General features: G+C 41.7%; 7 protein-coding genes, 4 long non-coding RNA genes and 8 pseudogenes across 13 annotated transcripts; 1 reads left to right on the top strand and 18 right to left on the bottom strand.

Moving 5' to 3' along the window:
• Positions 1-2,576: 2,576 nt before the first annotated feature.
• On the bottom strand, positions 2,577-3,554 carry LOC130136607 (uncharacterized). The gene is made up of 2 exons (XR_008815439.1): positions 3,426-3,554; positions 2,577-3,252 (listed from the first exon to the last, which is right to left on the bottom strand). It is a non-coding gene; the product is annotated as an uncharacterized LOC130136607 (long non-coding RNA).
• A 17-nt stretch (positions 3,555-3,571) lies between these two features.
• On the bottom strand, positions 3,572-7,588 carry LOC115669099 (uncharacterized; annotated as a pseudogene).
• Positions 7,589-8,298: 710 nt separating this feature from the next.
• On the top strand, positions 8,299-10,237 carry LOC130136681 (uncharacterized). The gene is made up of 3 exons (XR_008815461.1): positions 8,299-9,470; positions 9,544-9,639; positions 10,037-10,237. It is a non-coding gene; the product is annotated as an uncharacterized LOC130136681 (long non-coding RNA).
• A 6,340-nt stretch (positions 10,238-16,577) lies between these two features.
• On the bottom strand, positions 16,578-17,647 carry LOC130136668 (uncharacterized). The gene is made up of 2 exons (XR_008815454.1): positions 17,557-17,647; positions 16,578-17,460 (listed from the first exon to the last, which is right to left on the bottom strand). It is a non-coding gene; the product is annotated as an uncharacterized LOC130136668 (long non-coding RNA).
• Positions 17,648-28,056: 10,409 nt separating this feature from the next.
• LOC130136677 (pentatricopeptide repeat-containing protein At1g26460, mitochondrial-like) lies at positions 28,057-29,234 on the bottom strand. The gene is made up of 2 exons (XM_056306782.1): positions 28,820-29,234; positions 28,057-28,710 (listed from the first exon to the last, which is right to left on the bottom strand). The coding sequence occupies exons 1-2, from the start codon at positions 28,910-28,912 to the stop codon at positions 28,372-28,374; spliced, it is 432 nt and encodes a 143-aa protein (XP_056162757.1). The 5' UTR covers positions 28,913-29,234; the 3' UTR covers positions 28,057-28,371.
• An 884-nt stretch (positions 29,235-30,118) lies between these two features.
• Positions 30,119-58,842, bottom strand: LOC130136646 (mechanosensitive ion channel protein 6-like; annotated as a pseudogene).
• A 2,689-nt stretch (positions 58,843-61,531) lies between these two features.
• On the bottom strand, positions 61,532-80,073 carry LOC115692843 (mechanosensitive ion channel protein 8-like; annotated as a pseudogene).
• A 5,009-nt stretch (positions 80,074-85,082) lies between these two features.
• Positions 85,083-87,702, bottom strand: LOC115669097 (uncharacterized; annotated as a pseudogene).
• Positions 87,703-91,958: 4,256 nt separating this feature from the next.
• On the bottom strand, positions 91,959-92,663 carry LOC130136645 (pentatricopeptide repeat-containing protein At1g26460, mitochondrial-like). Its single transcript, XM_056306741.1, has 2 exons — positions 92,407-92,663; positions 91,959-92,297 (listed from the first exon to the last, which is right to left on the bottom strand). Exons 1-2 carry the CDS (start codon positions 92,497-92,499, stop codon positions 91,959-91,961), a joined length of 432 nt encoding a protein of 143 aa, XP_056162716.1. The 5' UTR covers positions 92,500-92,663.
• Positions 92,664-93,705: 1,042 nt separating this feature from the next.
• LOC130136644 (mechanosensitive ion channel protein 6-like) lies at positions 93,706-115,274 on the bottom strand (annotated as a pseudogene).
• A 9,682-nt stretch (positions 115,275-124,956) lies between these two features.
• Positions 124,957-125,746, bottom strand: LOC130136680 (uncharacterized). The gene is made up of 2 exons (XR_008815460.1): positions 125,679-125,746; positions 124,957-125,318 (listed from the first exon to the last, which is right to left on the bottom strand). It is a non-coding gene; the product is annotated as an uncharacterized LOC130136680 (long non-coding RNA).
• A 131-nt stretch (positions 125,747-125,877) lies between these two features.
• Positions 125,878-128,190, bottom strand: LOC130136679 (uncharacterized). Of its 3 annotated transcripts, none has more exons than XM_056306786.1 (7): positions 127,656-128,190; positions 127,090-127,170; positions 126,788-126,844; positions 126,637-126,707; positions 126,380-126,458; positions 126,237-126,296; positions 125,878-125,970 (listed from the first exon to the last, which is right to left on the bottom strand). In XM_056306786.1, exons 2-6 carry the CDS (start codon positions 127,164-127,166, stop codon positions 126,278-126,280), a joined length of 303 nt encoding a protein of 100 aa, XP_056162761.1. In that variant the 5' UTR covers positions 127,167-127,170; positions 127,656-128,190; the 3' UTR covers positions 125,878-125,970; positions 126,237-126,277. The 3 variants fall into 3 exon arrangements, with proteins under 3 accessions (XP_056162761.1, XP_056162759.1, XP_056162760.1); XM_056306784.1 differs by having other exon boundaries at positions 127,090-127,270; positions 127,656-128,189; XM_056306785.1 differs by having other exon boundaries at positions 125,884-125,935; positions 126,231-126,296; positions 127,090-127,270; positions 127,656-128,189.
• Positions 128,191-132,313: 4,123 nt separating this feature from the next.
• On the bottom strand, positions 132,314-133,248 carry LOC130136643 (pentatricopeptide repeat-containing protein At1g26460, mitochondrial-like). The gene is made up of 2 exons (XM_056306740.1): positions 132,756-133,248; positions 132,314-132,646 (listed from the first exon to the last, which is right to left on the bottom strand). The coding sequence occupies exons 1-2, from the start codon at positions 132,846-132,848 to the stop codon at positions 132,314-132,316; spliced, it is 426 nt and encodes a 141-aa protein (XP_056162715.1). The 5' UTR covers positions 132,849-133,248.
• Positions 133,249-135,502: 2,254 nt separating this feature from the next.
• LOC130136642 (mechanosensitive ion channel protein 6-like) lies at positions 135,503-148,667 on the bottom strand (annotated as a pseudogene).
• Positions 148,668-153,944: 5,277 nt separating this feature from the next.
• On the bottom strand, positions 153,945-157,320 carry LOC130136641 (uncharacterized). The gene is made up of 9 exons (XM_056306739.1): positions 157,303-157,320; positions 156,357-157,031; positions 155,489-155,545; positions 155,338-155,408; positions 155,081-155,159; positions 154,938-154,997; positions 154,536-154,639; positions 154,379-154,439; positions 153,945-154,002 (listed from the first exon to the last, which is right to left on the bottom strand). The coding sequence occupies exons 1-9, from the start codon at positions 157,318-157,320 to the stop codon at positions 153,991-153,993; spliced, it is 1,137 nt and encodes a 378-aa protein (XP_056162714.1). The 3' UTR covers positions 153,945-153,990.
• A 6,089-nt stretch (positions 157,321-163,409) lies between these two features.
• Positions 163,410-182,002, bottom strand: LOC130136640 (mechanosensitive ion channel protein 5-like; annotated as a pseudogene).
• Positions 182,003-190,285: 8,283 nt separating this feature from the next.
• On the bottom strand, positions 190,286-193,554 carry LOC115666092 (uncharacterized). Its single transcript, XM_056306737.1, has 9 exons — positions 193,341-193,554; positions 192,493-192,680; positions 192,192-192,248; positions 192,041-192,111; positions 191,786-191,864; positions 191,643-191,702; positions 191,242-191,345; positions 191,084-191,144; positions 190,286-190,722 (listed from the first exon to the last, which is right to left on the bottom strand). The coding sequence occupies exons 1-9, from the start codon at positions 193,552-193,554 to the stop codon at positions 190,456-190,458; spliced, it is 1,101 nt and encodes a 366-aa protein (XP_056162712.1). The 3' UTR covers positions 190,286-190,455.
• Positions 193,555-203,791: 10,237 nt separating this feature from the next.
• LOC130136678 (pentatricopeptide repeat-containing protein At1g26460, mitochondrial-like) lies at positions 203,792-204,614 on the bottom strand. The gene is made up of 2 exons (XM_056306783.1): positions 204,304-204,614; positions 203,792-204,194 (listed from the first exon to the last, which is right to left on the bottom strand). The coding sequence occupies exons 1-2, from the start codon at positions 204,394-204,396 to the stop codon at positions 203,856-203,858; spliced, it is 432 nt and encodes a 143-aa protein (XP_056162758.1). The 5' UTR covers positions 204,397-204,614; the 3' UTR covers positions 203,792-203,855.
• A 988-nt stretch (positions 204,615-205,602) lies between these two features.
• Positions 205,603-217,823, bottom strand: LOC130136639 (mechanosensitive ion channel protein 6-like; annotated as a pseudogene).
• Positions 217,824-237,076: the final 19,253 nt, after the last annotated feature.

The raw sequence follows: 237,076 nt of genomic DNA, 5'->3' as shown, positions 1-237,076 counted from the left end.
CGGCCACGAGGAAATCCTAATACGCGTTGCTCGAGGATTCTATGAATGTTATGAATGTTGTCCATTGTCGCAGAGCGCCTAATTCGCTACGCTCTGATCTGCAGTTGCAATTCCCTCATGGTATGCAGAGTTAGCAAAAGTACAAGCAGTTTGCAATTTCTGTGGAATGAAACAAAGGCATTCAACTGAAAGACGTGTGCAATCGACTAGAGAAAAGGATTCAATTACAGGAACAATGAAAAATAATTTGAAGAATCATCCGATTCAACTGCTTGTCAGCACTGAAAAGCTCCAACCATCCAAATCAAGACCCACCTTCACAAAAGCCAAAGACTTCATCTATTCTCTAAACCGTGGGGGTGTTGGAGGTGCCGGAAAAGATCACTGTTGGTGGCGGGACGTGACTGCGGTGGTCTGGGATGCAAGCTCGCCTGATCGCTCTCTCTCCTGTTTCCTGACGTCCGTCCACGTTGTTGTCAAAGGATTGTTGAGGCCTGAGATTTGGGTTGGAGAAGAAGATTGTCGGGCTAACATGTCTTTAGATGAAAGCATTTATGATTCCTCCACTAATCATGGTTCTCTTGCTGACCCACCAACGCATGAATAAGGACGATTCAAACGTTTGGATGACAAAGAATTATGGCCTTCCTGAAGAATACTTCTCATCAACTACGAAAAGCAGCGAACGACCAACAAACCGCGACCTCAACCGGCGGCAATTAATGGCAGTGGCAGTGGCATTGGCAATCGGAGGTGCCGACCACCAGTGACCGACAATAGGGGTGTGCATCGGTTCCGATCCAACTCGAAAATCGGACCGAGCCGGTTGATTCTGGATGGTTCTCGCATGAATTGGTCAAGTTCTCGATTTCAAATTTTTGAACCAGAAATAAGCGATCCGACCAGACTGGATTGAACCGGTGGAAACGGTCAAGAAGAGTGAATACATATAGTAGAAACCACAAAAAAAAAAAGAAAAATTTAAGATATCGTTAATCAAAGTTTGTTACCGCGTTTCTCGTGAAATTTTCACCCTCCGGCCTGCCCACACAGATCAACTGATCCGGAGCCGTTAGATGGAGACCCGCGCGAGAAGCACCGACCGTCGGATGTTTAGAGTCCGCTTTCTCTCCCCCCTAAAAAAAGCACTCACCGTTGTCACCGTCCTTCGTCGTCGTCGTCTTCTGGATCCCTCGGTTCTGCGCAGAGCGCTCTTCGGCAATGTTGCACGTAGCCCTTCGGAAGAGGGCCGACCAGCTTGGGCGGAGAATGGAGCTCGCCTGCAGCATTGACGGCCTCACGGTCCGCTCCTTAGAGATCACTGCCCTCCACCTCTTCTGCATGTTCCAAATGGCGTCCGCTGCCGCCGCCGCCAGGTCGCGGTACATGATCTGCCAGTTCGTGTGGATGCCCGTGTCGCTGTCCCTCGTCCTCTTCGCCGCCCACTGCTCCTACTTCTCCAGCGATCTGCGGCGCCTGCGGAGGTACTCCTCGGAGATGGAGCACGTCAGGGCAAAGCTGAACGAGGCTCGGCAGATGCTGCTCGAGCACTGCATTAATCACGAGGCCTCCTTGGCGGAGGTCGGGTTTGGCTCGACAACCCTGACTTGGATTAACCTGGTGTGCTTCGCGGTCACGTCCGCGATTTTCACGCGTGTCGTCATCTGGTACGCGATTTTCACGTGTGCAGCATAAGGTGATCGTTGAGGTTCTGTGGCAACCATCTTAGGACACCATCTTAGGAAAAAAAGGGAGGTTTTGGTGGTGGTTCTCTTTAGGGTTTTGCTATAGGTCTCTGACTTAAATCGACAGTCTCCTCAGCTACTTTGATTCCTTGTCAAGTAACCGTTGTGTTCATGTCATGGCATTCGCCTCGGCGGAAACACCACAAATATGATCATCGTGGTTCAGTGAAATGAAATGGGAATACTGATCTTGGGTCTCTCTCTTTTATCTTCTTTTCTTCCCAATATCATGCGGTCTATGTGATTTTCTCTCTAATTTTTAGCACCAACGCAGGTTTATCTTCATGATTACACAGTTCGGTCTTGTGGGGTTTAATACTCGGCGACGGATGAAGTGTGGGTGTTCATATCTCAAATGAGAAAAGCAGGAAGATTGCTTTAGACACATCATGGTCACGGTTGTTTTAGTGTTGAAAATGATCAAATGATCGAATTGTTAGTGTTAATTCATAGGTCGCATGATTCTTAACGCGCCGCCAACGGACAATTTTCAAATCCCGAGCTTCCTCAAACTTTCGAAAGGCTTAATATAAGTGACAATTGCGCATCGCAATGCCGTGCTAGAATCGCGCCATAGTAGTAACTCTGGCACACTCAATAAGGTAGTCCAGTTGCCCGAATCTCTCTCTCTTTCTCTCTCTCTCTCTCTCTCGCCCTAAGTAATGGCAGGGCTTAAGCTGCCGAGAATCTAGCATCTCGATGCGCAGTTACGAACCTGCACAATACAGAAAAGGCAACCCTCGAGTTCTGGGCCTTAGCTCGCTAGTCTCTAGTTAAGGGTTACTCGCGATGGACCTATTTTGCGAGTCCATATGTATCATGGCATCTCCGGTTAAGAGCCGTCGTCTTGGAGGTCTATATGAAGTTATTACAGTACAAATAGTTTGGTGAATTGCGTGGATGTACCAAAAGCTCAAACGACAGATTCATCACACAGCTCAAGGTTCATGTCACTGGCCATCAGGCTCCTTTTCATGATGAGGATTACAAGAGATTCCACTGTTCCTAATTTCCTAGTTCGAGCTTTTCATCTGCAGCTGCCCCAGGTCTGGAATGTCTGCACGTCTAGCATGTAGTAATGATGCCGGATAAACAATTACAATGTGGCTGCGGAAAGTCCGCCTTTTCGCTAATGTATGTATAATGGCCGACCAAAATGGACCACGCGATTTACAGATGAAGAACAGGGACCGCGAACAAACCTCACATCTTACACTTCCCACGGATGGTTCAAAAGATTGCAAAACCAAATCGGGGCAAGCAAATACATCACCCGGATACGACACCTTGCAGAATGCACTAAAGATTAGGCTAGCTTAGCAATTCACTGGGGCCATTTCCTGCTTCGGCTGCCGGGGCTACTGATGATGCTCCTTATATTGCTCGACTCCGATGGACTAGGCCCGCTTCTCTGACCATATACACTTCCCCGGTGACCTGAACTCGAATCACGCCCTCTCTGGACCTCCATCTCCAAACTCTTTGCTTCATCCACCAGCTTCAGTATCTGTTTGAAAGGCAAGTAGTCTCTACAGACATTAGAAGACATTTTCGGAGCATAAATGGTGTAATGAGGGGTCGAAAACGGATCACTCAATAACAAGCTATTGAAACTTGACTTCAAAGAGTTCCCTTTCAACTGTTAATATTGAGAGAAACAAACAAAATTCATGAGCAGACTTGAGGTTTTTCAGCAAGACTGTTGACTGATCCTCACTGTCCCATAATATCTGAATGTAGGTTAGTTATTTACCCAAATCTCGTTCTCTATCACACGATCCTGAAATACTCTAATGTCAGGGCTTAAACTGCAAAAAAAAAAAAACCAACGAAAAAGAGATGTGCATTCAGTACAAATCAACAGTGACACAAAATCAATGGGCATCAAAGGTAATAGATTCTCGCCAGTATTCTGTTAACTTGCACATGGAAGCCTGATACGTTGAGGTGTGATGAATAAAAGTAAGCGGATGTGCTTTCCCATCCCTAGATGGAAAATAAGCGCGGAAAGTCAAAATAAATGCCGCAAGGTGAACAGTAACAGAAACACAATGCTTGAAAGTGGCGGTACTCAAGTCCCACATCATATTTTGTCTGATGGCTTCAACATATGCTGCCCTTTCCTCTTCATAAATGACACGTTGCAGGTCCGTAAATGAAGTTAGAGGTGAAAACGCCCAAGACAGGTGGAATCGGAACGCAGAAGTGGCCCAAAAAAGGTAAAGAATGAATGGAGAAAAAGATAAAGTGCAAAAGGAAAGGATAATTAAGTGCCGAGTACATACTCATGTATACCTCATGTCCAAGTTTGACCTATGCATAGCCTCTTGCATGCTTTCTGTCATATCCATGGGATCTATAGCAACAATGGCGGTGCTGCTTGGATTTCCATTGCGATAATTTTCACCAATTATCTCTCTTCCGAGATAATTGGTATCAGCGTCAGCAAAGAAACCCCCCAAGTCCGATGACCTTCCCCGCCCCTAGAAGTTCATACGAAATATCATTCATCAAGCTATGTTACCATAAACTACCATTAGATAGAATAATTGATAGACCACAATCTAATGAGGTGACTGCCTTACAGTTCCTCGACTCCAATCCTGTTGGCTTTACGTTAAATTGTAACCCACCTTATTAGCTCCAGCAGAGATTCTGGAATCGCCAGTGTCCACTTCGGGGTTCTCCCCCCTTCCAGAGTTAGATCGTGCCAACAAATTCTCGGAGGAACTCAAAGATGATTCCAAGTCTATGACCGAACTTCTATTAACCGGAGATAGAGGGATAGGTCTTGATATCTGGTTTTGCTTCCCATCTGAAGATTGGAAAGCTATGACTTGAATTCTCCCAACCTGAAAACCCATAACATTGCAGTCAAATTGCTTTAAACTATCCACAACCTATTTATCACATGAACTGTTTAACCGATTTGAAAGCTGCAAAACGTGTTGAGGGAAACTTAAAGAGTCCACATACCTTGTTAATATCCTAGCTAAAGCAGGAAAATATCAACCCAATGAATCCATAATCTAGGAGTTGATACATTGCATGTGTCCGTACATCTGCACAAAGTAGCACTCAAAAACCATCTTTGGAAAAAACCTGAGAAAACGCTATCAAGTTTGAATGAAAACGGCCTCATTCAATTCCCGAATCAAGTAAAGTAAATCATAAACTAGTGAAACGTGGTGAGGCCCTGGTGCAGCAATATAGAGAGGTGCCAATGCTTTGTCCTAATAGAAATAATATCTCATGCTTGATGTGCATTTCATTATTAATTTACTCCACAAAAAGTAGCGATTCGCAATGCTTACCAACATGGGACGGTAGAACCGTTACATGTGGGTGCGAATGGTACCATCCAATTACTCTTGTTCTTCTTCCCGTTGACATGGTCATCTCGTGCTGTCTAGTCTAGTTAACCAAGAACATGATTGGCAAGATCCAAACAAGCAGCTAGCAATGTGCGATAGCGAGTAATAATTAAATTTGTATATTTTAAATTACCATAGCATAATGTGCAAGAAACAGTTTTTGGTCCTTTTAATTAGAATCAACTACAGCAGATTCAGCTTGTTGAAAGCAAACTATGTTGATAAAAAAATTGCCACGTTAGACTTCCTCCTTTGGTAGACTTGCATACATCCCCATTGTTCCGATTATGTGATTTATATAGGGTATTGATATTTTTAGTAAGTTGAGAGCAAAAGCTCCCTTAGATGGAATCAAATCAACAAATTTAACCATCAGAAACACGTACCTTCTCAAATCTTTTTACAATCTAGCCATAAAAGTCACAAAAATGTTGCCAAAAACAACAACAGAAAAAAAACATGATGATACATCTTATGACCTGCTAAAACAAGAAGACTGATGAAGAAACTCATGCAATTTTTGTTCATTACAGAATATGAAATCTATATAGGCAAATTAATGTTGAGCTCAAGAGATGAAGGCTTTAAAGGGGTTGATGAACGAGTAAGGAAACAGAAAGAATATTTCAGCCACCGCCGATGCAGCAGCCAACTGTTTGGGATTTGTCTCAACACGATCTTTTTGCCGGTCATATCGTTTTTTGAGGCGATGCACCCCAAATTAGTGCTGTGATAGTCCCCTTTTTTGAGTGCTGCAACATAAGAAACAAACTATCATAATAATTCTAGTAAAACCAAAAGAATATGGAATGGTAAGAAGAATGCACATGGAATTTCATTCTAAGCTGTAGATCAGCTAAATATGGTCTATTCTTGCACCAAAGCAAGGAGATAAACGACCGGTTCTCCTAGATATATCTAAATTTCAGTGCAACACTCAGTTATAGCTGCTTTACGAGTTTTGAAAATAAATAAAATAAAATAAAATAAAATCGAGAACCCCATTTATCCCCCAATGAATCCATGGCAACCCGACCTACGTAAGAGGCTTCACTTAACTACAGTTAGCTGACCGTGGCTGACCACATGTTGTCACCTTCAAATCCCGGGGCCAAAAATGAAAATGATAAGGATCTCCAAATAACAGAGAATTACCGAGCGTTATTCCAGGTCGACCGAATGTCAATTTGACCACAGAAAGCAACCAAAGAAAACAAGGAATAGATGAGGCTAAACAATGAGTAAAAAATGTATAGACATTGACACCTTCAAGCAACTAAGCCCCTTTCCAGGAATGAACAGGTCAATCTGATATTTAGACCCAACTAAGTGCCGATTTTGCATGTCGTCTACACACTAATCCATCACAGAACTACAAAAGCTAAAGGAAAATGTTCTGGTGCTACAATATGAGTCATCTGTTATTATGTGTTGAATCATTTTTTCTTGTAAAGTGCAATAGGAGTATCATTATCAAAATGCATCCCGAGCCCCCAAAAGGAACCAGTTCGCACAGGTCTGCTTCGTGTAAGAGGTCAAATTACCAAGTTCGCTATTCTCATGACTTAACTGACCTCAATTCCATGATATACTATTCAATAGCATTTCCCACAGCCAAAGAGTTGATGCGTTGTCCCTCGTGCACTTGATGCCAAGCACTTCTCAGAATGACACACAAGGTTTCATTAACTTCTTCAAAACAGAGATATTCTTGACAATATCAAAACATCACTGCATATACAAGTTTGGGCTTTTCTTTTATTTTTTTTACTTTTGCCTTCACAACCGAGTTTAGGTACGAACACCTTAACTCCAGCCTCCAGCAATGCATGTAATCCCATACGACTGCCGAGATAAAGAAAAGAAAGCCACGATATTCTAGATGAAAATTAGATTGAAAGGAAATTATGGCGGTCGAAGCAGAATATGGCCTCATTCGTCAGTTTTCCAGTTCATCCGAATATGAACTAACATTGAAGTGAGCACACTAACTGACATACAATCTTGCAAGCTAGCAATTCTTCCAAAGTAGGAACTTAACGAGAGAGCGAAAATGGGGGAGAAAAAAGAACGTTTTCACAGATAATCGCCTATTGCCCTGCATCCATAGACAGAGTTATTACTCGAAACGCGGCACGAAAATATTCATCCAAATAGCAAAAGACAGAACCCCAAAATCCGAACGTCATCGACCTAGCTCAAACAAGGTTGCCAATTCACCGCAAACCCACCGCCTCTGAGACAGAGCGACCTCAACACCGCGCGGAATCCTATTTCCACTTCGCTCATCGTCCAACCAGAAATCAGCACCGCGCGTCATCGACCCATTTCTGCTACACGCGAATCGGTTGCGGGGAAAAGGAAAGGGAGACAAGTAAAGAATGCGGAAGCACGAAGACAAGAGCGGCTCTTGAATCAGGAGAGTTCACCTCGACGTCGCCGAGGAGGAGGCCCATGATCTCTTCGGTCGAACTCTAATAAAAGTTTTTAAATTTAGTTATTGGGTAATCAAATTCTAAGGTTCATGTTAACTAATTATAAATTTTCCTATAAATTTGTGATGGAGTAAAAAATTTTACCCTGTTAATATCTATGTGACCGAAAGTTTTTAGGACTTTTGCCCCCACACAAACAACTCCTTCTATTATCAACCAAACAGTCCGCCGCCTAGTCATCAACCAAGAATATTAGTGGATGTTTTTGGGCATGTGGGGTGAAAAAACACCCGTTATTGCTGGACAAATCATGGTACGGTCACCTTCTCCTTTTCCACATGGCCATGGCAAAGCTGGCGAGATCCTACGGGCAAGACGTATGTTGAGATCAATAATAATTTGTCGGCTGGAACGACTCTGATGGTTCATTGCAAATCCATGAACAACGATATCAGAAATTTTGATATAACGCACAGCTGGGAATTCGCATTCACACCCAATTTCGTTGGGGGGCGTTATTCTTTTTCGGTTTTGCATCGGTTTAATATATATAAGTAGAGCAGGGACTCGCATGATTGCAACTTGTGTCATTAGAGGATCACGCCCAATGGTCCTTGTAGGCTCACTGACTCCAGAGAGTTTGATGTGAGGCTCGGCGACACGAGTTTCACGTAAGAGGTTTCTTCCCATTTCATGGATAACAAACATCAAACTCTCAATCACCGAGCCTATCATTGGACGAGATCCTCCAAATACATGAGTTGGAATCATGCCAATCCCTGCTTTGCTCAAGTATACTAAGCCACTCAAATTGACCTACCATGCAAAGCTTCAAAAGAACAGTGTCCCCCGAAAGATATTGGCTTTGAATGTGAATCCCAACTGCGCGTTATGTCATAGATTCCGAGATCATTGTTCTTATATTTGCAACGAACTGTTAGAGTAGTTTCAGCCGGCAAATTGCTATTGATCTCGTCATACCTACCACACACAAGTTAGAGCGGAATGCATCATACAGCTCCACATTTGGCCACTGCAAATCACCACCAGTTCTTCAAATGATGCACCCTGTTGATACGATCAAGAGGAGGATTCAAAGTCAAGCAATTCTCACTGGGAGTCAGCTCGCCCAAGAATATGCAGAGGAGTCCCTGGACGATCCTTGCAATTGGTGATTTTGTCCATGCTGAGTTGCTGGTAACATGCTCAGGTTATCCTGCTCAGTAACAAATGCGAAGAGCTCTTCCACAAGATGCATCGATCCTTCATTCTGTTGACCGTGTAGCCCCTGCTCGCCATAAGTTTTCGGGAGCCACCCTGCATCGGGTTTCAATTGCAGATTTGGCGGACTCTCGCGCAGAGAGTGGGCTGTTCGTGCACGCGCAGTTCAGAGGCTATTCCATTGGTCCGCGACTTATATTTCAGCAAGAAAACCCACACAACCTTTGACCTGCCCCACACTCGTCTCTTTTGAATAACGCACACAGTACCATTGCGCTGCCGGTCGTCTCTGACACCACTGGAGTTGTCATGGTGCGGCTGCCTCCTTCTGCACATCTGGATCAGATTCCTCTGTTTCGTCGATGTCTCTCGACATGATGTTCAATGTTGCCGCGTCGCTGTCACCCGCCCTGTCACTACCACGATCCCATAGAGGGTGAGTGCTGAACATCACCCGGGTTTACTTGTCGAAAGTGCTCTAATTCTCAAAGCAGAATCTAGCTGAGTAAAAGCTGGTGACTTGGAGCACGTTCCTCAGACGAATTTTAAAGAGAAAGAAAAACAAACACATTCAGCTGAGTGTTCTTCAAGCAGAGTCGCCAGTCCAGCATGTTTGATTTGTCTTCACAAGACCATGACCATGGTGATGCCTCTCCAGACTTCTCCAAACAAGATTAGGGGGTCGCAACAATCAGGTTGTTTCTTTACCTCGTTGATTTCGCGTTCCGTATTGGTCTTTTGATTTTGCTTTTTTTTGTGTTCCAGTAGTGTCGTTGCAATTCACATGATGCCATGGTCGAGCCGGAGCCATCGCCACAGTGCCGGAATCCCACCGCCGCTCCCAGATTGCCTCTAAGTGTCATTGTGAGTCATCAGACCGAGTCGCTTAGACCACGCCACGATTAATTTCGTGTTTACATTGCACATAATTTACGTATGTCATATTTCATGAAAAAAAAATCATTCAAGGCACATAGACATCTGTTACATTTTAGATTTTGCATATTAGGGGCATCTTTAACAGAACAACTTGTAGATTACTTAGGTGTTCTAGATTTAGGAAATTGCATCTTGAATAATTACATATTTAGAAAAAAAAAAGGAAAAGGAATTGCTTGTTGTGAGACCAACTCAGGAATAGGACCGGTCAGTCAGTCCCGGTTCGATTTGAGGTAGGAACTGACCTATCCTAAAACCGATCACCTCTAGTTGGGCTAACAATTCTTGTCGTGTCTAAAATGAACTACTTATATACGAGCAGGGCACATCAGCCAACGCTACCACCAAGTTAGTCTCGACTGCCTCTAAAATAATGAGTTTTTGTGCCAAAGTCGCTGCCCGTGATGAGAATGAGTTGAGGCACATTTTGATGTGAATTGGGCAAACAAGAATGCTCCATCCTTGATTCAATGCAAAACCTCCCAAGCTCGAGTGTATGATTCTAGGATCGATGATCAATATTTTCCGGGAAAAGAATAACATCATTCGGACCCCTTTCTTGATTACCTATATTTGTCCAACTTATGTTGTAACTCGAGCAGCGACCCCTTTCTTGAAAACCCTCCTTATTCTGGCTTCTTTGAACTTTGTAAATAAGCCATTTTTTTATGCGAAATATTTCCTGTATTCTTAGCTCGATCAATTGCTCGCTAGTTAGCTTCGTAAGTGCCAACGCTTCCCCACCGCGGAGCCGGTGGCCTCGTCCACCAGGCACTTCGATCCGATCCTATAATTAACTGACGAACTCCTCCGCGTGATCACATGACACCCGGCACAACTCGCAGTGCTGGTTGAAAGTTCTCCAGGGCAGCGTCGACGGCGGCTATTTCTGTCATGCCCTGAACCCCAACGGGCACGCGACATCCGCCACCGGTCGATTTGTGCGATGTCCCAAGAATGTCGCCGACCTCAAATCACCATCAGAGATTTACAACCACAGCGGATACTAACAATTAATCCCTAACAAATAAAACTGGGGAGAATAGGGAGAATGTATATTTTCATTTTCCATTGCCAAACTTAGACCATAATATTTACAGTTACAAAGCCACCACATATGCAAGTACCCCAAAAACTACAAGTCACTAAATATGCAGGTACACACCGAACTACATCTACAAACACTGTGGAAGTGTGCTTAATCCAGGTAAAGTTATCGCCCATCGGAAACTCTGCAACGTCCAACTCGGTGTGCACGGGTACCCCAAAACGCTCTGGTGACGGTGGTGGAGAATTCATGGCTCAGGTCGGGGTTCTGAAATTGTCGGTTGAAACAACCATGAGAAGAAGTAAGTTCACCCCTAAACCCTACCTAGGCTATCACGTACCTCCAGACAATTTCACAAAACACAATCACATACATACACCACATAATCACATAGCATGCACATCAATACAATCACAAGCATGCACAATTCTCATGTCATGCACTCGTTCCGTTCTCATCATGTCTCATCTACATTCCTCGCCAGTGACCCGCGTACACGTACACGCCTCAGGTACACTGCAACCTCTTTTCACAACACTTTCAGGCCCGCGTAAACGTACACGCCTCAGGCCATGTTTCTTGCCCGCGTAAACGTACACGCCTCAGGCTCAACATCTACCACCTACTGCGCAACCCGTGTAGAAGTTCACGCCTCAGGTTGGCAGTCTTCCGGTAATATCGGGCATCGTCCCGCGTTACACGCCTCAGGACGGGTTCAATTCCCCGCGTTAAACGCCTCAGGGATTATGTGATCAAACGAGCATACCACACACTATATTTTATCTGGACCCCACGTTAAACGTCTCAGGGTTTTTAGTGATCACACACACATCGCTCCACGTAAATTCATACATACCCACATGCTCAAATATCACATAAACATGTCCAAATTTCAACTAAATCAATTCAGCCCAACCTTTCACAAACAATTCCAAATTTCCTTCATTTAATCCATAAATCGACACGTACATTTTTCAACCAACACACCAATGATCACAGCTCATAAACACACATATAACCATCACAATCGCGAGTAATTTCGGTCACAAGGACCCTTACAATTCAGCCACGACATCACACAACAATCCGACACATATACACCACAAATCAAGCCATAAACACATTATTCCAAACCACAAATTTCAGCATATATACTTCTCGTAGGCAGCCCTTATTTACTCTCTAAATAACCCCCAAACCATCATAATTCCAGCCATAATTTCACTCAAGGTGAACTCGATAAATTCGTCCATGAAACAAACCACAAAATTTGCCGAACACTAGTCCGTTAATACCGAAATCATTATTTTTCTTCCACCAAACGACGTCAAAATTGATTTCGGTCCTTCACGGGACTTTTTCACCATAAATTCTCGGTTCTAAAAATCTAACTTGCGTCCCGATCGGCCCATCACAGCCCCATGAATAGTAGACCACAGCCACTGTTATTCTCTAATTTCCAATAAATATTGCCCGAATTAATTCTTAAGGCCCGCCACAAAATTTCCACTCCTAATTCATGCAATTCCGCACCTAACTTTATACAGATTTCACCCAAAAATCGTCCGTTGATACCCGAAGTCCTAAGTTGGGTTTAGAGCGCGACTTACCCGCGTTCTAGACTATCGCGGCTAGAGCGGAAAGTGGCGGCACTTAATCGGGAACGGCGGCGACGACGTACGGCTCCCGGGTGGCGGCGATCGGCTTGGGCGGCGACGGTGCGGCTTGGGCGATGGCCGGCAAGGCTCACGGCCAAAGGGAGGACCGAAAGAGAAAGGGAGAGAGAGATGGACGGCGGGATGGGGGCGTGAGGCTCGGTGGTGGCGCGGCGGCGATCCGGCGGGCGTGACCGGCGGCGGTGATGGCGCGGCGGCGACGGCAAAGAGAGAGAGAGATGTACGGTTGGGGGGGGAGAGCTTACGGCAATGGGGGGGGGGGGGCGGAATTTCACGGCAAGGGGAGAGAGAGAATTGGGGGAGAAAGAGAATTGGTCAATTTGACCTAAATAGTGAAATTGACCCCTTTTTGGCAATTTATCAAAATGCCCTTTTCTCACAATTTTGATCTAACGGTCCCGATTCGATCTTATCTTGAAATCGACGGCCCAGATCGAATCTTGCCAAAAATATCCAAGGGTATACTTGTAATTTCTCAAAAAGTCCAAGGGCAAAATTGTCCAATCAAAAAGTTAGGGCAAAATGACCAAAATGCCCTTTGCCCACAAAACATGCCCTTTGTTAATTCTCAAGGGTAAAATGGTCCGATTCTCCGTTTCTCATCAAAATCAAGTTTTTATGAAGGATTCGGGCACAACAAAAATTGCACGTTACAACTACAACGTCGTCCTAACATCCTGTTGTGACTTCCAAATTTTCCGGAGTCCGATTTGGGCTAAATTAAATAATCAAATTTTATTAAACGCGACTCGAGCGTTTCTCAAACTAACGGGTGGCTCGTTTGGGAAATTCGCGGATTCGACTCGTGACTGATAATATATCGAGTCACGTACAAGTCCATTCGGTTCGTGAAAATTTCGGTTGTCATTAAAATCGCGAGGATCAATCGCTAGATCCGTGGGGTACGATAGTTCGGTATAGGTTCAGGATCATTCGTCAATTCATTTCGTGATCCAGCGGAATCACCCGTGATCCACTACTATGACAGCGGCGAACTAATCCCTGACTATCATTCGATCGGCCAACAGTGGCTCAAAATATCACATCGGCGATTTCATGGTCGAAATTAAATTCACGATCGAATTTTCTAATAGTCGCGCGAATTTTAATTCCCTAATTAGCCTTTCCCTAATGGTTAGTATCTCAGGAATGATCAGTTCCGGGCAAGAACTAACTGCGAGTACATTTATAAATCTCGGTATTTATGAACCCCAAATGGACGAATTTTTAGGATGTCACAATTTCCTGGGCCCCGGATGCTTCACATGCCTCAAGAACACTCGCCGCGGCCACGAGGAAATCCTAATACGCGTTGCTCGAGGATTCTATGAATGTTGTCCATTGTCGCCGAGCGCCTAATTCGCTACGCTCTGATCTGCAGTTGCAATTCCCTCATGGTATGCAGAGTTAGCAAAAGTACAAGCAGTGTGCAATTTCTGTGGAATGAAACAAAGGCATTCAACTGAAAGACGAAACAAAGGCATTCAACTGAAAGACGTGTGCAATCGACTAGAGAAAAGGATTCAATTACAGGAACAATGAAAAATAATTTGAAGAATCAGCCGATTCAACTGCTTGTCAGCACTGAAAAGCTCCAACCATCCAAATCAAGACCCACCTTCACAAAAGCCAAAGACTTCATCTATTCTCTAAACCGTGGGGGTGTTGGAGGTGCCGGAAAAGATCACTGTTGGTGGCGGGACGTGACTGCGGTGGTCTGAGATGCAAGCTCGCCTGATCGCTCTCTCTCCTGTTTCCTGACGTCCGTCCACGTTGTTGTCAAAGGATTGTTGAGGCCTGGGATTTGGGTTGGAGAAGAAGATTGTCGGGCTAACATGTCTTTAGATGATAGCATTTATGATTCCTCCACTAATCATGGTTCTCTTGCTGACCCACCAACGCATGAATAAGGACGATTCAAACGTTTGGATGACAAAGAATTATGGCCTTTCTGAAGAATACTTCTCATCAACGACGAAAAGCAGCGAACGACCAACAAACCGCGACCTCAACCGGCGGCAATTAATGGCAGTGGCAGTGGCATTGGCAATCAGAGGCGCCGACTACCAGTGACCGACAATAGGGGTGTGCATCGGTTCCGATCCAACTCGAAAATCGGACCGAGCCGGTTGATTCTGGATGGTTCTCGCATGAATTGGTCAAGTTCTCGATTCCAAATTTTTGAACCAGAAATAAGCGATCCGACCAGACTGGATTGAACCGGTGGAAACGGTCAAGAGTGAATATATATAGTAGAAACCACAAAAAAAAAACAATTTAAGATATCGTTAATCAAAGTTTGTTACCGCGTTTCTCGTGAAATTTTCACCCTCCGGCCTGCCCACACAGAACAACTGATCCGGAGCCGTTAGATGGAGACCCGCGCGAGAAGCACCGACCGTCGGATGTTTAGAGTCCGCTTTCTCTCCCCCCTAAAAAAAGCACTCACCGTTGTCACCGTCCTTCGTCGTCGTCGTCTTCTGGATCCCTCGGTTCTGCGCAGAGCGCTCTCCGGCAATGTTGCACGTAGCCCTTCGGAAGAGGGCCGACCGGCTTGGGCGGAGAATGGAGGAGCTCGCCTGCAGCATTGACGGCCTCACGGTCCGCTCCTTAGAGATCACTGCCCTCCACCTCTTCTGCATGTTCCAAATGGCGTCCGCTGCCGCCGCCGCCAGGTCGCGGTACATGATCTGCCAGTTCGTGTGGATGCCCGTGTCGCTGTCCCTCGTCGTCTTCGCCGCCCACTGCTCCTACTTCTCCAGCGATCTGCGGCGCCTGCGGAGGTACTCCTCGGAGATGGAGCACGTCAGGGCAAAGCTGAACGAGGCTCGGCAGATGCTGCTCGAGCACTGCATTAATCACGAGGCCTCCTTGGCGGAGGTCGGGTTTGGCTCGACAACCCTGACTTGGATTAACCTGGTGTGCTTCGCGGTCACGTCCGCGATTTTCACGTGTGTCGTCATCTGGTACGCGATTTTCACGTGTGCAGCATAAGGTGATCGTTGAGGTTCTGTGGCAACCATCTTAGGACACCATCTTAGGAAAAAAAGGGAGGTTTTGGTGGTGGTTCTCTTTAGGGTTTTGCTATAGGTCTCTGACTTAAATCGACAGTCTCCTCAGCTACTTTGATTCCTTGTCAAGTAACCGTTGTGTTCATGTCATGGCGTTCGCCTCGGCGGAAACACCACAAATATGATCATCGTGGTTCAGTGAAATGAAATGGGAATACTGATCTTGGGTCTCTCTCTTTTATCTTCTTTTCTTCCCAATATCATGCGGTCTATGTGATTTTCTCTCTAATTTTTAGCACCAACGCAGGTTTATCTTCATGATTACACAGTTCGGTCTTGTGGGGTTTAATACTCGGCGACGGATGAAGTGTGGGTGTTCATATCTCAAATGAGAAAAGCAGGAAGATTGCTTTAGACACATCATGGTCACGGTTGTTTTAGTGTTGAAAATGATCAAATGATCGAATTGTTAGTGTTAATTCATAGGTCACATGATTCTTAACGCGCCGCCAACGGACAATTTTCAAATCCCGAGCTTCCTCAAACTTTCGAAAGGCTTAATATAAGTGACAATTGCGCATCGCAATGCTGTGCTAGAATCACGCCATAGTAGTAACTCTGGCACACTCAAAAAGTAGTCCAGTTGCCCGAATCTCTCTCTTTCTCTCTCTCTCTCTCGCCCTAAGTAATGGCAGGGCTTAAGCTGCCGAGAATCGAGCATCTCGATGCGCAGTTACGAACCTGCACAATACAGAAAAGGCAACCCTCGAGTTCTGGGCCTTAGCTCGCTAGTCTCTAGTTAAGGGTTGCTCGCGATGGACCTATTTTGCGAGTCCATATGTATCATGGCATCTCCGGTTAAGAGCCGTCGTCTTGGAGGTCTATATGAAGTTATTACAGTACAAATAGTTTGGTGAATTGCGTGGATGTACCAAAAGCTCAAACGACAGATTCATCACACAGCTCAAGGTTCATGTCACTGGCCATCAGGCTCCTTTTCATGATGAGGATTACAAGAGATTCCACTGTTCCTAATTTCCTAGTTCGAGCTTTTCATCTGCAGCTGCCCCAGGTCTGGAATGTCTGCACGTCTAGCATGTAGTAATGATGCCGGATAAACAATTACAATGTGGCTGCGGAAAGTCCGCCTTTTCGCTAATGTATGTATAATGGCCGACCAAAATGGACCACGCGATTTACAGCTGAAGAACAGGGACCGCGAACAAACCTCACATCTTACACTTCCCACGGATGGTTCAAAAGATTGCAAAACCAAATCGGGGCAAGCAAATATATCACCCGGACACGACACCTTGCAGAATGCACTAAAGATTAGGCTAGCTTAGCAATTCACTGGGGCCATTTCCTGCTTCGGCTGCTGGGGCTACTGATGATGCTCCTTGTATTGCTCGACTCCGGTGGACTAGGCCCGCTTCTCTGACCATATACACTTCCCCGGTGACCTGAACTCGAATCACGCCCTCTCTGGACCTCCATCTCCAAACTCTTTGCTTCATCCACCAGCTTCAGTATCTGTTTGAAAGGCAAGTAGTCTCTACAGACATTAGAAGACATTTTCGGAGCATAAATGGTGTAATGAGGGGTCGAAAACGGATCACTCAATAACAAGCTATTGAAACTTGACTTCAAAGAGTTCCCTTTCAACTGTTAATATTGAGAGAAACAAACAAAATTCATGAGCAGACTTGAGGTTTTTCAGCAAGACTGTTGACTGATCCTCACTGTCCCATAATATCTGAATGTAGGTTAGTTATTTACCCAAATCTCGTTCTCTATCACACGATCCTGAAATACTCTAATGGCAGGGCTTAAACTGCAAAAAAAAAAAACCAACGAAAAAGAGATGTGCATTCAGTACAAATCAACAGTGACACAAAATCAATGGGCATCAAAGGTAATAGATTCTCGCCAGTATTCTGTTAACTTGCACATGGAAGCCTGATACGTTGAGGTGTGATGAATAAAAGTAAGCGGATGTGCTTTCCCATCCCTAGATGGAAAATAAGCGCGGAAAGTCAAAATAAATGCCGCAAGGTGAACAGTAACAGAAACACAATGCTTGAAAGTGGCGGTACTCAAGTCCCACATCATATTTTGTCTGATGGCTTCAACATATGCTGCCCTTTCCTCTTCATAAATGACACGTTGCAGGTCCGTAAATGAAGTTAGAGGTGAAAACGCCCAAGACAGGTGGAATCGGAACGCAGAAGTGGCCCAAAAAAGGTAAAGAATGAATGGAGAAAAAGATAAAGTGCAAAAGGAAAGGATAATTAAGTGCCGAATACATACTCATGTATACCTCATGTCCAAGTTTGACCTACGCATAGCCTCTTGCATGCTTTCTGTCATATCCATGGGATCTATAGCAACAATGGCGGTGCTGCTTGGATTTCCATTGCGATAATTTTCACCAATCGGGCTCCTCGCGCCGACCCGGATCCGACCCGGATTTTCCCCCTTCACAGACCCGGTTTCTTCCCCTGTTTTAGAGCTTCGCTCGGCCGGGCAGAAATCCGGCGATTTGCCGGCTGTTCTGCCCGGCCATTGGTCCCCGTCTCCTCAGCACTCCAAGCTGAAGAAATTGGGGGCGACGGCTCGCCGAACGGCGGACCGGAGCGGTAGCCAGTCAAGCTCCGACTGGGGCTCGTTGAGCCCAAACGTCGGTCGGAACTTGGCCGGTCGACCCAGGTCATACTTTGACCTGTTCCGGCTTCCAATGGCCGTCACAAGCCGCTGAAAGGGCTCAAAGGTTTCCGGACAGCCTGTACATCGCCGGCCGAGGATCGTCTCAAACGGACTTCATGTGGGCATTTCGTCGAACATGTAGAGTACATGACCTAAACAGGGGAGTTTTGACCTATTTCGAGGTTCCAGCCTGCTCCGACGGCTATGGATTGCTCCCGACGGCGACTATGGACCAGGAGGAGGATCGGTATGGGCCGGGATTCGCGCCTAACGGCCGGCGCGAGTCCCGGCCAACCTGCGCTTGAAAACAGGGGAAAGCAGGGTACAAAAAAGGGCGAGAAGAACCTACTGGTCGGGGGGGTGCTTCCGGGAGTCGCCGGTCGGCTTGCTGGCGACGATGAGGCCGGCTGGCTTCCCTATTCAACCTGCGAACACTCAGCTCTCACAATTTCTCTCAAAATCTCTCCCAATCTCTCGGTTTCTTTTTTTTTTTGGTAAGGTCTCTCGGTTTCTTTTTGTCTCTTCTCTCTCTGTTTTTTGTTCAGAACCGCCCCTGGCTCGGCGGCCGGAGGTTACGCGCAACGGTGAGGCTGACTTAGGCTCCCTCTTCACTCTGTCTTCTCTCGAATTCGCTCAATTTCTCTGGGTCTGTCTCTCACGGCCTCTCTGTTCTTGCTCGCCAAAACCGAACCAGCCGACCCCCCCTGTTCTCTCTCTTCCTCTGGTCTTTTTCATGGCCGACGGCCACTTGATTCTGCCCCGGAAGTCGTCAGTTTAATGCTCTGCACCGGCCTATGCTCCTATTCAAGACTTTTTTGGCCATCTTAGGCCGGTGCAGAGAGGGTGCTCTGCTCCTCTGCTTCTCGGTGTCCACGGCAGTGGGGAGGGGACGGAGAAGAAGAAAAGGGAGCTCGGCCGGGCCGGGCCCATCTCAAGCGGGGGAAAAGAAGAAAAAAGGAAAGTGGGCTGGGCCCGTACGGGGAAAAAAGGAAAAAGAAAAGGGCCAGGTCTACCCGGCCCAACCCGGATTTTTTTAATTTAATTTAATTTTTTTAGTTTTTTTTATAAAAAAATATTCTAATAGACCCTATTAATGCAAACGTGCCTAATATCTATATGCAATGTAATTAAATAGAAATATTTTTTTTTAGGAATTAAAGAAAATTAACTCCTAAATTTTGTGCAATTAATCCTGGACAATTAAAAATAGGTGTCAACACCCACCTTCACAAAAGCCATAGATTTCATCTATTATCTAAACCATGGGGGTGTTGGAGGTGCCGGAAAAGATCACTGTTGGTGGCGAGACGTGACCGCGGTGGTTCGGGATGCAAGCTCGCCCGATCGCTCGCTCTCTCCTGTTTCCTGACGTTCGTCCACGTTGTTGTCAAAGATTGTTGAGGCCTGGGATTTGGGTTGGAGAAGACATTGTTGGGCTAACATGTCTTTAGAAGAAAGCATTTATGATTCCCCCACTTATCATGATTCCATTCCTCGATTCTGAAAAAAGAAATTATGAAAATCAAATATTTATGTCATATAAAATATAAATGATATTAGCACACTCAATAATGAATAATTGGTAAGCTTGAATTGTAGTTGATAAATAATAAATAATAAGAAGACATGATTAGCGCTAGACAAGTCATCTTTGTAAATAAAAATAGAGAAATATTGATAATTACACTATTCGAAATAAATACTGATTAATAATATTATATTATAGTTAATAAATTCAAATCAATGTACAATATGATAATTCAAGATTATATTTTAAAAAAACGATGTTAACACACCATTCAATTATTATAAAATCTAATCAATCTAGTAAAATTGTACTAAAACATTTACAATGTAAATTAAATTTATTAATAAATTCTCATATAATTTCATTCCCACAAATTTTTTTTCTTAAAAATAGTTAGGGTCAGCAATTCGTACTCACGTATCATCATTGGGTTTTGTAATCTTGTCAATTGTGTTGTTGAAAAGCACTATAAGACTTACATATTCACGTCAGTTCGCGTAACTTTCGGATTTTTCATATAATCATGATAAAACTGATTTTTTTGTGTGAGAAATTATCTCTACAACCAGACACAAGAATTTCTATGCCATTTGCATAATTCACCAAACAAATGGCATTATCATCATTCCAGTCCTTCCGCATTTCATTCCATTCAATTCCATTTTGGCATACCAATTGCAATTGTATAACGATGCCGAGAAAACTAAATATTCTATAGGACACACTTTCAGCTAGTATGTTATTCTACATCATTATCTTTCTTCAAAGAAACAATATCTTGTTGAAATTTCATTATATATCATTGAAGTTAGGACAATAATATACATAACCTCAAATGCATTCTTTTTTTATGGTGAAAAGGTGCTTCGTTTTTGGAAATTTAATTTTGTCTATTGCAAGAAAGAAAATTTCACTATTTTAAGACATTTGATAATCGCATCAAAGTATTTCTGTTTAAGTAAATATTTATTTTTATATTGTATGAGGTGAAAATTTAAAATCAAATCCAACTACATCTAATTCACTTTAGTTTTTCAGCATCTACGTATTTCCTCTACAACAAATTTAGGGCAAAGAATCGACATTGCTTTTAACTACAATAGAAACGCATAATATAAGAGGATGTAAATTATCTTTTTAATTTTAATATCAGTAAAATCTCAACAAAGACATTATTCAACCGAGAAAAAACAATGATATTCACATAATTTTGTAGATTACAAGCTTGTTACAAGTTTAATATATTTTATTTTCATGATTTATTGGACTTTCTCTGACTAACTTATACATCTTGAATGACCAATCTAAATTTCATAGCAGGCCTTGAGCCATATACTGTTATATAGATGAACTCACCGTCTTGTCTAACATTGCCCTAGTATTTCTATATATTAAGGCGAAATATTGTTTTGCCTCGGTTTACTAAACTTTCGTAATTATAATTGAATAGGATTTAAGAGCTTAAGCTGACGCAGAAAGAAACGATAACTTGGAAAACTCTTCTACGATTCGACTGGAATTCAATTCAATTTCATAATTATCTGAATACAAAGCTGGACGTCCTTTTATAAAGATAGGACTCCTAAAGATATCCGAATTAATGAAGATAACATCAAAGCAAATCAAATCTAATCTTATCTAATAAAATCAAACGAAATATTGATAATTCGAAATTGCCTAAAGTAAAAAAAACTGCATAATCAGAAAAACTGCCTAGATTTCCGGCGATTACGGCTATCACATTCTTCAAGATAATTACAGGCTAACTGTTCTACATCATTCCCTCTCTCTTCGGGAAAACTCACCCTCGAGTTATGATTAGGATAAAGGGGTGTATCGGGAGCATGATACTCAAATAAGTCTGCCACATTAAATGTAGGGGAAATGTTGAGATCACCAGGAAGGTCAACTACATAGGCATTGTTGTTGATCTTCTTCAGGATGTAGCAAGGACCAATCTTCTTGTGCTTTAGTTTATTATAGGTACCTACAGGAAAACGCTTCTTTCGTAGGAAAACCATTACCTTATCGCCTACCTCAAAAATTTTCGAACGTCACCGTTTGTCAGCATCCTCCTTATACTTTGAATTAGAAGTAGCCAATTGATTAGCAACAGCAGCTTGGACTTCATTAATTATGGTCGTCAAATTCTCCGCCGCGATACTATAGCCAGGAATCTTGGGCAAGGGAACCAAATCCAGAGTATGCTGTGGTGTACGCCCATAAACGAACTGGAAGGGAGATGTACCGGTAGAGCGGTTAACCGAGTTGTTGAAGGCGAACTCAGCAAGAGCAAGATACCGGTCCCACTGCTTAGGCATATCACTGCAGAAGCAGCGAATGATATCCGCCATAGTACGATTCACAACTTTCGTCTGACCATCCGTTTGGGGATGAAAAGAACTACTATACTGTAAATCAGTCCCAAACAAACGCCATAAAGTACGCCAAAAATGGCTCAAAAATTTCGTGTCACGATCGGAGGTGATTGTCTTCGGCACACCATGGAGATGGACTACTTCACGAAAGAATAAACTTGCCACATGCGAAGCATCCGAAGTTTTCTTACAAGGGATGAAGTGCGCCATCTTCGAAAACCGGTCAACCACCACGAAAACAGAATCTAAACTCCGTTGAGTGCGAGGAAGTCCCAACATGAAGTCCATCGATATGTCTACCCAAGGACCCGAAGGAATAGGCAAGGGGGTATAAAGACTAGTGTTCCGAGAGTGGCCCTTAGCGGTCTGACAAATGTAGCATTTATTGACAAATCGCCCCACGTCTCGCTTCAGTTGAGGCCAATAGTACCGCTCCTCCACCAATGCTACAGTTTTATCTCGCCCCAAATGTCCGCCAAGAGTACCACCATGAAGCTCTCGAATGAGTTGTTCACGCAAGGAACCACGAGGAATGCATAATCTATTGCCAAGGAACAAGAATTTTTCTTGAATTATCATATCGCCATGACAACCTGTTTCAGAACACTTCTCCCATATCTCACCAAAATCATCATCCTCAGGATAAAGAGAATATAGGTGATCAAAACTGACAACATCAGTGCGCATGATTACGAGTGTCGCAGCACGTCGACTCAGCGCATCTGCCACTTTATTTAAATGACCTGCTTTGTGATGAAGCACAAAATTAAATTGCTCCAGAAAAGAAACCCATCGTGCATGCATTCGATTTAAGTACTTCTGACTCTTGATATATTTAAGAGCCCTGATGATCGGTGTTAAGAACAAATTCCTGCTGATAAAGATAGGACTGCCAATGCTTTATAGCTCGCACGACAGCATAAGATTCCTGCTCATACATCGACTAATGCTGGCGAACTTCATTAAATTTTTCACTAAAGAAGGCTATAGGTTTACCTTCTTGGGAAAGACAGCGCCAATCCCGACGCCGGAAGCATCACAATCCAGCTTGAACACTTTCTCAAAATCAGAGAGCATCAATACCGGTGCCGTGGAGAGTTTTTCTTTTATAAGAGCAAAACTGGTCCAAGCTTCTTCTCCCCAATGAAATTTGCCCTTCTTTAAATAGTCAGTGATCGGGACCATAATAGTACTGAAATCTTGAATGAAACACCTATAGAATGTTACAAGACCATGTAAACTTCGAGCCTCGCCAACATTCTTTGGAACTGGCCAATTGTGAATCACGGCCACCTTATCTGCATCAACGTGAAGTCCATCTGCGTCAACAATAAAACCCAAAAATAAGAGGCGTTCTGTCATGAAGCTGCACTTTTTCAGATTAATAAACAATTTATTTTGCTGCAAGGTTAGTAGGACATCCCTCAAGTGCTCCATGTGTTGACGCCCATCCGGACTATATATGAGTATATCATCAAAGAAAACTACCATAAACTTGCCAATAAAAGGTTTGAGAACCTGAGTCATCAAACGCATGAAAGTACTAGGCGCGTTAGTGAGTCCAAACGGCATGACAAGCCATTCGTACAAACCCGCACTTGTCTTGAAGGCCGTTTTCCATTCGTCGCCAGGACGGATGCGAACTTGGTGGTATCCGCTTCGAAGGTCGATCTTCGTAAAAATCTGTGATCCAGCAAGTCTGTCTAGCATATCATCAAGTCGTGGAATCGGAAACCTATACTTGACAGTAATCCAGTTAATGGCACGACTGTCTACACACATAAGCATGGTGTCATTTTTCTTTAGCGTGAGAAGCGCAGGAACTGCACATGGACTTTTGCTTTCACGCAAGAAGCCCTTTCGAAGGAGATCTCCCACCTGCTCCTGTAGAATCTGATTATCCTTCGGATTCATCTGATAATGCGGCAAATTAGGAAGACTAGCACATGGAAGAAAATCAATCTCATGCTGGATATCCCTCAAAGGAGGTAATTCGTCAGGTAAATCCTTAGGCATAACATCACTGAATACCTTTAATAAGGGCTTAAGAATGTCGGGAACACGAACCACAACTTGCTGGTCGCCCTTGTCCACAATCATATACATCCCTTCATGCTTTCGGATGTTCATCATAACCCCTGCATTCTGCTTCTTCACAATCTGAGGGGAATTACTCTTCGGTCTCAAAGTAATTTTAGTCCTTTTCCACACAAAAGAATACGTATTCTCCCTAGCTCGGTGTGTAGCATCAACATCATATTGCCATGGCCGACCCAGTAAAACATGACACGCATCCATCTCCACAACATCATAGACAATAGTATTTTGATATGATTTTCCGATCAAAATAGGTAAACAGCATAATTGGTTTACCTTAAGTTCTGCTCCCTTGCGTATCCACCCGATTGTGTAGGGCGTGGGATGCGGCTCCGTGTTTAGTTGCAAGTGATCCACCAAGGCCTTTGACACTATGTTCTCGCAACTTCTGCTGTCAATAATGATATCGCATACTTTGCCGTTGACAGTACAGCGAGCGCGGAAAAGCTGATTCCGCTGGGTATCTTCTATCCGTGGGGTAAGCAATAGACGACGCACTACACAATTAACTTGCTCGCCCACTTCATCTTCCACTCCCACTTCTTCTTCATTTTCCCAATCTTCCTTATACACATCTTCGTCATGTTCAACGATATTGGCCATTCTACGATGAGGACAATTGCTAGAACGATGGCCCAACTTGTTACACTTGTAGCACTTGATCGGTTGGGGCTTGGCATATGGATTCTAGGTATTCTGATTGGTAGTGCGATTGCTTGCTACGACTGCTTCCTTAGGCATCCCAGTAGTACCCCCTGGAACTCGGCTCGAATAAGGTGTTTGTTGACTAGAAGAACTTGCAACATCAGGCTGTCTTCCTTTCTCGAATGACCCACGACCCGAATAATTGCTACCACGAGTACTAAGGCTAGTCCTCTCCAATTGCACCTCAATTTTTTGTGACATATCGTGGGCGTCTTCGACAGAGAATAGTCGATGCAAAGAAACCCGATCCTGGATATTAAGTCGCAAACCATTAATGTACCTAGCAGTTTGTTGTGCATCGGACTCATTCAGGTTATTGCGAGCGGAGAGTCGAAGGAACTCTTCCGTATAAGCTTGGACCGATCTATTCAATTGTCGGCAATTCTGGAATTGCTGAAACAACAATTGCTCATAGTCCGTTAGGAGGAACCTCTTCTTCAACTTATGTTTCATCTAACCCCATGATCGAATAGGAGCCTTGCCTTGTCGACGTCGTGTCAATTGAGTCTGTTCCCCCCAAGCTGAAGCGCCACCCTTCAACTTGTACGCCACAAGTTTCACTTGGCGATCCTCGTCAATATCCATAGCGTCGAAGAATTTTTCGACCTCCCAAAGCCAATCAAGGAAATCTTCAATATCCAAATTCCCATTGAAAGTAGGGAGATTAACCTTTAGTTGATACTGCTCAGGATCTCGTCGATATCCTTCCCGAAGTCGATTCCCACGAACATGCTCCTCCTGGAATCCCCTGTATCGGCAACCACCACGAATCTGCATCTCCTGGAAATCATCGTCTTCGTCTTCCGTATCCTCGACATAGTCTTGACGCCTTTGTCGGGGAATTCCTCCACGCCTCATAGCATCTTCGGGATCACGAACGACAGGAATTCGCTCGGCTGGAAGAATGCCAGGCGCATGGTTTGTGGACAAACATTGGATGGCATCAAGGATCTCTTGAAACCTCCGATCGGTTTGATCCACGAACTGATTGAATTCAGCCCGCGTAATAGGCTCGTTCTCACGGCCCTTAGTAGCAGGGAGATTGACATTCACGTTATTCACCATCGTCACAGGAGAAACCTGCTCTGATACCAAATGACGCAGAAAGAAGCGATAACTTGGAAAATTCTTCCACGATTCGACTGTAATTCAATTCAATTTCTTAATTATCTGAATACAAAGCTGGACGTCCTTTTATAATGATAGGACTCCTAAAGATATCCGAATTAATGAAGATAACATCAAAGCAAATCAAATCTAATCTTATGAAATCAAATCAAATCTTATCTAATAAAATAAAATCAAATCTAATCTTATTTAATAAAATCAAACGAAATATTGATAATTCGAAATTGCCTAAAGTAAAAAAAACTGCATAATCAGAAAAACTGCTTAGATTTCCAGCGATTACGACGATTACATTCTTCAAGATAATCACAGGCTAACTGTTCTACATCATAAGCAAAAGAAAACGATGTTTGGAGATACTGAATTTCATTTACATTTTCTCACATTGATTTTCACCGTACACAACTCATGAAAAGCATGGCAAATGTGAAATGACACTAGCAGTGTGATGACTTTCATATAGTGCTCATTTTGGTACTATAACTTTTTAAACTATCACTTAAATGACATAAACTTTTTAAAAAAAAAATTCACTCGAGTAATGGCAACTATTTCATTTCAAGATGGCTAGTTGACTAGATGGCGACCAAACCCAAACTCGACCCGACCCATCCGTTTAACAGATCTAATTTTGTCAAAACTCAAAAAGGCGGAATCGAAAAACATACAAAAGAAAAGGAAAGATAAATGGTTACGGTACAGTTTATGCCTAACAAGGGGAAGTGGGGGAAGATCAGAGCCTTCAAAATTCCGAGAGCCAAAATCAGCATAACTACATGAAGAGAGCACTCAAAATTAGGCCATTAGCAACATCACGACCAACATCAATCTGTTTTGGGATAGAGACTGTCGTGGAATGGATATCTATCTCTAGCAGAATCTGTTTAGGGATAGAGACTCCTCACAAAATAGAAAGCAGGCGCCCGCAATTCGCATCAGAGAGAGCCCACGCACTCGAGAAAAGAGGGGAAGGGAGACGACGTGGGGCAATCGCTCTTTCAAAAACTCACGTCCCGGCGCCGCCGGCCTTCTGCCGCTTCCACCACCTTACACGTGATCATCGGCAAGGTCACTCCTCTTCCTCCTCGGTGAAAATTGGCCTTTGGAAGAGGATGTACGGGAATCGGTTTGGATCGATCAAGAGGGATTGAAGTCGAAAATTCCGGTCTGATATACACACAAGGAGAGAAAATCATTCTCAGATTTGCATTTTCTTTCACTGAGCCGAGTCGGCCTGAGAGATCATGATTTTCTGACCACCGATCGTCGTCGAGTTTGGCGATTCATCTTAGTGGTTATTGCCACCACATTGTCCGACGATTTCTAACTTCGTCGTCGATCGCCTTTTCGCAGCCACGAACCAGGTAAAACTCTCTCCTCTTATCCTCTGTTACGTTCTGTCTTATGTAGATAGGTAGCCGAGAGTCCAATTTTCTGAATAAGATTAAACCAAGCTGAAATCCACTATATATGAGACTGATAGTGTCGTATATTCATCTAATTCTATCTTATGGTTCTGGTGGTGGATGGTGATGTCGGTTGTCAACATCTGGCTGAAGCTCCGGCATGAGATATACGGTGAAGAAGAACAGAAAATAAGAAAAGAAATAATAAAAATAAAATAGAAAAGTAAAAAAGGGTATAATAAAGAGGTCAGGTCGGATATGATTAATTGATCTGGGCCGAGTGTTATAAGATTGAGAGATATGGATCAGATAAAGATAAACAATGGGCCGACCGAAATTGGTATTGAATCTGGACAAAATTTGATAAGTTGGCTATATTTAGATTGGGCCCAGAGTGATCCGAAAATCAGACCCAACCTGGACCTCTGTGGTCCGAGCAAGACCCACAGTCAGACTGGCCATTTAGACTGGGTTCCCCTGACCCGGTCCGAAGTCTCTTTTTCAATAATAAAAAATAAGAATAAAAAAATTCAGAAAATTCAGGAAAATATAAAAATGTGGGAAAAGCTAAAAAAAAATTAAAATTCATTTAGTTTAGGGCTTTTAAGAAACATTTTGGGCTTAAACAAAATTTGATTCAAAATTGAATAAACCTTTGGAGCTTTACCATAGGGATTTTTTTATTGCTTTTTCTTTTAGAGACGATGCTAGGTTGCTGTTTGTGCACTTTTATTTCGATTTTACTTTATTGCACACTTTCAATACATTGATTGTGGTTTTTCCTTTTTTAGAATGGTTAGGTTAAATCTAGGATTTCAATGAACACAAACATGGCATGGACACCTAGTGGATGAAAACTTTTGGACTCATAATTGCATGCAACCACCAATGGATTTAGAGATGTAAATGGAGAGAAAAGATCTTCAGCTTGCTCCTAAAGATTTCCATAGGCAGTCTCAACCTCATGCAACGTACTAAAGGCCCTCTGTAAATTGCCCAGCTAGGGAAGAGCATATGTACGAAGCTGGACTAGGTGTATTCTGTTGCCGTAAAGACCGTCGCACGATTGCCCAAGAAGCATCTAGGAGAGTAGAACTAAATGTTCTTCCAGCAATTCCAAGTGTCGATAAAACCAGCCCTTCATCCATGGAAAGATGAACAGGAGGCCTTGCCATCTCGCCTCTAGCAATCCATTTCACCATAAATTCCAATGCATAAAATGCTAATTTGCTATTGTCATCTTGCATCGCAATTTCAACAATGTAGTTGCATACACTCCACGGTGGACAAAGAGCAATATTTTGATCCATTGCCTAAGAACATTGGCATGAACAAAGTCACAAATGGAAAGGACAAACCAAGAAATGCACATATATAAGTGTAGAACTTCAAGGATCAGGACCGAACATGTTAATGGCATACCTTGCACCTCTCAATTATCAACACCAATGTGTCCAACTTGCCTTTCTTAACACAACTTTGTATACATTCAGAGAATACTTCCATCAACAACATATAGCCAGATTTCAGAGTTAGATCTACATATTTCAAGGCAACATTTATTTGATCTGCCAAAAGGAGCAAGTGAGTATGGGAACCTCACAACAGTGGATGATCAGATATCTGGTCATGATGATGAATCTTCAAAGCAAATAAACAAACAAAGTGAGGCAAGAGCAACGGTGAAGGAAATTTTCCAGAATGTGACTCAGCGGGGATCCAAGTACCCTAATTATTGTGATCTTTTAAATTTATTTGTTCTACTCTTTCACTGGCCTGATGAACCCTGACTGTGTCACATTTTGAAATTTTCCAAATGTTGATCAACCTTGTCAAACCAAAATTCAACATATTAATCTCTAAAAATCTACTTAGTTTAATGGATGTAAAGATAACATATTATGCTCTTGATGCGAAAGGGGAAATTATTATTGCTAGTTGTGAGTGCTCATGAGCAAAAGTTCTTACTGAATGAATATTTTCAGAGTCGGCTCACAAAACTCTATAGTTTTTGTTTAGATGCAAAATGATACTAGTTTCTATAGCACAAATAGCAAAAAAGCTAGTTGGTTGTTCTTTAAAAATGTGGACATAATGAAACCAATTGATTACACTAAGCTTATAAATGCAATCTTCTCGAATTGGAGTTACGTTGATGAAGTAGTTACAATGTCTATTTACATGTGTTCAACTTCTGTAATTGCAGTGTCCACTAATTGAGATTTAAGTTAGTATTTGGATGTAATGTAGGGTAACACTTATAGAGAACGAAAAGCACTAGCTTTGACTCTTGATGATACCGAGACAATTGTGACCAAACTCCATCAGATGATGAACATTCAAGTTGGCATCATCATAGCTGTTATGTGGCTCCTTATTCTAGGATTTGCCATGAAAATGTTTCTACTTCTCATAAGCTCCCAATTGCTACTTGTGGTATTCATATTTGGAAACTCCTTCAAGATGACATTTGAAGCGATTATTTTCTTGTTTGTGATGCATCCATTTGACGTGGGCGATCGTTATGAAGTCGATGGGGTCCACATACACAAGCGAATAGAGCTTTGTGCTTTCAACGGATGTTCAAAATATATGTTTCTAAACCATGATGCAGTGTGTTTCAGATGACGGTGGTAGAGATGATTATTTTAACGACTATTTACCTGAGATACGATAACCAGAAAATGATAATTCCAAACATGGTTTTTGCTACTAAGGCCATCAGTTACTACTATCGAAGTCCTGATATGGGAGATGTAGTTGAATTCCAAACATTGTTCTTGTTATTCTCTATTTCATCGTGGCAATCTTCTCAATTGGTTTAGATATATGCACACAGAATTCAATTGCATCTTCCATATTATGACTTTGATAGTAGTTACTGATGGCCTTGGTAGCAATAACAATGTTCGGAATTATTATCTTTCTGGTTGTCATATCTTAGGAAAACAGTCATTAAGATGTTCATCTCTTCTACCACCATTTGAAACACAGTGCATCATGTTTAAAAAAATATATTTTGAACATCTGTTGAAAGCACAGAGCTTTATTCACTTGTGTACCTGGACCCCATTGACTTTACAATGATGGTCTACGTCAAATGGATGCATCACTAACAAGAAAATAATCGCTTCAAATGTCATCTTGTAGGAGCTTCCAAATATGGAAAGCACAAGCAGCCATTGGGAGCTTATTAGAAGCAGAAACTTTGTCGTGGCAATTCCTAGTATAACGAGCCATATAATGGCTATGAGTATGCCAACTAGAATATTCACCATCCGATGGAGTTTGTTCACAACTGCCTTAGTACCATCCATGCATCAAAGTTAGTGCTCTTAGTTCTTTGAAAGCAGAACTTGCAGTACATCCAAATGGAAACTTACAACTCAATTAGTGGACACTGCAACTATAGAAGTTCAACACAATTAGATAGACATTGTAATCGAGTAACTCCAATTCAAGAAGATTGCATTTATAAGCCTCGTGCAATAAATTGGTTTCATTATATCAACATTTTTTAAAAAGCGCAAACTAGTTTTTTGCTATTTGAGCAATAGAAAATGGTCTTATTTTGCATCTAAATTAAAACTAGAGAGTGCTTTGACCCAACTTTGAAAATATTAATTCAATAAGAAGTTTTGCTCATGAGCACTCATAACTAGCAATAATTATTCATCCTTTCACATCAAGAGCAGGATCTATTACCTTAACAGCCACTAAACTAACTAGATTTCTAGAGATTAATCTGTTGAACTTTGGTTCGACAAGTTAGACTAATATATGTTAAATCTATAACAACTGGCGCCTTCTAAGGTTTTATTTTATACGATAAAAAGTTATCTTGCTTAATACTTTTGGTGAGACATTGAACAAATTGCTGCATTTTCATTGAACCTTAAATGACCATTTAAATGCAATCCTAGACACAAAGGCTGAGAGGTTCCCATTGTGGCGAATTGGATACTTTTAGGCTGGTCGGTTGTCAAGGACCACAGATGAGGTCACAATTAGTTATCTCTTAATTGTATATCAACATCCCATGATTTACCTCAGAATTACATTGTTATTCATTCCTTCTTCTTATACACGACCTCGTTTAACTTCTACCAACCTTTCAATCAAGTGCTAAAAGAGTCAAGACAACAACGTTAGATACTTTCTATGATCTATTACCACCCAGCTCTTAAGGATGATTTGCTAATTTTCTGGCTCTCAGATACTCTTTCAAGTAGACTCGTTGTCTTAACAGCCTCATCTTCTGGCATAAATCGCATCAAGTCCTCTAGGCATATGTGCCCGACATGAAACAGCAAGTCAAAAGACCGATAAAAAACTAGACTAGTGACTAAGAAGTTTATAGAGCTGATAGAGATACAAAGAGAACATAAATGGAAAGACACGGCATGGATTAATGGAGAATGGGTAGTTTTGAATTTTAGCAGAGCAGACTATTCAGCTCCGAAAATAATTTTACAAAATGATGCCAAAATTGATTGATAAGATAAAGTTCGGGGCTTCTTCTCGAATAGTTTGGCCTACTGTAATATAAAGGCTTAATATGGCCAAGACGATGACACGGTTAGGGATCATTAGGACAAGGAAAGAGTAGAACAAAAAAATTTAAAAGATCACAATAATGAGGCGCATCTGGATCCCTGCTAAGTCACATCTTGGAAAATTTTCTTCGCCATACCTCTCACCTCACTTTCGCTATTTTTTTGCTTCGAAGATTCATCATCATCACCGGATATCTACTCATCTAGTGTCGTGAGGTTCCCATACCGCACCAAATTCATTAGCCCCTTCATGTTCCAGACAGATACATTCTTGTGACTCAGTTTATGCAAGTGATCGATTATGATCCCCTCTTCCCCCTTGTCCTTTCCTCTAGGACTCTTCTGTACTCTTTAGCTAACTATCACTCTCCTACTACCTTTCTCCGGCAATTAAGCCGCATTAAGGTCAAGACCCACTGAAAGAGCTCAATGAGACAAGTGATTTTTTATAATGCGAGGACAAATAAATGGCACTGTGCCCCCGACATGCTTCGGAGACGGCATTTCTTTGGTTCATGTGTCATAAACAACTGCTTGTACGTAGTTGGTGGTGAGAACGAGGGTGTTCATCGTAGGTTCTTCAAGCCTAGAAACTGTACACTAAACTCAGTTCCTTGGTTATGTATTTTCGGAAATTTCTTGCCTCGGCAATATGGAACTGCATCCAGATGAGGCCAAAAGCTTGTCAAAATCGGATTTGAAGAAGTTAAATGGATGCGCACTCCAAATTAAAGCTCAAATGTCCCACTTTAGAGTCGCTGATGCACCTAGGGGACCAGTGGAACCGTTATGCAACTAGACGAACCGATGGGCTCGAAGTCAACGATCTCGGATTGAGCTCAAATTTGATCGATTGAAGCGAAACGGCGTGCTGATCAATACTCACAGCCATGACTAACGATAGATTTTCGCGATTCGGGGTCGTTTAGATGGGTTTTTATTTATTTTTAGTATTTTTTATGGGTTAATTTAGTAAAGGGCAGTTTCGTAATTTTACGTTTTGATGTTTACTAATCCTAGTAGGGTTAAGTTTGGGGATATATAAGCTTGTTTTAGGGTTTTGTTTAATCAAACTTTGGATATTTTGATTTGATAATCATACTTGGAGGACGAATTGTTCTTCTGTTGAATTTTCTTGTTCAGTCAATCTTTCTTTCGCGTTTCGGCATCAATTGGTATTAGAGCACAGGTTGCTTGAATCAATGGCTAAATAGAATCGCGGTCATGGATGGCGGGCTCGTGGTGGCCGGGGGCGTGGAGGCATTCCTGAAGCAGACGACCAACCACGTCTAAGAGATTTGTGAGACGTGGAAATTGAAGAACAGAGAAGATGAATCTAGGATTTGGAGCGACAACTTGCAGAGGCGAGGTTGGGCGTTCAATCCGAAGAAGAAGCAGAATTTGAGGATCCATCCGATGATGAAGAGGAGGACGTAAACCCTTTCGAGGTTCCGAACCAGAGGCGCAATCGAGGAGTATGACCTAGAAATCAGCGTTCTTCGCAAATTTTCGGGATGAAGATCAAGATTCCCGAGTTTAATGGTAAGGCTCATCCTGATGAGTTTATTGATTGGTTACATACAGCAGAGAGGATCTTTGATATTAACGATCTGACTGAAGAGCAGAAAGTTAAATTAGTGGCTATTAGGCTACGAAAACATGCCTCGATATGGTGGGAGCATGTGAAAAGGCAGCGTGCTAGAGAGGGGAAATCAAAAGTAAACCACTGGGATAAGATGAAGAAATTGTTGCAAAAGAAATTTTTACCTACTCATTATAAGCAGGAGGCATTTATTGAGTATCACAACACTAAGCAGCGAGATTTAACGGTCGAGCAGTATACCGAGGAGTTTGATCGTTTGCGGATGCATTGTGATGTGGTTGAGGAAGACGAGCAAACAATTGCTCGATATTTGGCAGGCTTGCGGTATGAAATTTCTAATGTTGTCCAATTACAGCAATGTTGGACCTATGAGGATGTGTGCAGGTTGGCCTTGAAGGTGGAAGGTCAGTGTAAAAGGATGAACGTGAATTCCAAATTTCAGAATCGTTGGTCAGGCAAAGAATCCCGAGGAAAAGTGGGAACATCTGCAGCAAATTTGACACTAGTCGCAGTTAAGGATGCGAGTTCTAAACCTGCATCCAAGGAGGGGCAGAGTAGTACTGGAACTAGCAGGGGAGGAACTGCAGCCAAGCGATATTTCAAGTGTCAGGGATTCGGGCATTTTGCTGCTGATTGTCCAAACCGACAGATTGTGACGCTTGTTGATAATCCAGTCTTTGATGAAGGTCCAGTTTATGAGGAATCTGAAGGCGAAGAAGAGAATGCGGATGCGGAACATGAAGGGATTATCTATGCTGATTCTGGTGAGTCCCTAGTTGTTAGAAGAATATTAAATGTTGTTGTAGCGGATGATGAATCGTGGCTTAGACATAATATTTTTCATACTAAGTACACTAGTAGAGGAAAAGTATGCAGCATGATAATAGATGACGGGAGTTGCGAGAATGTGGTGTCCACGACTATGGTGGAAAAGTTGGGGTTGAAAACAGAACATCATCCTCAACCATACAAACTGTCGTGGCTTAGAAAAGGGAACGAGGTGAATGTGAGCAAAAGGTGTCTTGTGCAATTTTCGATTGGAAAAAATTACATCGATGAGGTGTGGTGTGATGTAGTCCCAATGGATGCTTGCCATATTTTATTGGGGAGGCCGTGGCAGTTTGACAGAAAGACATAGCATGATGGTTTCAGAAATACCTATACCTTCAAGAAGGATGGCCGAACCATTATCCTAGGTCCTTCAGATTTGAGAAAGGAAGTGAAGAATAATCTGCTGTCAGGTTAGAATTTCAAGAAGAGGTAGTGAACGCGCCTGGGCTTTTTGCCATTGTAGTGATGGAGCGGAATTCTGACAGTCCTGAAATTCCTACCCAAATTCTGCCCTTACTTGAGGAGTTTGCTGATATCGTACCGGAAGAGATGCCACCTGGGTTGCCGCCCATGAGAGACATTTCAACATTGTATTGACTTTATTTCGGGAGCTGTTATTCCTCATAAGGCAGCTTACAGAATGAGTCCTAAGGAACATGAGGAATTGCAGAGACAAGTGCAGGAGCTGTTAGAGAAAGGCGCAATTCGAGAGAGCATGAGTCCCTGTGCAGTGCCGGCCTTACTGATTCCTAAGAAAGATGGGTCGTGGAGGATGTACATAGATAGCAGAGCTGTTAACAAAATTACAATCAAGTATCGATTCCCTATTCCACGATTTGATGATTTGATTGATCAGTTACATGGGGCGGTTATCTTTTCGAAGATAGACTTGAGGAGTGGTTATCATCATATTAGGATGCGACCTGGAGATGAGTGGAAGATGGCGTTTAAGACTAGAGATGGTTTGTATGAGTGGATGGTGATGCCTTTTGGGTTGTCTAACGTGCTGAGCACTTTTATGCGGCTGATGAATCAGGTTTTTTGTCCTTTTATTGACCAATTTGTTGTCATTTATTTCGATGATATTTTGGTTTTTAGTACTTTGATTGAGCAACACGTGCAGCACTTGAGAAGAGTATTTGAGACATTGAGGGAGCATAAATTATATGTTAATACCAAAAAATGTCACTTTTTAACTGATCATGTAACCTTTTTGTGTTATATTGTGTCAAAGGAAGGCATTCAGATGGATCCAATTAAGGTCGAAGCCATTACGAATTAGGGGGTTCCGAAGAATATTCATGAGGTATGTAGCTTTCATGGGCTAGCGTCCTTTTATAGGAGGTTTATTCGAGATTTTAGCACTATTATTGCGCCTCTTACGGATTGTCTGAAGGGAGATAGATTTGTATGGGCTAAAGAGGCAGACGTTGCGTTTCAGTTGTTGAAGAAAAAAGTGATTGAAGCCCTAGTTTTAGTGCTTCCAGATTTTGGTGAGGTTTTCGAGGTGCATTGTGATGCCTGAGGCGTTAGTGTTGGGGGTGTCCTGAGCCAGAAAAATAAACCTATGGTGTTCTACAGTGAGAAGTTGAATGAAGCGAAGAGAAGATATTCGACTTATGACAAGGAGTTTTACGCCATTGTGAGGAGCTTAGAGCATTGGAAGCACTATTTTATCTCGAAAGAATTTATTTTGTATTCTGACCATGAAGCCTTGAAGTACATTAATGGGCAGCATAAGTTGAATGCTAGGCATGCAAAGTGGGTGGAGTTCCTTCAGGTTTTTAGTTTTGCCATTAAACATACGGCAGGAGCGCTGAATAAAGTAGCAGATGCATTGAGCAGAAGACATTCTCTACTGTCTACGATGCAAGCGAGAGTTTTGGGCTTTGATTCTTTTAAGGATTTGTATGCTGATGATCCTTCTTTTGGAGATATTTGGAGGAAGTGCAAAATAGGGTCCTTTCAACAGTTTCTGGTTGTGGAGGGTTTTCTTTTCAAAGGCAATAGGCTGTGTGTGATATTCCGAATTTCGACCCATTTTTGGGATTTATAAAATGTGTAATTCGTCAGTGTGCTTATAGTAAAAATCTCGCCCGAGAACTGATTACTCCCGGTTATTATTTTTAAAATTGAGATTTCGCTAGAATTGCACTCGATCGAATTTGGCCGTTATTTAGAGCCCAAACTTTGGTGTCGAATTTGTTAGAGTTCCGGGACGAATTTAATTGGACGGTGTCGATATTATTGTGGCTAGCCTCGATATTGCCCGGAATATGTGAAAAGTGGATTTTTCACTGGGTGCGGATTTGGACTAGTAGACCTCCCTCGGGGTAGTTTGATATAATTAACTTGGCCTTTGTCCCTTATTATATTCCAGGATTAATTTGGACCGTAGGATCGTTTTCAGGTTTGAATTTCGGCTGTTGGGTCGTGATCGAGTGCTTTGACTTTTGTTTCCTCTCTCTCTCTCTCTCTCCTCTGCGCGCGCGTCTTCTCCCCCACCAGCTACGCACATCCCCTCCCCCTGCATGTCAGACCCCACCCCATGCAACTCTCTCTCTCTCTCTTCCCTTTTTCTTTTCTTTTCTCATTTTCTTTCTTCTTCTTCCTCGGTCGTCTTCTTCCTCCCGCGACTGGTTCTGCTCCGCTTCGGTCCTGCTCGTCCGACTGCCGCTCGACCGTCGCTGTCTACCTGGCGCCGCCGCCCCGCCAACCGCCACACCGTCGCCACCACGAGCCCCCCTCACTCTCCTTCTCCTTCCCTGTTTCCTTCGTCGGGCCGAGCCTGCCCTTGCCCATCTCGGCTCACTGCCGCGTCCGACGTGGCCAGGCTCCGCCGGGCCGCCGGCCAGTTCGTCCGGCCTTGCCCCCATCGCCCGCTACGCCGTCATGCCGCCTCCGGCCGCCGTGCGACCATTCCTTCCCCCTGTTTCTCTCCTTCCCAGCCTCTTTCCTGTTTCGGCTCCCCGACTCCACCGCCTCCGCGCGCCGCCGTCCCGGCTGCCGCCGCTGTTCCGTTTGCCACCACCTAGCCCCCAGCGACCCTTGCCAGCCACCAGCAGTCGCCGTGCTCTCCTGGACAGCCTGGGCCACCCTAGCTCAGACTTGGCCGGATTGTCCCGGCCATGGCCGAGCCTCTGCCGTCCAGCCGCCGTCGCTGTCGCCGTGTCGCCCAACCAGCCAGCCGGCCAGCTCGCCGGCCAGCCAGCCGAGCGTGTTCCGGGCCGTGGCCGAGCGTGCCCGGGCCGTGGCCAAGTCGCCCAAGTCGTGGCCGAGCCGTTGCCCACGTGTCCCAATCACGCACCTGCTCGCCCGGCCATTTGCCAGTCGCCTAGCCCGTTGCCCAGCTGTGCCCAGCCGTGTGCCCAGTTGTGGCTAAGTCGCCGGGCCGTGTGTCGAGCCGTGGCCGAGCCCCGCGCCTGTTGCGCCCTCGCCCGTGCCTAACCGGCACTGTTCACCTGGGCTATTTTAGGCCTGAGCCGACTTTTCCCGGGCCAAAACCTAGTAAGTGACTTTCTAAACCCTACCTAGTACTTTGGGTATTTTATAGACTTGTTTAGGGTTTAGAACGGTTAGGGCACGGTTTAATTTAATTATATTGTTATATAATTGTGTTAGTTGGATTGGATGAAATTATATGCATGTTTGGGATGTTCGTATGTGGCCGACTGAATGTCGAGTTTGTGGGTCGGTGTGGCATGTCGTGAATTGGATTGAATTGTGAATATGGATCGCTTGGTGTGGCGTGTCGTGAATTGGATTGAATTGTGAATATGGATCACTTGGTGGAATTGGCGTGAAATTGATTGAATTGAATGGCGTGTGTATGCCTGTCGGTTACAAGCCCGGATTGATCAAAGGGCTACGGACTTGGGACGTGTTGACGCAGGTTTATGTAAAGGCATGAATGGCCGGTGTGCCAAATGGAAAGTCGGACTTGGGACGTGTTGACGGCGGTCCGTGTAAAGGCATGAATGGCTGGTGTGCCAAATGGAAAGTCGAACTTGGGACGTGTTGACGGCGGTCCGTGTAAAGGCATGAATGGCCGGTGTGCCAAATGGAAAGTCGGACTTGGGACGTGTTGACGGCGGTCCGTGTGAAGGCATGAATGGCCGATGTGCCAAATGGATTCGGGCTTGAGACGTGTTGACGGTGGCCCGTTAAAGGTGTGTTGGACCAGGACGTGTTTACTTCGGTCATTGGAATTGAGCCCGGATTGATCGGAGGGCTACGGACTTGGGACGTGTTGACGGCGGTCCGTGTGAAAGCATGAATGGCCGGTGTGCCAAATGGGCCTGAGGCGCAGTGGCGCGGGCAGTGAGAATGGACCTGAGGCGTAGTGGCGCGGGTCGTGAGAAAGAATTTCGGCCATGCATGCGATTTGAGCGTGATTGAATTGACTGGTTGAGCGTGTGATTGAATTGGCTAGTTGGATGTATGGTTGAGTTAATTGGATGGAATGAGTGCAAGTGTGGTTGGTGTTTGAGCGATTGTGATTTGTTATTGAATTACTATTATTACATTATCACGTTGTGACTAACGTGCAGAGTTGGCATGGGCTTGATGACGAGGTAAGTACAATGATGCGAATTTTATATGTTATGGGGTAGATTGCATGTACGACTTGTCTGGGTACGCTTTGGCCTACGTGGGGTATAGGGGGTTACTTATTGAGACTCGTTCTCACGGTTATTATATAACCATTTCAGATCCGCGACCATGAGTGATTGGAGACGCTGCAAGGGCATCTCGGAGATTGAGGACGGGTCAAGTACCTGGTATTTTGAGTTTCCCTTTTGTAGAGGAGTTAAGTTTGCGAACCATTGCATCTTTCGAGGAATGTGGGTATGTTGTTGTGGCCTAGCTTGGGGATTGTCTTTTTGTGGTCGTCGTATGTATCTGCCAAGTGTAGGAATTACAATTATTGTTTCGTGCTATTGCTACCCCTTGTCACTATTAATTGTCTGGGTTGTTTCTATTTGTTTCCGCGCGTGCCTAAGCTCTGATGTTTGGGTTGGGTCGGCGACGTGCCTGGGATGTCACATTCAATGATCGACCATCGAGGGATGATCACGCGCTCGTAGGGTGCGGGGCGTGACACCCCGATTGATTTGGTATCAGAGCAAGGTCAGCTCGATCCAAGTTGGTCGAAACCTGGAGTGATAAGGAGCGATGACTTTGGGGTAGCCAGTTAGGGAGACTCGTGTGTCATGCGTACCCCAGACTGTTTGTTTGTGATTGCTGAGTGATTTTTATGCAATAATGTGTGAAGTGCAGATGCGTCTGGACTTGAGGTAAGTGCACAAAACTTGTTAGTTGTGAACGAGTGTTGTTGGTGACTTGCTGCCTCCTTTGTGAATTGTGGTTATGATTTGGTGTCATGGATGATTGGCTGCCTACTAAGTGAATTATTGTTGTGAATCACTGCCTAGGGCTTTAGACTGGTATAGTTGGCCTAGGTCTCTAATTCCTGAGTGGAATTATAGCAAGTAAGTGAGTGGTGTGACCCTGTGAGTTTGAGCAGTCGAGGTCGAGGTCGTGTAGGTTCACAAGCTGGAGTTGCAGAGGATCCCAGAGTGGATGGAATTCTAAGGGCACGCGAGGAAGTTGGAATTTTAATGGGAATGTTGGGAATCAAGGTCAAGGGCAAGTTAATGCAGTCAGACAGATGCGTTAGTTGGTTGGAAAATTTTTGAAGTTAAACCTGCAAGGTTCGATGGGAAGAGGTGACCCTGAGGCTACATTACTTTGGATAGAGGACTTAGAAAAAGGCTTTTGAGGTATTCGGGTGCACTGATGAGGAGAAAGTGAACCTGGCTATATATCAACTCCGAGGAAATGCAGATGATTGGTAAGAAGACCCCCAAAGTAGAATAATTCGAAGGACATAATTCCAAGCTGGGGTGTCGTTGTCGAGGCCTTCAATGAGAAGTATATTCAGAGAGTGCGTGGGGATAGAAAATGACATAGTTTCTTTAGCTTCGCTAAAATCGGATGTCAGTCGATCAGTACGAGGTCGAGTTTGTAAGGTTGCCTAAGTACGCACCAAGGATGGTCAAGGATCATGCGGATAGGATAAGGAGGTTTCGGGATGGATTGGAATCGGAATTCCACAATCAGTTAATACTTTTGAATCTCAAGGGATTACAATGAGTTGTATGAGAGAGCTCGATGGTTGACATGGATATGAGTGAAAGGGCTGCCGCTTCGGGATTGCGGTACGCGCCGGCTAGGGACAATAGGAACTTTGGAAAGAAGCCTATGATAGAGAATCGGAGATTTGTCCCTCTAGTAAGAAAGAACTTTGGGAAGCCGAATTACCACTCCAACGTCGCATGTCGGTCTTATGGAAAGAGGCATAGGAATGGCCATTGCCAAGGTAGAAGTGAAGCATGTCGTGGATGTGGACAGTAAGGTCACCGAGTGAGAAATTGTTGAACCGACAGATTAGGTCACTAATGCAATCGCAGCGACCGCAGGTAGGACATTAAGCGAGAGCTGCCCCGCAGATTAATCAGAATCGACTAAGGACGTAAGGAAAAGTATATGTTATGGCTGAGAAGGAAGCGGATGATGCGCCTTGAAAGTCTAGATGTGTTATGAGATGATATTAGGTGCAATAGGAGATGATTTTGAAATTATCGCTTGAGTGGTCATGTAAGACTTATAATCGATTTTATGGTAAATAGGCACAATCGGTTTAAGGATTTATGGATTACTGATGGCATTTTTGGACGGGTTTGAAAGGATGAGTTATCGCTTGGAAATTTCGAATTTTGTAAAGAGCAGGAGTGATTTACTTTGGGAGATCGCCGGATTGAAATTGGATGGATTGAGCTTTATCATTGAGGTGTAGAAAGATAATTACTTTGTGGTTGACTAGTTGGTTGAGGAACCAAGGCTAAAGGACATAGCCGTGGTGTGCAATTTTCTCGATGTCTTTCCTCAGGAATTGCTGGGACTGCCACCTGATAGAGAAGTGGAGTTCGTGATTGAGTTAGCCCTAGGGACGAAACCAATTTCGAAAGCGCCCTATAGGATGTCGCTGTCAGAATTGAAGGAATTGAAGGTTCAAATGCAGGAGTTATTGGATAAAGGTTTTATTCATCCGAGTGCGTCTCCATAGGGAGCGCCAGTGCTATTCGTGAGGAAAAAGGATGGATCATTGAGATTGTGCATTGGCTACAGACAACTGAACCAGGTGACCATTAAGAATAAGTAACCGTTGCCAAGGATTGATGACCTATTTGATTAGTTACAAGGGGCGTCAGTATTTTCTAAGATCGATTTGAGGACTGGCTATCACCAATTGAGGATCAAGAAGGAGCACGTGCCGAAGTCGGCATTTAGGATGAGATATGGACACTATGACTTTACGGTGATGCCGTTTGGACTGATGAACGCTCCTGTAGCCTTTATGGATTTAATGAATCGGGTATTCAAGGAATTTTTAGATCAGTTTGTGATTGTATTCATAGACGATATTCTGGTGTATTCGAAGAGTCCCGCCGAGCATGAGGTACATTTGGAAAAGGTTCTACGGACCTTAAGGGAACATGCACTCTACGCTAAGTTCAGTAAGTGCGAATTCTGGCTTCATCGAGTGGCGTTCTTAGGACATGGGATACCCGGGAGAGGAATTGCAGTGGACCCGATAAAGATTAAGGCCGTCACAAATTAGTCGAGACCGATAACAGTAATCGAGGTTCGGAGCTTCTTGGGTCTAGCAGGTTATTATAGACGCTTTGTGGAAAGGTTTTCGGCATTAGCGACGCCGTTGACGCGGTTATTAAAGAAGGAGACGAGGTTTGAATGGATGGATAAGTGCAAAAGGAGCTTCCAAGAATTAAAACAGAGGTTGACGACCGCGCCAGTGTTGACAATTCTGTCGGGTCCGGGAGGATATGAGATTTACAGTGACGCATTGTTAAGAGGATTGGGATGCATGCTAATACAACACAGAAGAGTAGTGGCATGCGCATCGCGGCAATTGAGGCAACATGAATAGAATTATCCGACGCATGACTTAGAATTGGTCGCGATTATTTTCACTCTTAAGATTTGGAGACACTACTTGTGTAGGGAGAAATTTCAGATTAATACGGACCATCAAAGTTTAAGGTACTTGTTCACCCAGAAGGAACTGAACATGAGACAGCGTCGTTAGATGGAACTCTTTAAGGACTACGACTGCGAGATTATGTATCATCCTGGAAAAGCTAATAGAGTAGCGGATGCTCTGAGTCGGAAATCAAGCATTGCATACATGATGGTCAAGGAGTGGACTCTATTGGAGGGAGTTCGAGATTCGGAATTTAATTTTGAAGTGAGTCATGTCTCGAGTCTGCTTGCAGCATTGAGGATTGAACCGGAAATACAGACTAAGATTAAGGCTTCACAATCGACGGACTCAAAGATTTAGAAGATTTTGGGTATGGAGGTCACAAGAAGGAAATCAGATTGTCAGATATCCGAGGATGGGATTCTGAAGTTCCATGGTCGGTTATATGTACCTAGTGATACAGAACTGAGGGAAGAGATTTTTTCAAAAGCACACCGTAGCAATTACAGTATTCACCCGGGTAGTACGAAAATGTGTCAGAACCTATGGCAACATTATTGGTGGAACGGCATGAAAGTGGATGTAGCCAAGCACGTGGTCAAGCACACCGTAGCAATTACAGTATTCACCCGGGTAGTACGAAAATGTGTTAGAACCTGCGGCAACATTATTAGTGGAACGGCATGAAAGTGGACGTAGCCAAGCACGTGGCCAAGTGTTTAACATGTCAGCAAGTGAAGGCGCAACATTGCAAGCCGAGTGGAATGTTGCAGCCAATGGAAATCCCTAAATGGAAAATGAGAGCATATCACGATGGACTTTGTTATGGGACTACTGAGAAGTTCGAGGGGCCATGATTCAATTTGGGTTATAGTAGATCGATTGACAAAATCGGCACATTTTCTGGCAATGCGAAAGGACTTCGCGTTAGAAAGGTATGCAAAACTGTACGGACAACAGATAGTTCGTCTACATGGAGTGCTAGTGACGATCACCTCGGACTGTGATCCTAAGTTTACTGCCGCCTTTCGAAAAAGTCTTCATTCGGCATTAGGAACGAAGTTACGGTTTAGCACGACCTATCATCCCCAAACGGATGGCCAGTCTCAAAGGACGATTCAGACTTTGGGAGACTTGCTGCGAGCGTGTGAATTTGATTTTAAAGGTAGTTGGGAGGAACAGTTGCATTTGGTTGAATTTGCCTACAACCATAGCTACTAGAAGAGTATCAGAATGGCACCATTTGAAGCACTTTATGGCAGAGCTGAAGGAGTCCTCAGAGTGTTAGAGAGGATTGGGAATATGTTGGAAAGGCAGGCTCAAGAACGAGAGAATGCGATTGCCCTAGCTGCTGAGGCTGCAGCTGTTGTAGCTAATGACAATGTTGGTAATGGGAATGGGAATCGACAGATGCATCAGATAGTGGAACAATTTCTGAAGTTGAAACCACCTAAGTTTGAAGGAGTAGGAGATCCGGAGGCTGCATCTAAATGGGTTGAGGAGTTCGAAAAGGCTTTCGCGTTATTGGGGTGTACGGAAGCAGAGAAAGTGACGCTGGTAGTGTACCAGCTGCAGGGAAATGCGAGCGACTGGTGGAGAGCCACGCAAGGCCGAGTGTTCCCAGTAGGCGTGGATCAGAATTGGACAGCCATCATTCAGGCTTTTAATGAGAAGTATTTCTCGGTAAGTGCCCGAGAAAGAAAAATGACTGCTTTTCTTAGGTTGCAGCAGAACCAAATGACGGTGGATCAATATGAGGCAGAATTTGCCAAGCTGCCTAAGTTCGCGCCGAGAATGGTAGAACATCCTGAGGATAAGGCGCGAAGGTTTCGGGATGGATTGAGGGCCGATATTCGCAGCCAAATGTTACTGGTAAATTTGAGGACATATGAAGAATTGTATGAGAGGGCTCAGATTATTGAACAGGATATGACGGATAGGGCCATTGCGTTTGGATCACAGTATACCTCAGACGGGGATGATCGTCAGCAAGGGAAAAGGCCGATGATGGAAAACCGACGTTTTATCCCTCCGGCAAGAAGGAGTATTGGGAAATCGGCACATCCGTCTAACTCAGCCTGTAGGCATTGTGGGAGACAGCATGGGAGTGGTCCCTGCCCAAGTGTAACTGGGGGATGCTTTGGGTGTGGTGGAATGGGACACCACATAAGGAATTGTCCGAATATTGAGGTTCGACCACCCCCGTCAGTGCAGACACCTCGGATTGGGAATCCGACTAGTGCAGCCCCGCCGGCTAGTTTGAATAGGCCGCCGGCACAAGGACGAATGTACGCCCTGACATGGAAGGGCATTGAGAATATGCCAGGCGAAAGTACAGGTATGGGTTCTCTGTGTGATTATATTGCATATGTTTTATTGATTCGGGGGCGTCGCACTCGTTTGTGTCTGCTTGATTTGTTAAATTGGCTGGATTGAAACTGTTTTTAGAAGTGCAAGTGTGTGTGACTGCATTGTTAATGAATAAGATATGCATGTTGTTGGGATGTTCAGGCTGTCAAATGGTTTTTGGTAGTGTAGAATGTGGGATAGATTTGGCCGTTGTGACTATGGATGATTTTGACATGATTGTGGATTGGGATTGGTTAGTTAAACAGAATGCTGTAATGGAATATAGCATTATGGTGATTAAGTTTAGTCTGGCTGGACACCCTAAATTTGAAGTTATAAGGAGTCGAGGAAGAATCTCGATAGTTGCGCCGTTGACGAGATTCAAGGAAGAGATTTTAACGGATGGCCAGTTTGAAAGGACTATATAGATTTTAGAGGATATGTTGAGAGTATGTATATTGGGTTTTGGGGCAAATGGGAAGGAACAAGTTTTAACGAATAAGACGGTCCCGTTGGTCGAAGATGTTTAGGAGTGTTACGGAACAGAAAGTACCACTTGGGAGAAAGGAGTAATAAGACATCATTACCCCCATCTGTTTGGATAGCAGGTATAGTTGTAAATTTCGTCCTCGAAATTTTTATTAGGGGGGAAGAATTGTAACATTCTGAATTTTCGATCCTTTTCCCGAGATTTAGGAAATGAATATTGATCAATGCACTATAGTGAGATCTCACCTGGAACAGCGCATTCTCGGGATGCTAACCTTAAGGGTAAGGCCATTATGGGATTGAGTTCGCACGACCAAAGAACTCGACCTTGGTTCGACCATAGATCATGAGGATTGACGAGGGAATGTTTTGGGCCAACAGAGAGCGATCTATTTGATTGATCGTGTCCGAAGGGAACTAGCGACAGACCCTCGCAATTACATGACAATCGAGGTCGCCTTAGTTCGAGCAAACTTAAACGTGATTTGACTTAGTGTCGGTCACGGGTCGAGAGCGCGTAATCCTAATGAGCCACCTGTTAGCCAGCGATAAGCTAAAGTCTCGATTGTTCGATTCTAGTCATTTCTTGGAATTCGGGCCCGGGAATCGATAATTTTGAAAGTGATAATTTTGAGCGGCCGATGACGTTTTTGGCTTGGCCAACCTTGGGGCTACCCATTTCTGCAAAAAAATGAATTTCGGTTCGGGACCGGAAAAATTACGATTTTGCCCCTCTGGACTCCGACGTCGATTTTCGAGACCATATGAGATTATTTTTCGTGGCCGATGCCATTTTAGGGTGGCCACGCATAATTGGAGTGTGTACGGTTGAAAAATGGAATTTCGGCCCGGAAGTGAAAAATGACCGTTTTGCCCTTGGGACCGCGAACGAATTTTTAAGGACTAGATTAAGTCGGGGGACTGAGAAATACCCAGTGTGGCCGAAAATTGAAGGACCAGAATGTCCCTCACCTTTTTGGATAATTACAAGAATGCCCTCTGACTTTTTAGGCAAGAACAATCGTGGGCCGTCGGATTTTGGATGAGATTGAATCGTGGCTGTTAGATTGGAGGGTAGTGAGAAGGGCATTTTGGTAATTTCCGGGGTGAATTATTGGGGGTAGATTTATTTATTCTTTTTCTCTTTCTCTCTCTCTCTCTCTTTTCTCACGATCACCTTCTCTCTCCTCACCATTTCCCCCCGATCGGTTTCTCTCTCTCTCTCCCTTCCCCCGTGCGTGAACCCCACCTTGGCTGGCCACCAGCTCGCCTGCGCCGGTCGCCGTCCAGCTCAGCCGCCCGCCGCTGCTCCTCCTCTTTTCCGGCCAAGCATCATCACCGCCCGTCTCCCTCTCTCCCTCTGTTTTACTGTTCCGATCAGCCCTAGCCGACGCCGAGCCACCCCTGGCCGTTCTCCCTTGTCTTGTACATCACCATCGCCACCCTCAGTCGCCCGATCGCCGCTTGCCACCCACCCGTCTGCAGCCTCGCCGCCATTCGCCCGCCTGGTCGCCGGCGCCACTGCTGCTGCTTCTGTTCCGGCCGTCCCAGCCTCTATTCAGCCCTGTTTGTCATGCCTTTTCGGGGTAAGTGACACTCCCAAACCCTCCCTAGGACCTCGGGTATTGTTGGACAGGTTTAGGTCTCGGTTTGGGTAGTTTAGGGGCTGTTTAAGGCATGTGCAAGGGGGCTGGATAACAGACTGTTGTGGACTGATTCGGTGATTGATTATGTGTGGTTTAGTAGGCCCGGATGAGGCTGAAGTGTGGTGGACCGACTAAGGGCTGAATTGCTTGATGATTGGTAGAATTATGCTTTGAATGGATTCGTACATATAATTGTGTGATTAGTGATTGTTGGCTGGTTTTGAGTGTCCATTGGACTGAAAATGTGTGACCATGTGTGCCATGTGTGTGGCCGTGAGGTATGGTGATGTGATCGCGTATTGAGGTTGCGTGTTAAATGTGTATGGTCGTGTGGTGTTCGTGTGACGAGAATGTATATTTATAGAGTGTGTGTGAGGCGTGAGGTTGCGTATGACTGTGGGTGTGGTTGGCCATGTGTATGTGTGGTTTGAGTGGAACGAGAATACAGAAATGTAGGATCGGTTGGAAAGGATCCGTCCTGAGGCGTGTTCGTTTACGCGGGACGATGCCGTCCCTGATGAGGTGACGATGCCCGGCTCGATGGGGTGACGATGCCTGACGTGGTCAGAAGACGATTGGCCTGATGAGTTTTACGCGGGCGCGGTAGAAGGAAAGTTGAGTGTAGGATTCCGTCCTGAGGCGTGTTCGTTTACGCGGGACGATGCCGTTCCTGACAAGGTGACGATGCCCGACCCGACGGGGTGTCGATGCCTAACGAGGTCAGAAGACCGTTGGCCTGATGCGTTTTACGCGGGCGCGGTAGTGGTGGAAAAGTTGAGAATGAGCGGGAATTGGCTTGAGGTGCGAGGTTTGCGAAAGTGATGCGTGGTGTGAGTCAGTGTGCGAGTGTGTTTGTCTCGAGTGCTGTGGTGCTCGATTATGGAGTAAAATACTGCGAGGCACGGTATGGGACGTGTCCAAGTAGGTTTTGCTTTATAATCGAGGTACGCGTGCGACTGTGATTTATTGTTGTGGTGTATTGGCTGTGTTATTGTCTAACGTGCAGGGACGTGTATGATGGATTCCAGGTAGGGTCGTGTGTGGTTGTTAGTTTGATTGATTGTCGTGTGTTATGCGTGTTTTCGTCTGACAGTACGTGAGTGCCTACGTGGGGTTTGGGGTTGTACACTTATTGAGATTCGTCTCATGGTTGTATAACCACCACTTTCAGACCCCCAGCCGTACACCCAGGGAGCATGCCTCCTCTTTTTGAAGTTTGAAGAGCCGCCCATGGTGTCCAGTGGAGCTGCAGGTGATCCTCCGGAGCAGAAGCCAGAAGATTCAGGAGCAGAATGGAAGAGGGCGACCATCAGCTTTCCCTAGGGTATTCTAGGGGTTGTTTAAACTAGGCTGACCGATAGTGAAGTTAGGTTAGCCAAACCACCTGATCTTTTGTTATGTTGATGGACGTGGATGCTTGTTTGTTAAGCTGTATGATTATGATGTTTGTATGTTTGATGTTATGGCATAGTATATAAATGAATGTTGTTGTTATTTGACTGTCTGGTTGAGCTACCCTATTGTCGTCTTTTTAGTCAGGGGTTTTGTATTTCGCTTCCGCATGTGTTTGTGATGTTCGGGTTTGGGTCGGCGATGTTCCTGGGACATCGCACTATTCGACCGGAAGAGAGGGATGTCGCGAGCTCGATGGGGTTCGGGGCGTGACAGGCTAGCTCACCAACCATCCTCTTTCCTAGCCTGAAATATTGTACACAACTATAATGCCAATCACGAGGAAACTCTAGCAGTTCAGCCTTCCCTCGCTGACCAGGTCAAAGCCCCAGTCCGTCTCTCCGCATTCTCGGCGTCACTGCAGCAGTATCCAGTAGTTCCACCGCCACAGTTCCCAACAATCCCGATGAACTCCGGCCCACTTCATGTTGCTCGGAGTTTCCAGATCAGCACCACCGTCGTCTCTCGACTTCCATAATCAATATTTGTACTTCCAGTCGTCGGTGTCCAGCACTCATGCGCAGAGTTCTTCATCCATCGCACGAGAGGTGCCAATCGGTGGTAAAAAAGGAGCAATTGGTCAAAAGAGCAAAAGACCACCACTGACAGCCACGTAGGACGTCCACGTCAGCGATTCCGGCCGAAAATTGATCATATAAACTCAATTAGTAAAACTTAAGAAGGTTTAGAGCTCAATTGGTACAATTGAAACGTTTAATGCTGAATTTACATAAATATAATAGATTTAAGACTTTTTTCTTTTATAATTTATCCCTTTCTAACTATATGTCTTGTCAAGATATGTGCAAAGTGAGCCTAATTTCCGGAGCAAGCACGGGTGGGATTATGCCACGAGGCTTAGAAGATACCACTCGATCATTTTAACCGTTTCTTGATTGTGTATATTACAAGACACAAATAGAACTAACAAAATGAACTAAGAAGAATGTATTGGGACGTCTCCCTAACACTACCTATTTTAGAAGGTTTATGAAAGAGGAAGCAAAAGCAGCAATATGTTCAGCAAGCGTGTCCCCCAAATGATACGTGTGAAACTTGTAGGTAATATGAATATATGGTACATCATTAATCGCTCAACCAATTTAAAGATTAGCATTATCATAATATCTTTTCTGTGGCCGACAACGATTTCATGTAGTCAGGTTAGGTAAAAAAAAATTACAGGCTCGTCACCCAATGTAATAATTTCCAACATATCATAGTAATAAAAAAAGGGGGCTCTTTTTTTCAGCTTAAGAGAAAAGCAAAAAATCCGACCAAAATTTGAAATATTACTCTAATTTCAGAAAATTATGAAAATTATGAAAATATTTCAGATCACAATATTGAGGCGTATCAGGATCCTTGCTGAGCCACATCTTGGAAGCCCCTGTCGCCGAGAGAAAGGAAGCCCCTATCACCCACATGGCCATCCCCGTGATGATCTGTCGCCGGACATATTGACCGATTATAAGTAATACAATCACACTGAGGGACCCAATAAAACTTATTACATTGCATATTACGAAAAATTTCTACTTGTAGGGGAATTTGTAGGCCATGACTGCAGTACCCGCAGCTTGTATCGTATCATTTTGGCCATTTTTCAAGTCATCCGGCCAAACCCCATCGGGTGGGGACATATTGACTTGGAAAGCCATGGTGGCCAGCAGTATGGCCACCACCATGAGTAAACATGGCCACAGGCCGGTTTCGGCCCGAAACCGGCCCGGTCAAACTCGGGCCTGCGGCTCGGAACCGAAACTAGCTAGTGGCCTACGGGCCCAGTTTCAATTCCAAAATATATATTTTTTAAAAATAATAATGAAAATTAAAAAAAAATTCATTATTTAATTTTTTTTAAAAACAATTTGAACTCTAATTGCCATGTATTGTAAGTGCATTGATCTCTAATTGTAATACTTGGCTTGGGTGTGCTGCACTCTAATTACAAGGCTTGGGTTTTATACGCAATGATTCTAATGCTTTTTCGTTTCCATTCAATGTGGGACTCTCGGCTTGCCTTGAACACCTTTATTGTGTGACTCTTGACTTGTCTTCATGCAAATGCCAAGAGTCCCACATTGAATGGGAATTAAGAGACCATCAAAGGGGTTGTGTATAAAACCCAAGCCAAACCATGAGCATATGAAGTTGTATGCCTTTTGTAGCTACGATCCTTTGCTAGTTAAGAGCAAAAGGTTCCATTGGACCGCCTAGAACCGGACCCGACCAATGGTCCGGTTCCCGATTCTATGATTTGCCAGTCTGGTTTTTCTAAAATTAAGGGACCGGTCTTACCGGTTCCGAGCGGAACCGGACCGAACCGGGAACCGATTATCCCTACAATTTACATTTTGATCACAATTTATATTGAATAATTCATTATTTCATAGTTTTATAATTCATTATTTTTTTATTTCATAATTTTTAAAATTTTTAAATTACGAATTGGTTCGAAACCGGAACCGGAATCTGAACCGCTAGGGGCGGTTCCGGTTCCGGTTCTGGTTCACACATGGCCACGAACCGGAACCGCCGGTTCCGAATCGTGGCCATGTCTAACCATGAGGCTCTTATGTATGGAATCCTGCCAGCTTTTCTCATTTGTGTTTCTCCTTTGTCTAAGGTAGTCCATCGTCGACTGTTTTTTTTTGGGTATTGAAAGAGGGGAATAGGAGAGGGCGGACTTTCTTTTTCCCTTTTGGTATTGAAGTAATATGGAATGTGGGGAATCTACACCTTTTTTTAAACACTTTAGGAGGTTAATTTTAGGATACGTGTAAAAATGACCGATAATTTTTTAACAGACTGACCAAGCCCCACCTCACGTTGAAACCAACCAACGCTTCTTATTCGGGAAAATGAGAAAACAACCATCTATATAAAACAAATTGCAAGGACCACTTCTCTTGAAATCCACAGAAGAAGTCAGCGTGATCCCGGACCATCCACATGGATCTGTGGGGACTGGCTCACCAACCATCCTCTTTCCTAGCCTGAAATATTGTACACAATTATAATGCCAATCACGAGGAAACTCTAGCCGTTCAGCCTTCCCTCGCTGACCAGGTCAAAGCCCCAGTCCGTCTCTCCGCATTCTCGGCGTCCCTGCAGCAGTATCCAGCAGTTCCACCATCACAGTTCCCAACAATCCTGACGAACTCTGGCCCACTTCATGTTGCTCGGAGTTTCCAGATCAGCACCATCGTCGTCTCTCGACTTCCATAATCAATATTTGTACTTCCAGTCGTCGGTGTCCAGCACTCATGCGTGGAGTTTCTTCATCCATCGCACGAGAGGTGCCAATCGGTGGTCAAAAAGGAGCAATTGGTCAAAAGAGCAAAAGACCACTGACGGTTTCCGGCCGAAAAATTGATCAAATAAACTCAATTAGTAAAACTTAAGAAGGTTTAGAACTCAATTGGTACAATTGAAACGTTTAATGCTGAATTTACATAAATATAATAGATTTAAGACTTTTTTCTTTTATAATTTATCCCTTTCTAACTATATGTCTTGTCAAGATATGTGCAAAGTGAGCCTAATTTCCGGAGCAAGCACGGGTGGGATTATGCCACGAGGCTTAGAAGATACCACTCGATCATTTTAACCGTTTCTTGATTGTGTATATTACAAGACACAAATAGAACTAACAAAATGAACTAAGAAGAATGTATTGGGACGTCTCCCTAACACTACCTATTTTAGAAGGTTTATGAAAGAAGAAGCAAAAGCAGCAATATGCTCAGCAAGCGTGTCCCCCAAATGATACGTGTGAAACTTGTAGGTAATATGAATATATGGTACATCCTTAATCGCTCAACCAATTTAAAGATTAGCATTATCATAATATCTTTTCTGTGGCCGACAACAATTTCAGTAGTCAGGTTAGGTTAAAAAAAAAATTACAGGCTCGTCACTCAATGTAATAATTTTCAACAGATCATAGTAATAAAAAAAGGGGGCTTTTTTTCAGCTTAAGAGAAAAGCAAAAAATCCGACCAAAATTTGAAATATTACTCTAATTTCAGAAAATCATGAAAATATTTATATATAAATTTAGGAGTGAAAATTTGCATTTAGTGAATTTCAAGTATTTTTATATTTAAATGCATGGACCTTAAGATTTTGATTAGATAAAAAGGTAAAAGGCAACGGTCAATCCATTCAAATCTAGAAATACATAGGCTATTCGACATTAGTAGCTTTTATTGCTGTGCCAATAACTTCCTAAATGGGGCCACTATGGTCCATTCGAAAGACCACCGGTTTTCTTGGGAAAATTAGAATTGGAAACTCTCGCTTGGCGCTACGTCAAATTTTATAAATATGAAGAAAGAAAAAACAACACAAGAAAAGAAGCAAATTGAATAACATAACATAGATAATCACAAATAAAAAAAAATATTATCGCTAGCTCAAAAGAAATATTTATTTATTAAATTTCAAAGATGATAATCACTTCGCTCATCACTGACAAATTTAAATTTGTGAAAGAATAGATTATACTTTTTTGTTAAAGGAAAAAACAGATGATCATAAATAGAAGGATATTATCAAATTTTTCCCATAAATCTTGGGTAATTAGGAGAAATCTTTGACATGGCATGTTTTGGAGGCGAATGAGGAGAAGTTGGTAACAAGGCTGGGAAAAAGTGACGAGAAGATATTCTTTTCTTTGGTTTTGACAAATAGTACGATCAATTCGGTGAAACAAATAGGATAAGTAGGAGATGATTCCAGTTGCCCATCTCTCATAAACTTAAATTTATGGTCACAAAACCACCGTCAGATAATCTATCTAACCGTACCGTTATGCTAGCACCCTCCAAAAATTTTCTGCCAAAACACATTTTATGTTATAGAATTGTTTCAAATGCCTTACTTAATTGTAAAAGAGCTATATACCTCTGCTGGGATGTGCTTGTGACTTCTAACTTTGATTACTCAAATTGAGAGTCGATTTTAAATCCTTGAGACACGACACAAAACATAGTTCATAACAAATCATATTGTTATAAAAATTTAAAAAAAATTGTCAATTTGGGAAGATAGATTGCAAATTATATCTACTCTCGGGAATGACAATAATTGGCTCATTTGCTAGATTCTCCGAGACTTCTGATCAAAGACGTGGCTCTATTGTAGTACACGAGACTCTGACACATGAGTGAAAGGGAGATGATTGTTCTGAGTCTGAGGGGTTTACTAAGTGGTCACCAGACTAAGAAATTAAAGTCCTGTGAATACTATGACATGGGTAGTCAGTGGAAAGTGAAGTTTAGTATGGCAGTTCACCGGATTTATGAGATTAGGTTGCTTACACTCAAACTTATAGGGACCCTCTCAAGTTTCGACAAAGAGTGGTGCTAGGTATGTTTTATCCTCTGTTGATGACGTGTCAATGAAAGTCTTGATTTGTCTTCTCAAGCACAAGAGTAAGGTACTTGGTCGGTTCAATTCATCGAAAACGATGATTGAAAAGCAGAAAGTAGTAAAATCCTATGCCTAAAAACTGACAAAGGCTTGGAATTATGTTATGATAAACTTGGCTAGTTTTGCACAAGGGAAGGCATAGTGAAACACCGATGCTATTATCGACACACAACAGCTAAACGAAGTCGTAGAACTAATAAACAAAATTATATTGGGGAGAGCTCGCTCTTTGTTCTCCAATGTTGAATAGTTGAACACTTTTTGGCCAAAGCAGTAGATACCGCTTGTTGGTTAGTGAACAAATCACCATTACCAACAATTGATTGGAAAACTCCTAAGGAAACGTGGTCAGGTAACTCTGCTGATCACACCAGACTCAGAGTATTCGATTGCCTGCTTATGCTCGTGTGAGTGATGCCGCGCTGGAGCGAGGCAATGAAGTGCATATTTCTAGGCTGTGCACGTGGGTGAAAGGCCGGTGGTGCATCGAGGAAGATTCATTCGGGGTTTATGTTCAGCAAAGAGATTACATTTGACAAATCTGCTTTGTTTCATAAGAGGAGTACGATCTAGACGACATTCAAAAACAGGTGGAGCTTCAAGGAAAGCCTGGAGATGTTCAAAGTGCAATAGATGTAACAATTAGGGTGCATTTGGTTTAACATTCCGAAAGGGGCTATGGGTCCTCGAAGTCCGTCGAACAAATGTAAATGGGATTTGGCAATTCTTTTGGAGGGTTTTGGGTTCCATTTCCAAAGGCCCCTAAAAAGTCCCTTAAGCCAATGCACACCCAGAGCAGCATTTTCGAAATGTTGACGGGAAGTTAATGAAAATTTTCTTACCATCTGACACTCGTTTAATAATTAGAATTCCCGTTTCACCCCTTTTGAAAACAACACCGAAGTATTGATCGGTTGCTCCTCTCGCGAAGCTTCTTCCTCATGGACGTGCTCAGGTGAAGATCGTGTTTGTCTATTTTTCCTTTCTTCTTCCATCGTCAACTTCTTCACTCGTTGTATCTTTCCATTGGAACAGAACTCGTCACCTTCGCTACACGTCAGAGGTAAGAATCCATTTCTCAAAAGGATGTTGAAGATATTTTCTTGTTATTCTTGTTTGGCTCATGTTCTGTGGTAGCTTGTTCTTTTGATTTCGTCACATCCACTATAATGCTGGCATTGAGTTGATCCCACTTTTCTTATTTGTGGTGGAATGAAGTGTGTAATCTTTTCGTTTAAGGCTTTTGTTCCGTGGTAGCTTGTCCTTTTGATTTCGAGCAAAATATTGCATATGTTGGTGACAGCATAAAGGTAAAGAACATGGTAATATATTGCATATGTTGGAAAAACTCATTTAACGGTTTCACAAGAATTTGGAAAGGGTTATTTCAGAAGAGTCACTTCTGGTTCTCTTCTCGAGAAGCTGTGGGAATGTCATTTCTATCATCTTTTCTAATAACTCGATCTTAATTTGATATAGTAGATTATGCATATTGGTTTTGGATGTTGTGTGCATTTCATAATGCATATAGACAAGTGATCTAGAACTTCTGTCCTATAACTTAAGAGTTGGCTGAAAAATGTTTGACTATTCACCTACATTTCTTCAGGTTGATTCGACATCGTCTCTATGTAGAGTTGATGCGAGCCTCAAAACTGTTGCTGGGGCCAAAAAGTACGTACCTGGAACAAAGCTCTGTCTCCAGCCTGATATCAAACCATCCATTCATCCAACAAGGAGCAAGCCCGCACGAGGAAATAGAAGCCGGAATCAATCCCCTCTACTTCCTGGCCTACCCCATGACCTGGCCATCGCGTGTCTCATTAGGGTACCACGAGTGGAACGCTGTAAGCTCCGCCTAGCCTGCAAAAAATGGTGCAAGCTTTTTTCGGGTAACTTCTTTTACTCCTTGCGTAAGAGCCTCGGAATCGCGGAAGAATGGGTATACGTAATCAAGAGAGACCGAGATGGGAAGATCTCATGGCATGCTTTTGATCCCATATATCAGCTCTGGTAGCCTCTCCCTCCACATGGCAAAGACCCACCGAAAGTATCTAGAGTTGTTATCTTGACTCTTTTAGCACTTGATTGAAATGTTGGTATAAGTCAAATGAGGTCGTATATAAAAAGAATAAAATAATGACAATATAATTCTAAGGTAAGTCATGGGAGGAAATGGTGTTGATGTTGATATGTGGAAGGTTGGTCTCTAGTTGGGGCATCTGAATCTTCTTTATTGAGAGCAACTTTGGTACGTGGAAAATGGTTCTTTATTTGATTTATGGATTGAGGAAAACGGTGTAGAATTGTCTGTGGTTGGGGTTGATCTTGCTAGCATGGCACTTCCTGTTTGATAAAAAGGTTGAGAGAGATCACTAGCAGGAACCTTCAGTTTTTAACCAAGGTCTTGGTGAGTTTCTTGGTTGGCACAGTTATTTAGCTTGCGAAGACTCTCATAGTCAAGGTCTTGGCATATTCCTTCCACGTGAGCACCTACTTTGACAGGATTCAGTAGGCTTTGTTCAATCAGCATGTGATCGAGACACTTTCAGGCCTGTTAGTCGAGATGAGGAAAATGGAAGAAGCAAAGGAGAAATTTGCAGTCGAAGTTGAGAAGCTGCAGAAGGCAAGGGCTTTATACCTCTCGACCTTAATGCGGCTTAATTGCCAGCGAAAGGTAGTGGGAGAATGCAAAGCAGACTATTCAGCTCTTAATCTATGCCGTGTCTTTCCATCTATTCTCTTTGTATATCTATCGGCTCTATAATCTTTTTAATCACAGGTTTTGTTTTTTTCTGGGTTTTTTGACTTGCTGTTTCAATGTCATGCACATATACCTAGAGGACTTGATGCGATTTATGCCAGAAGATTAGGCTGTTAAGACAATGAGTCCATTTGAAAGAACATCTGAGAGCTAGAAAATTAGCAAATCATCCTTAAAAAGACCGAGCGGTAAAAGATCGTAGAAAGTATCCAGCGTTGTTATCTTAACTCTTTTAGCACTTGATTGAAATGTTGGTATAAGTTAAATGAGGTCGTATATAAAAAGAATAAAATAATGACAATATAATTTTAAGGTAAGTCATGGGATGCAGGTATATAATTAAGTGATAACTAATTGTGGCCTCATCCAAGGTTCTTGACAACCGACCAGCCCAAAAGTACACAATACGCCACAATTAGAACCTCTTAGCCTTTGTGTCTAGGATTGCATTTAAACGGTGCTCGACCCGATGGTCCTGCTTGAGTGGGTGAGTTTGATCTTGATCGTAGGTGCACTAGTCTGTAGCCTCACCATACCTTATCTTAGGAAGAAGACTATGTAGAAGCTCATGCTATGGAATTAGGAGGAAATGGTATTGATGTTGATATGTGGAAGATTGGTCTCTAGTTAGGGCATCTGAATCATTGTGTTCTTTATGGAGAGCAACTTTGGTACGTGGAAAATGGTTCTTTATTTGATTTATGGATTGAGGAAAACAGTGCAGAATTGTCTGTGGTTGGGGCTGATCTTGCTAGCATGGCACTTCCTGTTTGATAAAAAGGCTGAGAGAGACCACTAGCAAGAACCTTCGGTTGGCGACCAAGAACTTGGTGAGTTTCTTGGTTGGCACAGTTATTTAGCTTGCGAAGACTCTCATAAGCAAGGTCTTGGCATATTCCTTCCACATGAGCACCTACTTTGACAGGATTCAGTAGACTTTGTTCAATCAGCATATGATCGAGACACTTTCAAGCCAGTTAATCGAGATGAGGAAAATGGAAGAAGCAAAGGAGAAGATTGCAGTCGAAGTTGAGAAGCTGTAGAAGGCAAGGGCTTTATACCTCTCGACCTTAATGCCGCTTAATTGCCAGCGAAAGGTAGTGGGAGAGTGTAGAGCAGACTATTCAGCTCCCAAAAGAATTTTGCAAGATGATGCCAAAATTGATAGATAAGATAAAGTTTGGGGTTTTTCTCAAATAGTTTGTCCTATTGTATAAAAGGCTTAATATGGCCAAAACAATGATACTGATAGGGATCATCAGGATAGTGAAAGAGTAGAACAAAAAAACTTAAAGGATTACAATAATGAGACATACTTGGATCCTGCTAAGCCACACTCTAGAAAATTTTATTCGGTGCTGCCCTGGCCTCACTTTCGCTATTTATTTACTTTGTAGATTCACCATCATCCCCAAATATTTGCTCATCCAGTGTCGTGAGGTTCCCATGCCGCACCAAATTCATTAGCCTCTTCATATTCCAGGGAGATCCAGTCTTCGAGCTCAGTTTATGCAAGTGATCGATTGTGATCCTATCATCCCCCTTTCCTTTCCTTTCCTTTAGGACTCTCTACACTCTCCAGCTACCTATCACTCTCCCACTACCTTTTGCTAGCTATTAAGCCACATTAAGGTTGGCAAGTATCATAGCCGTCGCCTTCTGCAACTTCTCAGCTTCGATTGCAATATTCTCCTTCTCTTCCTCCGTTTTCCTCATCTCGACTAACGGGCCTGAAAGTGTCTTGCTCACATGCTGATTGAACAAAACCTACTGAATCCTATCAAAGTAGGTGCTCACGTGAAAGGAAGATGCCAAGACCTTTACTATAAGAGTCTTCGCAAGCCAAATAATAGTGCCAACCAAGAAACTCACCATGACCTTGGTCACTAACCGAAGGTTCTTGGTACTGATGTCTCTCTCAACCTTTTTATGAAACAGGAAGTGCCTTGCTAGCAATACCAGCCCAAACCACAAACAATTCTGCACTGCTTTCCTCAACTCATTGATTAAATAAAGAAGCCTTTTCCATGTACCAAAGGTCCTCTCAATTAAGAACACAATGATCCTATTGTCCTAACTAGAGACCAACCTCCCATATATCAACACCAACACCATTACCTCCCAGTTCTGCAACATGAGCTTCCACAAAGTCTTCTTCCTAAGATGTGGAATGGTGAGGCTATAGACTAGTGCATCGAATGATAAAGATCAAACTCACCCACTTAAGCAGGACCACTAGGTCGAGCACCATCTAAATGCAATCCCAGACACAAAGGCTAAGAGATTCTAATTGTGGCACATCGTGTACTTTTAGGCTGGTTAGTTGTGAATGACTTGGGATGAGATCACAATTAGTTGTTACTTAATTATATACCAGCATCCGATGACTTACCTTAGAATTATATTGTCATTATTTCCTTCTTTTTATACACGAACTCATTTTACTTATACCAATCTTTCAATCTAGTGCTAAAAGAGTCAAGATAACAACGCTAGATACTTTCTACGATCTTTTACCACCCAGCCTTTTTAAGGATGATTTGCTAATTTTCTGGCTCTCATATATTCTTTCAAATAGACCCATTGTCTTAACAGCCTAATCTTCGGGCATAAACCGCATCAAGTCCTCTAGGTATATGTACCCGACATAGAAACAACAAGTCAAAAGGCCAATAAAAAAACAAAACCAGTGATTAAGAAGGTTATAGAGCTGATAGGGATACTAAGAGAGCATAGATGGAAAGACACAGCAAGGATTAATGTAGAATGGGTAGTTTTGAATTGTAGTAGGACAGACTATTCAGCTCCTAAAATAATTTTGCAAGATGATGCCAAAATTGATAGATAAGATAAAGTTTGGGGCTTCTTCTCGAATAGTTTAGCCTACTGTAATATAAAGGCTTAATATGGCCAAGACAATGACACGGTTAGAGATCATCAGGATAGTGAAAGGGTAGAACAAAAAAATTAAAAGATCACAATAATGAGGCGTATCAGGATCCTTGCTGAGCCACATCTTGGAAAATTTTCTTCGCCACTGCTCTCATCCTACTTTCGCTGTTTATTTGCTTTCATCACTAGATATTTGCTCATCCAGTGTCGTAAGGTTCCCATACCGCATCAAATTCATTAACCCTTTCATATTCCAGGCAGATACATTCTTCGGGCTCAATTTACGCAAGTGATCGATTGTGATCCCCTTTTCCCCCTTGTCCTTTCCTCTAGGACTCTTCTGTACTCTCTAGCTACCAAACTACCCATTTTGCATTAATCCATGCTGTGTCTTTCCATCTATTCTCTTTGTATATCTATCGGCTCTGTAATCTTTTTAATCACAAGTTTTGTTTTTTATCGGTTTTTTGACTTGCTATATCAATGTCAGGCACATATACCTAGAAAACTTGATGCGGTTTATGCCAGAAGATTAGGCTGTTAAGACAATGAGTCTATTTGAAAGAACATCTAAGAGCCAGAAAATTAGCAAATCATCCTTAAAAAGACTGGGCGGTAAAAGATTGTAGAAAGTATCTAGCGTTGTTATCTTAACTCTTTTAGCACTTGATTGAAATGTTGGTATAAGTCAAATGAGGTCGTATATAAAAACAATAAAATAATGACAATATAATTCTAAGGTAAGTCATGGGATGCAGGTATATAATTAAGTGATAACTAATTGTGACCTCATCTAAGGTTCTTGACAACCGACCAGCCCAAAAGTACACAATACGCCACAATTAGAACCTCTTAGCCTTTGTGTCTAGGATTGCATTTAAACGGTGCTCGACCCGGTGGTCCTGCTTGAGTGGGTGAGCTTGATCTTGATCGTAGGTGCACTAGTCTGTAGCCTCACCATATCTTATCTTAGGAAGAAGACTATGTAGGAGCTCATGCTATGGAATTGGGAGGAAATGGTGTTGATGTTGATATGTGGGAGGTTGGTCTCTAGTTGGGGCATCTGAATCATTGTGTTTTTTTATTGAGAGCAACCTTGGTACGTGAAAAATGGTTCTTTATTTGATTTATGGATTGAGGAAAGCAGTTCAGAATTGTTTGTGGTTGGGGCTGATCTTGCTAGCATGGCACTTCTTGTTTGATAAAAAGGTTGAGAGAGACCACTAGCAAGAACCTTCGGTTGGCAACCAAGATCTTGGTGAGTTTCTTGGTTGGCATAGTTATTTAGCTTGCGAAGACTCTTATAGTCAAGGTCTTGGCATATTTCTTCCACGTGAGCACCTATTTCGACAAGGATTCTGTAGGCTTTGTTCAATCAGAATGTGTTCGAGACACTTTCAGGCCCGTTAGTCGAGATGAGGAAAATCGAAGAAGCAAAGGAGAAGATTGCGGTCAAATTTGAGAAGCTATAGAAGGCAAGGGCTTTATACCTCTCGACCTTAATGCGGCTTAATTGCCAGCGAATGGTAACGGGAGAGTGTAGAGCAGACTATTCAGCTCCTAAAAGAATTTTGCAAGATGATGCCAAAATTGATAGATAAGATAAAGTTTGGGGATTTTTCTCGAATAGTTTGTCCTATTGTATAAAAAGGCTTAATATGGCCAAAACAATGATACGGATAGGGATCATCAGGACAGTGAAAATGTAGAACAAAAAAACTTAAAGGATCACAATAATGAGGCATACTTGGATCCTGCTAAGCCACACTCTGGAAAATTTTATTTGGTGCTGCCCTGGCCTCACTTTTTTTATTTATTTATTTTGTAGATTCATCATCATCCCCAAATATTTGCTCATCCAGTGTCGTGAGGTTCCCATGCCGCACCAAATTCATTAGCCTCTTCATATTCCAGGGAGATCCATTCTTCGGGCTCAGTTTATGAAAGTGATCGATTGTGATCCTATCATCCCCCTTTCGTTTCCTTTCCTTTAGGACTCTCTACACTCTCCAGCTACCTATCACTCTCCCACCACCGTTTGCTGGCTATTAAGCCACATTAATGTTGGGAAGTATCATAGCCATAGCCTTCTGCAACTTCTCAGCTTCGATTGCAATATTCTCCTTCTCTTCCTCCGTTTTCCTCATCTCGACTAACGGGCCTGAAAGTGTATTGCTCACATGCTGATTGAACAAAACCTACTCAATCCTATCAAAGTAGGAGCTCACGTGAAAGGAAGATGCCAATACCTTTACTATAAGAGTCTTCGCAAGCCAAATAATAGTGCCAACCAAGAAACTCACCATGACCTTGGTCACTAACCGAAGGTTCTTGGTACTGATCTCTCTCTCAACCTTTTTATCAAACAGGAAGTGCCTTGCTAGCAATACCAGCCCAAACCACAAACAATTCTGCACTGCTTTCCTCAACTCATAAATTAAATAAAGAAACCTTTTCCACGTACCAAAGGTCTTCTCAATTAAGAACACAATGATCCTATTGTCCTAACTAGAGACCAACCTCCCATATATCAACACCAACACCATTACCTTCCAGTTCTGCAGCATGAGCTTCCACAAAGTCTTCTTCCTAAGATGTGGAATGGTGAGGCTATAGACTAGTGCATCGAATGATAAAGATCAAACTCACCCACTTAAGCAGGACCACTAGGTCGAGCACCATGTAAATGCAATCTCAGACACAAAGGCTAAGAGATTCTAATTGTGGCACATCGTGTACTTTTAGGCTAGTTAGTTGTGAATGACCTGGGATGAGATCACAATTAGTTATTACTTAATTATATACCAGCATCAAATGACTTACCTTAGAATTATATTGTCATTATTTCCTTCTTTTTATACACGACCTCATTTTTCTTATACCAATCTTTCAATCAAGTGCTAAAAGAGTCAAGATAACAATGCTAGATACTTTCTACGATCTTTTATCACCCAGCCTTTTTAAGGATGATTTGCTAATTTTCTGGCTCTCAGATATTCTTTCAAATAGACTCATTGTCTTAAAAGCCTAATCTTCAGGCATAAACCGCATCAAGTCCTCTAGGTATATGTACCCAACTTAGAAACAACAAGTCAAAAGGCCAATAAAAAAACAAGACCAGTGATTAAGAAGGTTATAGAGCTGATAGAGATACTAAGAGAGCATAGATGGAAAGACACAGCAAGGATTAATGTAGAATGGGTAGTTTTGAACAGTAGCAGGACAGACTATTCAGCTCCTAAAATAATTTTGCAAGATGATGCCAAAATTGATAGATAAGATAAAGTTTGGGGCTTCTTCTCAAATAGTTAAGTCTACCGTAATATAAAGGCTTATTATGGCCAAGAAAATGACACAGTTAGCGATCATTAAGATAGTGAAAGGGTAGAACAAAAAAATTTAAAAGATCACAATAATGAGGCATATCAGGATTCTTGCTAAGCCACATCTTGGAAAATTTTCTTCGCCATTGCTCTCATCCTACTTTCGCTGTTTATTTGCTTTCATCACTAGATATTTGCTCATCCAGTGTCGTAAGGTTCCCATACCACACCAAATTCATTAATCCTTTCATATTCCAGGCAGATACGTTCTTCAGGCTCAATTTACGCAAGTGATCGATTGTGATCCCCTTTTCCCCCTTGTCCTTTCCTCTCGGACTCTTCTGTACTCTCCAGCTACCAAACTACCCATTTTGCATTAATCCATGCTGTGTCTTTCCATCTATTCTCTTTGTATATCTATCATCTCTATAATCTTTTTAATCACAGGTTTTATTTTTTTATCGGTTTTTTGACTTGCTGTTTCAATGTCAGGCACATATACCTAGAGGACTTGATGCGGTTTATGCCAGAACATTAGGCTATTAAGACAATGAGTCTATTTGAAAGAACATCTAAGAGCCAGAAAATTAGCAACTCATCCTTAAAAAGATTGGGCGGTAAAAGATCGTAGAAAGTATCTATTGTTGTTATCTTAACACTTTTAGCACTTGATTGAAATGTTGGTATAAGTCAAATGAGGTCGTATATAAAAAGATTAAACAATGACAATATAATAGCCACAACGAGGAAAGACCGAACAGAAACGCGTCCGAGTCCAGAGAAAATCGAATCTCACACAACCAGTCATCAGCTTAGATGATTTTTTTTTTGAAAGCCGAAACATAGATAAACATCTTTTTATTTATTATTTTTCTCAAGTACATGGACAGATATAATAGATACTATACTAAACAGCCACTAAACTAATTTAAGGAACAATCTCCTCCTCCGGCCTCGTTTTCTTAAAGATTCGATAGACAAACTTGGGGAATTCGATTACCACCAGCCTTAGAACTCATAATAAAAAGGGTAAGAAATTGACCCATTGTAAAAATATCCAGACGGCAAACAACAACTGACCCACCAAAAGAAGCCCTACCAGTGCGGCCCATCCCACTACTATAACCCCAACTGTTAGATATGTGGTTTCGCTTTTGTCGTCCCGGGTCAATATTGAAATGGCCATATCAAAAGCCCTTGTTGCCGAGAGAAAGGAAGCCCCCATCACCCACATGGCCATCCCCGTGACGATCCATCGCTTGACATATTGACCGATTATAAGTAATACAATCACACTGAGGGACCCAATAAAACTTATTACATTGCATATTACGAAAAATTTATACTTGTATGGGAATTTGTAGGTCATGACTGCAGTACCCGCAGCATGTGTCGTACCATTTTGGCCATTTTTTAAGTCATCCGGCCAAACCCCACCGGGTGGGAACATACTGACTTGGAAAGCCATGGTGGCCAACAGTATGGCCACCACCATGAGTAGACAAGGACACAGGTCGGTTTTGGCCCGAAACCAGCCCGATCAAACACGGGCCCGCTGTTCGGAGCCGAAATCGGCCAGTGGCCTACGGGCCCAGTTCCAGTTCCAAATTATATTTTTCAAAAAAATAATAATGAAATTTAATTAAAAAATCATTATTTAAATTGTTTTTTATAAAACAATTTGAACTCTAATTGCCATGTATTGTAAGTACATTGATCTCTAACTACAATACTTGGCTTGGGTGTACTAAACTCTAATTACAAGGCTTGGCTTGGGCTTTTATACGCAATGATTCTAATGATTTTTTGTTCCCATTCGATGTGGAACTCTCGGCATGCCTTGAACACCTTTATTGTGTGACTCTTGACTTGTCTTCATGCAAATGCCAAGATTCCCACATTGAATGGGAATGAAGAGACCATCAAAGGGGTTGTTTATAAAACCCAAGCCAAACCATGAGCATGTGAAGTTGTATGCCTTTTGTAGCTACGATCATTTGCTTGTTAAGAGCAAAGGGTTCCATTAGACCGCCTAGAACCGGACCCGACCAATGGTCCGGTTCCCGGTTCTATGATTTGCTGGTCCAATTTTGCTAAAATTGACAGACCAGTCTTACCGGTTCCGAGCGAAACCGGACCGAACCAGGAACCGATTATCCCTACAATTTACATTTTGATTACAATTTATATTGAATAATTCATTATTTCATAAGTTTATAATTCATTATTTTTTTTATTTCATTATTTTTAAACTTTTTAAATTACGAATTGGTTCGAAACAGAAACCGGAATTGGCACCGCGAGGGACGGTTCCGGTTCTGGTTCACACATCGCCACGAACCGGAACTGCCGGTTCCGAATCATGGCCGTGTCTAACCATGAGGTTCTTATATGTGGAATCCTGCTAGCTTTTCTCATTTGTGTTTCTCCTTCGTCCGAGGTAGTCCATCGTTGACTTTTTTTTTTTTGGGTATTGAAAGAGGGGAATAGGAGAGCGGAGACTTTCTTTTTCCCTTTTGGTATTGAAGTGATATGGAATGTTCGGAATCCGCACCTTTTAATAAGCACTTTAGGAGGTTAATTTTAGGATACGTGTAAAAATGACCGAGAATTTTTTAACAGACTGACCAAGCCCCACCTCACGTTGAAACCAACCAACGCTTCCTATTCGGGAAAATGAGAAAACAACCATCAATATAAAACAAACTGCAATGACCACTTCTCTTGAAATCCACAGAAGTAGTCAGCGTGTTCCCAGACCATCCACGCGGATCTGTGGGGGCTAGCTCACCAACCATCCTCTTTCCTAGCCTGAAATATTGTACACAACTATAATGCCAATCACGAGGAAACTCTAGCGGTTCAGCCTTCCCTTGCTGCCAGCCAATCCATTCAAATGCATGGACCTTAAGATTAGGCTGTTAAGGCAATGAGTCTATTTGAAAGAACATCTAAGAGCCAGAATAAAAGACTAGGCGGTAAAAGATCGTAGAAAGTATCTAGCGTTGTCATCTTGACTCTTTTAGCACTTGATTGAAATGTTGGTATAAGTCAAATGAGGTTGTATATAAAAAGAATAAAATAATGACAATATAATAACCACAACGAGGAAAGACTCAACAGAAACGCGTCCGAGTCCAGAGAGAACCGAATCTCACGCAACCAGTCATCAGCTCATATGATATTTTTTTGAAAGCCGAAACATAGATAAACATTTTTTATTTATTATTTTTCTCAAGTACATAGACATATATAATAGATACTATACTAAACAGCCACTAAACTAATTTCAGGAACAATCTCCTCCTCCGGCCTCGTTTTCTTCAACATTCGGTAAACAAACTTGGGGAATTCGATTACGACCAGCCTTAGCACTCGTAATAAAAAGGGGAAGAAATTGACCCATTGTAAAAATCTCCATACGGCAAACAACAACTGACCCACCAAAAGAAGCCCCACCAGTGCGGCCCATCCCACTATTACAACCCCAACTGTTCGATATGCGGTTTCGCTTTTGTCGTTCCGGGTCAATACTGAAATGGCCATATCAAAAGCCCCCGTTGCCGAGAGAAAGGAAGCCCCCATCACCCAAATGGCCATCCCCGTGACAATCCGTCGCTTGACATATTGACCGATTATAAGTAATACAATCAAACTGAGGGACCAAATAAAACTTATTACATTGTATATTACGAAAAATTTATACTTGTAGGGGAATTTGTAGGCCATGACTGCAGTACCCACAGCATGTATCGTACCATTTTGGCCATTTTTCAAGTCATTCGGCCAAACCCCACCGGGTGGGGACATATTGACTTGGAAAGCCATGGTGGCCAACAGTATGGCCACCGCCATGAGTAGACATGGCCACATGCCGGTTTCGGCTCGAAACCGGCCCTGTTAAAACCCAGGCCCGTGGTTCGGAACCGAAATTGGCCAGTGGCCGACGGGCTCAATTCCAGTTCCAAATTATTTTTTTTAAAAAATAATAATGAAATTTAATAAAAACATCATTATTTAATTTTTTTTTTATAAAACAATTTGAACTCTAATTGCCATGTATTGTAAGTTCATTGATCTCTAATTATAATACTTGGCTTGGGTGTACTGAACTCTAATTACAGGGTTTGGCTTGGGCTTTATACGCAATGATTCTAATGCTTTTTCGTTCCCATTCGATGTGGAACTCTCGACTTGCCTTGAACACCTTTATTGTGTGACTCTTGACTTGTCTTCATGCAAATGCCAAGAGTCCCACATTGAATGGGAATGAAGAGACCATCAAAGGGATTGTGTATAAAACCCAAGCCAAACCATGAGCATGTGAAGTTGTATGCCTTTTGTAGCTACGATCCTTTGCTAGTTAATAGCAAAGGGTTCCATTAGATCGCCTAGACCAGGACCCGACCAATGGTCCGATTCCCGGTTCTATGATTTGCCGGTCCGATTTTTCTAAAATTGAGGGACAGGTCATACCGGCTCGGAGCGGAACCGGACCAAACCGGGAAACGATTATCCCTACAACTTTCATTTTGATTACAATTTATATTGAATAATCCGTTATATCATAATTTTACAATTCATTATTTTTTTTATTTCATTTTTTTTTAATTTTTTAATTACGACTTGGTTCGAAACCAGAATCGGAACCGCTAGGGGCGGTTTTTTTTGGGTATTGAAAGAAGGGAATAGGAGAGCGCGAACTTTCTTTTTCCCTTTTGGTATTGAAGTGATATGGAATGTTGGGAATCCGCACCTTTTTATAAGCACTTTAGGAGGTTAATTTTAGGATACGTGTAAAAATGACCGAGAATTTTTTAACACGCTGACCAAGGCCCGCCTCACGTTGAAACCAACCAACGCTTCTTATTCGGCAAAATGAGAAAGCAACCATCTATATAAAACAAACTGCAAGGACCACTTCTCTTGAAATCCACAGAAGAAGTCAGCGTGATCCCGGACCATCCACGTGGATCTGTGGGGGCTTGATCACCAACCATCCTCTTTCCTAGCCTGAAATATTGTACACAACTATAATGCCAATCACGAGGAAACTCTAGCAGTTCAGCCTTCCCTCGCTGACAGTCAATCCATTCAAAAGCATGGACCTTAAGATTAGGCTGTTAAGACAATGAGTCTATTTGAAAGAACATCTGAGAGCCATAAAAAAAAACTGGGCGGTAAAAGATCGTAGAAAGTATCTAGCGTTGTTATCTTGACTCTTTTAGCACTTGATTGAAATGTTGGTATAAGTCAAATGAGGTCGTATATAAAAAGAATAAAATAATGACACTATAATAGCCACAACGAGGACAGACCAAATAGAAACGCGTCCGAGTCCAGAGAGAACCGAATCTCACGCAACCAGTCATCAACTCAGATGATTTTTTTTTGAAAGCCGAAACATAGATAAACATCTTTTTATTTATTATTTTTCTCAAGTACATAGACATATGTAATAGATACTATACTAAACAACCACTAAACTAATTTCAAGAACAATCTCCTCCTCCAGCCTCGTTTTCTTCCACATTCGGTAGACAAACTTAGGGAATTCGATTACCACCAGCCTTAAGACTCGTAATAAAAAGGGGAAGAAATTGACCCATTGTAAAAATCTCCAGATGGCAAATAACAACTGACCCGCCAAAAGAAGCCCCACTAGTACGGCCCATCCCACAACTACAACCCCAACTGTTCGATATGCAGTTTCGCTTTTGTCGTACCGGGTCAATACTGAAATGGCCATATCAAAAGCCCCCATCGCCGAGAGAAAGGAAGCCCCCATCACACTGAGGGACCCAATAAAACTTATTACATTGCATGGCCATCCGTGTGACGATCCGTCGCTGGACATATTGACCGATTATAAGTAATACAATCACACTGAGGGACCTAATAAAACTTATTACATTGCATATTAGGAAAAATTTATACTTGTAGGGGAATTTGTAGGCCATGACTGCAGTACCCGCAGCATGTATCGTACCATTTTGGCCATTTTTCAAGTCATCCGGCCAAACCCCACCGGGTGGGGACATACTGACTTGGAAAGCCATGGTGGCCAACAATATGGCCACCACCATGAGTAGACATGGCCGCAGGCCGGTTTCGGCCTGAAACTAGCCCGGTCAAACCCGGGCCCACAGTTCGGAACCGAAACCGGCCAGTGGCCTACGGGCCAAATTCCAGTTCCAAAATATATTTTTAAAAAAAATAATAATGAAATCTAATAAAAAAATCATTATTTAATTTTTTTTTATAAAACAATTTGAACTCTAATTGCCATGTATTGTAAGTGCATTGATCTCTAATTACAATACTTGGCTTGGGTGTACTGAACTCTAATTACAAGGCTTGGCTTGGGCTTTATACGCAATGATTCTAATGCTTTTTCATTCCCATTCGAAGTGGGACTCTCGGTTGGCCTTGAACACCTTTATTGCGTGACTCTTGACTTGTCTTCATGCAAATGCCAAGAGTCCCACATTGAATGGGAATGAAGAGACCATCAAAGGGGTTGTGTATAAAACCCAAGCCAAACCATGAACATGTGAAGCTATATGCCTTTTGTAGCTACGATCCTTTGCTAGTTAAGAGCAAAGGGTTCCATTGGACCGCCTAGAACCGGACCGGAGCAATGGTCCGGTTCCCGGCTCTATGATTTGCCGGTCCGATTTTTCTAAAATTGAGGGATCGGTCTTACCGGTTCCGAGCGAAACCGGACCGAACCGGGAACCGATTATCCCTACAACTTACGTTTTGATTGCAATTTATATTGAATAATTCATTATTTCATGAGTTTATAATTCCCTATTTTTTTATTTCGTTATTTTTTTAACTTTTAAATGACGAATTGGTTCGAAACCATAATCGGAATCGGAACCGCTAGGGGCGGTTCCGGTTCCAGTTCACACTTGGCCACGAACCGGAACCGCCGGTTCCGAATCGTGGCCATGTCTATTGTAGGGATAAATAATGAAATAAAAAAAATAGGGAATTATAAACTCATGAAATAATGAATTATTCAATATAATTTGCAATCAAAATGTAAATTGTAGGGATAATCGGCTCCCGGTTCGGTCCGGTTCCACTCGGAACCGGTAAGACCGGTCCATCAATTTTAGAAAAAGCGGACCGGTAAATCATAAAACTGGGAACCGGACCATTGGTCGGGTCCGGCGGTCCAATGGAACCCTTTGCTCATAACTAGCAAAGGATCGTAGCTACAAAAGGCATACAGCTTCACATGCTCATGGTTTGGCTTGGGTTTTATGCACAACCCCTTTGATGGTCTCTTCATTCCCATTCAATGTGGGACTCTTGGCATTTGCATGAAGACAAGTCAAGAGTCACGCAATAAAGGTGTTCAAGGCAAACCGAGAGTCCCACTTCGAATGGGAACGAAAAAGCATTTGACCGGGCTGGTTTCGGGCCGAAACCGGCCTGTGGCCATGTCTACACGTGGTGGTGGCCATACTGTTGGCCACCATGGCTTTCCAAGTCAGTATGTCCCCACCCGGTGGGGTTTGGCCGGATGACTTGAAAAATGGCCAAAATGGTACGATACATGTTGCGGGTACTGCAGTCATGGCCTACAAATTCCCCTGCAAGTATAAATTTTTCGAAATATGCAATGTAATAAGTTTTATTGGGTCCCTCAGTGTGATTGTATTACTTATAATCGGTCAATATGTCAAGCGACGGATCATCACGGGGATGGCCATGTGTGTGATGGAGGCTTCCTTTCTCTCGGCGACAGGGGCTTTTGATATGGCCATTTCAGTATTGACCGGGGACGACAAAAGCGAAATCGCATATCGAACAGTTGGGATTGTAGTAGTGGGATGGGCCGCACTGGCGAGGCTTCTTTTGGTGGGTCAGTTGTTGTTTGCCATCTGGAGATTTTTACAATGGGTCAATTTCCTCCCCTTGTTATTACGAGTCCTAAGGCCGGTGGTAATCGAATTCCCCAAGTTTGTCTACCGAATGTTGAAGAAAACGAGGCCGGAGGAGGAGATTGTTCTTGAAATTAGTTTAGTGGCTGTTTAGTATAGTTTCTATTATATATGTCTATGTACTTGAGAAAAATAATAAATAAAAAGATATTTATCTATGTTACGGCTTTCAAAAAAAAATCATCTGAGTTGATGACTGGTTGCGTGAGATTCGGTTCTCTCTGGACTAGAACGCGTTTCTATTCGGTCTTTCCTCGTTGTGGCTATTATAGTGTCCTTATTTTATTCTTTTTATATACGACCTCATTTGACTTATACCAACATTTCAATCAAGTGCTAAAAGAGTCAAGATAACAATGCTAGATACTTTCTACGATCTTTTACAGCCCGGTCTTTTATTATGGCTCTCAGATGTTCTTTCAAGTAGGCTCATTGTCTTAATAGCCTAATCTTAAGCTCCATGCTTTTGAATGAATTGACTGTCAGCGAGGGATGGCTAAACTGCTAGAGTTTCCTCATGATTGGCATTATAGTTGTGTACAATATTTCAGGCTAGGAAAGAGGATGGTTGGTGATCAAGCCCCCACAGATCCACGTGGATGGTCTGGGATCACGTTGACTTCTTCTGTGGATTTCAAGAGAAGTGGTCCTTGCAGTTTGTTTTATATAGATGGTTGCTTTCTCATTTTGCCGAATAAGAAGCGTTGGTTGGTTTTAACGTGAGGCGGGCCTTGGTCAGCCTGTTAAAAGATTCTCGGTCATTTTTACACGTATCCTAAAAGTAACCTCCTAAAGTGCTTATAAAAAGGTGCGTATTCCCAACATTTCATATCACTTCAATACCAAAAGGGAAAAAGAAAGTCCGCGCTCTCCTATTCCCTTCTTTCAATACCCAAAAAAAACAGTCGGCGATGGACTACCTCAGACGAAGGAGAAACAGAAATGAGAAAAGCTGGCAAGATTCCATACATAAGAGCCTCATGGTTAGACATGGCCACGATTCGGAACCGGCGGTTCCGGTTCGTGGCCAAGTGTCAACCAGAACCGGAACCACCCCTAGCGGTTCCGATTCCGGTTACGGTTTCGAACCAATTCGTAATTTAAAATTTTAAAAAATAATGAAATAAAAAATAGGGAATTATAAACTCATGAAATAATGAATTATTCAATATAAATTGCAATCAAAATGTAAATTGTAGGGATAATCGGCTCTCGGTTCGGTCCGGTTCCACTCGGAACCGGTAAGACCGGTCCCTCAATTTTAGAAAAATCGAACCGATAAATCATAGAACCGGGAACCGGACCATTGGTCGGGTCCGGTTCTAGGCGGTCCAATGGAACCCTTTGCTCTTAACTAGCAAAGGATCGTAGCTACAAAAGGCATACAGCTTCACATGCTCATGGTTTGGCTTGGGTTTTATACACAACCCCTTTGATGGTCTCTTCATGCCCATTCAATGCGGGACTCTTGGCATTTGCATGAAGACAAGTCAAGAGTCACGCAATAAAGGTGTTCAAGGCAAACCGAGAGTCCCACTTCGAATGGGAACGAAAAAGCATTAGAATCATTGCGTATAAAGCCCAAGCCAAGCCTTGTAATTAGAGTTCAGTACACCCAAGCCAAGTATTGTAATTAGAGATCAATGCACTTACTATACTTGGCAATTAGAGTTCAAATTGTTTTATAAAAAAAAATTAAATAATGATTTTTTTATTAGATTTCATTATTACTTTTTTTTAAAAAATAATTTGGAACTGGAATTGGGCCCGTAGGCCACTGGTCGGTTTTGGTTCCGAACCGTGGACCCAGGTTTGACCGGGCTGGTTTCAAGCCGAAACCGGCCTGTGGCTACGTCTACTCATGGTGGTGGCTATACTGTTGGCCACCATGGCTTTCCAAGTTAGTATGTCCCCACCCGGTGGGGTTTGGCCGGATGACTTGAAAATGACCAAAATGGTACGATACATGCTGCGGGTACTGCAGTCATGGCCTACAAATTCCCCTACAAGTATAAATTTTTCGTAATATACAATGTAATAAGTTTTGTTGGGTCCCTCAGTGTGATTGTATTACTTATAATCGATCAATATGTCAAGCAACGGATAGTCACGGGGATGGCCATGTGGGTGATGGGGGCTTCCTTCCTCTCGGCAACGGGGGCTTTTGCTATGGCCATTTCAGTATTGACCAGGGATGACAAAAGCGAAACCGCATATCGAACAGTTGGGGTTGTAGTAGCGGGATGGACCGCACTGGTGGGGCTTCTTTTGGTGGGTCAGTTGTTGTTTGCTGTCCGGAGATTTTTACAATGGGTCAATTTCCTCCCCTTTTTATTACGAGTCCTAAGGCTGGTGGTAATCGAATTCCCCAAGTTTGTCTACCGAATGTTGAAGAAAACGAGGCGGGAGGAGGAGATTGTTCTTGAAATTAGTTTAGTGGCTGTTTAGTATAGTATCTATTATATATGTCTATGTACTTGAGAAAAATAATAAATAAAAAGATGTTTATCTATGTTTCGGCTTTCAAAAAAAAATCATCTGAGCTGATGACTGGTTGCGTGAGATTCGGTTCTCTCTGGACTCGGACACGTTTCTATTCGGTCTTTCCTCGTTGTGGCTATTATAGTGTCATTATTTTATTCGTTTTATATACGACCTCATTTGACTTATACCAACATTTCAAACAAGTACTAAAAGAGTTAAGATAACAACGCTAGATACTTTCTACGATCTTTTACCGTGCAGTCTTTTATTCTGGCTCTGAGATGTTCTTTCAAATAGACTCATTGTCTTAACAGCCTAATCTTAAGATCCGTGCATTTGAATGGATTGACTGTCAGCGAGGGAAGGCTGAACGGCTAGAGTTTCCTCATGATTGGCATTATAGTTGTGTACAATATTTCAGGCTAGGAAAGAGGATGGTTGGTGAGCCAGCCCCCATAGATCCACTTGGATGGTCCGGGATCACGCTTACTTCATCTGTGGATTTCAAGAGAAGTGGTCCTTGCAGTTTGTTTTATATAGACGGTTGTTTTCTCATTTTTCCGAATAAGAAGCGTTGGTTGGTTTCAACGTGAGGTGGGGCTTGGCCAGTCTGTTAAAAAATTCTTTGTCATTTTTACACGTATCCAAAAATTAACCTCCTAAAGTGCTTATAAAACAGCCACTAAACTAATTTCAAGAACAATCTCCTCCTCCCTCCTCGTTTTCTTCAACATTCGGTAGACAAACTTGGGGAATTCGATTACCACCAGCCTTAGGACTCGTAATAACAAGGGGAGGAAATTGACCCATTGTAAAAATCTCCAAACGGCAAACAACAACTGACCCACCAAAAGAAGCCCCGCCAATGCGGCCCATCCCACTACTACAACCCCAACTGTTCGATATGGGGTTTCACTTTTGTCGTCCCTGGTCAATACTGAAATGGCCATATCAAAAGCCCCCGTCGCCGAGAGAAAGGAAGCCCCCATCACCCACATGGCCATCCCCGTGACGATCCGTCGCTTGACATATTGACCGATTATAAGTAATACAATCACACTGAGGGACCCAATAAAACTTATTACATTGCATATTTCGAAAAATTTATACTTGCAGGGGAATTTGTAGGCCATGACTGCAGTACCCGCAGCATGTATCGTACCATTTTGGCCATTTTTCAAGTCATCCGGCCAAACCCCACCGGGTGGGGACATACTGACTTGGAAAGCCATGGTGGCCAACAGTATGGCCACCACCACGTGTAGACATGGCCACAGGCCGGTTTCGGCCCGAAAACAACCCGGTCAAACCCCGGGCAAGGTTCGGAACCGAAACTGGCCACTGGCCTACGGGCCTAATTTCATTTCCAAATTATATTTTTAAAAAAAATAATAATGAAATCTAATAAAAAATCATTATTTAATTTTTTTATAAAACAATTTGAACTCTAATTGCCATGTATTGTAAGTGTATTGATCTCTAATTATAATACTTGGCTTGCGTGTACTGAACTCTAATTACAAGGCTTGGCTTGGGCTTTATACGCAATGATTCTATTGCTTTTTCGTTCCCATTCGAAGTGGGACTCTCGGTTTGCCTTGAACACCTTTATTGCGTGACTCTTGACTTGTCTTCATGCAAATGCCAAGAGTCCCGCATTGAATGGGAATGAAGAGACCATCAGAGGGGTCGTGTATAAAACCCAAGCAAAACCATGAGCATGTGAAGCTGTATGCCTTTTGTAGCTACGATCCTTTGCTAGTTATGAGCAAAGGGTTCCATTGGACCGCCTAGAACCGAACCCGACCAATGGTCCGGTTCCCGGTTTTATGATTTACCGGTCCCTATATTTTTATTTCATTATTTTTAAAATTTTTAAATTACGAATTGGTTCGAAACCGTAACCGGAATCGAAACCGCTGGGGGCGGTTCCGGTTCCGGTTCACACATGGCCACGAACCGGAACCGCCGATTCTGAATCGTGGCCATGTCTAACCATCAGGCTCTTATGTATGTAATCTTGCCAGCTTTTCTCATTTGTGTTTCTCCTTCGTCTGAGGTAGTCCATCGCCGACTTTTTTTTTGGGTATTGAAAGAGGGGAATAGGAGAGCGCGGACTTTCTTTTTCCCTTTTGGTATTGAAGTGATATGGAATGTGGGGAATCCGCACCATTTTACAAGCACTTTAGGAGGTTAATTTTAGGATACATGTAAAAATGAAAAAGAATTTTTTAACAGACTGACCAAGCCCCACCTCACGTTGAAACCAACCAACGCTTCTTATTCAGGAAAATGAGAAAACAACCATCTATATAAAACAAACTGCAAAGACCACTTCTCTTGAAATCCACAGAAGAAGTCAGCGTGATCCCGGACCATCCACGTGGATCTGTGGGGACTGGCTCACTAACCATCCTCTTTCCTAGCCCGAAATATTGTACACAACTATAATGCCAATCACGAGGAAACTCTAGCCGTTCAGCCTTCCCTCGCTGACAGTCAATCCATTCAAATGCATGGATCTTAAGATTAGGCTGTTAAGACAATGAGTCTATTTGAAAGAACATCTAAGAGCCAGAATAAAAGACTCGGCGGTAAAAGATCGTAGAAAGTATCTAGCGTGTTATCTTAACTCTTTTAGCACTTGATTGAAATATTGATATAAGTCAAATGAGGTCATATATAAAAAGAATAAAATAATGACACTATAATAGCCATAACGAGGAAAGACCGAATAGAAATGCGTCCGAGTCCAAAGAGAACCGATTCTCACGCAACCGGTCATCAACTCAGATGATTTTTTTTTTTGAAAGCCGAAACATAGATAAACATCTTTTTATTTATTATTTTTCTCAAGTACATAGACATATATAATAGATACTATACTAAACAGCCACTAAACTAATTTCAAGAACAATCTCCTCCTCCGGCCTCGTTTTCTTCAACATTCGGTAGACAAACTTGGGGAATTCGATTACCACCAGCCTTAGGACTCGTAATAAAAAGGGGATGAAATTGACCCATTGTAAAAATCTCCGGACGGCAAACAACAACTGACCCACCAAAAGAAGCCCCGCCAGTGCGGCCCATCCCACTACTACAACCCCAACTGTTCGATATGCGGTTTCGCTTTTGTCGTCCTCGGTCAATACTGAAATGGCCATATCAAAACCCCCGTCGCCGAGAGAAAGGAAGCCCCCATCACTCACATGGCCATCCCCGTGACGATCCGTCGCTTGACATATTGACCGATTATAAGTAATACAATCAAACTGAGGGACCCAATAAAACTTATTACATTGCATATTTCGAAAAATTTATACTTGTAGGGGAATTTGTAGGCCATAACTGCAATACCCGCAGCATGTATCATACCATTTTGGCCTTTTTTCAAGTCATCCGGCCAAACCCCACCAGGTGGGGACATATTGACTTGGAAAGCCATGGTGGCCAACAGTATGGCCGCCACCATGAGTAGACATGGCCACAGGCCGGTTTCGGCCCGAAACCAGCCCGGTCAAACCCCGGCCCGTGGTTCGGAACCGAAACCGGCCAGTAGCCTACGGGCCCAATTCCAGTTCCAACTTATTTTTAAAAAAAATAATAATGAAATTTAATAAAAAAGCATTATTTAATTTTTTTTATAAAACAATTTGTACTCTAATTGCCATGTATTGTAAGTGCATTGATCTCTAATTACAATACTTGGGTTGGGTGCATTGCACTCTAATTACAAGGCTTGGCTTGTGCTTTATACGCAATGATTCTAATGCTTTTTTGTTCCCATTTGATGTGGGACTCTCGGTTTGCCTTGAACACCTTTGTTGCGTGACTCTTGACTTGTCTTCATGCAAATGCCAAGAGTCCCATATTGAATGGGAATGAAGAGACCATCAAAGGGGTTGTGTATAAAACCCAAGCCAAACCATGAGCATGTGAAGTTGTATGCCTTTTGTAGCTACGATCCTTTGCTAGTTAAGAGCAAAGGGTTCCATTGGACCGCCTAGAACCGGACCGGACCAATGGTCCGGTTCCCGGTACTATGATTTGCCGATCCGATTTTTCTAAAATTGATGGACCGGTCTTACTGGTTCTGAGTGGAACCGGACCGAATCGGGAACCGATTATCCCTACAATTTACATTTTGATTACAATTTATATTGAATAATTCATTATTTCATAATTTTATAATTCATTATTTTTATAATTTTTAAATTACGAAATGGTTCGAAACCGGAACCGGAATCGGAACTGCTAGGGGTTGTTCCAGTCTCGGTTCACACATGGCCACGAACCGGAACCGCCGGTTCCGAATCGTGGCCATGTCTAACCATGAGGCTCTTATGTATGGAATCCTGCCAGCTTTTCTCATTTGTGTTTCTCTTTCGTATGAGGTAGTCCATCGCCGACTTTTTTTTTTTGGGTATTGAAAGAGGGGAATAGGTGAGCGCGGACTTTCTTTTTCCCTTTTGGTATTGAAGTGATATGGAATGTTAGGAATCCGCACCTTTTTATAAGCACTTTAGGAGGTTAATTTTAGGATACGTGTAAAAATGACCAAGAATTTTTTAACAGACTCACCAAGCCCCACCTCACGTTGAAACCAACCAGCGCTTCTTATTCGGGAAAATGAGAAAACAACCATCAATATAAAACAAGCTGCAAGGACCACTTCTCTTGAAATCCACAGAAGTAGTCAGCGTGATCCCGGATCATCCACGTGGATCTGTGGGGCCTAGCTCACCAACCATCCTCTTTCGTAGCCTGAAATATTATACACAACTATAATGCGAATCACGAGGAAAATCTAGCAGTTCAGCATTTTCTCGCTGACTATCAATAAATTAGGTCGTATATAAAAAAAATAAAAGAATGACAATATAATTCTAAGGTAAGTCATGGGAAGCAGGTATATAATTAAGTGATAACTAATTGTGACCTCATCTAAGGTTCTTGACAACCGACCAACCCAAAAGTACACAATACGCCACAATTAGAACCTCTTAGCCTTTGTGTCTAGGATTGCATTTTAACGGTGCTTGACCCGGTCGTCCTGCTTGAGTGGGTGAGCTTGATCTTGATCATAGGTGCACTAGTCTGTAGCCCCACCATATCTTATCTTAGGAAGAAGACTATGTAGGAGCTCATGCTACGGAATTGGGAGGAAATGGTGTTGATGTTGGTATGTGGGAGGTTGGTCTCTAGTTGGGGCATCTGAATCATTGTGTTTTTTTATTGAGAGCAACCTTGGTACGTGAAAAATGGTTCTTTATTTGATTTATGGATTGAGGAAAGCAGTGCAGAATTGTCTGTGGTTGGGGCTGATCTTGCTAGCATGGCACTTCCTATTTGATAAAAAGGTTGAGAGAGACCACTAGCAAGAACCTTCGGTTGGCGACCAAGATCTTGGTGAGTTTCTTGGTTGGCATAGTTATTTAGCTTGCGAAGACTCTTATAGTCATGGTCTTGGCATATTTCTTCCACGTGAGCACCTATTTCGACAGGATTTAGTAGGCTTTGTTCAATCAGCATGTGTTCGAGACACTTTCAGGCCCGTTAGTCGAGATGAGGAAAATGGAAGAAGCAAAGGAGAAGATTGCAGTTGAAGTTGAGAAGCTACAGAAGGCAAGGGCTTTATACCTCTCGACCTTAATGCAGCTTAATTGCCAGCGAATGGTAGTGGGAGAGTGTAGAGCAGACTATTCAGCTCCTAAAAGTATTTTGCAAGATGATGCCAAAATTGATAGATAAGATAAAGTTTGGGGGATTTTCTCGAATAGTTTATCCTATTGTATAAAATGGCTTAATGTGGCCAAAACAACGATATGGATAGGGATCATCAGGACAGTGAAAGAGTAGAACAAAAAAATTTAAAGGATCCCAATATTAAAGGCGTACTTGGATCCTGCTAAGCCGCACTTTGGAAAATTTTATTCGGCGCTGCCGTGGCCTCACTTTCGCTATTTATGTGCTTCGTAGATTCATCATCCCCAGATATTTGCTCATCCAGTGTCGTGAGGTTCCCATGCCGCACCAAATTCATTAGCCTCTTTATATTCTAGGGAGATCCATTCTTTGGACTCAGTTTATGCAAGTGATCGATTGTGATCTCCTCATCCCCCTTTCCTTTCTTTTAGGACTCTTCTGCACTCTCCAGATACCTATCACTCACCCACTACCTTTTGCTGGCTATTAAGCCGCATTAAGGTTGGGAAGTATCATAGCCATCGCCTTCTGCAACTTCTTAGCTTCGACTGCAATATTCTCCTTCTCTTCCTCCGTTTTCTACATCTCAACTAACGGGCCTGAAAGTGTCTTGCTCACATGCTGATTGAACAAAGCCTACTGAATCCTAACAAAGTAGGTGCTCACGTGAAAGGAAGATGCCAAGATCTTTACTATAAGAGTCTTCGCAAGCCAAATAATAGTGCCAACCAAGAAACTCACCAAGACCTTGGTCACAAACTAAAGGTTCTTGCTACTGGTCTCTCTCTCAACCTTTTTATCAAACAGGAAGTGCCATGCTAGCAAGACCAGCCTAAACCACAAACAATTTTGCACTGCTTTCCTCATCTCATAAATTAAATAGAGAAGCCTTTTCCACGCACCAAAGGTCCTCTCAATAAAGAACACAATGATCCTAATGTCCTAACTAGAGACCAACCTCCCACATATCAACACCAACACCATTACCTCCCAGTTCTGCAGCATGAGCTTCCACAAAGTCTTCTTCCTAAGATGTGGAATGGTGAGGCTACAGACTAGTGCATCAATGATAAAGATCAAACTCACCCACTTAAGCAGGACCACTAGGTCAAGCACCATCTAAATGCAATCCCAGACACAAAGGCTAAGAGATTCTAATTGTGGCGCATTGTGTACTTTTGGGCTGGTTAGTTGTGAATGACCTTGGATGAGGTCACAATTAGTTATTACTTAATTATATACCAGCATCCCATGACTTACCTTAGAATTATATTGTCATTATTTCCTTCTTTTTATACACGACCTCATTTTACTTGTACCAATCTTTCAATCAAGTGCTAAATGAGTCAAGATAACAACGCTAGACACTTTCTACGATCTTTTACCACCCAGTCTTTTTAAGGATGATTTGCTAATTTTCTGGCTCTCAGATATTCTTTCAAATGGACTCATTGTCTTAACAGCCTAATCTTTGGGCATAAATCGCATCAAGTCCTCTAGGTATATGTACTCGACATAGAAACAGCAAGTCAAAAGGCCAATAAAAAAACAAGACCAGTGGTTATAGAGCTGATAGAGATACAAAGAGAGCATAGATGGAAAGACACGGCATGGATTAATGTAGAATGAGTAGTTTTGAATTGTAGCAAGGCAAAGTATTCAGCTCCTAAAATAATTTTGCAAGATGATGGCAAAATTGATAGATAAGATAAATTTTGGGGCTTCTTCTTGAATAGTTAAGTCTACCGTAATATAAAGGCTTAATATGGCCACGACAATGACACAATTAGAGATCATCAGGATAGTGAAAGAGTAAAACAAAAAAATTAAAAAGATTACAATAATGAGGCGTATCTAGATCCCTGCTGAGCCATATCCTGGAAAAATAAAAACTAGGCCCACTGGAAATGTTGGAGACGAAGGGCCGTGTGAAAAGGAGAAAGTTGAGCAAAGATTATGGGCGCCGAGGATTGAGCACATGCACAAAAAGACGTGGATTACAAACTTTCTCTCTCATCTAATTGTATGGATAGAAGTATATAAAGGTGAATTTTGCTCTTTAGAAGGGGAGATGATATTTTTGAGTTCACAACTAAGAGAAAATTGAAAGCAACTCAAGAAATTTGTTCTCGGGGAAAAAGGAGATTCGGGAGGTATCTACAAGATTCTTGCTCTTTTTCATCATCTTTCAGATGTCATTAATCGCTTGGAGGTGATTTCATCACCTGCCGAGCATACTCTCTGTTGCTTTGTTTTCTTGGTCGAGAGTCTCGAAGTGCTCCATCTTCGGTTCAAATCTTGTCGCCAGTGCTAATCTCCTCAGTCAAAGCATTATGAGATTCCTCTTGTCATTTCAACCGAAAATCGTGGCAAAGAACTCTTCCTTGTTGAGCTTTTCCGTCAATGTGTACGTCACCTCTTTGGCTCTGTCCTGTAGCCGAGAACTGCAAGGAGATTAAGTCCTATCTAAAGCTCCAGCATCGTCGATCCCACTTGAAGTCCATTAGCAAGGTTCTCCTAATTGGCTTCGTTACTAATTGTAGCATGTAACCTCGATTCCTCTTCTTTGCCGTTATAGCTCTGTGAGCATGCGCTCATGTGACCATATCCAATTTCAGCTTCTTATTGAGAGGTCGCGACAGGTGTCGGGGGATATATGGGTTTAGAGGTAATCCCAAACAAAGACCGATGGTCCACAATCAGTTCGAGTTCTCTCAAACCCTTAACTCGCACTACGATCGGAAATTCATATAGATTCAAACCCTATTAAAATTCTATGTGAGGAGTCGCCACTAGTTTATTGGGGTCGACTAAGAACCAAGTGAAGTATGGGAGTATACCTCACTTGTTACACAACCCGAGATCTAGGATCGAGGACTTGATTATATTGCCCTTTCAGTACTCAAACTTGCTTATATATGTCAACTAAAATGCCAGTCTTTTTATGAAATTATGAATCCTAAGGTTCTCGCCCCGCTAAGTGTCCATACAAATGTTTATGTGTTTATTATGATTCCGATTGTCTGGCCAAACCATCCAACTAGGCTAAAAAAAATAATATAAACTCAATCAAGGATACGACATAGAAGGCTAAAACAAACACATCAAAAGAGATAATAAGAGGAGAGTAAAAAGTAATGTGCGATAACAATAAGCCGATACAAGTCGGGCAAAGAATATTACATGACCTCGTTATTGAGCCCTGGGTCAGCAACTCCCATGAGCTAAGTTCTAATCAAATTCAATTTTCTAAATAAACTAATTTTCCTATATTTAAATTAGAGAAAATCAAAACTCCCTAATTCCTAAACTATAACTAAACAAAAATAGATTAATTTTAATACTAAAATCTAACAACCTAATCAAGTCTACTTTTCTAACAATTTTTCAAATTTTTTATTTTTCGGATTTTTTTATTTTTTATTTTCTGAAACAAGGACTCAGGCCAGGCTCGGATATGGGCTGATCTGATCCTACGGGTCTGGGCCACAGATGCAAATTTGGAATCTTAAATCAGGCCCTTTCAATCTATCTAGAATCATTCACTAAAAATATTAATTCAGCCCAAACCTACTTGAGTGAAATTAAGCGCAAACTTTCTAAAGACCAAACCAAACCGAAACTCAATTAAAATCGTAACAAGCTCGTGTTAAAAAAAAAAACTCAACTTAGCTCATCTTTTATTATGAACAGATTAAACCCATGATATTTTTTTTTCTTTTTTCTTTCTTTTCTCTTTGATTTTTTTTTTTTGATTTGTTTGGGCGTATTCCTTTCATCCTCTTCTTCAAGACAAACTGGGAATACACAGATCCAAAAAAAACATAGCTCACTAAACCAGATTGTCAAAACTCAAAGCTCATCATACCAGAACGTCAAGATATCAACCATATATTCCTTTGCCGATTTCTTATTTGTATAGCAAGAACTACGCCCTCACCATTTGCCGGACTGGAATTCCAACAGGAATCACCGATGACTTACCGAGACAGCAGTGAAACCTTCACAAGGAAGAGCACGATCTCAGCTCCGGCCGTTTTATCGCAAACGGTCACCGTTTAACATGAACCATGCAAATACAACAACAGCGAAAACAAGGAATCAGTAACATACTCGAGGACGACAAAATGTAATGGAAATCAAATCAACCGGTATGTGAAAGAAATTCTGGATTGACAGTAAATTGACTTAGCAAACAGATCCAGTAATCAAAATTTTTTTAACAGAATCATCTAGGATATGCCACATTGGTTTCTAATGGAGCTTATAGTCACTGCCACGGATCTACCTCGTGCATTTAATCGAACAAAATGGTGAGCATCGTGGAAAACAATTCCATAGGCAATACTAAGTCTACATTTCGGTCCAAAGTATTTCTTGAAAAGGTTTTAATTCCTATCAATGAAAATTAGTTCCAACCCTAATCGCTTTCCAGACAAAACATCAACATCTGACTTCAAACTAACCTTTCGTCTGCAAAATAACCGAATCAGAGCGTTTCGAGTCTTACCTTGCTCAGGAGGAATTTTGATCGCGATTATTAGTCAAGCGAGCATTATGAGATTCTGGAGAGCGTCCCTGGGGAAGATGAGCGCCAGAAACTTCTAGCGAGAATAGACCTCCTCGAATTCTCTCTACCAAAGATCAAAGAACAAGGTGAAGCAGACGATGGCTTCAGACAACGTTCGATAGCGATTGTGACGGTTCGCGAATGAAAGAAATCCACAAAACGAAGTGTTTTAGAGCTCTCTGAGAACTGGACTTGATGGAGATGATGATCACGGGGATGGATGGAGATTTGAGTGTGTATTGGAGGATGACTTGCGTGAAGAAGCTTGCGGTGGAGTAACGGCAGAAGAACGCCGCGCACAGATGAGAACTGGAGTGGATATCGTTTTCGTCACCTCCCCTCCAATCTCTCCTTCTGAGCGGTTATCTGGCCGGATCTTTTGCACCACGATTTCCCTTGATTTTCGCAATTCAACTGAATAGATGAGTTTGAATGAGTCAAAAATAAGAGACTCGTTTGACCGATTAAAAAATAAAAAAGATTTAAGGTAAATTCAAAGGGTTTTAAATTGCAACATTAATAACTCAAAAATAAACTTAATATGGAATTTGATCGAAAATCCTTTTTTCTTTATTTTAAATTTAGCTTTGGCTCATGTGATCATAAGATTGAGCTTGTAATTTTTTTTATGTCCTTACATACTTTCATTTACGAGATTCGAATCAATAGGGTAATTTTTGAATGAGTCAAAAATAAGAGACTCGCTTGACCGATTTTAAAAAAAAAGATTTTAGGTAAATTCAAAGGGTTTTAAATTGCAACATTAATAACTCAAAAATAAACTTAATATGGAATTCGATCGAAAATCCTTTTTTTCTTTATTTTAAGTTTAGCTTTGGCTCATGTGATCCTAAGATTGATCTTGTAATTTATTTTAGGTCCTTGCATACCTTCATCTACGAGAATCGAATCAATAGGGTAATTTTTTTTTGTCTACTAATTCATTATTAATGATTCCTTTTGAGTTAGTTATGATATTTTTCGACTTGTGATTGTCTATATTTTAGTATTTAATTTATTTTTTCATCCTTCATATTTAAAAATATTCCACTTACTAGAATTTGTGAGAGTTTCCATTTCAAATTAGTGCTTTTGCACAATAAAAAAAATTAGGTTTTAGCGACGAATTTTGCCATGGCAAAATTCGTCGCTAAATGAATTTGTGACGAAAAAAATTTCGTCGCCAATTTGACGTCGCAAAATTTAGCGAAGAAAAATTTCAATTTTTGTTGCTAATTTGCCACGAACTGTATTCGTGGCAAAATTCGTCGTTAATTTACCACGATTTTTTTTTTGGTCAGTAATTTGCGACAAATTTATTCGTGGCAAAATTCGTCGCTAATTTGCCACGACCATTGTTCCGGGACGAATTTAGCGACAAATTTTTATTAATTCTTTAGCGACGAATATTGTTTAGGGACGAAATTAGCGACGAAATTTTATTTTTGCAATGAAATTTTATAATTTGTGATCGTATGATAAAATCATTTCTTCTATTTTTCGATTTTAAATCTAATTAAAAGCAAAATTAATTTCTAGAATTTGTATTTAACATCGATTAAGCACTTAATAACATCAAAATATTATAATAATATCAAAATGAAATACATTCATCTACATTTTCCATGTACTTGAACATATAGCTCAATGTACTTGAACATCCGTGGCAAATCTCCCCCTCCGCATATCAACACATAGCTCAATGTACTTGAACATAATCCTCAAGAGGATTATGTTCCCTCCGCTGGACATCCTGACTGTTGTCCTCAAAAGCAGACACGGCCCTCACTCGAGCCAAAGAGGATTGGTTGAAACCACGCAACTTAGAGAGACCGTGACCATCCACAGAAGTCCCTCGGATAAGCTTGTCCCCAAGCTTGTCGGTATTAAGGTCTCTCCTTCAATGAGTATCACCTGAAAAAATCAGCAGTCAAGGGACCGACACTGCGTTAGTATGCATTTAACCATATAAAAAGGGTCCAGAAGTAGCAACAATAGATTACAATCTACAACCTACTCATAATAACAAAACACGTGCGAGCCACCTTAAACTCGATACAAGATTGAATAATTCATATAAACATTGTCAGACAGTCATCTATTCAAAGGTCTGGCTACAATGGGTTGAGGGAATGAGCGTAATTAGAATTCTTCTTTCCCCAGATCGATCCCTTAATGCATAGACATGTCGCAAGAAAATTGACCCATGCATTGCATGTATTTGCAGGCTATTCGAAAATACAAAACAGGGAGAATACTAGGGATATGCTTACCTTGGCTATAGAAAGAGTTTTAGCAGAAAGATCACAGTTCAAAAGCATTACACCTTTCAAGCTACAAAAACCACACATGAAGCATCAGAATCAAGAAAATGAATCAGGAAATCTTCCAGGTTCAAGCCTAAAGAGTTACGAGTATTCTGGAACTTGCCTCTGAACTGCCAATGCTATGGATGTACCATTTGGACAAGTGCAAAGATCAGTGACAGCATGACAGGGCTCTTCTTCTATTCCATCAGTAGCTGAAAGTTCTGCCTTCAGGAAGAAAGTAAATCCTTCTGTCAAACTGGGTGAAGAACCAAACAGAACAAAATTATAATGAAAGAAACAGCAGCTAGTTTGAACCACACCTAAGCATTCTTAGTCTTTTTGCTCTATTGTGAAAGTGCAAGCACATTTACTGGTTAACTGAGACATAAGTTAACCTGAATACAGTTCTGTGGAAGTAGCTACTATAATAGAATCTTTGAAGCATTATAAGTCTGACAAAAATCTTAGACGCATTCAAGTCAGTGATACCATCTTACATTCAAAGAAGTGAGGAACCAATACCTTAGCTCCAATTTCACAAGTATCCAAGAGAGAACCCAATGTCGCATCCCAAAGGCGAACCTACAGAGGAAAGATGCACTGAGTACTTAGGCAAACCTAGACTCCATGTAAACCGGGGAAACTTCTCAGCTGCAATCACTCACAGTGGAATCACCGCTTCCTGAAACAAGAAGCCCATGTGGATAATCTGGGGAACGAATGAAGTCAAGGCAGGATACATATCTGTCATCAACGTCAGAAATAAAGCGACTTAGTACCCCACTTAATCTGCCAATAAAATCTTCGGAACAGCATACATGGTTCGATGTTTAATCGTGTCAAGGGCACATAAAAAGCCAAAATCTTTTCAAAATTTCTATTCAAAACACCTGGCCTCGAACTTCAACGCATAGACACTTACTCAGAATGACCCAAGCAAAAAGTTTGTATCTCGTGAGCCCCATCCAATGGATTCTTGGGAACCACAGTAACCTGTTACAATTACAAAATGATACAAGATTGGTATAAGAACAACCTAGAAGTTTAACTGATAGACAAGTAAATAGCCTTACACGAATTTTATAATCCCGATCAGCACTGACAATGAACCGTCCATCTGGAGAAAATTCCTGCAACAGATCCTTCACTTAATAACACAACGACGAAGCATTCAAAAGCATACAGGTCATCATGACGTCAAGGATGGACAGTCACGCCAAAAATTAGCAAATATTTAAGCATTACCAAAATCAACATAAGAATTTAACATTTGAGTTCTCTTTCAAAAAATTAACAACAGTTTAAACTTTATCTGGGTATGTTGGACACAGAGAAGGGGATAAAAGGGACACCTTGAAAAAGAAGCCAACTTACCAAGCTAGCGATGATGCTGCAATAGTGAGCCAGCATTGGTGCTGCTTTTTAATCAGGCAAAGCCTGATTTTCAGCATCCTCCTTTAAACTCACAACCCAAACAACTCCAAGCTTATCAGCAAAACACACAAATAGGCCATCATTGCTTACTGCAACAGCACTTACTCTCTTCTCACAACACCTACAAAATTAGCAACCGTGATGGAGCCATCAGTTTAACAAGAGTAAGAAATTCAGTAGAAGTCAGAAATGAAACTAATGGCAGAGTGCCAAAGGGGAAAAAAACAAAAAGAACAGTTCAACAAGCAGGCAGAAGGAATTTGCCACTTCAGTCTCAAATTGAGTTCAAATGAAAATTAACAAATAGATATGTCTCACGAAAGAGTGCAAATGAGAGATTGATCGCACATTAAATGAACCTCCTCCCATGTCATTTGCAAATTAAACTCATTCTATGAGCAGGAAATCATCAGTACTTCACATGAAAAAAATAAAGCAGAAGCACACTCATCGCATCAAACAGAAACGAAAACGAAAGATCAAGAATGAATCGACCGAACTCCGCACCTGGTGAGAGCGAGAATTGGAGAGAGAGGAAACCGAACTGGGCGCCACCGAATCGTGGGGAGGCGGAGTCTCCGACCACGTGAGCAGATCTGAAGTCGAAGTGTGAGGCTTCCTCACCGGCGTGCACCTCTCCAGTTTCTTCCTTTTCCCCAGAAAAAAAAAGAAGGAAGAACACCCAAGAAAGAACTCACGCCGAACACCTCCGCCAATTCGAGCCTCGCTCCGCTCTCGTTCCCCGCGAACGCGGCCCCGAAGAACGGGCTCCGCGCGGCGAGGACGCACCGGTGGACAGGGACCTCGCGGCCGTCGCCGGCGACGATCGCGGCGTCGGAGAAGGACGAGCCGGCGCCGGCGCGCGGGCGCTCGAAGATCGATTCGAGGCTGTCGGAGAGCCTCCTCAGGGCTTCCGTATCCGGCGGCGTCGCGTATGAGGAGGGAGCCTCCGTGCCGGTCGGCGTGGAGCACACGCCGCTGCTGTAGCTGGTTTCGTTCGAACCGGAGAGCCCCGAGTCCACCATGCCGCCACCTCCCCGGCAAACGCCGCACGGAAGCCAAGGCGCTTCGAACGCGAGGACGATGCGGCGCTTCAAGAAGAACCCAAGTGGGAGTCGAGAGCCCCTTACACGAGAAGAGAGAGAGACAGAGTTGCTGGACTGTAGACAGAGAAGGAGGGAGCTAAGACGCCATTGTTTCCGGGGAGAGAGAGACAGAGAGAAGAAGAGTCAACAGGGTGGTGGAGGAATCAGCAGAGAGAGAGAACGTGCGGGTGAGGGCGGGCAACGCAAAATTAGCGACGAACATTTTTGTTCGTCGCTAATTTTCCATGGCTCAATCTTTTTTTATGTAGTATAATTTTACGACGATGGTAATTAGCGACGATTTATTATATTAAAAATTCATCAAATAAAAAATTTTACGACAAACTTCATGTTCATCGCAAAAGGTTAATCTCAAAATTTGGCGATGAATTTTTATTAGCGACGAACTCTTTTTCATCGCTATTTTCGTCGCAAATTAGCGACAAATTTACTTTCATCGCTAATTTTCAATTAAGTTTGTCGCAAAAAATTTTATTTGCAGAATTAGTGAATTAGCGACGAATAGTGTCCGTCGCTAATTAGCGATGAACGTATTATATTAAAAATTCAGTAAATAAAAAATTTAGCGATGAATACGGTTTGTCACTAATTAGCGACGAATTTTGCGATGAATGTGCCACAAAAGTTATTTCCGTCGCAAATTAGCGACGAATTATTTTTCGTCGCTAAATTTTTTATTTGCGAAATTAGTAAATTAGCAACGAATCTTAAGTTCGTTGCTAATTTTGCGACGAACTTTATGTTCATCACAAAATTTTTTATTTGCCAAATTAGTAAATTAGTGATGAACCTAAAGTTCATCGCAAAATTTTTAATTTGCGGAATTAGTAAATTAGCGACGGATTTAATGACGAATAATGTTCGTCGCTAATTAGTAACGAATAGTGTTCGTCGCTAATTAGCGAAAAAATTAGTGACGAACATATTATATTAAAAATTCAGCAAATAAAAAATTTAGCGACGAATACGGTTTGTCGCTAATTAGCGACGAATGTGCCACAACGAATTATTTTCGTCGCAAATTCCTTCGCAAATTAGTGACGAATTATTTTTCATAGCAAATTCCGTCGTAAATTAGCGACAAATTATTTTCGTCTTAAAATTCCGTCGCAAATTAGCTAAAAATTCTTTTTCGTTGTAAATTCCGTCACAAATTAGCAACGAAATTTTTTTCGTCTCAAATTAACAATGAATTCTTTTTCGTGGCTAAATCCTTAGTTTTTTTGTAGTGTTGGGCCTTTCTAAATCCTCTAATCTAATCCTAAATTGAGCCAAGAAAATAAGAAGCACGGAAAGTCAAAAAAGAAAAAAATTGAAACTGGGGGATCCAACTTCCTGTTTCCTTCATAAAAATTGAAACGGTAGAAAATATTTTCTAGTTCATTTCCACGTTTTAGCCAAATATTGGAAAATATTGTCAATTTCCTAGAAATATTTTTCAGAAATGTTATATTTTCCGCGAAACAAACGGAGTCTCAATTTTTTTTGAAAGATATGTATTGCATGAAGATGTTTTAGCAATACGATTTTTTTAAAAATAATTATAAGAAATAAGCTTTCCTAGATTTAGTTAAATGAGTCGGGTCGGGTATAGGTCAAGATTTTTGTCTTGTGATAAATGGGTCATAAATGAGTTAAATAGGCCAAGTTAGGTCGGACCATTTATGACCAAACTCAAACCCGACCCGACTCGACCCATCCGTTTAACATATCTAATTCTGTCAAAATTCAAAAAGGCGGAATCGAAAAACATACAAAAGAAAAGGAAAGATAAATGGTTACGGTACAGTTTATGCCTAACAAGGGGAAGTGGGGGAAGATCAGAGCCTTCAAAATTCCGAGAGCCAAAATCAGCATAACTACATGAAGAGAGCACTCAAAATTAGGCCATTAGCAACATCACGACCAACATCAATCTGTTTTGGGATAGAGACTGTCGTGGAATGGATATCTATCTCTAGCAGAATCTGTTTAGGGATAGAGACTCCTCACAAAATAGAAAGCAGGCGCCCGCAATTCGCATCAGAGAGAGCCCACGCACTCGAGAAAAGAGGGGAAGGGAGACGACGTGGGGCAATCGCTCTTTCAAAAACTCACGTCCCGGCGCCGCCGGCCTTCTGCCGCTTCCACCACCTTACACGTGATCATCGGCAAGGTCACTCCTCTTCCTCCTCGGTGAAAATTGGCCTTTGGAAGAGGATGTACGGGAATCGGTTTGGATCGATCAAGAGGGATTGAAGTCGAAAATTCCGGTCTGATATACACACAAGGAGAGAAAATCATTCTCAGATTTGCATTTTCTTTCACTGAGCCGAGTCGGCCTGAGAGATCATGATTTTCTGACCACCGATCGTCGTCGAGTTTGGCGATTCATCTTAGTGGTTATTGCCACCACATTGTCCGACGATTTCTAACTTCGTCGTCGATCGCCTTTTCGCAGCCACGAACCAGGTAAAACTCTCTCCTCTTATCCTCTGTTACGTTCTGTCTTATGTAGATAGGTAGCCGAGAGTCCAATTTTCTGAATAAGATTAAACCAAGCTGAAATCCACTATATATGAGACTGATAGTGTCGTATATTCATCTAATTCTATCTTATGGTTGTGCGTTTGCGTCGGAAATGGTTACAATCCACTCATTCACCGTTTGCATAACATGGATTCCAATCCTCATTTTATACTTGATTTTGTTATGAGATTTTTCCACTGTGACGGGATGGTTCTGGTGGTGGATGGTGATGTCGGCTGTCAACATCTGGCTGAAGCTCCGGCATGAGATATACGGTGAAGAAGAACAGAAAATAAGGAAAGAAATAATAAAAATAAAATACAAAAATAAAAAAAGGGTATAATAAAGAGGTCAGGTCGGATATGATTAATTGATCTGGGCCGGGTGTTATAAGATTGAGAGATATGGATCAGATAAAGATAAACAATGGGCCGACCGAAATTGGTATTGAATCTGGACAAAATTTGATAAGTTGGCTATATTTAGATTGGGCCCAGAGTGATCCGAAAATCAGACCCAACCTGGACCTCTGTGGTCCGAGTAAGACCCACAGTCAGACTGGCCATTTGGACTAGGTTCCCCTGACCCGGTCCGAAGTCCCTTTTTCAATAATAAAAAATAAGAATAAAAAAATTCAGAAAATTCAGGAAAATATAAAAATGTGGGAAAAGCTAAAAAAATTAAAATTCATTTAGTTTAGGGCTTTTAAGAAACATTTTGGGCTTAAACAAAATTTGATTCAAAATTGAATAAACCTTTGGAGCTTTACCATAGGGATTTTTTATTGCTTTTTCTTTTAGAGACGATCTTAGGTTCTTTGTTTGTGCACTTTTATTTCGATTTTACTTTATTGCACACTTTTAATACATTGATTGTGGTTTTTCCTTTTTTTAGAATGGTTAGGTTAAATCTAGGATTTCAATGAACACAAACATGGCATGGACACTTAGTGGATGAAAACTTTTGGACTCATAATTGCATGCAACCACCAATGGATTTAGAGATGTAAATGGAGAGAAAAGATCTTCAGCTTGCTCCTAAAGATTTCCATAGGCAGTCTCAACCTCATGCAACGTACTAAAGGCCCTCTGTAAATTGCCCAGCCAGGGAAGAGCATATGTACGAAGCTGGACTAGGTGTATTCTTTTGCCGTAAAGACCGTCGCACGATTGCCCAAGAAGCATCTAGGAGAGTAGAACTAAATGTTCTTCCAGCAATTCCAAGTGCCGATAAAACCAGCCCTTCATCCATGGAAAGATGAACAGGAGGCCTTGCCATCTCGCCTCTAGCAATCCATTTCACCATAAATTCCAATGCATAAAATGCTAATTTGCTATTGTCATCTTGCATCGCAATTTCAACAATGTAGTTGCATACACTCCACGGTGGACAAAGAGCTATATTTTGATCCATTGCCTAAGAACATTGGCATGAACAAAGTCACAAATGGAAAGGACAAACCAAGAAATGCACATATATAAGTGCAGAACTTCAAGGATCAGGACCGAACATGTTAATGGCATACCTTGCACCTCTCAATTATCAACACCAATGTGTCCAACTTGCCTTTCTTAACACAACTTTGTATACATTCAGAGAATACTTCCATCAACAACATATAGCCAGATTTCAGAGTTAGATCTACATATTTCTAGGCAACATTTATTTGATCTGCCAAAAGGAGCAAGTGAGTATGGGAACCTCACAACACTGGATGATCAGATATCTTGTCATGATGATGAATCTTCAAAGCAAATATACAAACAAAGTGCGGCAAGAGCAACGGTGAAGGAAATTTTCCAGAATGTGACTCAATAGGGATCCAAGTACCCTGATTATTGTGATCTTTTAAATTTATTTGTTCTACTCTTTCATTGTCCTGATGAACCCTGACTGTGTCACATTTCGAAATTTTCCAAATGTTGATCAACCTTGTCAAACCAAAATTCAACATATTAATCTCTAAAAATCTAGTTAGTTTAATGGATGTAAAGATAACATATTATGCTCTTGATGCGAAAGGGGAAATTATTATTGCTAGTTGTGAGTGCTCATGAGCAAAAGTTCTTACTGAATGAATATTCTCAGAGTCGGCTCACAAAACTCTGAAGTTTTTATTTAGATGCAAAATGAGACTATTTTCTATAGCACAAATAGCAAAAACGCTAGTTGGTTTTTCTTTAAAAATGTGGACATAATGAAACCAATTGATTACACTAAGCTTATAAATGCAATCTTCTCGAATTGGAGTTACGTTGATGAAGTAGTTACAATGTCTATTTACATGTGTTCAACTTCTATAATTGCAGTGTCCACTAATTGAGATTTAAGTTAGTATTTGGATGTAATGTACGGTACCACTTATAGAGAACGAAAAGCACTAGATTTGACTCTGGATGATACCAAGACAATTGTGACCAAACTCCATCAGATGATGAACATTCAAGTTGGCATCATCATAGCTGTTATGTGGCTCCTTATTCTAGGATTTGCCATGAAAATGTTTCTACTTCTCATAAGCTCCCAATTGCTACTTGTGGTATTCATATTTGGAAACTCCTTCAAGATGACATTTGAAGCGATTATTTTCTTGTTTGTGATGCATCCATTTGACGTGGGCGATCGTTATGAAGTCGATGGGGTCCACGTACACAAGCGAATAGAGCTTTGTGCTTTCAACGGATGTTCAAAATATATGTTTCTAAACCATGATGCAGTGTGTTTCAGATGACGGTGGTAGAGATGATTATTTTAACGACTATTTACCTGAGATACGATAACCAGAAAATGATAATTCCAAACATGGTTTGTGCTACTAAGGCCATCAGTTATTACTATCGAAGTCCTGATATGGGAGATGTAGTTGAATTCCAAACATTGTTCTTGTTATTCTCTATTTCATCGTGGCAATCTTCTCAATTGGTTTAGATATATGCACACAGAATTCAATTGCATCTTCCATAGTAGGACTTTGATAGTAGTTACTGATGGCCTTGGTAGCAATAACAATGTTCGGAATTATTATCTTTCTGGTTGTCATATCTTAGGAAAACAGTCATTAAGATGTTCATCTCTTCTACCACCATTTGAAACACAGTGCATCATGTTTAAAAAAATATATTTTGAACATCTGTTGAAAGCACAGAGCTCTATTCACTTGTGTGCCTGGACCCCATTGACTTTACAATGATGGTCTACGTCAAATGGATGCATCACTAACAAGAAAATAATCGCTTCAAATGTCATCTTGTAGGAGCTTCCAAATATGGAAAGCACAAGTAGCCATTGGGAGCTTATTAGAAGCAGAAACTTTGTGGTGGCAATTCCTAGTATAACGAGCCATATAATGGCTATGAGTATGCCAACTAGAATATTCACCATCCGATGGAGTTTGTTCACAACTGCCTTAGTACCATCCATGCATCAAAGTTAGTGCTCTTAGTTCTTTGAAAGCATAACTTGCAGTACATCCAACTGCAAACTTACAGCTCAATTAGTGGACACTGCAACTATAGAAGTTCAACACAATTAGATAGACATTGTAATCGAGTAACTCCAATTCAAGAAGATTGCATTTATAAGCCTCGTGCAATAAATTGGTTTCATTATATCAACATTTTTTAAAAAGCGCAAACTAGTTTTTTGCTATTTGAGCAATAGAAAATGGTCTTATTTTGCATCTAAATTAAAACTAGAGAGTGCTTTGACCCAACTTTGAAAATATTAATTCAATAAGAAGTTTTGCTCATGAGCACTCATAACTAGCAATAATTATTCATCCTTTCACATCAAGAGCAGGATCTATTACCTTAACAGCCACTAAACTAACTAGATTTCTAGAGATTAATCTGTTGAACTTTGGTTCGACAAGTTAGATTAATATATGTTAAATCTATAACAACTGGCGCCTTCTAAGGTTTTATTTTATACGATAAAAAGTTATCTTGCTCAATACTTTTGGTGAGACATTGAACAAATTGCTGCATTTTCATTGAACCTTAAATGACCATTTAAATGCAATCCTAGACACAAAGGCTGAGAGGTTCCCATTGTGGCGCATTGGATACTTTTAGGCTGGTCGGTTGTCAAGGACCACAGATGAGGTCACAATTAGTTATCACTTAATTATATACCAACATCCCATGACTTACCTCGGAATTACATTGTCATTATTTCCTTCTTCTTATACACGACCTTGTTTGACTTCTACCAACCTTTCAATCAAGTGCTAAAAGAGTCAAGATAACAACGTTAAATGCTTTCTATGATCTCTTATCACCCAGTTTTTTAAGAATGATTTGCTAATTTTCTGGCTCTCAGATACTCTTTCAAGTAGACTCGTTGTCTTAACAGCCTCATCTTCTGGCATAAATCGCATCAAGTCCTCTAGGCATATGTGCCCGACATGAAACAGCAAGTCAAAAGACCGATAAAAAACTAGACTAGTGATTAAGAAGGTTATAGAGCTAATAGAGATACAAAGAGAACATAGATGAAAAGACACAGCATGGATTAATGTAGAATGGGTAGTTCAAAATTGTAGCAGAGCAGACTATTCAACTCTTAAAATAATTTTGCAAGATGATGCCAAAATTGATAGATAAGATAAAGTTCGGGGCTTCTTCTCGAATAGTTTGGCCTACTGTAATATAAAGGATTAATATGGCCAAGATGGTGACACGGTTAGGGATCATTAGGACAAGGAAAGAGTAGAACAAAAAAATTTAAAAGATCACAATAATGAGGCGCATCTGGATCCTTGCTAAGTCACATCTTGGAAAATTTTCTTCGCCATACCTCTCACCTCACTTTCGCTATTTTTTTGCTTCGAAGATTCATCATCATCACCAGATATCTACTCATCTAGTGTCGTGAGATTCCCATACCGCACCAAATTCATTAGCCCCTTCATGTTTCAGACAGATACATTCTTGTGACTCAGTTTATGCAGGTGATCGATTATGATCCCCTCTTCCCCCTTGTCCTTTCCTCTAGGACTCTTCTGTACTCTTTAGCTAACTATCACTCTCCTACTACCTTTCTCCGGCAATTAAGCCGCATTAAGGTCAAGACTCACTGAAAGGCTCAATGAGACAAGTGGTTTTTTATAATGCGAGGACAAATAAATGGCACCGTGCCCCCGACATGCTTCGGAGATGGCATTTCTTTGGTTCATGTGTCATAAACAACTGCTTGTACGTAGCTGGTGGTGAGAACGAGGGTGTTCATCATAGGTTCTTCAAGCCTAGAAACTGTACACTAAACTCAGTTCCTTGGTTATGTATTTTCGAAAATTTCTTGTCTCGGCGATATGGAACTGCATCCAGATGAGGCCAAAAGCTTGTCAAAATCGGATTTGAAGAAGTTAAATGGATGCGCACTCCAAATTGAAGCTCAAATGTCCCACTTTAGAGTCGCTGTTGCACCTAGGGGACCAGTGGACCCGTTATGCGACTAGACGAACCGACGGGCTCGAAGTCAACGATCTCGGATTGAGCTCAAATTTGGTCGGCTGAAGCGAAACGGCGTGCTGATCAATACTCACAGCTGTGACTAATGATGGATTTTCGTGATTCGGGGTCGTTTAGATGGGTTTTCCTTTGTTTTAGTATTTTTATGGGTTAATTTAGTAAAGGACAATTTTGTAATTTTACGTTTTGATGTTTACTAATCCTAGTAGGGTTAGGTTTGGGGATATATAAGCTTGTTTTAGGGTTTCGTTTGATCAGACTTTGGATATTTTGATTTGATAATCATACTTGGACCGCTCTCTGCTCAAGCAAATCAACGCAACCTCAATCTCACAAAAGGACGATCGCCACAACGAGGAAAGACCGAACAGAAACGCGTCCAAGTCCAGAGAGAACCGAATCTCACACAACCAGTCATCAACTCAGATGATTTTTTTTTTGAAAGCCGAAACATAGATAAACATCTCTTTATTTATTATTTTTCTCAAGTACATACACATATATAATGGATACTATACTAAACAGCCACTAAACTAATTTCAGGAACAATCTCCTCCTCCGGCCTCGTTTTCTTCAACATTCGGTAGACAAACTTGGGGAATTCGATTACCACCAGCCTTAGGACTCGTAATAAAAAGGGGAAGAAATTGACCCATTGTAAAAATTTCCAGACGGCAAACAACAATGACCTACCAAAAGAAGTCCCACCAGTGCGGCCCATCCTACTACTACAACCCCAACTGTTCGATATGCGGTTTCGCTTTTGTCGTCCTGGGTCAATACTGAAATGGCCATATCAAAAGCACCTGTCGCCGAGAGAAAGGAAGCCCCCATCACCCACATGGCCATCCCCGTGATGATCCGTCGCTTGACATATTGACCGATTATAAGTAATACAATCACACTGAGGGACCCAATAAAACTTATTACATTGCATATCACGAAAATTTATACTTGTAGTGGAATTTATAGGCCATGATTACAGTAACCGCAGCATGTATCGTACCATTTTGGCCATTTTTCAAGTCATCCGGCCAAACCCCACCGGGTGGGGACATACTGACTTGGAAAGCCATGGTGGCCAGCAGTATGGCCACCACCATGAGTAGACATGGCCACGGGCCGGTTTCGGCTCGAAACCGGCACGATCAAACCTGGGCCCGCGGTTTGGAACCGGAACCGGCCAGTGGCCTATGGGCCCAGTTCCAGTTCCAAATTATTTTTTTAAAAAAATGATAATGAAATTTTAAAAAAAATTTATTATTTAATTTTTTTATAAAACAATTTGAACTTTAATTGCCATGTATTGTAAGTGCATTAATCTCTAATTACAATACTTGGCTTGGGTGTATTGAACTCTAATTACAAGGCTTGGTTTGGGTTTTATACGCAATGATTCTAATGCTTTTTCGTTCTCATTCGGTGTGGGACTCTCGGCTTGCTTTGAACACCATTATTGTGTGACTCTTGACTTGTCTTCATGCAAATGCCAAGAGTCCCACACTGAATGGGAATGAAGAGACCATCAAAGGGGTTGCGTATAAAACCCAAGCCAAACCATGAGCATGTGAAGTTGTATGCCTTTTGTAGCTACGATTCTTTGCTAGTTAAGAGCAAAGGGTTCCATTGGACCGCCTAGAACTAGACCAGACCAATGGTCCGGTTCCCAGTTTTATGATTTGCCGGTCCGATTTTTCTAAAATTAAGGGACCGGGCTTACCGATTCCGAGCGGAATCGGACCGAACCGGGAATCGATTATCCCTACAATTTACATTTTGATTACAATTTATATTGAATAATTCATTATTTTTTAATTTCGTAATTTTTTTTAATTTTTAAATTACGAACTGGTTTGAAATCGGAACCGGAATCGGAACCGTTAAGGGCTGTTCCGGTTCCGGTTCACACATGGCCACGAACCGGAACCACCAGTTCCGAATCGTGGCCATGTCTAACGATGAGGCTCTTATGTATGGAATCCTGCCGGCTTTTCTCATTTGTGTTTCTCCTTTGTTTGAGGTAGTCCATCGCCGACTGTTTTTTTTTGGGTATTGAAAGAGGGTAATAGGAGAGCGCGGACTTTCTTTTTCCCTTTTGGTATTGAAGTGATACGGAATATGGGGAATCCGCACCTTTTTATAAGCACTTTAGGAGGTTAATTTTAGGATACGTGTAAAACCGACTGAGAATTTTTTAACAGACTGACCAAGCCCCACCTCACATTGAAACCAACCAACGCTTCTTATTCAGGAAAATGAGAAAACAACCATCTATATAAAACAAAGTGCAAGGACCACTTCTCTTAAAATCCAAAGAAGAAGTCAGCGTGATCTCGGACCATCCACGTGGATCTATGGGGGCTGGCTCACCAACCATCCTCTTTCCTAGCCTGAAATATTGTACACAACTGTAATGCCAATCACGAGTAAACTCTAGCAGTTCAGCCTTCCCTCGCTGACCAGGTCAAAGCCCCAGTCCGTCTCTCTGCATTCTCGGCGTCCCTGCAGCAGTATCCAGCAGTTCCACCATCACAGTTCCCAACAATCCCTACAATTAACATTTTGATTACAATTTATATTGAATAATTCATTATTTCATAATTTTATAATTCATTATTTTCTTATTTCATAATTTTTTAAAATTTTTAAATTACGAATTGGTTCGAAACCGGAACCGGAATCGGAACCGCTAGGGGCTGTTCTGGTTCCGGTTCACACAAGGCCACGAACCGGAACCGCCGGTTCCGAATCGTGGCCATGACTAACCGTGAGGCTCTTATGTATGGAATCATACCAGCTTTTCTTATTTGTGTTTCTCCTTCGTCTGAGGTAGTCCATCGCCGACTTTTTTTTTGGGTATTGAAAGAAGGGAATAGGAGAGCGCGGACTTTCTTTTTCCCTTTTGGTATTGAAGTGATACGGAATGTGGGGAATCCGCACCTTTTTATAAGCACTTTAGAAGGTTAATTTTAGGATACTTGTAAAAACGACCGAGAATTTTTTAACAAAGTGACCAAGCTCCACCTCACATTGAAACCAACCAACGCTTCTTATTCGGGAAAATGAGAAAACAACCATCTATATAAAACAAAGTGCAAGGACCACTTCTCTTGAAATCCACAGAAGAAGTCCGCGTGATCTCGGACCATCCACGTGGATCTGTGGGGGCTAGCTCACCAACCATCCTCTTTCCTAGCCTGAAATATTGTACCCAACTAGAATGCCAATCACGAGGAAACTCTAGCAGTTCAGCCTTCCCTCGCTGACCAGGTCAAAGCCCCAGTCCATCTCTCCGCATTCTCAGCGTCCCTACAGCAATATCGAGCAATTCCACCATCAGAGTTCCCAACAATCCCTGCAATTTACATTTTAATTACAATTTAGATTGAATAATTCATTATTTCATAATTTTATAATTCATTATTTTTTTATTTCATAATTTTTTAATTTTTAAATTACGAATTGGTTCGAAACCGGAACCGGAATCGGAACCGCTAGGGGTTATTCCGGTTCCGGTTCACACAAGGCCACGAACCGGAACCGCCAGTTCCGAATCGTGGCCATGTCTAACCGTGAGGCTCTTATGTATAGAATCCCGCCAGCTTTTCTCATTTGTGTTTCTCCTTCGTCTAAGGTAGTCTATCGCCGACTCTTTTTTTTGGGTATTGAAAGAAGGGAATAGGAGAGCGCGGACATTCTTTTTTCCTTTTGGTATTGAAGTGATACAGAATGTGCGGAATCCGCACCTTTTTATAAGTACTTTAGGAGGTTAATTTTAGGATATGTGTAAAAATGACAGAGAATTTTTTAACAGACTGACCAAGCCCCACCTCACGTTGAAACCAACCAACGCTTCTTATTCGGGAAAATGAGAAAACAACCATCTATATAAAGCAAACTGCAAGGACCACTTCACTTGAAATCCACAGAAGAAGTCAGCGTGATCCCGGACCATCCACGTGGATCTGTGGGGGCTGGCTCACCAACCATCCTCTTTCCTAGCCTGAAATATTGTACACAACTATATTGCCAATCACGAGGGAACTCTAGTAGTTCAGCCTTCCCTCGCTGATCAGGTCAAAGCCCCAGTCTATCTCTCCGCATTCTCGGCATCCCTACAGCAGTATCCAGCAATTCCACGGTCACAGTTCCCAACGATCCCTACAATTTACATTTTGATTACAATTTATGTTGAATAATTCATTATTTTTTTTGAGTGGGTGAGTTTGATCTTGATCGTAGGTGCACTGGTCTGTAGCCTCACCATACCTTATCTTTGGAAGAAGACTATGTAGAAGCTCATGCTATGGAATTAGGAGGAAATGGTATTGATGTTGATATGTGGAAGATTGGTCTCTAGTTAGGGCATCTGAATAATTGTGTTCTTTATGGAGAGCAACTTTGGTACGTGGAAAATGGTTCTTTATTTGATTTATGGATTGAGGAAAACAGTGCAGAATTGTCTGTGGTTGGGGCTGATCTTGCTAGCATGGCACTTCCTGTATAATAAAAAGGTTGAGAGAGACCACTAGCAAGAACCTTCGGTTGGCGACTAACATCTTGGTGAGTTTCTTGATTGGCACAGTTAATTAGCTTGCGAAGACTCTCATAGTCAAGGTCTTGGCATATTCCTTCCACATGAGCACCTACTTTGACAGGATTCAGTGGGCTTTGTTCAATCAGCATATGATCGAGACACTTTCAAGCTAGTTAGTCGAGATGAGGAAAATGGAAGAAGCAAAGGAGAAGATTGTAGTCGAAGTTGAGAAGCTGCAGAAGGCAAGGGCTTTATACCTCTCGACCTTAATGCGGCTTAATTGCCAGTGAATGGTAGTGGGAGAGTGTAGAGCAGACTATTCAGCTCCTAAAAGAATTTTGCAAGATGATGCCAAAATTGATAGATAAGATAAAGTTTGGGGATTTTTCTCAAATAGTTTGTCCTATTTTATTCGGTGCTGCCCTGGCCTCACTTTCGCTATTTATTTACTTTGTAGATTCATCATCATCCCCAAATATTTGCTCATCCAGTGTCGTGAGGTTCCTATGCCGCACCAAATTCATTACCGTTTTCATATTCCAGGGAGATCCATTCTTCGAGCTCAGTTTATGCAAGTGATCGATTGTGATCCTATCATCCCCCTTTCCTTTCCTTTCCTTTCCTTTAGGACTCTCTACACTCTCCAGCTGTCTATCACTCTCCTACTACCTTTTGCTGGCTATTTGTCACGCCCCGTACCCCACGAAGCATGAGCATCCCGCTTATAGGTCGAAATAATAGCGCGACGCTTCCAGGTTACGTCACCGACCCGAAAACCAAAATCAGAGAAAACACGCCACATGCAGAAACGACGTATATGTAATAAATATACATATACACCCAGACAATTTAAAAGCAACCACGAGTGGCAAGAGAAAAAAAAAAAATAAATTACGATTGATTAAACCCCCATATACATTATCCGTCTACAAACAAAAAGGTACATCAAAAGGGCCACGAACAAAAAGGGATCGGTGACCTAGGGGTGTCAAACTAACTACCGGAGGGGTACGGTCAAAAAGTGTCGACCCTCACTCCTATGCTGATATCTAACCTACGGTACCCAGTCAGGATCAGAACCCGACGACTCCGAAGAACTCTCGAGTCGCTCTTGATCCTCCTCAGAACTCATGGCCTCCAACTCCATCTCTGGCTCAGGGTCTTGTTCTTCGTACTCGTCTACGTCCATAGGCTCAGGGGCTTCTGCGTCCACCTGCTCTGGAGCTGGATCGACTATCTCCGGCTCAAAAGCTAATCCACCAAGCTCCTCGTGCTCTTCCTCTTCTTCCACAATCTCGTACTCAACCTCAGAATCAGGATTGCCCTCCATATCGACATCTACTATATCACCGTCTGGACATTGAATATCTAGCAGACCCTCTCCCACAAACGGAACGTCGGCGGACCTGATGGGACCGAACTCTACTCCAAAACGATCCCGGAAACACCGAGGCTAGATACTCGTGAGTCTCAAAGTGAGCTAAGCCTACGTCTACCCATACTAAAGCATAGTGTCTATAGTACTTCTCCCGTTCCCACGGGTGCACGGCCGCCGTACGCTCTATATGGTGGGGAATCCCAAAGCGTAACGGTGCGTTGTCGGGTTCATGGCGGGAGATCCGAAAAGTCGGTTTTACCACAACCGTGAGAAAACTCAGCAAAGTAAAAACCACTAATCCTAAACTAGGCTAATGTGCACCTCCAGAGGGTAAATAAAACACATATATAAATAAATAAACCAGTACAACAATCAATAAGCTCACCCGGGCCCACAGCCCAATTCACTACTTTGTCCTGCAGGTTAGACTTTTAATGTAAATATAAAACATATGCGAGTAAATCGACCCGAAGGCCCGACCCGAAGGCCACAATTTCTCCCGACCCGAAGGCCCGACCCGAAGGCCACAATCTCTCTCGACCCGAAGGCCCGACCCGAAGGCCACAATCTCTCTCGACCCGAAGGCCCGACCCGAAGGCCACAATTTCAATCACTTCAAACATGTACACCAATGCGTCCAATATTGATAAATCAACGTCACGAGAGATGAATACAAGCCAAGGCACTCAAGGTTAATCGCCCACACTAATGTACCAAGCATACTCATTCTCGACTTAGACGCATTCAACTCATCCTCAAAACAATCAATTTACTTCCGTTCTCACCCAATCCACCCGACATTGATTCGCACCTTTATTACCATTCAATGTAATGCACCTAAGGCCCGCCTTGGGTAATTCAAACTTAGTCCTCATTCTCATTGGTACGGGGTCACAAGATAGGATTTATATAAGTCCTAAGTAACCTCTAAAAATGCATAATTCCTTGCCATTAACCAATGACTCAACTAAGTATTCAACTTGGATAAATTGCACAAATTCGGTATTCAATGAACAGTACCAGGGGAGGACACATTTTGCCCACTAAACCACAATTAAACACCCTCATTAGGCTCCAATCTCAAGCTCCAATCACCCAACAACCAAATCCACTTAAATAAGGTTCAAACAAGCCTAAATAATCCCCAAAATGTCCACTTCCAAGTCATTAGCACTTGAACTCAATTAGTGAAACACTTAGACAAAATTTCACAAATTCGGTGCCCCATGAACAGTACCAGGAAAATCAACACTTTGGCACTAAACCACCTTTAAACCAACTCATTAGGGCCTAATCACTTACCCTAATCATTCAACCACTAAATATACATAATTAAGCCTCAAATAAGTTTAATTGATCCCTACAATGACCAATCCAAGGTCATTATCAATTGAACCCAAATAATTTCACACTTAGACAAATTGCACAAATTCGGTATTCAATGAACAAGTGTCGAACAGAACTCCAATTAGGCCATAATCCACCTCTAACTTACTTCATTAGGCACTAATTAGGCCCCCTAATCACCCCACACCACATTAGGCATATCTAGACCATGATTAGGCTTAATTAACCCCCTAATTACCCTCTAAAATGCACAAATAAACTAATTAAGGGTTTAGGGGTTTATACTCGCCTAGAATCGACTCGAGGCGACGGGAGCGGGCGGTCGATTACCGACACGCGGTGAGAATCGACGGCGGCGCTCCGGTGGCAAGCCGGCGGTCACGGCGGCGCCGGTGTGATTCACGGCCACACTCCCAACCGGAACAGGGGAGCTGCTGGGCGTACAGGCTGAGGATGGTGGAGAGAGAGACGGTGAGGGTGAGGTGGTCGACGAGGGCGGCGCACGGCGGTGGACGGCGGCGTGGTGCTGCGAGGTGAAAGACCGGCGGTGTTTCTCTCCCTCCCTCGCCCGGAATGTGCACCTGGGCGGACAATGCGGAGGGTGGGGCTGGTCGACGGGGTTGGGGCGGTGCCGGGGGTGCGGTGCGGCGGCCGAAGACATGGCTGACGGCCGCGGCGCGCTTCCGGCGTGAATAATGGCGGCGGAGCGGGAACGACCGAGGAGTGGCGTGAAGAAGACGATCGTGAGGACGCTCGGGAGAGAGAGAGAGAACGTGAGCTGAGAGGTCTGAGGAGAGAGAAGAAACAAGTCAAAAGTGGTCAAACTTGGGTGAGTGGAATCCAAGTGTCAACAATCCAAGGGTTTGGACAATTTGCCCTTGAATCCAATGGCTTAGGTTCACTTCTCTCCAATAATTCAAGGGTGAGAAGGTCAAATGCCCCTAACCAAGGCTGACCAGGTCTGGTTTGGTCCACTTAACCTTAGTTAGTCCCCAAATTTTATCCAAATTTCGGAATAAGTTAAAATGGCCTAGGGGCATTTTCGTAATTTTCCGATCCCGGACCGAAATTTCAATTTTTGTCCATACCGGTCCTATATGTTCATGGGAGACTTAATACGGTGTCGGATTCGCGAAATTCACTTTCTACGCCTTCGAAAATCGCCTGCGAAGTCCCGGGAATAAAATAATATTATTTTTCCAATTTTTGTCGAAATTCCCGTTTTGTCCAAAACCACTCTAAATGTGCGTGGCCACCCCAAAATGACCTTGGCCGCGAAAAATAACCTCAAACAGCCTCCGAATCCCGCCCCGGTGCCCACGGGGCAAAACCGTAATTTTCCCAATTTTTGTCGAAATTCCTATTTTCAGCCGATCTTGTCCCAAACTTACTTGGCCACTATAAAATGACGTCCGTCCTATAAAATAGTCATAATTACCCTTGAAATTTTGATATCGGAGTTCGGCTCAATATCGCGATCAAAATAACTCGTTTTGAAATCTTAGGATCTCTCACTAACGGGTGGCCATTTAGGTGTTACGCGTATCGACCTAAGACTGTCCGAGTCTCGATAGTCTCAAATCTCGAGAGAAGGTGAGAGATTATCACTAGTACCGGGGGTCGCGATCGTTCGGATATAATTTGGGATTTGTTTGTCAGGCGTACTTTCGGTCGTGCGGAATCACCCGCGATCCAATCGTACGTTACTAACTATATCAAATCTATTATCTTCCTAAGATCGGCCCATATTGGCTCAAGATATTCCCTCGACGTTTCTCGAAATCAGTGTCCAATCGCGATCGTCTTTCTCGGTCCACGTACCTGTTCCTATTTTAGCCTTTCCCATTTGGTTAGTATCCCGTGATTGATCAAGTCCGGGCGAGACTCACTAAAATCACACGAGAATTAATATACGCTTTACTGGTTCCGATAGCGGGTCAAAATTCAGGATGTTACAACTCTTCCCCCCTTACAAAAATTTCGTCCCCGAAATTTGTACTCTAAACTTGTTCCTCGAACAACTGGGGGTGTTGACGTCGCATGGCCTCCTCGCTTTCCCATGTAGCGCCTTCCATCCCATGGTGTTCCCAGACTACCTTGACCATCGAAATCGTCTTATTCCGTAGTACTCGATCCTTCCGATCTTCAATTCTGACTGGTCTCTCCACGTACGATACCCTGTCGTCCACGTCTATTTCTTCATATCTTAGGACGTGTGTCGGGTCTGGTTCATACTTTCTCAACATCGACACGTGGAAGACATTGTGTACCTGGGACAAGTTAGGTGGCAGGGCAAGCCTATACGCCATATCGCCAATCTTTTCTAAGATCTCGAACGGTCCGACAAACCTCGGACTCAGCTTCCCTTTCTTGCCAAATCGGGATAACCCTTTCATAGGTGACACCTTGAGGAATACATGGTCTCCAACTTGGAATTCCAAATGTCGTCGTCTCCGATCGGCATAGCTCTTCTGGCGACTTTGGGCTGTCTTCAGCCTTTCTCGGATAATATTGACGACTTCCACTGTCTGCTGGATCAACTCGGGGCCAGTAATACTCCGTTCACCTACTTCATCCCAGCACACAGGAGTCCTACATGCTCTGCCGTATAAGGCTTCAAATGGGGCCATCTGGATACTCTGCTGATAGCTGTTATTATACGCAAACTCTACCAAATGCAGGTGTTCTTCCCATTTACCTAGGAAGTCCAATACACAAGCTCTTAACATATCCTCGAGGGTCTGAATCGTCCTTTCTGATTGACCGTCAGTCTGTGGATGGTAAGCTGTACTGAACTGCACTTTTGTTCCCAAGGCCGTCTGCAGACTTTTCCAAAAATTCGCCGTAAACCTCGGGTCACGATCTGATGTAATTGTTACCGGCACTCCATGCGCCTAACGACTGTCTCACATACGCTTCGCATACCTTTCCAAATCGAAATCCTTTCGTACAGCTAAGAAATGTGCCGACTTCGTAAGTCGATCCACAATCACCCAAATGGAATCATGCCCTCTTTGGCTCCTCGGCAATCCGGTTACAAAGTCCATGGTGATGTGTTCCCATTTCCACTCGGGAATCTCCAACGGTCGCAGCAGTCCTCCAGGTTTACAGTGTTGCGCCTTTACCTGCTGACATGTCAGACACTTAGCTACATACCTGGCCACATCTGTCTTCATTCCATTCCACCAATAATATTGGCGTAGATTCTGGTACATTTTCGTACTGCCAGGGTGGATACTGTAATTGCTGCGATGAGCTTCTCTTAGTATCTCTTCCTTAAGCTCGCATCATCGTGTACACACCATCGCCCTTTAAATTTCAGGATTCCATCCTCTAATACTTGGAAATCGGCTTCCTTGTAGCGGCATCCATTTCCACGATTTTCCGAATTTCCCGATCCGTGGACCGCAAGCCGCTTTAATCTTGGCCTGGATCTCCGCCGATTCTCAAAGTAGCCAAAGCAGATTTGACACATGGCCTAATTCAAATTTAAATTCTGAATCTCGAAGCTTTTCTAATAACGTCCACTCCTTGATCATCATATGCGCTATACTTGATTTGCGACTTAGCGCATCCGCCACTCGATTCGCCTTCCCAGGGTGGTACATGATGTCGCAATCATAATCTTTCAGAAGTTCCATCCATCTACGCTGCCTCATATTTAGCTCTTTTTGCGAAAACAGATACTTGAGGCTCTGATGATCCGTATAAATCTGGAACTTTTCCCCACATAAATAATGCCTCCATATTTTAAGTGCAAAAACAATGGCAGCCAACTCTAGGTCATGCGTCGGATAGTTCGACTCGTGTGGTCTCAACTGACGTGACGCATATGCAACTACTTTTCCATGCTGCATTAGTACACAACCAAGTCCTCTGAGTGAAGCATCACTGTAGACCTCAAATCCACCAGGTCCAGATGGAATAGTTAAGACTGGAGCTGTTGTCAGTCTGTGCTTAAGTTCCTGAAAGCTTCGTTCGCACTTGTCATCCCACTCAAACTTAACCTCCTTTTTCAGCAATCGCGTTAATGGCATGGCTAGCGACGAGAATCCTTCCACAAAACGTCGATAATAACCGGCCAATCCCAAGAAGCTCCTGATTTCCGTCACTGATGTCGGTCTGGGCCACTTAAGCACTGCTTCAATCTTAGTTGGATCCACGGATATTCCTTCTCCCGATACAATATGTCCAAGGAATGCTACCTTGCTAAGCCAGAACTCGCATTTGCTGAACTTCGCATAAAGTGCGTGCTCCCTCAACGTCCGTAATACTTCAGTCAAATGCACTTCATGTTCTTCTGGACTCCTCGAGTATACTAGAATATCGTCGATGAACACAATGACGAACTGGTCCAGGAATTCCTTAAAAACTCGTTCATCGATCCATGAAAGCCGCAGGGCATTCGTCAAACCGAATGGCATGACCGTAAACTCGTAATGCCCATACCTCGCCCTAAATGCGCCTTGGGTATATCCTCCTTCCGAATTCTTAACTGATGATACCCGGTCCGTAGATCAATCTTGGAGAACACTGACGCTCCTTGCAATTGATCGAACAAGTCGTCAATTCTGGGCAGTGGATACTTATTCTTTATAGTCACCTGATTCAACTGCCGATAGTCTATACATAATCTCAACGTCCCGTCCTTTTTCCTTACAAATAGACCGGCGCTCCCCATGGAGACGCACTAGGACGAATGAACCCTTTATCCAGCTAGCCTCGCATTTGGACTTTCAACTCCTTTAACTCCGATAGGGACATCCGATATGGGGCCTTAGAAATCGGTTCGGCACTGGGCCAATTCTATTACGAACTCCACTTCCCGTTCTGGCGGTAAGCCTGGCAATTCCTGAGGGAAAACCTCGGGGAAATTGCACACAATAGGGATTTCTTCCAACTTGGATTCCGCTAAGGTCGGATCCTTAACATTAACCAAATATCCTCACAACCTTCTTCGAGCATCTCGCTTGCCTCTACCGAGAGATCCAAGGGATTGAGGTTCCTCCTCGGTTTCCCCAAATTCAAACCTAGGATGTCCAATCGGATTAAATTGGACCGTCCTATTGCCGCAATCCATAACGGCTTTCTGTTTCGTTAGCCAATCCATACCGATGATCACATCGAAATCATACATGGCTAACACAAACAAATCAATCCTTTCCTCTACATTCTCAATCACGATTTTACACCCAAGCACCCCAATGATACTAACACCCTATCATGCAATGGGGTCGTCACACATAACATGCTTGCAAGTAATATAGGTTCCGACCAACCAATCTAACAAACCTGTTCCGAAATAAACGAATGGGTTGCCCCGGGATCAAATAACGCATAGGCAAAGATGATCACGCAGAGAGATGGTACTGCGTGACCACGCCCGGCGCGTCCTCCGCATCCTTACGCGCCATCAGCGTATACCCGTCCTTGTGCGGGTGGTCTGCCTTGAATAGCCTGGTGGGGATTCCCGGCATGATTTCCTATTCCTCGGGCCGCCGATGTTGTCCCGGGGGGTCCTAAAGGTCGTTGTTGGGGACAATCCTTTATCCGGTGTCCCAAACTCCCGCAACGAAAACAAGCCCCGAATTTATTTGGCGTCCGTCGGGTTTCCCTATATTCCTCCTCGGAAGTGGAACAAACCGTCTTCATCGTTAGCCATCGGCTTCTTGCCAAAGCGACGATTGTCCCGATTCTGATTAAACCTTGAACCCGATGCTGCTGTCCTTTCCATCCGATCTCGCTCCATCGTTTGGGCTCGCTCATACAATTCTCTCGTAATCTTTGATATTCGAAAAAGCATCCGGGGTACGAAGATCCGACTTCGACCCATCCCGGAATCTTCGAGCTTTATCCAATGGATTCTCAACCATCCTTGGGGCGAATCCGGGACAGTCTTGTGAACTCGCCGTGACCGAACTATCATCATCGACCCCGACGAAGTCTCATGAACTCCGCCATCTTCTTCTCCCGGGCACTCTCCGAGAAAACCGCCCATAGAAATGCTCGACAAAAATTGCCCAGTGTCCTGTTCCATATTTTCCTGAAATACTCTATCCTTAATCGCCTTTCCACCGTCGTGCGCATTATCTTGCAATGGTAAGTCGCCAACGAAATCTTTTCTGTCTCGGTACATCCTAACAAGTCGAATGCTTTCTCTAACTCCTCCACCCAACGTGGGCGGTTTCGGGTCACTTCTACCCGTGAACTTGGGCGGTTTCACTTTAAGAAACCTGTTCCACCAACTCGGTGTATTGGTCTAGCCGCTACCATTGGTTGAGCCTGAGCTTGCCGGGGCTTGGGCTTGATTCCCATTGATGGCGTAGCTGCGGCACCAAGACCTCAAGAATGATCATTGCTCTATCTTGGGCCTGTCTACCCATGACATTCCCTATTTCTCTTAGGGTTTCAATCACTTGTTCCATTCTCGGGGTCTACCGTAGCCTCCAAGATTGACTCCGGGGGTTTCCTGCCGCTCTAACACCCGTCTCGAGGTCTTCCACAGCTCTCACTCGAGCACGACCTCCACCTCTAGTTCCTCTTCCTGTGCCCCTCCTTGGGACTCTTCTCACACTTCCTCCTTCGCTGCTCATCCTTCCAAATCTGAGTGCTCAACTACCTAATATAATTCCGTCCAGGAATTAGAGACCTAAACCAAACAATCCGGTCTAAGTCCTAGGCAGGTATCAATACAAAAACAATGAAACACTCAAAGATGCAATAGCATAACGGCACATAATTTTCACCCAAGAATTCGCACATTTACCTTGGATCCCGCCGCACTCGCATAATACCGGTTCAAATAACCACCACAACATTCAAACACAAACAATCTGGAGGTACACTTAGCACACTAGGTCACCCTATGGCTACCCATGGTCACTCCTCCTTATCACTCCAGGGCTCGACCAGAATGGACCGAGCTGTCCTTGCTCTGATACCACTTCAAGCAGGGATGTCACGCCCCGTACCCCACGAAGCATGAGCATCCCGCTTTATAGGTCGAAATAATAGCGCGACGCTTCCAAAGTTACGTCACCGACCCGAAAACCAAAATCGTAGAAAACACGCCACATGCAAACGACGTATATGTAATAAATATACATATACACCTGCACAATTTAAAAGCAACCACGAGTGGCAAGAGAAAAAAAAAAAATAAATTACGATTGATTAAACCCCCATATACATTATCCGTCTACAAACAAAAAGGTACATCAAAAGGGCCACGAACAAAAAGGGATCGGTGACCTAGGGGTGTCAAACTAACTACCGGAGGGGTACGGTCAAAAAGTGTCGACCCTCACTCCTATGCTGATATCTAACCTACGGTACCCAGTCAGGATCAGAACCCGACGACTCCGAAGAACTCTCGAGTCGCTCTTGATCCTCCTCAGAACTCATGGCCTCCAACTCCATCTCTGGCTCAGGGTCTTGTTCTTCGTACTCGTCTACGTCCATAGGCTCGGGGCTTCGCGTCCACCCGCTCCGGAGCCGGATCGACTATCTCCTAGCTCAAAAGCTAATCCACCAAGCTCCTCGTGCTCTTCCTCTTCTTCCACAATCTCGTACTCAACCTCGTAATCAGGATTGCCCTCCATATCGACATCTACTATATCACCGTCTGGACATTGAATATCTAGCAGACCCTCTCCCACAAACGGAACGTCGGCGGACCTGATGGGACCGAACTCTACTCCAAAACGATCCCGGAAACACCAGGCTAGATACTCGTGAGTCTCAAAGTGAGCTAAGCCTACGTCTACCCATACTAAAGCATAGTGTCTATAGTACTTCTCCCCGTTCCCCACGGGGTGCACGGTCAGCGTACGCTCTATATGGTGGGGAATCCCAAAGCGTAACGGTGCGTTGTCGAAGTTCATGGCGGGAGATCTGAAAAGTCGGTTTTACCACAACCGTGAGAAAACTCAGCAAGTAAAAACCACTAATCCTAAACTAGGCTAATGTGCACCTCCGAGGGTAAATAAAACACATATATAAATAAATAAACCAAGACAACAATCAATAAGCTCACCCGGCCCACAGCCCAATTCACTACTTTGTCCCGCAGTTAGACTTTTAATGTAAATATAAAACATATGCGAGTAAATCGACCCGAAGGCCCGACCCGAAGGCCACAATTTCTCCCGACCCGAAGGCCCGACCCGAAGGCCACAATCTCTCTCGACCCGAAGGCCCGACCCGAAGGCCACAATCTCTCTCGACCCGAAGGCCCGACCCGAAGGCCACAATTTCAATCACTTCAAACATGTACACCAATGCGTCCAATATTGATAAATCAACGTCACGAGAGATGAATACAAGCCAAGGCACTCAAGGTTAATCGCCCACACTAATGTACCAAGCATACTCATTCTCGACTTAGACGCATTCAACTCATCCTCAAAACAATCAATTTACTTCCGTTCTCACCCAATCCACCCGACATTGATTCGCACCTTTATTACCATTCAATGTAATGCACCTAAGGCCCGCCTTGGGTAATTCAAACTTAGTCCTCATTCTCATTGGTACGGGGTCACAAGATAGGATTTATATAAGTCCTAAGTAACCTCTAAAAATGCATAATTCCTTGCCATTAACCAATGACTCAACTAAGTATTCAACTTGGATAAATTGCACAAATTCGGTATTCAATGAACAGTACCAGGGGAGGACACATTTTGCCCACTAAACCACAATTAAACACCCTCATTAGGCTCCAATCTCAAGCTCCAATCACCCAACAACCAAATCCACTTAAATAAGGTTCAAACAAGCCTAAATAATCCCCAAAATGTCCACTTCCAAGTCATTAGCACTTGAACTCAATTAGTGAAACACTTAGACAAAATTTCACAAATTCGGTGCCCCATGAACAGTACCAGGAAAATCAACACTTTGGCACTAAACCACCTTTAAACCAACTCATTAGGGCCTAATCACTTACCCTAATCATTCAACCACTAAATATACATAATTAAGCCTCAAATAAGTTTAATTGATCCCTACAATGACCAATCCAAGGTCATTATCAATTGAACCCAAATAATTTCACACTTAGACAAATTGCACAAATTCGGTATTCAATGAACAGTGTCAGAACAGAACTCCAATTAGGCCATAATCCACCTCTAACTTACTTCATTAGGCACTAATTAGGCCCCCTAATCACCCCACACCACATTAGGCATATCTAGACCATGATTAGGCTTAATTAACCCCCTAATTACCCTCTAAAATGCACAAATAAACTAATTAAGGGTTTAGGGGTTTATACTCGCCTAGAATCGACTCGAGGCGACGGGAGCGGGCGGTCGATTACCGACACGCGGTGAGAATCGACGGCGGCGCTCCGGTGGCAAGCCGGCGGTCACGGCGGCGCCGGTGTGATTCACGGCCACACTCCCAACCGGAACAGGGGAGCTGCTGGGCGTACAGGCTGAGGATGGTGGAGAGAGAGACGGTGAGGGTGAGGTGGTCGACGAGGGCGGCGCACGGCGGTGGACGGCGGCGCGGTGCCGGCGAGGTGAAGACCGGCGGTGTTTCTCTCCCTCCCTCGCCTGGAACAGCTGCTGTGGGGCGGACAATGCAGAGGGTGGGGCTGGTCGACGGGGTTGGGCGGTGCCCGGGGTGCGGTGCGGCGGCCGGAGGACAGCCGGCCCCGGCCCAGCGCGGGGCTGTTCACGGCGTGAACGGTGGCCGAGCGGAGCGAGCGACCGAGGAGTGGCGTGAAGAAGACGATCGTGAGGACGCTCGGGAGAGAGAGAGAGAACGTGAGCTGAGAGGTCTGAGGAGAGAGAAGAAACAAGTCAAAAGTGGTCAAACTTGGGTGAGTGGAATCCAAGTGTCAACAATCCAAGGGTTTGGACAATTTGCCCTTGAATCCAATGGCTTAGGTTCACTTCTCTCCAATAATTCAAGGGTGAGAAGGTCAAATGCCCCTAACCAAGGCTGACCAGGTCTGGTTTGGTCCACTTAACCTTAGTTAGTCCCCAAATTTTATCCAAATTTCGGAATAAGTTAAAATGGCCTAGGGGCATTTTCGTAATTTTCCGATCCCGGACCGAAATTTCAATTTTTGTCCATACCGGTCCTATATGTTCATGGGAGACTTAATACGGTGTCGGATTCGCGAAATTCACTTTCTACGCCTTCGAAAATCGCCTGCGAAGTCCCGGGAATAAAATAATATTATTTTTCCAATTTTTGCCGAAATTCCCGTTTTTGTCCAAAACCACTCTAAATGTACGTGGCCACTCCAAAATGACCTTGGCCGCGAAAAATAACCTCAAACGGCCTCCGAATCCCGCCCCGGTGCCCACGGGGGCAAAACCGTAATTTTCCCAATTTTTGTCGAAATTCCTATTTTCAGCCGATCTTGTCCCAAACTTACTTGGCCACTATAAAATGACGTCCGTCCTATAAAATAGTCATAATTACCCTTGAAATTTTGATATCGGAGTTCGGCTCAATATCGCGATCAAAATAACTCGTTTTGAAATCTTAGGATCTCTCACTAACGGGTGGCCATTTAGGTGTTACGCGTATCGACCTAAGATCGTCCGAGTCTCGATAGTCTCAAATCTCGAGAGAAGGTGAGAGATTATCACTAGTACCGGGGTCGCGATCGTTCGGATATAATTTGGGATTTGTTTGTCGGGCGTACTTTCGGTCGTGCGGAATCACCCGCGATCCAATCGTACGTTACTAACTATATCAAATCTATTATCTTCCTAAGATCGGCCCATATTGGCTCAAGATATTCCCTCGACGTTTCTCGAAATCAGTGTCCAATCGCGATCGTCTTTCTCGGTCCACGTACCTGTTCCTATTTTAGCCTTTCCCATTTGGTTAGTATCCCGTGATTGATCAAGTCCGGGCGAGACTCACTAAAATCACACGAGAATTAATATACGCTTTACTGGTTCCGATAGCGGGTCAAAATTCAGGATGTTACACTATTAAGCCGCATTAAGGTTGGGAAGTATCATAGCCATCGCCTTCTGCAACTTCTCAGCTTCGATTGCAATATTTTCCTTCTCTTCCTCCGTTTTCCTCATCTCGACTAACGGGCCTGAAAGTGTCTTGCTTACATGCTGATTCAACATGTAAGCAAGACACTTTCAGGCCCGTTAGTCGAGATGAGGAAAACGGAGGAAGAGAAGGAAAATATTGCAATCGAAGCTGAGAAGTTGCAGAAGGCGATGGCTATGATACTTCCCAACCTTTTATATAAGAGTCTTCGCAAGCCAAATAATAGTGCCAACCAGGAAACTCACCATGACCTTGGTCACTAACCGAAGGTTCTTGGTACTGATCTCTCTCTCAACCTTTTTATCAAACAGGAAGTGCCTTGTTAGCAATACCAGCCCTAACCACAAACAATTATGCATTGCTTTCCTCAACTCATAAATTAAATAAAGAAGCCTTTTCCACGTACCAAAGGTCCTCTTAATTAAGAACACAATGATCCTAATGTCCTAACTAGAGACCAACCTCCCATATATCAACACCAACACCATTACCTCCCAGTTCTGCAGCATGAGCTTCCCAAAGTCTTCTTCCTAAGATGTGGAATGGTGAGGCTATAGACTAGTGCATCGAATGATAAAGATCAAACTCACCCACTTAAGCAGGACCACTAGGTCGAGCACCATCTAAATGCAATCCCAGACACAAAGGCTAAGAGATTCTAATTGTGGCGCATCGTGTACTTTTAGGTTGGTTAGTTGTGAATGACCTGGGATAAGATCACAATTAGTTATTACTTAATTATATACCAGCATCCGATGACTTACCTTAGAATTATATTGTCATTATTTCCTTATTTTTATACACGACCTCATTTTACTTCTACGAATCTTTCAATCAAGTGCTAAAAGAGTCAAGATAACAACGCTAGATACTTTCTGCGATCTTTTAACACCCAGCCTTTTTAAGGATGATTTCTAATTTTCTGGCTCTCAGATATTCTTTCAAATAGACTCATTGTCTTAACAGCCTAATCTTCAGGCATAAACCGCATCAAGTCCTCTAGGTATATGTGCCCGACATAGAAATAACAAGTCAAAAGGCCAATAAAAAAACAAGACTAGTGATTAAGAAGGTTATAGAGCTGATAGAGATACTAAGAGAGCGTAGATGGAAAGACACAGCAAGGATTAATGTAGAATGGATAGTTTTTAATTGTAGCAGAACAGACTATTCAGCTCCTAAAATAATTTTGCAAGATGATGCCAAAATTGATAGATAAGATAAAGTTTGGGGCTTCTTGTCGAATAGTTAGGCCTACTGTAATATAAAGGCTTAATATGGCTAAGACAATGACACGGTTAGAGATCATTTGGATAATGAAAGGGTAGAACAAAAAAATTTGGGAAAAAACTACCAAAAACCCCAAACTTTGCCATTTGTGACACATTTACCCCGAACTTTTTTTTGACATCAAAAACCCCGAACTTTGCTTTTTGTGACACATTTACCCCAATGTATTTAGTCTATGGGCACTTTCGTCTTTTTTGCTTTTTCTTTTTTTTTCCTTTCCGGCGAGGGGGGCCTCGCCGGATCCGGCGAGAGGGGCCCTCGCCGGCGTCGAGCGAGGGCGACCCTCGCTAGATCCGGCGAGGCGGCCCTCGCCGGCGCGGCGAGGTTCGCCTCGCCCGGGCGAGCGAGGGCGGCCCTCGCCCGACTTAGGCGAGGTCAACCCACGCCGCTGCCGGGCGAGGGTCGACCTCGCCCGAGCCGGGCGAGGTCCGCCTCGCCCGGGCGAGCGAGGCGGCCCTCTCCCCGATCTCGGGCGAGGTAGACTCCGCCGGCTGCGAGCGAGGGGCCGCCCGGCGAGGGTCGACTCGCCCGAGCCGGGCGAGGGCCGCCTCGCTCGCCCAGTGCGAGAGCGACTGCCGGATCCGGCGGCGAGGCGCCTCGCCGATGCCGGCGAGGTCGACCTCGCCCGGGCGCCGGCGAGTCGACCTCGCTCGAGCCCGGGCGAGGGCCGCCCTTTCGCCCGAGCGAGGGCGACCTCGCCGGCATCGGGCGAGGCCCGCCGCCCCGATCGGAGAGGTCGACCTCGCCGGCGTCGGGCGGCCCTCGCCGGATCAGGGCGAGGCGACCTCGCCGGTGTGTCGAGCCGGTCGCCCTCGTCCGATCTAGTGAGGCCGCCCGACGCCGGCGAAGGCCGCCTCGCCGACCCGGGGGCCGTACCTCGCTCGACACCGGCGAGGGTCGCCCTTGCACTCCGGGCGGGGCGAGGCGGCCCTCGCCCGACCAGCGAGGTCGACCCTCGCCGCGTCGGGCGAGGGCCGCCATCGCTCGCCCAGGCGAGTGGCGGACCTCGCCCGACGCCGGCAGTGGTCACCTCGCTCGGGCGAGCGAGGCGGCCCTCGCCCGACTCCGGCGAGGTCGACCTCGCGCGTCGGGCGAGGTCGACTCGCTCGAGTAGGGCGAGGGCCGCCCTCGCTCGCCCAGGCGAGGGCGAACCTCACCCGATGCCGGCGAGGGCAGCAGCCTTCGCCCAACGCCGACGAGGCCCCCCCTCGCCGGAAAGGAAAAAAAAAGAAAAAAAAAAGAAAAAGCAAAAAAGACGAAAATGCCCATGGACTAAATACATTGGGGTAAATTTGTCACAAAAAGCAAAGTTCGGGGTTTTTGGTGTCACAAAAAAAAGTTTGGGATAAATGTGTCACAAATGGCAAAGTTTGGGGTTTTTGGTGGTTTTTTCCCAAAAAATTTAAAAGATCACAATAATGAGGCGTATCAGGATCCTTGCTGAGCCACATCTTGGAAAATTTTCTTCGCCACTGCTCTCATCCTACTTTCGCTGTTTATTTTCTTTCATCACTAGATATTTGCTCATCCAGTGTCGTAAGGTTCCCATACCGCACCAAATTCATGAACCCTTTCATTTTCCAGGCAGATACATTCTTCGGGCTCAATTTACGCAAGTGATCGATTGTGATCCCCTTTTCCCCCTTGTCCTTTCCTCTAGGACTCTTTTGTACTCTCCAACTACCGAACTACCCATTTTTCATTAATCCATGCTGTGTCTTTCCATCTATTCCCTTTGTATATCTATCAGCTCTATAATCTTTTTAATCACGGGTTTTGTTTTTTTATCGGTTTTTTGACTTGTTGTTTCAATGTCAGGCACATATACCTAGAGGACTTGATGCGGTTTATGCCAGAAGATTAGGCTGTTAAGACAATGAGTCTATTTGAAAGAACATCTAAGAGCCAGAAAATTAGCAAATCATCCTTAAAAAGACTGGGTGGTAAAAGATCGTAGAAAGTATCTAGCGTCGTTATCTTAACTCTTTTAGCACTTGATTGAAATGTTGGTATAAGTCAAATGAGGTCGTATATAAAAAGAATAAAATAATGACAATATAATTCTAAGGTAAGTCATGGAATGCGGGTATATAATTAAGTGATAACTAATTGTGACCTCATCTAAGGTTCTTGACAACCGACCAGCCCAAAAGTACACAATACGCCACAATTAGAACCTCTTAGCCTTTGTATCTAGGATTGCATTTAAACGGTGCTCGACCCGGTGGTCCTGCTTTAGTGGGTGAGCTTGATCTTGATCGTAGGTGGACCAGTCTGTAGCCTCACCATATCTTATCTTAGGCAGAAGACTATGTAGAAGCTCATGCTATGGAATTGGGAGGAAATGGTGTTGATGTTGATATGTGGTAGGTTGGTCTCTAGTTGGGGCAACTGAATCATTGTGTTTTTTATTGAGAGCAACCTTGGTACGTGAAAAATGGTTCTTTATTTGATTTATGGATTGAGGAAAACAGTGCAGAATTGTCTGTGGTTGGGGCTGATCTTGCTAGCATGGCACTTCCTGTTTGATAAAAAGGTTGAGAGAGACTACTAGCAAGAACCTTTGGTTGGCGACCAAGATCTTGGTGAGTTTCTTGGTTGGCATAGTTATTTAGCTTGCGAAGACTCTTATAGTCAAGGTCTTGGCATATTTTCCTCCACGCGAGCACCTATTTCGATAGGATTCAGTAGGCTTTGTTCAATCAGCATGTGTTTGAGACACTTTCAGGCCCATTAGTCGAGATGAGGAAAATGGAAGAAGCAAAGGAGAAGATTGCAATCGAAGTTGAGAAGCTACAGAAGGCAAGGGCTTTATACCTCTTGACCTTAATGCGGCTTAATTGCCAGTGAAAGGTAGTGGGAGAGTGTAGAGCAGACTATTCAGCTCCTGAAAGAATTTTGCAAGATGATGCCAAAATTGATAGATAAGATAAAGTTTGAGGATTTTTCTCGAATAGTTTGTCCTATTGTATAAAAAGGCTTAATATGGCCAAAACAATGATACGGATAGGGATCATCAGGACAGTGAAAGAGTAGAACAAAAAAATTTAAAGGATCACAATAATAAGGCGTTCTTGGATCCTGCTAAGCCACACTCTGGAAAATTTTATTCGGCGCTGCCCTGGCCTCACTTTCGCTATTTATTTGTTTCGTAGATTCATCATCCCCAGATATTTGCTCATCTAGTGTCGTGAGGTTCCCATGCCGACCAAATTCATTAGCCTCTTCATATTCCGGGGAGATCCATTCTTTGGACTCAGTTTATGCAAGTGATCGATTGTGATCCCCTCATCCCCCTTTCCTTTAGGACTCTTCTGCCCTCTCCAGCTACCTATCACTCTCCTACTACCTTTTGCTGGCTATTAAGCCGCATTAAGGTTGGGAAGTATCATAGCCATCGCCTTCTGCAACTTCTCAGCTTCGACTGCAATATTCTCCTTCTCTTCCTCCATTTTCCTCATCTCGACTAACGGGCTTGAAAGTGTCTTGCTCACATGCTGATTGAACAAAGCCTACTGAATCCTATCAAAGTAGGTGCTCACGTGAAAGGAAGATGCCAAGATCTTTACTATAAGAGTCTTCGCAAGCCAAATAATAGTGCCAACCAAGAAACTCACTATGACCTTGGTCACTAACCGAAGGTTCTTACTACTGGTCTCTCTCTCAACCTTTTTATCAAACAGGAAGTGGCATGCTAGCAAGACCAGCCTAAACCACAAACAATTATGCACTGCTTTCCTCAACTCATAAATTAAATAGAGAAGCCTTTTCCACGTACCAAAGGTCCTCTCAATAAAGAACACAATGATCCTAATGTCCTAACTAGAGACCAACCTCCCACATATCAACACCAACACCATTACCTCCCAGTTCTGCAGCATGAGCTTCCACAAAGTCTTCTTCTAAGATGTGGAATGGTGAGGCTACAGACTAGTGCATCAATGATAAAGATCAAACTCACCCACTTAAGCAGGACCACTAGGTCGAGCACCATCTAAATGCAATTCCAGACACAAAGGCTAAGAGATTCTAATTGTGACGCATTGTGTACTTTTGGGCTGGTTAGTTGTGAATGACCTTGGATGAGGTCACAATTAGTTATTACTTAATTATATACTAGCATCCCATGACTTACTTTAGAATTATATTGTCATTATTTCCTTCTTTTTATACACGACCTCATTTTACTTGTACCAATCTTTCAATCAAGTGCTAAAAGAGTCAAGATAACAACGCTATATACTTTCTACGATCTTTTACCACCCGGTCTTTTTAAGGATGGTTTGCTAATTTTCTGACTCTCAGATATTCTTTCAAATAGACTCATTGTCTTAACAGCCTAATCTTTGGGCATAAACCACATCAAGTCCTCTAGGTATATGTACTCGACATAGAAACAGCAAGTTAAAAGGCCAATAAAAAAACAAGACCAGTGATTAAGAAGGTTATAGAGCTGATAGAGATACAAAGAGAGCATAGATGGAAAGACAAGGCATGGATTAATGTAGAATGAGTAGTTTTGAATTGTAGCAAGGCAAAGTATTCAGCTCCTGAAATAATTTTGCAAGATGATGCCAAAATTGATAGAAAAGATAAAGTTTGGGGCTTCTTCTCGAATAGTTAGGTCTACTGTAATAGAAAGGCTTAATATGGCCACGACAATGACACGATTAGAGATCATCAGGATAGTGAAAGAGTAAAACAAAAAAATTTAAAAGATTACAATAATGAGGCGTATCTAAATCCTTGCTGAGCTATATCCTAGAAAAATAAAAACTAGGCCCACTGGAAATGCTGGAGATGAAGGCCCGTGTGAAAAGGAGAAAGTTGAGCAAAGATTATGGGCGCTGAGGATTGAGCATATGCACAAAAAGACGTGGATAACAAACTCTCTCTCATCTAACTGTATGGATTAGAGTATATAAAGGTGAATTTTGCTCGTTAGAAGGGGAGATGATTTTTTTGAGTTCACAACTAAGAGAAAATTGAAAGCAACGCAAGAAATTTGTTCTCGGGGAAAAAGGAGATTCGGGAGGTTTCTACAAGATTCTTGCTCTTTTTCATCATCTTTCAGATGTCATTAATCGCTCGGAGGTGATTTCATCACCTGCCGAGCATACTCTCTGTTGCTTTGTTTTCTTGGTCGAGAGTCTCGAAGTGCTCCATCTTCGGTTCAAATCTTGTCTCTGGTGCTAATCTCCTCAGTCAAAGCATTATGAGATTCCTCTTGTCATTTAAACCGAAAATCGTGGCAAAGAACTCTTCCTTGTTGAGCTTTTCCGTCAATGTGTACGTCACCTCTTCGGCTCTGTCCTGTAGCCGAGAACTGCAAGGAGATTAAGTCCTATCTAAAGCTCCAGCATCGTCGATCCCACTTGAAGACCATTAGCAAGGTTCTCCTAATTGGCTTCGTTACTAATTGTAGCATGTAACCTCGACTCCTCTTCTTTGCCGTTATAGCTCCGTGAGCATGCGCTCATGAGAGCATATCCAATTTCAGCTTCTTATTGAGAGGTCGCGACAGGTGTCGGGGGATATATGGGTTTAGAGGTAATCCCAAACACAAACCGATGGTCCACAATCAGTTCGAGTTCTCTCAAACCCTTAACTCGCACTACGGTCGGAAATTCATATAGATTCAATTAACCCTATTAAAATTCTATATGAGGAGTCGCCACTAGTTTATTGGGGTCGACTAAGAACCAAGTGAAGTATGGGAGTATACCTCACTTGTTACACAACCCGAGATCTAGGATCGAGGACTTGATTATATTGCCCTTTCAGTACTCAAACTTGATTATATATGTCAACTAAAATATCCAGTCTTTTTATAAAATTATGAATCCTAAGGTTCTCGCCCCGCTAAATGTCCATACAAATGTTTGTGTGTTTATTATGATTCCAATGTATGGCCAAACCATCCAACTAGGCTAAAAAAAATAATATAAACTCAATCAAGGATCAAGGATACTACATAGAAGGCTAAAACAAACACATCAAAAGCGATAATAAGAGGAGAGTAAAAAGTAATATGCGATAACAATAAGCCGATACAAGTCGGGCAAAGAATATTACACGACCTCATTATTGAGCCCTGGGACAGCAACTCCCATGAGCTAAGTTCTAATCAAATTCAATTTTCTAAATAAACTAATTTTCCTATATTTAAATTAGAGAAAATCAAAACTCCCTAATTCCTAAACTATAACTAAACAAAACTAGATTAATTTTAATACTAAAATCTAACAACCTAATCAAGGTCTACTTTTCTAACAATTTTTCAAATTTTTTATTTTTCGGATTTTTTTTTCTGGAAGGACTTGGGCGGGCTGGGCTCGAATATCGGCTAATCTGATCCTACGAGTCTGGGCCACAGATGCAAATTTGGACTCTTAAATCGGGCCCTTTCAATCTATCTATAATCATTCACTAAAAATATTAATTCAGTCCAAACCTATTCGAGTGAAATTAAGCGCAAACTTTCTAAAGACCAAACCAAACCCAAACTCAATTAAAATCGTAACAAGCTCATGTTAAAAAAAAAACTCAACTTAGGTCATCTTTTACTATGAACAGATTAAACCCATGATATTTTTTTTTTCTTTTTTCTTTCTTTTCTCTTTGATTTTTTTTATTTGTTTGGGCGTATTCCTTTCATCGTCTTCTTCAAGACAAACCGGGAATGCACAGATCCAAAAAAAACATAGCTCACTACACCAGATTATCAAAACTCAAAGGTCATCATACCAGAACGTCAAGATATCAACCGTATATTCCTTTGCCGATTTCTTATTTGTATAGCAAGAACTACGCCCTCACCATTTGCCGGACTGGAATTCCAGCAGGAATCACCGATGACTTACCGTGACAACAGTGAAACCTTCACAAGGAAGAGCACGATCTCAGCTCCGGCCGTTTTATCGCAAACGGTCACCGTTTAACATGAACCATGCAAATACAACAACAGCAAAAACAAGGAATCAGTAATGTACTCGAGGACAACAAAATGTAATGGAAATCAAATCAACCGGCATGTGAAAGAAATTCTGGATTGACAGTAAATTGACTTAGCAAACAGATCCAGTAATCAACATTTTTTTAACAGAATCATCTAGGATATGCCGCATTGGTTTCTAATGGAGCTTATAGTCACAACCACGGATCTAACTCGTGCATCTAATCGAACAAAATGGTGAGCATCGTGTAAAACAATTCCATATGCAATACTAAGTCTACATTTCAGTCCAAAGTATTTCTTGAAAAAGTTTTAATTCCTATCAATGAAAATTAGTTCCAACCCCAATCGCTTTCCAGAAAAAAACATCAACATCTGACTTCAAACTAACCTTTCGTCTGCAAAATAACCGAATCAGAGCGTTTCGAGTCTTACCTTGCTCAGGAGGAATTTTGATCGCGATTATTAGTCAAGCGAGCACGATGAGATTCTGGAGAGCGTCCCTGGGGAAGATGAGCGCCAGAAACTTCTAGCGAGAATAGACCTCCTCGAATTCTCTCTACCAAAGATCAAAGAACAAGGTGAAGCAGACGATGGCTTCAGACAATGTTCGATAGCGACTGTGACGGTTCGCGAATGAAAGAAATCCACAAAACGAAGTGTTTTAGAGCTCTCTGAGAACTGGACCTGATGGAGATGATGATCACGGGGATGGATGGAGATTTGAGTGTGTATTGGAGGATGACTGGCGTGAAGAAGCTTGCGGTGGAGTAACGGCAGAAGAACGCCGCGCACAGATGAGAACTGGAGTGGATATCGTTTTCGTCACCTCCCCTCCAATCTCTCCTTCCGAGCGGTTATCTGGCCGGATCTTTTGCACCACGATTTCCCTTGATTTTCGCAATTCAACTGAATAGATGAGTTTGAATGAGTCAAAAATAAGAGACTCGTTTGACCGATTAAAATATAAAAAAGATTTAAGGTAAATTCAAAGGGTTTTAAATTGCAACATTAATAACTCAAAAATAAACTTAATATGGAATTCGATCGAAAATCCTTTTTTTCTTTATTTTAAGTTTAGCTTTGGCTCATGTGATCATAAGATTGAGCTTGTAATTTTTTTTATGTCCTTACATACTTTCATTTACGAGATTCGAATCAATAGGGTAATTTTTTAATGAGTCAAAAATAAGAGACTCGCTTGACCGATTTAAAAAAAAAAGATTTTAGGTAAATTCAAAGGGTTTTAAATTGCAACATTAATAACTCAAAAATAAACTTAATATGGAATTCGATCGAAAATCCTTTTTTTCTTTATTTTAAGTTTAGCTTTGGCTCATGTGATCTTAAGATTGATCTTGTAATTTATTTTAGGTCCTTGCATACCTTCATCTACGAGAATCGAATCAATAGGGTAATTTTTTTTTGTCTACTAATTCATTATTAATGATTCCTTTTGAGTTAGTTATGATATTTTTCGACTTGTGATTATCTATATTTTAGTATTTAATTTATTTTTTCATCCTTCATATTTTAAAAAATTCCACTTACTGGAATTTGTGAGAGTTTCCATTTCAAATTAGTGCTTTTGCACTATAAAAAAAATTAAGTTTTAGCGACGAATTTTGCCATGAAAAATTTGGCAAAATTCATCGCTAAACGAATTTGTGACGAAAAAAATTTCGTCGGCAATTTGGCGTCGCAAAATTTAGCAATGAAAAATTTCAATTTTCGTTGCTAATTTGCCACGAACTGTATTCGTGCCAAAATTCATCGTTAATTTACCACGATTTTTTTTTTTGGTCAGTAATTTGCGACAAATTTATTCGTGGCAAAATTCGTCGCCAATTTGCCTTGAACATTGTTCCGAGACGAATTTAGCGACAAATTTTTATTAATTCTTTAGCGACGAATATTGTTTAGGGATGAAATTAGCGACAAAATTTTATTTTTGCAATGAACTTTTATAATTTGTGATCGTATGATAAAATCATTTCTTCTATTTTTCGATTTTAAAACTAATTAAAAGCAAAATTAATTTCTAGAATTTGTATTTAACATTGATTAAGCACTTAATAACATCAAAATATTATAATAATATCAAAATGAAATACATTCATCTACATTTTCCATGTACTTGAACATATAGCTCAATGTACTTGAACATCCTTGGCAAATCTCCCCCTCCGCGTATCAACACATAGCTCAATGTACTTGAACATAATCCTCTCAAGAGGATTATGTTCCCTCCGCTGTACATCCTGACTGTTGTCCTCAAAAGCAGACACGGCCCTCGCTCGAGCCAAAGAGGATTGGTTGAAACCACGCAACTTAGAGATACCGTGACCATCCACAGAAGTCCCTCGGATAAGCTTGTCCCCAAGCTTGTTGGTATTAAGGTCTCTCCTTCAATGAGTATCACCTGACAAAATCAGCAGTCAAGGGACCGACACTGCGTTATGTATGCATTTAACCATATAAAAAGGGTCCAGAAGTAGCAACAATAGATTACAATCTACAACCTACTCATAATAACAAAACACGTGCGAGCCACCTTAAACTCGATACAAGATTGAATAATTCATATAAACATTGTCAGACAGTCATCTATTCAAAGGTCTGGCTACAATGGGTTGAGGGAATGAGCGTAATTAGAATTCTTCTTTCCCCAGATTGATCCCTTAATGCATAGACATGTCGCAAGAAAATTGACCCATGCATTGCATGTATTTGCAGGCTATTCGAAAATACAAAACAGGTAGAGTACTAGGGATATGCTTACCTTGGCTATAGAAAGAGTTTTAGCAGAAAGATCACAGCTCAAAAGCATTACACCTTTCAAGCTACAAAAACCACACATGAAGCATCAGAATCAAGAAAATGAATCAGGAAATCTTCCAGGTTCAAGCCTAAAGAGTTACAAGTATTCTGGAACTTGCCTCTGAACTGCCAATGCTATGGATGTACCATTTGGACAAGTACAAAGATCAGTGACAGCATGACAGGGCTCTTCTTCTATTCCATCAGTAGCTGAAAGTTCTGCCTTCAGGAAGAAAGTAAATCCTTCTGTCAAACTGGGTGAAGAACCAAACAGAACAAAATTATAATGAAAGAAACAGCAGCTAGTTTGAACCACACCTAAGCATTCTTAGTCTTTTTGCTCTATTGTGAAAGTGCAAGCACAATTACTGGTTAACTGAGACATAAGTTAACCTGAATACAGTTCTGTGGAAGTAGGTACTATAATAGAATCTTTGAAGCATTATAAGTCTGACAAAAATCTTAGACGCATTCAAGTCAGTGATACCATCTTACATTCAAAGAAGTGAGGAACCAATACCTTAGCTCCAATTTCACAAGTATCCAAGAGAGAACCCAATGTCACATCCCAAAGGCGAACCTACAGAGGAAAGATGCACTGAGTACTTAGGCAAAACTAGACTCCATGTAAACCGGGGAAACTTCTCAGCTGCAATCACTCACAGTGGAATCACCGCTTCCTGAAACAAGAAGCCCATGTGGATAATCTGGGGAACGAATGAAGTCAAGGCAGGATACATATCTGTCATCAACGTCAGAAATAAAGCGATTTAGTACCCCACTTAATCTGCCAATAAAATCTTCGGAACAGCATACATGATTCGATGTTTAATCGTGTCAAGGGCACATAAAAAGCCAAAATCTTTTCAAAATTTCTATTCAAAACACCTGGCCTCGAACTTCAACGCATAGACACTTACTCAGAATGACCCAAGCAAAAAGTTTGTCTCTCGTGAGCCCCATCCAATGGATTCTTGGGAACCACAGTAACCTGTTGCAATTACAAAATGATACAAGATTGGTATAAGAACAACCTAGAAGTTTAACTGATAGACAAGTAAATAGCCTTACACGAATTTTATAATCCCGATCAGCACTGACAATGAACCGTCCATCTGGAGAAAATTCCTGCAACAGATCCTTCACTTAATTAACACAACGACGAAGCATTCAAAAGCATACAGGTCATCATGACGTCAAGGATGGACAGTCACGCCAAAAATTAGCAAATATTTAAGCATTACCAAAATCAATAAAAGAATTTAACATTTGAGTTCTCTTTCAAAAAATTAACAACAGTTTAAACTTTATCTGGGTATGTTGGACACAGAGAAGGGGATAAAAGGGACACCTTGAAAAAGAAACCAACTTACCAAGCTAGCGATGATGCTGCAATAGTGAGCCAGCATTGGTGCTGCTTTTTAATCAGGCAAAGCCTGATTTTCAGCATCCTCCTTTAAACTCACAACCCAAACAACTCCAAGCTTATCAGCAAAACACACAAATAGGCCATCATTGCTTACTGCAACAGCACTTACTCTCTTCTCACAACACCTACAAAATTAGCAACCGTGATGGAGCCATCAGTTTAACAAGAGTAAGAAATTCAGTAGAAGTCAGAAATGAAACTAATGGCAGAGTGCCAAAGGGGAAAAAACAAAAAGAACAGTTCAACAAGCAGGCAGAAGGAATTTGCCACTTCAGTCTCAAATTGAGTTCAAATGAAAATTAACAAATAGATATGTCTCACGAAAGAGTGCAAATGAGAGATTGATCGCACATCAAATGAACCTCCTCCCATGTCATTTGCAAATTAAACTCATTCTATGAGCAGGAAATCATCAGTACTTCACATGAAAAAAATAAAGCAGAAGCACACTCATCGCATCAAACAGAAACGAAAACGAAAGATCAAGAATGAATCGACCGAACGCCGCACCTGGTGAGAGCGAGAATTGGAGAGAGAGGAAGCCGAACCGGGCGCCACCGAATCGTGGGGAGGCGGAGTCTCCGACCACGTGAGCAGATCTGAAGTCGAAGTGTGAGGCTTCCTCACCGGCGTGCACCTATCCAGTTTCTTCCTTTTCCCCAGAACAAAAAAAAAAGGAAGAACACCCAAGAAAGAACTCACGCCGAACACCTCCGCCAATTCGAGCCTCGCTCCGCTCTCGTTCCCCGCGAACGCGGCCCCGAAGAACGGGCTCCGCGCGGCGAGGACGCACCGGTGGACAGGGACCTCGCGGCCGTCGCCGGCGACGATCGCGGCGTTGGAGAAGGACGAGCCGGCGCCGGCGCGCGGGCGCTCGAAGATCGATTCGAGGCTGTCGGAGAGCCTCCTCAGGGCTTCCGTATCCGGCGGCGTCGCGTATGAGGAGGGAGCCTCCGTGCCGGTCGGCGTGGAGCACACGCCGCTGCTGTAGCTGGTTTCGTTCGAACCGGAGAGCCCCGAGTCCACCATGTCGCCACCTCCCCGGCAAACGCCGCACGGAAGCCAAGGCGCTTCGAACGCGAGGACGATGCGGCGCTTCAAGAAGAACCCAAGTGGGAGTCGAGAGCCCCTTACACGAGAAGAGAGAGAGACAGAGTTGCTGGACTATAGACAGAGAAGAAGGGAGCTAAGGGTGCGACCATTATGCTCCAGAAATCAAATTCTTGCCAGAAATTGATTTCTTGAAGAGAAATCTATTTGGTAAAACTTGACTAATTCTGCTTTAGAAATTGATTTCTGGAACAGAAATCTGTTTTGATTTGTTGATTTTTTTTGCATCTAAAAAAATTTAAATTTTACTCAAAGTGGGTGGCCACAGGTATTATAAGCCATTCTGTAAAGTTTTCAAATTTTTGATTTTTTTTTTAATTTTTTTTGGGCACCTAAAAAATTTAAATTTCACTCAAAGTGGATGGCCACAGGTATTCTAAGCCATTTTGTGAATTTTTTTATATTTTTGGGCACCTCAAAAAATTTAAATTTTACTCAAAGTGGGTGGCTACAGATATTCTAAGCCATTCTGTGAAGTTTTCAAATTTGTTATTATTTTTTTATTTTTTTGGGCACCTAAAAAAATTTAAATTTCACTCAAAGTGGGTGGCCACAGGTATTTTAAGCCATTTTTTGAAGTTTTGAAAATTTTTATTTATTTTTTATTTTTATTTTTTTTGGGCACCTCAAAAAATTTAAATTTCACTCAAAGTAGGTAGCCACAGCTATTTTAAGCCATTTTGTGAAGTTTTGAAATTTTTGATTTTTTTTTTGCACCTCAAAAAATTTAAATTTCACTCAAAGTGGATGGCCATATGTGTTTTAAGCTATTCTGTGAAGTTTTGAAATTTTTGATTTTTTTTTTATTTTTTTAAAAAAATTCACCAAATTTCATATTTTCCCGAAATCTGACTTTTTTTTTATTTTCTGGAAATTTTTATGAATTTTTCTAGAATTTTTCAATTTTTATGCATTTTCTGAAAAAAAAAATTTATTGAGAAAATAGGGAGAATGCATTCCGGAATCAAGAAGCTACAAAAAGTAGCTTCTCTTTTTCTTGCCAAAAACTCATTCCGGAATAAAAAATGCATTCTGGAATCAAGAATGCATTATGGAATCAAGTATTTTTAACAAACGCATTTTTATTCCAGAATGCAAAAATCTCTCCAGAATGCATTCCGGAAATTTTTTAACAAACGCCATTCTGTTCCGGAATGCATTCCGGAACAGAATTTTTATTCCGGAATGCATTCCATGAGCACCCTAAGACGCCATTGTTTCCGGGGAGAGAGAGAGACAGAGAGAAGGAGAGTCAACAGGGTGGTGGAGGAATCAGCAGAGAGAGAGAGAGAGAGAGAGAGAGAGAACATGCGGGTGAGGGCGGGCAACGCAAAATTAGCGACGAACAAATGTTCGTCGCTAATTTTCCATGGCTCAATCTTTTTTTATGTAGTATAATTTTACGATGAAATTAACGACGATGGTAATTAGCGACGATTTATTATATTAAAAATTCAGCAAATAAAAAATTTTACGACAAACTTCATGTTCATCGCAAAAGGTTAATCCCAAATTTTCGTCGTAAAATTCTGTCGCAAATTAGCGAAACTGGGGGATCCAACTTCCAGTTTCCTTCATAAAAATTGAAACAGTAGAAAATATTTTCTAGTTCATTTCCACGTTTTAGCCAAATATTGGAAAATATTGTCAATTTCCTAAAAATATTTTTCAGAAATGTTATATTTTCCTCGAAACAAACGGAGTCTCAAATTTTTTTTAAAAGATTTGTATTGCATGAAGATGTTTTAGTAATACAATTTTTTTAAAAATAATTATCAGAAATAAGCTTCCCTAAATTTAGTTAAATGGGTCGGGTTGGGTATGGGTCAAGATTTTTATCTTGTGATAAATGGATCATAAATGGGTTAAATGGGTCAAGTTAGGTCGGACTATTTATAACCAAACCCAAATCCGACCCGACCTATCCATTTAACAGATCTAATTCTGTCAAAACTCAAAAAGGCGGAATCGAAAAACATACAAAAGAAAAGGAAAGATAAATGGTTACAGTACAGTTTATGCCTAACAAGGGGAAGTGGGGGAAGATCAGAGCCTTCAAAATTCCGAAAGCCAAAATCAGCATAACTACATGAAGAGAGCACTCAAAATTAGGCTAGCAACATCACGACGAACATCAATCTGTTTTGGGATAGAGACTGACGTGGAATGGATATCTATCTCTAGCAGAATCTGTTTAGGGATAGAGACTCCTCACAAAATAGAAAGCAGGCGCCCGCAGTTCGCATCAGAGAGAGCCCACGCACTCGAGAAAAGAGGAGAAGGGAGACGACGTGGGGCAATCGCTCTTTCAAAAACTCACGTCCCGGCGCTGCCGGCCTTCTGCCGCTTCCACCACCTTACACGTGATCATCGGCAAGGTCACTCCTCTTCCTCCTCGTTGAAAATTGGCCTTTGGAAGAGGATGTACGGGAATCGGTTTGGATCGATCAAGAGGGATTGAAGTCGACAATTCCGGTCTGATATACACACAAGGAGAGAAAATCATTCTCAGATTTGCATTTTCTTTCACTGAGCCGAGTCGGCCTGAGAGATCATGATTTTCTGACCACCGATCGTCGTCGAGTTTGGCGATTCATCTTACTGGTTATTGCCACCACATTGTCCGACGATTTCTGACTTCGTCGTCGATCGCCTTTTCGCAGCCACGAACCAGGTAAAACTCTCTCCTCTTATCCTCTGTTACATTCTGTCTTATGTAGATAGGTAGCCGAGAGTCCAATTTTCTGAATAAGATTAAACCAAGGTGAAATCCACTATATATGAGACTGATAGTGTCGTATATTCATCTAATTCTATCTTATGGTTGTGCGTTTGCGTCGGAAATGGTTACAATCCACTCATTCACCGTTTGCATAACATGGATTCCAATCCTCATTTTATACTTGATTTTGTTATGAGATTTTTCCACTGTGACTGAATCTGTGCTTTCTCTTCGATTTGTGGCATATGGTTTGATGTCCGAGTGGTTCACGGATGAAAGGCCAATCCCCTCGCCGGAGTTGCTCGCGGTTAAAGGCCAGTTTGTTACTTCCCTCTGCTTGTTGTGTTTATGCGTTGTTTGAGATATATTAGTCGGTGAATAGAAACGGCCCTCCGTCCATAATGGTGTTTGATGGCCGGTGGTGATGAAGCCGGCGGGATGGTTCTGGTGGTGGATGGTGATGTCGGCTGTCAACATCTGGCTGAAGCTCCGGCATGAGATATACGGTGAAGAAGAACAGAAAATAAGAAAAGAAATAATAAAAATAAAATAGAAAAATAAAAAAAGAGTATAATAAAGAGGTCAGGTCGGATATGATTAATTGATCTGGGCCGGGTGTTATAAGATTGAGAGATATGGATCAGATAAAGATAAACAATGGGCCGACTGAAATTGGTATTGAATCTGGACAAAATTTGATAAGTTGGCTATATTTAGATTGGGCCCAGAGTGATCCGAAAATCAGACCCAACCTGGACCTCTGTGGTCCGAGCAAGACCCACAATCAGACTAGCCATTTGGACTGGGTTCCCCTGACCCGGTCCGAAGTCTCTTTTTCAATAATAAAAAATAAGAATAAAAAAATTCAGAAAATTCAGGAAAATATAAAAATGTGGGAAAAGCTAAAAAAAATTAAAATTCATTTAGTTTAGGGCTTTTAAGAAACATTTTGGGCTTAAACAAAATTTGATTCAAAATTGAATAAACCTTTGGAGTTTTACCATAGGGATTTTTTTTTTGGTAAGGTACCATAGGGATTTTTTTATTGCTTTTTCTTTTAGAGACGATGCTAGGTTGCTATTGGTGCACTTTTATTTCGATTTTACTTTATTGCATACTTTTAATACATTGATTGTGGTTTTTCCTTTTTTAGAATGATTAGGTTAAATCTAGGATTTCAATGAACACAAACATGGCATGGACACTTAGTGGATGAAAACTTTTGGACTCATAATTGCATGCAACCACCAATGGATTTAGAGATGTAAATGGAGAGAAAAGATCTTCAGCTTGCTCCTAAAGATTTCCATAAGCAGTCTCAACCTCATGCAACGTACTAAAGGCCCTCTATAAATTGCCCAGCCAGGGAAGAGCATATGTACGAAGCTGGACTAGGTGTATTCTTTTGCCGTAAAGACCGTCGCACGATTGCCCAAGAAGCATCTAGGAGAGTAGAACTAAATGTTCTTCCAGCAATTCCAAATGCCAATAAAACCAGCCGTTCATCCATGGAAAGATGAACAGGAGGCCTTGCCATCTCGCCTCTAGCAATCCATTTCACCATAAATTCATAAAATGCTAATTTGCTATTGTCATCTTGCATCACAATTTCAACAATGTAGTTGCATACACTCCACGGTGGACAAAGAGCTATAGTTTGATCCATTGCCTAAGAACAGTGGCATGAACAAAGTCACAAATGGAAAGGACAAACCAAGAAATGCACATATATAAGTGCAGAACTTCAAGGATCAAGACCGAACATGTTAATGGCATACCTTGCACCTCTCAATTATCAACACCAATGTGTCCAACTTGCCTTTCTTAACACAGCTTTGTATACATTCAGAGAATACTTCCATCAACAACATATAGCCAGATTTCAGAGTTAGATCTACATATTTCAAGGCAACATTTATTTGATCTGCCAAAAGGAGCAAGTGAGTATGGGAACCTCACAACATTGGATGATCAGATATCTTGTCATGATGATGAATCTTCAAAGCAAATATACAAACAAAGTGAGGCAGGAGCAACGGTGAAGGAAATTTTCCAGAATGTGACTCAGCAGGGATCCAAGTACCCTGATTATTGTGATCTTTTAAATTTATTTGTTCTACTCTTTCACTGTCCTGATGAACCCTGACTGTGTCACATTTTGAAATTTTCCAAATGTTGATCAACCTTGTCAAACCAAAATTCAACATATTAATCTCTAAAAATCTAGTTAGTTTAATGGATGTAAAGATAACATATTATGCTCTTGATGCGAAAGGGGAAATTATTATTGCTAGTTGTGAGTGCTCATGAGCAAAAGTTCTTACTGAATGAATATTTTCAGAGTCCGCTTACAAAACTCTGAAGTTTTTATTTAGATGCAAAATGAGACTATTTTCTATAGCACAAATAGCAAAAAAGCTAGTTGGTTTTTCTTTAAAAATGTGGACATAATGAAACCAATTGATTACACTAAGCTTATAAATGCAATCTTCTCGAATTGGAGTTACGTTGATGAAGTAGTTACAATGTCTATTTACATGTGTTCAACTTCTATAATTGCAGTGTCCACTAATTGAGATTTAAGTTAGTATTTGGATGTAATGCAGGGTAACACTTACAGAGAACGAAAAAAACTAGCTTTGACTCTGGATGATACCAAGACAATTGTGACCAAACTCCATCAGATGATGAACATTCAAGTTGGCATCATCATAGCTGTTATGTGGCTCCTTATTCTAGGATTCGCCATGAAAATGTTTCTACTTCTCATAAGCTCCCAATTGCTACTTGTGGTATTCATATTTGGAAACTCCTGTAAGATGACATTTGAAGCGATTATTTTCTTGTTTGTGATGCATCCGTTTGACGTGGGCGATCGTTATGAAGTCGATGGGGTCCACGTACACAAGCGAATAGAGCTTTGTGCTTTCAACGGATGTTCAAAATATATGTTTCTAAACCATGATGCAGTGTTTTTCAGATGACGGTGGTAGAGATGATCATTTTAACGACTATTTACCTGAGATACGATAACCAGAAAATGATAATTCCAAACATGGTTTTTGCTACTAAGGCCATCAGTTACTACTATCGAAGTCCTGATATGGGATATGTAGTTGAATTCCAAACATTGTTCTTGTTATTCTCTATTTCATCGTGGCAATCTTCTCAATTGGTTTAGATATATGCACATAGAATTCAATTGCATCTTCCATATCAGGACTTCGATAGTAGTTACTGATGGCCTTAGTAGCAAGAACAATGTTCGGAATTATTATCTTTCTGGTTGTCATATCTTAGGAAAACAGTCATTAAGATGTTCATCTCTTCTACCACCATTTGAAACACAGTGCATCATGTTTAAAAATATATATTTTGAACATCTATTGAAAGCACAGAGCTCTATTCACTTGTGTACCTGGACCCCATTGACTTTACAATGATGGTCTACGTCAAATGGATGCATCACTAACAAGAAAATAATCGCTTCAAATGTCATATTGTAGGAGCTTCCAAATATGAAAAGCACAAGCAGCCATTGGGAGCTTATTAGAAGCAGAAACTTTGTCGTGGCAATTCCTAGTATAAGGAGCCATATAATGGCTATGAGTATGCCAACTAGAATATTCACCATCCGATGGAGTTTGTTCACAGCTGCCTTAGTATCATCCATGCATCAAAAGTTAGTGCTCTTAGGTCTTTCAAAGCATAACTTGCAGTACATCCAAATGCAAACTTACAGCTCAATTAGTGGACACTGCAACTATAGAAGTTCAACACAATTAGATAGACATTGTAATCGAGTAACTCTAATTCAAGAAGATTGCATTTATAAGCCTCGTGCAATAAATTGGTTTCATTATATCAACATTTTTTAAAAAGCGCAAACTAGTTTTTTGCTATTTGAGCAATAGAAAATGGTCTTATTTTGCATCTAAATTAAAATTAAGGAGTGCTTTGACCCAACTCTGAAAATATTAATTCAATAAGAAGTTTTGCTCATGAGCACTCATAACTAGCAATAATTATTCATCCTTTCACATCAAGAGCAGGATCTATTACCTTAACAGCCACTAAACTAACTAGATTTCTAGAGATTAATCTGTTGAACTTTGGTTCGACAAGTTAGATTAATATATGTTAAATCTATAACAACTGGCGCCTTCTAAGGTTTATTTTATACGATAAAAAGTTATCTTGCTCAATACTTATGGTGAGACATTGAACAAATTGCAAGATTTTCATTGAACCTTAAATGACCATCTAAATGCAATCCCAGACACAAAGGCTGAGAGGTTCCCATTGTGGCGCATTGGATACTTTTAGGCTGGTCGGTTGTCAAGGACCACAGATGAGGTCACAATTAGTTATCTCTTAATTGTATATCAACATCCCATGACTTACCTTAGAATTACATTGTTATTAATTCCTTCTTCTTATACACGACCTCGTTTGACTTCTACCAACCTTTCAATTAAGTGCTAAAAGAATCAAGACAACAACGTTAGATACTTTCTATGATCTATTACCACCCAGCTTTTAAGGATGATTTGCTAATTTTCTGGCTCTCAGATACTCTTTCAAGTAGACTCGTTGTCTTAACAGCCTCATCTTCTGGCATAAATCGCATCAAGTCCTCTAGGCATATGTGCCCGACATGAAACAGCAATTCAAAAGACCGATAAAAAATTAGACTAGTGACTAAGAAGTTTATAGAGCTGATAAAGATACAAAGAGAACATAAATGGAAAGACACGGCATGGATTAATGGAGAATGGGTAGTTCTGAATTTTAGCAGAGCAGACTATTCAGCTCCTAAAATAATTTTACAAAATGATGCCAAAATTGATAGATAAGATAAAGTTCGGGGCTTCTTCTCGAATAGTTTGGCCTACTGTAATATAAAGGATTAATATGGCCAAGACGATGACATGGTTAGGGATCATTAGGACAAGGAAAGAGTAGAACAAAAAAATTTAAAAGATCACAATAATGAGACGCATCTGGATCCCTGGTAAGTCACATCTTGGAAAATTTTCTTCGCCATACCTCTCACCTCACTTTCGCTATTTATTTACTTCGAAGATTCATCATCATCACTAGATATCTACTCATCCAGTGTCGTGAGGTTCCCATACCGCACCAAATTCATTAGCCCCTTCATGTTCCAGATAAATACATTCTTGTGACTCAGTTTATGCAAGTGATCGATTATGATCCCTTCTTCCCCCTTGTCCTTTCCTCTAGGACTCTTCTGTACTCTCCAGCTAACTATCACTCTCCTACTACCTTTCTCCGGCAATTAAGCTGCATTAAGGTCAAGACCCACTGAAAGGTTCAATGAGACGAGTGGTTTTTTATAGTGCGAGGACAAATAAATGGCACCGTGCCCCCGACATGCTTCGGAGACGGCATTTCTTTGGTTCATGTGTCATAAACAACTGCTTGTACGTAGCTGGTGGTGAGAATGAGGGTGTTCACCGTAGGTTCTTCAAGCCTAGAAACTGTACACTAAACTCAGTTCCTTGGTTATGTATTTTCGGAAATTTCTTGCCTCAGTGATATGGAACTGCATCCAGATGAGGCCAAAAGCTTGTCAAAATCGGATTTGAAGAAGTTAAATGGATGCGCACTCCAAATTAAAGCTCAAATGTCCCACTTTAGAGTCGCTGATGCACCTAGGGGACCAATGGACCCGTTATGCAACTAGACGAACCGACGGGCTCGAAGTCAACGATCTCGGATTGAGCTCAAATTTGGTCGGTTGAAGCGAAACGGCGAGTTGATCAATACTCACAATTGTGACTAACGATGGATTTTCGCGATTCGGGGTCATTTAGATGGGTTTTCCTTTTTTTTAGTATTTTTTATGGGTTAATTTAGTAAAGGGTAGTTTCGTAATTTTACGTTTTGATGTTTACTAATCCTAGTAGGGTTAGGTTTGGAGATATATAAGCTTGTTTTAGGGTTTTGTTTGATCAGACTTTGGATATTTTGATTTGATAATCATACTTGGAGGACGAATTATTCTTCTGTTGAATTTTCTTGTTCAGTCAATCTTTCTATCGCGTTTCGGCATCAATTGGTATTAGAGCACAGGTTGCTTACATCAATGGTTGAACAGAATCGCGGTCGTGGACGGTAGGCTCGTGGTGGCCGGGGCGTGGAGGCGTTCCTGAAGCAGACGACCAACCATGTCTAAGAGATTTGCGAGACGTAGAAATTGAAGAACAGAGAAGACGAATCTAGGATTTGGAGCGACAACTTGCGGAGGCAAGGTTGGGCGTTCAATCCGAAGAAGAAGCAGAATTTGAGGATCCATCCGATGATGAAGAGGAGGATGTAAACCCTTTCGGGATTCCGAATCAGGGGCGGAATCGAGGAGTATGACCTGGAAATCAGCGTTCTTCGCAAATTTTCGGGATGAAGATCGAGATTCCCGAGTTTAATGGTAAGGCTCATCCTGATGAGTTTATCGATTGGTTACATACAATAGAGAGGATCTTTGATATTAATGATTTGACTGAAGAGCAGAAAGTTAAATTAGTGGCTATTAGGTTACGAAAACATACATCGATATGGTGGGAGCATGTGAAAAGACAGCGTGCTAGAGAGGGGAAATCAAAAGTAAACCACTGGGATAAGATGAAGAAATTGTTGCAGAAGAAATTTTTACCTATTCATTATAAGCAGGAGGCATTTATTGAGTATCACAACACTAAGTAGCGAGATTTAACGTTCGAGCAGTATACCGAGGAGTTTGATCGTTTGCAGATGCATTGTGATGTGGCTGAGGAAGATGAGCAAACAATTGCTCGATATTTGGCAGGCTTGCGGTATGAAATTTCTGATGTTGTCCAATTACAGCAATATTGGACCTATGAGGATGTGTGCAGGTTAGCCTTGAAGGTGGAAGGTCAGTGTAAAAGGATGAACGTGAATTCCAAATTTCAGAATCGTTGGTCAGGCAAAGAATCCCGAGGAAAAGCGAGAACATCTGCAGCAAATTCGACACCAGTCGCAGTTAAGGATGCGAGTTCTAAACCTACATCCAGGGATTCGGGCATTTTGCTGCTGATTGTCCAAACCGACAGATTGTGACGCTTGTTGATAATCCAGTCATTGATGAAGGTCCAGTTTATGATGAATTTGAAGGCGAAGAAGAGGATGCGGATGCGGAACAGGAAGGGATTATCTATGCTGATTCTGGTGAGTCCCTAGTCGTTAGAAGAATATTAAATGTTGTCGTAGCGGATGATGAATCATGGCTTAGACATAATATTTTTCATGCTAAGTGCACTAGTAGAGGAAAAGTATGCAGCATGATAATAGATGATGGGAGTTGCGAGAATGTGGTGTCCACAACTATGGTGGAAAAGTTGGGGTTGAAAACAGAAGATCATCCTCAACCATACAAGCTGTCGTGGCTTAGAAAAGGGAACGAGGTGAAGGTGAGCAAAAGGTGTCTTGTGCAATTTTCAATTGGAAAAAATTACATCGATGAGGTGTGGTGTGATGTAGTCTTAATGGATGCTTGCCATATTTTATTGGGAAGGCCGTGGCAGTTTGACAGAAAGACACAGCATGATGGTTTCAGAAATACCTATACCTTCAAGAAGGATGGTCGAACCATTATCTTAGGTCCTTCAGATTTGAGAAAAGAAGTGAAGAATAATCTGTTGTCTAGGTCAAAATTTCAAGAAGAGGCAATGAATGCGCCTGGGCTTTTTGCCATTGCAGTGATGGAGCGAAATTCTGACAGTCCCGAAATTCCTACCCAAATTCTACCCTTACTTGAGGAGTTTGTTGATGTTGTACCGGAAGAGATGCCACCTGGGTTGCCGCCCATGAGAGACATTCAGCATTGTATTGACTTTATTCTGGGAGCTGTTATTCCTCATAAGGCAGCTTACAGAATGATTCCTAAGGAACATGAGAAACTACAGAGACAAGTGCAAGAGCTGTTAGAGAAAGGCGCAATTCGAGATAGCATGAGTCCCTGTGCAGTGCCGGCCTTACTGGTTCCTAAGAAAGATGGGTCGTGGAGGATGTACATAGATAGCAGAGTTGTTAACAAAATTACAATCAAGTATCGATCCCCTATTCCACGATTTGATGATTTGATTGATCAGTTACATGGGACGGTTATCTTTTTGAAGATAGACTTGAGGAGTGGTTATCATCAGATTAGGATGCGACCTAGAGATGAGTGGAAGACGGCGTTTAAGACTAGAGATGGTCTGTTTGAGTGGATGGTGATGCCCTTTGGATTGTCTAACGTGCCGAGCACTTTTATGAGGTTGATGAATCAGGTTTTTTGTTCTTTTATTGACCAATTTGTTGTCATTTATTTCGATGATATTTTGGTTTTTAGTACTTCAATTGAGCAACACGTGCAGCACTTGAGAAGAGTATTTGAGACATTGAGGGAGCAGAAATTATATGCTAATACCAAAAAATGTCACTTTTTAACTGATCATGTAACCTTTTTGTGTTATATTATGTTGAAGGAAGGCATTCAGATGGATCCAATTAAGGTCGAAGCCATTACGAATTAGGGTGTTTCGAAGAATATTCATGAGGTACGCAGCTTTCATGGGCTATCGTCCTTTTATAGGAGGTTTATTCGAGATTTTAGCACTATTATTGCGCCTCTTACGGATTGTCTGAAGGGAGACAGATTTGTGTGAACTAAAGAGGCAGACGCGTTTCAATTGTTGAAGAAAAAAGTGACTGAAGCCCCAGTTTTAGTGCTTCCAGATTTTGGTGAGGTTTTCGAGGTGCATTGTAATGCCTCAGGCGTTAGTATTGGGGGCGTCTTGAGCCAGAAAAATAAACCTCTGGCGTTCTACATTGAGAAGTTGAATGAAGCGAAGAGAAGATATTCGACTTATGACAAGGAATTTTACGCCATTGTGAGGAGCTTAGAGCATTGGAGGCACTATCTTATCTCGAAAGAATTTATTTTATATTCTGACCATGAAGCCTTGAAGTACATTAATGGGCAGCATAAGTTGAATGCTAGGCATGCAAAGTGGGTGGAGTTTCTTCAGGTTTTTAGTTTTGCCATTAAACATACGGCAGGAGCGCTGAATAAAGTAGCAGATGCATTGAGCAGAAGACATTCTCTACTGTCTACGATGCAAGTGAGAATTTTGGGCTTTGATTCTTTTAAGGATTTGTATGCTGATGATCCTTCTTTTGGAGATATTTGGAGGAAGTGCAAAACAGGGCCCTTTCAACAGTTTTTGGTTGTGGAGGGTTTTCTTTTCAAAGGCAATAGGCTGTGTATCCCTCAATGTTCTTTGAGGGAATCTATTATTACTGAGAGTCATGCAGGGGGTCTAGCTAGGCAATTTGGAGTGGATAAGACGATGGCCTTACTGTGTGAGCACTTTTATTGGCCCAGAATGGAGCATGACATGACTCGATTTGTAGAGAGGTGTATAGTATGTCATGTGGCAAAAACCAGAGGTACCAATGCTGGTTTATATATGCCTCTACCTATTCCCGATGATGTATGTCATGTGGCCTTACTATGTGAGCACTTTAATCAGCCTTGATTTCGTCTTGGGATTGCCAAGAACACAGCGGAATAAGGATTCCATAATGGTGGTTATCGACATATTTTCGAAGATGGCTGAAATTTAAAAAAAAATCATTATTTAATTTTTTTTATAAAACAATTTGAACTCTAATTACCATGTATTGTAAGTGCATTGATCTCTAATTACAATACTTGGCTTGGGTTTTATAAGCAATGATTCTAATGCTTTTTCGTTCCCATTAGATGTGGGACTCTCGGCTTGCCTTGAACACCTTTATTGTGTAACTCTTGACTTGTCTTCACGCAAAAGCCAAGAGTCCTACATTGAATGGGAATGAAGAGATCATCAGAAGGGGTTGTGTATAAAACCCAAGCCAAACCATGAGCATGTGAAGTTGTATGCCTTTTGTAGCTACGATCATTTGCTAGTTAAGAGCAAAGGGTTCAATTGGACTGCCTAGAACCGGACCCGACCAATGGTCCGGTTCCTGGTTCTATGATTTACCGGTTCAATTTTTCTAAAATTCAGGGACCAGTCTTCCCGGTTCCGAGCGGAACCAGACCGAACCGGGAACCGATTATCCCTACAATTTACATTTGAATTATAATTTATATTGAATAATTCATTATTTCATAATTTTATAATTCATTATTTTTTTAGTTCATTATTTTTTTTAAAATTTTAAATTACGAATTGGTTCGAAACCGGAACTGGAATCGGAAATGCTAGGGGCGGTTCCGGTTTCGATTCACACATAGCCACGAACCGGAAATGCCGGTTTTTAATCGTGGCCATGTCTAACCATGAGGCTCTTATGTATGGAATCCTGCAAGCTTTTCTCATTTGTGTTTCTCCTTCGTTTGAGGTAGTCGATCGCTGACTGTTTTTCTTGGGTATTGAAAGAGGGGAATAGGAGAGCGCGGACTTTCTTTTTCCCTTTTGATAGTGAAGTGATACGGTATGTGGGGAATTTGCACCTTTTTATAAGCACTTTAGGAGGTTAATTTTAGGATACGTGTAAAAATGACAGAAAATTGTTTAACAGACTGACCAAACCCCACCTCACGTTGAAACCAACCAACGCTTCTTATTCGGGAAAATGAGAAAACAACCATCTATATAAAACAAACTGCAAGGAACACTTCTCTTGAAATCCACAGAAGAAGTCAGCGTGATCCCGGACCATCCACGTGGATCTGTGGGGGCTGGCTCACCAACCATCCTCTTTCCTAGCCTGAAATATTGCACACAACTATAATGCCAATCACGAGGAAACTCTAGCAGTTCAACCTTCCCTCGCTGACAGTCAATCCATTCAAATGCATGGATCTTAAGATTAGGTTGTTAAGACAATGAGTCTATTTGAAAGAACATCTAAGAGCCAGAATAAAAGACTCGGCGGTAAAAGATCGTAGAAAGTATCTGGCGTTGTTATCTTAACTCTTTTAGCACTTGATTGAAATGCTGGCATAAGTCAAATGAGGTCGTACATAAAAAGAATAAAATAATGACAATATAATAGCCATAACGAGGAAAGACCGAACAGAAAAGCGTCCGAGTCCAGAGAGAACCGAATCTCACGCAACCGGTCATCAGCTCAGATGATTTTTTTTTTGAAAGCCGAAACATAGATAAACATCTTTTTATTTATTATTTTTCTCAAGTACATAGACATATATAATAGATACTATACTAAACAGCCACTAAAATAATTTCAGGAACAATCTCCTCCTCCGGCCTCGTTTTCTTCAACATTCGGTAGACAAACTTGGGGAATTCGATTACCACCAGTCTTAGGACTCGTAATAAAAAGGGGAAGAAATTGACCCATTGTAAAAATCTCTAGATGGCAAATAACAACTGACCCACCAAAAGAAGCCCCACCAGTGCGGCCCATCCCACTATTACAACCCCAACTGTTCGATATGCGGTTTCGCTTTTGTCGTCCTGGGTCAATACTGAAATGGCCATATCAAAAGCCCCTGTCGCCCAGAGAAAGGAAGCCCCCATCACCCACATGGCCATCCCCGTGACGATCCGTTGCTTGACATATTCACCGATTATAAGTAATAAAATCACCCTGAGGGACCCAATAAAACTTATTACATTGCATATTACGAAAAATTTATACTTGTAGGGGAATTTGTAGGCCATGACTGCAGTACCCGCAGCATGTATCGTACTATTTTGGCCATTTTTCAAGTCATTCGGCCAAACCCCACCGGGTGGGGAGATACTAACTTGGAAAGCCATGGTGGCCAACAGTATGGCCACCACCATGAGTAGACATGGCCAAAGGCCGGTTTCGGCCCGAAACCGGCCCGGTCAAACCCAAGCCCGCAATTCGGAACCTAAACCGGCCAGTGGCCTGCGGGCCCAGTTCCAGTTTCAAATTATATTTGTTTTAAAAAATAATAATGAAAGTTAATTAAAAAATCATTATTTAATTGTTTTTATAAAACAATTTGAACTCTAATTGCCATGTATTGTAAGTGCATTGATCTCTAATTACAATACTCGGCTTGGGTGTACTAAACTCTAATTACAAGGCTTGGCTTGGGTTTTATACGCAATGATTCTAATGCTTTTTCGTTCCCATTCGATGTGGGACTCTCGGCTTGCCTTGAACACCTTTATTGTGTGACTCTTGACTTGTCTTCATGCAAATGCCAAGAGTCCCACATTGAATGGGAATGAAGAGACCATCAAAGGGGTTGTGTATAAAATCCAAGCCAAACTATGAGCATGTAAAGTTGTAAGCCTTTTGTAGCTACGATCCTTTGCTAGTTAAGAGCAAAGGGTTCCATTGGACCGCCTAGAACCGAACCCGACCAATGGTCCGGCTCCCGGTTCTATGAATTGTCGGTCCGATTTTTCTAAAATTGAGGAACCGGTCTTACCGGTTCTGAGCGGAACCGGACCGAACCTGGAACCGATTATCCCTACAATTTACATTTTGATTACAATTTATATTCAATAATTCATTATTTCAAAATTTTATAATTCATTATTTTTTATGTCATTATTTTTTTTAATTTTTAAATTACGAATTGGTTCGAAACTGGAACCGGAATCGGAACCACTAGGGGCGGTTCTGATTCAAGTTCACACATGGCCACGAACTGGAACCGTCGGTTCTGAATCATGGCCATGTCTAACCATGAGACTCTTATGTATGGAATCCTGCCAGCTTTTCATATTTGTGTTTCTCCTTCGTTTGAGGTAGTCCATCGCCGACTGTTTTTTTTTTGGGTATTGAAAGAAGGGAATAGGAGAACGCAGATTTTCTTTTTCCCCTTCGGTATTGAAGTGATATGGAATGTAGGGAATCTGCACCTTTTTATAAGCACTTTAGGAGGTTAATTTTAGGATACATGTAAAAATGACCGAGAATTTTTTAACAGACTGACCAAGCCCCACCTCACGTTAAAACCAACCAACGCTTCTTATTCGGGAAAATGAGAAAACAACCATCTATATAAAACAAACTGCAAGGAACACTTCTCTTGAAATCCACAGAAGAAGTCAGCATGATCCCGGACCATCCACGTGGATCTGTGGGGGCTGGCTCACCAACCATCCTCTTTCCTAGCCTGAAATACTGTACACAACTATAATGCCAATCATGAGAATACTCTAGCAGTTCAGCCTTCCCTCGCTGACAGTCAATCCATTCAAATGCATCGACCTTAAAATTATGTTATTAAGACAATGAGTCTATTTGAAAGAACATCTAAGAGCCAGAATAAAAGACTTGGCGGTAAAAGATCGTAGAAAGTATCTGGCGTTGTTATCTTAACTCTTTTAGCACTTGATTGAAATGCTAGTATAAGTCAAATGAGGTCGTACATAAAAAGAATAAAATAATGACAATATAATAGCCATAACGAGGAAAGACCGAACAGAAAAGCATCCGAGTCCAGAGAGAACCGAATCTCACGCAACCCGTCATCAGCTCATATGATTTTTTTTTTAAAGCCGAAACATAGATAAACATCTTTTTATTTATTATTTTTCTCAAGTACATAGACATATATAATAGATACTATACTAAACAGCCACTAAACTTATTTCAGGAACAATCTGCTCCTCCGGCCTCTTCAACATTCGGTAGAAAAACTTGGGGAATTCGATTACCACCGGTCTTAGGACTCGTAATAAAAAGGAGAAGAAATTGACCCATTGTAAAAATCTCCAGATGGCAAACAACAATTGACCCACCAAAAGAAGCCCCACCAGTGCGGCCCATCCCACTACTACAACCCCAACTGTTCGATATGCGGTTTCGCTTTTGTCGTCCCGGGCCAATACTGAAATGGCCATATCAAAAGACCCTGTCGCCCAGAGAAAGGAAGCCCCCATCACCCACATGGCCATCCCCGTGACGATCCGTCACTTGACATATTCACCGATTATAAGTAATAAAATCACCCTGAGGGACCCAATAAAACTTATTACATTGCATATTACAAAAAATTTATACTTGTAGGGGAATTTTTAGGCCATGACTTCAGTACCCGCAGCATGTATTGTACTATTTTGGCCATTTTTCAAGTTATTCGGCCAAACCCCACCGGGTGGGGACATACTGACTTGGAAAGCCATGATGGCCAACAGTATGGCCACCACCATGAGTAGACATGGCCAAAGGCCGGTTTCGGCCCGAAACCGGCCCGGTCAAACCCTAGCCCGCAATTCGGAATCGAAACCGGCCAGTGGCCTGCGGGCCTAGTTCCAGTTCCAAATTATATATTTTTTTAAAAATAATAATGAAATTTAATTAAAAAACATTATTTAATTTTTTTTATAAAACAATTTGAACTCTAATTGCCATTTATTGTAAGTGCATTGATCTCTAATTACAATACTCGGCTTGGGTGTACTAAACTCTAATTACAAGGCTTGGCTTGGGTTTTATACGCAATGATTCTAATGCTTTTTCGTTCCCATTCGATGTGGGACCTCGGCTTGCCTTGAACACCTTTATTGTGTGACTCTTGACTTGTCTTCATGCAAATGCCAAGAGTCCCACATTGAATGGGAATGAAGAGACAATCACAGGGGTTGTGCATAAAACCCAAGCCAAATCATGAGCATGTAAAGTGGTATGCCTATTGTAGCTACGATCCTTTGCTAATTAAGAGCAAAGGGCTCCATCGGACCGCCTAGAACCGGACCCGACCAATGGTCCGGTTCCCGGTTCTATGATTTGCCGGTCCGATTTTTCTAAAATTGAGGGACCGGTCTTTCCGATTTCGAGCGGAACTGGACCAAACCGAGAACCGATTATCCCTACAATTTACATTTTGATTACAATTTATATTCAATAATTCATTATTTCATAATTTTATAATTCATAATTTTTTTTAATTGTTAAATTACGATTTGGTTCGAAATCGGAACCGGAATCGGAACCGCTAGGGGCGGTTCCGGTTCCGGTTCACACATGGCCACGAACCGGAACCGCCGGTTCCGAATCGTGGCCATGTCTTACCATGAGGCTCTTATGTATGGAACCCTGCCAGCTTTTTTCATTTGTGTTTCTCCTTCGTCTGAGGTAGTCGATCGCCGACTGTTCTTTTTTGGTATTGAAAGAGGGGAATAGGAGAGCGCGGACTTTCTTTTTCCCTCTTAGTATTGAAGTGATATGGAATGCGGGGAATCCGCACCTTTTTATATGCACTTTAGGAGGTTAATTTTAGGATACATGTAAAAATGACCGAGAATTTTTTAACAGACTGACCAAGCCCCACCCCACGTTGAAACCAACCAACGCTTCTTATTCGGGAAAATGAGAAAACAACCATCTATATAAAAGAAACTGCAATGACCACTTCTCTTGAAATCCACAGAAGAAGTCAGCGTGATCCCGGACCATCAACGTGGATCTGTGGGGGCTGGCTCACCAACCATCCTCTTTCCTAGCCTGAAATATTGTACATAACTATAATTCCAATCACGAGGAAACTCTAGCAGTTCAGCCTTCCCTCGCTGACAGTCAATCCATTCAAATGCATGGACTTTAAGATTAGGCTGTTAAGACAATGAGTCTATTTGAAAGAACATCTAAGAGCCAGAAAAAAAGACTGGGCGGTAAAAGATCGTAGAAAGTATCTAGCGTTGTTATCTTAACTCTTTTAGCACTTGATTGAAATGTTGGTATAAGTCAAATGAGGTCATATATAAAACGAATAAAATAATGGCAATATAATTCTAAGGTAAGTCATGGGATGCAGGTATATAATTAAGTGATATCTAATTGTGACCTCATCTAAGGTTCTTGACAACCGACCAGCCCAAAAATACACAATACGCCACAATTAGAACCTCTTAGCCTTTGTGTCTAGGATTGCATTTAAACGGTGCTCGACCCGGTGGTCCTGCTTGAGTGGGTGAGCTTGATCTTGATCGTAGGTGCACTAGTTTGTAGCCTCACCATATCTTATCTTAGGAAGAAGACTATGTAGGAGCTCATGCTATGGAATTGGGAGGAAATGGTGTTGATGTTGATATGTGGGAGGTTGGTCTCTAGTTGGGGCATCTGAATCATTGTGTTTTTTATTGAGAGCAACCTTGGTACGTGAAAAATGGTTCTTTATTTGATTTATGGATTGAGGAAAGCAGTGCAGAATTGTCTATGGTTGGGGCTGATCTTGCTAGCATGGCACTTCCTATTTGATAAAAAGGTTGAGAGAGACCACTAGCAAGAACCTTCGGTTGGCGACCAAGATCTTGGTGAGTTTCTCGGTTGGCATAGTTATTTAGCTTGCGAAGACTCTTATAGTCAAGATCTTGGCATATTTCTTCCACGTGAGCACCTATTTCGATAGGATTCAGTAGGCTTTGTTCAATCAGCATGTGTTCGAGACACTTTCAGGCCCGTTAGTCGAGATGAGGAAAATGGAAGAAGCAAAGGAGAAGATTGCAGTCGAAGTTGAGAAGCTACAGAAGGCAAGGGCTTTATACCTCTCGACCTTAATGCGGCTTAATTGCTAGCGAATGGTAGTGGGAGAGTGTAGAGCAAACTATTCAGCTCCTAAAAGTATTTTGCAAGATGATGCCAAAATTGATAGATAAGATAAAGTTTGGAGATTTTTCTCGAATAGTTTATCCTATTGTATAAAAAGGCTTAATGTGGCCAAAACAATGATATGGATAGGGATCATCTGGATAGTGAAAGAGTAGAACAAAAAATTTTAAAGGATGCCAATAATAAGGCATACTTGGATCCTGCTAAGCCACACTCTGGAAAATTTTATTCGGCGCTGCCCTGGCCTCACTTTCGCTATTTATTTGCTTCATAGATTCATCATCCCCAGATATTTGCTCATCCAATGTCGTGAGGTTCCCATGCCGCACCAAATTCATTAGCTTCTTTATATTCCAGGGAGATCCATTTTTTGGACTCAGTTTATGTAAGTGATCGATTGTGATCCCCTCATCCCCTTTTCCTTTCTTTTAGGACTCTTCTGCACTCTCCAGCTACATATCACTCTCCCACTACCTTTTGCTGGCTATTAAGCCGCATTAAGGTTGGGAAGTATCATAGCCATTGCCTTCTGCAACTTCTCAGCTTCGACTGCAATATTCTCCTTCTCTTCCTCCATTTTCCTCATCTCGACTAAGGGGCTTGAAAGTGTCTTGCTCACATGCTGATTGAACAAAGCCTACTGAATCCTATCAAAGTAGGTGCTCACGTGAAAGGAAGATGCCAAGATCTTTACTATAGGAGTCTTCGCAAGCCAAATAATAGTGCCAACCAAGAAACTCACCATGACCTTGGTCACTAACCGAAGGTTCTTACTATTGGTGTCTCTCTCAATCTTTTTATCAAACAGGAAGTAGCAAGACTAGCCTAAGCCACAAACAATTCTGCACTGCTTTCCTCAACTCATAAATTAAATAGAGAAGCCTTTTCCACGTACCAAAGGTCCTCTCAATAAAGAACACAATGATCCTAATGTCCTAACTTGAGACCAACCTCCCACATATCAACACCAACACCATTACCTCCCAGTTCTGCAGCATGAGTTTCCACAAAGTCTTCTTCCTAAGATGTGGAATGGTGAGGCTACAAACTAGTGCATCAATGATAAAGATCAAACTCACCAACTTAAGCAGGACCACTAGGTCCAGCACCATCTAAATGCAATCCCAGACACAGGCTAGGAGATTCTAATTGTGGCGCATTGTGTACTTTTGGGCTGGTTAGTTGTGAATGACCTTGGATGAGGTCACAATTAGTTATTACTTAATTATATACCAGCATCCCATGACTTACCTTATATTGTCATTATTTCCTTCTTTTTATACACGACCTCATTTTACTTGTACCAATCTTTCAATCAAGTGCTAAATGAATCAAGATAACAACGCTAGATACTTTCTACGATCTTTTACCACCCAGTCTTTTTAAGGATGATTTGCTAATTTTCTGGCTCTCAGATATTCTTTCAAATAGACTCATTGTCTTAACAGCTTAATCTTTGGGCATAAACCGTATCAAGTCCTCTAGGTATATGTACTCGACATAGAAACAACAAGTCAAAAGGCCAATAAAAAAACAAGACCAGTGATTAAGAAGGTTATAGAGCTGATAGAGATACAAAGAGAGCATAGATGGAAAGACACGGCATGGATTAATGTAGAATGAGTAGTTTTGAATTGTAGCAAGGCAAAGTATTCAGCTCCTAAAATAATTTTGCAAGATGATGCCAAAATTGATAGATAAGATAAAGTTTGGGGCTTCTTCTCGAATAGTTAGGTCTACTGTAATATAAAGGCTTAATATGGCCACGACAACGACACGATTAGAGATCATCAGGATAGTGAAAGAGTAAAACAAAAAAATTTAAAAGATTACAATAATGAGGCATATCTAAATCCCTGCTGAGCTATATCCTGGAAAAATAAAAACTAGGCCCACTGGAAATGCTAGAGACGAAGGCCCGTGTGAAAAGGAGAAAGTTGAGCAAAGATTATGGGTGCTGAGGATTGAGCACATGCACAAAAAGACGTGGATAACAAACTCTCTCTCATCTAACTGTATGGATCAGAGTATATAAAGGTGAATTTTGCTCGTTAGAAGGGGAGATGATATTTTTGAGTTCACAACTAAGAGAAAATTGAAAGCAACTCAAGAAATTTGTTCTCGGGGAAAAAAGAGATTCGGGAGGTTCTACAAGATTCTTGCTCTTTTTCATCATCTTTCGGATGTCATTAATCGCTTGGAGGTGATTTCATCACCTGCCGAGCATACTCTCTGTTGCTCTGTTTTCTTGGTCGAGAGTCTCGAAGTGCTCCATCTTCGGTTCAAATCTTGTCGCCGGTGCTAATCTCCTCAGTCAAAGCATTATGAGATTCCTCTTGTCATTTCAACCGAAAATCGTGGCAAAGAACTCTTCCTTGTTGAGCTTTTCCGTCAATGTGTACGTCACCTCTTTGGCTCTGTCCTGTAGCCGAGAACTGCAAGGAGATTAAGTCCTATCTAAAGCTCCAGCATCGTCGATCCCACTTGAAGACCATTAGCAAGGTTCACCTAATTGGCTTCGTAACTAATTGTAGCATGTAACCTCGATTCCTCTTCTTTGCCGTTATAGCTCTGTGAGCATGCACTCATGAGACCATATCCAATTTCAGCTTCTTATTGAGAGGTCGCGATAGGTGTCGGGGGATATATGGGTTTAGAGGTAATCCCAAACACAGACCGATGGTCCACAATCAGTTCGAGTTCTCTCAAACCCTTAACTCGCACTACGATCGGAAATTCATATAGATTCAAACCCTATTAAAATTCTATATGAGGAGTCGCCACTAGTTTATTGGGGTCGACTAAGAACCAAGTGAAGTATGGGAGTATACCTCACTTGTTACACAACCCGAGATCTAGGATCGAGGACTTGATTATATTGCCCTTTCAGTACTCAAACTTGCTTATATATGTCAACTAAAATGTCCAGTCTTTTTATAAAATTATGAATCCTAAGGTTCTCACCCCGCTAAATGTCCATACAAATGTTTATGTGTTTATTATGATTCCAGTGTATGGCCAAACCATCCAACTAGGCTAAAAAAAATAATATAAACTCAATCAAGGATACTACATAGAAGGCTAAAACAAACACATCAAAAGCGATAATAAGAGGAGAGTAAAAAGTAATGTGCGATAACAATAAGCCGATGCAAGTCGGGCAAAGAATATTACATAACCTCATTATTGAGCCTTGGGACAACAACTCCCATGAGCTCAGTTCTAATCAAATTCAATTTTCTAAATAAACTAATTTTCCTATATTTAAATTAGAGAAAATCAAAACTCCCTAATTCCTAAACTATAACTAAACAAAACTAGATTAATTTTAATACTAAAATATAACAACCTAATCAAGGTCTACTTTTCTAAATATTTTTTGGATTTTTTTTATTTTTTGGATTTTTTTTTCTGGAAGGACTCGGGCTGGGCTCGGATATCGGCTAATCTGATCCTACGAGTCTGGGCCACAGATGCAAATTTGGACTCTTAAATCGGGCCCTTTCAATCTATCTAGAATCATTCACTAAAAATATTAATTCAGTCCAAACCTATTCGAGTGAAGTTAAGCGCAAACTTTCTAAAGACCAAACCAAACCCAAACTCAATTAAAATCGTAACAAGCTCATGTTAAAAAAAAACTCAACTTAGGTCATCTTTTACTATGATCAGATTAAACCCATGATATTTTTTTTTTCTTTTTTCTTTCTTTTCTCTTTGATTTTTTTTTTATTTGTTTGGGCGTATTCCTTTCATCGTCTTCTTCAAGACAAACTGGGAATGCACAGATCCAAAAAAAACATAGCTCACTACACCAGATTATCAAAACTCAAAGCTCATCATACCAGAACGTCAAGATATCAACCATATATTCCTTTGCCGATTTCTTATTTGTATAGCAAGAACTACGCCCTCACCATTCGCCGGACTGGAATTCCAACAGGAATCACCGATGACTTACCGAGACAACAGTGACACCTTCACAAGGAAGAGCACGATCTCAGCTCCGGCCGTTTTATCGCAACCGGTCACCGTTTAACACGAACCATGCAAATACAACAACAGCAAAAACAAGGAATCAGTAACGTAATCGAGGACGACAAAATGTAATGGAAATCAAATCCACCGGTATGTGAAAGAAATTCTGGATTGACAGTCAATTGACTTAGCAAACATATCCAGTAATCAACATTCTTTTAACAAAATCATCTAGGATATGCCGCATTGGTTTCCAATGGAGCTTATAGTCACTGCCACAGATCTACCTCGTGCATTTAATCGAACAAAATGGTGAGCATCGTGGAAAACAATTCCATATGCAATACTAAGTCTACATTTCGGTCCAAAGTATTTCTTGAAAAGGTTTTAATTCCTATCAATGAAAATTAGTTCCAACCCTAATCGCTTTCCAGACGAAACATCAACATCTGACTTCAAACTAACCTTTCGTCTGCAAAATAACCGAATCAGAGCGTTTCGAGTGTTACCTTGCTCAGGAGGAATTTTGATCGCGATTATTAGTCAAGCGAGCACGAGGAGATTCTGGAGAGCGTCCCTGGGGAAGATGAGCGCCAGAAACTTCTAGCGAGAATAGACCTCCTCGAATTCTCTCTACCAAAGATCAAAGAACAAGGTGAAGCAGACGATGGCTTCAGACAACGTTCGATAGCGATTGTGACGGTTCGCGAATGAAAGAAATCCACAAAACGAAGTGTTTTAGAGCTCTCTGAGAACTGGACTTGATGGAGATGATGATCACGGGGATGGATGGAGATTTGAGTGTGTATTGGAGGATGACTTGCGTGAAGAAGCTTGCGGTGGAGTAACGGCAGAAGAACGCCGCGCACAGATGAGAACTGGAGTGGATATGGTTTTCGTGACCTCCCCTCCAATCTCTCCTTCCGAGCGGTTATCTGGCCGGATCTTTTGCACCACGATTTCCCTTGATTTTCGCAATTCAACTGAATAGATGAGTTTGAATGAGTCAAAAATAAGAGACTCGTTTGACCGATTAAAAAATAAAAAAGATTTAAGGTAAATTCAAAGGGTTTTAAATTGCAACATTAGTAACTCAAAAATAAACTTAATATGGAATTTGATCGAAAATCCTTTTTTCTTTATTTTAAATTTAGCTTTGGCTCATGTGATCATAAGATTGAGCTTATAATTTTTTTTATGTCCTTACATACTTTCATTTACGAGATTCGAATCAATAGGGTAATTTTTGAATGAGTAAAAAATAAGAGACTCGCTTGACCGATTTAAAAAAAAGATTTTAGGTAAATTCAAAGGGTTTTAAATTGCAACATTAATAACTCAAAAATAAACTTAATATGGAATTCGATCGAAAATCTTTTTTTTCTTTATTTTAAGTTTAGCTTTGGCTCATGTGATCCTAAGATTGATCTTGTAATTTATTTTAGGTCCTTGCATACCTTCATCTACGAGAATCGAATCAATAGGGTAATTTTTTTTTTGTCTACTAATTCATTATTAATGATTCCTTTTGAGTTAGTTATGATATTTTTCGACTTGTGATTATCTATATTTTAGTATTTAATTTATTTTTTCATCCTTCATATTTAAAAAAATTCCACTTACTGGAATTTGTGAGAGTTTCCATTTCAAATTAGTGCTTTTGCACTATAAAAAAAATTAAGTTTTAGCGACGAATTTTGCCATGAAAAATTTTGCAAAATTCATCGCTAAACGAATTTGCGACGAAAAAAATTTCGTCGCCAATTTGGCGTCGCAAAATTTAGCGATGAAAAATTTTAATTTTCGTTGCTAATTTGCCACGAACTATATTCGTGGCAAAATTCATCGTTAATTTACCACGATTTTTTTTTTGGTCAGTAATTTGCGACAAATTTATTCGTGGCAAAATTCGTCGCTAATTTGCCACGAACATTGTTCCGGGACGAATTTAGCGACAAATTTTTATTAATTTTTTAGCGACGAATATTGTTTAGGGATGAAATTAGTGACAAAATTTTATTTTTGCAATGAACTTTTATAATTTGTGATCGTATGATAAAATCATTTCTTCTATTTTTCGATTTTAAATCTAATTAAAAGCAAAATTAATTTCTAGAATTTGTATTTAACATTGATTAAGCACTTAATAACATCAAAATATTATAATAATATCAAAATGAAATACATTCATCTACATTTTCCATGTACTTGAACATATAGCTCAATGTACTTGAACATCCTTGGCAAATCTCCCCCTCCGCGTATCAACACATAGCTCAATGTACTTGAACATAATCCTCTCAAGAGGATTATGTTCCCTCCGCTGTACATCTGTCCTCAAAAGCAGACACGGCCCTCACTCGAGCCAAAGAGGATTGGTTGAAACCACGCAACTTAGAGATACCGTGACCATCCACAGAAGTCCCTCGGATAAGCTTGTCCCCAAGCTTGTCGGTATTAAGGTCTCTCCTTCAATGAGTATCACCTGAAAAAATCAGCAGTCAAGGGACCGACACTGCGTTATGTATGCATTTAACCATATAAAAAGGGTCCAGAAGTAGCAACAATAGATTACAATCTACAACCTACTCATAATAACAAAACACGTGCGATCCACCTTAAACTCGATACAAGATTGAATAATTCATATAAACATTGTCAGACAGTCATCTATTCAAAGGTCTGGCTACAATGGGTTGAGGGAATGAGCGTAATTAGAATTCTTCTTTCCCCAGATCGATCCCTTAATGCATAGACATGTCGCAAGAAAATTGACCCATGCATTGCATGTATTTGCAGGCTATTCGAAAATACAAAACAGGGAGAGTACTAGGGATATGCTTACCTTGGCTATAGAAAGAGTTTTAGCAGAAAGATCACAGTTCAAAAGCATTACACCTTTCAAGCTACAAAAACCACACATGAAGTATCAGAATCAAGAAAATGAATCAGGAAATCTTCCAGGTTCAAGCCTAAAGAGTTACGAGTATTCTGGAACTTGCCTCTGAACTGCCAATGCTATGGATGTACCATTTGGACAAGTGCAAAGATCAGTGACAGCATGACAGGGCTCTTCTTCTATTCCATCAGTAGCTGAAAGTTCTGCCTTCAGGAAGAAAGTAAATCCTTCTGTCAAACTGGGTGAAGAACCAAACAGAACAAAATTATAATGAAAGAAACAGCAGCTAGTTTGAACCACACCTAAGCATTCTTAGTCTTTTTGCTCTATTGTGAAAGTGCAAGCACATTTACTGGTTAACTGAGACATAAGTTAACCTGAATACGGTTCTGTGGAAGTAGGTACTATAATAGAATCTTTGAAGCATTATAAGTCTGACAAAAATCTTAGACGCATTCAAGTCAGTGATACCATCTTAACATTCAAAGAAGTGAGGAACCAATACCTTAGCTCCAATTTCACAAGTATCCAAGAGAGAACCCAATGTCACATCCCAAAGGCGAACCTACAGAGGAAAGATGCACTGAGTACTTAGGCAAAACTAGACTCCATGTAAACCGGGGAAACTTCTCAGCCGCAATCACTCACAGTGGAATCACCGCTTCCTGAAACAAGAAGCCCATGTGGATAATCTGGGGAACGAATGAAGTCAAGGCAGGATACATATCTGTCATCAACGTCAGAAATAAAGCGACTTAGTACCCCACTTAATCTGCCAATAAAATCTTCGAAACAGCATACATGATTCGATGTTTAATCGTGTCAAGGGCACATAAAAAGCCAAAATCTTTTCAAAATTTCTATTCAAAACACCTGGCCTCGAACTTCAACGCATAGACACTTACTCAGAATGACCCAAGCAAAAAGTTTGTATCTCGTGAGCCCCATCCAATGGATTCTTGGGAACCACAGTAACCTGTTGCAATTACAAAATGATACAAGATTGGTATAAGAACAACCTAGAAGTTTAACTGATAGACAAGTAAATAGCCTTACACGAATTTTATAATCCCGATCAGCACTGACAATGAACCGTCCATCTGGAGAAAATTCCTGCAACAGATCCTTCACTTAATAACACAACGACGAAGCATTCAAAAGCATACAGGTCATCATGACGTCAAGGATGGACAGTCACGCCAAAAATTAGCAAATATTTAAGCATTACCAAAATCAATAAAAGAATTTAACATTTGAGTTCTCTTTCAAAAAATTAACAACAGTTTAAACTTTATCTGGGTATGTTGGACACAGAGAAGGGGATAAAAGGGACACCTTGAAAAAGAAACCAACTTACCAAGCTAGCGATGATGCTGCAATAGTGAGCCAGCATTGGTGCTGCTTTTTAATCAGGCAAAGCCTGATTTTCAGCATCCTCCTTTAAACTCACAACCCAAACAACTCCAAGCTTATCAGCAAAACACACAAATAGGCCATCATTGCTTACTGCAACAGCACTTACTCTCGTCTCACAACACCTACAAAATTAGCAACCGTGATGGAGCCATCAGTTTAACAAGAGTAAGAAATTCAGTAGAAGTCAGAAATGAAACTAATGGCAGAGTGCCAAAGGGGAAAAAAACAAAAAGAACAGTTCAACAAGCAGGCAGAAGGAATTTGCCACTTCAGTCTCAAATTGAGTTCAAATGAAAATTAACAAATAGATATGTCTCACGAAAGAGTGCAAATGAGAGATTGATCGCACATCAAATGAACCTCCTCCCATGTCATTTGCAAATTAAACTCATTCTATGAGCAGGAAATCATCAGTACTTCACATGAAAAAAATAAAGCAGAAGCACACTCATCGCATCAAACAGAAACGAAAACGAAAGATCAAGAATGAATCGACCGAACGCCGCACCTGGTGAGAGCGAGAATTGGAGAGAGAGGAAGCCGAACCGGGCGCCACCGAATCGTGGGGAGGCGGAGTCTCCGACCACGTGAGCAGATCTGAAGTCGAAGTGTGAGGCTTCCTCACCGGCGTGCACCTCTCCAGTTTCTTCCTTTTCCCCAGAAAAAAAAAAAAGGAAGAACACCCAAGAAAGAACTCACGCCGAACACCTCCGCCAATTCGAGCCTCGCTCCGCTCTCGTTCCCCGCGAACGCGGCCCCGAAGAACGGGCTCCGCGCGGCGAGGACGCACCGGTGGACAGGGACCTCGCGGCCGTCGCCGGCGACGATCGCGGCGTCGGAGAAGGACGAGCCGGGGCCGGCGCGCGGGCGCTCGAAGATCGATTCGAGGCTGTCGTAGAGCCTCCTCAGGGCTTCCGTATCCGGCGGCGTCGCGTATGAGGAGGGAGCCTCCGTGCCGGTCGGCGTGGAGCACACGCCGCTGCTGTAGCTGGTTTCGTTCGAACCGGAGAGCCCCGAGTCCACCATGCCGCCACCTCCCCGGCAAACGCCGCACGGAAGCCAAGGCGCTTCGAACGCGAGGACGATGCGGCGCTTCAAGAAGAACCCAAGGGGGAGTCGAGAGCCCCTTACACGAGAAGAGAGAGAGACAGAGTTGCTGGACTGTAGACAGAGAAGGAGGGAGCTAAGACGCCATTGTTTCCGGGGAGAGAGAGACAGAGAGAAGGAGAGTCAACAGGGTGGTGTGGAATCAGCAGAGAGAGAGAGAGAGAGAACATGCGGGTGAGGACGGGTGAGGGCGGGTGAGGGAAAATTAGCGACGAACATTTTTGTTCGTCGCTAATTTTCCATGGCTCACTCTTTTTTTATGTAGTATAATTTTACGACGAAATTAACAACGATGGTAATTAGCGACGATTTATTATATTAAAAATTCAGTAAATAAAAATTTTTACGACAAACTTCATGTTCATCGCAAAAGGTTAATCCCAAAATTTGGCGATGAATTTTTATTAGCGACGAACTCTTTTTCGTCGCTATTTTCGTCGCAAATTAGCGACAAATTTACTTTCATCGCTAATTTTCAATTAAGTTCGTCGCAAAAATTTTTATTTGCGGAATTAGTGAATTAGCGACAAATAGTGTCCGTCGCTAATTAGCAACGAACATATTATATTAAAAATTCAGTAAATAAAAAATTTAGCGACGAATACGGTTCGTCACTAATTAGCGACGAATTTTGCGATGAATGTGCCACAAAAGTTATTTCCGTCGCAAATTAGCGACGAATTATTTTTCGTCGCTAAATTTTTTATTTGTGAAATTAGTAAATTAGCAACGAATCTTAAGTTCGTCGCTAATTTTGCGACGAACTTTATGTTCATCACAAAATTTTTTATTTGCTGAATTAGTAAATTAGTGACGAACCTAAAGTTCATCGCAAAATTTTTAATTTGCTGAATTAGTAAATTAGCGACGGATTTAATGATGAATAATGTTCGTCGCTAATTAGTAACGAATAGTGTTCATCGCTAATTAGCGAAAAAATTAGTGACAAACATATTATATATTACCACCGCACTCAGCGGCTGCGCTGGCTTCGGGCTCCCCTCCCCCCACGAAGGGTAGGAGTTCGAATCCCAGCGCTAGTGTTAGGGATTCTTAAGCGTGGCGTCGTGGTGGTGGGTCCTGCGCTAGCGTCACCCCGGGTTTACCTCCCCGGCTGTCGGCCGTGTGGGGGTTCCCGGGTTACCAAAAAAAAAAACATATTATATTAAAAATTCAGCAAATAAAAAATTTAGCGACGAATACGGTTTGTCGCTAATTAGCGACGAATGTGCCACAACGAATTATTTTCGTCGCAAATTCCTTCGCAAATTAGTGACGAATTATTTTTCATAGCAAATTCCGTCATAAATTAGCGATAAATTATTTTCGTCGTAAAATTTCGTCGCAAATTAGCGAAAATGGGGAATCCAACTTCCTGTTTCCTTCATAAAAATTGTTCATTTCCACGTTTTAGCCAAATATTGGAAAATATTGTCAATTTCCTAAAAATATTTTTCAGAAATGTTATATTTTCCGCGAAACAAACGGAGTCTCAATTTTTTTTAAAAGATTTGTATTGCATGAAGATATTTTAGCAATACAATTTTTTTAAAAATAATTATCAGAAATAAGCTTCCCTAAATTTAGTTAAATGGGTCGGGTTGGGTATGGGTCAAGATTTTTGTCTTGTGATAAATGGGTCATAAATGGGTTAAATGGGTCAAGTTAGGTCGGACTATTTATAACCAAACTCAAATCCGACCCGACTCATCCGTTTAACAGATCTAATTCTGTCAAAACTCAAAAAGGCGGAATCGAAAAACATACAAAAGAAAAGGGAAGATAAATGGTTACTGTACCAGCCCGAATTTCGATGTAATTCCGGGATCAATAAAACTGATATTAATTCGCATTTCATTTTAGTAAGTCTCGCCCGGAGCTGATCACTCTCGAGATACTAACCAATAGGGTATGGCTAACTAGAAAATGGTACGTGGACCGGGGACCCTATCGTGAAACGGACACCGATCACGAGAGACGCTGAGGGAATATTTTGGGCCAACGTGGGCCGATGGTAGGAAAGGGTGATGAATTTGGTTTGGCCAAGGCCAACGATGTACAATCGGATCGCAGGTGATTCTGCACGACCGAGAGTGCACGTGGCCAACTAGTCCTGAACTTAATTCGAACGGTCGTGACCTCTGGGACTAGTGATAATTTCTCACTCTCTCAATGATCGGACCGTTATGACTCGGATAACCCTAGGTCGATACGCATGACCTCTAAACAGCCGCCCGTTAGTGAGAGACCTTGAAATTGAAAGTTTAGCGAGTTTTGTTCACGGAATTGGGCCCGGATTTCGATACCGATTTTCAAAGGCTTAAGAGACTATTTTTGGGAATCTGACGTCATATCACGCTGGCCATACACGTTTGGAGTTAGTATGAGTAAAAATTGGAATTTCGGTCCGGGGGTGAAAAATTACGATTTTGCCCCTCGGAACGCCAGCGTTGCTTTTCGAGGCCAAATGAGGTTATTTTTCGAGGCCGACACCATTTTTGGGTGGCCACGCATACCAGGAGTCGTTATGGCCAAAAATTGGAATTTCGACAGAAATTAGAAAAATAATATTATTTTATTCCCGAAACTTTGCGGTCGATTTTCGAGGGCTTGCGCGATGAATTTCGCGATTCCGACGCAATATTATGTTGGCCACACACATAGAGGGTTGATACGGGTGAAAAATGGAACTTTGCCCCGGGACCGGAAAAATGACGGTTTTGCCCCTGGGCCGTTTTCAGTTCCGAATTTTGGAAAAATTTTTGGGGTAATTAAATATGGATTATCAGCTGTATTATTGGACCTAATGACCATTTTGCCCATCAATTATTGGGCTAGAACGAACGTCGGCCGTCGGATTAGGGGTATTTTGGTCAAACGGCCCGGATCGGCAACACGTGGCGCTTTGGACTGGTATTTTTGACCAAGATCAGATTAGTTTCTCTCTCCTCTCCCTCTCATTCGGCTGAACCACCCCAGAACAGCCCCTCCTTCCCTTTTTTCTCTCATTTTCTCTCTTGTTTGGCCTTGCCGGAGCAAGCCGTCGGTCACTGGAACGCCGCCGCCGTGCTCCGCCGTCGACCACCACAGACCCCAGCTTGAGCCTCGCCTCCGTCCGATCCCTTTCTCTCTCTCTCTTTCCCTCTCTTTTTCTCTCTTTTTCTCTCTTTTTCTCTCCCGGGTTAGCACCGCCGCCGCGTCGGAGCCTCGCCGCCGCCGCGCCGGAGCTCGGATCGCCGTTCCGTCGCCACCCAGCCATCCAGCCACGCCGTACGACGCCGACCCGTACAGTGTCCGTACGGTCGGTACTGTTCACCGCGTCCGTACGGTCACTGTTCACGCCGTCGCCGGGAATTCCGCCGCCGGCTTCACTGTTCACTAGTGATCGGCTGCCGTTCCCCGTCGTTGTGACCTTGGATTAAGTGAGTAAAATTCCTAAACCCGGATTAGGACTGATAGTGCATTTTTCTGGACTGGTTTAGGTATTATCGGTGTATAATTCAGACTCGATTGAGGACTGATTGGTGGAAATAAAATCCGACGAATTTAGTGGGATTATTATAGATAATTATTGGGCTCGGATTGAGGAAATTGCGGCTGTCCATATTTTCGAGGAATGTACCGAATTATATTGGATAGCAAGAGTTATTAGCTGAATGGCCGGGATTACCCAAAATGATTGGCTGTTGATTGATTGGTGATCAATTGTGTTTAATTGTTAAATGCCATGTTGCGTGCTTGTGTGGCTGAATCGTGCGGAGTGTGATTGGCCAATTGATGGCTTGAATTGTGTATTTGGAATTGGGCCGCACGATATTAATAGGCCAAGTAAGCACGTGGATTGTGAATTAGGCACTGTGAAATGACTTTGATTGAACTGTGTGCCTGTGCATATGTTATGTGGATGCTCATGTTGCATTTCATGGCACGCATTATGAATGCCGAGAATGAGGCTTGTGATGAAATTGTGTGAGACTACGTGCCTGTCATGAGCATGTGATCACCTAAAATACCCTGAAGCGTTTTACGCGGAGTTTAGATAATAATGGATTGTGTGATCACCTAAGGGCCTTCGGGTCATGACCTTCGGATCGATACCGTCCTCATGCACTTTGAAGCAGGATGATGCCCGGTACGTCCGGAAGACGACCATCCTCATGCACTTTGAAGCAGGCTCTGGTTCGTAAGGAGATCAGTGTTGCGCCTCATGCACTTTGAAGCAGGCTAGAGACACTGGGCCAGATCGGTTGCTGCGCCTCATGCACTTTGAAGCAGGCTAGACGCACCGGGCCGTGAATATTGTTGACTCAAGTCGTAATAAATAATAAATTGGGCGATTGCCAGTGTGCCAGTGTGGGCCGGTGGGCCGGGAAATGCACGTGACCTGTCAACGACATTTGCATGCATGAACATGCATGGACTGGCATGCGAGTGTGTGAGACTCGGTGCATGAGCATGCGATTAGCGTACGTGTGATAATGTGTACCACGTATGTGCCGTGACTATTATATGTTGATCTGTCTAACCTGTAGGGTTAGAGAATGGTTTGATTATTGTTGTATTGTGATTTAAATATTTGTTTCCGGTCAGGAGATTGCATGCTAGCCTAGCCTAGGTTTAGGAGTTGAACTCATTGAGATTCGTCTCACGGTTGCGTAAATCGAAACTTTTCAGACCCCCAACCGTGAGGATGGAGAGACCACTGACTCTCTTTGGGATCCCTGTACAGATTCGGCAGTATACCAGTACCTACCCCTCAGGTAATGGGGAGGCTTTCGTGAGGTATCGATCAGTAGTATATGTGGAGATAGGCGAGTATTTTTACCAGAAGCAGGAGTACGTGGCATGGTGCCACCGGGATGCCGATGGAAATGTGGGAGAACCCCTCAGGACCTTTGATATCCCGGTCGATGATGTTGGGTTGATGCAGCCAATTATAACTGATGGTGAGGTGATCGACCCTAAGGTTTCACCCGAGTGGATGATGCAGGAGGAGGAGGTGAATGAAGAGCCTGATGTACTAACGGAGGACCCCGAGCCGATGGATGAGGAGGAGGATGAACCCGAGGCCATGGAGCAGGACGTAGAGGAGGACGGAGAGGTGGCAGAGCTGGGATCAGATGAGGAGGGGTTCGAGCTTTACCTTGACCTGGAGTTGGAGCCGGACTTCGAGGATGGGCGAGCCTAGGCGATGGATTCGGAGGAGTCAGAGTCTAATGAGGACGCCTCCGAGGAGTTGTCAGAGAATTCTTTCGAGTCATCGAATCCTGATTGGGAACCTTAGGGTCACGCAATGTCCTTAGTTAGTAGTGGGGGTCGTTACTTTTTGAACTGTAGCCCTCCCCCTGAGTTTTAGCCTGACCTCCCTAGCCACTTATCCCTTTTTGACCAAGTGGCTACTGATCTTGTGTGCCTTTTTGTTTGTACTTGTAAATATTGTACAAAGGGTTTTTAATAATAATATAAATGTGTAATTATTTTTTATGATGGTGTTTGATGTATGGCTATCCTTGGCTCATATCGTAGTTGTCTGGGTTTGTTTATTTTATGCTTCCGCTTGTGTTTGATCTCTGTATGGGTGTGGGTCGGCGATGTTTCCTGGGACGTCGCAGTCAAATGACCAAAGGTGGGATGCTCGCGCTTCGTGGGGTACAGGGCGTGACAGTTACAGTACAGTTTATGCCTAACAAGGGCAAGTGGGGGAAGATCAGAGCCTTCAAAATTCCGAGAGCCAAAATCAGCATAACTACATGAAGAGAGCACTCAAAATTAGGCCAGCAACATCACACGACCAACATCAATCTGTTTTGGGATAGAGACTGACGTGGAATGGATATCTATCTCTAGCAGAATCTGTTTAGGGATAGAGACTCCTCACAAAATAGAAAGCGGCGCCCGCACTTCGCATCGAGAGAGCCCACGCACTCGAGAAAAGAGGGGAAGGGAGACGACGTGGGGCAATCGCTCTTTCAAAAACTCACGTCCCTGCGCCGCCGGCCTTCTCGCTTCTTCCACCACCTTACACCGCCGTGGTTCCATCCCTGTCACAGCTTCCTACGGTCACGTGATCATCGGCAAGGTCACTCCTCTTCCTTCTCGGTGAAAATTGGCCTTTGGAAGAGGATGTACGGGAATCGGTTTGGATCGATCAAGAGGGATTGAAGTCGAAAATTTCGGTCTGATATACACACAAGGAGAGAAAATCGTTCTCAGATTTGCATTTTCTTTCACTGAGCCGAGTCGGCCTGAGAGATCATGATTTTCTGACCATCGATCGTCGTCGAGTTTGGCGATTCATCTTAGTGGTTATTGCCACTATATTGTCAACGATTTCAGACTTCGTCGTCGATCGGCTTTTCGCAGCCACGAACTAGGTAAAACTCTCTCCTCTTATCCTCTGTTACATACTGTCTTATGTAGATAGGTAGCCGAGAGTCCAATTTTCTGAATAAGATTAAACCAAGCTGAAATCCACTAAGTGGACAATGTAGTTGCATACACTCCACGGTGGACAAAGAGCTATATTTTGATCCATTGCCTAAGAACATTGGCATGAACAAAGTCACAAATGGAAAGGACAAACCAAGAAATGCACATATATAAGTGTAGAACTTCAAGGATCAGGACCTAACATGTTAATGGCATACCTTGCACCTCTCAATTATCAACACCAATGTGTCCAACTTGCCTTTCTTAACACAGCTTTGTATACATTCAGAGAGTACTTCCATCAACAACATATAGCCAGATTTCAGAGTTAGATCTACATATTTCAAGGCAACATTTATTTGATCTGCCAAAAGGAGCAAGTGAGTATGGGAACCTCACAACACTGGATGATCAGATATATGGTCATGATTGTAACACCCCGGGTCTATACTGTGTAATATTGTCCGCTTTGGGCCCACTGACCCTCACAGCTTTAAAACGCGTTACACAGGATAGGCCACCCAAGCCTTATAAGCAACCCCAGGACTCCCCCTAAGCGATGTGGGATAGAGAGATGCCCCCCTTGCCATCCTAGAAGCCTGCCAGGGGCCGCTCCTTGTCCAGGTCTTTGAACCCCGGCGACCACTCCCCTCCCTCATCGGACCGGGTCGTTACATTCTCCCCTCCTTCGAGCACAGCGTCCTCGCTGTGGCCCCACACGCGGTCGGGAGTCGGCTCTGATACCACTTGTAACACTCCGGATCTACACTGTGTAATATTGTCCGCTTTGGGCCCACTGACCCTCACGGATTTAAAACGCGTTACACATGATAGGCCACCCAGGCCTTATAAGCAACCCCAGGACTCCCCCCTAAGCGATGTGGGATAGAGAGATGCCCCCTTGTCATCCTAGAAGCCTGCCAGGAGCCGCTCCTTGTCCAGGTCTTTGAACCTCGGCGACTACTCCCCGCCCTCGTCGGACCGGGTCGTTACAATGATGATGAATCTTCAAAGCAAATAAACAAACAAAGTGAGGCAAGAGCAACGGTGAAGGAAATTTTCCAGAATGTGACTCAGCAGAGATCCAAGTACCCTGAATATTGTGATCTTTTAAATTTATTTGTTCTACTCTTTCACTATCCTGATGAACCCTGACTGTGTCACATTTTGAAATTTTCCAAATGTTGATCAACCTTGTCAAACCAAAATTCAACATATTAATCTCTAAAAATCTAGTTAGTTTAGTGGATGTAAAGATAACATATTATGCTCTTGATGCGAAAGGGGAAATTATTTTGGCTAGTTGTGAGTGCTCATGAGCAAAAGTTCTTACTAAATCAATATTTTCAGAGTCGGCTCACAAAACTTTGTAGCTTTTATTTAGATGCAAAATGAGACTGTTTTCTATAGCACAAATAGCAAAAAGCTAGTTGGTTTTTCTTTAAAAATGTGGACATAATGAAACCAATTGATTAGACTAAGCTTATAAATGCAATCTTCTCGAATTGGAGTTACGTTGATGAAGTAGTTACAATGTCTATTTACATGTGTTCAACTTCTGTTAATTGCAGTGTCCACTAATTGAGATTTAAGTTAGTATTTGGATGTAATGTAGGGTAACACTTATAGAGAACGAAAAGCACTAGCTTTGACTCTGGATGATACCAAGACAATTGTGACCAAACTCCATCAGATGATGAACATTCAAGTTGGCATCATCATAGCTGTTATGTGGCTCCTTATTCTAGGATTCGCCATTAAAATGTTTCTACTTCTCATAAGCTCCCAATTGCTACTTGTGGTATTCATATTTGGAAACTCCTACAAGATGACATTTGAAGCGATTATTTTCTTGTTTGTAATCCATCCATTTGACGTGGGCGATCGTTATGAAGTCGATGGGGTCCACGTACACAAGCGAATAGAGCTTTGTGCTTTCAACGGATGTTCAAAATATATGTTTCTAAACCATGATGGAGTGTGTTTCATATGACGGTGGTAGAGATGATCATTTTAACGACTACTTACCTGAGATACGACAACCAGAAAATGATAATTCCAAACATGGTTTTTGCTACTAAGGCCATCAATTACTACTATCGAAGTCCTGATATGGGAGATGTAGTTGAATTCCAAACATTGTTCTTATTATTCTCTATTTCATCGTGGCAATCTTCTCAATTGGTTTAGATATATGCACATAGAATTCAATTGCATCTTCCATATCAGGACTTCGATAGCAGTTACTGATGGCCTTAGTAGCAAGAACAATGTTCGGAATTATTATCTTTCGGTTGTCATATCTTAGGAAAACCGTCATTAAGATGTTCATCTCTTCTACCACCATTTGAAACACGAGTGCATCATGTTTAAAAATATATATTTTGAACATCTGTTGAAAGCACGAAGCTCTATTCGCTTGTATACCTGACCCCATCGACTTCACATTGATGGTCTACGTCAAATGGATGCATCACTAACAAGAAAATAATCGCTTCAAATGTCATCTTGCAGGAGCTTCCAAATATGAAAAGCACAAGTAGCCATTGGGAGCTTCATAGAAGCAGAAACTTTGTTGTGGCAATTCCTAGTATAAGGAGCCATATAATGGCTGAGTATGCCAACTTAAATATTCAACATCCGATGGAGTTTGTTCACAGCTGCCTTAGTACCATCCATGCATCAAAGTTAGTGCTCTTAGTTCTTTGAAAGCATAACTTGCATTACATTCAAATGCAAACTTACAACTCAATTAGTGGACACTGCAACTATAGAAGTTCAACACATATAGATAGACATTGTAATCGAGCAACTCCAATTCAAGAAGATTGCATTTATAAGCCTCGTGCAATAAATTGGTTTCATTATATCAACATTTTTTAAAAAGCGCAAACTAGTTTTTTGCTATTTGAGCAATAGAAAATGGTCTTTTTTTGCATCTAAATTAAAACTAGAGAGTGCTTTGACCCGACTCTGAAAATATTCATTCAATAAGAAGTTTTGCTCATGAGCACTCACAACTAGCAATAGTAATTCCCCCTTTCACATCAAAAGCAAAATCTATTACCTTAACAGCCACTAAACTAACTAGATTTCTAGAGATTAATCTGTTGAACTTTGGTTCAACAAGTTAGATTAATATATGTTAAATCTATAACAACTGGCGCCTTCTAAGGTTTTATTTTACACGATAAAAAGTTATCTTGCTCAATACTTTTGGTGACACATTGAACAAATTGCTGCACTTTCATTGAACCTTAAATGACCATTTAAATGCAATCCCAGACACAAAATCTGAGAGGTTCCCATTGTGGCGCATTGGATACTTTTAGGCTGGTCGGCTGTCAAGGACCACAGATGAGGTCACAATTAGTTATCTCTTAATTGTATATCAACATCCCATGACTTACCTAAGAATTATGTTGTTATTAATTCCTTCTTCTTATACACGACCTCGTTTGACTTCTACCAACCTTTCAATCAAGTGCTAAAAGAGTCAAGACAATAACATTAGATACTTTCTATGATCTATTACCACCCAGATTTTAAGGATGATTTGCTAATTTTCTGGCTCTCAGACACTCTTTCAAGTAGACTCGTTGTCTTAACAGCCTCATCTTCTGGCATAAATCGCATCAAGTCCTCTAGGCATATGTGCCCGACATGAAACAGCAAGTCAAAAGACCGATAAAAAACTAGACTAGTGACTAAGAAGTTTATAGAGCTGATAGAGATACAAAGAGAACATAAATGGAAAGACACGGCATGGATTAATGGAGAATGGGTAGTTCTGAATTTTAGCAGAGCAAACTATTCAGTTGCTAAAATAATTTTGCAAAATGATGCCAAAATTGATAGATAAGATAAAGTTTGGGGCTTCTTCTCGAATAGTTTGGCCTACTGTAATATAAAGGCTTAATATGGCCAAGACAATGACACGGTTAGGGATCATTAGGACAAGGAAAGAGTAGAACAAAAAAATTTAAAAGATCACAATAGTGAGGCGCATCTGGATCCCTGCTAAGTCACATCTTGGAAAATTTTCTTCGCCATACCTCTCACCTCACTTTCGCTATTTATTTGCTTCGAAGATTCATCATCATCACCAAATATCTACTCATCCAGTGTCGTGAGGTTCCCATACCGCACCAAATTCATTAGCCCCTTCATGTTCCAGACAGATACATTCTTGTGACTCAGTTTATGCAAGTGATCGATTATGATCCCCTCTTCCCCCTTGTCCTTTCCTCTAGGACTCTTCTGTACTCTCCAGCTAACTATCGCTCTCCTACTACCTTTCTCCGGCAATTAAGCCGCATTAAGGTCAAGACCCACTGAAAGGCTCAATGAGACGAGTGGTTTTTTTATAGTGCGAGGACAAATAAATGGCACCGTGCCCTCGACATGCTTTGGAGATGGCATTTCTTTGGTTCATGTGTCATAAACAACTACTTGTACGTAGCTGGTGGTGAGAACGAGGGTGTTCACCGTAGGTTCTTCAAGCCTAGAAACTGTACACTAAACTCAGTTCCTTGGTTATGTATTTTCGGAATTTCTTGCCTCGGCGATATGGAACTGCATCCAGATGAGGCCAAAAGCTTGTCAAAATCGGATTTGAAGAAGTTAAATGGATGCGCACTCCAAATTGAAGCTCAAATGTCCCACTTTAGAGTCGTTGATGCACCTAGGGGACCAGTGGACCCGTTATGCGACTAGACGAACCGACGGGCTCGAAGTCAACGATCTCGGATTGAGCTCAAATTTGGTCGGCTGAAGCGAAACGGCGTGCTGATCAATACTCACAGCCGTGACTAACGATGGATTTTCATGGTTCGGGGTCGTTTAGATGGGTTTTCATTTGTTTTAGTATTTTTATGGGTTAATTTAGTAAAGGACAGTTTTGTAATTTTACGTTTTGATGTTTACTAATCCTAGTAGAGTTAGGTTTGGGGATATATATATAAGCTTATTTTAGGGTTTCGTTTGATCAGACTTTGGATATTTTGATTTGATAATCATACTTGGACCGCTCTCTGCTCAAGCAAATCAACGCAACCTCAAGCTCACAAAAGGACGATCGCCACAACGAGGAAAGACCGAACAGAAATGTATCCGAGTCTAGAGAGAACCGAATCTCACGCAACCAGTCATCAGCTCAGATGATTTTTTTTTTTGAAAGCCGAAACATAGATAAACATCTTTTTATTTATTATTTTTGTCAAGTACATAGACATATATAATAGATACTATACTAAACAGCCACTAAACTAATTCCAGGAACAATCTCCTCCTCCGGCCTCATTTTCTTCAACATTCGGTAGACAAACTTGGGGAATTCGATTACCACCAGCCTTAGGACTCGTAATAAAAAGGGGAAGAAATTGACCCATTGTAAAAATCTCCAGACGGCAAACAACGACTGACCCACCAAAAGAAGCCCCACCAGTGCGGTCCATCCTACTACTACAACCCCAACTGTTCGATATGCGGTTTCGCTTTTGTCGTCCCGGGTCAATACTGAAATGGCCATATCAAAAGCCCCTGTCGCCGAGAGAAAGGAAGCCCCCATCACCCACATGGCCATCCCCGTGACGATCCGTCGCTTGACATATTGACCGATTATAAGTAATACAATCACACTGAGGGACCCAATAAAACTTATTACATTGCATATTACGAAAAATTTATACTTGTAGGGGAATTTGTAGGCCATGACTGCAGTACCCGCAGCATGTATCGTACCATTTTGGCCATTTTTCAAGTCATCCGGCCAAACCCCACCGGGTGGGGACATACTGACTTGGAAAGCCATGGTGGCCAGCAGTATGGCCACCACCATGAGTAGACATGGCCATGGGCCAGTTTCGGCCCGGAACTCGCCCGATCAAACCCGGGCCCGCGGTTTGGAACCGGAACCGGCCAGTGGCCTACGGGCCCAGTTCCAGTTCCAAATTATTTGTTTAAAAAATAATAATGAAATTTAAAAAAAATTCATTATTTAATTTTTTTTATAAAACAATTTGAACTTTAATTGCTATGTATTGTAAGTGCATTAATCTCTAATTACAATACTTGGCTTGGATGTATTGAACTCTAATTACAACGCTTGGATTGGGTTTTATACGCAATGATTCTAATGCTTATTCGTTCTCATTCGACGTGGGACTCTTGGCTTGCCTTGAATACCTTTATTGTGTGACTCTTGACTTATCTTCAAGCAAATGCCAAGAGTCCCACATTGAATGGGAATGAAGAGACCATCAAAGGGGTTGCGTATAAAACCCAAGCCAAACCATGAGCATGTGAAGTTGTATGCCTTTTGTAGCTACGATCCTTTGCTAGTTAAGAGCAAAGGGTTCCATTGGACCGCCTAGAACCGAACCAGACCAATGGTCCAGTTCCCAGTTCTATGATTTGCCGGTTCGATTTTTCTAAAATTAAAGTATCGGGCTTACCGGTTCCGAGCGGAACTAGACCGAATCGGGAACCGATTATCCCGACAATTTACATTTTGATTACAATTTATATTGAATAATTCATTATTTCATAATTTCATAATTCATTATTTTTTAATTTCATAATTTTTTTAATTTTTAAATTACGAACTGGTTCGATACCGGAACCGGAATCGGAACCGCGAGGGGCTGTTCCGATTCCGGTTCACAGATGGCCACGAACCGGAACCGCCGGTTCCGAATCGTGGCCATGTCTAACCATGAGGCTCTTATGTATGGAATCCTGCCAGCTTCTCTCATTTGTGTTTCTCCTTCATCTGAGGTAGTCCATCGCCGACTGTTTTTTTTTGGGTTTTAAAAGAGGGTAATAGGATATCGCGGACTTTCTTTTTCCCTTTTGGTGTTGAAGTGATATGGAATTTGGGGAATCCTCACCTTTTTATAAACACTTTAGGAGGTTAATTTAGGATACGTGTAAAAACGACCGAAAATTTTTTAACAAACTGACCAAGCCCAACCTCACGTTGAAACCAACCAACGCTTCTTATTCGGGAGATTGAGAAAACAACCATCTATATAAAACAAACTGCCAGGACCACTTCTCTTGAAATCCACAGAAGAAGTCAACGTGATCCCGGACCATCCACGTGGATTTGTGGGGGCTAGCTCACCAACCATCCTCTTTCCTAGCCTGAAATATTGTACACAACTATAATGCCAATCACGAGGAAACTCTAGCAGTTCAGCCTTCCCTCGCTAACCAGGTCAAAGCCCCAGTCCGTCTCTCCGCATTCTCGGCGTCCCTACAGCAATATCCAGCAGTTCCACCGTCACAGTTCCCAACAATCCCTACAATTAACATTTTGATTACAATTTATATTGAATAATTCATTATTTCACAACTTTTTTAATTTTTAAATTACGAATTGGTTCGAAACCGGAACCGGAATCGAAACCACTAGGGGCTGTTCCGGTTCCGGTTAACACATGGCCACGAACCGTAGCCGTCGGTTCCGAATTGTGGCCATGTCTAACCATGAGGCACTTATGTATGGAATCCTACCAGGTTTTCTAATTTTTGTTTCTCCTTCATTTGAGGTAGTCCATCGCCGACTGCTTTTTTTGGGTATTCAAAGAGGGGAATAGGAGAGCGCGGACTTTCTTTTTCCCTTTTGGTATTGAAGTGATACGGAATGTGGGCAATCCGCACCTTTTTATAAGCACTTTAGGAGGTTAATTTTAGGATATGTGTAAAAACGACCGAGAATTTTTTCAGAGACTGACCAAGCCCCAGCTCACTTTGAAACCAACCAACGCTTCTTATTCGGGAAAATAAGAAAACAACCATCTACATAAAACAAAGTGTAAGGACCACTTCTCTTGAAATCCACAGAAGAAGTCAGCGTGATCCCGGACCATCCACGTGGATCTGTGGGGGCTGGCTCACCAACCATCCTCTTTCCTAGCCTGAAATATTGTACACAACTATAATGCCAATCACGAGGAAACTCTAGCAGTTCAGCCTTCCCTCGCTGACCAAGTCAAAGCCCCAGTCCGTCTCTCCGTATTCTCGGCGTCCCTGCAATAGTATCTAGCAGTTCCACCGTCACAGTTCCCAACAATCCCGACAATTTACATTTTGATTACAATTTATATTGAATAATTCATTATTTCATAATTTTATAATTCATAATTTTTTTATTTCATAATTTTTTTTAATTTTTAAATTACGAATTGGTTCGAAATCGGAATCGAAATCGAAACCGCTCGGGACTGTTCCGGTTCCGGTTCACACATGACCACGATCTGGAACCGATGGTTCCGAATCGTGGCCATGTCTAACCGTGAGGCTCTTATGTATGGAATCTTGCCAGCTTTTCTCATTCGTGTTTCTCCTTCGTCTGAGGCAGTCTATCGCCGACTGTTTTTTTTGGGTATTTAAAGAGGGGAATAGGAGAGCGCGGCCTTTCTTTTTCCCTTTTGGTATTAAAGTGATACGGAATGTGGGGAATCCGCACCTTTTTATAAGCACTTTAGGAGGTTAATTTTCGGATACGTGTAAAAATGAGCGAGAATTTTTTAACAGACTGGCCAAGCACCACCTCACGTTGAAACCAACCAACGCTTCCTATTCAGGAAAATGAGAAAACAACCATCTATATAAAACAAAGTGCAAGGACCACTTCTCTTGAAATCCACAGACGAAGTCAGCGTGATCCCGGACCATCCACGTAGATCTGTGGGGACTGGCTCACCAATTATCCTCTTTCCTAGCCTCAATTATTGTGCACAACTATAACGACAATCACGAGGAAACTTTAGCAGTTCAGCCTTCCCTCGATGACCAGGTCAAAGCCCCGGTCCGTCTCTCCGCATTCTCGGCATCGCTGCAGCAATATCCGGCAGTTCCATCGTCACAGTTCCCAACAATCCCTACAATTTACATTTTGATTACAATTTATGTTGAATAATTCATTATTTTATAATTTTATAATTCATTATTTTTTTATTTCATAAATTTTTTTAATTTTTAAATTAGATATTGGTTCGAAACCGGAACCAGAATCGGAACTGCTATGGGCTGTTCTGGTTCCGGTTCACACATGGCCACTAACCGGAACCGCCGGTTCCGAATCGTGGCCATGTCTAACCATGAGGCTCTTGTGTATGGAATCCTGCCAGCTTTTCTCATTTGTGTTTCTCCTTCGTTTGAGGTAGTCCATCGGCGACTATTTTTTTTGGGTATTGAAAGAGGGGAATAGAAGAGCGCGGACTTTCTTTTTCCCTTTTGGTATTGAAGTGATACAGAATGTGGGGAATCCGCACCTTTTTATAAGCACTTTAGGAGGTTAATTTTAGGATACGTGTAAAAACGACCGAGAATTTTTTAACAGACTGACCAAGCCCCACCTCACGTTGAAACCAACCAACGCTTCTTATTCGGGAAAATGAGAAAACCACCATCTATATAAAACAAAGTGCAAGAACCACTTCTCTTGAAATCCACATAAGAAGTCATCGTGATCCCGGACCATCCAAGTGGATCTGTGGGGGCTAGATCACCAACCATTCTCTATCCTAGTTTGAAATATTGCACACAACTGTAATGCCAATCACGAGGAAACTCTAGCAGTTCAGCCTTCCCTTGCTGACTAGGTCAAAGCCCCAGTCCGTCACTCCGCATTCTCAGCGTCCCTGCAGCAGTATCCAGCAGTTCCACCGTCACAGTTCCCAACAATCCCTACAATTTGCATTTTAATTACAATATATGTTGAATAATTCATTATTTCATAATTTTATAATTCATTATTTTTTTATTTCATAATTTTTTTAATTTTTAAATCAGATATTGGTTCGAAATCGGAACCGCTAGGGGCTGTTCCAGTTCCGGTTCACACATGGCCACTAACCGGAACTGCCGGTTCCGAATCGTGGCCATGTCTAACCGTAAGGTTCTTGTGTATGGAATCCTGCCAGCTTTTCTCATTTGTGTTTCTCCTTCGTCTGAGGTAGTCCATCGCCGACTATTTTTTTTGGGTATTGAAAGAGAGGAATAGGAGAGCGCGAACTTTCTTTCTCCCTTTTGGTATTGAAGTGATACGGAATGTGGGGAATCCACACCTTTTTATAAGCAATTTAGGAGGTTAATTTTAGGATACGTGTAAAAACGACCAAGAATTCTTTAACAGACTGACCAAGCCCCACCTCACGTTAAAACCAACCAACGCTTCTTATTCGGGAAAATGAGAAAACCACCATCTATATAAAACAAATTGCAAGGACCACTTCTTTTGAAATCCACAGAAGAAGTCATCGTGATCTCGAACCATCCAAGTGGATCTATGGGGGCTGGATCACCAACCATTCTCTATCCTAGTCTCAAATATTGCACACAACTATACTACCAATCACGAGGAAACTCTAACAGTTCAGCCTTCCCTCGCTGATTAGGTCAAAGCCCAGTCCGTCACTCCGCATTCTCAGCGTTCCTGCAGCAATATCCAGCAGTTCCACCGTCACAATTCCTAACAATCCCTACAATTTACATTTTGTTTACAATTCATATTGAATAATTCATTATTTTTTTATTTCACAATTTTGTTAAATTTTTAAATTGCGAATTGCTTCGAAACCGGAACCGGAATCGGAACCGCTAGGGGCTGTTTCAGTTCCGATTCACACATGGCCACTAACCGGAACTGCCGGTTCCGAATCGTGGCCATGTCTAACCGTAAGGTTCTTGTGTATGGAATCCTGCCAGCTTTTCTCATTTGTGTTTCTCCTTCGTCTGAGGTAGTCCATCGCCGACTATTTTTTTTGGGTATTGAAAGAGAGGAATAGGAGAGCGCGAACTTTCTTTCTCCCTTTTGGTATTGAAGTGATACGGAATGTGGGGAATCCACACCTTTTTATAAGCAATTTAGGAGGTTAATTTTAGGATACGTGTAAAAACGACCAAGAATTCTTTAACAGACTGACCAAGCCCCACCTCACGTTAAAACCAACCAACGCTTCTTATTCGGGAAAATGAGAAAACCACCATCTATATAAAACAAATTGCAAGGACCACTTCTTTTGAAATCCACAGAAGAAGTCATCGTGATCTCGAACCATCCAAGTGGATCTATGGGGGCTGGATCACCAACCATTCTCTATCCTAGTCTCAAATATTGCACACAACTATACTACCAATCACGAGGAAACTCTAACAGTTCAGCCTTCCCTCGCTGATTAGGTCAAAGCCCAGTCCGTCACTCCGCATTCTCAGCGTTCCTGCAGCAATATCCAGCAGTTCCACCGTCACAATTCCTAACAATCCCTACAATTTACATTTTGTTTACAATTCATATTGAATAATTCATTATTTTTTTATTTCACAATTTTGTTAAATTTTTAAATTGCGAATTGCTTCGAAACCGGAACCGGAATCGGAACCGCTAGGGGCTGTTTCAGTTCCGATTCACACATGGCCACGAATCGAAACTGCCGGTTCCGAATCGTGGCCATGTCTAACCCTGATGCTCTTATGCATGGAATCGTGCCAGCTTTTCCCATTTGTGTGTCTCCTTCGTCTGAGGTAGTCCATCAATGACTGTTTTTTTTGGGTATTGAAAGAGGGGAATAGGAGAGCGCGGACTTTCTTTTTCCCTTTTGGTATTGAAATGATACGGAATGTGGGGAATCCGCACCTTTTTATAAGCACTTTAGGAGGTTAATTTTAGGATACATGTAAAAACGACCGAGAATTTTTTAACAGAATGATCAAGCCCCACCTCATGTTGAAACCAACCAACGCTTCTTATTCCAGAAATGAGAAAACAACCATTTATATAAAGCAAACTGCAAGGACCACTTCACTTGAAATCCACAGAAGAAGTCAGCGTGATCCCTGACTATCCACGTGGATCTGTAGGGGCAGGCTCACCAACCATCCTCTTTCCTAGCCTGAAATGTTGGACACAACTATAATGCCAATCATGAGGAAACTCTAGCAGTTCAGCCTTTCCTCGCTTACCAGGTCAAAGCCCCAGTCCGTGTCTCTGCATTCTCAGTGTCCCTGCAGCAGTATCGAGCAGTTCCACCGTCATAGTTCCCAACAATCCCTACAATTTACATTTTGATTACAATTTATGTTGAATAATTCATTATTTCATAAATTTTTAATTCATAATTTCTTTATTTCATAATTTTTTTAAATTTTTAAATTACGAATTTTTTCGAAATCGGAACCTATAGGGGCTGTTCCGATTCCGGTTCACACATGGCCACGAACCGGAACCGCCGGTTCCGAATCGTGGCCATGTCCAACCATGAGGCTCTTATGCATGGAATCCTGCCAGCTTTTCTCATTTGTGTTTCTCCTTCGTCTGAGGTAGTCCATCGCGGACTGTTTTTTTTGGATAATGAAAGAGGAGAATAGGAGAGTGCGAACTTTCTTTTTCCCTTTTGGTATTGAAGTGATACGGAATGTGGGGAATCCGCACCTTTTTATAAGCACTTTAGGAGGTTAATTTTTGGATACGTGTAAAAACGACCGAGAATTTTTTAACAGACTAACCAAGCCCCATCTCACGTTGAAACCAACCAATGCTTCTTATTCGGGAAAATGAGAAAACGACCATCTATATAAAAGAAACTGCAAGGACCACTTCTCTTGAAATCCACAGAAGAAGTCAGCGTGATCCCGAACCATCCACGTGGATCTGTCAGGGCTGGCTCCCCAACCATCCTCTTTCCTAGCCTGAAATATTGTACACAACTATAATGCCATTCACGAGTAAACTCTAGCAGTTCAGCCTTCCCTTGCTGACCAGGTCAAAGCCCCGGTCCGTCTCTTCGCATTCTCGGCGTCCCTGCAGCAGTATCTAGCAGTTCCACCGTCACAGTTCCCAACAATCCCTACATTTTACATTTTGATTACAATTTATATTGAATAATTTATTATTTCATAATTTTATAATTCATTATTTTTTATTTCATAATTTTTTTAAAATTTTAAATTACGAATTGGTTCGAAATCGGAACCGGAATCGGAACCGCTCGGGACTGTTCCGGTTCCGATTCACACATGGCCACGAACTGGAACCGTCGGTTCCGAATCGTGGCCATGTCTAACCGTGAGGCTCTTGTGTATGGAATCCTGCCAGCTTTTCTCATTTGTGTTTCTCCTTCGTCTGAAGCAGTCCATCGCCGACTATTTTTTTTTGGGTATTGAAAGAGGGGAATAGGAGAGCGCGGACTTTCCTTTTCCGTTTTGGTATTGCAGTGATACAGAATGTGGGGAATCCGCACCTTTTTATAAGCACTTTAGGAGGTTAATTTTAGGATACATGTAAAAACGACCGAGAATTTTTGAAGAGACTGACCAACCCCCACCTCACGTTGAAACCAACCAACGCTTTTTATTCGGGAAAATGAGAAAACAACAATCTTTATAAAACAAACTGCAAGAACCACTTCTCTTGAAATCTAGAGAAGAAGTCAGCGTGATCCCCGACCATCCATGTGGATCTGTGGGGGCTGGCCCACCAACCATCCTCTTTCCTAGCCTCAAATATTGTACACAATTATAATGCCAATCACGAGGAAACTCTAGATGTTCAGCATTCCCTCGCTGACCAGGTCAAACCCCAAGTCCGTCTCTCCGAATTCTCAGCCTTCCTGCAGCAGTATCGAGTAGTTCCACCATCACAGTTCCCAACAATCCCTGCAATTTACATTTTAATTACAATTTATCTTGGATAATTCATTATTTCATAATTTTCAAATTCATTATTTTTTTATTTCATAATTTTTTTAATTTTTGAATTACAAATTGGTTCGAAACCGGAACCGAAATCGTAACCACTAGGGGCTATTCCGGTTCCGGTTCACACAAGGCCATGAACCGGAACCGCCAGTTCCGAATCGTGGCCATGTCTAACCGTGGGGCTCTTATGTATGGAATCCTGCCAACTTTTCTCATTTGTATTTCTCCTTCTTCTGAGGTTGTCCATCGCTGACTGTTTTTTTTTGGTATTCAAAGAAGGGACTAGGAGAGCGCGGACTTTCTTTTTCCCTTTTGGTATTGAAGTGATACGGAATGTGGGGAATCCGCACCTTTTTATAAGCACTTTAGGAGGTTAATTTTTGGATACGTGTAAAAACTACCGAGAATTTTTTAACAGACTGACCAAGCCCCATCTCACATTGAAACCAACCAATGCTTCTTATTCGGGAAAATGAGAAAACGGCCATCTATATAAAAGAAATTGCAAGGACCACTTCTCTTGAAATCCACAGAAGAAGTCAGCGTGATCCCAGACCATCCACATGGATCTGTGGGGGCTGGCTCCCCAAGCATCCTCTTTCCTAGCTTGAAATATTGTACACAACTTTAATGCCATTCACGAGTAAACTCTAGCAGTTCAGCCTTTCCTCGCTGACTAGGTCAAAGCCCCGGTCCGTCTCTTCGCATTCTCGGCGTCCCTGCAGCAGTATCGAGTAGTTCCACCATCACAGTTCCCAACAATCCCTGCATTTTACATTTTGATTACAATTTATATTAAATAATTTATTATTTCATAATTTTATAATTCATTATTTTTTATTTCATAATTTTTTTTATTTTTAAATTATGAATTGGTTCTAAACCGGAACCGAAATCGGAACCGCTCGGGACTGTTCCGGTTCCGATTCACACATGGCCACGAACTGGAACCGTCGGTTCCGAATCGTGGCCATGTCTAACCGTGAGGCTCTTGTGTATGGAATCCTGCCAGCTTTTCTCATTTGTGTTTCTCCTTCGTCTGAGGCAGTCCATCGCCGACTATTTTTTTTTTGGTATTGAAAGAGGGGAATAGGAGAGCGCGGACTTTCCTTTTCCGTTTTGGTATTGAAGTGATACGGAATGTGGGGAATCCGCACCTTTTTATAAGCACTTTAGGAGGTTAATTTTAGGATACATGTAAAAACGACCGAGAATTTTTGAAGAGACTGACCAACCCCCACCTCACGTTGAAACCAACCAACGCTTCTTATTCGGGAAAATGAGAAAACAACCATCTATATAAAACAAACTGCAAGAACCACTTCTCTTGAAATCTAGAGAAGAAGTTAGCGTGTTCCCCGACCATCCATGTGGATCTGTGGGGGCTGGCCCACCAACCATCCTCTTTCCTAGCCTCAAATATTGTACACAACTATAATGCCAATCACGAGGAAACTCTAGATGTTCAGCATTCCCTCGCTGACCAGGTCAAAGCCCAAGTCCGTCTCTCCGAATTCTCAGCGTCCCTGCAGCAGTATCGAGTAGTTCCACCATTACAGTTCCCAACAATCCCTTCAATTTACATTTTAATTACAATTTATCTTCAATGATTCATTATTTCATAATTTTCTAATTCATTATTTTTTTATTTCATAATTTTTAAAATTTTTAAATTACGAATTGGTTCGAAACCGGAACCGAAATCGGAACCACTAGGGGCTATTCCGGTTCCGGTTCACACAAGGCCACGAACCGGAACCTCCGGTTCCGAATCGTGGCCATGTCTAACCGTGAGGCTCTGATGTATGGATTCTTGCCAGCTTTTCTCATTTGTGTTTCTCCTTCGTCTGAGGTAGTCCATTGCCGACTGTTTTTTTTGGGTATTGAAAGAAGGGAATAGGAGAGCGCGGACTTTCTTTTTCCCTTTTGGTATTGAAGTGATACGGAATGTGGGGAATTCGCATCTTTTTATAAGCACTTTTGGAGGTTAATTTTAGGATATGTGTAAAAATGACCGAGAATTTTTTAACAGACTGATCGAGCCCCACCTCACGTTGAAACCAACCAACGCTTCTTATTCAGGAAAATGATAAAACAACCATCTATATAAAACAAACTGCAAGGACCACTTCTCTTGAAATCCACAGAAGAAGTCAGCGTGATCCTAGACCATCCATGTGGATCTGTGGGGGCAAGCTCACCAACCATCCTCTTTCCTAGCCTGAAATATTGTACACAACTATAATGCCAATCACGAGAAAACTCTAGCAGTTTAGCCTTCCCTCGCTGACCAGGTCAAAGCCCCAATCCTTCTCTCCGCATTCTTGGCGTCCCTGCCGCAATATCCAGCAGTTCCACCGTCACAATTCCCAACAATCCCTACAATTTACATTTTGATTACAATTTATATTGAATAATTCATTATTTCATAATATTATAAGTCATTATTTTTTTATTTCTTAAATTTTTTTAAATTTTTAAAATACGAATTGGTTCGAAACCGGATCCTGAATCGAAACCGCTAGGGGCTGTTCCGGTTCCGGTTCACACATGGCCACGAACCGGAACCGTCGGTTCCGAATTGTGGCCATGTCTAACCCTGAGGCTCTTATGCATGGAATCGTGCCAGCTTTTCCCATTTATGTGTCTCCTTCGTCTGAGGTAGTCCATCGCTAACTGTTTTTTTTTTTGGTATTGAAAGAGGGGAATAGGAGAGCGCGGACTTTCTTTTTCCTTTTTGGTATTGAAGTGATACGGAATGTGGGGAATCCGCACCTTTTTATAAGCAATGTAGGAGGTTAATTTTGGGATACGTGTAAAAACAACCGAGAATTTTTTAACAGACTGATCAAGCCCCACCTCATGTTGAAACCAACCAACGCTTCTTATTCGGGAAATGAGAAAACAACCATCTATATAAAGCAAACTGCAAGGACCACTTCGCTTGAAATCCACAGAAGAAGTCAGCGTGATCCTGGACCATCCACGTGGATTTGTGGGGGTTGGCTCACCAACCATCCTCTTTCCTAGCCTGAAATATTGTACACAACTATAATGCCAATCACGAGGAAACTCTAGCAGTTCAGCCTTCCCTCGCTGATCAGGTCAAAGCCCCAGTCTGTCTCTCCGCATTCTCGGCGTCCCTACAGCAGTATCCAGCAATTCCACCGTCACAGTTCCTAACAATCCCTGCAATTTACATTTTGATTACAATTTATGTTGAATAATTCATTATTTCATAATTTTATAATTCATTATTTTTTTATTTCATAATTTTTTTTGAGTGGGTGAGTTTGATCTTAATCGTAGGTGCACTGGTCTGTAGCCTCACCATACCTTATCTTTGGAAGAAGACTATGTAGAAGCTCATGCTATGGAATTAGGAGGAAATGGCATTGATGTTGATATGTGGAAGATTGGTCTCTAGTTAGGGCATCTGAATCATTGTGTTCTTTATGGAGAGCAACTTTGGTATTTGGAAAATGGTTCTTTATTTGATTTATGGATTGAGGAAAACAGTGCAGAATTGTCTATGACCAGGGCTGATCTTGCTAGCATGGCACTTCCTGTTTAATAAAAAGGTTGAGAGAGACCACTAGCAAGAACCTTCGGTTGGCGACTAAAATCTTGGTGAGTTTCTTGGTTGGCACAGTTATTTAGCTTGCGAAGACTCTCATAGTCAAGGTCTTGGCATATTCCTTCCACGTGAGCACCTACTTTGACAGGATTCAGTAGGCTTTGTTCAATCAGCATATGATCGAGACACTTTCAAGCCAGTTAGTCGAGATGAGGAAAATGGAAGAAGCAAAGGAGAAGATTGTAGTCGAAGTTGAGAAGCTACAGAAGGCAAGGGCTTTATACCTCTCAACCTTAATGCAGCTTAATTGCCAGCGAAAGGTAGTGGGAGAGTGTAGAGCAAACTATTCAGTTCCTAAAAGAATTTTGCAAGATGATGCCAAAATTGATAGATAAGATAAAGTTTGGGGATTTTTCTCAAGTAGTTTGTCCTATTTTATTCGATGTTGCCTTGGCCTCACTTTCGCTATTTATTTACTTTGTAGATTCGTCATCATCCCCAAATATTTGCTCATCTAGTGTCGTGAGGTTCCTATGCCGCACCAAATTAATTACCCTCTTCATATTCCAGGGAGATCCATTCTTCGGGCTCAGTTTATGCAAGTGATCGATTGTGATCCTATCATCCCCCTTTCCTTTCCTTTCCTTTAGGACTCTCTACACTCTCCAGCTGCCTATCACTCTCGTACTACCTTTTGCTGGCTATTAAAACGCATTAAGGTTGGGAAGTATCATAGCCATCGCCTTCTGCAACTTCTCAGCTTCGATTGCAATATTTTCCTTCTCTTCCTCCGTTTTCCTCATCTCGACTAACGGGCCTGAAAGTGTCTTGCTTACATGCTGATTGAACAAAACCTACTGAATCCTATCAAAGTAGGTGCTCACGTGAAAGGAAGATGCCAAGACCTTTATATAAGAGTCTTCGCAAGCCAAATAATAGTGCCAACCAAGAAACTCACCATGACCTTGGTCACTAATCGAAGGTTCTTGGTACTTATCTCTCTCTCAACCTTTTAATCAAACAAGAAGTGCCTTGCTAGCAATACCAGCCCTAACCACAAACAATTATGCACTGCTTTCCTCAACTCATAAATTAAATAAAGAAGCCTTTTCCACGTACCAAAGGTCCTCTCAATTAAGAACACAATGATCCTATTGTCCTAACTAGAGACCAACCTCCCATATATTAACACCAACACCATTACCTCCCAGTTCTGCAGCATGAGCTTCCACAAAGTCTTCTTCCTAAGATGTGGAATGGTGAGGCTATAGACTAGTGCATCGAATGTTAAAGATCAAACTCACCCACTTAAGCAGGACCACTAGGTCGAGCACCATCTAAATGCAATCCCAGACACAAAGGCTAAGAGATTCTAATTGTGGCGCATCATGTACTTTTAGGTTGGTTAGTTGTGAATGACCCGGGATGAGATCACAATTAGTTATTACTTAATTATATACCAGCATCTGATGACTTACCTTAGAATTATATTGTCATTATTTCCTTCTTTTTATCCACAACCTCATTTTACTTCTACCAATCTTTCAATCAAGTGCTAAAAGAGTCAAGATAACAACGCTAGATACTTTCTGCGATCTTTTAACACCCAGCCTTTTTAAGGATGATTTGCTAATTTTCTGGCTCTCAGATATTCTTTCAAATGGACTCATTGTCTTAACAGCCTAATCTTCGGGCATAAACCGCATCAAGTCCTCTAGGTATATGTACTCGACATAGAAACAGCAAGTTAAAAGGCCAAGAAAAAAACAAGACCAGTGATTAAGAAGGTTATAGAGCTGATAGAGATACAAAGAGAGCATAGATGGAAAGACACGGCATGGATTAATGTAGAATGAGTAGTTTTGAATTGTAGCAAGGCAAAGTATTCAGCTCCTAAAATAATTTTGCAAGATGATGCCAAAATTAATAGATAATTTAAAGTTTGGGGCTTCTTCTCGAATAGTTAGGCCTACTGTAATATAAAGGCTTAATACGGCCAAGACAATGACATGGTTAGAGATCATCTGAATAATGAAAGGGTAGAACAAAAAAATTTAAAAGATCACAATAATGAGGCGTATCAGGATCCTTGCTGAGCCACATCTTGGAAAATTTTCTTCGCCACTGCTCTCGTCCTACTTTCGCTGTTTAATTGCTTTCATCACTAGATATTTGCTCATCCAGTGTCGTAAGGTTCCCATACCGCACCAAATTCATTAACCCTTTCATATTCCAGGCAGATACATTCTTCGGGCTCAATTTACGCAAGTGATCGATTGTGATCCCCTTTTTCCCCCTTGTCCTTTCCTCTAGGACTCTTATGTACTCTCCAGCTACCGAACTACCCATTTTTCATTAATCCATGCTGTCTTTCCATCTATTCTCTTTGTATATCTATCAGCTCTATAATCTTTTTAATCACGGGTTTTGTTTTTTTATCGGTTTTTTGACTTGCTGTTTCAATGTCAGGCACATATACCTAGAGGACTTGATGCGGTTTATGCCAGAAGATTAGGCTGTTAAGACAATGAGTCTATTTGAAAGAACATCCAAGAGCCAGAAAATTAGCAAATCATCCTTAAAAAGACTGGGCGGTAAAAGATCGTAGAAAGTATCTAGCGTTGTTATCTTAACTCTTTTAGCACTTGATTGAAATGTTGGTATAAGTCAAATGAGGTCGTATATAAAAAGAATAAAATAATGACAATATAATTCTAAGGTAAGTCATGGGATGTAGGTATATAATTAAGTGATAACTAATTGTGACCTCAGCTAAGGTTCTTGACAACCGACCAGCCCAAAAGTACACAATACGCCACAATTAGAACCTCTTAGCCTTTGTGTCTAGGATTGCATTTAAACGGTGCTCGACCTGGTGGTCCTGCTTGAGTGGGTGAGCTTGATCTTGATCGTAGGTGCACTAGTCTGTAGCCTCACCATATCTTATCTTAGGAAGAAGACTATGTAGAAGCTCATGCTATGGAATTGGGAGGAAATGGTGTTGATGTTGATATGTGGGAGGTTGGTCTCTAGTTAGGGCATCTGAATCATTGTGTTTTTTATTGAGAGCAACCTTGGTACGTGAAAAATGGTTCTTTATTTGATTTATGGATTGAGGAAAGCAGTGCAGAATTGTCTATGGTTGGGCTGATCTTGCTAGCATGGCACTTCCTGTTTGATAAAAAGGTTGAGAGAGACCACTAGCAAGAACCTTCGGTTGGCGACCAAGATCTTGGTGAGTTTCTTGGTTGGCATAGTTATTTAGCTTGCGAAGACTCTCATAGTCAAGGTCTTGGCATATTTTCCTCCACGTGAGCACCTATTTCGATAGGATTCATTAGGCTTTGTTCAATCAGCATGTGTTTGAGACACTTTCAGGCCCGTTAGTCGAGATGAGGAAAATGGAAGAAGCAAAGGAGAAGATTGCAGTCGAAATTGAGAAGCTACAGAAGGCAAGGGCTTTATACCTCTCGACCTTAATGCGGCTTAATTGCCGGCGAATGGTAGTGGGAGAGTGTAGAGCAAACTATTCAGCTCCTAAAAGAATTTTGCAAGATGATGCCAAAATTGATAGATAAGATAAAGTTTGGGGATTTTTCTCGAATAGTTTGTCCTATTGTATAAAAAGGCTTAATATGGCCAAAACATTGATACATATAGGGATCATCAGGACAGTGAAAGAGTAGAACAAAAAAATTTAAAGGATCACAATAATAAGGCGTACTTGGATCCTGCTAAGCCACACTCTGGAAAATTTTATTCGGCGCTGCCCTGACCTCACTTTCACTATTTATTTGCTCCGTAGATTCATCATCCCCAGATATTTGCTCATCTAGTGTCGTGAGGTTCCCATGTCGACCAAATTCATTAGCCTCTTCATATTCCAGGGAGATCCATTCTTTGGACTCAGTTTATGCAAGTGATCGATTGTGATCCCCTCATCCCCCTTTCCTTTAGGACTCTTCTGCACTCTCCAGCTACCTATCACTCTCCTACTACCTTTTGCTGGCAATTAAGCCACATTAAGGTTGGGAAGTATCATAGCCATCGCCTTCTGTAACTTCTCAGCTTCGACTGCAATATTCTCCTTCTCTTCCTCCATTTTCCTCATCTCGACTAACGGGCTTGAAAGTGTCTTGTTCACATGCTGATTGAACAAAGCCCACTGAATCCTATCAAAGTAGGTGCTCACGTGAAAGGAAGATGCCAAGATCTTTACTATAAGAGTCTTCGCAAGCTAAATAATAGTGCCAACCAAGAAACTCACCATGACCTTGGTCACTAACCGAAGGTTCTTACTACTGGTCTCTCTCTCAACCTTTTTATCAAAGATGAAGTGCCATGCTAGCAAGACTAGCCTAAACCACAAACAATTCTGCACTGCTTTCCTCAACTCATAAATTAAATAGAGAAGCCTTTTCCACGTACCAAAGGTCCTCTCAATAAAGAATCCCAATGTCCTAACTAGAGACCAACCTCCCATATATCAACACCAACACCATTACCTCCCAGTTCTGCAGCATGAGCTTCCACAAAGTCTTCTTCCTAAGATGTGGAATGGTGAGGCTACAGACTAGTGCATCAATGATAAAGATCAAACTCACCCACTTAAGCAGGACCACTAGGTCGAGCACCATCTAAATGCAATCCCAGACACAAAGGCTAAGAGATTCTAATTATGACTCATTATGTACTTTTGGGTTGGTTAGTTGTGAATGACCTTGGATGAGGTCACAATTAGTTATTACTTAATTATATACTAGCATTCCATGACTTACCTTAGAATTATATTGTCATTATTTCCTTCTTTTTATACACGACCTCATTTTACTTGTACCAATCTTTCAATCAAGTGCTAAAAGAGTCAAGATAACAACGCTAGATACTTTCTACGATCTTTTACCACCCAGTCTTTTTAAGGATGGTTTGCTAATTTTCTGACTCTCAGATATTCTTTCAAATAGACTCATTGTCTTAACAGCCTAATCTTTGGGCATAAACCGCATCAAGTCCTCTAGGTATATGTACTCGACATAGAAACAGCAAGTTAAAAGGCCAAGAAAAAAACAAGACCAGTGATTAAGAAGGTTATAGAGCTGATAGAGATACAAAGAGAGCATAGATGGAAAGACACGGCATGGATTAATGTAGAATGAGTAGTTTTGAATTGTAGCAAGGCAAAGTATTCAGCTCCTAAAATAATTTTGCAAGATGATGCCAAAATTGATAGATAAGATAAAGTTTGGGGCTTCTTCTCGAATAGTTAGGCCTACTGTAATATAAAGGCTTAATATGGCCACGACAACGACACGATTAGAGATCATCAAGATAGTGAAAGAGTAAAACAAAAAAATTTAAAAGATTACAATAATGAGGCATATCTAAATCCCTGCTGAGCTATATCCTGGAAAAATAAAAACTAGGCCCACTGGAAATGCTGGAGACGAAGGCCCGTGTGAAAAGGAGAAAGTTGAGCAAAGATTATGGGTGCTGAGGATTGAGCACATGCACAAAAAGACGTGGATAACAAACTCTCTCTCATCTAACTGTATGGATCAGAGTATATAAAGGTGAATTTTGCTCGTTAGAAGGGGAGATGATATTTTTGAGTTCACAACTAAGAGAAAATTGAAAGCAACTCCCTTACCAAAAGAAAATTGAAAGCAACTCAAGAAATTTGTTCTCGGGGAAAAAAGAGATTCGGGAGGTTCTACAAGATTCTTGCTCTTTTTCATCATCTTTCGGATGTCATTAATCGCTTGGAGGTGATTTCATCACCTGCCGAGCATACTCTCTGTTGCTCTGTTTTCTTGGTCGAGAGTCTCGAAGTGCTCCATCTTTGGTTCAAATCTTGTCGCCGGTGCTAATCTCCTCAGTCAAAGCATTATGAGATTCCTCGTCATTTCAACCGAAAATCGTGGCAAAGAACTCTTCCTTGTTGAGCTTTTCCGTCAATGTGTACGTCACCTCTTCAGCTCTGTCTTGTAGCCAAGAACTGCAAGGAGATTAAGTCCTATCTAAAGCTCCAGCATCGTCGATCCCACTTGAAGACCATTAGCAAGGTTCTCCTAATTGGCTTCGTTACTAATTGTAGCATGTAACCTCGATTCCTCTTCTTTGCCGTTATAGCTCCGTGAGCATGCGCTCATGAGAGCATATCCAATTTGAGCTTCTTATTGAGAGGTCGCGACAGGTGTCGAGGGATATATGGGTTTAGAGGTAATCCCAAACACAGACCGATGGTCCACAATCAGTTCGAGTTCTCTCAAACCCTTAACTCGCACTACGATCGGAAATTCATATAGATTCAATTAACCCTATTAAAATTCTATATGAGGAGTCGCCACTAGTTTATTGGGGTCGACTAAGAACCAAGTGAAGTATGGGAGTATACCTCACTTGTTACACAACCCGAGATCTAGGATCGAGGACTTGATTATATTGCCCTTTCAGTACTCAAACTTGATTATATATGTCAACTGAAATGTCCTGTCTTTTTATAAAATTATGAATCCTAAGGTTCTCGCCCCGCTAAATGTCCATACAAATGTTTGTGTGTTTATTATGATTCCAGTGTATGGCCAAACCATCCAACTTGGCTAAAAAAAATAATAGAAACTCAATCAAGGATACTACATAGAAGGCTAAAACAAACACATCAAAAGCGATAATAAGAGGAGAGTAAAAAGTAATGTGCGGTAACAATAAGCCGATACAAGTCGGGCAAAGAATATTACATGACCTCATTATTGAGCCCTAGGACAGCAACTCCCATGAGCTAAGTTCAAATCAAATTCAATTTTCTAAATAAACTAATTTTCCTATATTTAAACTAGAGAAAATCAGAACTCCCTAATAATTCCTAAACTATAACTAAACGAAACTAGATTAATTTTAATAGTAAAATCTAACAACCTAATCAAGGTCTACTTTTCTAAATATTTTTCCAATTGTTTTATTTTTCGGATTTTTTTTATTTTCTGGAATGACTCGGGCTAGGCTCGGATATCGGCTGATCTGATCCTACGGGTCTAGGCTACAGATGCAAATTTGGACTCTTAAATCAAGCCCTTTCAATCTATCTAGAATCATTCACTAAATATATTAATTCAGTCCAAACCTATTCGAGTGAAATTAGGCGCATACTTTCTAAAGACCAAACCAAACCCAAACTCAATTAAAATCGTAACAAGCTCAAGTTAAAAAAAAAAAACCCTCAACTTAGGTCATCTTTTACTATGAACTGATTAAACCCATGATATTTTTTTTTCTTTTTTCTTTCTTTTCTCTTTGATTTTTTTTTATTTGTTTAGGCGTATTCCTTTCATCGTCTTCTTCAAGACAAACTGGGAATGCACAGATCCAAAAAAAACGTAGCTCACTACACCAGATTATCAAAACTCAAAGCTCATCATACCAGAACGTCAAGATATCAACCATATATTCCTTTGCCGATTTCTTATTTGTATAGCAAGAACTACGCCCTCACCGTTTGCCGGACTGCAATTCCAACAGGAATCGCCCATGACTTACCGAGACAACAGTGAAACCTTCACAAGGAAGAGCACGATCTCAGCTCCAGCCGTTTTATCACAAACGGTCACCGTTTAACACGAACCATGCAAATACAACAACAGCAAAAACAAGCAATCAGTAACGTACTCGAGGATGACAAAATGTAATGGAAATCAAATCCACCGGTATGTGAAAGAAATTCTGGATTGACAGTAAATTGACTTAGCAAACATATCCAGTAATCAACATTCTTTTAACAAAATCATCTAGGATATGCCGCATTGGTTTCTAATGGAGCTTATAGTCACTGCCACGGATCTACCTCGTGCATTTAATCGAACAAAATGGTGAGCATCGTGGAAAACAATTCCATATGCAATACTAAGTCTACATTTCGGTCCAAAGTATTTCTTGAAAAGGTTTTAATTCCTATCAATGAAAATTAGTTCCAACCCTAATCGCTTTCCAGACAAAACATCAACATCTGACTTCAAGCTAACCTTTCGTCTGCAAAATAACCGAATCAGAGTGTTTCGAGTCTTACCTTGCTCAGGAGGAATTTTGATGGCGATTATTAGTCAAGCGAGCACGATGAGATTCTGGAGAGCGTCCCTGGGGAAGATGAGCGCCAGAAACTTCTAGCGAGAATAGACCTCCTCGAATTCTCTCTACCAAAGATCAAAGAACAAGATGAAGCAGACGATGGCTTCAGACAACGTTCGATAGCGACTGTGACGGTTCGCGAATGAAAGAAATCCACAAAACGAAGTGTTTTAGAGCTCTCTGAGAACTGGACTTGATGGAGATGATGATCACGGGGATGGATGGAGATTTGAGTGTGTATTGGAGGATGACTGGCGTGAAGAAGCTTGCGGTGGAGTAACGGCAGAAGAACGCCGCGCACAGATGAGAACTGGAGTGGATATCGTTTTCGTGACCTCCCCTCCAATCTCTCCTTCCGAGCGGTTATCTGGCCGGATCTTTTGCACCACGATTTCTCTTGATTTTCGCAATTCAACTGAATAGATGAGTTTGAATGAGTCAAAAATAAGAGATTCGTTTGACCGATTAAAAATAAAAAGATTTAAGCTAAATTCAAAGGGTTTTAAATTGCAACATTAGTAACTCAAAAAAAAACTTAATATGGAATTTGATCGAAAATCCTTTTTTCTTTATTTTAACTTTAGCTTTGGCTCATGTGATCATAAGATTGATCTTGCAATTTTTTTCAGGTCCTTATATACTTTGATCTACGAGATTCGATTATTCAATAGGGTAATTTTCTAATGAGTCAAAAATAAGAGACTCGCTTGACCGATTTAAAAAAAAAAGATTTAAGGTAAATTCAAAGGGTTTTAAATTGCAACATTAATAACTCAAAAATAAACTTAATACGAAATTCAATCGAAAATCCTTTTTTTCTTTATTTTAAGTTTAACTTTGGCTCATGTGATCCTAAGACTGATCTTGTAATATATTTTAGGTCCTTGCATACCTTCATCTATGAGATTCGAATCAAGAGGGTAATTTTTTTTTTTGTCTACTAATTCATTATTAATGATTTGTTTTGAGTTAGTTATGATATTTTTCGACTTGTGATTATCTATATTTTAGTATTTAATTTATTTTTTCATGCTTCATATTTAAAAATATTCCACTTACTGGAATTTGTGAGAGTTTCCATTTCAAATTAGTGCTTTTGCACTAAAAAAAATTAGGTTTTAGCGACGAATTTTGCCACAAAATTTGGCAAAATTTGTCGCTAAATGAATATGCAACGAAAAAAATTTCGTCGCCAATTCGGCGTCGCAAAATTTAGCGACGAAAAATTTCAATTTTTGTCACTAAATTGCGACGAAATCAATTCATCGCTAATCATTCGTGGCAAAATTCGCCGTTAATTTGCCACGAAATTTTTTTTTTTGGTCAGTAATTTGCGATGAATTTATTCGTGGCAAAGTTCGTCGCTAATTTGCCACGAAAAATCGACTTTTGCCACGAATTCCGGAACGAATTTAGCAACGAACTCTGCGATGAATATTGTTTAGGGACGAAATTAGCAACGAAATTTTATTTTTGCAATGAACTTTTATAATTTGTGATCGTATGATAAAATCATTTCTTTTATTTTTCGATTTTAAATCTAATTAAAAGCAAAATTAATTTCTAGAATTTGTATTTAACATTGATTAAGCACTTAATAACATCAAAATATTATAATAATATGAAAATGAAATACATTCATCTACATTTTCCATGTACTTGAACATAAAGCTCAATGTACTTGAACATCCTTGGCAAATCTCCCCCTCTGCATATCAACACATAGCTCAATGTACTTGAACATAATCCTCTCAAGAGGATTATGTTCCGTCCGCTGTACACTGTTGTCCTCAAAAGCAGACACGGCCCTCACTTGAGCCAAAGAGGATTGGTCCGAACCACGCAACTTAGAGATACCGGTGACCATCCACAGAAGTCCCTCGGATAAGCTTGTCCCCAAGCTTGTCGGTATTAAGGTCTCTCCTTCAACGAGTATCACCTGAAAAAATCAGCAGTCAAGGGACAGACACCGTGTTATGTATGCGTTTAACCATATAAAAACGGTCCAGAAGTAGCAACAATAGATTACAATCAACAACCTACTCATAATAACAAAACATGTGCGAGCCACCTTAAACTTCGATACAAGATTGAATAATTCATATAAACATTGTCAGACGGTCATCTATTCAAAGGTCTGGCTACAATGGGTTGGGGGAATGAGCCTAATTAGAATTCTTCTTTCCCCGGATCGTTCCCTTAATGCATAGACATGTTGCAAGAAAATTGACCCATGCATTGCATGTATTTGCAGGCCATTCAAAAATACAAAACAGGGAGAGTACTAGGGATATGCTTACCTTGGCTATAGAAAGAGTTTTAGCAGAAAGATCACAGTTCAGAAGCATTACACCTTTCAAGCTACAAAAACCACACATGAAGCATCAGAATCAAGAAAATGAATCAGGAAATCTTCCAGGTTCAAGCCTAAAGAGTTAAAGAGTATTCTGGAACTTGCCTCTGAACTGCCAATGCTATGGATGTACCATTTGGACAAGTGCAAAGATCAGTGACAGCATGACAGGGCTCTTCTTCTATTCCATCAGTAGCTGAAAGTTCTGCCTTCAGGAAGAAAGTAAATCCTTCTGTCAAACTGGGTGAAGAACTAAACAGAACAAAATTATAATGAAAGAAACAGCAGCTAGTTTGAACCACACCTAAGCATTCTTAGTCATTTTGCTCTATTGTGAAAGTGCAAGCACATTTACTGGTTAACTGAGACATAAGTTAACCTGAATACAGTTCTGTGGAAGTAGGTACTACATAGAATCTTTGAAGCATTATAAGTCTGACAAAAATCTTAGACGCATTCAAGTCAGTGATACCATCTTAACATTCAAAGAGGTGAGGAACCAATACCTTAGCTCCAATTTCACAAGTATCCAAGAGAGAACCCAATGTCACATCCCAAAGGCGAACCTACAGAGGAAAGATGCACTGAGTACTTAGGTAAAACTAGACTCCATGTAAACCGGGGAAACTTCTCAGCTGCAATCACTCACAGTGGAATCACCGCTTCCTGAAACAAGAAGCCCATGTGGATAATCTGGGGAACGAATGAAGTCAAGGCAGGATACATATGTCATAAACATCAGAAATAAAGCGACTTAGTACCCCACTTAATCTGCCAATAAAATCTTCGGAACAGCATACATGATTCGATGTTTAATCGTGTCAAGGGCACATAAAAAGCCAAAATCTTTTCAAAATTTCTATTCAAAACACCTGGCCTCGAACTTCAACGCATAGACACTTACTCAGAATGACCCAAGCAACAAGTTTGTATCTCGTGAGCCCCATCCAATGGATTCTTGGGAACCACAGTAACCTGTGGCAATTACAAAATGATACAAGATTGGCCTAAGAACAACCTAGAAGTTTAACTGATAGATAAGTAAATAGCTTCACACGAATTTTATAATCCCGATCAGCACTGACAATGAACCGTCCATCTGGAGAAAATTCCTGCAAAAGATTCTTCACTTAATAACACAACGACGAAGCATTCAAAAGCATACAGGTCATCATGACGTCAAGGATGGACAGTCTCGCCAAAAATTAGCAAATATTTAAGCATTACCAAAATCAATAAAAGAATTTAACATTTGAGTTCTCTTTCAAAAAATTAACAGCAGTTTAAACTTTATCTGGGTATGTTGGACACAGAGAAGGGGATAAAAGGGACACCTTGAAAAAGAAACCAACTTACCAAGCTAGTGATGATGCTGCAATAGTGAGCCAGCATTGGTGCTGCTTTTTTATCAGGCAAAGCCTGATTTTCAGCATCCTCCTTTAAACTCACAACCCAAACAACTCCAAATTTATCAGCAAAACACACAAATAGGCCATCATTGCTTACTGCAACAGCACTTACTCTCTTCTCACAACACCCGCAAAATTAACAACCATGATGGAGCCATCAGTTTAACAAGAGTAAGAAATTCAGTAGAAGTCAGAAATGAAACTAATGGCAGAGTGCCAAAGGGGAAAAAAACAAAAAGAAAAGTTCAACAAGCGGGAAGAAGGAATTTACCACTTCAGTCACAAATTGAGTTCAAATGAAAATTAACAAATAGATATGTCTCACGAAAGAGTGCAAATGAGAGATTGATCGCACATCAAATGAACCTCCTCCCATGTCATTTGCAAATTAAACTCATTCTATGAGCAGGAAATCATCAGTACTTTACATGAAAAAAATAAAGCAGAAGCACACTCATCGCATCAAACAGAAACTAAAACGAAAGATCAAGAATGAATCGAGCGAACGCCGCGCCTGGTGAGAGCGAGAATTGGAGAGAGAGGAAGCCGAACCGTGCGCGACCGAATCGTGGGGAGGCGGAGTCTCCGACCACGTGAGCAGATCTGAAGTCGAAGTGTTAGGCTTCCTCACCGGCGTGCTCCTCTCCAGTTTCTTCCTTTTCCCCAGAAAAAAAAAAAGGAAGAACACCCAAGAAAGAACTCACGCCAAACACCTCCGCCAATTCGAGCCTCGCCCCGCTCTCACTCCCCGCGAACGCGGCCCCGAAGAACGGGCTCCCCGCGGCGAGGACGCACCGGTGGACGGGGACCTCGCGGCGTCGGAGAAGGACGAGCCGGCGCCGGAGCGCGGGCGCTCGAAGATCGATTCGAGGCTGTCGGAGAGCCTCCTCAGGGCTTCCGTATCCGGCGGCGTCGCGTATGAGGAGGGAGCCTCCGTGCCGGTCGGCGTGGAGCACACGCCGCTGCTGTAGCTGGTTTCGTTCGAACCGGAGAGCCCCGAGTCCACCATGCCGCCACCTTCCCGGCAAACGCCGCACGGACGCCAAAGCGCTTCGAACGCGAAGTGGGAGTCGAGAGCGACAGAGTTGCTGGACTGTAGAGAGAGAAGGAGGGAGCTAAGACGCCATTGTTTCCGGGGGAGAGAGAGAAGGAGAGTCGACAGTGTGGTGTAGGAATCAGGAGAGAGAAAGAGAAAATGGAGAAAATATTAGGTGGTCTCGGACCGCCAAATCAGCGTGGTCCCGGACCACTCATGAAGCGCCTCGTGGCTCCACGTGGATCTGTTGGCCTGCTCGCCAGCCCTCGATTTTCTCCAAAAAAAAAAAAAAAAAAGTAACTTCCCGGTCGTTGGAATGGTAATGAAGAAGGTGTATATATTTCTATCGAGCAGTTCGTTGCGTATATTTCTGAGGCAACATGCTACCTTGTTCCATCCGCACTATAAGCCATCCTGGTGCACCATCGACCGGGAGCATCATAGTCCACTCTAGATCCCAGGCAATCATACAACTAAGCTTTTATCTTACCATCAATGGCAGTGGAGAAAATAAGCTGCAATAATGAAAAAGAGAGTTATATAGTCGACTCTGGGAAACTACTATCAAAATAAATTTACCAGCTGCACATCTAATTCGGAAAAACTGGTAATACAGTTTGCTTGAAATGAAAAAGTATAAGCCAAGAAAGTAGAAAGCGGCAAACTGCTCTCAAAGCAGATGAACCTGAATATTTTCCTTGTAATATGGAATACACTGGAGCTTCAATGGAGCAGGGGTGGCCTTAACATGCTTCGTCGTCAGCGACAGTGGGGAACAGCCGCTTGACGAATGCTGGAGCAGCAAGGAACGGTGGACCAGCGAAATCTCGGTGCGAAAAATTCAAAATTTATGTGCAGGGCAGAGAGAGCGGGAGACACCTGTTTGCTTTTCTTCTCCTCCTTCGGATAAGGAAACGAAAGGACAGATAGGACTCATGAGTAGAGAGAATATGAGAAAAAAAAAGCAGAGCATTGGCTAGTGTGCAGGCTAGGAGAGTGGGGATGGAAATTACTCTTTTTTGTGGAGAGAAAATCGAGGGCTGGCGAGCCGGCCCCACAAATCCACGTGGAGCTATGTGGCGCTTCATGAGCGGTCCGGGACCACGCTGACTTGGCGGTCCGAGACCACCTAATATTTTCTGGAGAAACTGGGGGTGAAGGCGGGCAACGCAAAATTAGCGACGAACTTTTATGTTCGTTGCTAATTTTCCATGGCTCAATATTTTTTTTATAATGTAATTTTGCGACGAAATTAGCGATGACAGTAATTAACGACGAAATTAGCAATGATTTATTATATTAAAAATTTAACAAATAAAAAATTTTGCGACAAACTTCATGTTCGCCACAAAAAGTTAATCCCAAAATTTGGCGACCAATTTTTATGTTCGTCGCTAATTTTTACGACGAACTTTTATATTCGTCGCTAATTTTGCGACGAACTCTTTTTCATCGCTATTTTCGTCGAAAATTAGCAACGAATTTGTTTTCATCGCTAATTTTCAATTAAGGTCGTCGCAAAATTTTCTATTTGTGGAATTAGTAAATTAGTGATGAATTTAGTGACGAATAGTGTCCGTCGCTAATTAGCGACGAAATTAGCGACGAACGTATTATTTATTAGCCTTTTGTGAGAGAGCGAGATGAGATTCTTCCAATTTAAAGTGGGCCGCAATTTTCTTCAATATCTCTCTACAGACTTCTGTATAGCACATGAATCTCGAGTCCCGGCCACCATTGTCATCTTGCTAGAGCTGCTACGACGGTCGTTATTCTTTTCCTACCTTTAGATCACAATAAATAGTGTGACATCCTCAATTTCGACCATATTCAGATGTAATGAAATGATGATATTAATCAATGCACTCTTAGTTGTATCTCACTCTGAATTGATCACTCATGAGACATTAACCGATAGGAAAAAGCTATTAAGGAATTATATACGCACAACTTGAGAACTCTACCATGAATTGACAATTTGACCATAAGGATTGACGAGGGACAATTTTGAGCCATTATAGACCGATCAAGGGATGGCTATAGAACGATTCGCCAATAGCATACAATCGGATCGTGGGTGATTCCGCTTGACCGTTGTATATATTGCGAATGATTTTAAACCCATTGATTGATGATCGCGTACTTCGGAACTAGCAATTGACCTCTCGCAATTACGTGATAATCGAAATCATCCATGATTCGAGAAAACTAAAACGTGGTTTGATACCGAATCAATCACGGATTGAATACTCGTAATTCCTAAAAGCCATCCGTTAGTTTGATATATACTAAAGTCGTGATTGATTGATTTTTAGCACAAATTAGAATCCGAATTTGGATGTCGAATCTCCGAGGATTTCAAAACTAAAATATTGGACACCACTTTATTGATTTGCTTGTTTATTAGTTTGCTCGAAAATCTCGGAAAAGGATTTAACGGGCCGAGAATTTGAGCCCATGAGGAAGTGGGCTGGATGAAGGCACATTGGGCCTCAAGCCCAATGTGATTCGGCCACATGGGCCCAAGGCAAGCCCAAGTGGCCCAATTTAGCCCATTAAGCCCAATTTCAAGCCCAATTGCAATTCAAGCCCAAGTTTGAGCCCATTAGCATTTTCAAGCCCATTCCTAATCCGTTTGAGCCCAAATTTGATTATACGAGCCTGTACAAAAATCTAACTCGTATACGTATATAAGTATTTTTATACCTTGTGAAATTACCATTTTACCCTTCTAGCATTTATGACCAAGAAACAAAAGAAAATGATGAAGAAGACTTTGGGAGTGGATAAGATCTCCCAATAACTCTCATTCTCTCTCTCTTCTCACGTTGGACCTCCCTCTCTCCTTTTTCCTCTTCCACGCAACTTCCCCTTGTCTCTTTTTTAAGTTGCTCCTTCGGCTGAGCAAACAGAACAGCCCCTAGCTGCTGTGTTGCTGCTGTGTGGTTGCCGTGGAACCACCAACAGCCACGCCGTGACTCCCTGCCACCGTGCGCAACCTGTCCGTGCTGTTTTCTGTCGCCAAATCACCTCACCGAAACCAAACCAGTTCTATGGCTTCTGTTCAGCCCTATTCCGGCCGTGTGTCGCCTTTTCGTGTCAATTTCGGACCGTGTCACGTGTAGCCCTTGCCGCCGTTGATGCGCCGGTGCTCTCGGAATCGCTAACGGGTGAGTTATCGCCCTAATCCCTTGCTTAGTAGGTTAAACTTGATTAGAGCGGATTAGTTTACGTTAATTATGTTTAGTGTTAATTAATTAAGAATTAGTTGTTAAGCTGTTGGAATATTATATTAATTTTCGGGAATTAAATAATGATATTTTATTAATTTTCAGAATTAAAAATATTATTATTTTATTAATATTTTTGTGGAAATTCCAAAATTAAATTGTGGTTATTTTAGGCTTAAATTGTGATGCCTAAGTTGGAATCTTTCCTTATATATTGGTTTGTATGTTGAATTGAATTGATTAATTATTATTAAATATAGAATTGTGGGAATTTAATTAATAAACCCTGAGGTGTCGGGTTTATTTGTTAAGTTTTATGTGAGAAATATGTTGTGAATACTTGAATATAGAAACGTGCCGAGATTGAGAATTTATTGATATGTGCATAATCACGCGTGAATATTTTAGTACATTTTTATGTGTGGAAGTTGCGATATTTCAACGTATTAGCATGGATTATGTTTGCATCGGCTATTGAAAATTATAATGATGGAACCTGAGTGTTGTTATGTGTGCATGATCACCTAAAGGTTCCTTTGTACCCGGTTCTACCGGATGACCGCCAACCTAGGGTTTGGCTGTGGCCCTAAGGGCTGTCCCCAATTCGGTAATTGGAAGCTGTCACTGGTAGCAGGGGAGATGTAGTCATTCACGAATCAGATTTGGAATGAACCCATTTATGGGATATGCCATCATTGAGGTTGGTGAGACGATGCCGCGCTCGATGGGGCAAGGCGATGCCTGGTTATGCCGGAAGACCGCCAACCTGAGGCGAATATCGCGGGTTGTGCCGTAGCCCCTGGTGTGGCTGTAGTACTTGGAATACGCATGAAAGATTGTGATGGCATTACGCTTGATTATGGGATGAAATTGCTAGGCACGGTATGGGACGGGCCGAAACGGTTTCACTTTATAATCAGGACACGTGTGAATGCATTATGCTTGAGAAGGTTGATGCGTATTCTGATTGCATTATATGCTTATTGCATTATTATGGCATGCAGTGAATTATAACGTATAGGGCGTGTGCATATGCTGAGACAAGGTAAGGCTGCCTATGATTGTGTTGTGAAGTACCTGTATCTTGTATATTGAGTTGTCTGCCATCGATATATCGTTGCATGTATTAAGTACATCTGAGATGAGTTGACCTCCTAGTCGAGGCTTAGGTCGTGAACTCGCTTAGATTTATTCTCATCCGTTGTTGTTAACCACTTTTTAGGTCCTCTGATATGAGTACGCGGAGCGTTTCATGGGAACCGACTGTTTTGAGAGGAACACAGTTTAAGGTTGTCCTCGTAGATAGAGGAGATAGGCTAACCCCTTACCTTTTGTAGTTGTATTCGAGAATGTCTGCGTGGCGGACTTGTAAAATACTAAAACTCGGCATACTACTGATCATGTATATATGTTGTGTGTTTTTCTCTCTATCCTGTTTATCGATTGTTATTGGGTGATTTAAGTTCGCTTCTGCATGCATTTAATCGTTATTAATTCGATTGGGTCGGCGACGCATCCTGGGACGTCACATATTGAAGACCATGGCGGGATGTTGCGTGTTCATAGGGTTTGGGGCGTGACAAATAGTCACTAAGGTGATTACTTATTAGTTACGGATTCATCCATATTCTATAAAATCACAAAGTCGATTCATATTACAACCAATCTCTGAACAACTCATACGGCGTTGCTCAATTTCAACATACCTTGTGCGTGCAGAGTATTTTAAACTACTAGCATCTTAATGAGTCGAACGGACTCGCCAACCTTGACCTCTCGGTTCGAAATAATTAAGACTTAATCTGAGCATACCCTAACAGATGGAAAACCCTTGTAGCGAGGCTTAGAGATGATTATCGGTGCTGGTCGATTCTCTCCACCTACTGGGAAGAAATTTGAGAAGAATATAACCCTCTTTCACTTCTTGATATATAAGCAAGAGTCATTCTAATCTCCGCAGAGAAGTTTCCTCGCATGCACATAATAACAGATGTAAAATCCAGTCAATGGCGTATCCTCTGAGCCTAGTGCAACAATAATATATCGTCAATGTTTATCTTCTTCTCCTGTCCAAGCATCGAAATCAAATAATCACTTCCCTCGCGGAGCATTCTGTTCCTCCACCTCAAGAGGCAGCCCATGGACCAACATGCAATTGAATGCTGTATGATATATCACTACAAAAAAACTGGATTTTTGCCACGAAAATTTGCGACGAAAAAATTTTCGTTGCAAATTTGCGACAAATTTTCCAACGAAAAGTAAAATTCTTTGGAAATTTCCAACGAAAAATTTTTCGACGCAAATTTCGTTGGAAATTTCCAACGAAAAAATTTTCGTCGCAAAATTCGTTGGAAATTTCCAACGAAAAAAAATTCGTTGGAAATTTTCAACGAATTTTGCGACGAATTCAAAAAAACCCCTTATTGTTCGGCATTTTTTATATTTGTTGGAAAATTCGTTGGAAATTTCCAACGAATTTTCCAACGAATTTCAATTTTCCGGGTAATTATTTCAGTGTGTACAATTTTCGTTGGAAAATTCGTTGGAAATTTCCAACGAATTTTCCAACGAATTACAAAAAAACCCGTTACTGTTCGGCATTTTTGATATTCGTTGGAAAATTCGTTGGAAATTTCCAACGAATTTCAATTTTCCGGACAATTATTTCAGTGTATACAATTTTCATTGGAAAATTCGTTGGAAATTTCCAACGAATTTTCCAACGAATTTCAATTTTCCGGACAATTATTTCAGTGTATACAATTTTCGTTGGAAAATTCGTTGGAAATTTTCAACGAATTTTATTCGTTGGAAATTTCCAACGATTTTTCCAACGAATTACAAAAAAAACCCGATAATGTTTGGCATTTTTTATATTCGTTGGAAAATTCGTTGGAAATTTCCAACGAATTTTCCAACGAATTTTAATTTTCTGGGAAATTATTTTAATGTGTACAATTTTCGTTGCAAAATTCATGAGAAATTTCCCACGAATTTTGCAACGAAAACCCTACTTCTTCCTTATTCAAAATTTTCGCGCTCGTTATTCCCACAACTTTCAATTTCCACGTTCTCTCTCTCTCTCTCCTTCGCCTTCACCTTCTCCCTGCGTCTCCCCCTCCGCCTCCTCCTCCGCCGCCCCCCCTCCTCCTCCGGCTCCGGCTCTAGCTCCGGCGCCATGGACACCTAGCCTACAAGCCTCCGACGCCCCCGACGGCCCCGACGCCCCCGACGCCACCAAGCCTCGTCGCCGGCGAGGCTAGGAGACGACGACGGACTTGACGGGCGGCAGCCCCGAGCTGCTCCCGCCCCTGCTGCTGCTGCTGCTTCTTCTTCATCTTCGGCCATGGCGAGGGCCGAGCTCGCCATGGCCGGCGAGCTCGAGCTCACCCAGATCTGGGCGAGCTCTGCCCTCGCCGGCGACGAGCTCGAGCTCGCCCAGATCTGGGCGAGCTCGGCCCTCGCCGACGATGAGGCTTGCCCTCGCCGGCGACGAGGCTGGCCCTCGCCGGCGGCGAGGGCTATTTTTCGATAAAAAAAAAAATTTCGACCAAAATTTTTTTTTTGATGGAAAAAAAATTTCCACGATTTTTAATTCGACCAAAAAAAAATTTTTAGTTTCCAACGAAAAAAAATTCGTCGGAAAAAAAAATTCGTTTCCAACGAATTTAGCCACGAGTTTTCCAACGAATTTTCCAACGAAAAAAAATTTGTCGCAAATTTCCAACGAAAATTGAAATTTTTCGTTGGAAAAATTTGCGACGACTTATTACCAACGAATTTTTTTTCGTTGGAAAATTCGTTGGAAATTCGTTTTCCAACGAATTTTTTCAAATTTTTCGTTGGAAATTTCATCGGAAAAAATATGTTTTTTTGTAGTGATAGTATCTAATCAAACTATTCGCTTTTGCAAAATGGTTTCTTCTTTTCGTTGTCATGCAGATGCAGTAAGAGACTAGAGCTATAGTTCAATTGACCGGGGCTTCTCTTTCCTTACCACCAACCTAACAAGCTCAAGAGGGAAGATCAACAGATCGATTTATGGAAAGCAGATATGAACCGGGAACTAATTTTTGCAAACATCATCAACCAATTACCTCGCAAGATTTGCATCACCGTCCCTCCGAGGTTCTCATACAGAGAAGAGGACGTAAAAAGGGAAACAAAATTACTGGCTCTAAAGACTAACATGCTAGATCCATTTTGTCTAGAGGTGGTAAACGGGTCAAGAATCCATATAATAACTCATATTTAATGATTGTGGGTTATAAATGGGTTGGGTTAAGTTTTAAAAATAGACTTAAATAGGTCATTAATGAGTTATTTTTTTTTACTTAATGGTCTTACATGGGTATTAAATGGGTCATAAATGGGTTACCCAAAAAGCTTAAGTGAAATTTTCAAATTTTTAATTTTTTTGATATTTTTAAATTTTTATATTCTTTTTGTTTTTTTCTTTTCCTTTTTCCTTTTCTTTTTTCTTCTTCCCTTGCCGGTGGCCGGCCATAGGCGAGGGACAAGCCTCGCCGGCCTCTGGTGAGACTCGAGCTCGCCGAGGCCAGCACCAGCCCTGCTCGGCGAGCTCGAGTCTTGCCAGAGGCCAACAAGCTCATCCCTTGCCCATGGCCGGTTGCCGGCGGGGGAAGAAGAAAAAAAGAAAAGGAAAAAGAAAAAGAAAATAAATTTAATTAAAATATGATTTTTAAAAAAATAAAAAAATAAAAAAAATATTAAAATGAGTGCATAGAGGAAAATATGATTTTTGCATACCAAACGGTAGAAAATATTTTCTAGTTCATTTCCACATTTTAGCCAAATATTGGAAAATATTGTCAATTTCCTAAAAATATTTTTCAGAAATGTTATATTTTCCGCAAAACAAAAGGAGTCTCAATTTTTTTGAAAAGATTTGTATTGCATGAAGATGTTTTAGCAATACCATTTTTTTAAAAATAATTATCCAAAATAAGCTTTCCTAAATTTAGTTAAATGGGTCGGGTCGGGTATGGGTCAAGATTTTTGTCTTGTAACAAATGGGTTATAAATGGGTTAAATGGGTCAAGTTAGGTTGGACCATTTATAACCAAATCCAAACTCGATCCGACCCGACCCATCCGTTTAACAGATCTAATTCTATCAAAACTCAAAAAGGCGGAATCGAAAAACATACAAAAGAAAAGCAAAGATAAATGGTTACAGTACAGTTTATGCCTAACAAGGGGAAGTGGGGGAAGATCAGAGCCTTCAAAATTCCGAGAGCCAAAATCAGCATAACTACATGAAGTGAGCACTCAAAATTAGCTTATGCCAGTAACATCACGAACAACATCAATCTGTTTTGGGATAGAGATTGACGTGGAATGGATGTCTATCTCTAACAGAATCTGTTTAGGGATAGAGACTCCTCACAAAATAGAAAGCAGGCGCCCGCAGTTCGCATCAGAGAGAGCCCACGCACTCGAGAAAAGAGGGGAAGGGAGACGACGTGGGGCAATCGCTCTTTCAAAAACTCACGTCCTGGCGCCGCCGGCCTTCTGCCGCTTCCACCACCTTACACCGCCGTGGCTCCATCCCTGTCGCAGCTTCCTACGGTCACGTGATCATCGGCAAGGTCACTCCTCTTCCTCCTCGTTGAAAATTGGCCTTTGGAAGAGGATGTACGGGAATCGGTTTGGATCGATCAAGAGGGGTTGAAGTCGAAAATTCCGGTCTGATATACACACAAGGAGAGAATCATTCTCAGATTTGCATTTTCTTTCACTGAGCCGAGTCGGCCTGAGAGATCATGATTTTTTGACCACCGATCGTCGTCGAGTTTGGCGATTCATCTTACTGGTTATTGCCACCACATTGTCCGACGATTTCTGACTTCGTCGTCGATCGCCTTTTCGCAGCCACGAACCAGGTAAAACTCTCTCCTCTTATCCTCTGTTACATTCTGTCTTATGTAGATAGGTAGCCGAGAGTCCAATTTTCTGAATAAGATTAAACCAAGCTGAAATCCACTATGTATGAGACTGATAGTGTCGTATATTCATCTAATTCTATCTTATGGTTGTGCGTTTGCGTCGGAAATGGTTACAATCCACTCATTCACCGTTTGCATAACATGGATTCCAATCCTCATTTTATACTTGATTTTGTTATGAGATTTTTCCACTGTGACGGGATGGTTCTGGTGGTGGATGGTGATGTCGGCTGTCAACATCTGGCTGAAGCTCCGGCATGAGATATACGGTGAAGAAGAACAGAAAATAAGTAAAGAAATAATAAAAATAAAATAGAAAAATAAAAAAGGGTATAATAAAGAGGTCAGGTCGGATATGATTAATTGATCTGGGCCGGGTGTTATAAGATTGAGAGATATGGATCAGATAAAGATAAACAATGGGCCGACCGAAATTGGTATTGAATCTGGACAAAATTTGATAAGTTGGCTATATTTAGATTGGGCCCAGAGTGATCCGAAAATCAGACCCAACCTGGACCTCTGTGGTCCGAGCAAGACCCACAGTTAGACTGGCCATTTGGACTGGGTTCCCCTGACCCGGTCCGAAGTCCCTTTTTCAATAATAAAAAATAAGAATAAAAAAATTCAGAAAATTCAGGAAAATATAAAAATGTGGGAAAAGCTAAAAAAAATTAAAATTCATTTAGTTTAGGGCTTTTAAGAAACATTTTGGGCTTAAACAAAATTTGATTCAAAATTGAATAAACCTTTGGAGCTTTACCATAGGGATTTTTTTATTGCTTTTTCTTTTAGAGACGATCTTAGCAGTCTTTGTTTGTGCACTTTTATTTCGATTTTACTTTATTGCACACTTTTAATACATTGATTGTGGTTTTTCCTTTTTTTAGAATGGTTAGGTTAAATCTAGGATTTCAATGAACACAAACATGGCATGGACACTTAGTGGATGAAAACTTTTGGACTCATAATTGCATGCAACCACCAATGGATTTAGAGATGTAAATGGAGAGAAAAGATCTTCAGCTTGCTCCTAAAGATTTCCATAGGCAGTCTCAACCTCATGCAACGTACTAAAGGCCCTCTGTAAATTGCCCAGCCAGGGAAGAGCATATGTACGAAGCTGGACTAGGTGTATTCTTTTGCCGTAAAGACCGTCGCACGATTGCCCAAGAAGCATCTAGGAGAGTAGAACTACATGTTCTTCTAGCAATTCCAAGTGCCGATAAAACCAGCCCTTCATCCATGGAAAGATGAACAGGAGGCCTTGCCATCTCGCCTCTAGCAATCCATTTCACCATAAATTCCAATGCATAAAATGCTAATTTGCTATTGTCATCTTGCATCGCAATTTCAACAATATAGTTGCATACACTCCACGGTGGACAAAGAGCTATATTTTGATCCATTGCCTAAGAACATTGGCATGAACAAAGTCACAAATGGAAAGGACAAACCAAGAAATGCACATATATAAGTGCAGAACTTCAAGGATCAGGACCGAACATGTTAATGGCATACCTTGCACCTCTCAATTATCAACACCAATGTGTCCAACTTGCCTTTCTTAACACAACTTTGTATACATTCAGAGAATACTTCCATCAACAACATATAGCCAGATTTCAGAGTTAGATCTACATATTTCAAGGCAACATTTATTTGATCTGCCAAAAGGAGCAAGTGAGTATGGGAACCTCACAACACTGGATGATCAGATATCTTGTCATGATGATGAATCTTCAAAGCAAATATACAAACAAAGTGCGGCAAGAGCAACGGTGAAGGAAATTTTCCAGAATGTGACTCAATAGGGATCCAAGTACCCTGATTATTGTGATCTTTTAAATTTATTTGTTCTACTCTTTCACTGTCCTGATGAACCCTGACTGTGTCACATTTTGAAATTTTCCAAATGTTGATCAACCTTGTCAAACCAAAATTCAACATATTAATCTCTAAAAATCTAGTTAGTTTAATGGATGTAAAGATAACATATTATGCTCTTGATGCGAAAGGGGAAATTATTATTGCTAGTTGTGAGTGCTCATGAGCAAAAGTTCTTACTGAATGAATATTCTCAGAGTCGGCTCACAAAACTCTGAAGTTTTTATTTAGATGCAAAATGAGACTATTTTCTATAGCACAAATAGCAAAAAAGCTAGTTGGTTTTTCTTTAAAAATGTGGACATAATGAAACCAATTGATTACACTAAGCTTATAAATGCAATCTTCTCGAATTGGAGTTACGTTGATGAAGTAGTTACAATGTCTATTTACATGTGTTCAACTTCTATAATTGCAGTGTCCACTAATTGAGATTTAAGTTAGTATTTGGATGTAATGTAGGGTACCACTTATAGAGAACGAAAAGCACTAGCTTTGACTCTGGATGATACCAAGACAATTGTGACCAAACTCCATCAGATGATGAACATTCAAGTTGGCATCATCATAGCTGTTATGTGGCTCCTTATTCTAGGATTGGCCGTGAAAATGTTTCTACTTCTCATAAGCTCCCAATTGCTACTTGTGGTATTCATATTTGGAAACTCCTCCAAGATGACATTTGAAGCGATTATTTTCTTGTTTGTGATACATCCATTTGACGTGGGCGATCGTTATGAAGTCGATGGGGTCCACGTACACAAGCGAATAGAGCTTTGTGCTTTCAACGGATGTTCAAAATATATGTTTCTAAACCATGATGCAGTGTGTTTCAGATGACGGTGGTAGAGATGATTATTTTAACAACTATTTACCTGAGATACGATAACCAGAAAATGATAATTCCAAATATGGTTTTTGCTACTAAGACCATCAGTTACTACTATCGAAGTCCTGATATGGGAGATGTAGTTGAATTCCAAACATTGTTCTTGTTATTCTCTATTTCATCGTGGCAATCTTCTCAATTGGTTTAGATATATGCACACAGAATTCAATTGCATCTTCCATATTAGGACTTTGATAGTAGTTACTGATGGCCTTGGTAGCAATAACAATGTTCGGAATTATTATCTTTCTGGTTGTCATATCTTAGGAAAACAGTCATTAAGATGTTCATCTCTTCTACCACCATTTGAAACACGAGTGCATCATGTTTAAAAAATATATTTTGAACATCTCGTTGAAAGCACGTAGCTCTATTCACTTGTGTACCTGGACCCCATTGACTTTACAATGATGGTCTACGTCAAATGGATGCATCACTAACAAGAAAATAATCGCTTGAAATGTCATCTTGTAGGAGCTTCCAAATATGGAAAGCACAAGCAGCCATTGGGAGCTTATTAGAAGCAGAAACTTTGTCGTGGCAATTCCTAGTATAACGAGCCATATAATGGCTATGAGTATGCCAACTAGAATATTCACCATCCGATGGAGTTTGTTCACAACTGCCTTAGTACCATCCATGCATCAAAGTTAGTGCTCTTAGTTCTTTGAAAGCATAACTTGCAGTACATCCAAATGGAAACTTACAGCTCAATTAGTGGACACTGCAACTATAGAAGTTCAACACAATTAGATAGACATTGTAATCGAGTAGCTCCAATTCAAGAAGATTGCATTTATAAGCCTCGTGCAATAAATTGGTTTCATTATATCAACATTTTTTAAAAAGCGCAAACTAGTTTTTTGCTATTTGAGCAATAGAAAATGGTCTTATTTTGCATCTAAATTAAAACTAGAGAGTGCTTTGACCCAACTTTGAAAATATTAATTCAATAAGAAGTTTTGCTCATGAGCACTCATAACTAGCAATAATTATTCATCCTTTCACATCAAGAGCAGGATCTATTACCTTAACAGCCACTAAACTAACTAGATTTCTAGAGATTAATCTATTGAACTTTGGTTCGACAAGTTAGATTAATATATGTTAAATCTATAACAACTGGCGCCTTCTAAGGTTTTATTTTATACGATAAAAAGTTATCTTGCTCAATACTTTGGTGAGACATTGAACAAATTGCTGCATTTTCATTGAACCTTAAATGACCATTTAAATGCAATCCTAGACACAAAGGCTGAGAGGTTCCCATTGTGACGCATTGGATACTTTTAGGCTGGTCGGTTGTCAAGGGCCACAGATGAGGTCACAATTAGTTATCTCTTAATTATATATCAACATCCCATGACTTACCTCAGAATTACATTGTCATTATTTCCTTCTTCTTATACACGACCTCATTTGACTTCTACCAACCTTTCAATCAAGTGCCAAAAGAGTCAAGACAACAACGTTAGATACTTTCTATGATCTCTTACCACCCAGCTTTTTAAGGATGATTTGCTAATTTTTTGGCTCTCAGATACTCTTTCAAGTAGACTCGTTGTCTTAACAGCCTCATCTTCTGGCATAAATCGCATCAAGTCCTCTAGGCATATGTGCCCGACATGAAACAGCAAGTCAAAAGATCGATAAAAAACTAGACTAGTGACTAAGAAGTTTATAGAGCTGATAGAGATACAAAGAGAACATAAATGGAAAGACACGGCATGGATTAATGGAGAATGGGTAGTTCTGAATTTTAGCAGAGCAGACTATTCAGCTCCGAAAATAATTTTACAAAATGATGCCAAAATTGATTGATAAGATAAAGTTCGGGGCTTCTTCTCGAATAGTTTGGCCTACTGTAATATAAAGGATTAATATGGCCAAGACGATGACACGGTTAGGGATCATTAGGACAAGGAAAGAGTAGAACAAAAAAATTTAAAAGATCACAATAATGAGGCGCATCTAGATCCCTGCTAAGTCACATCTTGGAAAATTTTCTTCGCCATACCTCTCACCTCACTTTCGCTATTTTGTTGCTTCGAAGATTCATCATCATCACCAGATATCTACTCATCTAGTGTCGTGAGGTTCCCATACCGCACCAAATTCATTAGCCCCTTCATGTTCCAGACAAATACATTCTTGTGACTCAGTTTATGCAAGTGATCGATTATGATCCCCTCTTCCCCCTTGTCCTTTCCTCTAGGACTCTTCTGTACTCTTTAGCTAACTATCACTCTCCTACTACCTTTCTCCGGCAATTAAGCCGCATTAAGGTCAAGACCCACTGAAAGAGCTCAATGAGACAAGTAGTTTTTTATAATGCGAGGACAAATAAATGGCACCGTGCCGCCGACATGCTTTGGAGACGGCATTTCTTTGGTTCATGTGTCATAAAAAACTGCTTGTACGTAGCTGGTGGTGAGAACGAGGGTGTTCATCGTAGGTTCTTCAAGCCTAGAAACTGTACACTAAACTCAGTTCCTTGGTTATGTATTTTCGGAAATTTCTTGCCTCGACAATATGGAACTGCATCCAGATGAGGCCAAAAGCTTGTCAAAATCGGATTTGAAGAAGTTAAATGGATGCGCACTCCAAATTAAAGCTAAAATGTCCCACTTTAGAGTTGCTGATGCACCTAGGGTGTAACATCCCGAATTTTGACCCGTTATCGGAACCAGTAAAGCGTATATTAATTCTCGTGTGATTTTAGTGAGCCTCGCCCGGACTTGATCAATCACGGGATACTAACCAAATGGGGAAGGCTAAATAGGAATAGGTACGTGGACCGAGAAACCAATCGCGATTGAACACTGATTTTGAGAAACTTCGAGGGAATATCTTGAGCCAATATGGGCCGATCTTAGGAAGATAACGGATTTGATATAGTTAGTAACGTACGATTGGATCGCGTGTGATTCCGCACGACCGAAAGTACGCTTGACAAATAAATTCCAAATTTTATCCAAACGATCGCGACCGCCGGTACTAGTGATAATCTCTTACCTTCTCTCGAGATTGAGACTATCGAGACTCGGACAGTCTTAGGTCGATACGCGTAACACCTAAACAGCCACCCGTTAGTGAGAGATCCTAAGATTTCAAAACGAGCTATTTTGATCGCGATATTGAGCCGAACTTCGATATCAAAATTTCAAGGGTAATTATGACTATTTTGTAGGACGGACGTCATTTTATAGTGGCCAAGTAAGTTTGGGACAAGAACGGCTGAAAATAGGAATTTCGACAAAAAGTGGGAAAATTACGGTTTTGCCCCCGTGGACACTGGGGCTGGATTCGGGGGCCGTTTGAGGTTATTTTTCACGGCCAAGGTCATTTTGGAGTGGCCACGTACATTTAGAGTGGTTTTGGACAAAAACGGGAATTTCGGCAAAAATTGGAAAAATAATATTATTTTATTCCCGGGACTTCGCAAGCGATTTTCGAAGGCTTAGAAAGTGAATTTCGCGAATCCGACACCGTATTATGTCTCCCGTGAACATATAGGACCGGTATGGACAAAAATTGAAATTTCGGTCCGGGATCGGAAAATTACGAAAATGCCCCTAGGCCATTTTAATTTATTCCGAAATTTGGATAAATTTTGGGGACTAACTAAGGTTAAGTGGACCAAACCAGACCTGGTCAGCCTTGGTTAGGGGCATTTGACCATCTCACCCTTGCATTATTGGAGAGGAGTGAACCTAAGCCATTGGATTCAAGGGCAAATTGTCCAAACCCTTGGATTGTTGACACTTGGATTCCACTCACCCAAGTTTGACCACTTTTGACTTGTTTCTTCCCTCTCCTCAGTTCCTCTCAGCTCACGTTCTCTCTCCCCCAGCCAGCCTTCACAATCGTCCTCTTCACGCCGCTCCTCCGTCATTCTGCTCCGCCGGCCACTGTTCACGCCGGAACAGCCGCGCCGCCGGAGCTGCTGACCTCAGGCCGCCGCGCAGCACCCCCTAGCACCGCCCCAACTTCCGTCGACCAGCCCCACCCTCTGAATCGTCCGCCCCACAGCAGCTGTTCCAGGCGAGAGAGAGAGAGAAACGCCGTCGGTCTTCACCTCGCCGGCACCGCGCCGCCGTCCACCGCCGTGCGCCGCCCTCGTCGACCACCTCACCCTCACCGTCTCTCTCTCCACCATCCTCAGCCCGTCCGCCCAGCAGCTCCCCTGTTCCGGTTGTGTGTGTGGCCGTGAACCACACCGGCGCCGCCGTGACCGCCGGCTTGCCCCCGGAGCACCGCCGTCGATTCTCACCACATGTCGGTAATCGACCGCCCGCTCCCGTCGCCTCGAGTCGATTTTAGGTGAGTATAAACCCCTAAACCCTTAATTAGTTTATTTGTGCATTTTAGAGGGTAATTAGGGGGTTAATTAAGCCTAATCATGGTCTAGATATGCCTAATGTTGTGAGGGGTGATTAGGGGACCTAATTAGTGCTTAATGAAATGGTTTAGAGGTGAATTAAGGCCTAATTAGTCTGCTGCCCTGGTATTGTTCATCAGTACCGAAATTGCATAAATTGTCTAAGTGTGGCACTAATTAAGTTCAAGTACTAATGACTTGGAAGTGGACATTTTGGGGATTAATTAGGCTTATTTGAACCTTAATTAGGTGGATTTGATTGTTGGGTGATTAGGGTTTGAGACTAGAGCCTAATGAGGGTGTTTAATTGTGGTTTAGTGGACAAAATGTGTCCTCCCCTGGTACTGTTCATTCAGTACCGAATTTGTGCAAATTGTCCAAGTTGAGTATTTAACGGATGATTGTTTGATGACAAGAACTTAGGCATTTTAGGGGTTGATTAGGACTTGTATAATCCTATTGAACGACCCGAATTGGTGAGAATGGATATCGAGACCAAAGTGCCCGAGGCGGGCCTTAGGCGCATTGAATTACCTTGGAAAGGATTACGCGGATAAAATGTGGAGTTCTTGAACTAGAATGAAATTGTTTGGGAATGCCGGGAATGAGTGGCATAAGTCTAATTTGATCATAATTATGCTTGGTAAATTTGATATCAGGTTTTGGCTTGAATTCCCGAACATATGTTTTGCATATCAAGTTGTGATTGGTTGAAATTGAGTGAAACGATGTACATGTTTGAGTTATATTCAACTGTGGCCTTCGGGTCGGGCCTTCGGGTCGGGAGAAGTTGTGGCCTTCGGGTCGGGCCTTCGGGTCGGGAGAAGTTGTGGCCTTCGGGTCGGGCCTTCGGATCGGGTGAAATCGTGGCCTTCGGGTCGGTTTAACTGTTGTTGGCCTTTGGGTCGATTTAAGTGAATATGTTTTATATTGATATTAAAAGTCTAACCTGCAGGGCAGAGTAGTGAATTGGGCTGTGGCCCGGGTGAACTTATATTGATTGTTATACAGGTTCATTTATCTATGTGTTTTATTTACCCTCTGGAGGTGCACATTAGCCTAGTTTAGGATTAGTGGTTTTTACTTGCTGAGTTTTCTCACGGTTGTGGTAAAACCGACTTTTCAGATCTCCCGCCATGAACTTCGACGATGCACCGTTACGCTTTGGGATTCCCCACCATATAGAGCGTACGCTGACCGTGCACCCCGTGGGGAACGGGGAGAAGTACTATAGACACTATGCTTTAGTATGGGTAGAAGTAGGCTTAGCTCACTTTGAGACTCACGAGTACCTAGCCTGGTGTTTCCGAGATCGTTTTGGAGTAGAATTCGGTCCCATCAGGTCCGCCGACGTCCCGTTTGTGGGAGAGGGTCTGCTAGATATTCAATGTCCAGACGGTGATGTAGTAGATGTTGATATGGAGGGTAATCCTGATTCTGAGGTTGAGTACGAGATTGTGGAAGAAGAGGAAGAGCACGAGGAGCTTGGTGGATTAGCTTTCGAGCCGGAGATAGTCGATCCAGCTCCAGAGCAGGTGGACGCAGAAGCCCCTGAGAATGGTAGAACATCCTGAGGATAAGGCGCGAAGGTTTCGGGATGGATTGAGGGCCGATATTCGCAGCCAAATGTTACTGGTAAATTTGAGGACATATGAATAATTGTATGAGAGGGCTCAGATTATTGAACAGGATATGACGGATAGGGCCATTGCGTTTGGATCGTAGTATACCTCAGACGGGGATGATCGTCAGCAAGGGAAAAGGCCAATGATGGAAAACCGACGTTTTGTCCCTCCGGCAAGAAGGAGTATTGGGAAATCGGCACATCCGTCTAACTCAGCATGTAGGCGTTGTGGGAGACAGCATGGGAGTGGTCCCTGCCCAAGTGTAACTGGGGCATGCTTTGGGTGTGGTGGAATAGGACACCACATAAGGAATTGTCCGAATATTCAGGTTCGACCACCCCCGTCAGTGCAGACACCTCGGATTGGGAATCCGACTAGTGCAGCCCCGCCGGCTAGTTTGAATAGGTCGCCGGCACAAGGACGAATGTACGCCCTGACACGGAAGGGCATTAAGAATATGCCAGGCAAAAGTATAGGTATGGGTTCTCTGTGTGATTATATTGCATATGTTTTATTGATTCGGGGGCGTTGCACTCGTTTGTGTCTGCTTGATTTGTTAAATTGGCTGGATTGAAACTGTTTTTAGAAGTGCAAGTGTGTGTGACTGCATTGTTAATGAATAAGATATGCATGTTGTTGGGATGTTCAGGCTGTCAAATGGTTTTTGGTAGTGTAGAATGTGGGATAGATTTGGCCATTGTGACTATGGATGATTTTGACATGATTGTGGATTGGGATTGGTTAGTTAAACAGAATGCTGTAATGAAATATAGCATTAGGGTGATTAAGTTTAGTCTGGCTGGACACCCTAAATTTGAAGTTATAAGGAGTCGAGGAAGAATCTCGATAGTTGCGCCGTTGACGAGATTCAAGGAAGAGATTTTAACGGATGGCCAGTTTGAAAGGACTATATAGATTTTAGAGGATATGTTGGGAGTATGTATATTGGATTTTGGGGCAAATGGGAAGGAACAAGTTTTAACGAATAAGACGGTCCCGTTGGTCGAAGATGTTTGGGAGTGTTACGAAACAGAAAGTACCACTTGGGAGAAAGGAGTAATAAGACATTATTACCCCCATCTGTTTGGATAGCAGGTATAGTTGTAAATTTCTAGGATTAAATTTTTATTAGGGGGGAAGAATTGTAACATTATGAATTTTCGATCCTTTTCCCGAGATTTAGGAAATGAATATTGATCAATGCACTATAGTGAGATCTCACCCGGAACAGCGCATTCTCGGGATGCTAACCTTAAGGGTAAGGCCATTATGGGATTGAGTTCGCACGACCAAAGAACTCGACCTTGGTTCGACCATAGATCATGAGGATTGACGAGGGAATGTTTTGGGCCAACAGAAAGCGATCTATTTGATTGATCGTGTCCGAAGGGAACTAGTGACAAACCCTCGCAATTACATGACAATCGAGGTCGCCTTAGTTCGAGCAAACTTAAACGTGATTTGACTTAGTGTCGGTCATGGGTCGAGAGCACGTAATCCTAATGAGCCACCCGTTAGCCAGCGATAAGCTAAAGTCGCGATTGTTCGATTCTAGTCATTTCTTGGAATTCGGGCCCGGGAATTGATAATTTTGAAAGTGACAATTTTGAGCGGCCGATGACGTTTTTGGCTTGGCCAACCTTGGGGCTACCCATTTCTGCAAAAAAATGAATTTCGGTTCGGGACCGGAAAAATTACGATTTTGCTCCTCTAGACTCCGACGTCGATTTTCGAGACCATATGAGATTATTTTTCGAGGCCGATGCCATTTTGGGGTGGCCACGCATAATTGGAGTGTGTACGGTCGAAAAATGGAATTTCGGCCCGGAAGTGAAAAATGACCGTTTTGCCCTTGGGACCGCGAACCAATTTTTAAGGACTAGATTAAGTCGGGGGACTGAGAAATACCTAGTGTGGCCGAAAATTGAAGGACCAGAATGTCCCTCACCTTTTTGGATAATTATAAGAATGCCCTTTGACTTTTTGGGCAAGAACAATCATGGGCCGTCGGATTTTGGATGAGATTGAATCGTGGCTGTTAGATTGGAGGGTAGTGAGAAGGGCATTTTGGTAATTATCGGGGTGAATTATTGGGGGTAGATTTATTTATTCTTTTTTTTGTCTTTCTCTCTCTCTCTCTTTTCTCACGATCACCTTCTCTCTCCTCACCATTTCCCCCCGATCGGTTTCTCTCTCTCTCTCCCTTCCCCCGTGCGTGAACCCACCTTGGCTGGCCACCAGCTCGCCGCCGCCGGTCGCCGTCCAGCTTAGCCACCCGCCGCCGCTCCTCCTCTTTTTCGGCCAAGCATCATCACCGCCCGTCTCCCTCTCTCCCTCTGTTTTACTGTTCCGATCAGCCCTAGCCGCCGCCGAGTCACCCCTGGCCATTCTCCCTTGTCCTGTACGTCACCATCGCCACCCTCAGTCGCCCGATTGTCGCTTGCCACCCACCCGTCTGTAGCCTCGCCGCCGTTCGCCCGCCTGGCCGCCGGTGCCGCTGCTGCTGCTGCTGCTTTTGTTCCGGCCGTCCCAGCCTCTATTCAGCCCTGTTTGTCATGCCTTTTCGGGGTAAGTGACACTCCCAAACCCTCCCTAGGACCTCGGGTATTGTTGGACAGGTTTAGGTCTCGGTTTGGGTAGTTTAGGGGCTGTTTAAGGCATGTGCAAGGGGACTGGATTGCAGACTGTTGTGGATTGATTCGGTGATTGATTATGTGTGGTTTAGTAGGCCCGGATGAGGCTGAAGTGTGGTGGACCGACTAGGGGCTGAATTGCTTGATGATTGGTAGAATTATGCTTTGAATGGATTCGTACATATAATTGTGTGATTAGTGATTGTTGGCTGGTTTTGAGTATCCATTAGACTGAAAATGTGTGACCGTGTGTGCCATGTGTGTGGCCGTGAGGTATGGTGATGTGATCGCGTATTGAGGTTGCGTGTTAAATGTGTATGGTCGTGTGGTGTTCGTGTGACGAGAATGTGTATTTGTAGAGTGTGTGTGAGGCGTGAGGTTGCGTATGACTGTGGGTGTGGTTGGCCGTGTGTATGTGTGGTTTGAGTGGAACGAGAATACATAAATGTAGGATCGGTTGGAAAGGATCCGTCCTGAGGCGTGTTCGTTTACGCGGGACGATGCCGTCCCTGACGAGGTGACGATGCCCGGCCCGACGGGGTGACGATGCCTGACGTGGTCAGAAGACCGTTGGCCTGATGAGTTTTACGCGGGCATGGTAGAAGGAATGTTGAGTGTAGGATTCCGTCCTGAGGCGTGTTCGTTTACGCGGGACGATGCCGTTCCTGACGAGGTGACAATGCCCGGCCCGACGGGGTGTCGATGCCTAACGAGGTCAGAAGACCGTTGGCCTGATGCGTTTTACGCGGGCGCAGTAGTGGTGGAAAAGTTGAGAATGAGCGGGAATTGGCTTGAGGTGCGAGGTTTGCGAAAGTGATGCGTAGTGTGAGTCAGTGTGCGAGTGTGTTTGTCTCGAGTGCTGTGGTGCTCGATTATGGAGTAAAATACTGTGAGACACGGTATGGGACGTGTCCAAGTAGGTTTTGCTTTATAATCGAGGCACGCGTGCGACTGTGATTTATTGTTGTGGTGTATTGGCTGTGTTATTGTCTAACGTGCAGGGACGTGTATGATGGATTCCAGGTAGGGTCGTGTGTGGTTGTTAGTTTGATTAATTGTCGTGTGTTATGCGTGTTTTTGTCTGGCGGTACGTGAGTGCCTACGTGGGGTTTGGGGTTGTACACTTATTGAGATTCGTCTCATGGTTGTATAACCACCACTTTCAGACCCCCAGTCGTACACCCAGGGAGCCTGCCTCCTCTTTTTGAAGTTTGAAGGGCCGCCCATGGTGTCCAGTGGAGCTGCAGGTGATCCTCCGGAGCAGAAGCCAGAAGATTCAGGAGCAGAATGGAAGAGGGCGACCATCAGCTTTCCCTAGGGTATTCTAGGGGTTGTTTAAACTAGGCTGACCGATAGTGAAGTTAGGTTAGCCAAACCACCTGATCTTTTGTTATGTTGGTGGACGTGGATGCTTGTTTGTTAAGCTGTATGATTATGATGTTTGTATGTTTGATGTTATGGCATAGTATATAAATGAATGTTGTTGTTATTTGACTGTCTGGTTGAGCTACCCTATTGTCGTCTTTTTAGTCAGGGGTTTTGTATTTCGCTTCCGCATGTGTTTGTGATGTTCGGGTTTGGGTCGGCGATGTTCCTGGGACATCGCACTATTCGACCGGAAGAGAGGGATGTCGCGAGCTCGATGGGGTTCGGGGCGTGACAGGCTAGCTCACCAACCATCCTCTTTCCTAGCCTGAAATATTGTACACAACTATAATGCCAATCACGAGGAAACTCTAGCAGTTCAGCCTTCCCTCGCTGACCAGGTCAAAGCCCCAGTCCGTCTCTCCGCATTCTCGGCGTCGCTGCAGCAGTATCCAGTAGTTCCACCGCCACAGTTCCCAACAATCCCGATGAACTACGGCCCACTTCATGTTGCTCGAAGTTTCCAGATCAGCACCACCGTCGTCTCTCGACTTCCATAATCAATATTTGTACTTCCAGTCGTCGGTGTCTAGCACTCATGCGCGGAGTTCTTCATCCATCGCACGAGAGGTGCCAATCGGTGGTAAAAAAGGAGCAATTGGTCAAAAGAGCAAAAGACCACCATTGACAGCCACGTAGGATGTCCACGTCAGCGATTCCGGCCGAAAATTGATCAGATAAACTCAATTAGTAAAACTTGAGAAGGTTTAGAGCTCAATTGATACAATTGAAACGTTTAATGCTGAATTTACATAAATATAATAGATTTAAGACTTTTTTCTTTTATAATTTATCCCTTTCTAACTATATGTCTTGTCAAGATATATGCAAAGTGAGCCTAATTTCCGGAGCAAGCACGGGTGGGATTATGCCACGAGGCTTAGAAGATACCACTCGATCATTTTAACCGTTTCTTGATTGTGTATATTACAAGACACAAATAGAACTAACAAAATGAACTAAGAAGAATGTATTGGGACGTCTCCCTAACACTACCTATTTTAGAAGGTTTATGAAAGAGGAAGCAAAAGCAGCAGTATGTTCAGCAAGCGTGTCCCCCAAATGATACGTGTGAAACTTGTAGGTAATATGAATATATGGTACATCATTAATCGCTCAACCAATTTAAAGATTAGCATTATCATAATATCTTTTCTGTGGCCGACAACGATTTCATGTAGTCAGGTTAGGTTAAAAAAAAATTACAGGCTCGTCACCCAATGTAATAATTTTCAACAGATCATAGTAATAAAAAAAGGGGGCTCTTTTTTTCAGCTTAAGAGAAAAGCAAAAAATCCGACCAAAATTTGAAATATTACTCTAATTTCAGAAAATTATGAAAATTATGAAAATATTTCAGATCACAATATTGAGGCGTATCAGGATCCTTGCTGAGCCACATCTTGGAAATTTTCTTCGCCATTGCTCTCATCCTACTTTCGCTATTTATTTGCTTTCATCACTATATATTTGCTCATCCAGTGTCGTAAGGTTCCCATACCGCACCAAATTCATTAACCCTTTCATATTCCAGGCAGATACATTCTTCGGGCTCAATTTACGCAAGTGATTGATTGTGATCCCCTTTTCCCCCTTGTCCTTTCCTCTAGGACTCTTCTGTACTCTCCAGCTACCAAACTACCTATTTTGCATTAATCCATACTGTGTCTATCCATGTATTCTCTTTGTATATCTATCAGCTCTATAATCTTTTTTTTTTGGTTAAGTATCAGCTCTATAATCTTTTTAATCACGGATTTTGTTTTTTTATCAGTTTTTTTGACTTGCTGTATTCAATGTCAGGCACATATACCTAGAGGACTTGATGCGGTTTATGCCAAAAGATTAGGCTGTTAAGACAATGAGTCTATTTGAAAGAACATCTAAGAGCCAGAAAATTAGCAAATCATCCTTAAAAAGACTGGACGGTAAAAGGGGAAGAAACTTGGGGAATTCGATTACCACCAGCCTTAGGACTCAAAATAAAAAGGGGAAGAAATTGACCCATTGTAAAAACTCCATACAGCAAACAACAACTGACCCACCAAAAGAAGCCCCACTAGTGTAGCCCATCCCACTACTACAACCCCAACTGTTCGATATGCGGTTTTGCTTTCGTCGTCCCGAGTCAATACTGAAATGGCCATATCAAAGGCCCCTGTCGCCGAGAGAAAGGAAGCCCCTATCACCCACATGGCCATCCCCGTGACGATCTGTCGCTTGACATATTGACCGATTATAAGTAATACAATCACACTGAGGGACCCAATAAAATTTATTACATTGCATATTACGAAAAATTTCTACTTGTAGGGGAATTTGTAGGCCATGACTGCAAATGCCGCAGCTTGTATCGTATCATTTTGGCCATTTTTCAAGTCATCCCACCAAACCCCATCGGGTGGGGACATATTGACTTGGAAAGCCATGGTGGCCAGCAGTATGGCCACCACCATGAGTAAACATGGCCATAGGCCGGTTTCGGCCCGAAACCGGCCCGGTAAAACTCGGGCCTGCGGCTCGGAACCGAAACTAGCCAGTGGCCTACGGGCCCAGTTTCAATTCCAAAAAATATATATATTTTTAAAAATAATAATGAAAATTAAAAAAAATTCATTATTTAATTTTTTTATAAAAAAATTTGAACTCTAATTGCCATGTATTGTAAGTGCATTGATCTCTAATTATAATACTTGGCTTGGGTGTGCTGCACTCTAATTACAAGGCTTGGGTTTTATACGCAATGATTCTAATGCTTTTTCGTTTCCATTCAATGTGGGACTCTCGGCTTGCCTTGAACACCTTTATTGTGTGACTCTTGACTTGTCTTCATGCAAATGCCAAGAGTCCCACATTGAATGAGAATTAAGAGACCATCAAAGGGGTTGTGTATAAAACCCAAGCCAAACCATGAGCATATGAAGTTGTATGCCTTTTGTAGCTACGATCCTTTGCTAGTTAAGAGCAAAAGGTTCCATTGGACCGCCTAGAACCGGACCCGACCAATGGTCCGGTTCCCGGTTCTATGATTTGCCAGTCTAGTTTTTCTAAAATTAAGGGACCGGTCTTACCGGTTCCGAGCGGAACCGGACCGAACCGGGAACCGATTATCCCTACAATTTACATTTTGATCACAATTTATATTGAATAATTCATTATTTCATAGTTTTATAATTCATTATTTTTTTATTTCATAATTTTTAAAATTTTTAAATTACGAATTGGTTCGAAACCGGAACCGGAATCGGAACCGCTAGTGGCGGTTCCGGTTCCGGTTCTGGTTCACACATGGCCACGAACCGGAACCGCCGGTTTCGAATCGTGGCCATGTCTAACCATGAGGCTCTTATGTATGGAATCCTGCCAGCTTTTCTCATTTGTGTTTCTCCTTTGTCTGAGGTAGTCCATCACCGACTTTTTTTTTTTGGGTATTGAAAGAGGGGAATAGGAGAGCGCGGACTTTCTTTTTCCCTTTTGGTATTGAAGTAATATGGAATGTGGGGAATCTACACCTTTTTTTAAACACTTTAGGAGGTTAATTTTAGGATATGTGTAAAAATGACCGATAATTTTTTAACAGACTGACCAAGCCCCACCTCACGTTGAAACCAACCAACGCTTCTTATTCGGGAAAATGAGAAAACAACCATCTATATAAAACAAATTGCAATGACCACTTCTCTTGAAATCCACAGAAGAAGTCAGCGTGATCCCGGACCATCCACATGGATCTGTGGGGACTGGCTCACCAACCATCCTCTTTCCTAGCCTGAAATATTGTACACAATTATAATGCCAATCACGAGGAAACTCTAGCCGTTCAGCCTTCCCTCGCTGACCAGGTCAAAGCCCTAGTTCGTCTCTCCGCATTCTCGGCGTCCCTGCAGTAGTATCCAGCAGTTCCACCATCACAGTTCCCAACAATCCCGACGAACTCTGGCCCACTTCATGTTGCTCGGAGTTTCCAGATCAGTGCCATCGTCGTCTCTCGACTTCTATAATCAATATTTGTACTTCCAGTCGTCGGTGTCCAGCACTCATGCGTGGAGTTCTTCATCCATCGCACGAGAGGTGCCAATCGGTGGTCAAAAAGGAGCAATTGGTCAAAAGAGCAAAAGACCACTGACGGTTTCCGGCCGAAAAATTGATCAAATAAACTCAATTAGTAAAACTTAAGAAGGTTTAGAACTCAATTGGTACAATTGAAACGTTTAATGCTGAATTTACATAAATATAATAGATTTAAGACTTTTTTCTTTTATAATTTATCCCTTTCTAACTATATGTCTTGTCAAGATATGTGCAAAGTGAGCCTAATTTCCGGAGCAAGCACGGGTGGGATTATGCCACGAGGCTTAGAAGATACCACTCGATCATTTTAACCGTTTCTTGATTGTGTATATTACAAGACACAAATAGAACTAACAAAATGAACTAAGAAGAATGTATTGGGACGTCTCCCTAACACTAACTATTTTAGAAGGTTTATGAAAGAGGAAGCAAAAGCAGCAATATGCTCAGCAAGCGTGTCCCCCAAATGATACGTGTGAAACTTGTAGGTAATATGAATATATGGTACATCCTTAATCGCTCAACCAATTTAAAGATTAGCATTATCATAATATCTTTTCTGTGGCCGACAACGATTTCAGTAGTTAGGTTAGGTTAAAAAAAAAATTACAGGCTCGTCACTCAATGTAATAATTTTCAACAGATCATAGTAATAAAAAAAAGGGGGCTCTTTTTTTCAGCTTAAGAGAAAAGCAAAAAATCCGACCAAAATTTGAAATATTACTCTAATTTCAGAAAATCATGAAAATATTTATATATAAATTTAGGAGTGAAAATTTGCATTTAGTGAATTTCAAGTATTTTTATATTTAAATGCATGGACCTTAAGATTTTGATTAGATAAAAAGGTAAAAGGCAACGGTCAATCCATTCAAATCTAGAAATACATAGGCTATTCGACATTAGTAGCTTTTATTGCTGTGCCAATAACTTCCTAAATGGGGCCACTATGGTCCATTCGAAAGACCACCGGTTTTCTTGGGAAAATTAGAATTGGAAACTCTCGCTTGGCGCTACGTCAAATTTTATAAATATGAAGAAAGAAAAAACAACACAAGAAAAGAAGCAAATTGAATAACATAACATAGATAATCACAAATAAAAAAATATTATCACTAGCTCAAAAGAAATATTTATTTATTAAATTTCAAAGATGATAATCACTTCGCGCATCGCTAACAAATTTAAATTTGTGAAAGAATAGATTATACTTTTTTGTTAAAGGAAAAAACAGATGATCATAAATAGAAGGATATTATCAAATTTTTCGCATAAATCTTGGGTAATTAGGAGAAATCTTTGACATGGCATATTTTGGAGGCGAATGAGGAGAAGTTGGTAACAAGGCTGGGAAAAAGTGACGAGAAGATCTTCTTTTCTTTGGTTTTGACAAATAGTACGATCAATTCGGTGAAACAAATAGGAAAAGTAGGAGATGATTCCAGTTGCCCATCTCTCATAAACTTAAATTTATGGTCACAAAACCACCGTCAGATAATCTATCTAACCGAACGGTTATGCTAGCACCCTCCAAAAATTTTCTGCCAAAACACATTTTATGTTATAGAATTGTTTCAAATGCCTTACTTAATTGTAAAAGAGCTATATACCTCTGCTGGGATGTGCTTGTGACTTCTAACTTTGATTACTCAAATTGAGAGTCAATTTTAAATCCTTGAGACACGACACAAAACATAGTTCATAACAAATCATATTGTTATAAAAATTTTAAAAAAAATTGTCAATTTGGGAAGATAGATTGCAAATTATATCTACTCTCGGGAATGACAATAATTGGCTCATTTGCTAGATTCTCCGAGACTTTTGATCAAAGACGTGGCTCTATTGTAGTACACGAGACTCTGACACATGAGTGAAAGGGAGATGATTGTTCTGAGTCTGAGGGGTTTACTAAGTGGTCACCAGACTAAGAAATTAAAGTCCTGTGAATACTATGACATGGGTAGTCAGTGGAAAGTGAAGTTTAGCATGGCAGTTCACCGGATTTATGAGATTAGGTTGCTTACACTCAAACTTATAGGGACCCTCTCAAGTTTCGACAAAGAGTGGTGCTAGGTATGTTTTATCCTCTGTTGATGACGTGTCAATGAAAGTCTTGATTTGTCTTCTCAAGCACAAGAGTAAGGTACTTGGTCGGTTCAATTCATTGAAAACGATGATTGAAAAGCAGAAAGTAGTAAAATCCTATGCCTAAAAACTGACAAAGGCTTGGAATTATGTTATGATAAACTTGACTAGTTTTGCACAAGGGAAGGCATAGTGAAACACCGATGCTATTATCGACACACAACAGCTAAACGAAGTCATAGAACTAATAAACAAAATTATATTGGGGAGAGCTCGCTCTTTGTTCTCCAATGTTGAATAGTTGAACACTTTTTGGCCAAAGCAGTAGATACCGCTTGTTGGTTAGTGAACAAATCACCATCACCAACAATTGATTGGAAAACTCCTAAGGAAACGTGGTCAGGTAACTCTGCTGATCACACCAGACTCAGAGTATTCGATTGCCTGCTTATGCTCGTGTGAGTGATGCCGCGCTGGAGCGAGGCAATGAAGTGCATATTTCTAGGCTGTGCACGTGGGTGAAAGGCCGGTGGTGCATCGAGGAAGATTCATTCGGGGTTTATGTTCAGCAAAGAGATTACATTTGACAAATCTGCTTTGTTTCATAAGAGGAGTACGATCTAGACGACATTCAAAAACAGGTGGAGCTTCAAGGAAAGCCTGGAGATGTTCAAAGTGCAATAGATGTAACAATTAGGGTGCATTTGGTTTAACATTCCGAAAGGGGCTATGGGTCCTCGAAGTCCGTCGAACAAATGTAAATGGGATTTGGCAATTCTTTTGGAGGGTTTTGGGTTCCATTTCCAAAGGCCCCTAAAAAGTCCCTTAAGCCAATGCACACCCAGAGCAGCATTTTCGAAATTTTGACGGGAAGTTAATGAAAATTTTCTTACCATCTGACACTCGTTTAATAATTAGAATTCCCGTTTCACCCCTTTTGAAAACAACACCGAAGTATTGATCGGTTGCTCCTCTCGCGAAGCTTCTTCCTCATGGACGTGCTCAGGTGAAGATCGTGTTTGTCTATTTTTCCTTTCTTCTTCCATCGTCAACTTCTTCACTCGTTGTATCTTTCCATTGGAACAGAACTCGTCACCTTCGCTACACGTCAGAGGTAAGAATCCATTTCTCAAAAGGATGTTGAAGATATTTCTTGTTATTCTTGTTTGGCTCATGTTCTGTGGTAGCTTGTTCTTTTGATTTCGTCACATCCACTATAATGCTGGCATTGAGTTGATTCCACTTTTCTTATTTGTGGTGGAATGAAGTGTGTAATCTTTTCGTTTAAGGCTTTTGTTCCGTGGTAGCTTGTCCTTTTGATTTCGAGCAAAATATTGCATATGTTGGTGACAGCATAAAGGTAAAGAACATGGTAATATATTGCATATGTTGGAAAAACTCATTTAACGGTTTCACAAGAATTTGGAAAGGGTTATTTCAGAAGAGTCACTTCTGGTTCTCTTCTCGAGAAGCTGTGGGAATGTCATTTCTATCATCTTTTCTAATAACTCGATCTTAATTTGATATAGTAGATTATGCATATTGGTTTTGGATGTTGTGTGCATTTCATAATGCATATAGACAAGTGATCTAGAACTTCTGTCCTATAACTTAAGAGTTGGCTGAAAAATGTTTGACTATTCACCTACATTTCTTCAGGTTGATTCGACATCGTCTCTATGTAGAGTTGATGCGAGCCTCAAAACTGTTGCTGGGGCCAAAAAGTACGTACCTGGAACAAAGCTCTGTCTCCAGCCTGATATCAAACCATCCATTCATCCAACAAGGAGCAAGCCCGCACGAGGAAATAGAAGCCGGAATCAATCCCCTCTGCTTCCTGGCCTACCCCATGACCTGGCCATCGCGTGTCTCATTAGGGTACCACGAGTGGAACGCTGTAAGCTCCGCCTAGCCTGCAAAAAATGGTGCAAGCTTTTTCGGGTAACTTCTTTACTCCTTGCGTAAGAGCCTCGGAATCGCGGAAGAATGGGTATACGTAATCAAGAGAGACCGAGATGGGAAGATCTCATGGCATGCTTTTGATCCCATATATCAGCTCTGGTAGCCTCTCCCTCCACATGGCAAAGACCCACCGAAAGTATCTAGAGTTGTTATCTTGACTCTTTTAGCATTTGATTGAAATGTTGGTATAAGTCAAATGAGGTCGTATATAAAAAGAATAAAATAATGACAATATAATTCTAAGGTAAGTCATGGGAGGAAATGGTGTTGATGTTGATTTGTGGAAGGTTGGTCTCTAGTTAGGGCATCTGAATCTTCTTTATTGAGAGCAACTTTGGTACGTGGAAAATGGTTCTTAATTTGATTTATGGATTGAGGAAAGCAAGTGTAGAATTGTCTCGTGGTTGGGGCTGATCTTGCTAACATGGCACTTCCTGTTTGATAAAAAGGTTGAGAGAGACCACTAGCAAGAACCTTTGGTTGGCGACTAAGATCTTGGTGAGTTTCTTGGTTGGCACAATTATTTAGCTTGCGAAAACTCTCATGGTCAAGGTCTTGGCATATTCCTTCCACGTGAGCACCTACTTTGATAGGATTCAGTATGCTTTGTTCAATCAGTGTGTGATCGAGACACTTTCAGGCCCGTTAGTCGAGATGAGGAAAATGGAAGAAGCAAAGGAGAAATTTGCAGTCAAAGTTGAGAAGCTGCAGAAGGCAAGGGCTTTATACCTCTTGACCTTAATGCGGCTTAATTGCTAGCGAAAGGTAGTGGGAGAATGCAAAGCAGACTATTCAGCTCTTAAAATAATTTTGTAAGATGATGCCAAAATTGATAGATAAGATAAAGTTTGGGGATTTTTCTCGAATAGTTTGTCCTATTGTATAAAAAGGCTTAATATGGCCAAAATAATGAGACGGATAGGGATCATCACGATAGTGAAAGAGTAGAACAAAAAAATTTAAAGGATCATAATAATGAGGCGTACTTGGATCCTGCTAAGCCACACATTGAAAAATTTTATACGGCGCTGCCCTGGCTTCACTTTATCTATTTATTTGCTTCGAAGATTCATCATCATCCCCAGTTATTTGCTCATCCAGTATCGTGAGGTTCCCATGCCGCACCAAATTCATTAGCCTCTTCATATTCTAGGGAGATCCATTCTTCGGGCTTAGTTTATGCAAGTGATCGATTGTGATCCCCTCATCCTCTTTTCCTTTGTCCTTTATGACTCTTTTGCACTCTCCAGCTACCTATCACTCTCCCACTACCTTTTGCTGGCTATCAAGCTGCATTAAGGTTGGGAAGTATCATAGCCATCGCCTTCTGCAACTTCTCAGCTTCGACTGCAATATTCTCCTTCTCTTCCTCCGTTTTCCTCATCTCGACTAACGGGCCTAAAAGTGTCTTGCTCACATGCTGATTGAACAAAGCCTACTGAATCCTATCAAAGTAGGTGCTCACGTGAAAGGAAGATGCCAAGACCTTCACCATAAGAGTCTTTGCAAGTCAAATAATAGTGCCAACCAAGAAACTCACCATGACCTTGGTCATTAACTGAAGGTTCTTGCTACTGATCTCTCTCTCAACCTTTTTATAAAATGGGAAGTGCCATGCTAACAAGACCAGCCCAAGCCACAAACAATTCTGCACTGCTTTCCTCAATTCATAAATTAAATAAAGAAGCCTTTTCCACGTACCAAAGGTCCTCTCAATAAAGAACACAATGATCCTAATGTCCTAACTAGAAACCAACCTCCCTCATATCAACACCAACACCATTACCTCCCAGTTCTGCAGCATGAGCTTCCACAAAGTCTTCTTCCTAAGATGTGGAATGGTGAGGCTATAGACTAGTGCATCAATGATAAAGATCAAACTCTCCCACTTAAGCAGGATCACCAAGTCGAGCACCATCTAAATGCAATCCCAGACACAAAGGCTAAGAGATTCTAATTGTGGCACATTGTGTACTTTTAAGCTGGTTAGTTTTGAATGAGCTTGGATGAGGTCACAATTATTATTACTTAATTATATACTAGCATCCCATGACTTACCTTAGAATTATATTGTCATTATTTCCTTCTTTTTATACACGACCTCATTTTACTTATATCGATCTTTCAATCAAGTGCTAGAAGAGTCAAGATAACAACGCTAGATACTTTCTACGATCTTTTACCACCCAATCTTTTCAAGGATGATTTGCTAATTTTCTGGCTCTCAGAGATTCTTTCAAATAGACTCATTGTCTTAACAGCCTAATCTTCGGGCATAAACCGCATCAAGTCCTCTAGGTATATGTACCCGACATAGAAACAGCAAGTCAAAAGGCCGATAAAAAAACAAGACCAATGATTAAGAAGGTTATAGAGCTGATAGAGATACAAAGAGAGCATAGATGGAAAGACATGGCATGGATTAATGTAGAATGTGTAGTTTTGAATTGTAGCAGGACAAACTATTCAGCTCCTAAAATAATTTTGCAAGATGATGCCAAATTGATAGATACGATAAAGTTTGGGGCTTCTTCTCGAATAGTTAGGCCTACTGTAATACAAAGGCTTAATATGGCCAAGACAACGACACGGTTAGAGATCATCAGGATAGTGAAATGGTAGAACAAAAAAATTTAAAAGATCACAATAATGAGGCGTATCAGGATCCTTGCTGAGCTACATCTTGGAAAATTTTCTTTGCCACTGTTCCCATCCCACTTTCATTGTTTATTTGCTTTCATCGCCAGATATTTGCTCATCCAGTGTCGTAAGGTTCCCATACCGCACCAAATTCATTAACCCTTTCATATTCCAAGTAGATACATTCTTCGGGCTCAATTTATTCAAGTGATCGATTGTGATCCCCTTTTCCCCTTGTCCTTTCCTCTAGGACTCTTCTGTACTCTCTAGCTACCGAACTACCCATTCTACATTAAGCTATGCCGTGTCTTTCCATCTATTCTCTTTGTGTATCTATCGGCTCTATAATCTTTTTAATCACAGGTTTTGTTTTTTTCTGGGTTTTTTGACTTGCTGTATTCAATGTCAGGCACATATACCTAGAGGACTTGATGCGGTTTATGCCAGAAGATTAGGCTGTTAAGACAATGAGTCTATTTGAAAGAAAGAGCATCTGAGAGCTAGAAAATTAGCAAATCATCCTTAAAAAGATCGGGCAAAAAAGATCATAGAAAGTATCCAGGCGTTGTTATCTTAACTCTTTTAGCACTTGATTGAAATGTTGGTATAAGTTAAATAAGGTCGTATATAAAAGAATAAAATAATGACAACATAATTTTAAGGTAAGTCATGGGATGCAGGTATATAATTAAGTGATAACTAATTGTGATGTCATCCAAGGTCCTTGACAACCGACCAGCCTAAAAGTACACAATGCGCCACAATTAGAACCTCTTAGCCTTTGTGTCTAGGATTGCATTTAAATGGTGCTCGACCCGATGGTCCTGCTTGAGTGGGTGAGTTTGATCTTGATTGTAGGTGCACTAGTCTGTAACCTCACCATACCTTATCTTAGGAAGAAGACTATGTAGAAGCTCATGCTATGGAATTAGGAGGAAATGGTATTGATGTTGATATGTGGAAGATTGGTCTCTAGTTAGGGCATCTGAATCATTGTGTTCTTTATGGAGAGCAACTTTGGTACGTGGAAAATGGTTCTTTATTTGATTTATGGATTGAGGAAAACAATGCAGAATTGTCTGTGGTTGGGGTTGATCTTGCTAGCATGGCACTTCTTGTTTGATAAAAAGGTTGAGAGAGACCACTAGCAAGAACCTTCGGTTGGCGACCAAGATCTTGGCGAGTTTCTTGATTGGCAGAGTTATTTACCTTGCGAAGACTCTCATAGTCAAGGTCTTGGCATATTCCTTCCACGTGAACACCTACTTTGAAAGGATTCAGTAGTCTTTGTTCAATCAGCACATGATTGAGACACTTTCAAGCCAGTTAGTTGAGATGAAGAAAATGGAAGAAGCAAAGGAGAAGATTGCAGTCAAAGTTGAGAAGCTGCAGAAGGCAAGGGCTTTATACCTCTCGACCTTAATGCGGTTTAATTGCCAGCGAAAGGTAGTGGGAGAGTGTAGAGCAGACTATTCAGCTCCTAAAAGAATTTTGCAAGATGATGCCAAAATTGATAGATAAGATAAAGTTTGGGGATTTTTCTCAAATATTTTGTCCTATTGTATAAAAGGCTTAACATGGCCAAAACAATGATACGGATAGGGATCATCAGGATAGTGAAAGGGTAGAACAAAAAAACTTAAAGGATCACAATAATGAGGCATACTTGGATCCTGCTAAGCCACACTCTGGAAAATTTTATTTGGTGCTGCCCTGGCCTCACTTTTTTTATTTATTTATTTTGTAGATTCATCATCATCCCCAAATATTTGCTCATCCAAAGGTCGTGAGGTTCCCATGCCGCACCAAATTCATTAGCCTCTTCATATTCCAGGGAGATCCATCTTCAGGCTCAGTTTATGAAAGTGATCGATTGTGATCCTATCATCCCCCTTTCGTTTCCTTTCCTTTAGGACTCTCTACACTCTCCAGCTACCTATCACTCTCCCACTACCGTTTGCTGGCTATTAAGCCACATTAATGTTGGGAAGTATCATACCATAGCCTTCTGCAATTTCTCAGCTTCGATTGCAATATTCTCCTTCTCTTCCTCCGTTTTCCTCATCTCGACTAACGGGCCTGAAAGTGTCTTGCTCACATGCTGATTGAACAAAACCTACTCAATCCTATCAAAGTAGGAGCTCACGTGAAAGGAAGATGCCAATACCTTTACTATAAGAGTCTTCGCAAGCCAAATAATAGTGCCAACCAAGAAACTCACCATGACCTTGGTCACTAACCGAAGGTTCTTGGTACTGATCTCTCTCTCAACCTTTTTATCAAACAGGAAGTGCCTTGCTAGCAATACCAGCCCAAACCACAAACAATTATGCACTGCTTTCCTCAACTCATAAATTAAATAAAGAAGCCTTTTCCACGTACCAAAGGTCTTCTCAATTAAGAACACAATGATCATATTGTCCTAACTAGAGACCAACCTCCCATATATCAACACCAACACCATTACCTCCCAGTTCTGCAGCATGAGCTTCCACAAAGTCTTCTTCCTAAGATGTGGAATGGTGAGGCTATAGACTAGTGCATCGAATGATAAAGATCAAACTCACCCACTTAAGCTGGACCACTAGGTCAAGCACCATGTAAATGCAATCTCAGACACAAAGGCTAAGAGATTCTAATTGTGGCACATCGTGTACTTTTAGGCTAGTTAGTTGTGAATGACCTGGGATGAGATCACAATTAGTTATTAGTTAATTATATACCAGCATCAAATGACTTACCTTAGAATTATATTGTCATTATTTCCTTCTTTTTATACACGACCTCATTTTACTTATACCAATCTTTCAATCAAATGCTAAAAGAGTCAAGATAACAACGCTAGATACTTTCTACGATCTTTTATCACCCAGCCTTTTTAAGGATGATTTGCTAATTTTTTGGCTCTCAGATATTCTTTCAAATAGACTCATGGTCTTAACAGCCTAATCTTCAGGCATAAACTGCATCAAGTCCTCTAGGTATATGTACCCAACTTAGAAACAACAAGTCAAGAGGCCAATAAAAAAACAAGACCAGTGATTAAAAAGGTTATAGAGCTGATAGAGATACTAAGAGAGCATAGATGGAAAGACACAAAAAGGATTAATGTAGAATGGGTAGTTTTGAACAAGAGGGACGTACTATTTAGCTCCTAAAATAATTTTGCAAGATGATGCCAAAATTGATAGATAAGATAAAGTTTGGGGCTTCTTCTCGAATAGTTAAGTCTACCGTAATATAAAGGCTTATTATGGCCAAGAAAATGACACAGTTACCGATCATTAGCATAGTGAAAGGGTAGAACAAAAAAATTTAAAAGATCACAATAATGAGGCATATCAGGATCCTTGCTAAGCCACATCTTGGAAAATTTTCTTCGCCATTGCTCTCATCCTACTTTCGCTGTTTATTTGCTTTCATCACTAGATATTTGCTCATCCAGTGTCGTAAGGTTCCCATACCACACCAAATTCATTAACCCTTTCATATTCCAGGCAGATACGTTCTTCGGGCTCAATTTACGCAAGTGATCGATTGTGATCCCCTTTTCCCCCTTGTCCTTTCCTCTCGGACTCTTCTGTACTCTCCAGCTACCAAACTACCCATTTTGCATTAATCCATGCTGTGTCTTTCCATCTATTCTCTTTGTATATCTATCATCTCTATAATCTTTTTAATCACAGGTTTTATTTTTTTATCGGTTTTTTGACTTGCTGTTTCAATGTCAGGCACATATACCTAGAGAACTTGATGCGGTTTATGCCAGAACATTAGGCTATTAAGACAATGAGTCTATTTGAAAGAACATCTAAGAGCCAGAAAATTAGCAACTCATCCTTAAAAAGATTGGGCGGTAAAAGATCGTAGAAAGTATCCATCGTTGTTATCTTAACACTTTTAGCACTTGATTGAAATGTTGGTATAAGTCAAATGAGGTCGTATATAAAAAGATTAAACAATGACAATATAATAACCACAACGAGGAAAGACCGAACAGAAACGCGTCCGAGTCTAGAGAAAATCGAATCTCACTCAACCAGTCATCAGCTCAGATGATTTTTTTTTTTGAAAGCCGAAACATAGATAAACATCTTTTTATTTATTATTTTTCTCAAGTACATAGACAGATATAATAGATACTATACTAAACAGCCACTAAACTAATTTAAGGAACAATCTCCTCCTCCGGCCTCGTTTTCTTAAACATTCGGTAGATAAACTTGGGGAATTCGATTACCACCAGCCTTAGAACTCGTAATAAAAAGGGTAAGAAACTGACCCATTGTAAAAATATCCAGACGGCAAACAACAACTGACCCACCAAAAGAAGCCCTACCAGTGTGGCCCATCCCACTACTATAACCCCAACTGTTAGATATGCGGTTTCGCTTTTGTCGTCCCGGGTCAATATTGAAATGGCCATATCAAAAGCCCTTGTTGCCGAGAGAAAGGAAGCCCCCATCACCCACATGGCCATCCCCATGACGATCCATCGCTTGACATATTGACCGATTATAAGTAATACAATCACACTGAGGGACCCAATAAAACTTATTGGGTACATATTGACCGATTATAAGTAATACAATCACACTGAGGGACCCAATAAAACTTATTACATTGCATATTACGAAAAATTTATACTTGTATGGGAATTTATAGGTCATGACTGCAGGACCCGCAGCATGTGTTGTACCATTTTGGCCATTTTTCAAGTCATCCGGCCAAACCCTACCGGGTGGGAACATACTGACTTGGAAAGCCATGGTGGCCAACAGTATGGCCACCACCATGAGTAGACAAGGACACAGGCCGGTTTCAGCCCGAAATCAGCCCGATCAAACACGGGCCCGCTGTTCGGAACCGAAACCTGCCAGTGGCCTACGGGCCCAGTTCCCGTTCCAAATTATATTTTTCAAAAAAATAATAATGAAATTTAATTAAAAAATCATTATTTAAATTGTTTTTTATAAAACAATTTGAACTCTAATTGCCATGTATTGTAAGTACATTGATGTCTAACTACAATACTTGGCTTGGGTGTACTAAACTCTAATTACAAGGCCTGGCTTGGGCTTTTATACGCAATGATTCTAATGCTTTTTTGTTCCCATTCGATGTGGAACTCTCGGCTTGCCTTGAACACCTTTATTGTGTGACTCTTGACTTGTCTTCATGCAAATGTCAAGATTCCCATATTGAATGGGAATTAAGAGACCATCAAAGGGGTTGTTTATAAAACCCAAGCCAAACCATGAGCATGTGAAGTTGTATGCCTTTTGTAGCTACGATCATTTGCTTGTTAAGAGCAAAGGGTTCCATTAGACCGCCTAGAACCGGACCCGACCAATGGTCCGGTTCCCGATTCTATGATTTGCCGGTCCAATTTTGCTAAAATTGACGGACCGGTCTTACCGGTTCCGAGCGAAATCGGACTGAACCAGGAACCGATTATCCCTACAATTTACATTTTGATTACAATTTATATTGAATAATTCATTATTTCATAAGTTTATAATTCATTATTTTTTTTATTTCATTATTTTTAAACTTTTTAAATTATGAAATGGTTTGAAACAGAAACCGGAATTGGCACCGCGAGGGGCGGTTCCGGTTCTGGTTCACACATCGCCACGAATCGGAACCGCCGGTTCCGAATCATGGCCGTGTCTAACCATGAGGTTCTTATATGTGGAATCCTGCTAGCTTTTCTCATTTGTGTTTCTCCTTCGTCTGAGGTAGTCCATCGTTGACTTTTTTTTTTGGGTATTGAAAGAGGGGAATAGGAGAGGGGAGACTTTCTTTTTCCCTTTTGGTATTGAAGTGATATGGAATGTTCGGAATCCGCACCTTTTTATAAGCACTTTAGGAGGCTAATTTTAGGATACGTGTAAAAATGACCGAGAATTTTTGAACAGACTGACCAAGCCCCACCTCACGTTGAAACCAACCAACGCTTCCTATTCGGGAAAATGAGAAAACAACCATCAATATAAAACAAACCGCAATGACCACTTCTCTTGAAATCTACGAAGTAGTCGAGCGTGTTCCCGCACCATCCACGCGGATCAGCGGGGCTAGCTCACCAACCATCCTCTTTCCTAGCCTGAAATATTGTACACAACTATAATGCCAATCACGAGGAAACTCTAGCGGTTCAGCCTTCCCTTGCTGCCACCAATCCATTCAAATGCATGGACCTTAAGATTAGGTCATTAAGGCAATGAGTCTATTTGAAAGAACATCTAAGAGCCAGAATAAAAGACTAGGCGGTAAAAGATCGTAGAAAGTATCTAACGTTGTCATCTTGACTCTTTTAGCACTTGATTGAAATGTTGGTATAAGTCAAATGAAGTCGTATATAAAAAGAATAAAATAATGACAATATAATAACCACAACGAGGAAAGATCGAACAGAACGCGTCCGAGTCCGAGAGAACCGAATCTCACGCAACCGGCCATCACTCATATGATATTTTTTTGAAAGCCGAAACATAGATAAACATTTTTTATTTATTATTTTTCTCAAGTACATATACATATATAATAGATACTATACTAAACAGCCACTAAACTAATTTCAGGAACAATCTCCTCCTCCGGCCTCGTTTTCTTCAACATTCGGTAAACAAACTTGGGAATTCGATTACGACCAGCCTTTAGCACTCGTAATAAAAAGGGAAGAAATTGACCCATTGTAAAAATCTCCGAGACGGCAAACAACAATCGACCCACCAAAAGAAGCCCCACCAGTGCGGCCCATCCCACTATTACAACCCCAACTGTTAGATATGCGGTTTCGCTTTTGTCGTTCCGGGTCAATACTGAAATGGCCATATCAAAAGCCCCCGTTGCCGAGAGAAAGGAAGCCCCCATCACCTAAATGGCCATCCCCGTGACAATCCGTCGCTTGACATATTGACCGATTATAAGTAATACAATCACACTGAGGGACCCAATAAAACTTATTACATTGTATATTACTAAAAAATTTATACTTGTAGGGGAATTTGTAGGCCATGACTGCAGCACTACAACGATGTATCGTACCATTTTGGCCATTTTTCAAGTCATTCGGCCAAACCCTACCGGGTGGGGACATATTGACTTGGAAAGCCATGGTGGCCAACAAGTATGGCCACCACCATGAGGTAGACATGGCCACATGCCGGCCGGCCGAAACCGGCCCCGTTAAAACCCAGTGCCCGTGGTTCGGAACCGAAATTGGCCAGTGGCCGACGGGCTCAATTCCAGTTCCAAATTATTTTTTTTAAAAAATAATAATGAAATTTAATAAAAAACATCATTATTTAATTTTTTTTATAAAACAATTTGAACTCTAATTGCCATGTATTGTAAGTTCATTGATCTCTAATTATAATACTTGGCTTGGGTGTACTGAACTCTAATTATAAAAATCGGACCGGTAAATCATAAAACCGGGAACCGGACCATTGGTCGGGTCCGGTTCTAGGCGGTCTAATGGAACCCTTTGCTATTAACTAGCAAAGGATCGTAGCTACAAAAGGCATACGGCTTCACATGCTCATGGTTTGGCTTGGGTTTTATACACAACCCCTTTGATGGTCTCTTCATTCCCATTCAATGTGGGACTCTTGGCATTTGCATAAAGACAAGTCAAGAGTCACGCAATAAAGGTGTTCAAGGAAAACCGAGAGTCCCACTTCGAATGGGAACGAAAAAGCATTAGAATCATTGCGTATAAAGCCCAAGCCAAGCCTTGTAATTAGAGTTCAGTACACGCAAGCCAAGTATTGTAATTAGAGATCAATGCACTTACAATACATGGCAATTAGAGTTCAAATTGTTTTATAAAAAAATTAAATAATGATTTTTTTATTAGATTTCATTATTATTTTTTTTAAATAATTTGGAAATGGAATTAAGCCCGTAGGCCAGTGGCCGGTTTCGGTTCCAAACCTTGCTCAGGGTTTGACCGGGTTGGTTTCGGGCCAAAACCGGCCTGTGGCCATGTCTACACGTGGTGGTGGCCATACTGTTGGCCACCATGGCTTTCCAAGTTAGTATGTCCCCACCCGGTGGGGTTTGGCCGGATGACTTGAAAAATGGCCAAAATGGTACGATACATGCTGCGGGTACTGCAGTCATGGCCTACAAATTCCCCTGCAAGTATAAATTTTTCGAAATATGCAATGTAATAAGTTTTCTTGGGTCCCTCAGTGTGATTGTATTACTTATAATCGGTCAATATGTCAAGCGACGGATCGTCACGAGGATGGCCATGTGGGTGATGGGGGCTTCCTTTCTCTCGGCGACGGGGGCTTTTGATATGGCCATTTCAGTATTGACCAGGGACGACAAAAGCGAAATCCCATATCGAACAGTTGGGGTTGTAGTAGTGGGATGGGCCGCATTGGCAGGGCTTCTTTTGGTGGGTCAGTTGTTGTTTGCCGTCTGGAGATTTTTACAATGGGTCAATTTCCTCCCCTTGTTATTACGAGTCCTAAGGCTGGTGGTAATCGAATTCCCCAAGTTTGTCTACCGAATGTTGATGAAAACGAGGAGGGAGGAGGAGATTGTTCTTGAAATTAGTTTAGTGGCTGTTTAGTATAGTATCTATTATATATGTCTATGTACTCGAGAAAAATAATACATAAAAAGATGTTTATCTATTTTTCGGCTTTAAAAAAAAAATCATCTGAGTTGATGACTGGTTGCGTGAGATTCTGTTCACTCTGGACTCAGACGCGTTTCTATTCGGTCTTTCCTCGTTGTGGCTATTATAGTGTCATTATTTTATTCTTTTTATATACGATCTCATTTGACTTATACGAACATTTCAATCAAGTGCTAAAAGAGTCAAGATAACAACGCTAGATACTTTCTACGATCTTTTACTGCCCGGTCTTTTATTCTGGCTCTCAGATGTTCTTTCAAATAGACTCATTGTCTTAACAGCCTAATCTTAAGGTCCATGCTTTTGAATGGATTGACTGTCAGCGAGGGAAGACTGAACTGCTAGAGTTTCCTCGTGATTGGCATTATAGTTGTGTACAATATTTCAGGCTAGGAAAGATGATGGTTGGTGATCAAGCCCCCACAAATCCACATGGATGGTTCGGGATCACGCTGACTTCTTCTGTGGATTTCAAGAGAAGTGGTCCTTGTAGTTTGTTTTATATAGATGGTTGCTTTCTCATTTTTCCGAATAAGAAGCGTTGGTTGGTTTCAACGTGAGGCGGGCCTTGGTTAGCCTGTTAAAAAATTCTCGGTCATTTTTACACGTATCCTAAAATTAACCTCCTAAAGTGCTTATAAAAATGTGCGTATTCCCAACATTCCATATCACTTCAATACCAAAAGGGAAAAAGAAAGTCCGCGCTCTCCTATTCCCTTCTTTCAATACCCAAAAAAAACAGTCGGCGATGGACTACCTCAGACGAAGGAGCAACACAAATGAGAAAAGCTGGCAGGATTCCATACATAAGTGCCTCATGGTTAGACATGGCCACGATTCGGAACCAGCGGTTCTGGTTCGTGGCCAAGTGTGAACCAGAACCGGAACCGCCCCTAGCGGTTCCGATTCCGGTTACGGTTTCGAACCAATTCGTAATTTAAAAGTTTTAAAAATAATGAAATAAAAAAATAGGGAATTATAAACTCATGAAATAATGAATTATTCAATATAAATTGCAATCAAAATGTAAATTGTAGGGGTAATCGGTTCCCGGTTCGGTCCGGTTCCACTCGAAACCGGTAAGATCGGTCCATCAATTTTAGAAAAATCGGACCGGTAAATCATAAAACCGGGAACCGGACCATTGGTCGGGTCCGGTTCTAGGCGGTCCAATGGAACCCTTTGCTCATAACTAGCAAAGAATCGTAGCTACAAAAGGCATACAGCTTCACATGCTCATGGTTTGGCTTGGGTTTTATACACAACCCCTTTGATGGTCTCTTCATTCCCATTCAATGTGGGACTCTTGGCATTTGCACGAAGACAAGTCAAGAGTCACGCAATAAAGGTGTTCAAGGCAAACCGAGAGTCCCACTTCGAGTGGGAACGAAAAAGCATTAGAATCATTGCGTATAAAGCCCAAGCAAAGCCTTGTAATTAGAGTTCAGTACACGCAAGCCAAGTATTGTAATTAGAGATAAATGCACTTACAATACTTGGCAATTAGAGTTCAAATTGTTTTATAAAAAAATTAAATAATGATTTTTTTATTAGATTTCATTATTATTTTTTTTAAAAATATAATTTGGAAATGGAATTAAGCCCGTAGGCCAGTGGCCGGTTTCGGTTCCGAACCTTGCCCGGGGTTTGACCGGGCTGGTTTCGGGCCGAAACCGGCCTGTGGCCATGTTTACACGTGGTGGTGGCCATACTGTTGGCCACCATGGCTTTCCAAGTCAGTATGTCCCCACCCGGTGGGGTTTGGCCGGATGACTTGAAAAATGGCCAAAATGGTACGATACATGTTGCGGGTACTACGCTCATGGCCTACAAATTCCCCGCAAGTATAAATTTTTCGAAATATGCAATGTAATAAGTTTTATTGGGTCCCTCAGTGTGATTGTATTACTTATAATCGGTCAATATGTCAAGCGACGGATTGTCACGGGATGGCCATTTAGGTGATGGGGGCTTCCTTTCTCTCGGCAACGGGGGCTTTTGATATGGCCATTTCAGTATTGACCAGGGACG

Source organism: Syzygium oleosum, unplaced genomic scaffold (genome assembly GCF_021117445.2).
Source record: "Syzygium oleosum isolate NSW1041296 unplaced genomic scaffold, Sole_v2.1 Sole_v2.47, whole genome shotgun sequence".
Classification (NCBI taxonomy): Eukaryota; Viridiplantae; Streptophyta; class Magnoliopsida; order Myrtales; family Myrtaceae; genus Syzygium; species Syzygium oleosum.
This window is presented reverse-complemented; position numbering and strand designations above follow the sequence as displayed.

What these genes read in the sequence shown, in the direction of transcription:
- LOC130136677 (XM_056306782.1), bottom strand. Translation starts at nt 28,912, where the DNA reads ATGTTGTTGATGGAAGTATTCTCTGAATGTATACAAAGTTGTGTTAAG. An exon ending in TGATAATTGAGAGGTGCAAG is followed by an intron (nt 28,711 to 28,819) that starts GTATGCCATTAA and finishes CAATGTTCTTAG; the next exon opens with GCAATGGATCAAAATATTGC.
- LOC130136645 (XM_056306741.1), bottom strand. Translation starts at nt 92,499, where the DNA reads ATGTTGTTGATGGAAGTATTCTCTGAATGTATACAAAGTTGTGTTAAG. An exon ending in TGATAATTGAGAGGTGCAAG is followed by an intron (nt 92,298 to 92,406) that starts GTATGCCATTAA and finishes CAATGTTCTTAG; the next exon opens with GCAATGGATCAAAATATAGC.
- LOC130136679 (XM_056306784.1), bottom strand. Translation starts at nt 127,125, where the DNA reads ATGCTGGCTCACTATTGCAGCATCATCGCTAGCTTG. An exon ending in TTTTGCTTGGGTCATTCTGA is followed by an intron (nt 126,459 to 126,636) that starts GTAAGTGTCTAT and finishes CGTTGATGACAG; the next exon opens with ATATGTATCCTGCCTTGACT. An exon ending in CAGGAAGCGGTGATTCCACT is followed by an intron (nt 126,297 to 126,379) that starts GTGAGTGATTGC and finishes TTTCCTCTGTAG; the next exon opens with GTTCGCCTTTGGGATGTGAC.
- LOC130136643 (XM_056306740.1), bottom strand. Translation starts at nt 132,848, where the DNA reads ATGTTGTTGATGGAAGTATTCTCTGAATGTATACAAAGCTGTGTTAAG. An exon ending in TGATAATTGAGAGGTGCAAG is followed by an intron (nt 132,647 to 132,755) that starts GTATGCCATTAA and finishes CACTGTTCTTAG; the next exon opens with GCAATGGATCAAACTATAGC.
- LOC130136641 (XM_056306739.1), bottom strand. An exon ending in CAGGAAGCGGTGATTCCACT is followed by an intron (nt 154,998 to 155,080) that starts GTGAGTGATTGC and finishes TTTCCTCTGTAG; the next exon opens with GTTCGCCTTTGGGATGTGAC. An exon ending in ATAGCATTGGCAGTTCAGAG is followed by an intron (nt 154,440 to 154,535) that starts GCAAGTTCCAGA and finishes TGGTTTTTGTAG; the next exon opens with CTTGAAAGGTGTAATGCTTT.
- LOC115666092 (XM_056306737.1), bottom strand. Translation starts at nt 193,554, where the DNA reads ATGGTGGACTCGGGGCTCTCCGGTTCGAACGAAACCAGCTACAGCAGC. An exon ending in CAGGAAGCGGTGATTCCACT is followed by an intron (nt 191,703 to 191,785) that starts GTGAGTGATTGC and finishes TTTCCTCTGTAG; the next exon opens with GTTCGCCTTTGGGATGTGAC. An exon ending in AAACTCTTTCTATAGCCAAG is followed by an intron (nt 190,723 to 191,083) that starts GTAAGCATATCC and finishes TGATTTTTTCAG; the next exon opens with GTGATACTCGTTGAAGGAGA.
- LOC130136678 (XM_056306783.1), bottom strand. Translation starts at nt 204,396, where the DNA reads ATGTTGTTGATGGAAGTATTCTCTGAATGTATACAAAGTTGTGTTAAG. An exon ending in TGATAATTGAGAGGTGCAAG is followed by an intron (nt 204,195 to 204,303) that starts GTATGCCATTAA and finishes CAATGTTCTTAG; the next exon opens with GCAATGGATCAAAATATAGC.